The sequence below is a fragment of the Canis aureus genome, chromosome 10 (assembly GCF_053574225.1).
Source record: "Canis aureus isolate CA01 chromosome 10, VMU_Caureus_v.1.0, whole genome shotgun sequence".
Taxonomy (NCBI): domain Eukaryota; kingdom Metazoa; phylum Chordata; class Mammalia; order Carnivora; family Canidae; genus Canis; species Canis aureus.
The window spans coordinates 28,324,079-28,612,436 of NC_135620.1; the positions used below are offsets into that span (position 1 = coordinate 28,324,079).

Sequence of the window (288,358 nt, forward strand, 5' to 3'; positions counted from 1 at the left end):
TTTGCCTTTGTGGATGTATCTTGCAAGAAGTTACTATGGCCGAGTTCAAAAAGGGTGTTGCCTGTGTTCTTCTCTAGGATTTTGATGGAATCTTGTCTCACATTTAGATCTTTCATCCATTTTGAGTTTATCTTTGTGTATGGTGAAAGAGAGTGGTCTAGTTTCATTCTTCTGCATGTGGATGTCCAATTTTCCCAGCACCATTTATTGAAGAGACTGTCTTTCTTCCAATGGATAGTCTTTCCTCCTTTATCGAATATTAGTTGCCCATAAAGTTCAGGGTCCACTTCTGGGTTCTCTATTCTGTTCCACTGATCTACGTGTCTGTTTTTGTGCCAGTACCACACTGTCTTGATGACCACAGCTTTGTAGTACAACCTGAAATCTGGCATTGTGATGGCTCCAGATATGGTTTTCTTTTTTAGAATTTCCCTGGCTATTCGTGGTCTTTTCTGATTCCACACAAATCTTAAAATAATTTGTTCTAACTCTCTGAAGAAAGTCCATGGTATTTTGATAGGGATTGCATTAAACGTGTAAATTGCCCTGGGTAACATCGACATTTTCACAATATTAATTCTGCCAATCCATGAGCATGGAATATTTTTCCATCTCTTTGTGTCTTCCTCAATTTCTTTCAGAAGTGTTCTATAGTTTTGAGGGTATAGATCCTTTACATCTTTGGTGAGGTTTATTCCTAGGTATCTTATGCTTTTGGGTGCAATTGTAATGGGATTGACTCCTTAATTTCTCTTTCTTCATTCTCATTGTTAGTGTATAGAAATGCCAGTGATTTCTGGGCATTGATTTTGTATCCTGCCACGCTACCGAATTGCTGTATGAGTTCTAGCAATCTTGGGGTGGAGACTTTTGGGTTTTCTATGTAGAGTATCATGTCATCGGCAAAGAGGGAGAGTTTGACTTCTTCTTTGCCAATTTGAATGCCTTTAATGTCTTTTTGTTGTCTGATTGCTGAGGCTAGGACTTCCAGTACTATGTTGAATAGCAGTGGTGAGAGTGAACATCCCTGTCTTGTTCCTGATCTTAGGGGAAAGGCTCCCAGTGCTTCCCCATTGAGAATGATATTTGCTGTGGGCTTTTCATAGATGGCTTTTAAGATGTCGAGGAATGTTCCCTCTATCCCTACACTCTGAAGAGTTTTGATCAGAAATGGATGCTGTATTTTGTCAAATGCTTTCTCTGCATCTAATGAGAGGATCATATGGTTCTTGGTTTTTCTCTTGCTGATATGATGAATCACATTGATTGTTTTACGGGTGTTGAACCAGCCTTGTGTCCCAAGGATAAATCCTACTTGGTCATGGTGAATAATTTTCTTAATGTACTGTTGGATCCTATTGGCCAGTATCTTGTTGAGAATTTTTGCATTCATGTTCATCAGGGATATTGGTCTGTAATTCTCCTTTTTGGTGGGGTCTTTGTCTGGTTTTGTAATTTTTTAAAAAATTTATGATAGTCACACAGAGAGAGAGAGAGAGGCAGAGACATAGGCAGAGGGAGAAGCAGGCTCCATGCACCGGGAGCCCAACGTGGGATTCGATCCCGGGTCTCCAGGATTGCGCCCTGGGCCAAAGGCAGGCACCAAACTGCTGGGCCACCCAGGGATCCCTTGGGAGGTAGTTCTATGTGAACCTCAAAAGGAGGTGGTCCAAGGCTTGGGGGATTTTTGCTCCTTGCTGGGGATGGGGAGGTGGGGAAGTGATGGCACTGGAGGCACCTGGGATGGCATGGAGTTAACCACTCCAGCCACAGGAATGGTGCAGAAACAGGGGGAGGAGGAGGGGGATCAGGGGGAGGAAGAAGGGGGAGGGAGCGGTGGAGGTGGAGGCTGAGGTAGAGGAGGCAAGGGAACCCCCCACCCCCTGCGAGGCCTGAGGCAGATTTAAACTTTTTTTTTTAAGATTTTATTTATTTATTCATGAGAGACACACACACACACACAGAGAAAGAGAGAGAGAGAGAGAGGCAGAGACACAGGCAGAGGGAGAAGCAGGGAGCCTGATGTGGAACTCGATCCCGGGACTCCAGGACCACACTCAGGGCTGAAGGCAGGCACTAAACCGCTGAGCCATCCAGGGATCCCCGGTTTTTTTTTTTTTTTTTTTTTTAAGATTTATTTATTCATGAGAGACAGAGGCAGAGACACAGACAGAGGGAGAAGCAGGCTCATCACCAGGAACCCGATGCAGGACTGAACCCCAGGACCCCGGGATCACACCCTGAGCCTAGGGGCAGACACTCAACCACTGAGCCACCCAGGCTTCCCGCTTTTCCTTTGTCTTATCTGGCACCTTCCACCCTTCCCCCTCCACCTCCGCCTGTTCCTTCATCTCCAACTTCTGTCTTTTCCTCCTGCAATATAGGCTTCGTCTGTGGTTGCCTTGCAGCCCTCTGAAGGAGGTGGAGGAGCAGGCAGTGGGTTGGGCATCGGTTCTGGTGCTTGTGTTTGGGGAGGAGGAGTGGATTTTGGATTTCTGGCATCTGCCTGGCCTGCTCTCCCCCTCTTCTTCATGATTTTGATTATTGGGAAGTGGGGGGGTCAGGTCAGGTGTGTAAAAATTTCTTCTATACTTATGTCTCTGGACTGCCTCTTAGGTCCCGTCCTGGGAGGCTTCTTTCTAATGGGGTGATCTAGAAGTTTGAATGTAGGGACTTTCTTTTTCCTTTTGTCCTTTTTAAAAAGATTTTATTTATTTATTTATTTATTTATTTATTTATTTATTTATTTATTCATGAGAGACGAGAGAGAGAGAGAGAGAGAGAGAGAGACCTAGGCAGAGGGAGAAGTAGGCTCCATGCAAGGAGCCCAATGTGGGACTTGATCCCAGATCCTGGGATCATAACCCTGAGCCAAAGGCAGGCGCTCAACCACTGAGCCACACAGGTGTCCCAAATGTAGGGAATTTCATCCCAGATCATGGGAACTTGTAAAGCATTGGAGCTTGTCTTTACCTTTCTGAGCTGTACGGGGGCCCGATTTTTACCCGCGCCTGCCTTTCAACTCATGAGCTAGAGTTCCTTTAAAAACGCATGTTAGCAATAGCATCCGGAGGCAGAGGAAACCTCTCCCACGTAGAATACATAGGGACACATAGACACAAACAAGATGCCAAGGAACTCTAGTCTTTGTCTCACTCCTATTTGTGTACAGGTCATGAAAGACCCGATGTTCCAATCTCAGCCACTTATGAAAACAACTCTAGTTGCCAGGTAGCGTGACCATGTCTGGATCCCATCCATCGGTTGTTTTCACTTCCCAAGTCAGAACAGAGCTGCTTTCATGCAAAGACACCAAAAGCTGCAGCAAGAAACCAACCCAATGAAGACCAGAGTATCTCCCCAAGGGACCCGAGCATTGATTCCTCTCCAAAAGTCGGGGCTTTCCTGATGGAACCATATGTGAGATGCTAGTTGAAAGCTGCTTTCAAGGAATGCTTGTTTCTGAGAGTTAAGCACAGTGAATTTCCATCGTGTCCCCACACCTACTGTTCACATAGGTTCTTAAGCAGTATTTGAGAGGCTAGTGGAAATCACATACAAGGAAGGGTTCATTCTCAGAGGTAAGACAGAGCCTTTCCATTGCTCCTCCTGTTGAGGTAGTTTCTAACTCCCTTATGTGAGAAGCTAGTTGAAAGCTGCATTCAGAGGATGCTTCTTCCTCAGAATTAAGTACAGCTCACTTCTAGTGTGCCTCAGCCTCCTACTGTTGAGATAGAGTCAAGCTCCTTTTTCTTAGAGGCAAGTTGACAGCTGCCTTCAAGAAATGCTTGCTTCTTCGAGTTATGTACACTGTATTTCCATTGGGCCTCCACACCTACTGTTGACAAAGTTCTAACTCCTGTATGTTAGAGGCTTGTCAGAAGCTGCCTTCAAGGAACGTTTGTTTCTCAGAGTTAAGTATATCACAGTATCCTCGAGCCTCCACACTTACTTTTGATATGTTCTAATGCCTCTATGTGAGAGGATAGTAAACAGTTGCCTTCAAGGAATGCTTGTATCTGGGAGTTATGTATACTGCATTTCCACTGAGCCTCTACACATACTGTTGATATAGGTTATAACTCCCTTATGTTAGAGGCTTGTCAGAAGCTGCCTGCAAGGAACACTTGTTTCTCAGAGTTCAGCAGTATGCATATCCCCAAGTCTCCACAGGTTCTTTTGACATAGGTTCTAAGGCCTGTAGGTGAGAAGGTAGTGGAAAGCTGCACTCAAGGATTGCTGGTTGCTCAGTTTACTAAATAGCATTTCCATGGCCCCCCACTCCTGGGAGATAGCTTCTACCTCCCTTAGGTGAGAGGTTAGTGTAAAGCTGCAGGGCATTAATGCTGGTGTCTCACAATTCAGTAGAGTGCATTTCCATGACACATCTTCACCTAGAGTGGAGCTAGGTCCTGACTCCCATAGGTGAGAGGCTAGTTGAAAGCTGCATTCAAGGAATGCTTTTTCCTGAGAGTTTAGCACAAGGCCTTTCCATCGTGCCTCCACACCTACTGTGGCAATAGGTTCTAACTCCCTTATGTGAGAGGCTCGTCAGATGCTGCCTGCAATAAACGCTTCTTTCTCAGAGTTCAGTAGGCTGCATTTCCCTCGAGGCTCCACTGGTTCTTTTCATATAGGTTCTAATGCCAGTAGGTGAGAGAGTTTTAAAAAGCTTCACTCAAGGAAATCTGGTGACTCACAGTTATTTACCTAGCATTTCCATGGCCCCTCCACTCCTGGGGAGAATGCTTCTATCTCCCTTAGGTGAGAGGTTAGTGGAAAGCTGCATGGCAGGAATGCTTGTATCTCAGAGTTCAGTACAGCACATTTCCATGGCACCTCCTCACCTACAGTAAGTAAGCTAGGTTCGAAATCCCAAAGGTGAGAGACGATTTGAAAGATGCATTCAAGGAATGCTTCTTTCTGAGAGTTGAGGACAGGGCCTTTCCACTGGGTCTCCATACCTACTCTGGACATCGGTTCTAACTCCCTTATGTTAGAAGCATGTCAGAAGCTGCCTGCAAGGTATTCTTGTTTTACACAGTTCAGTAGGCCACATTTCCCTCGAGCCTCCACATGGTCCTTTGATATTGGGTCTAATGCTGGTAGGTGAGGAAGGTAGTTGAAATCTGCACTCAAGGAACGCTGGTGACTCACAGTTCACTACATAGGATTTCCTGGGCCCTTCCACCCTCTCTCTCTCTGTCTTTTTTAAAGATTTTATTTATGAGAGACAGACAGACACACAGGCAGAGGGAGAAGCAGAAGCAGGCTCCATGCAGGGAGTCCCGATGTGGGACACCATCCCTGGTCTCCAGGATCACGCCCTGGGCTGAAGGGGGCGCTACACCGCTGAGCCACCCGGGCTACCCGGCCCTTTCACTCCTATGGAGATATCTTCTACCTCCCATGGAAAAGGCTTGGTGAAAACTGCAAGAAATCTTGTGGGGAGACATGTTAGAGCTCCACTATTCAAGAAGCTAGGCTTCTAGGAAGGCCTGATCCTCAGAACTCAGGCCAGCTCCTTTCCATTGTACCCCCTAATTGTTGGGGAGACAGGGTCTCACAGGCCTCTGGGAGAGGCCTAGGTGTGAACTTAGGGAGAGCTTTGTCCTCACAGAGAAGTAGCCTGTTTCCCCTTGGCACCGCCACCACTGCTGAGACACCTGTTCCTACACCCTGAGGTGAGAAGCTACTCTCCAGGGGGGATGACAGGAAGGCTTAGGGCACCTAGAGGTGGAGAGCACATTCCAGGGCCCCTCAAAACTTCCTGAGGTGCTGCCTTCTCAAGCCCTTCTTGGAGAGGCCAGTGGAAAGCTGCCCTCCCTGGCTTCTTGGGCCCAGTGTTCAGGACAGCGAGTTTCATTGGGTTTGAGGCTTATTGTGGGGTCAGGGACACCTGCCACGTGGGGGGGGGGGGGGCTAGCTGAAAGTTTCCCTCAAGGAATGCTAGTTCCTTAGCCTTCAGGGTGTCTCACGGGGTCATTTGACCTCCACAACCACTGTGGAGATGGTGTACTAACTCACCCCGGTGACAGACTCCTGGTCAGCTGCAGGCCAGGAAAGCTGCTTTCTCAGTGAAAAGTACCTGACCTTGCCCCTTGCCCCTCCCCCACTGAGGGCCAGTGGATAGCTCCACTCAGGAACTGTGGTGTCCCAGAGGCCCTCCAGTGCTTGGGACATCCTCTCCACAAGTTGTGGGGAGACAGGTTTGAACTCCCTTCATCGAGAAACTAGCTTTCTAGGAAGACTGAGCCTCAGAACTCAGGCGAGCTCATTTCCATTGCACCCACCCAATTGCTAGGGAGGCAGGGTCTCCCAGGCCTCTGGGAGAGGCCTAGTTGTGAGCTTAGTCAGGGAGAGATTTGTCCTCACAGTAGAGTAGCCTGCTTTTCCTTGATGTCACCATCACTGCTGAGATGTCGGTTCCCACACTCTGAGGTGAGAAGCTAGTCTCCAGGGGGCACTCCAGGAAGGTCTAGGTCCCCTAGAGGTGGACAACACATTCCAGGGCCCCTCTAAACTTCCTGAGCAGCTGGCTTCTCAAGCCCTTCCTGGAGAGGCCAGTGGAAAGCTGCCCTCATGGGACCCTTGGGTCCAGGGTTCAGGACAGCGAGTTCCACTGGGTAGCCAGGGCCACCTACAACCTAGGGGTGGGTAACTGAAAATTTTCCTCAAGAATGCTACTTCCTTAGCATTCAGGAGGTCGCAGGGTCATTTCACCTCCACAACTTCTGTGGAGAGGGTGTGCTAACTCACCCCCATGACAGACTCCTGATCAGCTACAGGCCAGGAAATCTGGTTTCTCAGGGAAAAAGTACCTGCCCTCTCCACTTCCCCTCCCTTACCCAGAGTGGATCTAGCTGCTAACCTCCCTCAACTGTGAAGGGGGCATGTTGAAAGGTTCTCACTGGGCAGACCTGGTTCTCACACTGAAGTCCACAGCCTTGCCTATGCCCAGACTTCTCTGTCTGCTGGGCTGAGAGGTTTGACATTTCTCACAGAAGGGGCCAGTGGAGAGCTGCACTTGGGAACTGTGGTGTCCCAGAGGCCCTCCATCACTTGGGAAAGCCCCTCTGTACCTTGTGGGAAGACAGGTTTGAGCTCCCTTCATTGAGAAGCTAGCTCTCTAGGAAGACTGAGCCTCAGAACTCAGCTCAGCATATTTCCATTGTGCCCCCACAGCTGCTGGGGAGGCAGGGTCTCCCAGGCCTCTGGGAGAGGGAGGCCTAGTGATTAGGTTAATCTGAGAGAGCTTTCTCTTCAGGGGAAAGAAGCCTGCTTTCCTTTGGTGCTGCCAACCCTGCTGAGATACATGTTCCCACTCTCTGAAGTGAGAAGCAAGATGCTACAGGACACTCCCGGAAGGCCTTGGGCCGTAGAGGTGGACAAGCACATTCCAGGGCCCCTGGGAACTTCCTGAGGTGCTGGCTCCTCAAGCTTTTCCTGGAGAGACCAGGAGAAAGCTGCCCTCGAGGTACCCTTGGGCCCAGGATTCACAACAATGAGTTCCATTGAGTCTCTGGCCTAAGATGGGGCCAGGGCAATCTCCCACCCAGGAGGTGCTAGCTGAAAGTTTCCCTTAAGGAAGGCTAGTTTCTCAGCTTTCAGAAGGTCGCAGGATCATTTCACCTCCACAACCACTCTGAAGACACTGTGCTAACTCACTCCGTTGACAGATTTGTGGTCAGCTAAAGGCCATTAATTCTGCTTTCTCATTGAAAAGTACCTGGCCTCTGCCTTTGCCCCTCCCCCACCGAGGGTGGTGCTAGCTGCTAACCTCTCGCAGCTGTGAGGACTGGCATGTTGAAAGGTTCCCCCCAGAAGGGTATGGTTATCAGCCTGATACCCAGCCTTGCCACTGCTCAGGCTCCTCCGTCTGCTGGGCTGAGAGGTTCAACTTTCCTTATGGAAGGGACCAGTGGAGAGTTGCACTCAGGAGCTGAGGTACCGCAGAAGCCCTCCAGTGCTTGGGACATCCTCTCCACACCTTGTGGGGAGACAGATTAGAACTCTCCTCTTTGAGAAGCTGGCCTTCTAGGAAGTCCTGAGCCTCAGAACACAGGCCAGCTCATTTTCAGCATGGACCCACAGCTGCTTGCTAGGCGGGGTCTCTCAAGTCTCTGAGGCCTAGTGGTGAGCTTAGGGAGAGAGCTTTATCCTCAGAGAAAAGTAGCCTGCTTTCCCTTGGTGCTGCCACCACTGCTGAGACACCCGTTCCCACTCCCTGAGGTGAGAAGCTAGCCGCCAGAGGGCACTCCAGAAAGGCCTAGGTCCTCTAGACAGGAACAGTGCATTCCAGGCTTCTCTAACATTTCTGAGGAGCTGGCTTCTTAAGCTCTTCCTGAAAAGGCCAGTGGATAGCTGCCCTCACTGGTCCTTTGGGCCCATGGTTCACAACAGCGAGTTTCTTTGTGTCTCCAGGGTCATTTGGGTCTGGGCCTACCTCCCACCTGGGAGGGGCCAGCTGAAAATTTCCCTCAAGGAACGCTAGTTCCTCAGCGTTTAGTCACTCCCAGGTTCATTTCCCCTCCACAAGTACTGTGGAGGTGTGCTATCTCACCCTGGTGTCAGACTCCTGGTCAGCTGCAGGCCAGGAAAGCTGCTTTCTTAGTGACAAGTACCTGGCTTCTGCCCTTGCCTCTCACCCCCAAGGGTGGAGCTATCTGCTAACCTCTCTCAGATATGGGGACTGGCATGTTGAAAGGTTCCCTCTGGGAGGGCATGGTTCTTAGACTAAAACCCACAGCCTTTCCACTGCCCAGGCTCCTATGTCTGCTGGGATGAGAGGTTCAACTTTCTTCACAGAAGGGGCCAGTGGAGAACTGCACTCAGGAACTGTGGTGTCCCAGAGGCCCTCCAGCACCTTGGGACTGCCCCTGCACAGTGTGTGGGGCGACAGGTTTCAACTCCCTTCATGGAGAAGCTAGCCTTCTAGGAAGGCCTGAGCCTCAAAACTCAGGCCAGCTCATTTCTGTATGCTCCATACAACCTCTGGGGAGTCAGGGTCTCACAGGCCTCTGGGAGAGGGAGGTCTAGTGGTGAGCATATTCAGGGAGAGGTTTGTCCTCAGAGGAAAGTAGCTTGTTTTCCCTTGGTGCCGCCACCACTGCTGAGACCCCTGTCCCCAGACCCTGAGGTGAGAAGCTAGCCGCCAGGGGACACTCCAGGAAGGCCTAGGTCCCCTACAGGTGCAAAGCACCTTCCTAGGCCCCTCCAAACTTATTGAAGAGCTGGTTTCTCAAGCCCTTCCTGGAGATGGCAGTGGAAAGCTCCTCCATGGGCCCCTTGGGCCCAGGATTCAGGACAGTGATATAGGTTCTTTTTTTTTTTTTTAAAAAAGACTTTATTTATTCATGAGAGACACAGGCAGAGGGAGAAGCAGACTCCACACAGGGAGCCTGACATGGGACTTGATCCCGGGTCCCCAGGATCACACCCCGGGCCGAAGGCGGCGCTAAACCGCTGAGCCACCAGGGCTGCCCGTGATATAGGTTCTAATGCTGGAAGGTGAGAAGGTTGTGGAAAGCTGCACTCTAAGAATGCTGATTGCTCACAGTTATCTATATAGCATTTCCATGGCCTCTCCATTTCTGTGGAAATAGATTTTACCTCCCTTAAGTGAGAGGCTGGTTGAAAGCTGCAGTGCAGGATTGCTTGTGTTTCAGAGTTCAGTAAAGCGTATTTCCATGGCACCTCCTCACCTACAGTGGAGGTAGGTTCTAACTCCCATAGGTGAGAGGATAGCTGAAAGCTACATTCAAAGAATGATTCTGAGAGTTGAGCACAGGGCCTTTCCTTTGGGCCTTCACCCCTGCTGTAGACATAGGTTCTAACTCCTTTATGTTAGAGGATTGTCAGAAGCTGCCTGCAAGGAACGCTTATTTCCCAGACTTAGGTAGCTTGTATTTCCCTCGAGCTTCTACAGGTTCTTTGGATATAGGTCCTAATGCCTTTAGTGAGAGGGTAGTGGAAAGCTCCTCTCAAGAAACACTGATTGCTCACAGTTAACTACATAGCCCCTCCTGTGGAAATAGCTTCTACCTCCCTTAGGTGAGAGGCTGGTTGAAAGCTGCAGGGCAGGAATGCTTGTGTCTCAGAGTTCAGTACAGTGTATTTCCATGGCGCCCCCTCACCTACAGTGGAGCTATATTTTAACTCCCATATGTGAGAGGGTAGTTGAAAGCTGTGTTCAAGGAATGCATGTTTCTGAGAGTTAAGCACAGTGCATTTCCATTGGGCCTCCACACCTGTTGTTGACAGATTCTAACTCCCTTATGTTACAGGCTTGTCAGAAACTGCCTTCAAAGTCTTTGTTTCTCAGAGTAAAGACCACATTTCCCTCGAGCCTCCACAGGTACTTTTGATATATACATATATATATGTATATATATATATATTTTAAATTTTATTTATCTATTCATGAGAGACACAGGCAGAGGAAGAAGCAGGCTTCAAGGAGGGAGCCTAATGTGGGACTCGATCCCGGGTCTCCAGGAACATGCCCTGGGCCAAAGGCAGGCACTAAACGGCTGAGCCACCCAGGGATCCCTAGAAAGCATATACATTCTAATGCTTTTCTGTGAGAGAGTAGTGGAAAGCTGCACTCAAGAAACGCTTGTTTCTCACCGTTAACTATATAGCATTTCCACCGCACTTCTAGTCCTGTGGAGATAGCTTCTACCTCCCTAACATGAGAGGCTTTTTGAAAGCTCAAGTGCAGGAATGCTTGTTTCTCAGAGTTAAGTACAGTGCATTTCCAAGTCACCTCTTCACCTACAGTTGAGCTACGTTCTAACTGCCATAGTTTAGAGGGTAGTTGAAAGTTGCATTCAAGGAACGCTTGTTTCTAAGAGTTGAGTACAGTGCATTTCCGTTGGGCATCCACACCTACTGTTGACATAGGTTCTAACTCCCTCATGTTAGAGGCTTGCCAGAAGCTGCCTTCTAGAAATGCTTCTTAGAGTTAAGTATATCCTATTTTCCTCAAGCCTCCATAGGTTCTTTTGATATATTTTCTTTTTTCTTTTTTTTTTTTAAGATTTTTATTTATTTATTCATGAGAGATGCATAGAGAGAGAGAGAGAGGCAGAGACATAGGTAGAGGGAGAAGCAGGCTCTATGCAGGGAGCCTGATGTGGGACTCAGTCCTGGGTCTCCAGGATCGCGCCCTGGGCCAAAGGCAGGCGCCAAACCGCTGCGCCACCCAGGGATCCCCCACACCTACTTTAGACATGGTTTCCAACTCCCTTACGTGAGAGTCTAGTTTCAAACCTCTTTCAAGGAAGGCTTGTTTCTCAAAGTACAGCACATTTCCATGGTACCTCCTCACCTACAGTTGAGTTAGGTTCTAAATCCCATATGTGAGATGCCTGTTGAAGCTTCATTAACAACTTTCTGTTTTCTCAGATTTAAGTACATCATCTTTCTGTTGAGAGTCCACAGCTAGTGTTGAGAAAGGTTCTAACTCCCATATGTGATAACTTAAGTTGAAAACTAAATATCGAGCAGTCCGGGTGGCTCTGCAGTTTAGCGCCACCTTCAGCGCAGGGTGTGATCCTGGAGACCTGGGATCGAGTCCCACGTTGGGCTCTCTGCATGGAGCCTGCTTCTCCCTCTGCCTGTGTCTCTGCTTCTCTCTCTCTGTGTGTCTCATGAATGAATAAATAAAATCCTATAAAACAAAACTAAACTAAACTAAAAATCAAGGGACGCTTGTTACAGAGAGTTATGTACATTGAATTTCCATTGTGTCTCCACCCTCACTGTTCTTTTTTTTTTTAATCTTTTTAATTGGAGTTCAATTTGCCAACATATAGCATAACACCCAGTGCTCATCCCACCAAGTGCCCCCCTCAGTGCCCATCACCCAGTCACCCCAACCCCCCACCCACCTCCCCTTGTTCATTTCCAGAGTTAGGTGTCTCTCATGTTTTGTCACCCTCACTGATATTTTCACTCATTTTCTCTCCTTTCCCTTTATTCCCTTTCACTAATTTTTATATCCCCCAAGTGAATGAGACCATATAATGTTTGTCCTTTTCCGATTGACTTACTTCACTCAGCATAATACCCTCCAGTTCCATCTACGTTGAAGCAAATGGTGGGTATTCGTCGTTTCTAATGGCTGAGTAATATTCCATTGTATACATAGACCACATCTTCTTTATCCATTCATCTTTCGATGGACACCGAGGCTCCTTCCACAGTTTGGCTATTGTGGACATTGCTGCTAGAAACGTTGGGGTGCAGGTGTCTCAGTTTTTCCCTGCATCTCTATCTTTGGGTAAATCCCCAGCAGTGCAATTGCTGGGTCATAGGGCAGGTCTATTTTTAACTCTTTGAGGAACCTCCACACAGTTTTCCAGAGTGGCTGCACCAGTTCACATTCCCACCAACAGTGCAAGAGGGTTCCCCTTTCTCCACATCCTCTCCAACATTTGTTGTTTCCTGTACTGTTAATTTTCACCATTCTCTCTGGTGTGAGATGGTATCTCATTGTGTGTGTGTGTGTGTGTGTGTGTGTTTTAAAGATTTTATTTATTTATTCATGACAGACACACACACACACACAGAAGCAAAGACACAGGCAGAGGGAGAAGCAGGCTTCATGCAGGGAGCCAGACGTGGGACTGGATCCCGGGTCTCCAGGATCACACCCTGGGCTGAAGGCGGCGCTAAACCGCTGAGCCACCGGGGCTGCCCTCATTGTGGTTTTTATTTGTATTTCCCTGATGGCAAGTGATGCAGAGCATTTTCTCTTGTGCATGTTGGCCATGTCTATGTCTTCCTCTGTGAGATTTCTCTTCATGTCTTTTGCCCATTTCATGATTGGATTGTTTGTTTCTTTGCTGTTGAGTTTGATAAGTTTTTTAAATAGATCTTGGATACTAGCCCTTTATCTGATAGGTCATTTGCAAATATCTTCTCTCACTTTGTAGGTTGTCTTTTAGTTTTGTTGACTGTTTCTTTTGCTGTGCAGAAGTTTTTATCTTGATGAAGTCCCAATAATTCATTTTTGCTTTTGTTTCCCTTGCCTTCATAGATGTATCTTGCAAGAAGTTGCTGTGGCCAAGTTCAAAAAGGGTGTTGCCTGTGTTCCCTCTAGGATTTTAATGGATTCTTGTCTCACATTAGGTCTTTCATCCATTTTGAGTTTATCTTTGTGTATGGTATAAGAGAATGGTCTAGTTTCATTCTTCTGCACGTGGCTGTCCAATTTTCCCAGCACCATTTATTGAAGAGACTGTCTTTTTTCCAGTGGATAGTCTTTCCTGCTTTGTCGAATATTAGTTGACCATAAAGTTGAGGGCCCACTTCTGGATTCTCTATTCTGTTCCATTGATCTCTGTTTTTGTGCCAGTGTCACACTGTCTTGATGATCACAGCTTTTTTTCTCTCTCTCTTATTCTTTATTAATTTTTTAAAAGATTTTATTTATTTATTCACGAAAGACACACACACAGAGAGGCAGAGACACAGGCAGAAGGAGAAGCAGGTTCTATGCAGGGAGCCTGACATGGGACTCGATCCCGGGTCTCCAGGATCACGCCCTGGGCCGAAGGCAGTGCTAAACCACTGAGCCACCCAGGGATTCCCTGATCACGGCTTTGTAGCTTAACAAGACAGGAAACAACAAATGTTGGAGAGGATGTGGAGAAAGGGGAGCCCTCTTGCACGGTTGGTGGGAATGTGAACTGGTACAGCCACTCTGGAAAACTGTGTGGAAGTTCCTCAAAGAGTTAAAAATAGATCTGCCCTATGACCCAGCAATTGCACTGTTGGGGATTTACCCCAAAGATACAGATGCAGTGAAAAACTGAGACACCTGCACCTCAATGTTTATAGCAGCAATGTTTACAATAGCCAAACTGTGGAAGGAGCCTCAGTGTCCATTGAAAGATGAATGGATAAAGAAGATGTGGTCTATGTATACAATGGAATATTACTCAGCCATTAGAAATGACAAATACCCACCATTTGCTTCAACGTGGATGGAACTGGAGGGTATTATGCTGAGTGAAGTAAGTCAATCGGAAAAGGACAAACATTATATGGTTTCATTCATACAGGGAATATAAAAAATAGTGAAAGGGAATAAAGGGGAAAGGAGAGAAAATGAGTGGGAAATATCAGAGAGAGAGACAGAACATAAGAGGCTCCTAACTCTGGGAAACAAACAAGGGGTAGTGGAAGGGGAAGTGGGCGGGGGGATGGGTGACTGGGTGATGGGTACAGAGGGAGACAGTTGACAGGATGAGCACTGGGTGTTATACTATATGTTGGCAAATCGAACTCCAATAAAAAAAATACATATATTATATTTAAAAGAAAGAGGCCCCAGTGGAGAGCAACGCTTAAGGAACCGTGGTATCCTAGAGGCACTACAGAGGTTTTGGTCCGCCTGTCCAAACCTTTTGGGGAGACACTTTTGAACTCCCTGTATTGAGAAGCTAAACCTCTAGGAAGGCTTGAGTTTCAGAACCAAGGCCAGCTCATTTAATTGTGCCCTCCATTTGCTGGGGAGGCAGGGTCTCACAGGCCTCTAGGAGAGGCTTAGTGTTGAACTTAGTTTGGGAGATGTTTGTTCTCAGAAAATGTAGCCTGCTTTCAGTTGAGCTACTACCACTGCAGAAACACATGTTCTAACTCTCTGAAGTAAGAAACTAGTCTCAAGGTGCACTCCAGGAAGGCCTATGTCCCCCTAGAGTTGGACAGCACCTTTCTGGGCCCCTGCAAATTTCCTAAGGATCTGTCATTTCAAACCCTTCCTGGAGAGGCTAGTGGAAAACTGTTCTTATGGGACCCTTGGGCCCAGGGTTCAGGACAGTGAGTGTCATTGGGTTTGCAGCCAAATGAGCTAGGTAATTCCTGGGAGGGGCTAGCTGAAAGGTTCATTCAAGGATCGTTAAATCCTCAGCGTTCAGTAGATCTCTTCGTCTTTTCACCTCCAACAACTGTGGAGAGGGTGTGCTAACTCACACCAGTAACAGACTCCTTATAAGTTGAAGGCCTGTAAAGATGATTTCATGGTGAAAAATACCTGGATTCTCCAGTGTCTCTACAACACTAAGGCTGGAGCAGGTAGCTAAACTCCCTCGGCTGTGAGGGCTCATTTAAAGGTTCCATAAGCAAGGCCATGTGTTTCAGCCCAAGCCCACAGCCTTGCCACTGTCCAGACTTGTCTGCTCATCTGAGGGGTTTGGTTTTCCTCACAGAGGATGCCAGAGGAGAGCTGCACTCTAGGAAATGTTGTGTCCTAAGGGGCCTTACAACGTTTTTGGACTGCCCCTCCAAAATTCTAGGGAGACACTAAATGTGTCTGCCTTTATTGAGAAACTAGCCTTCCGGGAAGGCCTTACCTCAGAACTCAGACCACCTCATTTCCATTGCGTCCCCACAGCCGCTGGGTAGCCAGGGTCTCACAGACCTCTGGGAGAGGCTTAGAGGTGAGCCTACTCTGGGAAAACTTTGTCCTCAGAGGAAAGTAGCCTTCTTTCCCTTGGAGCCCCCATCATTGCTGAGACACATGTTCCAACTTCCTGAGATGAGAAACTTTTCACAAGGTGCACTCTAGGAAGGCCTATATCCCTTAGAGTAGGACAGCACCTTCCAGGGCCCATCCAATCTTCCTGAAGAGTTGGCTTCTCAAGCCCTTCTTGGAGAAGCCAGTGCAAAGCTGCCCTCACAGGACCCTTGGGCGCAGGGTTCAGGACAGTGAGCATATTGGGACTCTGGCCATATGTGGAGCTAAAAAATTGCTCCCACCTGGAAGGGGCTAGCTGAAAGTTTCATTCAAGGAATGTGTTCAGTATTCCTCAGCATTCAGTAGGTCACATAGTCTTTTCACCTCCATACCAACTGTGGAGAGGGTGTGTTAAGTCATCCCGGTGAGAGATACGTTGTAAGCTAAAGGCCAGGAAAGCTGCTTTCTCAGTAAAAAGTGCCTGGACACTCCAATGGCTCTCCACCACCAAGGATGGATATACCTGCTAAAATTCTTCAAATCTGAGGAATCGTTGAAAGGTTCCATCTGGGAGGGCTTGGTTCTCAGACTGAAGCCTTCAGCCTTGCCACTGCTAAGACTTGAATGCTCTGCTGGTGTTCGACTTTTCTCATGGATGAGGCCAGAGGAGAGCTGTACTCAAGGAACTGTGGTGTCCTGGAGGCTTTCTAGCGCTTTTCAACAGGCCCTTCAAAACTTCTGGGAGATCAGTTGAACTTCCTTCATTGAGAAGCTAGACTTTGGGAAGGCCCAAGCCTCAGATTCAGGCCAGCCCATTTCCATTGTGCCCCTGCATCTACGGGGGAGGAAGAGACTCACAGGCCTCTGGAGGGGGCTTAGTGGTGAGCTTAGTCAGGTAGAGATTTGTATTGAGAGGAACATAGCCTGCTTTCCCTAGGTGCCACCACCACTGCAGAGAAACATGTTCCATCTCCCTGAGGTAAGAATCTGGTTGCACGGTGCACTCTAGGAACGCCTATGTCCCCTAGAGGTGGACAGAGCTTTCCAAGGCCCCTTCAAACTTCCTAAGGAAGTGGCTTCTCAAGCCCTTCTTGGAGAGGCCAGTGGAAACCTGCCCTCTAGGGACATTTAGTCCCAGGTTTCAGGATAGTTAATATCATTCACTCTCAAGCCAAATGTGGAGCTAGGAAATTCCTCCTAACTGGGAGGGGCTAGCTGAAAGTTTCATTCAAGGAATGCTAATTCCTCATCTTTCAGTAGGTCGAATAGTCTTTTCACCGCCACAATAACTGTGGAGAGGGTATGATAAATCACCCCAGTGACAGACTCCTTATAAACTGAAGGCCTGTAAAGCTGCTTTCTCAGTGAAAAGTACCTGGACTCTCCAATTGCCCTCCACCACTAAGGATGGGGCTAGCTGCTAAAATCCCTCAGCTCTGTGGGTTCCAGTGATAAGCTGCCCTCATGGACAATTGGGCACAGTGTTCAGTACAGTGAGTGTCATTGGGTCTCCAACCAAATGTGGAGCTAAGAAATTTCTCCCACCTGGGAGGGGCTAGCAGAAAGTTTCATTCAAGGAATGCTAATTCCTCAACTTTCGGTACATAGCATAGTCTTTTCAAGTCTAAACCAACTGTGGAGAAGGTGTGCTAATCATCCCGGTGACAGATTCATTGTAAGCTAACGGCCAGGAAAGTTGCTCTCTCAGTGAAAAGTATCTGGACTCTCGAATAACCCTCCAGCACCAAGATGCATATACTTGCTAAACTGCCTCAACTCTGAGAGTTCATTGAAACTTTCCATCAGGGAGGACTTGGTTCTCAGACTGAAGCCACAGCCTGTCCTCTCCCTGACTCCTCTGCTGGGCTGATGGGTTCGACTTTCCTCAGGAAGAGGCCGAAGAGAGATGCCTTCAAGGAACTGTGGTGCCAGAGGCCTTCCATCGCTTTTGGACCGGCCCCCCAAAACTTCCGAGAGACTGGTTGTACTCCCTTAATTGAGAAGCTAGCCTTTGGGAAGGCCCGAGACTCAGAACTCAGGCTAGATCATTTTTTGGTCCCTCACCTGTACGAGGGAGGCAAGGACTCATAGGTCTCTGGAGAGGCTTAGTGGTGTGCTTAGTCAGGGAGAGATTTGTATTGTGAGGACATAGACTGCTTTCACTAGACGCTGCCACCACTGCAGAGGCACATGTTCCATCACCCTGATGTGAGAGGCTGGTTGCTTGGTACACTCTAGGAAGATCTATGTCCCCTAGAGGTGGACAGGGCTTTCCAAGGCCCCTCTAAACATCCTAAGGTGCTGGCTTCAAAGCCCTTCTTGGATAGACCAGTGGAAAACTGCCCTCAAGGGACACTTGGGCCCAGGATTCAGGACAGATAGTGCATTTGATCTCCAGTCAAATGTAGAGCTAGGAAATTCCCCCCAACCGGGAGGGACTAGCTTAAAGTTTCATTCCGGGAATGCTAATTGTAAGCTGAAGGCCTGGAAAGCTGTTTTCTCAGGGAAAAGTACCTGGCCTCTCCAAATGTCCTCCAACACCAAGGATGGAGCTAGCTGCTAAACTCCCTCAGGTCTGTGGACTCGTTGAAATGTTCCATCAGAGTGGGCTTGATTCTCAGCCTGAAGACCATAGTCTTGCCACTGCCCAGACTCATCTGGTGGCTTGAAGGTTTTGACTTTCCTCATGGAAGAGGCCAGGGGATAGCTGCACTCAAGAAACTGTGGTCTCCCAGAGGCCCTACAGCTGTTTTGGACTGCCTCTCCAAACCTTCTGTGAGACACATTTGACTCCCTTTATTGAGAAGCTAGCTTTCTGGGAAGGCTTGAGCCTTAGTAGTCAGGCCAGCTCATTTCGATTTTGCCCTCACAGCTGCTGGGGAGGCAGTGTCTTACAGGCCTCTGGGAGAGGCCTAGTGGTGAGTTTAGTCAGGGAGAGCTCTGTCCTCAGAGGAAAGTGCTTCCCCTTTGTGCTGCCACCACTGATGAGACACATGCTCCAACTTTGTGAGGTGAAAAAATAATCGCAAAGTGCCTTCCAGGAAGGCCTACGTCCCCTAGAGTTGGACAGCGCCTTCCAGGGCCTATCTTTTTTTTTTTTTTAGAATTTGAGGATTTAATTAATTAATTTATTATTGCAGTTTGATTTGCCAAAATATAACACCCAGTGCTCATCCCGTCAAGTGTCCCCCTCAGTGCCCATCACCCAGTCACCACACTCCCCCACCCACCTCCCCTTCCACTACCCCTTGTTCGTTTCCCAGAGTTAGGAGTCTCTCATGTTCTGTCAGCCTCTCTGATATTTCCCACTCATTTTCTCTCCTTTCCCCTTTAATTCCTTTCACTATTTTTTATATTCTTCCAGGGCCCAACTAATCTTCCTGAGGATCTGGCTTCTCAAGCCCTTCCTGGATAGACCAATGGAAAGCTCCCTCAGAGGACCCCTGGGCCAAGGGTTAAAGACAGTGAGTGTCATTGGGTCAAATGTGGAGCTAAGAAATTTCTCCCACCTGAGAGGGGCTACCTAAAGTTTCATTCAAGGAATGCTAATTCCTGAGCATATAGTAGGTCACATAGTCTTTTCACCTCCACACCAACTGTGGAGAAAGTGTGCTATCTTATCCCAGTGAGAGACTCATTGTCAGCTAAAGGCCAGGAAAGCTGCTTTCTCAGTGAAAAGTACTTGGATTCTCCAATGGTCTTCCACCACCAATGATGGATATACCTGCTAAAATTTCTCAAATCTGAGGAATCATTGAAAGGTTCCCTTAAGGGAGGGCTTGGTTCTCAGACTGAAACTCACAGCCTTGACAATGCTGAGACTCTAATGCTGGGCTGATGGGTTGGACTTTCATCTTGGATGAGGCCAGAGGAGAGCTGTAATCAAGGAATTGTGGTGTCCAAGAAGACTTCTAGTGCTTTTCAACAGGCCCTCCAAAACTTCTGGGAGACCAGTTGAGCTCTCTTGATTGAAAAGCTACCCTTTGGAAAGGACTGAGCCACAGACTCAAGCCAGCTCATTTTCATTGCGCCCCCAAAGCTGTTGGTGAGGCAGGGTTGCACAGGCCTCTGGGACAGGCCTAGAGGTGAGCTTAGTCAGGGAAAGCTTTGTCCTTTGAGGGATGTGGCCTGCTTTCACTTGGCACCACGGCCACCGGCCACCGCAGAGACACATGTTCCGTCTGCTGAGGTGAGAAGCTAGAAGCACGGTGCACTCTAGGAAGGCCGATGTCCCCTAGAGGTGGACACGGCTTTTGAAGGCCCCCTAAACTTCCTGAGGTGCTGGCTTCTCAAGCCCTTCTGGGATAGACCAGTGAAGAGCCACCCACAGGGGACCCTTGGGCCCAGGGTTCAGGACAGTGAGTGCCCTTGGGTCTCTATTGTACGGTGGAGCCAGGAGCCAGGAGCCAGGGCATACCTCCCACCTGGGAGGGACTAGCTGACAGTTTCATTCAAGGGACGCTCGTTCCTCAACGTTCAGGTCGTCGCACAGTCTTTTAACCTCCACAAAACCTGTGGAGAGGATGTGGCTAAGTCACCTGGTGACAGACTGGTTGAAAGCTCAAGGTCAGTCAGGGAAGCTGCTTTCTCAGTGAAAAATGCCTGGCTTCTCCAATGTCCCTCCACCAGCAAGGCTGGAGGTACCCACAAGCCCCCCTTAGCTCGGAGTGCTCATTTCTAAGTTACATCTTGGGGGGCTGGCTTCTCAGGCCGAAGCCAACAGCCTGGCTGGCTACAGGCCAGACTCATCTGCTGGACTGAGCAGATGGACGTTCTGTTCAGAAGGAGCCAGTGGGGTGCTCTCCTCAAGGCAGCGTTGTGTCCCAGAGGCCTTCCAGCGCTTTTGAACTGACCTTCTAAAAGTTCCAGGAAGAGGGGTCTGAACCCCCTTCATGTAGAAGCTGGCCTTCGGGAAGGCCTGAGCCTCAGAACTCAGGCCTGCTCATTTCCATTGTGACCTCACAACTGCTGGGGAGTCGGTGTCTCCCAGGTGTCTGGGAGAGGCTTCGCTGTGAGCTTAGGCAGGGAGAGCTTTGCCCTCGGACGAATGTAGCCTGCTTTCACTTGGTGCCACCACCGCCCTCGAAACAGATGTTCCATCTACCTGAGGTGACAAGGTAGACACACGGCGCACTCTGGGAAGGGTCTATATACCCTGGGGGTGGACGGGGCTTTTGTAGGCCCCTCCAAACTTCCTGAGGTGCTGGCTTCTCAAGCCCTTCCCAGGCAGAGACCAGTGGAAATCTCCTCTCTCGGGATCCTTTGGCCCAGGTTGCAGGACAGCGAGTACCATTGGGGTTGCAGCCTAAAGTGGAGGCAAAGCACACCTCCCGCCTTGGGGGAGGTGAATAGCCAAAAGTTTCGTTCAAGGAACGCCAGTTCCTCAACGTTCGGCAGGTCACACAGTCTTTTCACCTCCACACCAACTGTGGAGAGGATGTGTGCCTTGTCACCCCATTGACAGGCTTGTTGTGCGCTGAAGGCCAGGAAAGCTGCCTTTTCTCAGTGAAAGATTCCTGACCTCTCCAATGGGCCTCCACCCCCAAGGCTAGAGGTGCCTGCTAACCTCCCTCGGTTCTGAGTTGCTCGTTGAAAGCTCACATCATGGATTGCTAGCTTCTGAGACTGAGGCCAACGGCCTAGCCCAGTGGCAAGCCTCTTCTGCAGGGCCGAGAGGTTTGACTTTTGTCTGGGAAGCAGCCAGCAGAGAGTTGCCCTCGAGGAACTGTAGAATCCTAGAGGCCCTACGGCACTTTTGGATCTTGCCTCCAAACCTTCAGTGGGCACAAGTTGGATCTCCTTTCATTGTGAAGGCAGCCCTCTGAGGATTCCTGGGACACGGTGCTCAGGCCAGCTCATTTCCACTGTGCCCTCACAGCTGCTGGGGTGGCAGTGTCCCACAGGCCTCTGGGGGCCTAGTGGTGAGCTTAGCCAGGGAATGCTTTGTCTTCGGGGGAAAATAGCCTGCTTTCCCTTGGCCTCACCACCCCTGCGGAGATCCCTGTTCCACCTCCCTGAGGTCCTTTCACGTCCACAACAATTGTGGAGTTTCTGTACTAACTCACTCTGGTGACAGACTCCTTGTAAGCTAAAGGCCCAGAAGCTGCTTTCTCAATGAAAAGTACCTGAACTCTCCACAGTTTCTCCAACACCAAGGCTGGAGCTAGCTACTAAACTCCCTCAGCGGTGAGGGATCATTAAACGTTCCCTAGGGCAGGGCTTGGACCTCAGACTGAAGCCCAAAGGCTTGCCACTGCCCAGTCTTGTCTCCTGGGCTGAGAGATTTGACATTTCTCACTGTAGGCACCTGTAGAGAGCTGACCTTAAGGAACTGTGGTATCACAGAGGCTCTATAGCACTTTTGGACTGCCCCTCCAAAATGTCAGGGGAGACAGGATTAAACTCCCATCATTGGGTAGCTAGCCTTCTGAGAATACCTGAACCTCAGAACTCAGGCCTCTTCACTTACATTATGTTCACACAGCTGCTAGGTAGGCAGAGTCTCACAGGTCTCTGGGAGACTGACTAAGCTATTTTTCAGAGGAAAATAGCCTACTTTCCCTTGGCTCTGCCACCACTGCTGAGATCCATGTTCCACCTCCCTGAGGGGCAATGTTAGTCACATGGTGCACTCCAGGAACACCTATGTCGCCTAGAGGCAGACAGGGCTATCCTGGCCTCCCCAAACTTCCTGAGGAGCTGGCTTCTCAAGCACTTCATAGGCCTGGAAAGCTGCTCTCAGGTGACCCTTGGGTTCAGGGTTCAGGACAGTGAGTGCCATTGGGTCTCTATCCTAAGGTTGAGCCAGAGCACACCTCTATACTTGGAGGGATAAGCTGAAAGTTTCACTCAAGAAATGCTAGTTCCTCTGTGTTCAGTAGATACAGTGGTTTTTCACTTCCGCAACTGTGGAGAGGGAATGCTAAATCACCCTTGTGACAGACTCCTGGTAAACTGCAGGTCAGGAAATCTGCTTTCTCACTGAAAAGTACCTGGCCTCTCCCCTTCCTTTCCATCACAAAGCCTGGAGCTAGCTTCTAAACTACCTCAGTTGTGAGGGCTCATTTAAATATTATCTAATGGAGGGTTTGGGTCTCAGACTAAAGCCCTGAGCCTTGCCACTGCCCATACTTGTGTATTGGGCTGAGAGATTCAAATTTACTCATAGAAGGTGCCAGTGGATAGATGCCCTCAAGGAACTGTAGTGTCCCAGAGGCCCTATAGTGTTTTTGGACTGCCCCTGTAAACCATCTAAGGAGACATGTTTGACCTCCCTTTATTGAGAAGCTAGACTTCTGGGAAGGCCTGAGCCACAGACTCAAGCCAGATCATTTCCATGGCTCCCCCACAACTTCTGGGAAGGCAGGGTCTCACAGGCCTCTGGGAGAGGCTTAGTTGTGAGGTTAGTGATCCAGAGCTTTCTCCACAGAGGAATATAATCTGCTTTCACTTGGATTCACCACCACTGCTGAGGCATAAGTTCCAATTCCTAAGGTGAGAAAAAGTTGCAAGGTGCACTCCAGGAAGGCCTATGAACCCTCAAGGTAGACAGCGCCTTCCAGAACCTCTCCAAACTTCCTGAGGAGCTGGCCTCTCAAGCACTTCCTGAAGAAGCCAGTGGAAAGTTGCCCTCACTGGACCCTTGGGACCAGGATTAGGATAGTGCCTGTTACTGGGTCTCCAACCTATGTGGAGCTAGGAAATTCCTCCCCCACTGGGTCTAGCTGGAAGTTTCATTCAAGGAACACTGATTCCTCAGTGTTTAGTACATCTCATGGTCTTTCACGTTGAAAACAACTATGGAGTTTGTGTGCTAACTCACCCTGGTGACAGACTCCTTGTAAGCTGAAGGCCTTGAAAGCTGCTGTCTCAGTGAAAAGTACCTAGACTCTCCACTGTCTCTCCAACACCAAGGCTGGTGCTAGCTGATAAGTCCTTCAGCTGTGAGGGAACATTTAAAATTCCCTAATGGAGGTGAAAGAACAGCAAATAAAACCTACACCCAGCAGAAGAAGAGAGTTAATAAAGATTTGAGCCCCCCCCCCCCCCCACAAAAAAGATTTGAGTAAAACTCAATGAAATAGAGACTAGAAGAACTGTGGAAGAGATCAACAAAACCAGGAGTTGGTTCTTTGAAAGAATTAAGATAGACAAAACATTAGCCAGTCTTATTAAAAACAATGGAGAAATGACTCAAATTAATAAAATCATGAATGAGAAAGGAGAGATCACCACCAATACCAAGGAGATACAAACGATTTTTAAAACTTATGAGCAGCTATACGCCAATAAATTAGGCAATCTAGAAGAATAGACACGTTTCTCGAAAACCACAAACTACCAAAACTGGAACAGGAAGAAATAGAAAACCTGAACAGGCCAATAACCAGGGAGGAAATTGAAGCAGCCATCAAAAACCTCCCAAGACACAAAATCCAGGGCCAGATGGCTTCCCGGGAGAATTCTATCAAATGTTTAAAGAAGAAACAATACTTATCCTACTAAAGCTGTTCAGAAAGAAAGGGATGGAATACTTCCAAACTCATTTTATGAGGCCGGCATCACCTTAATTCCAAAACCAGACAAAGACTCCACCAAAAAGGAGAATTATAGACCAATATCCCTGATGAACAGAGATGCAAAAGTTCTCAACAAGATACTGGCCAATAGGATCCAACAGTACATTAAGAAGATTATTCACCATGACCAAGTGGTGGGATTTATCCCCATGATGCAAGGCTGGTTCAACACTCATAAAGAAATCAATGTGATAGATCATATCAACAAGAGAAAAAACAAGAACCATATGATCCTCTCAATAGATGCAGAGAAAGCACTTGACAAAACACACCATCCATTCTTGATCAAAACTCTTCAGAGTGTAGGGATAGAGGGAACATTCCTCGACATCTTAAAAGCCATCTATGAAAAGCCCACAGCAAATATCATTCTCAATGGGGAAGCACTGGGAGCCTTTCCCCTAAGATCAGGAACATGACAGGGATGTCCACTCTCACCACTGCTATTCAACATAGTATTAGAAGTCCTAGCCTCAGCAATCAGGCAACAAAAATAAATAAAAGGCATTCAAATAGGCAAAGAAGAAGTCAAACTCTCCCTCTTTGCAGATGACATGATACTGTTCATAGAAAACCCAAAAGTCTCCACCCCAAGATAGCTAGAACTCATAAAGCAATTCGGCAGTGTGGCAGGATACAAAATCAATGCCCAGAAGTCAGTGGCATTTCTATACACTAACAATGAGACTGAAGAAAGAGAAATTAAGGAATCAATCCCATTTAGAATTGCACCCAAAAGCATAAGATGCCTAGGAATAAACCTAACAAAGAAGTAAAGGATCTATACTCTAAAAACTACAGAACACTTCTGAAGAAATTGAGGAGGACACAAAAAGATGGAAAAATATTCCATGCTCATGGATTGGAAGAATTAATATTGTGAAAATGTCAATGCTACCCGGGGCAATTTACACATTTAATGCAATCCCTATCAAAATACCATGGACTTTCTTCAGAGAGTTGGAACAAATCATCTTAAGATTTGTGTGGAATCAGAAAAGACCGTGAATAGCCAGGGGAATATTAAAAAAAGAATACCATAGCTGGGGGCATCACAATGCCAGATTTCAAGTTGTACTACAAAGCTGTGATCATCAAGACAGTGTGGCACCGGCACAAAAAACAGACACCTAGATCAATGGAACAGAATAGAGAGTCCAGAAGTGGGCCCTCAACTCTATGGTCAACTAATATTCGACAAAGCAGGAAAGATGTCCACTGGAAAAAAGACAGTCTCTTCAATAAATGGTGCTGGGAAAATTGGACATCCACATGCAGAAGAATGAAATTAGACCATTCTCTTACATCATACACAAAGATAAACTCAAAATGGATGAAAGATCTAAATTTGAGACAAGAATCCATCAAAATCCTAGAGGAGAATACAAGCAACACCCTTTTTGAACTTGACCACAGCAACTTCTTGCAAGATACATCCATGAAGGCAAGAGAAACAAAAGCAAAAATGAACTATTGTGACTTAGTCAAGATGAAAAGCTTCTGCACAGCAAAAGAAACAGTCAACAAAACTAAAAGACAACCTACAGTATGGGAGAAGATATTTGCAAATGACCTATCAGATAAAGGGCTAGTATCCAAGATCTATAAGGAACTTATTAAATTCAACAGCAAAGAAACGAACAATCCAATCATGAAATGGGCAAAAGACATGAACACAAATTTCACCAAAGAAGACATAGACATGGCCAAAATGTCTGAGAAATGAGAAAATGCTCATGAGAAATGCTCCGCATCACTTGCCATCAGGGAAAAACAAATCAAAACCACAATGAGATACCATCTCACACTGGTGAGAATGGTGAAAATTAACAAGACAGGAAACAACAAATGTTGGAGAGGATGTGGAGAAAGGGGAGCCCTCTTGCACTGTTGGTGGGAATGGGAACTGGTGCAGCCACTCTGGAAAACTGTGTGGAGGTTCCTCAAAGAGTTAAAAATAGAGCTACCCTAAGACCCAGAAATTGCACTGCTGGGGATTTACCCCAATATACAGATGCAGTGAAACACCGGAACACTTGCATCCCATTGTTCATAGCAGCGATGTTTACATAGCCAAACTGTGGAAGGAGCCTCGGTGTCCATCGAAAGATGAGTGGATAAAGAAGATGTGGTCTATGTATGCAATGGAATATTACTCAGCCATTAGCAATGACAAATATCCACCATTTGCCTCGACGTGGATGGAACTGGAGGGTATTATACTGAGTGAAATAAGTCAATTGGAGAAGGACAAATATTATATGGTCTCATTCATTTGGGGAATATTAAAAATAGTGAAAGGGAATAAAGGGGAAAGGAGAGAAAATGAGTGGGAAATATCAGTGAGGCTGACAGAACATGAGAGACTCCTAACTCTGGGTAACGAACAAGGGGTGGTAGAAGGGGAGGTGGGCGGGGGGACAGGGTGACTGGGTGATGGGCGCTGAGGGGGGCACTTGATGGGATGAGCACTGGATGATATGCTATATGTTGGCAAATTGAACTCCAATGAAAAAGAAAAAATTCCCTAATGGAGGGTTTGGTTCTCAGACTGAAGTCAGAACCTTGCAGCTGTCCAGACTTGTCTGCTGGGCTGGGCTGATAGATTCGAATTCCTCATGGAAAAGGCCAGTGGAGACCTGCCCTCTAGGAACTCTGGTGTCCCAGAGGCCCTATAGCGCTTTTGGACCACCCCTCCAAACTTTCAGGGGAGACAGGTTTAAATTCCCTTCATTGGGTAGGTAGCTTATGAGAAGGCCTGAGCCTGAGAACTTGGCCCTTCTCATTTCTATTGTGCCCCTACAGCTGCTGAGTAGGCAGTGTCTCACAGGCCTCTGGGATAGGCCTAGTAGTGAGCTTAGTCAGGGGCAGCTTTGTCTTCATAGGAATATAGCCCGCTTTCCCTTCGCTCCATCACCACTACTGAGACCCATGTCCCACCTCCCTGAGGTGCAATGCTAGTCACACTGTGCATTCCAGGAATGCCTATGTCACCTAGAGGTAGACACGGCTATCACTCCCCTCCAAACTTCATAAGGGGATGTCTTCTCAAGTCCTTCGTAGAGAGGCCTGGAAAGCTGCCCTCGTGGGACCCTTGGGCTTAGGGTTCAAGACAGCGAGTGCCATTGGGTCTCTGTCTTAAGGTGGAGCCAGGCATACATCTAACTTTGGAGGGGCAAGCTGAAAGTTTCATTCAAGAAATGTTAGTTCCTGTGTTCAAGAGGTAAAATGGGTTTTTCACCTCCACATCAACTGTGGAGATTGTGTGTTAACTCACCTCTATTATACAGTCGTTGTAAGCTACAAACTAGGAAAGCTACTTTCTCACTGAAAAGTACCTAGACTCTCCATTTCCCCTCTACCACCAAGGCTGGAGCTAGCTGCTAAACTCCCTCAGCTGTGAGGGCTCATTTAAAGTTTCCCTAAGGGAGGGCTTGGTTCTCAGACTGAAGCCCAGAGGCTTGCCACTACCCAGACATGCCTGCTTGGCTGGGAGATTCGACTTGTCTCATGGAAGAGGCCAGTGGAGACCTGCCCTCAACGAACTGTGGTGTCCAAAGGCCCTACAGCTGTTTTGGACCGCCCCTCCAAAACTTCTGAGGAGACACGTTTGACCTCCCTTTATTGAGATGCTAGCCTTCTGGGAAGGCCGGAGCCTAGAACTCACGCCACGCTTGTTTCCATTGCTCCCCAAAGCTGCTGGTGAGGCAGAATCTCACAAGCCTCTGGGAAAGGCCTAGTGGTGATCTTAGTCAGGGAGAGTTTTTTCCTCAGAGGAATGTAGCCTGCTTTCACTAGGTGCTGCCACCATTGCAGAGACACATGTTCCAACTCCCTGAGGTGAGAACCTAGACACATGATGCACTCTAGGAAGGCCTATGTCTCCTAGAGGTGGACAGGGTTTTCCAAAGCCCCTCCAGACTTCCTGAGGTGCTGGGTTTTCAAGCCGTTCCTCGATAGAGCAGTGGAAAGCTGCCCTCAGGGGACCCTTGGCCCCAGTGTTCAGGACAGAGAGTCCCATTGGGTCTCTAGCCTAAGGTGCACCCAGGGCATACCTCTCACCTAGAAGCGACTAGCTGAAAGTTTCATTCACGAAACACTAGTTCTTTAGCATCAGTAGGTCACATTGACTTTTCACCTCCACAGCAACTATGGAGATGTTGTGCTAAGTCACCCCATTGATGGACTCGTAAGCTAAAGACCAGGAAATCTGCTTTCTCTGAAAAGTCTCTGACCTCTCCAATGGCCCTCCACCACCAAGGCTGGAGGTATCTGCTAACCTCCCTCATATCTGAGTGCTTGTTGAAAGGTTACATCAGGGAGTGCTTGGTTCTCAGACAAGCGCCAACAGCCTTGCCAATCTCCAGGCTTTTATAGTGGGCTGAGAGGTTCGACTTTCCTCTCAGAAGGGGCCAGTGGAGAGCTGCCCTCAAGGAACTGTGATATCCCAGAGGCCTTCCAGCGCCTTTGGACGATCCTCAAAACCTTGATGGGAGACAGATTGAACTCCCTTCATTGAGAAACTAGTCTTCGGGAAAGACTGAGCCTCAGAACTCAGGCCAGATAATTTCCATTGTGCCCTCATGGCTGCTGTGTAGGCAGAGTCTCACACATCTCTGGAAGAGGCCTAGTGGTAAGCTTAGTCAGAGAGATTTTTGTCCTCAGGGGAAAGTAGCCTCCTTCTCATGGCTTTGCCACCAATGCTAAGACACATGTTCCAACTCTGTGAGGTGAGAAACCAGTGGCTGGGAGATTCGACTTGTCTCATGGAAGCACCAAGCACTTCAGGAAGGCTTATGAACCCTACAGTTGGATAGGACCTTACAGGGCCCCTCCAAACTTCCTGAGGAGCTGGCTTCCCAAGCCCTTCCTGTAGAGGCCAGTGGAAAGCTGCCGTTACAGGATCCATGGACCCATGGTTCAGGATATTGAGTGTCATTGGGTCTCTAGTCCAATATGGAGCTAGGAAATTCCTCTCACCTGGGAGGGTCTAGCTGAAAGTTTCATTCAAGGAACACTAATTCCTCAGCATTCAGTAGGTCCCATCATCTTTCACATCCACAACTGTGGAGAGGGTGTGCGAATCCATCCCCATGACAGAGTCCTTGTGAGCTGAAGGTCCCGAAAGATGCTTTCTCAGTGAAAAGTACCTACACTCTCCACTATCTCTCAACACCAAGGCTGGAGCTGCTGCTAAACTCCCTAATCTGAGGGCTCATTTAAAGATTCCCTAAAGGAGGACTTGGGTCTCAGATTAAAGCTCAGAGCCTTGCCACTGCCCATACTTATGTATTGGACTGAGAGATTCAAATTTACTCACAGAAGGTGCCAGTGGATAGATGCCCTAAGGAGCTGTGGTGTCCCAGAGGCCCTACAGCAGTTTTGGACCGCCCCTCCAAACCTTCTGGGGAGACATGTTTGACCTCCCATTATTGAGAAGCTAGACTTCTGGGAAGGCCTGAGCCACAGACTCAGGCCAGTTCATTTCCATGGTGCCCCCTACAGCTGCTGGGGAGGCAGGGTCTCACAGGCCACTGGGAGAGGCTTAGTCGTGAGCTTAGTCAGGGAGAGCTTTGTCCTCAGAGAAATGTAATCTGCTTTCACTTGGCCTCGCCACCACTGCAGAGACACATGTTCCATCTCCCCGAGGTGAGAAGCTAGTCACATGGTGCACACTAGGAAGGGCTATGTCCCCTAGAGTTGGATGGGGCTTTCCAAGGCCCCTCCAAACTTCCTAAGTTGCTAGCTTCTCCACCCCTTCCTGAATAGACGAATGGAAAGCTTTGCCCATGGGACCCTCGGCCCCCTGGTTCATGACATCAAGTGCCATTGGGTCTCCAGCCTTAGGTAGAGCCAGGGCATATCTCCCACCTGGAAGGGTCAAGGTGAATGTTTCATTCAAGGAACCCTAGTTCCTCAGCGTTAAGTACATTGCATGGTCTTTTCACCTCCACACCAAGTGTGGAGAGGGTCTGCTAAGTGACTCAGGTGACAGACTGTTATAAGCTAAAGGTCAGAAAAGCTGCTTTCTTCGTGAAAAGTACCTGGCCTCTCCAATGGCCCTCCACTACCAAGGCTGGAGGTACCTGCTAACCTCCCTCAGCCCTGAGTACTTACTGAAAGGTTACAGCAGGGATGTCTTCATTCTCAGACTAAAGCAAACAGCCTTACCAATCCTCAGGCTCTTAGACTGGGCTGAAAGGTTCGATGTTCCTCCTGGAAGGGGCCAGTGGAGAGCTGCCCTCAAGGAACTGTGGTGTTCCAGAAGCCTGCCAGCGCTTTTGGGCGACCATCCAAAGCTTCTGGGGAGACTAGTTGAACTCCCTTCATTGAGAAGCTAGTTTTCAGGAAAGCCTGAGCCTCAGAACTCAGGCCAGTTCATTTCCATTGTGCCCTCACAGCTGCTGGGGAGGCAGTGTCTTACAGGCATCTGGGAGAGTCCTAGTGATGAGCATAGTCAGGGAGAGTTTTGCCAACAGAAGAAATAGCTTCTTCCCTTGACTCCACCACCATTGCTGAGATACATGTTCCAACTTTTTGAGGTGAGAAAGTAGTGGCAAGGTGCACTCCAGGAGGGCTTATGAACCCTAGAGGTGGGCAGGGCCTTCCAGGGCCCTTCTAAACTTGCTGAGAGCTGGCTTCTCAAGTCCTTCCTGGAGAGGCCAGTGGAAAGCTGCACTCATGGGACCCTTGGGCCCAGAGTTGAGGACAGTGAATGTCATTAGGTCTCTAGTCTAATATAGAGCTAGGAAATTCCTCCTACCTGGGAGAGGCTAGCTGAAAGTATCATTCAAGGAAAGCTAATTCCTCAGTGTTCAATAAGTCCCATGGTCTTTTCATTTTTTTAAAAAAAGATTTTATTTATTCATGAGAAACACACACACAGAGATTGAGAGAGAGAGAGAGAGGCAGAGACACAGGCAGAGGGAGAAGCAGGCTCCATGCAGGGAGCCCGATGTGGGACTCGATCCCGGGTCCCCAGGATCATGCCCTAGGCTGAAGGTAGCACCAAACCGCTGAACCACCAGGGCTGCCCCAAGTCTTTTCATCTCTATAACAACCATGAAGAGGGTGTGCTAATTCACCCCGGTGACAGACTCCTTGTAAGCTGCAGGCCAGGAAAGCTGCTTTCTCAGTGAAAAGTACCTGGACTCTCCACTATCTCTCAACACCAAGCCTGGAGCTAGGCTGCTAAACTCTCTCTTCTCTGAGGGATGATTTAAAGTTTCCTAAAGGAGTGCTTTGTTCTCAGAATGAAGCCTAAACTTTGCCACTGCTTAGAAATGTCTGCTGGGCTGAGAGATTCGACTTCCATCATGGAAGAGAATAGTGGAGACCTGCCCTCAAGGAACTGTTGTGTCCTAGAGGCCCTAAAGTGCTTTTGTACCGATCCTCCAAAACGTTAGGGGATACTGGTTTAAATTCCCTTTATTGGGTAGCTAGCCTTCTGAAAAGTCCTGAACCTCAGAACTCAGGTCACCTCATTTCCATTACTCCCCCACAGCTGCTGGGTAGGCAAAGTCTCTCAGGCCTCTGAGAGAGGTACACTGGTGAGCTTAATCAGGGAGAGCTTTGTCTTCAGAAGAAAATAGCCTACTTTCCCTTGGCTTCGCTACCGCTGCTGAGATCCATGTTCTACCTCCCTGAGGTGCGATGCTAGTCACACGGTGCATTCCAGGAATGCCTACGTCGCCTAGAGGTAGACAGGGCTATCCAGGCTCCTCCAAACTACCTAGGGAACTGGCTTCTCAAGCCCTTCGTTGAGAGGTCTGGAAAGCTGCCCTCATGGGACCCTTCGGCCAGGGTTCAGGACAGCCAATGTGATTGGGTCTCTGTCTTAAGGTGGAGCCAGGGCATACCTCTACACTTGGAGGGACAAGCTGAAAGTCTGAAAGTACATTCAAGAAATGCTAATTCCTATGTGTTCAGTAGGTACAATGGTTTTTCACTTCCACAACTGTGGAGAGGGTATGCTAAGTCACCCTGGTGACTGACTTCCTGTAAGCTGCAGACCAGGAAAACTGCTTTCACACTGAAAAGTACCTGGACTCTCCACTTCCTCTCCACCACCAAGGCTGGAGTTAGCTACTAAATGGCTCAGCTATGAGGGCTCATTTAAAGGTTCCCTAAGGTGAAAGGAGAGAAAATGAGTGGGAAATATCAGTGAGGGAGACGGAACATCAGAGACTTCTAACTCAGGGGAACGAACAAGGGGTAGTGAAAGGGGAGGTGGGCGGGGAAATGGGGTGACTGGGTGACAGGCACTGAGGGGGGCACTTGACAGGATGAGCACTGAGTGTTATGCTATATATTGGCAAATCGAACTCCAATAAGTGAATATACAAAAAAAAAAAAAAAAAGTTTCCCTAAGGGAGGACTTGGTCTCAGACTGAAGCCCGGAGCATTGCCACTTGCCATAATTGTCTATTGGACTGAGAGATATGACTTTCCTCATGGAAGGCGCTAATGGAGAGCTGTTCTCAAGGATCTGTGGTGTCCAGAGACGCTACAACAGTTTTGGACTGCCCCTCCAAACCTTGAGTGGAGACAGGTTGAACTCCCTTCTTTGAGGAGCTACCTTCAGGAAGGCCTGAGCCTCAGATCTCAGGCCAGCTCATTTCCATGGTGCCCCACAGCTGCTTGTGAGGCAGGTCTCACAGACATCTGGGAGACTCCTAGTGGTGAACTTAGGGAGAGCTTTGTCCTCAGAGGAATGCAGCCTGCTTTCACTTGGCGCTGCCACCACTCCATAGACACATGTTCCATATCCCTGAGGTGGGAAACGGGGTCACATGGTGCTCTCTAGGAAAGCTTATGTCCCCTAGAGGTGGACAGGGCTTTCCAAGGCTCCTCCAAACTTCCTGAGTGCTGGCTTCTCAAGCTTTTCTTGGATAGACCAGTGGAAAGCTGCCCTCGGGGGACCGTTGAGCCCAGGGTTCAGGACAGCGAGTGCCATTGGGTCTTCAGCCTAAAGTGGAGCCAGAGCATACCTCTCAACTGGGAGGCACTAGCTGAAAGTTTCATTCAAGTAACACTAGTTCCTCAGCATTCAGTAGGTCGCATGATCTTTTCACTTCCACACCAACTGTGGAGACGGTGTGCTATGTAACCCCACTGACAGACTCCTTGTGAGATAAAGGCCCAGAAAGCTGCTTTCTCAGTGAAAAGTACCTGGCCCCTCCAATAGCCCTCCACCACCAAGGCTGGAGATACCTGCTAACATCACTCAGCTCTGAGTGCTCTTTGAAAGGTTATATCAGGGAAGGCTTGGTTCTCAGACTGAAGACAACAGCCTTGCCACAGGCCAGGCTCATCTGCTGAAACGAGACATTAGACTTTCCTCTTGGAAGGGGCCAGTGGAGAGCTGATCTCAAGGAACTGTGGTGTCCAGAGGCCTTCCAGTGCTTTTGGACCACCCCTCCTAAACTTCTGAGGATGCTGGGTGAAATCCCTTCATTGAGAAGCCAGCCTTTGTGAAGGCGTGAGCCTCAGAACTCAGGCCAGTTTATTTCCACTGTGCCCTCACAGCTGCTGGGGAGGCAGTGTCTCACAGGCCTCTGAGAGAGGCCTAGTGGTGAGCTTAGAGTTTTTTCCCCAGAGGAAAGTAGCCACCTTCCCCTGGCTCTGCCACCACTGTTGTGACACATGTTACAAGTCCCTGAGGTGAGAAAGTAGTGGCAAGGTGCACTACGGGAAGGCCTATGAAACCTAGAGTAGGACAGCACCTTCCAGGGCCCCACCTAACTTCCTGAGGACCTGGCTTCTTAAGCCCTTCCTGGAGAGGCCAGTGGAAAGCTGCCCTTATGGTACCCTTGGTCCCAGGGTTCAGGACCATGAGTGTCATTGGGTCTCTAACCTAATGTGGAGCTAGGAGATTCGCCCCACCTCTGAGGGACTAGCTGAAATTTCATTCAGCAATGCTAATTCCTAAGCATTTAGAAAGTCCCATGGTCTTTTCATTTCCACAACAACCGTGAAGAGGGTGTGCTAACTCACCCCGGTGACAGACTCCTTGTAAGCTGAAGGCCTGGAAAGCTGCTTTCTCAGTGAAAAGTACCTGGATTCTCCATTGTCTCCCAACACCAGGGCTGGAGCTAGTGGCTAAACTTCCTGGAGCTATATGCTAAACTCCCTCAGCTAGAGGGATCCTTTAAAGGTTCCCTATGGGACTGCTTGGTTCTCAGACTGAAGCCCATAGCCTTGCCACTGCCCAGACTTGTCTGCTGGGCTGAGAGATTTGACTTTCCTCATGGAGGAGGCCAGTGGAGAGCTGTACTCAAGGAACTCAGGTATCCCAGAAGCCTTAGAGGGCTTTTGGACTACCTCTCCAAACCTTGAGGGGAGACAGGTTGAACCCCTTCATTGAGAAGCTAGCCTTCAGGATGGCCTGCGCCTCAGAACTCAGGCCAGCTCATTTCCATTGTGCCTTTACAGCTGCTGGGGAGGCAGCATGTCACAGGCCTCTGGGAGAGGCCTAGAGGTGATATTAATCAGTCATAATTTGTCCTCAGAGGAAAGTATCCTGTTTTTCCTTGGCGCTGCCACCACTGCTGAGAGACATGATCCAACTTCCTGAAGTGAGAAACTAGTGGCTAGGTGCACTCTAGAAAGGCCTATGAACCCTCGAGGTCTGCAGCGCCTTTCAGGGTCCCTCCAAACTTCCTGAGCAGCTGGCTTCTCAAGCCCTTCCTGGAGAGGCCAGTGGAAAGCTGCCCTCATGGGACCCTTGGGTCCAGGGTTCAGGACAGTGTGAGTCATTGGGTCTCCAGCCTAATGTGGAGTTAGGAAATTCCTCCCAACTTGGAAGGGGCTAGCTGAAAGTTTCACTCAAGGAACACTAGTTCCTCAGCGTTCAGTAGGTCACACGGTCTTTTCACCTCCACAACAACTGTGGAGGGGATGTGCTAACTCACCCTGGTGACAGACTCCTTCAAAGCTGAAGTCCTGGAAGCTGCTTTCTCAGTGAAAAGTGCCTGGACTCTCCACTGTTTCTCCAAGACTGGAGCTAGCTGCTAAACTCCCTCAGCTGTGAGGGATCATTTAGATTCCCTAAGGGAAGGCTTCATTGTCAGACTGAAGCTCACAACCTTGCCACTGCCCAAAATTGTCTGCTGGGCTGAGAGATTTGATTTTCCTCTTGGAAGAGGCCAGTGGAGACCTGCCCTCAAAGAACTGTGGTGTTCCAGAGATCACACAGTGGTTTTGGACTGCCACTCCAAACCTGGGGAAACACGTTTGAATTCTATTGAGAAGCTAGACTTCTGAGAAAGCCTGAGCATCGGAACTCCGGCCAGCTCATTCCCATGGTGCCCCCACAGCTGCTGGGAAGCCTTGGTCTCACAGGCCTCTGGGAGTTGCCTAGTGGTGAGCTTAGTCAGGGAGAGCTTTGTCCTCAAAGTGGCCTGCTTTCACATGGTGCCACCACAACTGCTGAGATACAGATTCCAACTCCCTAAGGTGAGAAGCTAGTCGCAAGGGGCACTCCAGAAGGCCTACCCTAGAGGTGGAAAGGGCCTCCAAGGCCCCTCCAAAATTCCAGAGGTGCTGGCTTCTGACACCTTCCTGGACAGGCCAGTGAAAAGCTGCCCTCACAGGATACTTTGGCCCAGGGTTCAGGACAGAGAGTGCCATTGATTCTCTAGCCTAAGGTGGAGCCAGAACAGAAATCCCACCTCGAAGGGGCTATCTGAATGTTTCATGCAAGGAAACCTGGTTTCTCACCTTTCAGTAGGTTGCATGGTCTTTTCACCCCCACAACAACTGTAGTGAGGTTGTGCTAACTCACCCTGGTGACAGACTCCTTGTAAGCTGAAGGCCAGGAAAGCCGCTTTCTCAGTGAAATGTACCTGGCCTCTCCAATTGTCCCCCACCTGCCAAGGCTGGAGCTAGTTGCTAATCTCCCTCTGCTGTGAGGGCTCACTGAATGTTTCCCTCAGGGAGGGCTTGGTTCTCAGACTGAAGCCACAGCCTTGCCACTGCCCAGGCTCATTACTGGGGTGAGATATTTTACTTTTGTCATGGAAGGGAACAGTGAAAAGCTAAAGTCAAGGAGCTAAGGTGTCCCAGAGACCCTCCTGTGCTTTTGGACCACCCCTCTAAACCTTCTGGGGAGATGGTTTTGAATTCTCTTCATTGGAAAGTAGCCTTCTGGGAATGCCTGAGCCTCTGAACTCAGGCCAGCTCATTTCCATTGTGCCCCCACAGCTGCTGGGTAGTCAGGGTCTCACAGGCCTCTGAGAGAGGCCTAGTGTTGAGCTTAGTCTGGGAAAGCTGGTGTGAGGAAGGGGGTTAAAATATCTATTCAGTACATAAATCCATTTCTGGGACATCTATACAGTCCCCTGGGCGGGGGGTTCACTGGAAAAGAGGTAAATATTGATCATGAAGTTGTCCAGGATATTAAGGTGAAAAGGAAAATAAGGCACAGAATTTCATTTGGCATTGACAAAACATTTTTTCTTTCTTTTTCCTTTTTTTCCCTTTTGTTTGTTTTTCTAGTCCAAGTATTGGAGGGCACCTGACTGGCTCCATGTGCCTCTTGATCAGCGGGTGTTCTGAGTTCCAGCCAGCACCATGTTTGTTGGATGGGTGTAGAGATCACTTGAAAATAAAAAGGTTTTGGAAGCCTGGGTTGCTTGGGGATTGAGGCTTTCCCTTAGGCTCCAGGTGTAATTCCAGAGTGGCTCCCCATGGGAGCCTGCTTCTCCCTCTGTGTAGGTCTCTGCCCCCCCCTCTGTTTCTCATAAATAAGGGAATTTTTAAAAATCTTAAAAATCAATCAATCACAATAAAAAGCTTTGAAAAACAAACAAACAAAAGGGACCACAGAGGACAAGGAGAAGCAATAACTATCAAAGATATACATCTGTGAGCATTAAGCAGTCATAGGAAAACATAAACAGTGGTGGCAGATAATGGGACCCTGGAGGTGACAAAGCAGCATCCTGTCTAGGTGCTATGGCACTTTAATGCTTTCTGAGACCAGTAGGGACCTTTCAAAAACTTCACCCTCTGATCCAGGCAGGAGAGGGCACAAGCCCCTCCAGCAAGAATTCCTCTGATTAAAGGTAACTCTTATCACGTTAAGGATCACCAATTGACCATGGGCTTTTAAGGGTTTCATTTCTGAGCCTCTATCTTGGCCTTCTTCTCACCTGTATGAATCCCTGATTCCACTTCACAACATCCACCCATCCCAGGATGAAAATTCTTCCCTGTAAATCCTACATTCTGAGCACTATGAAAGCTACTGACGCCCACAAGAGAGAAATCAAGCAAGTCATGTGACTCGGAAGGCTGGCCATCTAGCAGGTTGAAAGCGTTGACTGAACATCAGAAACTTGAAAATAAGGGTTTTCTTTCAAGGGAATCCTTCCTCAGTTGGCTAAACTATGTGCATTACTCGTATTTCCTCCACTCAGAGAGGGCAACTGAGCAAAAGGCTGCTCAGCAGGAGAAAGGTCATGGGTGATGTCTTCATGTTTGTTTTACAAGGACATGTATTTTAGGGCATCTGGCTGTGGCTAGAGGAGCATGCACCTCCACGCATGATCAGAGCACGTCCTGAGGGCCAGCACCGCATCAAATGGGTGTAGAGATGACCCTGACAAGCTAGACAGGCAGAGGATTTAGAGACGCTATGGCTCTCCGCTTTCGCCTCCTCTGGGTCACCCAGGACTGATCCCAAGGAGTGGGATGGCTGGATCCTCCAGTAAGAGCGTGTGCAGCTCACAAAGGCATAGCCTCTATCCAGGGTGTTTCTTGAGATGGTGGCTGAGAGGGGGGCAACACCCTGAAGGGAGCGAGGAAGACCACGAAGGAGGTCAACCCCAAATTCACTGGAAAGGAAGGCATCCCTGATGCACCAACTTGACCTCCACCCTGTCAGCATCTGGGGCCCAACTCCGAGGATGACCTTGAAGTCAGTCCTACAAATGAAGGAAAAGGAGAGGACAAGTTTGTCCCTGATAAACTTCAAGTGGCAGAGCCCTCCTGAGCAAACAAAGACCCCAAGGAGTGAACCCTAAATGCTTGTCTATTGGGCTGAAAAAGGAGAAGAGATTGTGGAAGAGTAACTCAACTATGTGGGGAGGCTAAAGGAGCATAAGGATTTTCTTTTTTTAATAACAAGATCTGTTTTTCCAGAATTCTCACGCTCATGCTCAAGTTCCTGTCCTTGAAGATAAGAATGTCATTCACTCCCCTCCTGGCACTCCCCTCCAAGGCACCTTCCAGGGACATGGGAAGGGGTGTGCTTCTAGGGAGGAAAAGGAGAGGAGTCAGCACACCTTCCACCTGCTGGGGGTGGGGGGCGGTGGTGGTCCATGTGTTTCTTTGCTGCTGCTGCTACATTTTAAAAATGTCTATAGTTCAAAAAACTATTCTGGTTTTCTTTATATCCAAGTCTTATCTCAGATTTGACTTTTGACAGGAGGAGGGAGGGCGGGCCACATTTTCTTCTGCCAAGGTGAAGAAAGACAAGATGGGTGCAGACCTGTGCATATTCTTTTCTGTCATGGGGGTGAGCAGAGGATTCAGATTCATCTCTTGTGGGATGGGATCTAATTGCTCCGTGAAGAATCAGGCAAAATATCAGGCAAACTGAGGGCGAGTAAAGGTTAAAAGAACATGGACAAGATTGGCTATAGATGCTGGAGTTTCCAGAACAATGATTTCATCAGAGGCATGTGAACGTCAAAGATTTCTGGGGACCATGTTTGTGGATGCCTTGGCGTGTAGGTCCTTTCAAACTGACAGTGCTACCATCTGGTCACTTTACCATATTGTCTCCAGCTCACGTGAGCAGTGTGGTCATACTATTATAATATGGGCCTAATGGGGGATGGAATTGTGCCAGAGAAAGAGAGACAGCATCAAGTCATTGAACCTGAGGCATGTCTAAGACAGTGACTTTCTACAGTAGATTGAGGCAGAAGGAGGCCAGCTGGATTTTTGTTTTGTTGGTTGGGTATCTGTGGCTATGGGGTGGTTGTGGGTAGCTGTTGTTTGTTTTCTGGATGAGGTGTAAGAACTTTTCAAGTGGAAGTATTTGCAAAAGTGGTCTGGCGGAATGGGAGGGTGTGGGTCAGTCCATTCACTGAGAAAACAGGAGAATCAGGCTTTTTAAGAACTAGGCAATGGGAGGAGTTTAGCTTTGCGCATCACAGCAACTGACAGCTCAGCAGAAAAAAAAAATGTTCCCAGCATGAATCCAGTTGCAGGAGCCAGCTAGAGCATGCCCCACCACCCTCAGTGCACGCCGCGCGCGCACACACACACATATCTGGTCTTCCATTCCCAAATTCACTGGAGGATGGGGTGGCTGGTGGCTGAAGAGAGGTTCCAATGGGCCTCAAACATTTCATTCAAATGGGCTTCAATCATTTCATTCAAATGCACAAGGTTGTCTGTTTTTATTTTTGTTTTTTAAAGATTTTATTTATTCATGAGAGGCACAGAGAAAGAGAGACAGGCAGAGACAGAAGAACCAGGCTCCATGCGGGGTGCAGGGTGCAGGGAGCCCGACATGGGACTCCATCCCGGGACTCCAGGATCAAGCCCTGAGCCAAAGGCAGGCACCAAACCGCTGAGCCACCCAGGGATCCCCAAGGTTGTCTGTTAAAGTCAGAGTCTGGGATTTCTCTACATTGAATGGTTTTCTTCAACTCTCCCAACCCTCAGGCTGCAGCTTCCAAACTGTGGGGGAGGGGAGGGGAGGGAGAGAGAGAGAGAGAGAGAGAGGGAAGGAAGGAAAAAGGGAAGGGGAAAGAGGATGTCTGAAGAACTTACCTTGTCTGGGGGCCAAGAGTCACCTCCTCATTTCCTAAACCAGGAAACACCAATAAAACCTTTGGGAATCATTGATGTGGAGGATGACATCTCACTCTAATGCCTTGGGGGTGCATCTGGGAGGGTATGGCATGGTGTGGCATGCTGAGTCTGAGGGGGACTTAAAAACATGATGGTAGTGTCTTAGGGTTCAAAGGCCAAACACAGGCATGGAGTGATAAGGGCGAAGGACTAAGGGAGGCCTGGCAGAGGACAGTTCTGACTCATCCACCCTGGGTGAGGGACCCACAAGCAGATTCTTTCCTCTAAAGCAATGCCAACAGTTTACTGGTTCTCCATTGACCTATTCTCCCTCTCTCACCCACTTCCTAAGGGAAATCCTCAGTCTCTTTTTATTTTCCTCAGTCTCTTTTGACATAGTCACTGGCTGTTTCACAAGCCACCTTCTGTCTACTAAAAGGAGGAAGGAAGATGGACAAACATGAAGCAGCCTGACAGATGTCACCTCCACATGGAGAGTTGGGGAATGGGGGGGCCTCACCAGACAAATGGTGACTCTGAGCCATGATCCCAGGGTTCTTGAAAAAATGAAATGGCAGGAGCACCTGGCTGGCTCAGTCAGAATAGGACTCAACTCTTGATCTCAGTCAGGGTCGTGAGTTTGAGCCCTATGTTGCGTTTGGAGATAATGAAAAATGAATGAACAAACTTTTAAAAAATTAAGTATGTATGGGTGCCTGGGTGGCTCAGTGGTTGAGCGTCTGCTTCGGCTTGGGGCATTATCCCAGGGTCCTGGGATGAGTCCGGCATTGGGTTCCCTGAGGGGAGTCTGCTTCTTCCTCTTTCTGTGTCTCTGCCTCTCTGTCTGTGTCTCTCATGAATAAAGAAATAAAAATTTAAATTTAAAAAATGGAATGGAAAGATAACGCTGTGAGCAGCATGTAAATGTACCTAATACTGCTGAACTCTAGGCTTAGAAACGGCTAAAATGCTCCATTGTAGGTGATGTCTATTTTTTAAAAAAGATTTTATTTATTTATTCATTAGAGACAGAGAGAGAGAGAGGCAGAGACACAGGCAGAGGGAAAAGCAGGCTCCATGCAGGGAGCCCAGCATGGGACTCAATCCTGGGTCTCCAGGATCAGGCCCTGGGCCCAAGGTGGCGCTAAACTGCTGAGTACCCCCAGCTGCCCGGTGATGTCTATTTTTAACCACAACTTAAAAACAAAACAAGACCTCTGTCCTTGGCCCAGAGTAAGGGAGTTCCTGGTTCAGGTTGGAGGGAGTCCTGTCGTCCGCAGTGTGGAAAACCAGGGGTCAGCAATCTGGGATATTTTCTTCCTCTGCAGGTAGGAAGAGGACCGTGCAGACATGGTCACTGACGTCATCCCTGTAAAGGCAAGGCGTGAAGGAAGAACTTCAGCATTTCAAAGCACCTTTTAGGGGCACCTGGGAGGCTGGGTCAGGTTAAGCCTCTGACTCTTGTTTCATCTGCCAGGAGGTGGCACTCTTGACTCACCTGGTAAGGCTGAGGCAAACTGTAAGAAAGGTATTAAGCCAACATTTTGCAAGGGGTTTTGTTGGCTCCAGAAAGTTGATCTGAGTTTCTCAAAGCTGTCTGACCCTATCTGAGTCTATGCACGTGTCTTAAGGACGGGATTCCTGGGGCACCTGGCCTGCTCAGTCAGTAGAGAGCATGACTCTTGACCCCAAGATTGTGAGTTTGAGCCCTACATTAGGAATAGAGATTACATTGAAAAAAATAAAACCGGGTGTGAGGGGTGAGAAAAACAGATGTCATTCTAGTCAAGACCTTGGTAATATAACCAATCCTTCCAACGATGTCTGGTTACAATGAGAACAGACCCCCACCCAACCTATGCAGATGATTTACAATTGCCATAAAAGAAAGAATACTCACTGAGAGTTTCTGAAATCTGGAGGGTTACAGGTAGGGGGAAAAATAAATATTTTAATTTGTTTACAAAACATTTTCATAAAATTTCTTTAAGTTATAGATATCTCTAGAGACAAAGTTTCCTTCAATCTAGAGGAGGAAACATCAGGGGATCAACAATGTTTTGAACAAGAGTCATTCAAAACGGTCATCATTTTCCTTCTCTCATTCAGTTCCATGTTGTTCCCTTTTCTGTTTAAATGCAGCTTTTTCATTAGTTCTGGCAATTCATACTGTAGTTTTATGATCTCAGGGTAACCAGAAACTGGTATTTTGTCAAAAGTCCTTTTTGTGAATCTTCTGGAAGCTGGACCATATTTTTGCAAGAGCATCAGAACAATACCTATAATTGACAGGGCGGTCAACAGTGGACGTGGTTAAAGTCCCTATGGGAGTTCATCAGAATGCAGTTGAGAAGAAAATTTGATTATTTTTTTTGTCACACACAGTATTTTAACAATTCAAATGTCGAGTGATGGCACTATACCAAGGACATATTACAACTTTAGGAATTTCATTTAATTTTTGGAATAGCGAAAGCATTCATGCACCCAATATAATCTAAGAGGGTTTATCGTTATTTGTTTGACAATGCTTCTCACATGTTGACAATGTTCTCCCAATCTCAGTCAGTCCTGACCATGCATAGAATTCCTTTTCAAAAAGCCTCCTTCAGAAACCCCTTCTACAATGTCCTTTGTCATTCAGAGTCAGTCTTAAGTTTTCTTTCTCTAAGTACCCTGGCTCTGGGAAGGCTGGGTGGCTCAGCGGTTGAGTGCCTGACTTCAGCTCAGGGCATGATCCTGGCGTCCCGGGATCCAGTCCCATATTGGGCTCCTTTCATGGAGCCTGCTTCACCTGTCTCTGCCTCTCTGTGTCTCTCATGAATAAGTAAATAAAATCTTAAAACAAAAATTAGGGACACCTGGGTGACTCAGTGGTGGGGCCTCTGCCTTAGCTCAGGGCTTGATCCTGGAGTTCCAGGATCTAGTCCCACAGTGGGCTCCCTGCATGGAGCCTGCTTCTCCCTCTGCCTATATCTTAGCTTCTCTCTGTGTCTCTAATTAATAAATAAAATGTTTTAAAAAATAAAAATAAAAAATAAAAAAACCCAAACAATAGCCAGGCTCATTTCAGGACAAAATTATTTTCCCTCAACCAAAAATGTATTCTCATGCCTTGTACCTCTTCTACACATCTTCCACCTTCTCAAACATCGAGTTGCTTTCCTTATTATTTTCCAGCAGTCTCGAATCCATGTAGCAGACTTTTTTAGAAAATTATCTTTATTTCCTTTTTTAGAGAGAGAGAATGCGTGTGAAGGGGGAAAGGGGGAGAGGCAGGGAGAAAGAGAGAATCTTTCCTTTTTTTTTTTTTTTTAAAGATTTTGTTTATTCATGAGAGACAAAGAGGCAGAGACACAGGCAGAAGGAGGCTCCCCACAAGGAGCCAGACGTAGGATTAAATCCCCGTGATCATGCCCTGAGCCAAAGACAGATGCTCAACTGTGGAGCCACCCAAGGGTCCCCCCATGTGGCAGACTTTTAACTCGTAGAAACCTCAGTCTCTGGTGAAACATCAGTAGGAAACAAGGGCGCACTGTCTCTTGTACCAGAATTCTTTAGATTGACAAATGTATGAATACAAGCCATAGTTTTTATTTAATTTTTATTTTTTTTAAATTTTTATTTATTTATTTATTTATGATAGTCACAGAGAGAGAGAGAGAGACAGGCAGAGACACAGGCAGAGGGAGAAGCAGGCTCCATGCACCGGGAGCCCGATGTGGGATTCGATCCCGGGTCTCCAGGATCGCGCCCTGGGCCAAAGGCAGGCGCCAAAACGCTGCGCCACCCAGGGATCCCATGCCATAGTTTTTAGAAACACAGCGTGTGTGTATGTTTATAATACAATTTTTAAGAAAGCATGAAACATGTTTACTAATGCACCCAAGTGTCTACAGTTTTCCTGAATAAGACAAAGGACAAAAAGAAAAAAGGGAGGGGGATGGAAGAAAGGGGGAAAGGGAGGAAAACACAGCAAAACAAAACAAAAACCCACCTTCGGTATCTTAGTGACTCATGCTTTAGCATTTTACCTTATGTTGAAAAGACGTAGGTATTCGATGAATTCAACCCAATTTATCAATTAACCTTGCACAACTTCAAAGTTTCAGGTCATCAAAGATTTTGGAAGTTATTGTAAAGATTTACCTATAAACCATTTTTTAACCTTTACCTATTTGCTCTTAACAATGAAAAGTATACGAGACAGACAAAATAGGCCATTTTAAGTAGTTTCTGTGGACACATCACAACAGGTGAATTTAACTAATCAACTGAGGTAACAGCAAAGCTGTGTACACCCCTCCCTTGGGCCTGGACCCTCCAGCATCCAGGTCGATCTGGGTGGAACAAGGGAATAAGTAGTTCTCATTTTCTTTTTTGTGCCTGTTATATAACAAGACAGCAAATGTGGTTTCTTTGTATAAAGGTGACAGAGGGGTCTATTTTAATCACCACCATTCCAAGCTCACAAACTGTGATGGGAGTGCAGCACATCCCACTGCTCACCCCAACAGTAGACAGAACTGAAAATCAAGTGAGTTTAGAACTTGAGGGGGCTGGGGGGTAGATAAAGCTGGTTATCTGTATAATGTGTGATGTTGATAGCTCCAAAGACATGTCTTTTTAAAATAAACCAACAACCTTGAATTGGCTTGAAATCCATATATGTCTCCTCTGTGTCCACTAAAAAGTCAATCCATTTGTTCCCCACTCCCACTGTCAGGCTCCTGTGAGAAAGTCTGAGGTGGGCAGTTTAAGTCCAGGGGAGCCCTTGGGCTCCATCCTGCCTGCAGATTTGGGAGGTACTCCAATGTGAGAAGGAGGAGGGGGAGAAGAGGAGGTGGGGGAGACGGGGAGGGGGAGATGGGGTAGGGGGAGGCAGAGGTGGCAGGGGAGCTGCCTGCAAGGCTTGAGGCAGATTTAAAGTTTTTAGGTCTTTTTAAAAAATATTTATTTATTTACTCATGAGAGACAGAGAGAGGCAGAGACACAGGCAGAGGGAGAAGCAGGCTCCCTGCAGGGAGCCTGATGTGGGGCTCGACCCCCAGGAACCCTGGCATCAGGCCCTGAGCCAAAGGCAGAAGCTCAACCACTGAGCCACCCAGGCATCACTCTTCTCCTTTGTCTTATCTGGCACCTTCCACCCTTCCCCCTCCACCTCTGTCTGTTCCTTCATCTCCAACTTCTGTCTTTTCCTCCTGCAATACAGGCTTCGTCTGTGGTTGCCTTGCAGCCCTCTGAAGGAGGTGGAGGAGCAGGCAGTGGGTTGGGCATCGGTTCTGGTGCTTGTGCTTGGGGAGGAGGAGTGGATTTTGGATTTCTGGCATCTGCCTGGCCTGCTCTCCCCCTCTTCTTCATGATTTTGATTATTGGGAAGTGGGGGGGTCAGGTCAGGTGTGTAAAATTTTGGTCTATCCTCATCTCTCTGGACCACCTCTTGGGTCCCATCCTGCGAGGCATCTTTCTGATGGGGTGACCCAGAAGTCCCAATATAGGGAATTTCTTTTTTTTTTAAGATTTTATTTATTTATTTATTGGAGAGATAGAGAGAGAGACAGAGAGAGAGGCAGAGGCCAAGGCAGAGGGAGAAGCAGGCTGCATGTAAGGAGCCCGATGTGGGACTCAATCCTGGACCTAAGATCACGCCCTGAGCCAAAGGCAGATGCTTAACCACTGAGCCACACAGGTGTCCTGAATGTAGGGAATTTCATCCCAGATCATGGGAACTTGTAAAAGATTGGGTCTCATCTTTATCTTTCTGAGATGTACGGTGCCTGAGTTTTACCCGCGCCTGCCTTTCAACTCATGAGCTAGAGTTCCTTTACAAACGGATGTTAGCAATAGCATCTGGAGGCAGAGGGAACCTCTCCCACGTAGAACACATAGGGACGTTGGCACAAACAAGATGCCAAGGAACTCTAGTCTTTGTTTCACTCCCATTTGTGTACAGGTCATGAAAGACCCGATGTTCCAATCTCAGCCACTTATGTAAACAACTCTAGTTGCCAGGTAGCACGACCACGTCTGGATCCCATCCATCTGTTGTTTTCCATTTCCAATCAGAACAGGGCTGGTTTCACGCAAAGATACCAAAAACTGCAGCAACAAACCAACCAAACGAAGACCAGAGTATCTCCCCGAGCTAGCTGAGCACTGGTTTCTCCTCAAAAGTCAGGGCTTTCTTGATGGAACCAGAGGGCTTCCTAGGTTCTAGTCCCTTGGCTAGCTTCATTGCCGACTTTCCCTAATTGTAGACAGCATTCAGGCTTGTCCAATGAACCCCATTTGGGCCATCTGAGCCTCAGGTTATCCTTCCGCGTGTCCCACGTAAGTGAGCACTTGCAGGTAAAGGCCCCCTAAGCCTTTATCATATGGGTAGCCTGCCAGAGTGTTCTGTGGGTGGCGGGTGTCTATTCTCAACCTTCCGTGCAGGGTTCTATAGGGTCTGGGTCGGTTTGGTCTGGTTTGCTGCGTGCACGTGTATATACATGTTTGCGTGGGCATTCTCCATAAAGAGCTGGGGTGTCCTCATGATGAGGAACACTGTAGAAAGTGGACAGTTTATTTTCTGTTTTTAGGATGTGCAAGACTGTAGGACTTGAACAGTAGGGGAACCAGGAAGGTTTTCTTTCGTTTTCTCATCTTCAGGTTTGCCAGGTTTCTTTTTAGTGATGGATCAATTGAAAAAAAAAGTTTTTTTTTAAAGATTTTGTGTTTATGCAAAAAAAAAAATAAATAAAAAATAAAGATTTTGTGTTTATGCAATCTCCGCACCCGAGGTAGGGCTCGACCTCGCAACCCCAAGATCAAGAGTCCCACACTCCCCCGACAGAGCCCGCCAGCAGCCAGGCACACCTTGATCAATTTTACTTGTTTGTGTGCTTCCTTGCTTTCTTGCTTATTTATATATTTATTCATTTGTTCATTTTCATTAATCACTCATTTGTTCATTTTTAAAATATTTTCTTTATTTATTCATGAGAGACAGACAGAGACAGTCAGTGACAAGAGGCACAGGGAGAAGCAGACTCCCCGCGGGGAGCCCGATGAGGGAGTTGGCCCCAGGACTCCAGGATCATGACCTGACCCCATTGCAGACACTCAACACGGAGCCACCCAATATCCCTGTTTTTTTTTTGTTTTGTTTTGTTTTGTTTTTTTAAAGGAAGCAGACAGGCAAGGTGTGTTCAGAGGGACAGAAATAGAGCCTGCATGCTGAGGTTTGTCTGAGCCATTTGGACCTGGGTCAGTGTGAAAGCCAAGGGAGCAGGGCCCAGAAATGTTCAAGGCTCAGAATTTTCTTCCTCGATATTCATTTCACAGATGCTTTATTGAAAGTGCTAGTGTATGGCAAACCTCATTCTATGTTTGGGATATACCAAGAACCAGAGAGCTAAAGCTCCCAACCTCACGGACTAAGAGTTAGTTGCAAGTTGGATGCAGAGATAGGCAGGCAGGCAGGGCCAGAAAACCAGCACTTCTGTGAGTCCAGGTGTGATGAATATGGGATCACAGGGTGGCTGGGATGCAGCCTCCTCCGGATCCACTTGGGTCAGTAGCGTTCCCTGACTCAGGACTGGTGTGTGCACACTCATGCCAACAGCCAAAGAGGGGCCTTGGGGATGTTTTTCTCCTCCTCCCTGGGACAGGGACATCTGCACTGCTAGGGGCCATGCCCCCTCCCCCCACCCCCACCCCCCCGCCCACCTCCCCTCCACGTTGCTGCCTCTGAACCACCCAGGCTGCACCAGTTCCTGTTCTGGTTCCAGTTCCAGTTCCGGTTCCAGCCCCAGGCAAGGGCGCATTTGGAAAGATCATCAAAGGAGTCCTGCCGCACTCACCCCCAAAGACCCAGGACACTGGACAGTGGGAGCAGTTCCCGATCAGATGTAGAAATGTCCACAAACCAAAACCTATCCTTCCTTCGTCATCTCCCAATGACCTGGCACCTTTTGTGGAGAGAGACCCTTTGTTTCGCTGCCACCACTACAGCAAACAAGGACAGTCCTCAACACAAGATTTGTCAAATGAGAATCAGTCCCATCTTAGCCTATAACCTAGATGGGGATCGTAGGGTGTGTCTAGAGATAGAAGTAGAGCACGAGGTTGTGTGTGGGAACCAGACAAACACGCAGGACCATGGGTGGCAATGGGATGTAAGATGGACAGGACTAGGGATGTCTCGGTGGCTCAGCAGTTGGGCATCTGCCTTCAGTTCAGAGCATCACCCTGGTCCAGGGATCGGGTCCCACACTGGGCTCCCTGTGAGGAGCCTGTTTCAACCTGAGCCTAGGTTTCTGCCTTTCATGAATAAATACATAAAAATCTTTCTTTAAAGAAAAAAAGCGGGGAGGGGGGTAGATTAGGCATGATCAGAGTCAAATAAGGGGTGGAGTCCATGGGTACCTGCTACAGGCCATCAAAATCCGGTTCAAAGGCAGAAAGAGCAGAAGTTGCAAGTGCGAGGACAATGGGCAGCAGGGTGAGGAAAGGGCTGCTGATCGACCTGGGATAGTGGGGCGGGGGAAGGGGGCCAGAGACTCCAGCGTTCCAGATAGCTGGTCGGCAGGCCTGGACACTCGGGTGGCTGGTCAACCCGGCAGGTGGGAGACCTGCACAGCTGGTTGACCCAGGGTGGTGGGAGACTTAGCGCCTTGGAGTTGCCAAGAAGTGGCTGGTTGACCCAGTGGGCCGGGAGACTCAGCGCGGCCGCCACACCACCCACAGGGCCGCTGGTCGACCTGATCGAGGGAGGAAAAGTGGGTAAGGTCGTGCGCCTGGCCCCCACCTCCGCAGCAGGTGTAAGGACCCTGGCACTGATGGGCGTCCCTGCCTCACGCACTGCCCTCTTCTAGCCTCTCCTCCCTGTTGACATAGGTTCTAACTCCCTTATGTTAGAGGCTTGTCAAAAGCTGCCTTCAAGGAACGCTGGTTTCTGAGTTAAGTATACCCCATTTCACTCCACCCTCCCCACTTACTTTTGATATATGTTCTAATGCTTTTCTGTGAGAGGGTAGTGGAAAGCTGCACTCAAGGAACGCTTGGTTCTCACAGTTAACTCTACAGTATTTCCATGGAACCTCCACTTCTGTGGAGATAGCTTCTACCTCCCTTATGTGAGAGGCTAGTTGAAACCTTCAGGGAAGGAATGCTTCGTTCTCAGAGTTAAGTACAGCGCATTCCCCTTGAGACTCCACACTTACTTTTGATATATGTTCTAACTCCCTTATGTTAGAGATTTGTTGAAAGCTTTAGTCAAGGACTTCTTGTTTTTAGAGGAAGTACAGCACGTTTCCACTGTACCTAGACATCGACTTTGAGATAGGTCCTAACTTCCTTCTGTTAGAGCCTACTTGCCAGCTGCATTCAAGAAACATTGGTTTCTCAGAGCTGGCCCTGTGCCTATCCCTAACTCTAATCCTACACTATCACCTACCCTACTCATACCCCTATCCCTACACCCAAACCTACACCTACCACTAACCATCCTCCACACCTAAGCTTTCATTTACCCTAACTCTTCTCCTACCCTAACACTTACCATTACCCCTACCTGTAATGTACTACTACCCCTACCTCTTACCGGACCCCTAAACTTGCCCATACACCTAACACTACACCTAATGCTAACCCTACCCTTATGCCTACACCTACATGGATCACTATGTCTACCCATAATCCTATCCCTACCCCTACCCATACCTCTAACCCTACTCCTTACCCTACTCCTACTCTCAACACTACTCTTACCCTATCCCTGAACCTAATCCTACCCCGACGCCAAACTCTACTGCTACCATGATTGATAAACCTATACCAAAACCTACCTCAACCACTACCTATCCTCTTCCTTACCCCTATCACAGGTCATACCCCAAGACATACCCTTAACACTACCCTATCCTTACCCCAAACCATAACCCTATAAACCTACAATTACAACTACACCTGGCCCTACACATACTCATAACCATACGTATAACCCTAATCCTAACTTTGCACATACTCCTAGCCCAAATCTTCCTCCAACTCATTCGACTACCCCAAACCCTTACTAAATCTATTCCTACCCATACCCCTGCCCCTACTGCTACCCTACTCCTACCCTGAGTCTATCCCTACCTCTAACCCTACTGCTACCCCTACCCCTAAACTTACCCCTATATCTTGCAGAATCCCACCCTTACCTTAACCCTATCCCAATTCCTATCCCACCCATAAACTTACTCCTAACCATGCCCTTAACCTTCCACATACATAATATACCCATACTCCTACTCCTACATCTACAAGGAACCGTAGACCTACCCCTACACCATAACTTATCACTTCCCTACCTCTACCGTTAACCCTGCCCCCACAACTTCTATTACTCCTATCCCTATCTGTAACCCTACCCCACACCCTACCCTACTCCTATCCATAACTATACCTGTACCCTTACTCCTAGTTCTACCCCTAACCCTAGCCCTACACCAATATCTTTATTTTTTTATTTAAAAAAATTTTTTATTGGAGTTCAATTTGCCAACATATATCATAACACCCAAGGCTCATCCCGCCAAGTGCCCCCCTCATTGCCCATCACCCAGTCACCCCAACCTCCCACCCACCTAACCTTCCACTACCCCTTGTTCATTTCCCAGAGTTAGGAGTCTCTCATGTTTTGTCAACCTCACTGATATTTTCACACATTTTCTCTCCTTTCCCTTAATTACCCTTCACTAATTTTTATATTCCCCAAATGAATGAGACCATATAATGTTTGTCCTTTTCTGACTGACTAACTTCACTCAGCATAATACCCTCCAGTTCCATCCACGTTGAAGCAAATGGTGGGTATTTGTCATTTCTAATGGCTGAGTAATATTCCATTGTATACATACACCACGTCTTCTTTATCCATTCATCTTTCGATGGACACCGAGGCTCCTTCCACAGTTTGGCTACTGTGGACATTGCTGCTAGAAACATTGGGGTGCAGGTGTCCTGCCGTTTCACTGCATCTGTATCTTTGGGGGTAAATCCCCAGCAGTGCAATTGCTGGGTCGTAGGGCAGGTCTATTTTTAACTCTTTGAGGAACCTCCACACAGTATTCCAGAGTGGCTGCATCAGTTCACATTCCCACCAACACTGCAAGAGGGTTCCCTTTTCTCCGCATCCTCTCCAACATTTGTGGTTTCCTGCCTTGTTAATTTTCCCCCTTCTCACTGGTGTGAGGTGGTATCTCATTGTGGTTTTGATTTGTATTTCCCTGATGGCAAGTGATGCAGAGCATTTTCTCATGTGCATGTTGGCCATGTCTATGTCTTCCTCTGTGAGATTTCTGTTCATGTCTTTTGCCCATTTCATGATTGGATTGTTTGTTTCTTTGCTGTTGAATTTAATAAGTTCTTTATAGATCTTGGAAACTAGCCCTTTATCTGTCATTTGCAAATATCTTCTCCCATTCGGTAGGTTGTCTTTTAGTTTTTTTGTATCCTTTGCTGTGCAAAAGCTTCTTATCTTGATGAAGTCCCAATAGTTCATTTTTGCTTTTGTTTCTTTTGTTTTCATGGATGTATCTTGCAAGAAGTTACTGTGGCCGAGTTCAAAAAGGGTGTTGCCTGTGTTCTCCTCTAGGATTTTGATGGAATCTTGTCTCACATTTAGATCTTTCATTCATTTTGAGTTTATCTTTGTGTATGGTGCAAGAGAGTGGTCTAGTTTCATTCTCCTGCATGTGGATGTCCAATTTTCCCAGCACCATTTATTGAAGAGACTGTCTTTCTTCCAGTGGATAGTCTTTCCTCCTTTATCGAATATTAGTTGACCATAAAGTTCAGGGTCCACTTCTGGATTCTCTATTCTGTTCCATTGATCTATGTGTCTGTTTTTGTGCCAGTACCACACTGTCTTGATGACCACAGCTTTGTAGTACAACCTGAAATCTGGCATTGTGATGCCCCCAGCTATGGTTTTCTTTTTTAGAATTTCCCTGGCTATTCGGGGTCTTTTCTGATTCCACACAAATATTAAAATAATTTGTTCCAACTCTCTGAAGAAAGTCCAGGGTATTTTGATAGGGATTGCATTAAACGTGTAAATTGCCCTGGGTAACATTGACATTTTCACAATATTAATTCTGCCAATCCATGAGCATGGAATATTTTTCCATCTTTTTGTGTCTTCCTCAATTTCTTTCAGAAGTGTTCTATAGTTTTTAGGGTATAGATCCTTTACCTCTTTGGTTAGGTTTATTCCTAGGTATCTTATGCTTTTGGGTGCAATTCTAAATGGGATTGCTTCCTTAATTTCTCTTTCTTCAGTTTCATTGTTAGTGTATAGAAACGCCACTGACTTCTGGGCATTGATTTTGTATCCTGCCCCACTGCCAAATTGCTGTATGAGTTCTAGCAATCTTGGGGTGGAGTCTTTTGGGTTTTCTATGTAGAGTATCATGTCATCAGCGAAGAGGGAGAGTTTGACTTCTTCTTTGCCAATTTGAATGCCTTTAATGTCTTTTTGTTGTCTGATTGCTGAGGCTAGGACTTCCAGTACTATGTTGAATAGCAGTGGTGAGAATGGACATCCCTGTCTTGTTCCTGATCTTAGGGGAAAGGCTCCCAATGCTTCCCCATTGAGAATTATATTTGCTGTGGGTTTTTCGTAGATGGCTTTTAAGATGTTGTTGAATGTTCCCTCTATCCCTACACTCTGAAGAGTTTTGATCAGGAATGGATGCTGTATTTTGTTAAATGCTTTCTCTGCATCCAATGAGAGGATCATATGGTTCTTGGTTTTTCTCTTGCTGATATGATGAATCACATTGATTGTTTTACGGGTGTTGAACCAGCCTTGTGTCCCAGGGATAAATCCTACTTGGTCATGGTGAATAATTTTCTTAATGTACTGTTGTATCCTATTGGCCAGTATCTTGTTGAGAATTTTTGCATCCATGTTCATCAGGGATATTGGTCTGTAATTCTCCTTTTTGGCGGGGTCTTTGTCTGGTTTTGGAATTAAGGTGATGCTGGCCTCATAAAATGAATTTGGAAGTACTCCATCTCTTTCTATCTTTCCAAAGAGCTTTAGTAGAATAGGTATGGTTTCTTCTTTAAACGTTTGATAGAATTCCCCAGGGAAGAAATTGAGGAGGACACAAAGAGATGGAAAAATATTCCATGCTCATGGAGTGGAAGAATTAATATTGTGAAAATGTCAATGCTACCCCGGGCAATTTACACATTTAATGCAATCCCTATCAAAATACCATGGAGGGAGGGGCAAGATGGCAGAAGAGTAGGGTCCCCAAGTCACCTGTCCCCACCAAATTACCTAGATAACCTTCAAATCATCCTGAAAATCTACGAATTCAGCCTGAGATTTAAAGAGAGAACAGCTGTAATGCTACATTGAGAAGAGTTCACGCTTCTATCAAGGTAGGAAGACGGGGTGGGGGGTGGGGGGGCGGGGATAAAGAAACTAAAGGGGGAGAGGCTCTGCGGGAACCGGGCTAAGGTCGGGGCAAGTGCCCCCAGGATAGGAGGGCCTCCATCCTGAGAAGCAGGAGCTTCACCAATCTTCCTGGCCGGAAAGGCACTCGCAGGGAGTTAGAGCAGGACCCCAGGAGGGCGGGGATGCCCTCAGGCTCCCTGGGACACTAGCAGACACCTGCGCCCGGGGAGAGCGCCACACCCGGGGAGAGCGCCACACCCCGCGGCTGAGCTCCCTAAAGGGCTGCAGCTTGCACGACTGGACCGGGAGCAGCTCGGAGGGGCTCGGGCGGCGGCGCGGAGGGGGCTGCGGGGCGGGAGCGCGAATCCAACAGCGCAGGCTCTGGAGCACTGGGCGCCGGGAACACAGCCCAGGATCTGGCCTCCTCCCGGGACAGGCAGAGTCTGTTTGTTTCTTCTTTAAACGTTTGATAGAATTCCTCTGGGAAGCCATCTGGCCGTGGACTTTTGTGTCTTGGGAGGTTTTTGATGACTGCTTCAATTTCCTCCCTGGTTATCAGCCTGTTCAGGTTTTCTATTTCTTCCAGTTCCAGTTTTGGTAGTTTGTGGTTTTCCAGAAATGCATTCATTTCTTCTAGATTGCCTAATTTATTGGCGTATAGCTGCTCATAATAAGTTTTTAAAAATAATTTGTATTTCCTTGGTATTGGTGGTGATCTCTCTCATTCATGATTTTATTAATAAATGGTGCCGGGAAAATTGGACATCCACATGCAGAAGAATGAAACTGGAACATTCTCTTACACCATACACAAAGATAAACTCAAAATGGATGAAAGATCTAAATGTGAGACAAGATTCCATCAAAATCCTAGAGGAGAACACAGGCAACATCCTTTTTGATCTTGGCCACAGCAACTTCTTGCAAGACACATCTATGAAGGCAAGGGAAACAAAAGCAAAAATGAATTATTGGGACTTCATCAAGATAAGAAGCTTTTTCACAGCAAAAGAAACAGTCAACAAAACTAAAAGACAACCGACAGAATGGGAGAAGATATTTGCAAATGACCTATCAAATAAAGGGCTAGTATCCAAGATCCATAAAGAACTTATTAAACTCAACACCAAAGAAACAAACAATCCAATCATGAAATGGGCAAAAGACATGAACAGAAATCTCACAGAGGAAGACATAGACATGGCCAACAAGCACATGAGAAAATGCTCTGCATCACTTGCCATCAGGGAAATAGAAATCAAAACCATCATGAGATACCACCTCACACCAGTGAGAATGGGGAAAATTAACAAGGCAGGAAACAACAAATGTTGGAGAGGATGTGGAGAAAGGGGAACCCTCTTGCACTGTTGGTGGGAATGTGAACTGGTGCAGCCACTCTGGAATACTGTATGGAGGTTCCTCAAAGAGTTAAAAATAGACCTGCCCTACGACCCAGCAATTGCACTGTTTGGGATTTACCCCGAAGATACAGATGCAGTGAAACGCCGGGACACCTGCACCCCGATGTTTATAGCAGCAATGGCCACGATAGCCAAACTGTGGAAGGAGCCTCGGTGTCCATCGAAAGATGAATGGATAAAGAAGATGTGGTCTATGTATGCAATGGAATATTACTCAGCCATTAGAAATGACAAATACCCACTATTTGCTTCGACGTGGATAGAACTGGAGGGTATTATGCTGAGTGAAATGAGTTAATTGGAGAAAGGACAAACATTATATGTTCTCATTCATTTGGGGAATATAAATAATAGTGAAAGGGAATAGAAGGGAAGGGAGAAGAAATGGGTAGGAAATATCAGAAAGGGAGACAGAACATAAGAGACTCCTAACTCTGGGAAACGAACTAGGGGTGGGGGTGAATGGGTGACGGGCACTGAGGCGGGCACTTGACAGGATGAGCACTGGGTGTTATTCTGTACGTTGGCAAATTGAACACCAATAAAAAATAAATAAAAGTAAAATAAAATAAAATAGGATTTATGGTGGGATTCTTGGGCCATGTGGTATCAGCTTGACTTCTGGAGGGACTGGAGTCTGAGGATCAGTAACACAGGTGTCAGCTATGCCTACATGACCAACTTCCAATAAACACCCTGGATGCCAAAGTTTGGATGAGAATCCTGGTTGGTAACACTGCATATGTGTCATTACTTATCACTTCTGGGAGAATTAAACACTATCTGCATTACTCTTATTGAGAGAAGACAACTGGAAGCTTGTACCTGGTCTCTTGGATACTGCTCTACTTGTTTTTTTTTGTTGTTGCTGGTTTTAATCTGTATTTTTTCACTGTACTACTCATGCTACTGTAAGTATAATAGTTTTGCTGAGTTATATGAGTCCTTTTAGCAAATCACTGAACCTAAGGATGGTTTTGGGGATCCCTAATCATAGTAGACAGCAACTCCCTTGTAATAACATAAATAACAAATGTAGTCTCCATGTTATCATTTGTCTTTTATTCTTTTTTTTTAAATTATTTATTTATTTATTTATGATAGTCACACACAGAGAGAGAGAGAGGCAGAGACACAGGCAGAGGGAGAAGCAGGCTCCATGCACCGGGAGCTCGACGTGGGATTCGATCCCGGGTCTCCAGGATGGTGCCCTGGTTCAAAGGCAGGCGCCAAACCACTGCACCACCCAGGGATCTCCTGTCTTTTATTCTTTACTGCTTTTAAGTTAATTTTAAAATTTTCTGCATCATAAAATTTTTTTCTTCCCTGTGTAGATTCTAAGTGTGTATGAGGTTTTGTTTTGTTTTTTTTTCCTTACACAAGTTATAGATGTTCACAGGTTTTTTTGTACATTTTACATGAAAACATAAGTACACAAAACATGGGAGTCTATGAGTGTAACACTGAATGACGTTCAACTCCTCTTCTATTCTAATTCCCTCCCTGAAAATTTACTGTCATTTGGTGTACATCCTTTTTTGGGCATTTATGAACATATATAATATAATCACATCCCTACTTAATGTACACTATACTATGTGCCATGGTTCTACAGCATCCTTTATTCACAGTCTTAGAGATCTTTGTTTGTTAACTTCAAAATAAATTACCTTATTCTATTTGATAGCATACAGTATTCCACTGTGTGGATCTATCATAATATATTTAACCATATCCCTAGCAAACATTTAAGCTGTACTCATTTCTCACAATTGCAAATAATATTGTAATAAACATCTTTTTACACACCTCCTTGTGTACCTGCAAGTAATTCTGCAGGGCTGATTCTAGAATGAAATTTCTGAGCCAGAGAGAGCTCATTTAACATTTTGGTAGGTATTGTCAAATTGCCATTCAGAGTTTCTTCCTTAGTTTTATAACTGGTACCCTTCCCCCCAGCACTTTCCTCAACACCTTGTATCATCAGTATTTTTATATATTGCCAGTCTACTGAGTGAAAAATATCTTTGTCTTCATTTGCATTGTATGGTTATTTATGAGGCTAAGCATGAAAATTTTTTTCTGTTTTTTGGTTACCTATATTTCTATTATAAATTGCCTATGCATATCCTTTGCCCATTTCCCTTCCTCCCTCCCTTCCTCCTTTTTTTTTATTTTTTATTAACAGAGGCTCTTTACATATAATGGGCATATCCTTTGCCCATTTCCCTTCCTCCCTCCCTTCCTCCTTTTTTTTAATTTTTTATTAACAGAGGCTCTTTACATATAATGGAAATCTTTTGTCTCTTACACGTTACAAATATTTTCATCTGTTTTATTTTTAGGTCTTTGCTCTCTCTGAATACAGAAATTTAAAATTTTGACATAATCAAATTAATGAATTTTTCCCAGAGGGCTGTGTGTCATGTTTAAGTAGTTTGGTATGGCTACAACATGATGTGCAAGGGTGGAAGGCAAAGCAGTATGCAACATTAAGGTCATAAAGGGCTTTGAGGACACTTCTAAGAAAGTAGAATATTCTTCTGATGGCAACAGGGAAACATGTAAAAGTTTTCAACACAGTGACGTTCAATAAACACTCCCTCATTTAATAACTATCTGCTGAGCACCTACTCAGTACCATGATCAAATCTGTCTCTTAGGGATCCCTGGCTGGTGCAGCGGTTTAGCGCCTGCCTTTGGCCCAGGGCGTGATCCTGGAGTCCCGGGATCGAATCCCACGTCGGGCTTCCGGTGCATGGAGCCTGCTTCTCCCTCTGCCTGTGTCCCTGCCTCTCTCTCTCTCTGTGTGTGGCTATCATAAATAAATAAAAATTTTAAAAAATCTGTCTCTTTTCGAGAATGATAATTTTAGTATTTTTACATTTTCCACAAATTTCAAATACATCAAAAAGAAATTAACCATTATATCCAAGGACATATTTAAGGGCGATTTGCTCTGACACATATTAAAATAAAGTGTAAATTAAGACAAAACGGTATCAGGGCATAAACTATCAGAGCTGTGAGAAATTGTCTAGAAAGAGACCTGATGGTGGAAGGGGAGGAGGGCGGGGGGTGGGGGTGACTGGGTGGCGGGCACTGAGGGGGGCACTTGACGGGATGAGCACTGGGTGTTATTCTATATGTTGGCAAATTGAGCACCAATAAAAAAAAAAAAAGGAAAAAAAGAAGAAGAGAAAAAGAAACAGATCCGAGGTTACACACCTGCAGAATATAATAAAAGTGTCGCCTCAATTCAGTGGGAAAATGATTCAATATCTAATAGCAGGACAACTGGGCAAAAGGTAGATTTCTATCTAAGACCTACAACAAAATTACTACCTAACGACATATAGGTAGAAATGTAAAAAAAAAAAAAAAAAAAAAAAAAAAAGATATTTTAAAAATCCTTTAGAAGCATTAGAAAAAAAGGTGAATGTTTTAATAATGCTGAGATGGCGAAAAACTTTCCAAAAAATGATACTGACCTTCACCCACACAAACCGCAGCGGCAGAGGAGCCCAGAGGAAAATACGTGTACAGCCTTGGGATGGGGAGGCCTTAGCAGGGAAGGTGCGGGTCTCCGGCACGCCTGGGGGCGCGGCTCGGGGACCCCGGCGGAGCGCGGGCGGCCGCCACGGCTGCACCTGGGCCGCAAACCCCGCCCCCTCTCCTGGGCCCGCGCCGCACTCCCCGGACTCCGCGGACAAAGGGCGCCGGGGCGACTCCGCCCCCTGTCGCCGCCGCCGCCGCCGCCGCCGCCGCCCCGACCCCGGGGGACCTCGTGCCTCAGCCAAAGAGGCGGGTGGCGAGGCCCCTGCGGCCGGACCGCCCCCCACGCGGGAGGGGCTCTAACCCGCTTCCCAAGGGGAAGGCGCGGCGCGCGGGCCAGCGCTCCGGATGCGCATGCGCGGGGCCACTCCGGCGGCCGGCGTCCCGCGTGCGCGGGCGGAGCAGAGCGCGGCGGGCCGGGACCTGCGGGCGGCGCCCGTCCCCGGGCGTGGACCCGCCGCCCAGCCCTCGCGGAGCGTCGCTTATGGGAGGCGGGGGCACGGGGAGGGGGCTCGGCGGCCCGGGGGTCGGGGGCTCGGGGCGGCGACGGCCCGAGGACCCTTCCGTGGCCGGCTCCCGCCGGGGGAGCTGCTGGGCGGGCGACTCCGCGGTCCTGCCCCCCGCCCCCCGCCCCGGTCCTGGGTACCAGTCCCCGCCCCGCTCGCGGTTAGACGCTCGAACAGTGATGGTGCTGAACGAATAGCTTGCTTCCTTGTGCTGCAGTCTACTGAGGAGAAGAATGAAATTCTTTTCATGCGGGAATATTTTGTTGAGCTGGGATTCAAAATGTTCTCCACCAAATTCCAACGCATCTGTTAAGGTTACTCTAAAATATCTTATTTCATCTTTGAAAACTTTTCAAATAGATCGATACTGCCACATACTGACATTCACAAGCCTAGGATTTTAATGGAGCACATTCATTGCTTGGAAGGCATTTATACAATCCCCTGGTTTCTTCTCTGTTTTTTTACATGTCAAATGGCAGACGAATCACTTCTAGATGAAGGTTAGGTACCAGCTCCTCAAATGCATAAAGGGATTGGGAAATACAGAAGGGACATTTGCACTTACATAGAGATTTTTAAAAATTAAATTACAGTTTAAGTCCAGTGTAAATAGTGTAATGTTACTTTCAGGTGTACATTATAGTAATTCAGGTGTACGATATATTACTCAGCGCTCATCATGATAAGTGAATTCTTATCCTCTTCATCTGTTTCACCCCTCCCCCACCCACCTCCCCTCTGGTGATCATGTTTGTTATCTACAGTTAAGAGTCTGTTTTTTGGTTTGTCTCTTTTTTTCTCCCCTTTGCTTGTTTGTTTTGTTTCTTAAATTCCACAGATGAGTGACATCATACGGTATTTGGCTTTCTCTAACTTATTTCACTTAGCATGATACCCTCTAGGTCTTTCCATGTTGTTGCAGATGAAAAGATGTCATTCTTTTGGATGGCTGAGTGATATGTTGTGTATATATACTACTTCTTTATACATTCATCAGTTAATGGACATGTGGGCTGTTTCCAGATTTGCCTGTTGTAGATAAAGCTACTATAAACATGGGGATGCAGGTCTCAATTTGAATTAGTGTTTGTTTTTGTATTATTTGTGTGAATACCTGATGGTGCCATTGCTGGATTGTAGGGCAGTTCTATTTTTTAACTTTTTGAAGAACTCCACACTTTACCAGAGTGGCTACACCAGTTTGCATCCCTACCAATAGTGCATGAGGGTTCCTTTTGCTCCACATCCTCACCAACACTTGTTTTCTTATTTTTTATTTTAGCCATTTTGCTAGGTGTAAGGTGATATCTCATTGTAGTTTTGACTTGCATTTCCCTGATGATGAGTGATGTCAAGCATCTTTTCATGTGCCTCTTGACCATCTGGATGTCTTCTTTGGAAAAATATCTATTCATGTCTTTTGCCCATTTTTAAATTAGATTATTTAAAAAAAAAGATTATTTGTTTTTTGAGTTTTCAGTGTATAAATTCTTTGTATATTTTTGATACTAACCTTTTATCAGATATGTTTTTTGCAAATATCTTCTTCCATTCAGTAGATTACTTTCTAGTTTTTGTTGATTGTTACTTTCACTGTGTAGAAGCTTTTTATTTTGATGTAATCCCAGTAGTTTATTTTTGGTTTTATTTCCCTTCCCTCAAGAGACATACCTAGAAAAATGTTGCTACAGCCAATGTCAGAGAAATTACTGCCTGTTCTATCTTCTAGGTATTTTATGGTTTCAGTCTCACATTTAGGCCTTTCATCCATGTTGAACTTATTTTTGTGCATGACGTAAGAAAGTGGTCCCGTTTTATTTTATTTTTTTTCATGTTGTTCTGCAGTTTTCCCAACACCATTTGTTGAAGAGACTGTCTTTTTCCTGTCGGATATTCTTTCTTGCTTTGTCATAAATAAGTTGACCATACAATTGTGGATTTATTTCTAGGTTTTCTATTCTGTTCCATGGACTAATCTATGTTTATGCCAGTACTATACTGTTTTGATTATGATAGCTTTGTAATATAACTTGAAATGTGGACTTGTGATACCTCCAGCTCTGGTTTTCTTTCTCAAAATTGCTTTAGCTATTCAGGGGCTTTTGTGGTTCTATTAACATTTTAGGATTGTTTATTCTAGCTCTGTGAAAAATGCTGTTGGTATTTTGATAGGTATTGCATTAAATGTGCAGATTGCTTTAGGTTGTATAGACATTTTAACAATATTCTTTTTTTTTTTTTATGATAGTCACAGAGAGAGAGAGAGGCAGAGACATAGGCAGAGGGAGAAGCAGGCTCCATGCACCAGGAGCCTGATGTGGGATTCGATCCTGGGTCTCCAGGATCGCGCCCTGGGCCAAAGGCAGTTGCCAAACCGCTGCACCACCCAGGGATCCCTACAATATTTATTCTTCCAGGACACGTGGTTTGGCTCAAAGTTTGAGCGTTCACCTTGGGCTCAGGTTGTGATCCCAGTGCCCTGGGATAGAGTACTCTATTGGGCTCCCTGCAGGGAGCGTGCTTCTCCTCTGGCGTGTCCCTGACTCTCTCTGTGTGTCTGTCATGAATAAATAAATAAAATCTTTAAAAAAAATATTTGTTCTTCCACTTCATAAGGATGAAATGTCTTCATTTTCTTTCATCCGTGTTTTATAGTTTTCAGAACAGATCTTTTACTTCTTTGATTAAGTCTATTTCTAGATATTTTACTATGTTCAATGCAATTGTAAATGGAATTGTTTTCTTAATTCTCTTTCTGCTGCTTCATTAGTAGCATATAGAGTGCAGTGGATTTCTTTATATTGGCTTCATGTCCTGTGACATTGCTGAATTCGTCAGTTCTAGTAGTTTTTTGGTGGAGTCTTTCAGGCTTTCTGCAAATAGGGAAAGTTTTGCTTCTTCCTTATCAGTTTGGGTGCCTTTTATTTCTTTCTGTTGTCTAAATTGCTGTGGCTAGGACTTTAAGTACTGTGTTGAATAAAGCTGGTGAAAGTGAACATCCTTGTCTTCTTGACCTAAGGGGGAAAACTCTCAGTTTTTTACCATTGCGTATGATGTTCACTGTGGGTTTGTCATATATGACCTTTATTATATTGAGGTATGTTTCTTCTAAACCTACTTTGCTGAGGGCTTTTATCATCAATGAATGTTGTAATTTGTCAAATGCTTTTTCTGTGTCTATTGAAATGATCTAATGGTTTTTATCCTTTCTCTTGTTAATGTGATGTAGCATGTTGATTGATTCACAAACATTAAACTACTTTTTAAAAAGATTTTATTTATTTATTCATGAGAGACACACAAAGAGGGAAAGTGACAGAGACATAGGCAGAGGGAGAAGCAGACCCCCCTCAAGGAGCCTGATACGGGAGTTGATCTCAGATCCCAGGATCATGACCTGAGCCGAAGGCAGATGCTCAACCACTGAACCACCCAGGCGTCCCAAACCACTCTTTTTTATTTTTTTATTATTTTTTTTAATTTTTTAAAAATTTATTTATGATAGTCACACACAGAGAGAGAGAGAGAGGCAGAGACATAGGCAGAGGGAGAAGCAGGCTCCATGCACCGGGAGCCTGACGTGGGATTCGATCCCGGGTCTCCAGGATCGCGCCCTGGGCCAAAGGCAGGCGCTAAACCGCTGCGCCACCCAGGGATCCCTATTTTTATTTTTTAATTGGCAGTAAATCCCCTTTGATTGTAGCTAATGATTTTTTTAATGTTGGGTTTTATTTGCCAGTATTTTGTGAAGGATTTTTGGTCTATTTTCATCAGAGATGTGGTGTCTTTTCTGTTTTCTTGTCAGGCTAATGCTGGCCTCATAGGATGAATTTGGAAGTTTTCCTTCCTCTATATTTTTTATTTTGTTTTGTGAGAAAGAGAAATGTTTTATTTTAATTCAGTAGCAATATTAAATGTGCCTGGGAGATATGGCTCCTTTTGAAAGCTCCCAGTTCAGTTCACCAATGAGATGCTGTCGTGATTAATTCATGGGGATATATTTACTATATTGCCAAAATTCTCATCTAAGTGTACTTCCTTCAATAATGATAGAGGGGATTCAGGACACCCCGATCCACAGCCAGCATTTGGCAGATTGTCCAAAAGAATCTAGCTTCCTGCATGTTCCAATTCAACCTTTGTTATTTCAACATTTAGTTCCTATTTCATTTAAAACATTTCATGTCTTCATGAATTTCCAGTGGACAAATGTATTAAGCATTTATGCTCTATGTCGTTATCGTCATGGGAAATTAGCTGGCAGGCGTCATGTTTCTTTTTACTGTCTTAATATATACGTAGGAACGGTTCATTGTCTAATGTAAAATCTTTTCATGCACTTCTTTGCAATCAGTCCTTCCTCTATATTTTTTAGAATTGAGAAGGAAAGGTATTAATTCTTCTTTAAATCTTTGACAGAATTCGCCTATGTCACTGTCTGGTCCTGGACTTTTGTTTGTTGAGAGTTTTTTGATTACTGATTTTATTTCATTGCTAGTAATTGATCTCAAATTTTTGTTCCTTCCTTCTTCAGTTTTGGTAGGTTATATGTTTCTAGGAATTTATCAGTTTCTTCTAGGTTGTCCAACTTCTTGATATATAATTTTTCATAATATTCTCTTTGTATTTCTGTAGGTTTGGTTATTACTTCTCCTCTTTCATTTCCTTGTAGTTTTGCCACAATTCATAATTATATACATATCCAATAAAAATAATTTTTGTTTATTTGAGTCCTCTTTCTCACTCTTTTAGATGGATATGGCTAAAGGTTTATCATTGTTATTCAATGTTATTCTTTTTTCAAAGAATCAACTTCTGGTTACGTTGATCTGGGTTTTTGTTATGTTTTGTTTTTTGTTTCTTTGTTTTTGTTTTTGAGAGAGAGAAAGAAAGAGCATAAGCAAAGGGAGAAGCAGAGGCAGAGGGAGAAATAAGCTCCCCACTGAGAAGGAGCCCAATGCAGGGCTGATCCTAGGATCTCGGGATCATGACTTGAGCATGAGGCTGCTTAACTGACTGAACACCCAGATACCCCTGATCAGTTCTTTTTATTTATTTTATTTTATTTTATTTATTTATTTATTTATTTATTTATTTATTTATTTATTTATTTATTTATTTATCAGTTTTTAAAAAAAATTCTATGTTTATTTCCACACTAATCTTTATTGTTTCCTTCCTTCTTCTGGTTGTGGATTTTGTTTGTTCTTTTTCTAGCTCCCTTAGGTATAAAAAAGGTTGTTCATCTGACATTTCTCATGCTTCTTGAGGTAGGCCTGTTGCTATATATTTTCCTCCTAGAACCACGTTTGCTGCCACCCAAAGATTTTAGATCATTATATTTTCATTTTTATTTTCCTCTCTCTATTTTTTAATTTCCTTTTGATTTTTTGGTTCACCCATTCATTGTTTAGTAGCATGTTCCTTACCTACATGTATCTGTGGTCTTCCCAGATTTGCCTTGTGGTTGCCTTCTGGTTTCACAGTATTGTGGTCAGAGAGGATACCTGGTGACTTAGAACTATTTGAATGTGTTGAGACTTCGTTTGAGGCCCAGTATGTGAGCTATGCTGGAGAATGCTCCATGTGAACTTCAAAAGAATGTGTATTTTGCTGTTGTAGAATGGAATGTTCTGAATATATCTGTTAAATCCGTGTGTTCCGACATGTCATTCATTCAAATATATTGTTTCCTTCTTGATTTTCTGTTTAGATCATCTGTCCATTAATATAAGTGGAGTATTACAATACCTACTATCATTATCTCACTATAGATTAGTTCCTTTATGTCCGTTATTACTATTTTATGTATTTGGCTGCTTGCATGTTTATGTACATGAATATTTACAATTGTGATATTGTCTTGTTGGCTTGCTACTTTATAATTATATAGTGTACTTTTTTGTCTCATACAGACTTTGTTTTAAAGTCTACTTTGGGGATCCCTGGGTGGCGCAGCGGTTTAGCGCCTGCCTTTGGCCCAGGGCGCGATCCTGGAGACCCGGGATCAAATCCCACGTCGGGCTCTCGGTGCATGGAGCCTGCTTCTCCCTCTGCCTATGTCTCTGCCTCTCTCTCTCTCTGTGTGACTATCATAAATAAATAAAAATAAAAAAATAAAGTCTACTTTGTCTGATATAATTATTGCTATTCCAGCTTTCTTTTCATATCCATTTACATGATTAATGTATTCTCATCTCCTCACTTCAGCGTGTGCCTTTAGGTCTGAAATGAGTTTCCTGTAAACAGCATGTAAATGTGTCTTTTAAAAAAATATTTTATTTAAATTCAATATGCCAGCCTATAGTTTAACACTGAGTGCTTATCCCATCACATACCCGCCTTAGTGCCTGTCATTCAGTTACCCCATTGCCTCAACCACCTCCCCTTCTGCACCCTTTGTTTGGTTCCCAGAGTTAGGAGTAGCTCGTGATTTGTCTCCCTCTCTAATTTTTCCCACTCATTTTCCCTCATTTCTCTTATAATCCCTTTCACTATTTCTTATATTCCCCAAATGAGTGAAACCATATGATGATTGTCTTTCTCCAAATGACTTATTTTACTGAACATAATACCCAGCAGTTCCATCCACCTCGAAGCAAATGGTAGGTATTCATCCTTTCTGATGGCTGAATAATATCCCATTGTATATATAGACCACATCTTCTTTATCAATCATCTGTCAAAGGACATCATGCCACCTTCCACAGTTTGGCTATTGTGGACATTGCTGCTATAAAAATTGGGGTGCAGGTGTCCCAGCGTTTCACTGCATCTGTATCTTTGGGGTAAATCCCAAACAGTGCAATTGCTGGGTCGCAGGGCAGATCTATTTTTAACTCTTTGAGGAACCTTCACACAGTTTTCCAGAGTGGCTGCACCAGTTCACATTCCCACCAACAGTGCAAGAGAGTTCCCCTTTCTCCACATCCTCTCCAACATTTGTTGTTTCCTGTCTTGTTAATTTTCACCATTCTCACTGGTTCACATGAGGTGGTATCTCATTGTGGTTTTGATTTGTATTTCCCTGATGGCAAGGGATGTGGAGCATTTTCTAATGTGCTTGTTGGCCATGTGTATGTCTCTTTGGTGAAATTTCTGTTCATGTCTTCTGCCCATTTCATGACTGGATTGTTTGTTTCTCCAGTGTTGAGTTTAAGAAGTTCTTTATAGATCTTGGATACTAGTCCTTTATCTGATACGTCCTTTGCAAATATCCTCTCCCATTCTGTAGGTTGTCTTTTAGTTTTGTTGACTGTTTATTTTGCTGTGCAGAAGCTTTTTATCTTGATGAAGTCCCAATAGTTCATTTTTGCTTTTGTTTCCCTTGCCTTCATAGATGTATCTTGCAAGAAGTTGCTGTGGCCAAGTTCAAAAAGGGTGTTGCCTGTGTTCTTCTCTAGGATTTTGATGGATTCTTGTCTTATATTTAGATCTTTCAACCATTTTGAGTGTATCTTTCTTTGTGTATGGTGTAAGAGAATGGTCTAGTTTCATTCTTCTGCATGTGGCTGTCCAACAGTCCCAAAACCATTTGTTGAAGAGACTGTCCTTTTTCCAGTGGATATTGTTTCCTGCTTTGTAAAAGATGAGTTCACCATAGAGTTGAAGGTCCATTTCTGGGTTGTCTATTCTGTTCCATTGATCTATGTGTCTGTTTTTGTGCCAGTACTATACTGTCTTGATGACCACAGCTTTGTAGTACAGATTAAAATCCAGCACTGTGATGCTCCCCAGCTCTGGTTTTCTTTTTCATTATTGCCTTGGCTATTTGGGGTCCTTTCTGATTCCATGTAAATGTTAAGATGATTTGTTCCAACTCTCTGAAGAAAGTCCAGGGTATTTTGAGAGGGATTGACCTGAATGTGTAAATTGCCCCAGGTAGCATTGACATTTTCACAATATTAAATCTTCTACTCCATGAGCATGGAACATTTTTCCATCTCTTTGTGTTTTCCTCAGTTTCATTCAAGAGCGTTCTATAGTTTTTAGGGTATAGATCCCTTACCTATTTGGTTAGGTTTATTCCTAGGTATCTTATGCTTTTGGGTGTAATTGTAAATGGGATTGATTCCTTAATTTCTCTTTCTTCTGTCTCATTGTTAGTGTATAGAAATGCCACTGATTTCTGGGCATTGATTTTGTATCCTGCCACATTGCTGAATTGCTGTATGAGTTCTAGCATTCTTGGGGTGGAGTCTTTTGGATTTCTATGTACAGTATCCTGTCATCTGCGAAGAGTGAGAGCTTGACTTCTTCTTTGCCAATTTGAATGCCTTTTACTTCTTTTTGTTGCCTGATTTCTGAGGCTAGGACTTCTAGTACTGTGTTGAATAACAGTAGTGAGAGTGGACATCCCTGTCATGTTCCTGATCTTAGGGGAAAGGCTCTCAGCTTTTCCTCATTGAGAATGATATTTGCTGTGGGCTTTTCATAGGTGGCTTTTAAGATACTGAGGCATGTTCCCTCTATCCCTACACTCTGAAGAGTTTTAATCAGGAATGGGTGGTGTATTTTGTCAAATGCTTTCTCTTCATCTATTGAGAGGATCATATGGTTCTTGTTTTTTGTTTTTTTTTTCTTGTTGGTGTGATCTATCACGTTGATTGTTTTATGAGTGTTGAACCACCCTTGCATCCTGAGGATAAATCCCACTTGGTCATGGTGAATAATCTTCTTACTGTACTATTGGATCCTATTGGCTAGTATCTTCTTTTTTTTTTTTTTTTTTTTAAATGGGATTAGTGCCTTTATTTATTTATTTTTTTTTAATTTTTATTTATTTACTTATGATAGTCACAGAGAGAGAGAGAGAGGCAGAGACACAGGCAGAGGGAGAAGCAGGCTCCATGCATCGGGAGCCTGATATGGGATTCGATCCCGGGTCTCCAGGATCGCGCCCTGGGCCAAAGGCAGGCGCCAAACCGCTGCGCCACCCAGGGATCCCTGGCTAGTATCTTCTTGAGAATTTTTGCATCTGAGTTCATCAGGAATATTGGTCTATAATTCTCCTTTTTGGTGGAGTCTCTGGTTTGGAATCAAGGTAATGCTGGCCTCATAAAATGAGTATCAAAGTATTCCATCCCTTTCTATCCTTCGGAACAGCTTTAGTAGAATAGGTATTATTTCTTCCTTAAACATTTGATAGAATTCTCCTGGGAAGCCATCTGGCCCTGGACTTTTGTGTCTTGGGAGGTTTTTGATGACTGCTTCAATTTCCTCCCTGGTTATCGGCCTGTTCTGGTTTTCTATTTCTTCCTGTTGCAGTTTTGGTAATTTGTGGTTTTCCAGAAATGCGTCCATTTCTTCTAGATTGCCTAATTTATTGGCATATAGCTGCTCATAGTAAGTTTTTAAAATCATTTGTATTTCCTTGGTATTGGTTATGATCTCTCCTCTCTCATTCGTGATTTTATTAATTTGAGTTTTTCTATTTTCTTTTCAATAAGATTGGCTAATGTTTTATCTATCTTATTAATTCTTTCAAAGAACCTACTCCTGGTTTTGTTAATCTGTTCTACAGTTCTCCTGGTCTCTATGTCATTGAATTCTGCTTGAGTCTGTATTATGTCTCTTGTTCTGCTTGGGCAGATTTTATATGCTGTTCTTTCTCCAGTTTTTTAGGTGCGAGGTTAGCTTGTGTATTTGAGTTTTTTTCCAATTTTTTGAGGGAGGCTTGTATTATCATGTATTTCCCTCTTAGGATAGCTTTTGCTGCATACCAAAGATTTTGAATGGTTGTATCTTCATTTTCATTAGTTTCCAGAAATCTTTTAAATTCTTCTCTAAGTTCCTGGTTGACCCATTCATCCTTTAGTAGAATGCTCTTTAAGCTCCATTGTTTGAGTTTCCTCCAAATTTCTTCTTGAAATTGAGTTCTAGTTTCAAAGCATTGTGGTCTAAAAATATGCAGGGGACAATCCTAATCTTTTGGTATCAGTTGAGACCTGATTTGTGACCAAGTATGTGGTCTATTCTGGAGAAAGTTCCATGTGCACTTGAGAAGAATGTATATTCAGTTGCATTAGGTTGGAAAGTTCTGTATAAGAACATAAAGACTCCTAACTCTGGGAAACGAACTAGGGGTGGTGGAAGGGGAGAAGGGCGGAGGGTGGGGGTGAATGGGTGGCGGGCACTGAGGGAGGCACTTGACGGGATGAGCACTGGGTGTTATTCTGTATGTTGGTAAATTGAACACCAATAAAAAATAAATTTATTATTAAAAAAAAGGAAAGTTCTGTATATATCTGTGAAATCCATCTGGTCCAGTGTATCATTTAAGACCCTTGTTTCTTGACAAATACCCACCATTTAGTTCAATGCGGATGGAACTGGAGGGTATTATGCTGACTGAAGCAAGTCAATCAGAGAAGGACAAACATTATATGGTTTCATTCATATGGGGAATCTAAAAAACAGTTAAAGGGATTAAAGAGGGAAGGAGAGAAAACGAATGAGAAATATCAGAGAGGGAGACAAAACATGAGAGACTCCTAACTCTGGGAAATGAACAGGGGTAGTGGAAGGGGAGGTGGACAGGAGGACGTGATGACTGGGTGATGGGCACTGAGGGAGGCAGCACTTGACGGGATGAGCACTGGGTGTTACGCTATATGTTGGCAAATCGAACTCCAATTAAAAAGAAATATACAAAAAAAAAAAAAGACCCTTGTTTCTTTGGTGATGTTCTGCTTATAATATCAGTCATTTGCTGAAAGTGCCTTGTTGAAGTTTCCCACTATTAGTGTATTATTACCTACATACCTCTTTACTTTGGTTATTAACTGATTGATATACTTGGCAGCTCCCATAATAGGGCCATAAGTATTCATGACTGTTAGGTCTTCTTGTTGGATAGACCCTTTAAGTATGACACAGTGTCCTTTTTCCTTCTTACTACAGTCTTTGGGGTAAACTTTAATTTTTCTAAAGAGTTCTCCACCCTTTCATTTTCAGGCTGAGGTGTTCTTAGGTCTAAATGAGTCTCTTGTAGACAGCAAATAGATAGGTCTTACTTTTTTATCCAGTATGGTACCCTGTGTCTTTTGATGGTATCATTTAGCCCATTCACGTTCAGAGTAACTATTGAAAGATATGAATGTAATGTCATCGTATTACCTATTCAGTCCCTGTTTTTGTGGATTATTTTTTGGGGGCTTCCTCCTTCTTTTACAGGGTCCCCCTTAATATTTCTTGCAGAACTGGTTTGGTGGTCACATATTCTTTCACTTTCTGCCTATCTTGGAAGCTCTTTTTTTTTTTTTTTTTTTTTTTGGAAGCTCTTTATCTCTCCTATTCTGCATGAGAGCCTTGCTGGACAAAATATTCTTGGCTGCATGTTCTTATCATTTAGTAACCTGAATGTATCCTGCCAGTGCTTTCTGGCCTGCCAAGTCTCTGTGGAGAGGTCTGCTGTTATTCTGGTATTTCTCCCCTTATAATTTAAGAATCTCTTGTCTGTGCTGCTTTTAAGAATTTTCTCCTTATCATTGAAATTTGCAAGTTTCACTCTTGAAAGTTGAGTTGTTGAATGGTTTTTATTGATTTTTTTTTTGAGGAGAGGGTCCTCTCCATCTCTTGGATCTGAATGCCTGTTTCCCTCCCCAGATTAGGGAAGTTGTCAGCTATGATTTGTTCAAATATACTTTGTGGTCCTTTCTCTCTCTTACAGCCTCTTCTGGTATCCCAATTAGACATATATTCTTCCTTCTCAAGCTGTCATTTATTTCCCTAAGCATTTCCTCATGGTCTTTTAATTGTTTTTCTCTTTTTTACTCTACTTCCTTCCTTATCATCAACTTGTTTTCTATGTCACTCACTCTCTCCTCCACCTCATTAAACCTAGTAATTAGAACATCCAGTTGGATTGCATCTCATTTAACCTATTTTTAATTTTTAACTTATTTTTATTTTAATAGATCTCAGTTCTGCAGTAATGAAGTCTCTAGAGTCCTTTACGAATTTTTTCAGAGCCACCAGTAGCTTTAGAATTTTACTTTTAAATTGACTTCTTGAGGGACAGATGGGTGGCTCAGCAGTTGAGTGTCTGTCTTTGGCTTAGGGTGTGATCCCTGTAGGATTGAGTCCCACATTAGGCTTCCTGCATGGAGCCTGCTCCTCCCTCTGCCTATGTCTCTGCCTGTCTCTCTCTGTGTCTCTCATGAATAAATAATTAAAATCATAAATAAATAAATGAATAAATAAATAAACAAACTGACTTTCTGACATCATATTTAAATCCAAATTCTGTAACTCTATGGCAGAGAGTATTGTTTCTGGTTCTTTCTTTTGTGGTGAATTCTTCCTTCTAGTCATTTTTTTTCCAGTTCAGAATACTGTATGGCTGGGCTGAGTCAAAAATATCAATCATGACCTAAGTAAAATACACTCTATATGTTTCTGAGGAGGTTAGAGACCAAAAATAAAAGATAATAAGAACAGAACAAAATAAACGAAAAGGACCACTAAAGTGAAAAACAAATTTTAAAACTAAGTTATAAAGATAAAAAGTCAAAAACCAAAAACAAAGAAGAAGAAAAAAGCAAAAAAAAAAAAGTAAAGAGGAAGAAGAAAGAAAAGGGGTGGTGGTGGTGGTGGTGGCAAGGAATGGTAGTGAAGATAGAATGTAGTCTGCCTGAGAGGTCCTAGAGGGTGATCCTCTTGGTTCTGAGTGTTTTGTGTTCTGTATGTTCGAAGATACTCAATCCCAAATTTATATAAACCAGCAATAATTACAGAAAGCCCCAACATCGACCACAAAAACATAAACAAGATAAAAGGAGGGCAGGATGGGAAAGTAGAATATAATCTTACAGAATGAACTAGCACAGTGTTTCACTTGGTTTTGGGGGTATGTTGGTCATGTTTTAGAAGGTACTAACTTCCACCATTGTAAAACAAAATGAGGCAGGAAAAAACAAACAAACAAACAAACAAAACAAACAAAAATGAAAACCCATATCTCATATATCTACCAAGATTAAATTGAATACATTGAAGGAAATCCAGAAGTGAAAAATATATCTAAGACATGTAGAAATATGAAAGTCAAAAAGAAAAAAAGCTTAAAAATGAAGAGCTGGTAAAATATTGTAGTTAAGGTGGGAAAAGTGAAAAATATTGCACATTTTTAGTGTGATATAAAAATGAGTCATAATGGAAAAGTAAAAAAAAAAAAAAACCCTCTAGTTTTATATACTATTTTCCCTCAGACCTGGAGCTTTCCAGCACTGCTTGGTCAAGAACGTGATCTTCCCCTGTCCTTCCAGCTGGTCTTCTGGGGGAGGGTCTGCTGTGCTGTTTCTCAGGTGTCTGTACCAGGAGGAGATGCTCCACTTCCTGCCAGGTGCCTGGCTCAGTGGGAGCTGTTTATCCTGTGAGGCCTTTGTCCCCCAGTGGCCCCACCTCTCCCAGGCACAAGGTGAAACAAGGAGGAAAAATAACAATGGCTGTGCCCAGATTTCCAGCTCTGGAGTCGAGCTCCCTGTGAGTAACTAACTGCAGTCTCCCTGTCTGCACTGGCCTAGATGCTCCCGGGGCCAATGCAGGTGTCCTGATCTGCACAGCTTGTGGGGTGCCCAGCAGCAGGAGAGTTCTCACTTTCCTGTGCCCTCCCCAATTCTGCCTGTCCTGGGGGAATGAAGAATCACTGGTTTTGTCCCCTTAGACACTCTGGGATCTGGGGGCCCTGTGCCGCTGGACCCACACTCCCACGGATGCGTCTCCCAGAGGGAATGGTGTACATCCACCTCTGTCTGGAGCTAGCCTATCTAACCAACTGGCATCTCCCAAATGCCCCAGAGCGCTGAGGCACTCCAGCCTTTTACCAAGATCGGACTGTGGTTTGCGGTGAGCTTTCCCTCAGGCACCCCTCTTTATACTTGACCCCAGGAATCTTGAGGCTTCACTGCCCCTCCGGGGATTTTGCCTGATTCCCCTGCTAAGCACTTTTCTGCCAGGGAAAACTCCGGTGTGGATTTTTAAAGTTCCTGCTTCTCCAGGGCTGGGCTTTCACCGCTCCACTTAAGCTGGGCTACTCATGGTTCCCCTCCCCCAATTTATTCTTTTGTTTGTTTGTTTTGTTTTTCACCTTCCTACCTTGTTAGAAGCAAAAACTTTTCTCTCTCTAGCATTCCAGCTGTTCTCTCTTTAAGTCTCAGGTTGAATTCATAGGTGTTCAGGATGTTTTGAAAGCTATCTAGGTACGTTTGTGGGGCCAGGTGAGTTAAGGACCCCTATTCTTTTGCCATCATTCCCCTTCCTCAGAAATACATTGATAATAATACAATAGCATGGTACTTCGACACCCCACTCATAGCAACGAACAAATCATCTAAGCTGTCAACAAAGAATCAAGGGTTTTGAATGACACATTGGACCAGATGGACTTCACAGATATATACAGACCATTCCATCCTAATGCAATAGAATGCACACTCTACTGACTGCACATGGAACTTTTTCCAGAATAGATCACATACTGGGTCACAGATCAGGTCTCAACTGATACCAAAAGATTGGAGTTATTGTGCATATTTTTAAGCCGCAATACTTTGAAACTTGAATTCAATCACAAGAGGAAATTTGGAAGGAACCCAAACACTTGGAGGTTAAGGAGCATCTTACTAAAGAATAAATGGGTCAACCAGGAAATTAAGGAAGAATTTTAAAAATTCAAGGAAACAAATGAAAATAAAAACACAACTGTTCAAAACCTTTGGGATGCAGTAAAGATGGTCCAAAGAGAAGAATATGCCGATACAAGCCTTCCTCAAGAAACAAGGAAGATCTCAATTACACAACCTAACATTACACCTAAAGGAACTAGAGAAAGAACAGCAAAGAAAGCCTAAACCCAAAAGGAGAAGAGAATTCATAAAGATTAGAGCAGAAATCAATGAAATAGAAACTGAAAGAACAGTAGAACAGATCAACAACTCCAGGAGCTGGTTCATTGAAAGAATTAATAAGATTGATAAATCCTTGGCCAGACATGAGAAGATCTTTTTCAAAAAGAAAATAGAAAGAATCCAAATAAATAAAATCATGAGTGAAAGAGGAGAGATCACAAACAACACCAAGGAAATACAATTATAAGAACATATTACGAAAATTATATGCCAACAAATTAGGCAAGCTGGGAAGAAACAGGTGCATACCTAGAAATAGATAAAACACCAAAACTGAAACAGAAAGAAATAGAAAACCTGACCAGATCCATAACCAGCAAGGAAATTTAAGCAGTAATAAAAAAATCTCCCAACTTGGGATACCAAGTAGCTCAGTGGCTACTTGGCTCAGTGGTTGAGTGCCTGCCTCAACTCCCAGGATCGAGTCCCACATTGGGCTCCCCATGTGGAGCCTGCTTCTCCCTCTGCCTGTGTCTCTGCTCCTCTCTTTCTGTGTCTCTCATGAATAAGTAAATAAAATCTTAAAAAAATAAAAATCTCCCAACAAACCACAGTCCAGGGCTGGCTAGCTTCCCAGGGGAATTTTACTAAACATTTAAGGAAATACTAATACCTATTTTTCTGAAGCTGTTTCAAAAACTAGAAATGGAAGGAAAACTCCCAAACTCATTTCATGAGGCCTGGATTACCTTGATCCCCAAATCAGACAAAGAACCCACCAAAAATGAGAATTACAGGCAATTTCACTGATGAAAATGGATGTCACAATTCTCATCAAGATACTAACCAATAGGATCCACTAGTACATTAAAAAAAAATTATTCACCACAAGCAAGTGGGATTTATTCCCTGTATGCAAGGGTGGTTCAATAGCCACAAATAAATAAATGTGATAGATCACATTAATAAAAGAAAAGAATTATATGATCCTCTTGACACAGAAAAATAAAAGAAAAGAATTATATGATCCTCTTGACACAGAAAAATCATTTGACAAAGTACAGCATCTTTTTTTATTAAAACTCTCAAAGTGGGGATCTCTGGGTGGCTCAGCTGTTTAGCACCTGCCTTTGGCCCAGGGTGCGATCCTGGAGTCCCGGGATCGAGTCCTGCTTTAGGCTCCCGGCATGGAGTCTGCTTCTCCCTTTGCCTGTGTCTCTACCTCTCTCTCTCTCTCTCTCTATGTCTATCATGAATAAATAAATAAAACCTTTAAAAAAATAAAATAAAATAAAACTCTCAAAGTGCCATCGATGAAAAGCCCATAGTGAATATCATTCCAAATAGGGAAAAACTGAGAGCTTTCCCCTAATGTCAGGAACACGACAGGGAGGTCCACTCCCACCACTATTATTCAACATAGCACTAGAAGTCCTAGCCTCAGCAATCAGACAACAAAAAGAAATAAAGGCATTCAAACTGGCAAAGAAGTCAAACTCTCGATGTCTGCGCGCCCTCGTCGCCTGGTGCAGGCCGCCGCGCAGCGGTTCGGTGCAGGCCTCATACTCTGCTGTCTGGTCAGAGTGAAGGAGAATGATGCAGAAGGACTCTGGCCCACTAGTGCCTATACATTGGATTGGCTTTGGCTATGCGGCGCTGGTTGCTTCTGGTGGGATCATTGGCTATGCGAAAGCAGGTAGTGTCCCATCACTGGCTGCTGGGCTGTTTTTTGGTAGTTTAGCAGGCCTGGGTGCTTATCAGCTGTCTCAAGATCCGAGGAACATTTGGGTTTTCCTAGCTACCTCTGGAACCCTGGCTGGCATTATGGGAATGAGGTTCTACCACTCTGGAAAATTTATGCCTGCGGGCTTAATCGCAGGTGCCAGTTTGCTGATGGTCGCCAAACTTGGAATTAGTGTGTTGAATAAACCCCATCAGTAGTACCTATGTCCCAGCTTGGACTCATGAAGAATTTTAAAACTTCTACTATTTTTAGTGTATTAAGAGAAACAAGTATTCTGACATTTTACTTAAAACAAAAAAATAACATTGAACTTCCAGGAGAAGAAATCAGTCATTATCATTACAACCTTAAAGAGGTGGGTGGTATGTAACCTGAGAGCTTCTTCTTATACTCTCATAAAGTTTGATTCTTATACATGATGTTATCTCTTCTTTCTGTATCTATAGGTAAAGCCTCAAGGGGTAAAATGTTAGGTATCAACATTGAGGGCCCTGAAACCCCATGCCCTACTCAGAACAGTGAAAAAAGTCTCTTAGGAGCTTTAGGATTTCTGTTCTTTGGCTCATTTTAGAGCACAGACCTACCTGGAAAGAATGTCAAATGAAATATTGAAAATAAAGTTTACTGTAAGTAAAAAAAAAAAAAAAAAAAAGAAGTCAAACTCTCACTTCCCAGATGACACGGTACTCTAGGTGGAAAATCCAAAAGACTCCACCCCCAAATTGCTAGAACTCACAGAGGAATTTAGCAAATTGGCAGTATACAAAATCAATGCAGAGAAATCAATTGCATTTCTATACACTAACAATGAGACAGAACAAAGGGAAATTAAGGAGTCAATCCCGTTTATGATTGCTTCAAAAACCATAAGATACCTAGGAATAAACCTAACCAAAGAGGCAAAGGACCGGTATAGAAAACTATACAACACTTATGAGAGAAATTGAGGAAGACGCAGAGCAATGGAAAAACATTCCATGCTTATGGATTAGAAGAATATATATTATAAAATGCCTATGCTATCCAGAGCAATATACACATTCAATGCAACCCATATCAAAATAACATTGACATTTTTCACAGAACTGGAACAAATATTCCTAAGGTTTATATGGATCCAGAAATGACCTCGAATAGCCAAAGGAATGTTGAAAAAGAAAACCAAAGCTGGGGGCATCACAATCCCAGACTTCAAGCTGTATTACAAAGCTGTAATCATCAAGACTGCATGGCACTGGCACAAAAACAGACACAGAGATCAAAGGGAGAGAATAGAAAACCCGGAAATGACCCTCAACAATATGGTGAACTAATCTTTGACAAAACAGAAAAGAATATCCAATGGAATAAAGACAGTATCTTCAATAAGTGCTGTTGGGAAAATTGGACAGCCACATGCATTTTCATTTTACTGACTGTTACCTTTGTTATGCAATAGCTTTTTAACTTGATGAAGTCCCAATATTTCATTTTTGCTTTTAGAGATGTGTCTTGCAAGAGGTTGCTGCAACCAAGGTCAAAGAAGGTGCTGCCTGTGTTCTCCTCTAGGATTTTGATGGATTCCTATCTCACACTTCGGTCTTTCATCATTTAGGGTTTATCTTTGTGTGTGGTGTAAGAAAATGGTCCAGTTTCATTCTTCTGCATGTGGCTGTCCTTTCGTTCCAGTCCTCTGCAGGTTCCCCTGGTGGAGAGCAGTCAGGGCTCAAGGTCTTGGTGTACCAAGTTGAGAACCCCTTCCCGGGCTTGGGGACCCCAAACAGTTTCCCTGCTCCACTGCTTGGGAATTCCACCCAAGCTCAGGCCCCCAGTTAATTCTGTGACTCCAGGGATCCTGAGACTGCAGGCTCCCACCTAGAATTCTATTTCAGTACCTGAGCACCTTTCAGGCAGGATGTCTCTCATTGGAGCAGATTTCTAAGGGCTTTGATTTTGCCCTCTGGGGCTATGTCACTCTCTATCAAAAAGCTCCCACTCCCGCCCCCCCCCCCCCACCATTTATCTTCTGGTATCTCCCCTCAAATTCACTTCTCTGCACCTCCTACCTTGCAAAAAGTGGCTGCCTTTCTACTTGTAAAGTTCCAGATATTCTTTTCTTACATCTCAGGTTGAATTCACGGGTATTCAGAATGTTTTGATAGTTAACTAGCAAAATTCAGGGGACCAGAAGAAATGAAGTCTTCCACTCTTCTGCCAGCTTGCCTCCTCCGACTAGAGCCTCCATTTTTGTTTGCATGTCATTGATAGCCTTTTGAATTTCGACTTGATTGGATTGGATTGATTCGACTTGATTGGATTTTAGTTCTTTTATTTCTCCAGAAAGGAATTTTCTAGTGTCCTCTATTCTTTTTTCAAGCCTAGCTGGTATCCTTATAACCGTTATTCTGAACTCTAGTTCAGCATCACTTTATTAGGTCCCTGGGAGTCAGTACTGCCCTTGTTCTCTTTTTGAGGTGAGTTTCATCTTGTCATTCTGTCCACATAAGAATAGATTAATGAGAGAACAAAACACTAAAATGGCAACAATGACTCCAGAGAAATATACACTAAGCAAGTCAGAAGAGACCTGTAACAAACAAAATAAATTTTTTTAAAAAAGAATATAATTAGACAGGTGAACAGAACAGAACAATACCCTGGATCCTGTGTATATTTTGGTCTGTTTGTTAGAAAACTAGATCCCAAAATCATAAACAAATAACTTATATATGTACAAAAATAAAATTAAATACAATGAAAGGATAGAATGTAAATGTAAAAATGAAAATTAAAAGACAAAGAAAGAAAGAAAGAAAGAAAGAAAGAAAGAAAGAAAGAAGGAATATAAACAGACTGGTGAACAGAACAGAACAATACACTATATCCTGAGTGCATTTGGTTGGGTAGAAGAAACTACATCTCGAAATTGTAAAGAAAGAAAAACTTATATATATACAAAATTAAATACATTGAAAGGATAGAATGTAACTGTAAAGATGAAAATTTTAAAAGACTTTAACAAATAATAAAGAAAAGAGAGAATATGATCAGACAGGTAAAGAGAACAGAGCCATACATTAGATTCTGGATATATTTTGGTCTGTTAGAAGAAACTGCATCCTAAAATTTTTTATTTTTTATTTTTTTATTGAAGTTTGATTTGCCAACATATAGTATAACACCCAGTGCTCATCCCGTCAAGTGCCCTCCTCAGTGTGCATCCTAAAATTGTAAAGAAAGGAAAATGTGTATATACACAAATAAAATTAAGTACAATGAAAGGATATAATGTAACTGTAGAAATGGAAATTTAAAAAAAGATTTTTAAAAAAGAGTTGATAAGAAATTAGTTGAAAAAGGAAAGAGAAAATATTAAAATGGAAAGGCTAGAGGATCGTGGGGGGAAAGCCCCTGAACTCTCTCTGCTATATCCCCCAGCGCTGGAGCAGTTAGGGAGGTAAATTGGTCTTGGCTGGATGATCTTGCTCATCTCTGGGGGAGGAGCCTGTTGCACTGATTCTCAGGTGTCCCTGCGAAACTGCACCCCCCTCACCAGGGGCCCGGCTAAACAAGGGGCTCTGGGGTGCTCCACGTGGCTTTTGTTCCCTGAAGGCTTTCTGGGCAGCTTTAGAGGATGAGAGTGAAAATGGAGGCCTCCCAACCTCCAGTTCCGCAGCCTGAGAGCTGGGGCCCCCTCCTCAGCGTGCTTTCAGGGAAAAGCAGTCAATCCCTCCTGTCTCCCTGCTGTCCTTGGCAAGCCCATGCCGCGCTCACCAACAGCCTATGACCAAGCATTTCTCTCTCAGGTTTATATATGCCCGTTTCAAATCTCTATACCCTACAGAGTACTGCCCTGCGCGCCCAAACTGCTCCTCCCAGGGGAACAAGAGGAGTCTCACTGAGGTTTTGCTGCTCACTGGGACCCTGCTCCAGTTCGCAGTGGATGGTAACCCCGAGCTGAGAGCCTAGTCCCCGGCTCTTTGACTGCAGCAGCCTTCCCTGCTCCGATGCCTGGGAACTCGGCCACACCCCGCCACCCCGCCCCCCCCCCCCCCCCGCGCCCCTGCCTCCTGTGACCCCAGGGACCCCGAGACCACACTGTCCCACCTAGGATTCCACCCTGCTTCACCACCTGAGTGCCTTTCAGCTTTCAGGATGGATGACCCTCACTGGAGCAGACTTCTAAAAATTCTGCTTTTGCGCTCCGCTGCTCACTTTCCCGTGCTGGCTTACAGAGGCTCCCTCCTCCCATGGTTTATCTTTGTTGTATTGGCTTGCATTCACTTCTCCACAGTTCCTACCTTGCAGAAAGTGGTCACTTTTCTATTTGTACAGTTGCAGCTATTCTTTTCTTAGATCTCCAGTTGAGTTCACAGGCATTCAGAATGATTTGATAGCTATCTAGTTGAATTCCTGGGACCAGATGAAACTAAGGTCTCCTACTCCTCCATCATCTTGTTTTACTGATTTTGGTACAGAATCTTCTGAATCAGCCTGGATTCTGGAAATCCAGACTAAGTCCTATTCTGTTACTCTGCCTCAGGATCTTTGTTCTAGTTCTTCTCTGTCTGAAATGCTCTTCCTCCATCTTTGTATGACTCCTTTTTTGTCATTTAGATCTCAGTTTACATTTTCCCTCCTTTTCAGAAAAGCTTTCCCTCTCTAACCTAATAAGGATCAATCCGTCTCTTTGTCTTTTCTCTCTTTTGCCATTTCCAGTGATGATTATCCAGTATCCAGTAAGTTGATAATGCCCTCACACAGAATAGTCCAAAACAGAAACTGGAAAGCCATAGTATTGTGAAGGTGTGGGGACGTTGGATGTTATGGGGAAAATGATCTTAGTAGTTATGTAATCTAAGTCCTCATTTGATAAGAATTGTCACATTCCTCAATTCTGGTGGGTGTTTTGTTTCGTTTGTCCACAACAGTCACAGAGAGCTGGTGAGCAAAGGTAACAGTTGTGTCTATTGGAATGCTTCTAGGGGCTATACACGGTTGACTCTCAGGATAGATGATGATGATGTCAGGTCAAATCAGGCCTGGTTTCAGTTAGTTTCTAGGCAGGTCATATCTACCTTCAAAGAGAAAATTTTGTCTGCTCCTTGAACATGCACAAAACCCATTCTCCCCAGGGGATAGTTATCTCTGAATATGTCACAGAGAAATCAGGGACCTTAATGTTACAGGATTTTGTGACGCCTTAGTGCCCACAGTTCTTGGTCACACTGCTTCAAGGAATGAAGAGGTAGACCAGACAAAGAGTGGTGGGCACCAGTGCAAAGTGTTTTGAGCAAAAGTATAAAGCTCCGGAGAGGGAAGGGGATCCAAGTGGGTTGTCCTCAGTATTTCTAAATTTAGCGGTTATTATGAGCTCTTTTGTGGAACTTTCTTAAGTAATCATGGTGTACTGAGTCTTGCCAATCAGGGCTTTGGTCACTTATCTGTCTAGCTATTAGGTTAATGTCCAAGTGCTAATGGTTTCTTCTTCTTCTTCTTCTTCTTCTTCTTCTTCTTCTTCTTCTTCTTCTTCTTCTTCTGACATCTGGGGGCTTAGATCTAGCTGCTCCTTGTCTGTGATATTGACAAATGGTTTTTGTGGTTAATTGTCTTATTTTAGGACACTTTGCAGAAGTCATTCCTGCAAAAGCTGCAAAGCAGAATGTCCATGCCATCCTGTCTAAGCTGTAAAGCAGGAGGTCAGTGCTATTTTATTTTAGCTGTTCTGACTCCATATTTTCTTGTTGGGGACCCTGGCCCTGACTACGTAACTGTCCAACTAACATAAGGAAATTTTTTTGGGAGGCTTTAGGGATCTTCTATTTCCTCTTCTTCATCAGGAGAGAGTGGGACTAGATGGTCTCCAGGTCTGAGACCAAAGGCTCTTTAGAGAGCAGATGAGGGAGGGTAAAGGGTATAGGGTGCTCAGTTACATTTGAATTTCAGATAACAAACATTTTTTTTAAGATTTATATTCATTTGTGAGAGAGTGAGAGACAGAGAACATGAGTGGGGGGGAGGGGAGAAGCAGAGAGAGGGAGAAGCAGACTCCCTGTTGAGTAGGGAGCCTGACATGGGGCTTGATCCCAGAACCCTGAGATCATGACCTGAGCTGAAGGCAGATGCTTAACTGACTGAGCCACCCAGGCACCCCATAAATATTTTATTAGTAAAAATATGTCTCTTCCAGTAAGCAGGGCTTAATTATACTACAAAATGTTGCATGGGGCATAGTTATACTAAAAAATATTCATTGTTTTTCTGAAATTCAAATATTCGATATTTTTTCTGGCAGTCCTAGGAAGGAGTGACCAATATTTAAAATAAATGGCTTCTCTAGGAGGAAATCCTGAGACTGGGAAAAACAGAGGCCAGAATGAACAATGACTTTTTGAAGAGAGAAATGAAGGCAGTTTCTTTCATGCCAATTAAGCAATCATAGATGACCCTGTCAGAAATCCAAACTCATGACTAACATGGGACTGGAGACCAGGAGAAGCAATTTAAAAGATTAAGAGCCAAAGAAGCAATTGTCACACACAGAGCCAGCCAACAGACAGAACAATCCCATCCAGGAAGGTAAGAGCATGGCCGTGTCCAAGAGAACAGGTTTTGGGGGATTCTGGTGGGCTCCTCCTCCCTCCCTCATTGCTTCACAGTGCTTGGCTAATAGCAAAATTTCTCCTCAATGTAAGTCTCCAGCTTCTGAGGGCTCATGAAGTCTCCTCCTAGATCCTGTTCCTAGACTGCCAAGAAGCAAAGCAGAGAACCAGGAAGAGCAGTTATTTAGGCTGCATCCTACTTGTGATTCTGCTTGTGTATTCACTTGAAAGATTGCTTTTCTTGGTTTGGGATGAGGTACATTTGTTGTCCCTACACTGTTTGCAGAGGTTTACATATATTTACAAAAACAATTTAATGCAGAATTGGGTTTAGTAGCTGTAATTTTGAACATAGGTCTCACCCCTACATCATTCACCTGAGATGATCAGTGAGTTCAACTATAATTTCTTTTTTACAATAAAGAATGAAAATTTACACAGAAAATGCCCCAATAGAAAGGGTTCGTGTGGCAAATGCCCCACTCTGTTCTTCCACTTCTCTCCTATTGTTTTAAACAGGCTCATTAATATAATTCTATTATCAGATCTTTGAAAATCATAAGAATAAGAGAGAAGAAAAATGCACAATGACATTGAGAGAAGAAAAATCGCTGTTGGTTTTCAACCAGTACTCTTTAATCATGACCTCTGCAGTTCATGAGCTTTTTGTCTATTTGTTTGTATTATGGTTTTAAACTTTGTATTATATATATTCCATATTATGTATATTCTGTGTATGATACACATACATACATATTTAAGCCCTATTCATGAGACTTGAATGAAGGAGAAGCAGAAATTTATTTTAGCGGGAGGGAAACAAATAGACAAAGTCAGGTTATGGGAGTCCTTATCTTGGTTTGGGCAGGGTGAACATGGACAAGCCCAGGCATTTCCTTTGTTAGAAGGTGGACTTGGAGGATGCTGTGCTCAGCTACATACTCATATGGGATCATAACCGTCTATTTGACCACAGATTGACATCAAATTAATACGTTTGGAGAGAAATAACTCCTTTTATTAACCAGTCTTCTGCCAGTGAAAGTAAGGAATGAATACAAATGCCTTTTGTGGAGGTGTGTGGATGACTAAGTTGTTAAGCATCCGACTCTTGATTTCAGCTCAGGTCATGATCTCAGGGTGGTGAGATGAAGCCTCACATGCAGCATGGAGCCTGCTTAAAATTCTCGCTCTCCCTCTCCCTCTCTCCTCTCACCTCTCTAAAAAAATAAAAATAATAAAAATAATAAAAATAATAAAATGTCATCTTTAAAGAATGTATTTTGTTTCTCTATAAGCTTATGGTATAGAGTAAATTGATAGGAAATGAAGAGCATTCCTCCCCCCCAAATAATAACTCAATTTCAAAGTTTTTGCTTTTGTTTGTAGTTTCTTCTTTGAACTCAATTTTCAGTTGGTGGAAGCAGTTAGAAACCTGAGCAATTTCCACTGGATATCAATGAAATAAGCAGGTACAAATTCTCTCACAGAGAGAAACCAGAGGGTCCCAGCTATCATTAATGTTAACCTGGAGAGAGTTTTTTGTAGATATTTATGGAATGCTGTGCGAGGATGTTCTGAATGTGTTAAATGATGCCTGTTTGACTTTGCTATTAGGTGTTCTGTGGCCTTATCCCACAAGATGCCAAGAGAAGAGGCTCACTTCATCCTTGGTTATCCCAAGAAGGGGCATAACCACTCCTACATCACAGCTGAAGAGTAAGTTCAAAATTGGATCCAGTGGGGTTTCCAGTTTGCCATTTGCAGACAGCCTGCTGATTTCCACAAGCGTATGTCTGTCAGTAAATCTCTCTAGTGTTCATTTCTCCAGAGATTAAAACCCTGGCAATGAGGTGATGGGACCCCATGTCCTACAAGGGGCTCACTCAAGCTTTTCTGAGGCCATACAGGCTAGGAGATAGGAATGATAAGAAGTTGGATCTTGGCATTTTTGGGGGGTCTGTATTCTTGGTTATTTGGCTTTCACTGTAGGTTCCCAGCTGGAAAACATCTGTCTGGGAGCAAGGTGACTCTTTCCTCAAGCCTTGTTCTGTCTCCTCCACTCGGGCTCCTGGAGGTGGCCTGTGGATAGAACAAAGGTGAGTTGCCAAAGAGCTAGTAAGAATGAAGGGCAGGTATGTGCAACTGCACTCTGACCCTGCTTATTATTTCTGCATCATAGTTTTATTCTAAGGAAAGGTGTTTAAAAGTATGAATTAATTTAAAATAAATATTTATAGGATTCAGCATTTCTAAGTGCTAAGCAATGTATAGTCAGTCTAAGATGCTATACTTATCTGTGAAAAAATTTTACAGTGTAGTGGAGAATTGGGCTCAAGAATAATTTTGGCAAGCGTAAGTGCTGTAGTGGTAGGACAGGCTGCTGGGACACATTCTGCATGTACTAGAGTACACAAGAGTATGGTGCTCTAGATTGGGTTTCACCTTCTGAATGAAGACTCCAACAGGACAAATAAGGTACCGGGTTTTTATTTGGACCATGTCTTAAGTGATCTAGTCAGAAATTCCTGCAAATTTGCTCTCCCTTGGGGAAGGAACTATTGAAAAATCTTTACTAGAGTGAACTAGCAGGGGCAAGTAAGATGTGGAACTCATTAAAGGCACTGAGGAAGAGTTTAGGCTGGGAGCATTTCCTCAGAAGATGCCAGTGGGATTTTCTAACATCCCTGCATGGTCAGTTGGGAATGGGGAGATTTTCTGAAAAAATATCCCAAGAGTAAAAAATGTATTTTTGGGGGTATGTTTAGAGTACACATGATATTAAGTAGGATGTTGTTTCAGTTTCTGTATGATAATTCAACAAGCTGTATCTCTGTAAAACTTTAGTAAGAAGTGAGAGGGCATGCGTCACTCATGGAGGTTTTGTAAAATGCAGTTTCCCAGGTATTTCTGCCAGAGAGGCTGATTTGGTGGGGCTCAGAGTTTGCACTTTAACATCCACCTCAGGTGACTCTGCTACAGGAGGCATTTGGTGACACTCTAGAGAGTCCTGCCCAGCTGCAAACTGCATTATTTTGGTGTGTCTGGCATATCCTGATGTTTTCTAATCTATCAATCACTGAGTGTGTGTGTGTGAATGCAATGTGACTGTGCATAAGGAACTGGAACAGAGCTCTGTCTGTGTTAGGATATCCAAGGGGATAACCACAGCCTTGGTGGGTGAAATTGGAGCACAAGCATGCCAGGAATTGAATCAGCTGCCTTCAGTCACAAGAGCCCACTGAATGCTCCTTGTGACAGCTTCATATCAGGAAAGGGCGATATGGCAGGAAAGGCACTGGTTGGGTATCTTAGGCCAGTCACTGTGAATTCTGGTTCTGCCACTTACCACTTGTGCATCATTGGGCATTTTACCAGTTTAAAATTATGGGGATACCCGCTGTGACATGAACATCGTATCTACCTCACAGGATTATTGTGATGATGAAATAAAAGCCTATATGTGGGGTGCTTGGCATAATGCTTGGCACAAATCAGTGCTCAATGAAGGACAGAGTAGCTGCTAAGGTGGTGGTGATGTTGATGAGTCTCGGTAGGTCTCAGCTTCATGATCCACAAAGTGGGTGGACTGACCTGCATAATTAGGTCAGAGTTTTTATCCAGCACTGTCACCCAACTGGTTTAGAGATGGACAGGATAGACTTGATGCCTCAGCTGCCTTGAGAAGGAGGTGGTCAGGTAGTTGGTACAGGACAAAGATCTCTCCAGGAGAACCCTCAGCTATATTTTGATTCACCCTCAGCTGCTCAATCTCTTATATCACCCAGCTCTGCAGAACCCTTTTTTAGCAAGTCACAGCACTTTCCACTTTGATCATGTTGTGATGTAGAAAATCAGGCAGATGTTAGCTAATTGTTATACAGGGAAAGCACAGCTTTCAGACCTGTTTCCAGGGCCGTTGCAGTAACTAATCTTTCCCAGGGGCCACTGGACACAGGGCTCAAAAGGCTTGTTTAGATGCCCAGATTGCTCCTGCTGCTGAGGAGCAGAACAGTTTCAGTGATGCTACAACTTTGCTGTAGGTTCAGCTCAGACACTTCTCCCCATGATTGAGTCCCAATGCTCTATCTTTTAATAATCCATGCCTGGCTAGTTGGGAGGTGCTTACCTAATATCTGCAATCTCTGACTTCAAATGTCAGCTGGGGTCTCTGACATGGCAGCCAAGCAGGCTGGAGAGATCAGGCCTCTTGTCTCAGCATCCCCAGAGTTCTATCTCTAGCTCCATTCTGAAATGTCTTTTCCAGATCACTTAGGTGATAACAGAGTAAGCAGCAAGGACTGACCCAACTGGTTTGGTCCTTGGTCATCCTGAACTGGATTCCTTGAGCAAGCAGAGGCCAGATAGGAGCTTGCCTAGCTGAATGTAAACATGAGTCAGATGTCCTGGGATACCCTAGCTGGGCTGGGCTCTGGTATCCCCATGCAATAGGTATAGTCTTGGATATCTCTAAATCCCGCAAGCCCTACTTCCACCCCTTCAGTCAAGATGTGCCAGTTCTAACCCTCGATGGCTGCTTTAAATGCTCTCTCCTTCTCTTCATTACCTTTTCTTCATCTCCAACCAAAACCTGCTGTGTGGAAAGTTGTGGATCTCCTCATTCTCACTAGAGTGTCAATACCCACAAGAGGTGAAAGTAACGGAGAATTAAGCGGTTAGGACAAAGGAAGGATGGATCTTTAAAGATGGTATTTCAGATCTTCAGTTCCAATTGCAAATGGAAAAAAATAATGATGTTGGAACTAGCATCATGCCCCAAATCCACATATTTATACATAATTATTTTAAAGAAGATATTAAATGGCTCATTAATTTTGCAGATGTGGATTTGTAATCACTCATAATTCATTTGTTCATTTTTAAAAATATGTTTGGCCATCCATCCAAATGTCTATTCATCCATCTATCCATCTTCAAGAAATATTTTTTGAAACACCAGAGTGCCTGACATTTTCTATGCATTTTTGGGATTTGAAAACAAATCCCAAACCAAACAACTCATTTGGGAACTCCTTTCCTAGAAGAGACAGGTAGGCACACTGCCAATTACCACTATAGGGCTGTTTATGAGAGAAGCCAGAATAGGTTGCCATCATCCTGGGAGGGGTGATGCTGAGTCTTTGAATGTGAATATATTAGTCATGGGCAAGCAGTGAGGGGATGAGTTTCAGGCAAAGAGGACACAAACACAAATGAAACAAACTCAAGTTCAAATCCTGGCTCCATCTTGTGCTACCTCTTTATAACCATCAGCAAAGCACTTAACCTCTGAATCTATGTCCTCACCTGTGAAATGGGGATGATAAGTGGTGCCTACTTTACAGGGCTGTTGTGAGAATTAAATAATCTAATATATGTAAAATGTTCATCATAGCAATCTTAAGTTAATTTAAGTATCAATCCTTTTTGTGGACTGATAGTTGGGGGGAAACGCCCTGATGAAAAGAAAAGATAACTCAGTCTCTGTAAATACATTGTTCACATATGGGTTAGTTGCTCCTGCACCTCTTGTGCCTGGAACTGGGATGGTTAGGCCATGCCAGTTAGCACTACTTATGTGGGCACACATCGGAGAGGCTCCTAAAGAAGCTCCTGTCCCTCGACACAGGTGCTGGAGGTTGGTGGGTGTTCAGTGTGGGGTCAGGTGGGGTGGGGGTGGGAAACTACTTGGGAAATGGAACATGTGGCTTTGGGATGGGAAAGCTCCTGTGAAGATTGAAGACTGATGTATGATTCATCACAATCTAGAACAAGGTTTCTGTACCCAGATGGATTTGTCTATCTCTTGGGCCAGGGCTGCAGGGATTGGAATCTTGACAGTGATCCTGGGAATTTTGCTGCTCATTGCCTGTTGGTATTGTAGAAGACGAAGTGGATACAGAAGCTTGAGGGTTAGTAAACTTTCTGCTGCTGGGATCCCTCCAGATCCAGGACACCCTTGCCCTTCTTTCTCTGAATTTCTGGGGAGTAAGATAACATTCTTATGATCACCTTGAACTCTCATTTCTGGTTCTGACGAGTCTTTCTCTTCTTCTTGCAGCTTTTCCTTTGCTTTTGCCTAGACATGAACTCCAACCAGAAACTTGGCCCACCTCTTTGGTTTCACTCACAGCAAACTTAAATGCTGAGCACTGATAATTTGTGGAGCCCAGGGGTAGGGGTTCTGATCCTTTTGCACAGCAAACAGCAGCATGTGAGTTGCTCCAGGTCTTATCAATCATCCTGAGGATTCTCAGGGGTTCTGTTCCTCCATTTAGTGGCTGCTCATCTCACCTTGCTGCTTTACCCCTTTCCTCCCAGTTTCCCTGGGAGTGCCAAGTTCTTCTAACTCTGTTATACCAAGCATTTAGCATAAGTAGGACCTATCCAGCCATCAGTACAATAAGTAAACCATCCACCCCTCAGCAGCACAAAGGACCACTGGGTTATTAACAAGGTCCATTCTCTTTTGATGGCCAATGTAGTTTTGACAGAATTTTTTCTTCTTTACCCATATGAGCAGGAAGCTAACAAATTACACAGTCTAGTCTTAGAGTAGCAGTGTCTTCCATAAATGGGAAACATCAACTGAGTTGCTAAACTATAAGAACTACAAGTTTCACTTCAAAGCGGGGTAGCACCTTAGGTCTTAAGCATCCAGAGGCATTATCCATTGTGAGCAGTGGAATGAAAAAAGAATTGCAATTTCTCTCTCCCCTTCCCCCTCCTTCCTTTTCTCTCTCTCTCCCTCCCTCCCTCCAGCTTTCCCTCCCCCTCTCTCTTTCATTACACATCTGAAAACTGAGTTGATACATAATGGAATAAAAGTATCTTTACAAAAGATGTTGGAAAGTCCCATTCCTCACTCAGCAATTTAGGCAAAATGGTTGTGTGGTGGAGGGGAGGGTTGGTGTAGGTGGGGATTTGGAGTTTGGCAGTCTGAAGAGGAGTAGAGGAAGGTGAGAGCTCTAGCTTTGACTTCTTCTCCTTGTCAGGAAGTTTGGGCAGTCCCAAGTGTCCCTTTCCTAATGCCCATCTTGCCAGAGTGCCCCAAATACAAATCATGAAAGACATAGCAGGTTTGGGGGATGACACAGAAACTGAGCAGTAGCCCTTCAGTATACTGACATTTAGCAGAAAGGAGAATCGCGGAGTCTGAATAAGATTCCAAACCAAGTACCATAGGAAAGCTTTGGGCTAAGAGGTTAGAGATGGACCTTGCACTCGTATGATACCTCATTTGGGCTGTCCACAACAGATTAGGGAGGGACTTTGCCTTCTGACACAGAACTCCATTTCTGCCTCTAGCATGGAGTTAACATTGTCTTGTAATTGGTTATTTACTTTTTGCTTCTTTCACTCCTTTTCTTTCCCCCACATATGAACTGGGACCAGAGAATATTTCTTAGACATCTTTGTTTCTCCAGTGCCTGGAATATAGCAGCCACTCAATTATATGGCATCAGCATTTGGTCTCATTGTCACTGAATTGCTTGGTGACCTTAGATTTTAACTTCCCTGAGCCTCATTTGCTCTATTCTACACCTAGGCACATGTGATGTGTCTTTATTCAATATATATTTTCTTCTATATTTTTATTTAATTCTGTGCTTGTGTACAAAAACACATAATAGTTTAGTATTTTTTTTTAATTTTTATTTATTTATTTATTTTTTTTATGATAGTCACAGAGAGAGAGAGAGAGGCAGAGACACAGGCAGAGGGAGAAGCAGGCTCCATGCACCGGGAGCCTGATGTGGGATTCGATCCTGGGTCTCAAGGATCGCGCCCTGGGCCAAAGGTAGGCGCTAAACCGCTGCACCACCCAGGGATCCCCTAGTTTAGTCTTTTAAGGAATAAAAGCTCTACAAACTCAATGTGTTAGTACCCTAATTGTCCATAACTACTAGCTTGATGCTTCTGGACAAAAATACAATTTTTTTTCACTTTCTGCTTCAACACTCTCATCTTAAATTTAATTAAACTATAATAGGCAGTCTTTAATGTCATAAGCTCAGACACTATGGACATTTTGCTTAGTAAGGTTCAAGTTCAACCTACCATGTCTCCATTCCTCTAGGTCTAGATCAGTGATTTATAGAGTTTCTGGAATTTTTATGAGATGGAGCTGTGTTTAAATTCTCTGGTTCTCATGGCATCTAAAAATGCTGTCATTTATTTTTTAAAATTATATTAAAATCTCGTTTTGAGACTTAGTCTTGAAAAGCTGGGTTGGAATCCGTAGTTTAAGAAACTTAGGCAAAATTATGTACAATAGTGCACGTAATACTGCATTTAATTACATAATTACCTCCCTGCCTCTCTTTGGAGGTTTCCCCCCTTTCTTTCTTTTTTTTTTCTTTAAATAGGCTCCACACCCAACATGGCCCAGTCAATTAAGTGTCTGGCTCTTGTTCTCATCTCAGCTACTGATATCAGGGTCAAGAGTTCAAGCCCTCCATTAGACTTTGCACTGGGCATGGAGCCTACTTAAAAAAATAACAATGGTAAGCCAAAGGACACAAATGACAATAAATGCAAATTTCAGACACCTGAGTTTTAAGCTTTGAAATGTTTATTTCCCCACTTTTTCTGAACATAGAATGGTAGCAAGATTGGTTGGAATTAAGATCTCCTAAAATGTTTCCACTGACTCACAATTCCCTTTAGCCCCAAAAAAACATCTTTTGAAAGATTGCTTTTAGTAGCAACTTGCTTCTGCAGGAAGATGATTTGTAAGGGGATGAAAGTTGTTTTTTGCATTTACCAACTTTATCCTTTCACCTGGAGGTTTAAGACATAATGCTTTTTGATTCTTGGAGAAGAATTTTGAGGACCCCCTTGACAGCTCAGTTTATATTCATGTTTCATATGTTGTGTTTCTCAATGGTCAGGGGCCCCTGTACTCATATCTGGAGCTCTTGCTAAAATGCAGATTCTGGGACCCTCTCTGAGGGTGCGACCCAAGAAGCTGCCTTTTAAAATGCATGCTAAAGTTTTAATGCAAATGCAAAGAACTAGCAGTGAGCTGAGTAGATCATACTCCTATCCCATGGCAAGTGAGAAATTTACAAAACAGAAAAACAACAACAGTGATAATTAAGGTAAAGGGAGAAAATGCATTGAATACTTTACCTGCAGTATATTGCTGGGACTTGGGAAGAAAACAAACTTCGTGCATCCTTACGTCAAGACCGGGCCCTGTGTATATATCCTTCCAGGGGGTAGCATCAATATTAATTTCAGACTAGAGTTTAGGAAAACTACTTTTTTACAGACTGAAGACTGTGTAGTTATCAGCCCCAATCCATGTCTGGCCTCACCTCAGTGATGTTCCAAACACTTCACTCTGGGAAACCTACCTTGATGCCCTCTTCCAAGCTAGTAGACTCCAATGATCAGTCACAGTCCTCAGAGAAGCCTGAAGAGCTGCTCAGCATCCACACAGCCTCCCTGATCCAGCCTGTCTTGGCTAGTACCACAGAGTGTATGCTGCGAATGCCCTACTGTCTGGATTTAGCTCACTGATATGTTTAGGTCTGTATTTTAAGAAATTGAATTAGGTGCCAACATTTAAAAGTAACAGTTTACATAAAAATCTTGATTTCTAGTTTGTTTTTTAAAAAATCAAAGATCTGGCAAAAAATGTCAGCTGCACAGTGATTGTCCCTTTAGATAAGATATACTCCTTCCTTTCCTGTTGTCCCCACCTGGCCCTCTGATGCATATGCATTATCTGCCCAGTCCTTCTAAGGATCTAAGTATAGCTGGGTCACCCAGGTGCAGGCAATAGGGAAGTGCTCTATGTGCAGAGTGGTGGTTCTCCATGTGGCCCTGGATGAGCAGTTTTGACACTATCACCTGGGAACTTGTTAGAAATGCAGATTATGGGCCTTACCCTAGATCTACTGTGTCAGAAATCCTGGATGTGGGCCCAGCAATCTGTGTTTAACAAGCCCTCAAGTGATACAGATGCATGCTAAAGTTTGAGAACTACCATTGTGGAGAATTTGATAATAATACAAGCAACTAAAATCTGCTTTTTATTATGACAGTGTGCCAGCAATTTAAACTATGTCAGTGATGAAATGCTCCATCTCACCACAGTACATCACTCCTGAAGTCCCCATTTGGGTATGTCTCTGTCCTGCACAATCTGCTGTCATTCTCTTCTAGGGATGGAGAATATCACCCCCAAAACCTGTGCAAATCACCAAACTGAGCTCTCACCCACCCTTCCCTACAGTGACTCAGGGTGTGTAACTTCATCTTAGGTAGACTTATGTTGCAACTTGACTTGGAAGCTCAGGCTACCACAGCATTCCTACCACAACATGTGCATTTGTTTAAATGCATATGCATAGTGTTTAAGATATTTTGCTGTCATTACAGGGAAGGCAGAAATAGGCAGTGAGTCCCTGCTGCCAAGTTTCTCATATGCTTGTCCTCGCTAGTTTGATCATCTCCACTTGCAATCATTCTCTGAAATTCTGGGTCACCTGGGTGGATCAGTTAAGCATCTGTTTTTGGCTCGGGTTGTGATCTCAGGGTCCTGGGATTAGGCCCTATATCAGGCTCCCTGCTCAGCAAGGAGTCTGCTTCTCCTTCTCCTTTTGCCTCTCACTCCACTTGTATGCTCTCTCTCAAATAAATAAAATATATATATATATATATATTTTTTTTTAAGTCATTCTCTGAGGTTCAGTGTTCAGATTCATTCTTTTTCTCCTTCCCTTTAAAAATATTCACTGACTGGGGGCAGCCCGGGTGGCTCAGCAGTTTGGCACCACCTTCAGCCCAGGGTGTGGTCCTGGAGACCCTGGATGGGGTCCCCATCGGGCTCCCTGCATGGGGCCTGTTTCTCCCTCTGCCTGTGTCTCTGCCTCTCTGTGTGTCTCTCATGAATAATAAAATCTTAAAATATATATATATATATGTGTGTATATATATATATATATATATATTCACTAACTAATGGGTGTCAGGTGCCATATTAAGTGCTTTACCTTTAGTTTTAACTTCTACAACTCTGAGTGGTAGGTGGCATTCATATTAAAGATGCAAACACTAGAATTCAGAGAAGTAAAGTGACTAGCCTGAGGACACATTGCAGGTAAGTGGCAGAACCAAGATTTAAAAACCCATTCTTGGGGCACCTGGGTGGCTCAGTGGTTGAGTGTCTGCCTTTGGATCAGGTCATGATCCTGGGGTCCTGGGATCCAGTCCTGCATCAGGCTCCCCAAGGGGAGCCTGCTTTTCCCTCTGCCTGTGTCTCTGTCTCTCTCTCTCTGTGTCTCTCATGAATAAATAAACTCTTTTACAAAAATAAACCTATTCTTAAAAAAAAAAAAAACTTATTCTTAAAAATAACTTCATTTTTCTTCTCTTTTCTTACAGAACTCCATTCTTTTTTCTCACCCACTGACCTTCATGCATTCACATTTCAGGACAAAAGTATTCATGCTGGCACTCAAAGTACCTTAAGAGGAAGATGTCCACATGAGGGTTTTGGTCACCAGCACAGCAAACTGCCTTTTCAAGAGAGTAATTGTGAACTTGTGGTAGGTTGAGATCTTGCATCTTGGTGTTCATTGTGTGGCTGCTTTTAATTCCAATGAATAAAATTATTCCAACTTAAGCAAGGGCAATGTGTATATATGTAATGCTATTGAACTCTACACTTAAAATGATTAAAATGGTAAATTTTATATTATCTGTATTTTACCATAATAAAAAATTAAACAATAACAAAGATAAAAAAAAAAAAGATGGAAGTACAGAGATTTTCTTAAATTGTGTCCTGTCATAGCCAGGTTTTCCAGGGCCCATGATGAGATCCCTTACATATGTAGTAAGATCCAAAGAAAGAACTCAATTCTGGATATAGTATTTTTTTGTCTTATGTCTTTTTTTATGTCTTATTTGCCTTTTTCTGAATGTAGATATATATATATATTTGTATATTTTTTTATTGGACTTCCATTTGCTAACATATAGTGTAACACCCAGTATTCATCCTGTCAAGTGCCCCCCTCAGTGCCCATCACCCAATCACCCCATCACCCTGCTCACCTCCCTTCCACCACCCCTTGTTCTTTTTCCAGAGTTAGGAGTCTCTCATGTTCTGTCACCCTCACTGATATTTCCCGCTCACTTTCTCCACTTTCCCCTTTATTCCCTTTCACTATTTTTTATATTCCCCAAGTGAATGAGACCATATAATGTTTGACCTTCTCCGATTGACTTACTTCATTCAGCATAATACTCTCCAGTTCTATCCATGTTGAACCAAATGGTGGGTATTTGTCATTTCTTTTTTTTTTTTAATTTTTATTTATTTATGATAGTCACAGAGAGAGAGACACAGGCAGAGGGAGAAGCAGGCTCCATGCACCGCGAGCCTAATGTGGGACTCGATCCCAGGTCTCCAGGATCACGCCCTGGGCCAAAGGCAGGCGCCAAACCGCTGCGCCACCCAGGGATCCCGTATTTGTCATTTCTAATGGCTGAGTAATATTCCATTGCATACATAGACCACATCTTCTTTATCCATTCATCTTTCGATGGACACTGAGGCTCCTTCCACAGTTTGGCTATTGTGGACATTGCTGCTATAAACATTGGGGTGCAGGTCTCCCAGCGTTTCACTGCATCTGTATCTTTGGATGTAGATATATCTAAGGGAGGAGGAAAAAAACATCTGTTATTAATTGTATAAGCTGTGCAGTCTAACAGAGTAGCCACTGGCCACATGTGGCTATTGAGCACTTGTAACATAGTAGTTTGAATTAAGATGTGCTAATACATACTGGATTTTAAAGACTTAGTCTGAGGAAAAGAATATAAATAATTCATTAATGATTTTTATATCAATTACATGTTGAAATGATAATATTTTGACATGTGGGATTAAATAAAATAAATTATGAAGATTAATTTTACCTGTTTGTTTTTATTTTTGTAATATGGCTACTAGAAAATTAAAACCAGATATATGGTATACTGTGTTTTCTATTTCTATACTCTATACAGCACTGGTACAGATGCAGTATATTTTAATGGTTGAAAGAACAGACTCTGGAGCCAAATTACTGTGAAGTTGTGTGACCTTGGACAAGTGACTTGACCTCAGTTTTCCAACCTGTAACATAAAAACAATGAAAATACTCTTAGAATTGTTGTAAACATTAAATGAAGGCCTAACACATTGTACTGTACTGATAATAGCACTGGCCTTTAGACACAACTACAGAGATCTATATATATGGTATATATGTATATTAGTGGCTTTATACAGTGTTCAATAATTCACTATTTAGGGCTTGGGACTTGTACTGACAAGAATAATGAAGATATAAATAAGTTTTTGAGATTTTGGAAAGGCCATTAGCTCTATTTTTCTCTACTCTTCCCCCTCCTGCTATTTCAACATACACACTTATGAAATTTAACAATGATTATCTTGTTGGGTCGGGAATTAGATGCGAGCACTTACAAGGTTCAGTCCAGAGAAGTAGTATACATATGCTGCTGACCACTAACTTTACCCCTCTTCCAGAAACCTCTGCACTGTTGCCAAGCCCATACTCTCCCTTTCTCATTTTCACAGGTTCCCAATGCACCACCTGCCTATGAGAAACTCTCTGCAGAACAGTCATCACCACCTTATTTGCCGTGAGAATGCCAAGAGGTGCTTAAATGATTTCCTTCACACTTCTGCTGGATTTTAATGTGGATACCTGATGTTCTGCTTCAGAATACCATAGAAACAGTGTACATTCTCTCTAATACTAAGCTTGTTGTTAAATTCTTAGTAGAGCAACTAGCAATACTAATTGAGGGAATGATGAGAAATATTAAAGTGGAAAAAATTTTGTCAACTAACGTTGTAATGCCTGATACAATTTATGCTAGTAGTAATTCTAATAAATCTATGGTGTTATTATCTGAATTTAAATTTAAATACGTGTTCTGGGATCATTCAATTTTTTTTAGTTGAAATTTGGCTAATAACTAACAAACTACTATGCTGATTTTTGAAGAAGCAATCTTTTGACCAACATGAACTCTAACAGAATTGTTGCAGATGAGTCTGTGCCATGGAGTATTCACAAAGGATACCTCTATAGGTTTAAGACAAAGAGCTCGTGATCCTGGGTGGCTCAGTAGTTGAGCGTCTGCCTTCGGCTTAGGGCATGATCCCAGAGTCCCAGGATTGAGTTCCACTTCTGGCTCCCTGCAGGGAGCCTGCTTCTCCCTCTGCCTATGTCTCTACCTCTCTCTCTCTGTGTCTCCCATGAATAAATAAATGAAATCTTTAAACAAACAAACAAACAAACAAAAAACCAGAGTTGATTGACCTACCAAATTATAGTCAGATTCATCTGATCAGTAAAGTGTCAATAATGGCTCTTTGTGAATCAGTGGCATTTCTATACACTAACAATGAAACTGAAGAAAGGGAAATTAAGGAGTCAATCCCATTTACAATTGCACCCAAAAGCATAAGATACCTAGGAATAAACCTAACCAAAGAAGTAAAGGATCTATACCCTAAAAACTACAGAACACTCCTGAAAGGAATTGAGGAAGACACAAAGAGATGGAAAAATATTCCATGTTCATGGAGTGGAAGAATTAATATTGTGAAAATGTCAATGCTATGCAGGGCAATTTACACATTTAATACAATTCCTATCAAAACACCTTGGACTTTCTTCAGAGAGTTGGAACAAATCATCTTAAGATTTGTATAGAATCAGAAAAGACCCCGAATAGCCAGGAGAATATTGAAAAAGAAAACCAGAGCTGGGGCATCACAATGCCAGATTTTTAGTATTGTACTACAAAGCTGTGGTCATCAACACAGTATGGTACTGGCACAAAAACAGACACATAGATCAATGGAACAGAATAGAGAACCCAGAAATGGGCCCTCAACTCTATGGTGAATTCATCTTTGACAAAGCAGAAAACAATATCCACTGGAAAGAGGACAGTCTCTTCAATAAATGGTGCTGGGAAAATTGGACAGCCACGTGCAGAAGAATAAAACTAGACCATTCTCTTACACCCTACACAAAGATAAACTCAAAATGGATGAAAGATCTAAATGTGAGACAAGATTCCATCAAAATCCTAGAGGAGAACACAGGCAACACCCTTTTTGAACTTGGCCACAGCAACTTCTTGCAAGATACATTATGAAGGCAAGGGAAACAAGAGCAAAAATGAACTATTGGGACTTCATCAAGATAAAAAGCTTCTGCACAGCAAAATAAACAATCAACAAAACTAAAAGACAACCTACAGAATGGGAGAAAATGACATATCAGATACAAGGCTAGTATCCAAGATCTATAAAGAACTTCTTAAACTCAACACTGGAGAAACAAACAATCCAGTCATGAAATGGGCAGAAGACATGAACAGAAATTTCACCAAAGAAGACATACACATGGCCAGTAAGCATATGAGACAATGCTCTGCATCACTTGCCATCAGGGAAATACAAATCAAAACCACAATGAGGGATCCCTGGGTGGCGCAGCGGTTTAGCGCCTGCTTTTGGCCCAGGGCGCGATCCTGGAGACCCGGGATCGAGTCCCACGTCGGGCTCCCGGTGCATGGAGCCTGCTTCTCCCTCTGCCTGTGTCTCTGCCTTTCTCTCTCTCACTGTGTGCCTATCATAAATAAATAAAAATTAAAAAATTAAAAAAAAAACCCAAAAAACCAAAACCACAATGAGATACCACCTCACACCAGAGAGAATGGCGAAAATTAACAAGACAGGAAACCATCAATGTTGAGAGGATGTGCAGAAAGGGGAACCCTCTTGCACTGTTGGTGGGAATGTGAACTGGTACAGCCACTCTGGAAAACTGTGTGGAGGTTCCTCAAAGAGTTAAAAATAGATCTGCCCTACCATCCAGTAATTGCATTGCTGGGGATTTACCCCAAAGATACAGATGCAGTGAAACACCGGGACACCTGCACCCCGATGTTTATAGCAGCAATGTCCACAATAGCCAAACTGTGGAAGGAGCCTCTGTGTCCATCAAAGATGAATGGATAAAGAAGATATTGTCTATGTATACAATGGAATATTACTCAGCCATTAGAAACGACAAATACCTATCATTTGCTTTGACGTGGATGGACCTGACCTGGAGGGTATTATGCTGAGTGAAATAAGTCAATCAGAAAAGGACAAATATTATATGGTCTCATTCATTTGGGGAATATAAAAATTAGTGAAAGGGAACAAAGGGAAAGGAGAGAAAATGAGTGGGAAATATTAGTGAGGGTGACAAAACATGAGAGACTCCTAACTCTGGGAAATGAACAAGGGTTGATAGAAAGGGAGGTGGGCAGGGGGCTGGGGTGACTGGGTGACGGGCACTGAGGGGGACACTTGACAGGGTGAGCTTGGGTGTTATGCTATATGTTGGCAAATTGAACTCCAATTAAAAAAATATAAAGTTCTAAAAATATTTTAAAAAGGCTCTTTTATTCTAAAATTCCATGATTCTACAATAACACATGGCAGAAATCCTGAATCTTAAGTAACATGTAATGCAGTTTTATTTACATTTCACTTCAAAGACTCAATGCTGGGCAGACTGGGTGGCTCAGTGGTTTAGCGCTGCCTTCAGCCCAGGGCGTGATCCTGGAGATCCGGGATTGAGTCCCAGGTCAAGCTCCCTGCATGGAGCCTGCTTCTCCCTCTCCCTCTGCCTGTGTCTCTGTGTCTCTCATGCATAAATAAAATCTTAAAAAAAAAAGAAAGACTCAATGCTATCACAATTTATGACAAAATGTTTTTGCTAAACCAGAAGGTGGTATAAGGATTTAAATAAGATACTATAGTTTGGCTGATGTCTTGCTTTAAATGTTCCAATGGTAATTTAGCACCTTTATGCTGTCAAAGCCCTCTCAAAAAAACAAACAAACAAACAAACCCCAAATACCCTCAAAAAACATATTTATGTATTCATGAAGGATCACAGATTATGGAATGGTGTAGATTAGTGGAATGGTGTATAATAACTTAAAAATTTTTTTTGTTGACATCTACATATCATATATATTATTATTTATCTAATATTTATTCTTTCAGTCACTCATTTAAAATTTTTTTTGGCTTACTAAATGGAGAATTGGTATCATTTTCCATAAGTAGAAGAGAACTACAAAAATGAAGATGACAAAAGTATTTTTATTCAAACCTAGAAGGATACCAATGTTTGCAGAGGCTATCAACCTGAGAATTGCTGTTTTTATTTAAGAGGGAGTTTAATAAGAATCAAAGAGCTTTTAACATAATTAAAAGATTTGCAAGAGAAAGAAGTTATTTTCTTGCTATGTGACTCAGTGTTATTTAATGCCAAGTCAGTAAACCACCTAAAATCACCTTGTGCCATTGGAAACACCAGTGTAGCATAATTGCTTCATTTTCTAAATTTTTTTTAAAATTTTTATTTATTTATGATAGTCACAGAGAGAGAGAGAGGCAGAGACACAGGCAGAGGGAGAAGCAGGCTCCATGCACCGGGAGCCCGACGTGGGATTCGATCCCGGGTCTCCAGGATCGCGCCCTGGGCCAAAGGCAGGCGCCAAACCGCTGCGCCACCCAGGGATCCCAATTGCTTCATTTTCTACAAAAGACAAGATTGTACCGAAGAGAAAAAAAACCAAATAAACATTTATAAACATTGAAAAAAGTCATTGAACAAAATACTGAAATATGTCCCTACTGTTTCTGATTCTGTACAGTTTTACCACTTAAAATAAGCCGTCTCTTTCCCTTTTCAAACAAATAAATGAATTCTAAACAAAGTAAACTTCAACAGACATTTGGCCAGCTGCTTTCCTCACCAAAAGTCCTAGTCTAAGCCTCAATCCTCCACGTCTTTAGAACATATGGCTTGGGGTGCCTGGGTGGCTGCAGTCAATGTTTTCTCCTTATCCAGATGTACTAGACAATATCACTTATCACTCTCTATTTGTACAGTAAGCAAAGTTAGAGAGTTTTGTTTTATAGAGCCTGGCCTTGCCTCCTACTCCTGTTCTGTATTAGCTTTCAGATGGTGTTGTCTGATGTTTGAAACAAGTGTTTTCACTGGAGATTCTGATATGGCCTTCTTGACTGTTTTTATAGTTAGAGCAGGCATGCTTTAAGGAGAAAAAAAAAATCCATACCAAAGATTTTCTGCCTGGGGTTAAAGTAAGTGAAGAGACCAGACTGATTACACAAGCTAATGAAACTCTCAAGTCATCTCTACTGAAGACCAGTTCTCTGAAATCACAAACATTGAGTTTTGCAGCACTTATAAATATCTGGACTGGTCCACCCAACACTTGAGAACATTGTAAACCTTTTCCAAAAAGAACAGAAGGGAGTCCCCTAAACTTTCATTTCATGGCTTAACTTTAAAGACAGACACAATTGCTCAAAGATGCAGCAAAATCCCTCAATCTCAAGTGACTGATGCCAAAACATCTTAAGAGCATCTCAGAAAAACATCCCTTAAAACATCCCTCATGGCTGACTGGGATAAAAACACTCATTTTTAAGAAAGCCTAAAACTGCTATTCTAAGAAACTGCAATGGAAGAAAAAGTGTGGGGAACAGAAATCAGTGCTTGACAGCTTGAAAACACAAATGAAAGAGGCTTTAAAATCTCTAAAGCCACACTAAAGACAAGTTTGCTTGCTCTCTTTAGAGATTATGTGGATGATAGCAACTTGAAATTCAGACAAAGAGAAAATCAGAAAACTGCCAATTAGAAGTCGATTTGAAGAAATACATTGATGCTGTTTTTTCTTAATAAGGCTTGAAGGAGAAAAACAAGGACAAATTGAAAAGTTCAGTGAAGAAAAATAAATGAATCAATCACTTATAATTCAAATGAGTGGTCTCCAAATGAACAAACATCTTTGCAGTCTAAAAACATTGTTTGAGATTGGGATTCAAAATTTCAGCTAAGACTTCAAATAATGTTTGAACTACATCAAAAACATGTAATGCATATCTGCAGAAAATCCAAGGAGAGTATTTACTGCTTAGAAATCTGGAAGAAACGTCCCGAAGTATATGAAGCCTTATACATCAGAATTATGACTCCTTCAGGAAGGTGGTCTTGAGAAAGAGCTGGAAAGAAGCACTTCCTTTTATTAGGGCTGGATTGTCTCCCATGAGAAAAGAGCTGCTTGGCTCAGAAAAAGCTTGCTAAGAAAATAATCACAACCAACAAAAATTGGCTGAAGAAGCGTAAATTCCAGCTTTTCCCAAGTGGCCTCCCAAGTGCGATCCTGGGCAGTGGCTAGAAAGTATCTGCAGGAGAGTCCTTGAATCATCTATCAGGTCCCCCAGGGAAGAGGAAGATTAAACTGTAAGGTCTCAGATGTCTGGGTCACCTGCAAATTTGATTCAGGTTTACAGTAGCCCAGGATATTCATAGTGTAATATCTGTCTTTTCTCTAAAAATAGTTTAGAGCAATATCTTTTTAATTTAATTCTTTTTACTTAATTGATGCTATATTAGCTCAAATTGAAGTTTTTCTAGAATTACAATTCCTAAGATGGTGTTTTGCCAATCTAGAGGGTTTTACTAAAATTCTTCTGGAGATTAGACCATTTCATTTGATCTTTTAGAATTAGATCCAAGTAAGTATTGTATTCGGATGCCTGGGTGGCTCAGATGTTAAGCATATGCCTTCAGCTCAGGATGTGATCCGGGTCTGGGGATTGAGTCTTGCATTGTGGTCCGAGTGAGGAGCCTGCCTCTCCCCCTTGCATAGGTCTCTGCCATTTTCTGTATCTCTCATGAATAAATAAATAAAATCTTTAAAAACAACAACGACAAAAACTACAATACTTATAGTTAGATTGAACTAAATAGTTTACTATTACTTAAGCCATAAATGAATTTTTATATGATCACAGAAAAATATTTAATCAATAAACACCATTTATATATGCTATTAATGGTTGGAGGAAATCTACAAAAACAACAATATTTACCTCAATGAACTTTGGGTTAAAAAACAGGAACCCACCCAAAACCAAAACCCCAAACAAAACAAAATCAACACTAGCCTCCAACTAAACCTATTAGTCTTATTATTAGTTTAGCATTAGATTCATAAATTAATTTAGGGCAGATAATACTTTATTGATGATATTTTTTGCTGTTTAACCATTTTTAAGATTTATGCAAATCTTTCCTTTAAAACAACAACAAAAAAAAACCCTTCCTCTATCCTTCAAAATCTTTTTTTTGTATATTTTTTATTAGAGTTCAATTTGCCAACATATACTGTAACACCCAGTGCTCATCCCAAGTGCCCCTCTCAATACCCATCACTCAGTCATCGTATTACCTATTCAGTCCCTGTTTTTGTGGATTATTTCTTTGGGCTTCCTCTTTCTTTTACAGAGTCCCCTTAAGATTTCTTATAGAACTGGTTTGGTGGTCACATATTCTTTCAGTTTCTGCCTATCTTGGAAGCTCTTTATCTCTCCTTCTATTCTGCATGAGAGCCTTGCTGGATAAAGTATTCTTGGCTGCATGTTCTTCTCATTTAGTACCCTGAATAGATCATGCCAGCCCTTTCTGGCATGCCAGGTCTCTGAGGAGAGGTCTGCTGTTAATCTCATATTTCTCCCCATATAAGTTAGGAATCTCTTTCTCCTGCCACTTTAAGGATGTTCTCTTTATATCTGTGAAATTTGCAAGTTTCACTATTAAATATTGAGGTGTTGAATGGTTTTTATTGATTTTGGAGGGGACCTCTCTGTCTCCTGGATCTGAATGCCTGTTTCCCTCCCCAAATTAGGGAAGTTCTCAGCTATGATTTGTTCAAATATGCTTTCTAACCCTCAGGCCCTCTCAGAGTTTTGTGGAACAGCAATTATATGTAGATACTTTCTTCTGAGGCTATCAATTATTTCCCTTAAGCATTCCTCACGGTCTTTTAATTGTTTTTCTTTTTTCCTCAGATTCCTTCCTCACCATCAACTTGTCTTCTATGTCACTCACTATTTCTTCCTCCTCATTAACCCTCGTTGTTAGGACCTCCAGTTTGGATTGCATCTCATTTTAATTTTTAATTTCGGCCTGATTAGATCTAAATTCAGCAGTCATGAAGTATCTTGAATCCTTTATGCTTTTTTCCAGAGCCACCAGTAGCTTTATAATTGTGCTTTTGAATTGGCCTTGACATCGGATTGCAATCCGAATTCTGTAACTCTGTGGCAGGGAGTACTGTTTTTTATTCTTTTTTTTGTGTGTGTGTGGTGAGTTCTTCCTTCTAGTCTTTTCACGCAGTGCAGAGTGGCTGTATGAGCAGGCTAAATCAAGAATATCAACCATGACCTAAGTAAATTTCACCCTAGATGTTTCTGACGAGGTAAGAGACCAGAAAATGGAATCAAAAATAAGAACGAAATAAAACAAAAGGACACTAACGTGAAAAACAAATTTTAAAACAAAGTAGTGAAACATAAAAGGCCAAGAATCCCAAAGAAGAAAAAAAGAAAAAAGAAGAGAAAAAAGGCAAAAGTAAAGAGAAAAAAAGAAAAAAGAAAAAAGAAGTAAAACGAGAAGAAAAACAAGAGGGGGACTGGGAGATGGTGGTGGTGAAGAAGTTGTAGTGGAGGGAGAATGTAGTTTACCTGAGGGGTCCTAGAGGGTGAACTTCTTGGTTCTGAGTTTGTTAAGTTCTGTGTGTTAGAAGATGCTCAGTCCCAATTTTATATAAACCAGCAATACTTGTAGAAAGCCCCAGCATTGACCATCAAAAGAAAAATGAGATAAAAGAGGGGGCAGAATGGGAATGAAGAGAGTTTATAATCTCACAGAATGTACCAGCATGGTATACCACTTGGTTCTGTGTGCAGGCTGGTCATGTTTTAGAAGGTATTAACTTCCACCGTTGTAGAACAAAATGAGGCAGAAAAAGCAAAAGACACAAAACAAAAAAACATATTTTGTATATCCCCCCAAATTAAATGGAGTATGTTGAAGTGAATCTAGAAGTGCAAAATATATCTAAGACCTGTAATTGTAGAAATATGAAATTCAAAAAGGAAGAAACTTAAAAATGAAGAGGTGGAAAAATATTGTGGTTAAGGTGGGTAAAGAGAAAAAATATTGGAAACTTATAGTCTGACATAAAAACGAGGTGTACTGGAAAATGGGGGCGGGGGGGGGAGGAGGGGTATCCTTTAGTTCTATGTACCATAAATCTCTCAACCTCACCTGGAGCTTTCCAGAGCTGCTCGGTCAAGAACTTGCTCTTCCCCCGTCCTTCCAGCTGGTCTTCTGGGGCGGGGCCTGCTGTGCCGGTTCTCAGGTGTGTGCACCTGGGGAGATGCTCCGCCCCTGCTGTGACCCCGTGAGGCCCCGTCCCCTGGCGGCCCCGCCCCTCCCAGGCGCAGGGTGACCCAGGAGGGACAACCCCCCTGGCGGCGGCCGGGTCCCCAGCCCCGGCGTCAGCTCCCGCGGTACCGACCGCAGCTCCCCGTCCGCACTGGCCTGGATGCTCCGGGGCGGGGGGCGCGGCCCCGCACAGCTCGGGGGCGCCCGGCGGCGGCGGCAGGAGCGTCCCCGCCGTCCCGGGCCCTCCCCGCCTCCCCGCCTCCCCGCCTCCCCGTCCCGGGGGGAGCGCAGGGTCCCGGCCGTGTCCCCCGCGCCCTGGGCTCCGGGGCCTGCGCTGCTGGGGTCGCTCCCGGGGCGCGGCTCCCGAAGGCAGCAGGGCGCAGCCCCCTCCGCCCGGAGCCCCCGCCCGCCCGACCGGCGGCTCCTCTCACTGCTTGGGATGCTTGCTGCCTCTATAAAGGCTCACTGCAAAACAAACGCTGAATGCTATTTTTGCTTTTCTTTCTCTTTTTTTTTGTAAAAGAGAAAAACCTCTTTGGATTTCCTTTGGTTAGCAAAACCAGATACTAATGGAGGTCTTTTGTAAAAGTGAAGTAGAATAATGCAAACTTTTGAAAATTGGGGCAAACCTATAGTTTCTCTTTTTGTCACTTCTCTGTTGCTACCATCACTACTAGATAATGTTTTCATATACCTTCTTGATTCACCTAGAAACTTCCCAATTGTCTTGTCTCTAGTCAAGTAAATGATAGCAGGTACTATTTATTAAACATTTCTTTGGTAGCAGGCTTTGGGCCCAGTGTGTTACATAAATTATCATATCTAACCCTCACAACGATCTTGCAAGGTAATTTAAGTGGTCTTTCTGTTAATACTCATTGCTTCAAAAGCCTCAGTAGCATCCTAACTACTTACAGAACATTTTTCAATCCTTTAATACTCTACTCACCTATTTTTTAGTTATTCCCCATTGGCCCTAAGTTAACTAATAATATCCCATTCAAACTCAATTGCTCTGTTACCTAAATGCTACTTGTGCTTTTCTTCAAAATTGAGATATAACTGACATATAACATTGTATTTAAGTTTACATAATTTACATATATATTATAGAATTATCACCACATTGTCTAGTTAACACCTGTCTCCACACAGTTACAATTTTACTTATGAAGAAAATTTTTACATCTACTCTTACCAACTTTCAAATGTGCAACACAGTATTAACTTCTCTGTTTTTCTGAGTCCTTGCAAGCTCAGTTCTACAAATACTTCCCATCCCAGTACAAATGCCACCTCTTGTATGAAACCTCTATCACACTGCTGCTAAATTCTTAAGAGTTCTTTATTCTGCTGACATTTACTTTTAACTTATTGTTATATTCTTTTATTGTCTTTTGTGTTGAGGACAGGGATGGGATCTTATTCATCTATGTTGTTCCTACATCTTCTGCAATTACATGGTTCTCAACAAATGTGTCGAATGGATTTATACCTCTTTGAACTTGAAACTTATGTTGACAATTATATTTTCCAATTACATTGATAATTACCTTAAGAATGATATTAAGGATTACATACACATAAAACCACGTTTGATTCTTTAGTACTTCTTCATATATTAACTACAGAATTTTCTCACACTCAGATTTTGTCCCCAAGTTAAATTATAAGAATCTGAACTCTGTCATGCCCTTCACCTTTCCTGTCAATAAACCAAACACCAAGTCATGCATAATAAATTCTTGCTGAATAAATTAGTAAAAATGCCTGGGAGGATTGACAGCATTATAGCAGCAATGAGTCTTCAGGCCCAGGTGACAGCAAAACAACCTCTGGAATGATTTATGGTAAATTGTAGACCATCTCTGTTACAGTACAGTGTAATTTTAGATAACTCATCAAATTTCTTAGATCACTTTCAGAATTTGCTACATTCTCGAATTTTTAATATTAAAGATTTCTTAATCCACTAAGTTAATGTGATATACTGGATCAAGTAAACATATTCATTTTAGTGTACATATTATAGACATTACTGCTTTAATTATAAAGCTATTGATGTCAATTAATTAAATGCACCCAAAAAATTGGAGACTTGAAATGGAAACAGGGATCTAAAGAGACGTTTAGTATTTTACATATAATTTTTTTTTTTATTACTCACAAAGGAGAATTAAAATTTTTTCAGCAAAAACCATACAGGAAATGAGAGGAAAGAGCTAACATACCAGGAAGAGATGTTATTTTAGCATGTTTTAACTTAACTTTTAAAATGATGCTGAATAGGGATGCCTGGGTGGCTTAGTGGTTGAGCATCTGCCTTCGGCTCAGGGTGTGATCCCGGAGTCCTGGGAAGGAATCCTCCCCCGCTTCACATTGGGCTTCCCGCAGGGAGCCTGCTTTTCCCTCTGCCTCTCTCTCTCTCTGATGAATACATAAATAAATCTTAAAAAAAATGATGCTGAATACAGACTTCCAAATGTCCTAATTCTACACTATGTGTGGTAACATACTATTCCAGTACCATAAAGCCATTCAGGTAGCATTGTAATGACTTTTCTTCCTTTGCATTAATGCCTTTATAAACAACTGTTGAAGAATACTTAATGATAACACTGAATACAAAGAACTGAGTAGTTTGACTTTGTACTCGTTGGCCAAGATCCCAGGAATCCACCTGACCTACCAAACTGGAAGCAAAGGAAAAAGAATTTGGCTTTTGATTATACAAATCCATTAATTCAGTCAAATTTCTAGTAAAAAATGGAGTATTAATTTTAAAAAGTAAACCAGACCTTAGATAATGTAAGAAGCTATCTAGATTTTTCACTGATTTATTCAACAACTATTGAATGTCTATTGGGTGCCAGTGGCTGAGGTGACAATGATAGAGACAATTGACAAGGTCCCTCTTTAAAAAGGAAGATAGGCTTTAAATAATTGCATATAAATAATCTCGTTACAGTAGTATAGTACTATGCCCTTTTCAATCTATGTCCTCAATCTGTAAGTGACTGCGGTATCTCATGCTGAGTGTGGTAAGGAGAGGGAGTTATGTCATATGTAAGGAGATCTGTAATGAAACATTAAGTCAGAGACAAATGGGAAGACCCCGATTTGTCTGGAACAATTTTAGAAACCAAAAGAAAACTAGAGTGCAAACAGCAAGGAAAGAATATGTTGAAAAGAAGCTAGTGAGGAAAAAAAAAAAAAAAAAGAAGCTAGTGAGGTAAGCAGGAATAGACTAAAGAGCTTTTTAAGCCCTAAGGGGATGGGGGTAGGGGCCTGGGCTTCATTGTAAAAAGTTCACTAGATCACAGAGTTTCAAAGGTCATATTAGGATTTTGTATTTAAGAGTTAGAAAAGAATTAGTGGTTAATAATTAGTTTAGGTCTCTCACTGGGATTAAAGTTGGGCCATAGGTAATTCAGTAAATTAGTTTCTGGAAATGACTTAGAGAATTCTTTTCAGGCAAAAGATTAATAATTCCAGGTTGTTTGGCTTTAAAGTATGTAAATATATTCATTTATTGAGCACCATCTAGGCACAATTCAATGAATTTCCAAACATTACCCAAATCCCCTTGAAATCTAAGATCTTCCTAAACTGATAGGGAGAGGGGGAGGGTGACCACATAGTAAAGCATAGACAAAATTGGCAAAGGTACTGTTTTAGAACATAACTATAATTTTTTGAGAGCCTTTAGCAACTTTCCACGAACACTCTCACTGCCCTCTCCACTTTGATAACTAATAAATTTCAATGTAGTTTCAAAGAAAGTCTTAGGTCTACTCTTCTCTATTTTCAACTCCAGACTATAACTCCACGTGACGAGGTTTAACAATATCATTATAAACGTAATGTGAAAGAGTATACAATCAGTATCCCAAATTAGATCATGGATATAAAGATTCAATAAATATAAAATCTTTTTTTTACTTTTTAATATAAAATCTATCTTCTTGCTTTGTCTTTTTAAAAATATTTATTTATAACTAAACAATTACACATTGTGTGTGTGTGCGTGCACGCATGTCTTCCCTATGTTCCTTTGTTCTTCTTTTTTTAATTCTAATTCCAGTATAGTTAACATACACTGTTATAGTTTAGGTACACAATATAGTGATTTTAACAATTCTATACACTACTCAGTGTTCCTCGTGAAATAAAATCTATCTTTTATTTAAAATGAGGCATAGTCTGAAATACCACAAAGTCAAACCCTGAGAATAAGGTGACCAATAAAAATTGCTTGCTTTACAACAGAATATAAGTAACTGCTCTGTGATCGAAAAATACAATAAAAGCAAAGAATACTTATAAATAATTGAAGGTGTCCATATTCATTTGTTATTCTAAATTTAAAAAGAAAAATTCATGTTTTTATCATTTTGGAAAATCAGTTAATTATGAAAAAACACCTCAGTATAAAAATAGACATATCAGAGGGAAGCTAAGGAGTATGTAGAACCTTTTCATACTAGCATCAGAACTTCTTGTGATTCTAAGATTTAAAAATAAAAAGTTAATAAAACATATCTGAGGTGCATAAACACATACCAAATATACTGGGCCTGAAAGAAGATTACTTATTTTGGTCAATGTAGAATTTGGTGGTGAAATAAGAGAAAAAACTTAAAACAATGAAATCCAGAGTGAAATTTTATACCAGAAGTAATGCACAGTCTATGGAAAAAAGATTTAAAGCATCAGGTCTACCACTACCAGCTCAGGTTTACCACCCACTAGCTGGGTAACCTTTCAAGAGTACTGTGAAAATTAAATATGTGAAGTAAAGTTTGTAAACTGCAAAACATTGTGCAAATGCTAGCCATTAATTCAAATTTCCCAGCCTTAATTCCTTTTTGTAAAGGTCTATCTTCATTTTATATAATGTATTCTTTCAACGGGATAAGAACGCACTTTAAAAATGGTATTCAAACGCAGAAATACAGCAACTCAATTTATTACATGCAGATTCCTCTGCATTGTTGCTAACAGTTCACTGGTCCAAAATTACTAAAATACTTAAAAAACTATACATTATGTAAACAAAACATAAATAAGACAACATAGTTCTTTGTACATATAGTTTAGTACAGGTTGTTAGGGATTTAGGAATATGTACAATTTTACACAATGGACTGCATTTTCACAATGCATAAATATATATATATATTTATATTTTTACAGAAACAAAAACAAGATTTCACTAATGACACAAGATATCGTATTGTAGATACACGTTCCAATAGTCCAAATTCAAGAAGAAACATGTCAATGCAAATGTGCAACAGCTAGCTTACTCCAAACTAGTGAAACTTGACTGTTCAATTTATGCGACACAGACAGGTAAATCCTAACTGTCTATTTTAAGCATTCTTTGAAAACATACTCATACCAATGAGTGAAATGGAATAGATCTTTTCTTCCCCAAGAAAACAAAGCCTTGTTGCAAGCTAATGAAAAGATACATTAATACACACACACACACACAACTATGTATAGCATGTTTTCAACAGTATAATAAAGTTAAAATTTTTTTGAGAGTCAAAACAATGCCCCATTATTTAAAAACTGGCTCATTTAGTCTAAATTCAAGATGCAGCTGTGTCGGGATTCTCTAAATCAGATGAATGAAAAGTAGGGAAGACAGAGGCAGGATTTCGACTGGCAGATACGACAATTTGAGACAGAGATGGAGAGACAGAAGAAACCTTAGATGCTGGAGTATTTATGGTATTCAAAATGGCTCCTTCTGGGCTAACCAACAATTTTTTGACTGATGTGTCCAAATGAAATACTGATGTATTACTTGGCAGTGGAGGATTAGTAGAGCAAATGGCAGAAACCAAAGATGTCTTAGCCAAAAGAGGAGCGGGAGGAGACTTAATTACTGAAGTCAAGGACACTGTTGGTGTGGGAGGTGGAACAGAAACTTTAGCAGTTGTGTTTATGATTTGTGGAGTTGTATGTACTGTGGGTAGATGACTGGCATTCCCAAGAGAGTTTACAATTTTTGTGGAGCTTCTTAGAGACTGTTTCACAGGCTGCCCACTTAAAGAATTATTTGATGTTAGTGTAATCTCGGCAGGGTTATCTACTGATGTAGGTGGAAGGCCTTGGCCACTGTTAAGAACTAAGGGAGGTCCATATTTTGGATTAGTAGATATAAGAAGAACATGGCTGCCAACTCCAAGACCTTGTGGTGGAACAATAAACCGGGTTCCATTAATCATGATCTGAGTGCCAGGTGCCAAAGGTGTACTGGTGTTGATGACTATTTTTTGCTGAATACAAGATTCACTGAACTGACCCCCTATCACACTATTTACATTAGATGGTGCTGTAGCAGTGTGAATGGCAGAACCACCTGGAGCTGAACTGTAACTGGGAGTTGATTTTACTAAAGCAGGAGATATTTTTTGCTGGTTTGGCAGAGAAGCAAAATTGGAAATATTAATTACTTTACCTGGACTTGGTGAAAGGGGTGGCAATTCAGTCTGAGGTTTATTTGTGTTTATATTTGTTGGCACTGTAGTTGAAGTCCCTGGTGACTGAAACTGGACAGAAGTCCAAGATTGTCTTTTAGAAAGAGATATAGGACGTGTGGCTCCTGGTACTGTTGCCACTTGTGGAACTGTGTTGATTATTTTAGGGGATATAGTCACAGGTGTAGGCAAGCCAACAGTAACAGGGATTTGCAAAGCTGACGTTAAACATTTAGGAGACACTGTTGGTTGTGTAGCTGAAATCAGAACAGATGATGCAAGATGTCCTGTTTTCACAGTTGATATAGCCACAGTGTTTCCGAGATTTGATGTGCAAAGTCTATTTGACAACATAGGCATAATTCTTGAAGAGGTATCATTTCCACTGACTAAAACAGGAGGTCGTGTCCCAACAGAAGCAGAGGTTGAGGTCACTGAAAGAGAACCCAAAGACATATTTGCTCCTGTTACTGAAAACATGTTTACTGCTCTTGTTGCAGAAACCACTGATTCATTAACAGGAGTAATATTTTGACTCACAAAATTTGAGCTTACGGGAATTGAATTACCACTTGTTGACAATGGCAAAACATAGCCTTTCGTACTTTTTTCTTCTCCTTTTGGGGTTACGTTTTGCAATATGTTAATTGATGGTACAGCAGGCACACTGCCTGAACTATTTACAATTGCCTGACCTATGTTCAGTCCAATTTTCACATCTTTTATCTGAGACACAGTTGGTGATGAATTTATTTTTATTGGTGCTCCCACTGTTGATGGAATTAGCACTATCTGGGGTTGTTCTGGACTCTTAACATATGTTTTATTCAAAGGGGGAGGAAGAGTTTGTTTTAATGGTTCTGCTACAATAGCTGGAGTTGAAGAGCCACTAGGAATTGGAGCGTTAATAAAAACTAATTTCTGGGCAGAAACACCTGTGGATGTTGGTGCAGGTGTCACATTAATTGCAGTTCCACTGCCAGAAGAAAGAATAGATGGAGCTGACACCAACATAAGTTTGTGAACTGCAGTCCCGCTGATCGCATCTCCATTTGTTGCTGCTGTTGCTTCTGATCTTGTAACAGGGAAATTTTTCATGAAATAATCTACTTGTTGCTGTTTATTTGGAGTATGAATAACATTTGCATTGGTTTGTCCAAGATTTCCTGTTGATATGCTAATTACACTTAGTGAATTATTTGCTGTTGATGGTAGTAGAACGCCAGAAGAAACAGAGGACTTTAAGGGAGAAGAAGGCATGTGTGAAGCTTTATCTATCATGTGGCCCAAATTACCACTGCAGGAAGGTTGGCCTAATGTAAGCCTGAGATTCTTCCCCACTGACGGATTAAAGCCAGTTGGAATAGAAACAGAAGTTGGTGTTTGGCTAAAAGGTGGGAGACTAGATGTAGTAGTTATTCCAACTGCGGGTGAAAAAACAGAGGATGATGAAGTTGTAGATTTGGGCACCAGAAATGCTTGAAGCTGAGGAGCAAAAGTGAAAACTGAACTTGCAGATAAGCTATTAGGTGAATTTTGATCTGGACTGGTCTGTACTTTTACAACTCCAGTGTTCCCACCTCGTGTCCTAACAAGAATTGACTGTGAATCTCTTATACACACAGTTTTCAGTTCTTGCTTTGCTTCAGAAGAATCAGCAGTTTGTTGTGCAAAACAGTTAAGGGAACTACCAGGATCTGTGGATCTACTTAGTGTAGATGCTGATAACAGAGGCTGAACTGTTGAGGAAATGGATGAAGCAACTGGCTGGGAGAATGTAGCTGCTGAAACTGCATGCTTGCCTTTTCCTGACTCACTCTGGCTAGTTTTAACTGGTGGTGTTAAAAAATTACTTATGGAGGTTTTAGGTGACAAAGGTTGTGGCCTACCACTACTCACATTTGACAAAGGTGTAATAGTCCTATTGAAAACTATATTAGGTAGTTGGTTAGAAACAGTTCCCGCTGAGCTGACAAGAACTGATGCTAAAGAAGAGTTTACATTTGCTGTCTGTGGGAAAGATGAACAATGTTGTTCTGTACCTTTCTGTTCAAGTGGCAGTATTTCTTTTGCAACTGCTTTCCCTTCTTTGTGCTGAATCACAAAATTCTTAGGCAGAATGAGAACCTGCTGCATGATTTTTTCTCCTGTTTTAGGATCTAGCACAGGTTGCATCTGAATCTTCACAGAGCTGTTTTGGAGATCTACGGGCAACCACTGGCCACAGGGCATTTTGTAGACCATTTGTAAAGGACCTTTTGTACTGCTGTGGCAGGTCAATGCTGGCTTTATGGGGCTTGCTTCTGGAGGAGACAGAATTGCTTTTTCCACTGCAGGAGGACTTCTACCTGTGGAAGGGGACAGTTGATTTGTTAAGGTCACTTTGTTCCCAATATTCTTTGCAAGCAAGGCCTGAATAGGTTTGGTCCCTTTCTGGAGAATAGATACTGGTGTTGAATCCATTGAGGCAAATGACTCTGGAAACAGTGGCTCCGTATGCTTTAATTCATTCAAACAGTCAATCTGCATCTCACCTTCTACATTCTCAACTGTTGTCTCATTTGTGCTTAACTTTGCTCTCTTCCTTGGGGAAAGCTCTTTTGTGCTATCATCCAGATAATTTGTTTGTTTGGACTGTCGTTTAAGTGTTTTAGGCAGAATCTTCAGAACATCTTTAGAAGGCAATTCCTTTTTCAACGACTTGCTTCTGGCCATAGGAAAATCTATTTCAGACAGTTTCTTATCATCTAAAAAAAATTACAAAAGTATTTTGTTTAAATAAAACAGCAACTGAATAGCAGTAATAAGACCAATTATAAAAAAGCAAATCAATCTCTGAACGGGCAATTTATTAAATTTACTATAGGATAATTCAAAAGTCTCAGCACCCTGATTGGAAATTAATGTAACATGATCTTTGATACAGCAATCTTGATGACATAACCATAATGAGAAATTTGTTTTTGTTCAAACTACTGATTCTGCTGTCAATACAAATACAAAGGAAAATTTACATCTCTTAAAGAGATACTCAAGCCAGCAATTAGAGCTCAGAATTCTAATCCAATTTCAGAGACTCTAAAAGATGGAAAATGTCCAGTTTTTCCTGGTGCTTACTTATTCATTCCTACAGTAAAAAATTTATGTTCATATATGGTCAAGCTGAGTTGATGAGAAGTTACTTTTTTTCAATGCACCAAAGACATGTAAAACAACATTTCTAACTGCAAATTTTCATACTAAACTCTTATGTAACTAAAGGGAGTTATTTAACTAGATTTAAAGAAAAAAGTAACTAGATATATGGAATAACATAATCTGATAAATTGAAATGAATTATAGATAATTTTTTAAATTTATTCATGACACACACACACACACACACACACACACACACACACAGAGGCAGAGACACAGGTAGAGGGAGAAGCAGGCTCCATGCAGGGAGCCTGACGTGAGACTCAGTTCCAGGTCTCTAGGATCACACCCCAGGCTGAAGGTGGCACTAAACCGCTAAACCACCGGGGTTGCCCGAATTACAGATAATCTAATCCAACCTCCTTATTAGAAAGATATGTCTACTCTGAGGATTCATTTGGCCATCAACCTTGGTCATTCCTCATAAAAGTCTTCACAGTATTAGGGACTTGTCAAGTTCAATTTAAATCAAATTTAAGAACAGTGCTTCAAAATAGTAATAATAAAAAGAGGATGAAGCTGTTTTAGAGATCTATGATTGTAGATCAAAGATGTGTGGTCTATAATGCGCAAAGACATGCCTACAGTTCAGAGACAGGCAGTGGCTCCAAAAACTCCTAGAAATATAATAATGACTCCAAGGAACCTTTTTATAAGGACAAAGGACACTTAAAAATATACCAGATTTCCCTAATCAATACACATCATTAACACAGATTACCCTTTACGTTAACAAAAGTTACTAAAACTTCTCTTTGTGGTATTAGTAATTTTATTTTTTAAAAGATTTTATTTATTTATTTGACAGAGAGAGCGAGAGAGCATAAGCAGGGGGAGCGGTGGAGGCTTCCCAGCAAGCAGGGAGTCCAATGCTGGACTTCATTCTAGGACCCCAGGATCATGACCTAAGTAGAAGGCAGACACTAATTGACTGAGCCACCACCCTGGTGCTCAGTGTTGATTTTAAAAAAGTTTTAAAAACTACCTGAATCAAAGTGTTCTTTTTCCAGGATATCTAGAGGTTCTGTCGCATCTACACACTTGATAATTTCTAATTTAGGAGATTCTTTTCCAGGATCTCCTTCACCTTCTTCAGTAGTCCACAGTTCTCTAGTAAATTTATCATGATCAGGCTGTCTTCTGAAATCATCATAGTCTTTCTTTAGGCGGCTCCTGAAATAAAATGCCCAACATAACAAATAATACACATGTATTAAACTCTTGGAAGCTAAACTAAATATTTTAAAAAATATCTTGAAATTAAGTCACTAAAAGCTACATTATCAACAATAGCCAAACTATGGAAAGAGCTCAAATGTCCACTGACTGATGAATGGATAAAGAATATGTGGTGTGCATGCACACACACACACACACACACACACACACACAGAATATTACTCAGTGAGCAAAAAAGAATGAAATCTTGTCATTTGCAACAACACGGATAGAACTAGAGTGTATTATGATAAACAAAGTAAGTCAGAGAACAGCAACTGAATAGCAGTAATAAGACCAGGAGATTTCACTCGTGGAATTTATGAAACAAAACAGATGAATATATGGGGGGGAAAGAGAGCAAGAGGGGGAAACAAACTATAAGAGACTTAACGATAAAGAACAAACCGGGTTGATGGAGTGAGGTGGTTAGAGGATAAGCTAGATGGGTGATGGGTGTTAAGGAGTGCACTTGTTATGATGAGCCTGGGTACTGTATGTAAATGATGAACCACTGAACTCTACTCCTGAAACCAATATTGCACTCTATGTTAACTAACTAGGATTTAAGTACAAATTTGAAAGAAAAAAAAAAGCCATTGAAAGCTATGTTTTAATTTCAAATGTGTCTAAGATGCTTAACTCAGATTATATATACAATTTCAGAATAGAGTGTTTGAACATATCACCAATTTGTCTAAAGGCTGCTATAAGACCTATTAAATGAGAGAGAGGTAGTTTTTTTTCTAACTGCATGAGACATAGATTTGATATAGTTTTATAATTACTGATTATAATATGGTGAAAGGGCCATTTAAAAAAGTTAATAAAATTCTAGACACTCCACCAAAAAACTAGAATGAATGAATTCAGTAAAGTTGCAGGATACAAAATTAATACCCCGAAATTGGTAGTACTTCCATATACTTACTAATAACAAGTAGTAGAAAGAGCAGTTAAGAAAACAATTCTATTTATAATTGCACTTAAAAGAATAAAATACATCAGAATAAACTTAACCAAAGAGGTAAAAAAAACCTGCACTCTGAAAACTATAGAACACTGATGAAAGAAATTAAAGATGACACAAATGGAAACATATTCCATGCTCATTGACTGGAAGAATTAATATTGTTAAATGTTCTTATTGCCCAATGCAATCTACAGATTCAATATGATTACCAAAATACCAACATCATTTTCCACAAAACTAGAGGAAGCAATATGAAAATTTCAAAAGACCCCAAACTGCCAAAGCAATTTTGAGCAACAAAAACAGAGCTGGAGGTATCTCAATTCCAGATTTCTAGATATACTACAAAGCTGAAGTAATCAAAAGTTACTTAAACAAAACTAGACACACAGATCAAGGGAAAAGAATAAAGAATGCAGAAATAAACACACACTTATATGGTCAATTAATTTACAACGAAAAAGGCAAGACTATACACTGGGAAAAAGTCTCTTCAATAAATAGTGCTTGAAAAACTGAACAGCTACGTGTAAAAGAATGAAGCTGGACTGCTTTCTAACACCACACATCAAAATTAACCTCAAATTAATTAAAGACCTAAATGTGAGACCTGAAACCAGAAAAATCTTAAAAGAGAACACAGGCAGTAATTTCTCTAGTATTGGCATGGCAACATTTTTCTAGATTTGTCTCCTAAAACAAGAGATATAAAAGCAAAAATAAATTATTGGGACTATGAAAAACTAAAAAGTTTCTGCACAGCAAAGGGAATGATCAACAAAACAAATAGGCAACCTACTGAATGGAAAAAAGTATTTGCAAATGACATATCCAATAAAGGGTTACTAACCAAAATATATAAAGAACTTACACAGTGCAACATCAAAAAGCAAACTATCTGATAATGAGCAGAGGACTTGAATAGACATGTTTCCAAAGAAGACATACTGATGGCCAACAGACATATGAAAAGAAGCTCAGCATCATCAGAGAAATACAAATCAAAACTATAATGTGATTATCACCTTACACCCGTCAGAATGGCTAACATAAAAAAATCAAGAAGTAACACGTATTGGAAAATGTTATTTCTCCATTAATGAAAACAAACAACAAAACAAAGCACCCTCTCTTGATTCCAGATTCCAGCTACTGCCCTATTTCTCTGCTCCACTTTATAACAAAACTCTAATTCCTCTCCCTTAATTCTCTTGAATAGACTCTACCTTACTGAACACTTCTTTTTAGTCTCCTCTACTGAGTCCTACTCCTCTTCACCATCTCTAAACGTTAGAATGCTCCAGGGTTCAGTGTCTCTTCTTCCCTATGTATGTTCACATTCTAGGTAATTTCTACCAGTGAGAGCTTAAATATAATCCATATTCTGACAATTCCTCAATTTATGCCTCCAGTCTGGTTTACTCCCTTGAACGGGGACTCATACTAAAGTGCTGGCTCAACCAGCATCCAACTGGATATCTAAAAATCCTATCAAACTTTACAGGTTGAAAATTTTTTTAAAGATTTTATTTATTCATGAGAGACACAGAAGGAGAGAGGCAGAGATATAGGCAGAGGGAGAAGCAGGCTCCTTGCAGGGAGCTCAATGTGGGACTCGATCCTGGAACTCCAGGATCATGCCCTGAGCCAAAAGCAGACGCTTAACTGCTGAGCCACCCAGGTATCCCTACAGTTTGAAATTCAAACTCTTGAAGAATTCCTGCCCTGCAGACCCCCTACTCCTTTAGTTTCCCCTATCTAAACTAACAACAATTCCATTATCAGTTGTTTAGACCAAAAATACTGGGCATCATCTTTTTACTGTTCATTTTTTTTTTTTTTTAACACTCTATATCCAATGTTTAAGAAAATTCTGCCAATCCCACTTTCAAGACACATCCAGAATCCAACCATTCCTTGCCATCTGCATTGCTACTCTTGGGGAACATTATCAAAAAGATGAGAAGGCCAAGTGACCCATGAGCTGGACCTGGGTAGGTTCTGCTTGCCTTTCCTGTTCCCAGAGGCTGTTCCAAGAACACAGCCTTGAGATAGTGATATAATACTGAAAACACCTGCACACTATATGGCTGCATCCAGTTAACACCTCTCCTATAAACTTAAGATCTGGCAGGCAGGTGCAGAGATCCATTTGTCTTGCTGCCAGCCAAGACAAGCCTCACTGAATTTAAGATCTATTTACTTATTCAGACACCTAACAAACCTGGAGTGGCCTGCTTCTTTCTTTATCTCTCCCTGCCCTCTGAATACAAATGCCAGTTTCAGATTATACCAGGGAAACTCCTAAGAGGGTTGTGAATCAACAGCTACCACCTTGTTCCAAGCCACCATCATTTTTTTTTTTTGCCTGAATTATTGCTTTTTGCAACTGATTTCCCTGTTGTCCCACACTACATTAATCTCAATATAAGAGGCTGTGTAAGTGCTTTAAAAGATAAGTCAGATCATGTTCCTCCTCTGCTTAAAACTCTTCAATGTTCTGTCACCTTAGAGTAAAAACAAAATGTAAAGACATACACAACCTGTCTATGGTTTCCTATACTATTGTTTTTTTTTAATTTATTTTTTATTGGTGTTCAATTTGCCAACATAGAATAACACCCAGTGCTCATCCCATCAAGTGCCCCCCTCAGTGCCCATCACCCAGTTGTCCCCCCCCCCCGCCCACCTCCCTTTCTACCACCCCTTGTTCGTTTCTCAGAGTTAGGAGTCTCTCATGTTCTGTGTCGCTTTCTGATATTTCCCACTCATTTTTTTCTCCTTTCCCCTTTATTCCCTTTCTCTATTTTTTATATTCCCCAAATGAATGAGACCATATAATGTTTGTCCTTCTCTGATTGACTTATTTCACTCAGCATAATACCCTCCAGTTCCATCAACGTCAAAGCAAATGGTGGGTATTTGTTGTTTCAATGGCCAAGTAATATTCCATTGTATACATATACCACATCTTCTTTATCCATTCATCTTTCGATGGACACCGAGGCTCCTCCCACAGTTTGGCTATTGTGGACATTGCTGCTATAAACATCGGGGTGCAGGTGTCCCGGCGTTTCACTGCATCTTCCTATACTATTCTGATTATTGACTCTTACTCCTCACTCACTCAGCTCTTGTGACATTTATGTTTGTACTTCCTTCAAATGCCAAACGTAATGCCAACCTTCAATCTTCTGCCTCTTCTTTTCCCTCAGATATTCATATGACTTTATCCCTCACTTGTAGGTCTCTGTTTGAATATCAACTCATCAGGGGGCCTTTCCCTGAAACCTTAGTAAAAGAGTATCCATCATCTAATCCAAATCAGGCATTTCCTGTTCTCCTTATCCCACTTTATTTTTCTTCACAGCGCTTATCACTAACATTTTGAGTTCATCTGTTTCTTCCAAGAATGCAAGCCACAGATGAAGTTAGAAATTAGTAACAGAAGGAAAACTGGAAAAATTTACAACCTTATGGAAATTAAACAACATACTCTTAAACAACCAATAGATCAAGAAGAAATTATAAGAAAAATTACAAAATACTTATAGATAAATTGAAATGAAAACAACATACCAAAACAATGGGACACGGTAAAAAACAAGAAAAATCTCAAATCAACATCCTAACTTTATAACATTAGGAATTTGAATAAGAAAAACAAATTAAATCTAAAGCTAAGGGAAGGAAACAATAAAGATTAGATCAGAGATCAACGAAACAGAGAAAAGAGGAAATCAATGAAACTGAAAGACCAACAGATTTAACAACCCTTTAGATTGATGAACTCAGAAAAAAAAGAGACTCAAATTTGGAAAATCAAAGGTGAAAGTGAGGCCAATATGACTGATTCTATAAAAGGAATTTTAGGAGTACTATGAAAATTGATTGCCACCCAAATTGGATAATCTAGATGCAATTCACAAATTCCTAAAAACAAAAATCTACCAAGATTAAGTCACAAAAAAACCTCAGAAAATCTGAATACACCTATAACTATTAAAGGAGAAATGAATCAATAATTTAAAAATCTCTCAACAAGGAAGAGAGTCCTGATCTAATGGATTCATTGGTGAATTCTACCAAAAACTTAAAGAACTAATACCATTCCTTTTCAAACTTTCCCCAAAAATCTGAAAAGGAAGAAACACTTCCTAACTTGTTTGAGGCTAGCATGACACTAATGCCAAAGCCTGACAAAAACATCACAAGAAAGCTAGATCTTTTTATTTCATTTTTTGTTTATATTTTAATTCTTGTTGGTGAACATATAAAGTGTAGAATATAGTGATTCAACAATTCCATACATGACCCCCCAGCGCTTATCACCAGAAGTGCACTCCTTAATTGCCACCACATATTTAACTCCCCCCCCCACTCTCTTTCTGATAACCATTAGTTTGTTCTCTATAGTTAAGAGTCTGTTTCCTGGTTTGTCTCTCTCTCTCTTCTTCCCCTTTGCTTGTTTTGTTTCTTAAATTCCACATGAGTGAAATCATATGGTGTTTGTCTTTTTCTGATTGATTTATTTCAATTAGCATTATACTCTAGCTCTATCCATGTCATTGTAAATGGCAAGATTTCATTCTTCTTTATAGTTGAATAATAATATTCCAGTGTGTGTATGTCTATGCCACTTTATCAATCAATGGAAACTTGAAATGCTCCCATATCTTCACTACTGTACATAATGCTGCTGTAACATAGGGGTACATGTACCCCTTTGAATTAGTGTTCTTGGATTCTTTGGATATCCAGTAGTGACACTGCTGGATCATAGGTCATTTTATTTTTAACTTGAGTAGCCTCCATATTGTTTTCCACAGTATCTGTGTATGCATTCCCATCAACACTGTAAGAGGGCTGGTTCCCCTTTCTCTACATCCTAGCCAATATGTTTTTTTTATGTTATTGATTTAGGTCATTCTGACAGGGGTGAGGTGATACCTCATTGTAGTTTTGATTTGTAGTTCCCTGATGAGGGGTGATGAATATTTTCTGTGTCCATTTTGCCATCTGGATGTCTTCTTTGGAAAAATGTCTGTTCATATCTTCTGCCTATTTAACTGGATTATTTGTTTTTTTTTCGGTGTGAGTTGTATAACTTCTTTATATATTTTGGATACTATCCCTTTATCAGATACGTCATTTGCAAATATCTCCTGCCATTGTGAAGGTTGTCTTTTAGTTTTGTTGGCTGTTTCCTTCTCTGTGCTGAAGCTTTTTTTTTTTTTTTTGAAGCTTTTTATTTTGATGTAGTCCAATAGTTATTTTTGCTTTTGTTTTCCTTGCCTCAGGAAACATTATCTAGAAAGACACTGCTATGGCCAATGTCAAAGAAGTTACTGCCTGTGTCTTCCTCTAGAATTTTTATGGCTTAAGGTGTCACATTAGGTCTTTAATCCATTTAATTTAGTGTATGGTGTAAGAAAGGGGTCCAGTTTTCCCAACATCATTTACTGAAGAGTCATTTTCCCATTGGATATTCTTTCCTGCTTTGTCAAAGATTAATTGACCATATTAACTGTGGGTTTATTTCTGGGGTTTCTAATTGGTTTCCATTGATGTATCTATTTTTGTAACAGTACAATAAATACTGTTTTGATTACTACAGCTTTGTAATATAACTTGAAGTCCAAAATTGTGATGCCTCCTGCTTTGCTTTCCTTTTTCAAGATTGCTTTGCCTATTCAGGATCTTTTGTGATTCCATGCAAATTTTAGGATTGTCTGTTCTTGGTCTATAAAAAATGCTGTTGGTATTTTGATAGGGATTGCATTAAATGTGTAGATTGTTTTGGGTGGCACAGACATTTTAACAATATTTGTTCTTCTAATCCTTGAACATGGAATATCTTTCCATTTCTTTGATCTTCTTCAATTTTTTTTTTCTTCTTCAATTTTTTAAACCACTGTTTTATAGATTTCAGAGTACAGGTCTTTTATCTCTTTGGTTTGATTTACTTCTAGGTATCTTATTATTTTGGGTGCAAATGTAAATAGGACTGATTCCTTAATTTCCCTTTTTGCTGCTTCATTATTGCTGTATAGAAACAACAGATTTCTGTACACTGATTTTGTATCCTGTGATTTTATTGAATTTGTGTATCAGTTCTAGCAATCTTTTGGTGGAGTCTTTTGACTTTCTATGTAGAGTATTATGTCATCTGCAAATAGTGAAAGTTTTACCTCTTTTTTGCTGATTTGGATGTCTTTTATATTTGTTTTCTGACTTTTGTGACTAGGATTTTCTGTACTATGTTTAATAAAAGTTGTGAGATGGGACATCCTTCCCTTGTTCCTGACCTTGGGGAAAAGCTCTGTTTTTTCCCATTAAGGATGATGTTTATTTATTTTTTTTTAAAAGAAGGATGATGTCAGCTGTGGGTTTTTTAATGTATGGTCTTTATGATGCTGAGGTATGTTCCCTCTAAACCTACTTTGTTGAAGGTTTTTATCATGAATGGATGTTGTACTTGGTCAAATTCTTTTTTGCATCTATTGAAAAGATCTTTAAATGTCTAGTTATTTTCACCTGTGAAGAATTCATCTGATCCTTGAGTTTTCTTTGTCAGGAATTTTTTGGTTACTCATTCAATTTTGATTGGTTATCAGTCTTAAAATTTTCTATTTCCTTCTGTTTCAGTTTTGGTAGTTTATAGGTTTCTAGGATTTATCCATTTCTTCTAAGTTGTCCAAAGTGTTGGCATATAGTTTTTCATAATATTGTCTTACAAGTATTTGTACTTCTGTGGTATTGGTTATTTCTCCTCTCTCATTTGTGATTTTGAATTTTTTTCTTGATAAGTCTAGCTAAATGTCTATGAGTTTTATTGCTATTTGTTCAAAGAACCAGCTCCTGGTTTCACTGATCTGTTCTATTGATTTTTTTTTTAAGTTTCTGTATCATTTATTTCTGTTCTAATCTTTATTCTATCCTTCCTTCTGCTGGTTTTGTTTTGATTGTTGTTCTTTTTTTGCTCTCTTAGATGTAAAGCTAGGTTGCTTATCTGAGATAGGTGTTGCTATAAACTTCCCTCTTAGAACTGGTTTTGCTGCATCCCAGAGATTTTGGACTGTTGTGTTTTCATTTTCATTTGTTTCCATGTACTTTTCCATTTCTGCTTTGACTGCCTTGTAGACCCATTCGTTGTTTAGTAGCATGTTATTCAACCTCCATGTATTAGTGGTCTTTTAAGATTTCTCTTATGGCTGTCTTCTAGTTTCACAGCATTGTGGTCAGAAAAGATACATGGTAGGAGTCTGATCTTCTTCAGTTTGTTCAGGTTTGTTTTGTGGGTCGATATGTGATGTATTCTGGAGAACGTTCCATGTCTATTTGAAAAGAATGTGTATTCTGTTCTAGGATGGAATGTTCTGAATATATCTGTTAAATCCATCTGGTCCAAAGTGTCCTTCAAAATCACTGTTTCCTTGTTGATTTTGTTTACATGATCTGTCTGTTGATCTAAGTGGGGTGTTAAAATCCCCTACTATTATTGTATTATTACTGATTAATCCTTTATGTTTGTTATTAACTGTTTTATGTATTTGGGTGCTCCTATGATGGGTTAATAAATATTTACAGTTGTTATCTCTTCTTGCTATTGTTCTCTTTATATTCATATAGTATCCTCCTTTGTCTCTTGTTAAAGTCTTTCTTTTAAAGTCTAGTTTATATAAGTATTACCACTCTGGCTTTCTTTTGGGATTGATTTGCATGATTGTTGTTTTCTTCATCTCTCCACTTTCAGGTTGCAGGTGTCTTTTGGTCTGAAATGAGTCTCTTATATGCAGCATATAGATGGGACTTTTTTTTTTTATATATAAATTCTGTCACTCTATGTCTTTTGATTGGAGCATTTAGTCCATTTACATTCAAAGTAATTATTGATAGTATGTATTTATTGTTATTTTATTACTTGTTTTGTGGTTGTTTCTGAGGATTTTCTCTGACAGCTGTCTTTCATGTTTTGCTGATTTTCTTTAGTGATGTATTTGGATTTCTTTATATTCTTTGCATGTTGTTATCAGTGGGTTTTTATATATGGTTACCATTGGGGTTATATATAATCTCTTCTGCATACATACATTGAACCCATTCTCTTCTGTTATTATATTTTATATTCTTTCTTTTGTGAGTTTCTTGACTGATATTTTTAACAAATAGCCATTTTTATTGCTTTTGTGTTTTCATTCCTTTACACTGTCACTCCTGGTCTCTCTTTACCACTCAGAGTCCCCTTTAATATTTCCTACAGGGCTAATTTAGTGGTCAACAACTCCTTCAGTGCTTGGGAAATTTTTCTCTCTCCTGTTCTGAATGACAGCCTTGCTGGACAGGGTGTTCTTGGCTGCAGATTTTTCCCATTTATCACTTTGAATATATTATGCCACTTCCTTGTAGCTTGCAAAGTTGTTGAAAAATCTTTTCCTAGCCTTAGCTTTTTTTTTTTTTTTTTTTTTTTTTTTTCTAGCCTTAGCTTTTAAGGCACTTTATCACATTTTGACAATTAATTACAGTATGCCTTGGTGTGGGTCTGTTTTTGTTAATTTTGATGGGAGTTCTCTGTGTTTCCTGGATTGGATATCTGTTTCCTTCCTAAGATTAGGAAAGTTAGCTACTATTTCTTCAAAGAAATTTTCTGTCCTCTGATGAGTACATCTGATGGAGTCACTGAGTCCCCTAAGTGTATTCTTGTTTTGTGTAATTCTTTTTTCTTTCTTTTGTTCAGCTTGATTGCTTTCCACTACTCTGTCTTCAAGGTCACTAATTTATTCCTCTGCTTCTTTCATCCTGCTATATTCCATCAAGAGTATATCTCATTTTGTTTATTGAGCCTTTTATCTCTGCTACTTCTTTTTTTAAGATTTTATTTTTAATTAATCTATATACCCAATGTGGGGCTTGAACTCACAAGATCAAGAGTCTCAGGATCTACTGACTGAGCCAATCAGATGCCCTTTTATGTTAGTCCTTAACTCTGTATTAAGGGTCTTACTCATGTCTTCTACTCTTTTCTTGAGTCTAGTGAGTACCCTCATGATCATTGCTTTAAACTCTCTATCAGGTATGTTCCTTATATCTGTTTGGCTTAGATCTCTGGCTGTGGCCTTGTCCTGTTCTTTCATCTGGGACAAATTTCTCTGTCTCATTTTGTTTGCCTCTCTGTGTCTATTTCTCTGTGTTAAAAAAGTCAGCTATATCACCTGCTCTTGAAAGAAGGGATTTCATGAAGAGGAGGTCCTAGAGTCCTCTGCAGTGTAGTGTCCCCTGTTTATCAGAACCTGACACTTCAGGAGAGTATTCTATATGTGTTGCTTACATCCTGCTGTTGTGTCTGAGTCACTTTTCCTTTCAGTGCAGTTGTCTGCACTGCCCATCTGCTTGTGGAATGTGCTTACTCTGTGGTTAGAAGGACTCAGACAGACCTGTTCTCAGGGGGCATGCCCACCAGGGAAGTTGGGAATAGGGCATCTGTGTTAGCCAGATTGCCTTGGACCACTACTCCTATGCAAGATCACCCAAAGTGCTGTGGCTGCTGGGGACATGGAGCTGATTGACAGTGCGTGACAATGACTGGTCATGGTCTGTAGCAGTAACAGTTTTGCACTCAGAGTCTGGGCAGGTTGCACAGGCAGCTTTAAAATTTGCTCTGGGCCCTTGGTCCAGGCTATAAGTGTCTATGCAGCCCCGTCTCCCACAGAAAGTTTATGTTTAATGCTGGGAGTTTGGGAGAACCAGTTTCCTCATTTTTAAAGAAGTCCACCAAAATGCTCTGAAATCCGTATGAACAAATCTGTCTCCTGTTGGCTGGTGGTGTTGTGTAAACTGCCAATTTTATGTTGCCTCTCTGAACAGGCTGCTGTCTCTTTAAGGGCAGCAGCCCAGCTATCATTTTCCCTTCAGGCTCCCCCAGTGCTGAGTCAGCAGACTTTTAAAGGTACAGATCCAATTCCCACTGGTTTACAAACTCATAGAATTCAGTTCTTCTGGTTTTTTGTTTTATTTTATTTTTAAAGATTTTATTTATTCATTCTTGAGAGACATAGAGAGAGAGGGGCAGAGACATAGGCAGAAGGAGAAGCAGGATCCCTGCGAGGATCCTGATGTGGGATTCACTCCCAGGACCCTGGGACCACAACTTGAGCAGAAGGCAGACATTCCACCACTGAGCCACCCAGGCATCCCACTCCTCTGGTTTTAAAGCCAAACATTATGGGGATTAGTCTTCCCCTTATGAGTTCCCAAACAAGTGTTTATTTCTTTGCCTTCTCTGCATGCGCAGCTCCCTCCCTCTGCAGGTAGATTCTTTCTTTCTGACTTTCCTAACCTTTCAGATACAGCTTCTTCTCTATATTTAGTTGTGGAGTTTGTTCTGCCAATCTTCAGATTGCTCTCTGGTTTATTGACTTGGATGTGGATGATATCTAGTTGTAAACACTGGGTGGTGAGCTCAGGGTCCTCCCACTCTGCCATCTTCCCATGCTCCCCCATATCAGTATCTTTTATAAACAGAAGCAGAAATCAACAAAATACAAGCAAATCAAACTCTGCAGCATACTGAAAGGATTATATATCATGATGCAATGAGATCTATTCCTGGAATGCAAGGATAGTCCAACATATGAAAACTGATTAATGTCATACATTATATTAAGACAATAAAGCAAAGGAACCACATGATTATCTCAAGAGCAGAAAAAGCATTTGACAAAATTCAACATTCTTTCATGATAAAAACACTCAACAAACTAGGAATAGAAGGAAGCTAACTCAACTTAAGAACAGCCATACAAGAAAAACCCATAGTGAACATATTTAATGGTGAAAGATTAAAACCTTTTTCTTCTAACTTTGGGTACAAGGCAAAGATGTTCACTTTTGCTGCTTCTATTCAACATTTAACTGTTCTAGACCATGCATTAGGCAAGAAAAAAGAAAAAGCATCCAAATTGCAAAGAAAAAAAAAATCTCTTTTTACAGATGACATGATCTTATATGTAGAAAACCTTAAAGATTCCAAGGAAAAAATTGTTAGAATGAGGTCAGCAAAGTAGCAGGATACAAAGTCAACACAAAAGAATCAGTTGCATTTTTATACAGTAACAACAATCTGAAAAGCAACCTAAAACAATTATTTTAATAGCATCAAAAAGAATAAAATACTTAGGAAATATCATCAAGCCTTAAAAAGGAAGAAAATTCTGACCTGTTACAACATGGATGAACCCTGAAAATACAATAGGTGAAATAATACAGTCACAAAACCACGAATGTTTTATATTACATGAGGTACTTAAGAGTAGTCAAAGCATATGGACAAAGTAGAATGGTGGGGGAGGAGGATGGGGAGTTATTTAATAGTTACAGAGTTTCAGTTTTCAGTTTTACAAACTGAAGAGTTCAGGAGATACATTGGGAATAATAACATTGATTATGAATGTATTTAATACTAAAGAACTGTACACTTACAACTGGTTAAGAGGGTAAATTTTGTGCATTTTATTGCAATGGAAAAATATTGGGGGAAAAGAAGGAATATAAGTGACAGAGTAGGGCTCTATTTAATCAACACTACTTTTTCAAGGCTTAGGAAGTACCTTGGACACAGCAAGCACTGAAAAATATCTGTTGAATTATGAAGACTGAAGAAAGGGAAATTAAGGAATCAATCCCAATTAAAATTGCACCCAAAACCATAAGATATCTAGAAATAAACCTAACCAAATAGCTAAAGGAACTGTACTTCAAAAACTACAGAACACTTATGAAAGAAATCAAGGAAGATGTAAAGAGATGAAAAAACATACCATACTCATGGATTGGAAGAATTAATATTGTGACAATGTCTATGCTACCCAGAGCAATTTACACGTTCAATGCAATCACTATTAAAATACCACGGGCTTTCTTCACAGAGTTGGAACAAATCATCTTAAGAATTGCATAGAACTAGGAAAGATCCCGAATAGCCAGAGCAATGTTTGAAAAAAGAAAACCAAAGCTGGGGGCATCACAATGGCTGACTTTAAGCTGTATTATGAAGCTGTGATCATCAAGACAGTACAGTACTGGAACAAAAACAGACCCACAGATCAATGGAACAGAATAGAGAACCCAGAAATGAACCTTCAACTCTATGGTGAACTCATCTTTGACAAAGCAGGAACAATATCCACTGGAAAAAGGACAGTTTCTTCAATAAATGGTGCTGGGAAAATTGGACAGTCACATGCAGAAGAATGAAACTAGACCATTCCCTTACACCCTTACACCATACACAAAGATAAACTCAAAATGGATGAAAGATCTAAATGTGAGACAAGATTCCATCAAAATCCTAGAGAAGAACACAGGCAACACCCTGTTTGAACTTGGCCACAGCAACTTCTTACAAGATACATCTATGAAGGTAAGGGAAACAAAGGTAAAAGTGAACTATTGGGACTTCATCAAGATAAGAAGCTTCTGCACAGCAAAGGAAACAGTCAAAAAAACTAAAAGAGGGATCCCTGCGTGGCGCAGCGGTTTGGCGCCTGCCTTTGGCCCAGGGCGCGATCCTGGAGACCCGGGATTGAATCCCACATCGGGCTCCCGGTGCATGGAGCCTGCTTCTCCCTCTGCCTGTGTCTCTGCCTCTCTCTCTCTCTCTCTGTGACTATCATAAACAAATAAAAAAAAAATTAAAAAAAAAACAAAAAAACTAAAAGACAACCTACAAAAAAAAAAAAAAAAAAAAGACAACCTACAGAATAGGAGAAGATATTTGCAAATGATGTAGCAGATACATGGCTAGTGTCCAAGATCTATAAAAACTTATTAAACTCAACACCCCAAGAAAGAAACAATCCAGTCATGAAATGGGCAAAAGACGTAAACTGAAATTTCACCAAGGAAGACGTTCATAAGGCCAAAAAGCATATGAAAAAATGTTCCACATTACTTGTCATCAGGGAAATACAAATCAAAATCACAATGAGATACCACCTCATACCAGTGAGAATGGTGAAAATTAACAAGACAGGAAACAACAAATGTTGGAGAGGATGTGGAGAAAGGGGAACCCTCTTGCACTGTTGGTGGGAATGCGAACTGGTACAGCCACTCTGGAAAACGGTGTGGAGAAATTTAATTTCAAGAAATTAAAATTAGGACTGCCCTATGACCCAGCAATTGCACTACTGGGTATTTAACCCAAAGATATAGATGTAGTGAAATGATAGGACACTTGCACCCCAATGTTCATAGCAGCAATGTCCAAAACAGCCAACCTGTGGAAGGAGCCATGATGTCCTTTGACAGAGGAATGGATAGGGAAGATACATATATGTATATATACGCGCATATATTATACACACACACAATGGAATATTACTCAGCCATTAGAAAGGATGAATACCCACCATTTGCTTTGACGTGGATGGAATTGGAGGATATTATGCTGAGTGAAATAAGTGGAGAAGGACAATCATCACATGGTTTCACTTATATGTGGAATATAAGAAATATTAAAAGGGATTATAAGGGAAAGGAGAGAAACTCAGTGGGAAAAATTAAAGAGGAAGAGAAACCATGAGAAACTCTTAACCTTGGGAAACAATCAAAGGGTAGCAGAAGGGGAGGAAGGTGGGGGGACAGGATGACTGGGTGCCGGGCAGAGGAGGGCACTTGATTGGATGAGCACTGGGTATTCCACTATATATTGACCAACTGAATTTAAATTAAAAAAATGAAAAAAATCTGTTGAATTATTTATCAATGGAAAGTTACAAAATGATTCCAGGATATCTTCCCATAATCATAAATTAAGAGCCCTAAAACAGGTAAAACGAATTATAAAGCTCAAATTACCTGTTTCTTTGAAAAGCTTTCATCAACTTTGGTTCCCATGGCAGCAATTCATTTAAAAGGCGTATCAATGTACCATGCAATTCTTTTACAGCTTGCCTCCGATGATACCATTTGCCCTAAAAACACAATGTTAAAGTAAATCCTTTAGATTTAATCCAAAGTGAATGTTAAGCCTTATTTTCTGAGTAAAACACAAAATGAAATGCCAATACTCAAATGAGTATATCTTCTGCAGAAGGTTGTAAAGGGGAAAAATAACCTGCAATAAATCTTATTTGTAATATTTTAAAGATTCTCAATTCTACAGGAGCAATCTAAAACCTATTTAATCAAACAAGGAGACAAGTTTTAAAACAATTTTTAATTGGATCAATTATAAATATTTTAATAAATCATTTACTAAGTACATGTAAAAATAGATGTATATAAATTCACTAAACATGTAACTGATATGGCTCACTTCTGTAAAGTTTTTATAATTATCCAAAAGCAGTCTTAAACTTCCTTAGAAGATTTTACAATTATTGCATTCAAAAATGTTTCCAGCCCAGACAAGAAGACAAGTGGTCATAATTTTTAATATTATAATGCTATAGCTACAGTAGGAGTTAATAATTACTGACACCCCCTTCTCCATTTGCTAAGTATTAGCCTAAGTATTTCATTTATATATCTATATCTAGTGGGGAAAGGAAAGGAGTGAAGAGGAAGAAGAAAGTGAGGAGGAGAGGAGGAAGGAAGGGGCGGAGCACACATGTACTCAAGCAGTTATGAAAACCTTTCTAATGTATGTGCATTTTAGACTCACTTAAATGATGCAACTAAGGCTCAGAGAGATTAAATGACTTGTTCAAGGTCCTATGACATCAGATCTATCTGATGCTGAAGTCCAAGTTCTTAGAACTACATCACCACCTCTTAAAAGCTGTATCACATAATTCAATCTGACATATGTTATAAAAATCTCTAAAAAAAACACACTTCACCAGTAAGCAAAAGTTATTCAAATACAATAGAAACACTAAGTCTATAGAAGTTGTATCTTAAGGTAGCCCCACTTCCCCCTTCCCCACGTTAGTATATACCTATGAACATCACCACCACCACCAACCACCACCACCACCATCATCATCATCACCATCTTTATTTACCATTATATAACCATATTGTATTTTTTTTGAGATATAATTCACATACCATTCAGTCCACTCATTTTTTTCTTTTGTAACAAAAAATACACAACTATATATTACGGGTCATATTTAACATGCAAAAATTAGACTTCATCTCATCAACTTTTCAGTTAATTTGCACATATGTAGAACATTAAGGCAGGTAAATAAACAACTACATTTCTACTTCTGAGGTTTTTAAATTGTTTATTAGAAGAGCAGGAAGATGTGGAATTACATGTGTATGTGCATATAATGAATATGGAACCTAGGTTCAATGACTAATTCTTGTGTCTTCTTAATGGCATGACAAATGATAGTATTGTGAAAAAAATTTCAAGGAAAGTAAATATTTCATATAATAACTTAGACAGACCTTCTTGCTTGTCAAATACTTTCTCAAAGGGTCTAACAGTAAGTTATACCTTAAAAGTTTCTTTTTCTAAAAAAAAAAATGTTTCTTTTTCTCCAGGAAAAAAAAAGGGTAGGAGACAGTATAAAGCACTTATTCTAACCCATGCAAACAAAACCAATAAACAAAAAAACGATACTTTCCTCTAGGGAGAACTAAGTGATGACGATGAAAAGGCAGATGATAGTTACACTAAAATCCTTTGCAGAATGATGTAGTATTGTTTCGGTTAAAAAAAAAAAAGGCACATCAACATAATAATGTCTTTACTTTTCAACTATTATTTGGCTCAAAATGAAATGGTGAGAGTAAATGTTTACTAAGCTAAAGAAAGCAGAAAAAGGTATGAGTAATGAATTATATACCACCTTTGTGATATAATTATTTGGAAAAGTGTTAAAAGACTAGAGAGTGACAGGCATATCGAATTCTTTGTATCTGAGAGTTTTATGGGGAAGCAGATGCAACATTAACCTGGGCAGTATGCTGCTGTTTGGATTAGTGTCGTGGTGATGGTGTGGGAAATGCAGAAGGACTAGTGGTACTGTCAGACCTTGGGACTAGGTAGATTGAGGCACAGGAAGAGGAGTCTGCGTGGCTGAAAGTCATTATTTCAAGACATCTGTCAGTTGTGTTTATGTCTCTCTAAATTACAGCATTAATTTTTGTACAAAAGAGTTCTAAAAAGATTAGAAGATTTTGTCTTTTGATTTTGTCGTTTTTTTTTGTTGTCTTTTGATTTTATTCTGATTACTAAATTTTAATTAATCCAATGCCCAGAAAATATATTACTAAACTAGCCAAATATATAGAGAAGGGATCATAAATATTAATCAGAGTAGATTTCTATCTTTCATATAATTCTGTCTTATCTGCTGACCTATTTGAAAATGTCTATGGCCCTCTAATTTTATATAATGCTTTTTGGCCTTCCCTTTCCTTTTATTGTATATTCTCAACTTGGGGTTGTGATAGTATGTTATTTCATTATTTTAAAATGCATGTAATAATTTTGTGTTTGGAAAACAAAAAGTCTATTATTCTTATAAGAGAAATTATAGAAAGTAAAGATTGATAAAACTAGAAGATACATATAAAGAATACAGTGACCTCAGTGAAGGATATCACCATATCCAGCCATGGGGTATGTGTGATATACTATATATCACACATACCCCATGGCTATGTGTGTCCACAGTTTTTATGTTTATCAAAACAGGTTATACATTTAAAAAAGTTTGGAATCACTGCTCTGGGACTGGTATTTTAAAGTGTTTTAACCAATTGACAGTAACAAAGAAACTCACACTGCCTGCTTCATTATTTGTCTTCTTTGGTCAATACAACCAAAATGGAATTAAAACATGTCCCTTTCTACCTAGAGATAGTCTTAGAGTGTTACAATATACAAGGAGACTAATATAAACAGAAAAAAAAGTTGTGAATTTTTAAAAGAAGTTAGTCAGACACGGCAACGATTTGCCTTAACTTGGGTTTAATGTAAAATCAAACAAATATCTCCTGAATTTAAAGCAAGTCAATAACTAAAAGCTAGCAATAGCTTTTCTGACTGATTAACTTTACTTACACAGAAAGGAAAAACTGAGAACAACTAATTGTGTTTCTTGTACGGTGAAATTATTAAAGCTAAAGAGAATGAGGTGAACATAATTTTCTAGAAGGAAATTGGCTCAGTGAATCACAGAGAAGAATTTTTAGATAGAAGTACACCTTCAGTTAGAATTCTAGGTCTTCTGAATGTTAAAATCCACTACATAATGCTGTCCCCCACTTGGTCTACACATATACAATTCCTAAAGAATAAAAGATCATATTGCATAAGTACTTATCTTTACATGTATGTGCCTCTGTAATGCAAAATTTAAAATCTATATAATTTATTTTCATTTAATTACAGTAGTACTTAAAATTACAGTTTCTAAAGTTTAAAAGTGAATTAAAAAACAAGGAATACAAGTTTCTCATTCTTCAAATATATAAGAAAGCATATGGATGTAATAAAAATCAGAAAGCTCTTATAATCTTTATCTGTAGTGATCAATATAAGAATCAAAGACAAGTATGAGGATTAGATTAGTAAAAGGTCATTTGTGGAACAGTGTTATAATCATTTCTCTAATAAAAAATATATCTAATAAGCTTTATGTATATAAACGTAGCCTTAACATTTTTTTACAGTTATGTGAAAATAGGGATAAATGAACTGTTTTCATTTGATATTATTTTCATTTACTATTTCATTCGATATTAGAATTCTCACAATATTCAGGGATAAAAATTATCTTCTAAGGTAATTCTGATGTATTATGTGAACTTAATTAATAACGTAAACTTTATTGAGGATCACTTTAAAAAAGAGGAGAGTAGTATTTCTTTTATGCATTTACTGTAAAGTTTAACATAAAGTATGAATATATACCATGGAACCAAAGACATACAATATGGTCTAAATCTGAAGCTTACCTTTCAATACTTTCTCATCCAATGTCCACAGCAGCTGCAGATTGCCAGCTCCCTTTCCATGAGATGCCCCAAATGTCAAACAATGGAGGTTTTATAACCTCATAGGGATTATTACAAAAAGAAGCTGGTCTATGGTCACAAGATAAATCTTTTATTATATTATGCAGTTTTATAAGTTTTTGAATATGATACATTAGTAACCTAAGGAACCATACGGGAAAAGAAACTTTAAAAAAACTTACAAAACTACACAATATTATAAAACAAAAAGCTGAGTCAATGTGTGTGAAATGAGTGGGGAGGGAAACTTACCTTTCAACTAAAGAAGGACTCCATTCTGCTGCAGTAATCGGGGGTGGGCATGACAGAACCAGCATAAATGCTGGCTGGGGTGCTGCAAGGACAGGGAGTTGGCAATCTACTGATGCTGGAGACATTGGACACCTAAAAGGAAGAAAAAAAAGGAAAACAAATAAATTCCAGGTTTCTTATATGTCTCATCATCATGGACATATTTTATACATTTTCATAAATTTAGATGCTTTGAATGTTAAACTTAGGTGACAGTAACTTGTTTACCCAAACTATCCTGTTACTTATGTAGATTTTCTTATAACATTATATGTAAACAAAATAGCTATCAATAGCTATATGAAGAAAACTAAAATCATATATAAATATACAAAGTAAACAAAGAATGCTTTTATAAATTGAAAGGGTAAGCACCATTACTGTGGAGATAGTAAAAAAAACATTTTTATTAAGGAACAGTACAAAAACAAGATGTACATAACAAAAGTATCAATGCCATTTTTTCTATATACACTTTTACTTATAAATGTTAGATCACAGAAACTGGATCATATAACAAAATATTTTTTTTTTCCAGGTTTGGCTCTTGTCGCATAAATCCCATTGTGGAAAAGGGATTAAATAACAATAGATCTTACTTTTCAAATAAAATGCAAATAACTCTGAGAAAAGCCACACAGATCTATGCACAAAGATGTCTCATTTAAAATCACTAGCAGTATCTGAAGATAGCTTGTAAATAATTTAAAAACATATGTATAAAAACAGCACAAATAAAATTAACTATATTAGTAAACCAATTATTTGACATTTTCCTTAGTCTAAACAATATTAAATGAAAAGGTAGTATTTACTTTTTAAAATTGTTTACCTAAAGAAAACTATCACCATACTCAGTTTTAGGTGTAAAACATCACATTCATTTTGTTGATATACAGTCCTTTGAAAAAGTGCTAGTTTGACGGAACAGTGAAATGTACGCATATTAACATGGGAAAAGTCAAAAGGTATTTTAACACTGCCAGAAGTTTTAATATGAACTATCACATGGTAGTATTTTCTCTCATCCATTTTCATTTAAGACTAATTTAACAGAAAAGGAAAGCATTTGTACTTTATTTTAAAGGCATCCTATATATTTTTTTTTTCTTAAGATTTTATTTATTTATTCATGAGAGACACACAGAGAGAGGCAGACACACAGGCAGAGGGAGAAGCTGGCTCCATGCAGGGAGCCCGATGCAGGACTTGATCCCGGGACTCCAGGACTGTCCTGAGCCGAAGGCAGGCGCTAAACCACTGAGCCACTCAGGGATCCCCCTATAGGCATCCCATATTGAACATTTCCATATTATTTCTAAATTAGCATTTAGCTAGAAAGCATGAAAACAAACAACTATATTAGTGATTAGAATTTACTGCAAATTTCAAGGTCCTTTAGCTCTGTAGAGAGGAAAAACTGGATGACATCATATTCCTAGTAAGGTAGTTACTACTACTGGGGAAGAAAATCTAACAATATATACATATTGATGGTATATAACCACTTTCATTTACAAAGAAGAAAGAATCCTGGACTAGATTAGAATCCTGGACTAGAATTTGACCCATTTCACTACATTAGGGGTAGCAAATTAAGTTGGTAACATTTGATCAAATCTATACTTGATATATCAGAAAGGTAGGTTCTCAAGCAAGTCACTACACAATCTAAATCACTAAGTAATGCTATATTTGGTGTCATCGGAGCATAAAAATTCCACATAAGTGACATGAAGACTGGGAATATCTTAAGAGCAAGGACAGTAGCTTACCTAATTTCACTTTCTCAGACTATATCACAAAGCCTAGCACAGAGTGGGCCCACAAAAAGTATTGAAACTACACGAGTAAATTTCTTAGTTAACTGAGGTTTTCTCCTTACATGCAAAGGTTTTTTTAAATTGAGAGAAATATGTCTGCCAGATTTTCTGAACAAACGATGAATATAATTTAATTCTTGATCATTATGAACAAATTATGTTACATTTTAATACACTGACTCTCAGGCCCTGTTCAAGTTTCTCTCTGATCTATATATTTTAAAAAATATTTTATTTAATTATTTGAGAGATCAACCTCAAGCAGGGGTGGGGGTGGGGAGAAGCCCTGGGAAAGGGAAAAGCAGACTCCCCTGCTGAGAAGGGAGCCCGACTTGGAGTTGGATCCCATGACCCTGGGATCATGAGCTGAGCTAAAGGCAGACACTTAACCAACTGAATCATTCAGGCACCCCTACAATCTATATTTCTATATTAAATGGTTATTGACAATTTATACATTCAGACTCCCAAAAGATGCTTTTATAGTTTCTTTTTTCAATTGCCTGTCAGTGTTTCATGTGTCCATAAAACTGTTCCTGTCCTAATAAAAGCACCTGCTACTACTTGTTAGAATCACATCTTCAATTAAAAAATAGTTCCAGGTAGGCCTTTTCCTATAGTATTTTTAAATTTTAATTCCAGTGTAGTTAAATACAGTGTTATATTGGTTTCAAGTGTACAATATAGTGACTCAACAGCTCCATATATTACTCAGGTGCTCATCAAGATAAGTGTACTAATCTCCATCACCCATTTTACCCATCCCCCCGCCCATCTCCCCTCTGGTGACCATCTCTTTAATCTCTATAGTTAGGAAGAGTCTGTTTTTTGGTTTGTCTCTTTTATGGACTCTGTGCCCCCTATGAGCCTCCTTTTTGTCACTCTGCAGATTCTGGGTTGACTTTTCAACCCAGGAGAGACAGGCAGAGGGAGAGGGAGAAGCAGACTCTGCTGAGCAAGGAGCCAGATGTGGGGCTCTGATGTGAGTGGAGGCAGATGCTTAACCAACTTAGCCACTCAGGAGCTCCTGATTTTTCTTTAATATATAATGTATCATTTTTTTCTTCTTTTACAGTCTGATGAAAATGGTAGTAGACAAGTTTTATTAGTGTCCAATCCTCTCAGTTTTTAAATAATATTCTTCCCCAATTCATTAAATGCATTAAACTATTCTACTTTTATTTTTTTTTTTCAGATTTTTTTATTTATTGAAAGAGTGAGTGAGTACAAGAGAGTGAGAGGGAGAGGGAGAAGCAGACTCCCTGCTGAGCAGAAAGCCTGATACAGGGCTCAATCCCATGACCCCAAGATCATGATCTGAGCCAAAGATAGATGCTCAACCGACTGAGCCACCCAGGTACCCCTAAACTATTCTACTTTTAAATTTTGGGGTCTTTCCCAAGATTTCAATATCTTCTCTAATATAAAAAAACCAGAATGATGTGGAATTTTTTTTTTTTTTTGCCTTAAGTACCCGAAGGATTTCAATTCAATTTTCCAGAACTCTTTTCAGTGTAAGTAACTATTAAGTGGATAATGCAAATTTAGTTGGTTCTTTGAAAATTATTTGACATGTAAGTGTTATATTTGTGTATGATATGTAATTCAGAAGGGTTTAAGGCAAATTATAAAAGCTACAGGTACAGAGGGATCTGTCAACTTCAACCCTTCCTTGAAGCTCACTCCATGCTGGGAATATACAGCATCAATTTGCCTGATGTAAAAATACCAGATAGCCCTTTTCCCTTTTAATTGCAACTTTCTTTGGAAGAAAAGGGATTTTCAAATACTTTTTTTTTTTTTTTAAGATTTTATTTATTTATTTGGGGGCGGGACAGAACAAGCAAGTGGGGCAGGGAGGAGGAGAGGGAGAAGCAGACTCCCAGCTGAGCAGGCAGTCAGATGCAGGGCTCAATCCCAGGACCCCAGGATCATGACCTAAGCTGAAGACAGATGCTTAACTGACTGAGCCACTCAGGCTGCCCCTCAAATAATTCTTTTTATCAAAGTTTCCTTAATGGGATTCAAACTATGCCAAATTGTAGTAAGTAGAAACAATGAGCACTACTGATGAGGGTTAAAATCCATTTCTTAGCAGAGTAGTTATAAAACGTTAAAAAATACCCAAAGAACAAAATTTACCATAGATAAATGCAGACAATACATTCTTAGATAATTCAGTGACTAACTGAAGATTTGTCTTACCAGTCATATACTGCTGGTTCACATTTCCTGTCATCTAGCTTTCTTTTCTATTATTTTGAGTATGTCAGTTACCATTTGATTCTTTATAAAATGCATGTTACTTTCCTCCACCCTACTCCCAAACATGTAGTTAAGGGAAATGAGCAAGTATCTGGAGTTGTTTGGTGACTTCTGAATTAACATTGCTTGAAAAGATTAAGTCTTTTATAAAAGGACAGAAGCTGGCCCAATTTACCTTGATTAAAATTAAAAATTTATCCCTAGGGTTGGGGATAAAATCTTAAGCTCTGTAAGTGAATTCTTTGAGGATAAGGACTTTGTTTTAATTTCTGAATCCCTACCAAGTTCCTGGTACTACCATAACAAACAGAAGACACTAAGCAAGTAATTGTCTTATGAATAAGACTTGAATCTGTAATTAAAATAGGTAAAGAAATATTTTTATCTGTGATGCAGGCCTTCCAAAAACGGTGTTTTAATTTTTAAAAGCTTTAAATATAGCTCTTTAACGACAAAGTGATCCCTGTTCCCCAACAGCTGAGATTATTTTGTTTTCTTAACCAGCAGTTTACCAGAAATCTAGAATAAGAAAATGATATATATATAATGATGTAATTGTAAAAAACTTAAATAAAACTCATTTTAAGGTCAATTTAGAGATTATTGCAACCATATCTACAAGAAAATCCATTAAATAAAGTTAATTAGTGCATATTCAGGACTCAATGTATCCAGTGTTTCTTACACTCTAGTAAAATAGATTTTGTACTCAACAGCAGCGAGCTATAAAGTAATTTTGATTTGATGCCTCACTGTGAACACATGAATAATGGATATGGAATAGAGAGAGGAGGGAAAAACCCCATAATCCTTCATTATAATAAAATTTCTGTTATGGTATTAGAAAGTAAGATTAATGTATAAATAGTCCCTGTGTCTTACATTATACTACATGCAATTATGTTTTGGAGATCCATATAAACTCATGTTAAGTTTTAAACATAATTTGACTATATTTTTCTATTTATCTGTTTCTATTCCTTACTACATCTTCATTTTTAAAAGAATTTATCACATCATCTTTCTAAAAATAAAATACATATGCAATTATGTTATTTGTAACTTCTTCATTTCCTATACAAAGGAAGATAAAGAGTGAACATATTTGAGAGAGGCCGTAAGTCATAATAAATTGAAAATAGTTGGCTATAAAGTCAAGAATCTTTTTAAACTGATGGAATTACAAAGGGTAAAGGTTAAAACTAACATTCACAAGTTTCACCAAATGTAAGTCTGAATTAGAAGTATATGATCTAATAAAGTACTCTCAATTATGGGATCAGATGTCTGATTCCACTTACTTCTAACTTTCAAAATATCAACTTGTTTTCTCCCCACAGTAAATTTGCAGTGGCAGGCAAAGTGAGAGAATAGGGCCCTTAGCAAATACATGTTTATGCTAGGGCTTTGCAATTTCCACACAACTGACATTTGAGGCCAGGTAATTTTTTTGCAGGGGATTATCATTTGCATTATAGGGTCATTATAATGTAGGATATTTTTAGCAGCATTGCAGGCCTCTATCCATTAAATGCCAGTATTATCTCTTCAACAACCAAAAATGTCTTTGGACATTGTCAGAAGTCTCCTTGGGGGTGGAGGGGTGGGGTGGGGGAATCATTCCTGATTCATAACAGTGGCTTACACAGAACTCTGTGACCAAAAAATGGGGTGTCACAATCTGATCCAAGCTTCTGAATTCTCTATTTGGTCTTGCTAATGTACAGCCTTTGGTTAGGCAAGGGAAATATTATTATTGTATGATGAATTTAAATTATCTTAAAAACATAATAAAGATTAATTTTATCCATTACTTGAAATTCCTTTCCCATTCTTAAGTCTTTTTATATGTTGTAATCATTAGGCACATATTATTTTGTGTATTTAAAAAATTTAACATGTCACAAATACTTCCATATAGTAACAAGTATTTTATTTTTCTAGCTATATGATATACCATTGTGCTAATATTGTTTGGCTAATCATCTCACCACTGTTGGTCATATAAGCTTTTTCCAAATTTCCACTATTAGAGGTAGTCTGCTGAACACCACTGTGTAAAATGCTTTCTTTGGGGAGAAGGGGCAATGAAATGGGAAAAATGAAAGTGAAATTCCTTTTTTTTTTTTTTGAAAGTGAAATTCCAAACAGGATTACAAGATCAAAGAGCTAGGCAGTTTTATAGCTTTTCTTACATATTGATTACGATATTTATCCTAAGTGTTGAGTTATTTAATTGCTAAAAGATGTATTAGAAGAGAAAAAGGTCTTACATTTTAAATTTTAGTTTCTCTCTATTAATAAGACTATTATTCATCATTATATAATCCAGACAAGGTTTCTTTTCTATTAAATAACATCTTTTTTTTTTTTTTTTTGGACAAATTGTTCACACTTTTCCTTATACCCAATTTCTATGTGGATCTTTCCTTATTAAAGAAAAATAGGTTGAAACCTCTTTGAAAATCTAAATCATGATATAAAACATAAGGAAATTAGGCAGATATGAGGGGGGGAAAAGGGTCACACAAAAAACTCAGAAATACAACCACTTCTGTTGTAAGCTTGGCAGAGTTTTCCAATTTTGATGATTTAGAAAGCAACAATGTCTAATAAATTTCAAACACAATAGGATCAGGCAAACTTATCAATATTTTAGCTCTATCTTTCTGGAAAACTAATATATTTCCTCAATTTAAAAAGATATTTTCCAAATAATTGGGCAAAACGCAAATTTTCTCTCTTAACTAAAACCACAAAAATAAAATGTTATTTCTCCTTTAACTTACTAAAGAATCCTATGATCTAAATAATAATGAGAAAGATAAAATTTAAAAACTACATACTTCTAATTTATCTCAACCAGATGTCTCACTTTAAACAAATCTCAGGTAGATAATTAAGTCTAACTCAGCAGGATCTAAAGGATGTTGAGACTTTTTAGAATAAGTTGCTAAATGAAGTAATGGTACCACCAAGTGTGCTAGAACAAACTCAAGAAAACTATTTTTCTCTCCTTATATTATTATTATTTTTTCTCTCCTTATATTATTAACTATAAGTGGAATCAGTTGTCTGGCAAAAATAAACAATCTAGATTTTATAAGACTATAAATCTTCCAATACAATGAGTAGCTCAATGGCAAAAACTCTAAGAGGTTAGGAAAGCTTTTATAATGGAATGTTGACAACGGGTAAAGAAATGGGATAATTCTTCCTTGTTGCTTTGGTGGAAAGGCCCTGCAGAGAAAAAATCCTCTAAAGAAGTGAAGTATTTGTACGGATCCATGTTAAATCCTCTATCACACAAATGTTTCCATCTTTAGCAATGGCATTCATGGCAACCAAATGTCCATATGGAATACAACCTTTTTGTTATTAGAGTCATTATTATAGATATAAAGGTTGATGATGAGTAAAAGAATTGTTTTGACTCTAAATACTATTTTGACAGTGACATGTTCTTATGAAGATCAAAATTAATACTCTATTTGGCAATAGTGAAGAAAGCTGAGAGGCAATGAATCAGTCAAAATGGCTATCACTATCGCTAAGGTCAGGCATTTAATTATTAAGAAAGTCTCTTGGGTCCTTACTCTAAGTCCAATTCTTATAAATATTGTTACTTGTTTTGTAATTTATAGTGTATCAGCTAGGCAAATACATGGACAAACACAAGAAACAACAGGCGGACAATGAGGAAAGAGAACAAAAGCAAAAATACAAACATGTACCTTAAAAATATAAAGGTCTTTTGGTAAATGTTTAATTAGAGTTACTGATATCAATACATTTTTAGGGTATCAGTACAATTATGGATATTCATAATGATCCTTGAGTCATCAAAAAAGGGTTAAAATTTTGTTCAATATAGTAAAGGGAGGCATGGAAGTTTCTCATTAAATGATTAAAATAAGAAATTTTTTAAAAAAGAAAGAAATTTAGTCCTAAAGTTCAGGTTTCAGTTATCTAGAAAATTCAGTTAAGTAAAACACTTTATTCCCAAATGATAGAATGGCAGACAAATAACCTAGTATTTAATATTACTATAAATATTCAATAAAGTTAATTCCTACACCATCTATGACAATCAGTATTAGATTCTGGAGAAAAACAAGGAATGATACTAAAATGTAAACATTTACTGTCTATTGCTACCTTTATGCTTTGGGGCCATTATAAGTTCTCCATGAAAACAACCTTTTAGGCAGTTCAAAGGGAAATAGCTTATATGTTAGTAATCTCAAGAAGATTATCCCTACTAAGTACAGTCCTAAGAATTTCTATTTCTTGAAGAACAGAAAACATATTTTAAAACTAATATGTGGGGCACCTGGGTGGCTCAGTCGGTTGAATGTCCAACTCTTGGTTTCAGTTTAGGTCATGATCAGCATCCTGCACTCAGCCCAGAGTCTGCTTGTCCCTCTCCCTCTGCTCTTCCCCTTACTAGACCTCTCTCTCTCAAATAATAAATTTAAAAAGAAAAAACTAATATGCAAATACTAGGAGTCATGGACAAGTTAAAAATTTAGAGTCACAAAATTTAATTAATTAAACCCAATACGTAACCTGAAATTTTCTTATAAACATGCCTTCAAAGACTACAGTGTTAAGTATTTGTAATCTGTGTTTTCTTTTACCCTTCTAATCATTTCTGTAAAGGAAGGCAGTATGTGTATACCTCCTATCACTAATGTAAGTGATGTGGAAGGCTTTACAGAAAAATTCTAGGATGCTTGCAGAAGTCTTTTTCTCTTACAATGCATGCTATAATTACATAAATCTATTATGCATAAAACTATTCATTAAAAACAAATAAAATACTAATTTATAATATGGGAACAAGTTCAGATGCATATGTTATGTTTACCTGCAGCATAAAAAACAATTAGCAAACATATTTAACAATTCTATTTAGACTCATGAAGAATAGACAACTCACTAAAAATAAACAGCTTCTGCAAAAATTATAAATAATAGCCTGATTAAAAGACTATTCTTTCCTATTAAAGAAGAGAATCAGTCCTTAATGAGGATATAATATCAAATATACTAAAAAAACTTTGTTGAGAAAATATTCTAAATGTAAAATGTTGTTTGAGAAATATATTACAGAGGTAAATTTTAAAACAACCCCTGGTGTTCCATATCAAGTAACTGCCCACATACCAAAGTATGTGTACATACACCACACACACATACACACACACACGAACATAGAAGAATTTAATAAGGATTTAAACCATTTTTAATAGAAATATTTCTAAAAATATACAGTTTTCTGTATTCTTGGATTGTACATTGAACATAATGTTTTCCTGTTAAGTAATGGCTTATCACTATAAACAGTATTCTCTTAGACTATACTGATATTTTCAGAGATATCACATGAAACTTCTGAAATCCTTAAGGCTGTTTTACGCCTATATTAAATAACCTCAGAAGGTTGTACTTTTATGGCACTTAAGTCTCCTCCCTTCAGAGTGCTACCAATATGTCTTTTCTAAACAGCATATCAAATGACTACCACAAATCTGCTGATATGAAGCTTGCTGTATCACTATCTTTATTTTATACATAATTCTAGATTAATAGGTTTGAGCAAAGACCTAACTAAAACTGGCTTCAGGGCATTCCTAAGACATAAAATAAAGGGATTTTTAAAATAATGATTTATTTTCTTCAGTGCTTCAAGACTTCCCTATTTATTTACTGATGTATAACTGTGTTTCAAATTTGTAATATCACTGAATGTCAGTTAAGTATTACTGATTTAATAGCATAATTGAGTGTTTTACCAAGTGTTGAGTGAATAAATATAATGGTTTATACTCTACTCTCAGAGAACAAAAAATGAAGCTAAAATTGTGAATTTTGAATATACAGTGAAAGTTTAAAAATGACCTCTAGCTAATAAAGGTGTTTTAAGAAGACATACTGTTAAATATATATAAAAAACATCTGGGGCAGGACTAAACAATTTATATCTGTTATTTATGTCACAATTAACTAAAGTTTTTATTTTACTAAGTGATAAACTTCCATTAAAAGCATATGCTTATTAACTAAGAATATTTGCAAGGTAAGCATTACCCAAAAACTACCAGTCAGAAAACAACCAACCAGTATATTGGGAAATATCTACAACTATACCTGATATAAACCAGGCAAACAAATTAAATTACTTGCCTTGGTACCATTTTTTTCTATGAAAAATGAAAACTAGACCACACAGGAGAAATAAAAGGAACAATGTTTCTATTTTTCATTGCAAATTTTTATGTAATCCAGAGAACAAGATTTTTTTTAAAAAAGCTTTAGAAAAAAGCAGGAATAAGTTTTAATGCTGACAATAACAGATAGAACTTTTGGATCAACACCTACCGATTTTTTTCTACTGTTTTCCAGATCTTTGAGTTCATTCTCGATTTTTGTGATTAATTCCCTGAGTTCATCAAGATTAGTGCAAATAAGCTAAAATAAAACACAAAAACACAGCTTGATAACACATAATATAAAACACCCAAAATGTGGTAACAGAAGTTGTTTTAACATACACTAAATTCACAATTATTTGTATTTGTCATAGCAAAAAGCAAAGAAAGCCCCACAAGTTTATGTTTTAAAAGATATTACTTTTATAATGTATAAACTCCAGGCTTAGTAAAAATAGCTGAAATTTCAACATTGGTGGTTTCATACCACACCCCCCTGTCTCAGTTTGCTTTATAATCCAGGTACTTTCTTAACATTATTAACTCTCAGCCCAGAATGACAAAGATCTGGAAACTCACCCTAGATTTCACAGGTTACTGAATCACCTTTAAGAATCATCATCAGGCAGTCTCCTAGTTGGTGAATAATGCACACTTGGAGAACTGTCTTTATACCTTTGCTTTGGTTTGCTAACTATACACGATTAAACTAATTGTATTGCTGTTGGCATTGCTCAGAAAAAAGGATTTCCATGGTCTGTAATATATTCAAAGAAGTAAATGAAATTAAGTACACATTCTTAATATCATCTTAGTAGTCTTTAATAAAACCATCTCCATAGATAGCAAGTATTTCCTCTCACAATTTTGTGGCTCATTTTACTTCACCTTGGTAATTTTGGCAAATCACCAAAATAATTGGGTTTTAGTTATGAATAATCAAACTAGTTTGGCTTAACTACTAAAGCTTTAAACAGTGAAGTGTCAGCAACAACAAAAATATTAATAACTACATTTTAGTTCTTGTAAAATTATATGGAGTTCCCCCTAATATATTTAACTTTTTTCCTAAAATAATTTAAATTCATATTTTAAAAAATCTATTATGAAAAAGAAATGTTTCTAAAACAAAACTACAAGCACATAAAGAGGAAAAGTTTTAGATTAATGAAAGTCTTGTAATGCTTACTGCGATAACTTTTTAAAAAATTCTACATTTATAAAACTATTAATCATTATAAGATTTTATTATTCCATGTTTGTGACATTCATTAATCTTTGTGTAAGGGTACTGTTTTCCTAAAAGGCATATTTCTTGTAAGAGAAAACAAAAACAACAAAAGAAAAGAAGTTACAGCAAGATCATTCCTAGTGACTACTGTGACAAAAATGGGAAAGCAGGACTCCTTTAAACTTCCTTTATTAGATTAAACCATATGAAATCACTGATATGCCTTTGATCTACATAAATGGCAATATATGGCCTACTCAATCTAATAGGCTAAGAAAAAATATCACAGATATTATAAATTATAATTAGTATTAACAATTGTTATTAGAAATGTTTACATAATTTCAAACTCACAGACCTGACAATGCAGAGAAAATATGCATAAGTAACCCAACTTAAATAATTCCAGAATAGAAAACAGTTCACAATAATAGTGCTACTGCTATTTACTATAAATTACACATTGCCATTTGCCAAATCTAGAGGTATAGAAGAAATGCTGATAGGGGACTGGACAACTATGTAATTGCTCTAAAACTTGATAATGTCTTCAACTTCTATTTTGTTGGCCCTACATCAGGTTTTCAGTAAGTACTCAGCAGGAACTAAAACTTCCCATTGTATAATTTGCTATTTTTGATTGTCATGTCAAATTTGCCCCAGAGCTTGCAGATGGTTACATGCCTTTTCACTGAACTTGGTGCACTAATTAATATCACAGCACAGATTCCTCATTTGCATACATAGCAAAACTCAGAGTTGTTTTTACTTGCATCTTAGGTATCTCATTATACAAAGAATAAAGGTACATTTTGCACATATATAGTTTGTAGAAACTTACAGTAACAATGAAAACATACACCATTACAACTAGACACACTCTAAGACACTTAAAACCTTTCAATTCATGGGATCAACAAATAATATTTCATTTGAAAGAAGAGGTAACACAGTTCTGAAGGCAAACTCTGAATGATTTCCACAGCTTAAGAGCTAGGTAAAACAGTACGTTGAAGTGGCTTACCTAGTTAGTAAGTTGTACAAAATCAATGCTTCTCCAACTTTAATGTGCATAAGAATCACCTGGGAATCTTGTTAAAATAGAGTTTTTGATTTAGTAAGTCTGAGGTGCGGACCTGAGATTCTACATTTCTAACAAATTCCCAGGTATGGGCTGCAGATCATACTTTTAAGCAGTAAAGGTACTAAATGATTATGAATTCCAAATCTTCATGGCTCTTGAAACATTATGGTACTATGTAGCTAAAGAATATGAAGATTCCAAAAGACTAATTTCCAAATAGGGGATGAAATACTGATTTAAATGCACAATGATAAGATAAATATTCCTTAAATGACATGACTCAAATATAAATTTTGCTGAATTTGAGGGTGAAAATATTTTTAGCAATATTTACTTTGAATTTCTCTTAAAATGAGTTAATAGCTATATAACAACTTATAATCTCTTTCTATACTCTCTATAATTAGATATGATATACACCTAGTAGAGATACTCAACATATACAGCCAAGTAAGGTCTGAGAAAATTCTTGTATAAGAACATAATTCTTTTTTTAAAGATTTTATTTATTTATCCATGAGAGACAGAGAGAGAGAGGTAGAGAGAGAAGGCAGGTTCCATGCAAGGAGCCTGACGTGGGACTCAATCCTAGGTCTCCAGGATCACGCCCTGGACTGAAGGTGGTGCTAAACTGCTGAGCCAAAAATAAATAAATAAACTGCGCTGCCCTAGGAGCATAATTCTGATTGTGTTACTAACACTGAAGGAAAAAAATAATCTGATTCATGTCAATATACCCTCTACTCCTTCTCTTTTACTAGTAAGGTGTATGTGTGGCCTTTAAACTTGACTCAGCTTCAAATGGGTGCTTTTATAAACAGAATCAATCCAAAACTTCACCTATATAAGGGAGAACGATGCATTTTTTTGATCAAAGCAAAACATTATATTAAAACATCCTTCTCGTTGCCTTGAATTTGGAAAAACCAATCTGAGACTCAGGGCCTCCAGGGGTGAAAAGGAAAGCTCCCCAGTAGATCAAATTACAGTTGGATCACACTGCCAACACTCAAGAGAGAAGGCTTTTCAGTCATACTGCAGAAGTTACAATAAGAATCACCCAGGAAAACCTCTTGAAAGCTATCACACTCTTCCTCAAGTTAACTTTTCACTTGAGGCAACCCATTACAAAGCCACAAAACCATCGATCTTAGAGCTGAAAGGACTAAAAATATGTAATTTTTAGACTAAAAAGGTTACCTCTCCACTTCATATATGAACTAATTAAAACTAACAGAGGCAAAGTATAAGATGACACACTGGTAGAGGAGACCACAAAACATAGGACTCATCCACCTCCTACTCTATCATGTTCTTTAAGGAGTCTTTCTAAACAAAACCAAAAAATCTAGGAACAACTGAACATGTATAATAGTTTTAGGATTTAATTTATACCTAAGCTTTCATTTCTATTATTTCATTTCTATTAGTATTCTAGTGGTAAATATCTTCAACTCAAGAAGCAGGAATGTTTATATATAGAGGGAGAGGGGAGGTCCTATGGAAGTAAAAAGAATTCCATGACACATCTCAGAAAAATTACAAGATAAATCATTTCTTACTTTAGCATTACTTCAAACTAGAAATTGTGCTCTTAGGGTTTATACTCAATAGATCTGAGAGATATTTACTTCATTTGTTCCAAAAAGGACATAGGTAGCATACAAAACTAGAGCAATAGAGCAAATCATATTAAAACACGAAGGGAAAGTAATGTAGAAGTCAACATTAATAGGTGCAAACTGGACCTCTCATTCAGTATCATGCTAATACAGCAAACCTACACTTTATTATAAAAATTATAAGCAAAATATTAAATTCATGGTATAAATTTAAATTTCATATTGTATTTAAACTAAAATTACATTAACATCTTAGAACTATGAGGACAGGAAAATTCCTTCTCATTCCTTATGATCACCATACCAAGGAGAATGACTGCTTCAAAATCTGCAAATGCAGTATTGTGTGATATGAAAAGTAAGTCTGATTAACAAGATGTTTTATATTTATTAATGAGATACGTTTCTCTCAATGCACAATATTTAAAAATTGAAAGAATTTAAAAAGGGAAGTAAAGCCCATCCTGTTAGAAATGAAAAAGATGAAGCTGAAAACATTTACATTAAGAGGTAGCAATTCAAAATAATAATATAATCAAAAGGTCCTTAACACAGTGAAGTAGTTGAACTCCAACTTTAATTTTGGTCTCATTTTGTTACACTGAGGGCCTCAATTTGTTACTTTATTTCATATCTTTCATTTTATTTTATTTTTAAGATTTTATTTATTTATTCATGAGTGACACAGAGAGAGAAGCAGAGACATAGGCAGAGGGACAAGCAGGCTCCTGCAGTGAACCCAATGAGGGACTTGATCCTGGACCCTGGGATCATGCCCCGAGTCAAAGCTAGAGGCTCAACTGCTGAGCCACCCAGGCATCCCTATTTCATATCTTTTAGTTTTGCCATTGGTTAAATGGAGAAATACAGTTTTTTTCAGAGGTATGTCAAGGATCTGTGAGTTTATGCTTATGTTTGAAAACAATACTAATACATAAGTCTTAGCAGCTGGATTCTGGATTTCCTCTGCAAAATAGGCTTTACAGCAAATCATACGTATACTACAGTAGCGAGTATGCATTACATTCAAAGATCTTGGTTACCAATGAAAAGCAAAGTCAAGGTAACTAAGGCTCTCACATTATTTTAGAAACTGACCTCATTGAGACTTGGCACACTAAGTTTTAAAAATACTTTCTATGACTTTGAAACAATTGCATACAAAATGAAAATTCACATAATATTAGATTCCTCTTTTAAATATTAAAATAAAAGGCTTTTGGCAAAAATTAATTTTATGAAGAAAATTGATATTTAGTTTTCAGTTTAACAGTCTTATAAAACTGATTTTAAAAAGTCAATTTAACAAAGTCGTAATTGTTAAAGATATCAAAGCTTATATCACCAACATGCTAAATACTAAAAATAAAAATATTTCCAAATTTTTTTGCAACTACTACTAAATAAAAAAAATCTAAAAATTCCCCTACATGCCAAATATATAACCACTATAACACTACAGTAGGGCTAAGCATAAGTTTTCCCTCTGATTAGACATAATGATGCAAATAATATTACTTGGTTTGTCACTTTTCAAATTCTTGTAGGCTTAATCATGACATTTCATGATTTATGAAACATGACCAACTTCAAGATTTCAAGGTCTTAAGTAGCTGAAAAAAGTGTTAAAGGTCAATAATAGATGCTTTTAAGCCAGTTCTTAGTTGATTTTCCTACTCATAACACTATTTATGTCTGAAGCACCTGCATGCTTTTTTGAAAAAAATAAGAATAAATAAATAGTAAGCTCTATCATTTAATCCTCACAATACCCTATGAAGTAGGTACTATTATTACCTGACTATACAGATAAGGAATTGGAGGCACAAAGGGGTTAAGGATACAGAGTTAGTGGTAAAGCTGGCATTAGAACCTATATCGCCTGGTCCCATAATCCATATGCTTAACCACTATGCACATTACTGGTATCCACCTAGATCCACTAAATCAAGGATGGAATCTTGGAAGATAAACCCAGGAATTTTCATTCTTAATAAAGGCATTAGATTATTTTTATGCTATCTAAAGTTTGAGAATCACTGACATAACTCTTGGAATAAATGGCACAGATATGGTTAGTCCTTTTATAATACAAAAAAACAGATCCAATCCACCATTTGAATACCTATAGTGTATGCCTTAAATAAAGGTGGGATAATTATCTTCTTAAACTGAGATACAGATATTAGGTATACATGTAAGTAAACATGGATTCCTCCTAAGCAAATAGGCAGACAAGGTTAATTTCTAGCTTTAAAAAAAGTCAACAAAAACACTACCAAATTAAAAAGTAATTGAGGGGTTAGGGTGACTAGGTGACGGGCACTGAGGGGGGCACTTGACGGGATGAGCACTGGGTATTATGCTATATGTTGGCAAACTGAACTCCAATTAAAAAAAAAAAAAAAGTAATTGAGGCCAAAACAGGATTCACTCATTAGGACTTAACAAAAATAAAAAAAATAAAAAATAAAAAAAAAAAATAAAAAAAAAAAAGGACTTAACAAAAATAAACTTCACAATTTAATTCCTCAACACATTTATCTCTTAGCATGTTTTTAAAAAAATTTTTTTTCTTAGCATGTTTAAATCAATTTAAAGATGTACTAGTCCTTTGGCAAATAAGTCAGGTTTTGCAAGGGGGATCTAAGATCTACCCACCAACAGCTTCATTATTTTCAGCAATAAGATAGTTTAGAATATATACTACAAAGAAAATCTTCCAGCAATACTTTTCTATAAAGTTTTTATATTTAATGCTAGAAATGTGATCTTTAAAGAACTTGGATAAAATGAATAATTTGCAGGGGCACCTGGGTGGCTCAGTTGGTTAAGTGTCCGACTCTTGGTTTCGGCTCATGTCGTGATCTCAGGGTTGTGAGATCAAGCCCCACATCAGGCTCCTTGCTGGGCATGGAGCCTGCTTAAGACTGTCTCTCTCTCCCTTTCCCTCTGCCCCATAGCCTCCCCGACACCTTTCTCTCTCTCCTTCTCTATTAAAAAAAAAAAAAAAAGAAAAAAAAAAAGAACAATTTGCAGAATCTGAAATGCTTTTGGGAAGGAAATAAATTCACTTCTTTATTATATAATAATCAGTTTTTTACATGTGGGGAATTTCCAAATAATCAAAGAAACAAACTATATAAAGTTATTTTGAAAGGCAAAACTGTAGGTTTCATCCATAACAACAAAGTTTACTAGTAACTAATACTGTCTTATCTCCTGTTCTTTATTTGAAGCAAATGATGTATTTCCTAGGAGACAGCTGTCAATTTTCTTTTTTGAGTGATACCATGGTATTTGTAATATAAACTAGGCATAAGAACCAGTTCTCATGAGTCTATTCCCCATCCTAACCACACACACACACACACACACACACACACACACACACACTCTCTCTCTCTCTCTCTCTCTCTCTAGGACACCTTAAGAACCAGGAAGGGGATTTTACTTATTTATTTTAAACACCTCAATTTGGCAAAACGCATACTTTCACTTTAAGTTTCTGAGAGTGGTAAGCAAATGGTCAGTAACTGACAAAGCATCACTTAGTATTGTGCCTTTCTAATTTTTTTGCTCATGACCCATGGTCAAAAATATATTTTACGTTGCATGCCAGTACAATAAACACAACATCAAAACCAAACTTTCATGAAACAATATTACCCTTGCTATATCTGACACACTCATAATTTCTTTTCTATTTTAACTGTTAGTTTAAAAAAGGAATGCTGGTCATGTAATCTACTAGATTAATTTCATGCCTCACTAATAAATACCATTTGCCATTTTAACACTGTCTATGCCACTTATAACATATGAAAGTCCATTCACTAAGACAGGAATGGAGACAAATATCAACAGCAGGCCAGATCTCTTCTGAGATTTATATCCCTGGACCAATATTTTAAGGGATTGAGAGGGATAGTGAATGGGAAAAATAGCATAGCAGAGGCTATGATGATATCAGTGACAGAATGACAATATACTATTCAAGTACTGAATGAGAGATACAAACAACAGAAAGGCCTCCCAGTAAAACAGTAAATACATATTTTTCACTAAATATTCTGTAACCAAGGTTACATTATATAAAATGATTTTGTAAAAATGTTTTTAATTCATTCTAAGATCATTAAAAATATTCTATCATAAAAAACTAAAAGAAAATGTCTATTTTCTTTCACTGCTTATTTAAAAATATTAAATTTTTACTAATCAACTTCTATAAAAACACTTCCAAAAATAAGATTTTTACTGAAAAATAGGTCTACATTTTTAATAAATATATTAAATTCACATTACAAATTACCAATATTTTCATAGTTATTACTCCTTTATTTTTCTTTTTGAGACCGACAAAAATTAATTTTAACATCACTTTTATTTTTTGGCAATTAAGTATTAGGTTATAAAACTTTTGGAACTGGATTGGACACAGTAATACAAAGAAATTTTTTAAAAAGAATCATTTGAAGAAAATACATCTTTTATAAAACAGGAAATAAAAGTATTATTTAGAGTTAGATTCTCTATTTATCCTAGTACCAGCTACAAATGAAAAACTCTTCACATAATAATATAACAAATATACTGTTTTCTTTTTGCAGAAATATTTAAAGACCATTCAATTAAATGTTACTTAGTATTCTCTTTGAAGTTCATATATAGCTAAGAGTTGAAAGATTTGTTTTGAGCTAATACATCTAACCATTTCTACAGTGTTCAAATAAATGAAAAGTAAATTGCCTATTTACAATTACGCTTTGTTCTTGAAGAGTTTCATGTACACATTTATTTTCATATATATAAACACTTAATATATAAATATATAAATGTATAAAATTTATAATATATAATATATATTCTATTAAACTACTTCTACAAAGCAACACAGCATATTAAAAAAACCAAAGAAATTTTTGGCTATCAAGGACAAAAACAGAGGTAAAAAATATTGAAGATTAAATCTTAGCTATGCCTTGCACTTGAAGGGAAAAAAGTCAAAGATGGAAACATTTCATTGAAAGTATGTGAGTTACAGTGGAATTTAGCCAATCTCTTGAGGAGCAATATAAACACTAAAACAGAAATTTAAACTAAAAAATGCTAAGACAAAATTGAAACATTACCTGAAATTCTGGTACAGTAGGTGACTTTGTGACAGTTTTCCTCTTCTTTGTGATTGCTTTTTTAGATATGGATTTTTTTCCTTTCAAGATTAAAAGAGAAAAGCTTCATAATACTGTTTATAGCACTTCATTAACAAAAAACAAATTACATAGAACCTTGAAAGTTAAAATATAACAGATGGTTGCTAGTGAGTCAAATAAAAATGATGAATCAAGACAAGTCCTAGTAAAAGCAAACATTAAACTATAACTACCTGTAACAGACATATTAACAAACACGGTTTCTTTACATATGAATGAAACTATCAAAATCTGCGATGACTTGCACAGTATCAGAATTTACTGTAATAAGATTTGGCAAAAAAAATGTCACATTACTACTGCTTAGTTAAAATCTAATTCACAATTTAAAATGAGATTACATAAGAAAAAAAAAAAAACTTACCTTTTAACAATGACTTCCACAGTTGGAAACTTGCATAAAACTATACTCTGAAGACTATGGTCTTAAGCCAACCTAATGTGAAAATCCTCTCAGCAGCTTAGGAAACAAGATTTTTCTATCCCTTTAGCTCTGCACTCACCTAATGGGCTGCCTTTGAAAGTATTCAATAACCAGATTTAAAACAAAGTAAAAATATCCCTTTAAAAAGTGCAACTATTCATTTGTGCAATCAGAAAACACTGGGGAAAATAAATCCACATTCTTGAAGAAATCTAATTCATTACCATATACTGAAGTATATCTACTCTGGTGTATTTAACATGACAAAAGAGATACTATATGCATATAATCTCTATTTTTTGAAAGGAACATCTTAAATTATGTTTTGTTTCCACTAGCATTTAGCAAAATCAATAACAAACTGACTGTTAATTATTCTACAAACATGAGATACAGGGCACTGGACAACTGATGGGGAAAACAAAGAATTATAAAATGGAAACCCTGTACTGCAGGAGATGAAAATCTATGTATGGGAATAAAAAATTAACCGGAAACACTTAAAAGTTAATTTTAGTCCACAATCATTTGTAAACTAAAACCAGTTTAAAAGTTACTATTTTTTGCAGAAGGGAAAATGAGTACACAAAGTAACTGCTCAACACAACCCCTATTGTTCCTTTCTAAGTATTCTATATAGATTATGATCTGTCATGCAAACAGTCCTTTTGATTGCAACATTTTATTCAACGTGGAGGCACAATTCCATTTACAATATAATTGTATTTTCTTCTGTATTCCCTTTTTAACCATATCACAGAACTATAATTTGATAATTTCTAACTTTTGACTCAATCAAATGCATGTATACTATGTCCGAACTACTACAAATTTTGAGTTACTGAGGTTCACATGGATTTTACTCTTATTCTAATAAGTATCAACTGCTGTCAAACATTTACTTTTAATTAAAATGACCTGTCATATTCATAACCCTTATCACTATTATTTGTTTCTGTGCTTACACAGAACCTATACCAAAATTAAACTTCTACAAAATTAGGTTAGGGAGTGGTCTGTTTAACCAATATTTAGGGAGAAGTGATTAAATTCCTGGTATCTCTATAATACAGCTAGAGTAATTTCTAAACTGGGTGCAATAGATACCTCTGAAGGTATCTCATGACTCCAGAGAGAAGAATGCCTTTCCTCTATAAACTACAATATTTTAAAGTTCATAGGAAAAGATTTAATTGCCTGAGTCTGGGAAAGTTATAAGAACAATTTGAAGGAGATGAAATCCTTCCCTATCCTCCCTTCCTCCTCCCCACAGCACTGTTCTAATTAGCTTTTTAAAAATCATTTGATTTTGTTTTTATTCATAAGCACAAGAGGTCACCCTTGATATTCCCAATAAATTCCATATTGTAGCTCCATAGGCACTAATATCAGGTACATTTTCAGTTAATTCTAGAAGTCACTCTTATTTTAATGGATTAAGCACATCAAATGGTTACTGGGTATTTCCTTTCACCATATCATTAGTATATTTAAATGTGATTAAGTAAACAGAAGTAGTATTCTGGTTTAAGCTTGAGTTTTGGAACTAAACTACCTGAGTTTGAATATCAGTTCTAATCAACTATTAGCTGCAAGTTACTTTATTTCCTTGTGTAGTTTCTTGTGTGTTTCTTATCTAGAAAACAGAGATAATGATATCACCTACTTTATGAGAATTAAAGGAATTAAGACATGTAAAGAGCTTAGACTACTGTTAATCACATGGTTAAGTGGTCAATGTTAATTGTTATCTCCCTTAGGTAAGCCATGATGATAAAGGTCTAAACCAAATATTATCTTTAACCTTCTTCAAATTCTTTTACTAACTTACTCCTGCTCTTAGCCCTTCTTGCTCATATGTCCTCTGTGCTACCACTCTACTTTGTATGTATATTAGTGTACATTTATCATGCAGTATTATAATGATTTGTGTTTCTCGTTCTTACTAGGCTGAATTATTAACAGAAATCACATTATTCATTTTGTATTTACAGCATTTTTCATTAAAGAAGTTATGAGAAATGATCCTTAAATAGAATAACCCTATTTTTCTATTTCAACAGAAATTTCACCAATCTGGAGATAGGAAAAGGAAAGCAGGTAATTGTCTATAATTCTTAGGGCCCATCTGAGTCCATTATTTTTTAATAAAGAAAACACTGACAATAAATAGTTTACACAATTTACCAAAGAGTTTTATAACATGATCTAGGAGTGGTAGTAAGAACACTAACATTTATTGAGAGCCTATTATATATCAGACATTTAGCAAGATAATTTATGTAAATTATCTCAGTTAATTCTCAAAACAATCTTCTAAGGTATGCAATACCTCACTTTAATGTGGGATAACAAAATTTAATGTGGGAAGATAAAAAATATTCCTCAAGTCACCCAACTGTGACACTGTAAGTTAGCACCATAGCCAGGGATTCTAACTCCAAAGTCCAAGTTCTTTCCATTATGTAATTTACCTCTTGAAAATCATGGTTACCATTTATTGATTCCTATCACATGCCAGGCACTATGTTAGTAGTATGCATTTGCTATTCCAATTAATCTCTGTTAATGATTGTAGCAAGGTAGGTATTAACCTCATTTTTCACAGATAAAGAAACAGACTACCAATAAGGTAAATAAACTGATAAAGGACTTGTAGCTAATAAGCACTGGAACATATATTTGCACTAGATCTGTCTCACTTCAAAGCTGTGCTCTTTTTATGATAAAATACTGTATTCCTTCAAATGTTCTGCAGGAATATAATCTGCTTCTGATTGATTTACAGCATCTCTTTTGGTGAGAAGATATGCATATACTATTAATATCTTCATTCTCTACCCTCATAAGAATTTGAATACAAATTTTCTGTATTCTTCAGTAAAAATCTGCTCTTCCTTTTTATTATACTACTTTTAAAATGGAGCATGGGAAACTACAAAACCACATAGCCTTATTTGGTAATCTGTTTTTATTCCATGGCAAGATATATACAGGCAAGTTACATACTGCCCCCCAGTGGGCTTCCATTCCTCTACCAAAAGCTTGATCATATTACCCACCTCCACTGCCCTAAGTCACCTGGTCCCATAAAACAGATTACAATTCTCAGATCTAGGATTGTACTAAAGTCAGAAGTCACTTTAAAGCATTTACAGAATTTCAACACAATCCTTGGGCCTAACACATAGACATGGGCAATATAGTTTTAAGAAGCTTCCTTAGGCTGCACTTGAACACTAATTACTAGGCCATATTAAGTTTTCCTTATCTATTTTCCAGGCACAAGTTGACATATGGCCTAGTAATTAGTGTTCAATGCAGCGTAAGGAAGCTTTTTAAAACCATAACCGCTATAGTAAGGAAGCCTGACTTGACAGAAAAACAATGTAACTAAAAATATATTTTACATTTTAACTTAGACTCAGAATTCTAGTCTTTCAGAATGTGGGGATACACCTCTTAACTAGAAAAATGAAGATGTGCCTCAGTTTTTTAATTCTATAAAATCTATATATTGGAGAATAACAATAGCATTTAGCGGAGTTTTTATGAAAATTAAATGAGACAATATGTATAAAAGGCTTAGACTATTGCCTGGTATACAGTTAGCATTACAAGTATTAGCTTTTGAAGAGGAAAAGAGCACAAAGCATTAAAGTAAAAGGACAAGGTGTTCTATCAATTCTTTCATTCTCTTGTATCTTGGCACCTTAAGTTGGTCCTCTAAAAATTTTCCTATGTGTATCTAAAGCCACATAGAACCTGTAGTTAGGTTCTATAATGTTTATCAACAAAATACTGTGAAATTTCTTATAGTAATGGGCCTGGATGTGATCAAATATTGCAGATTACATTGCTGTCTCAGTTATTCCCCATAAAGAAGCTTACTGCTTTTTGCACATTAAGTCTTATTTTAAGCTCATTTCCTTGCACTGGGCACCTGGTGCAATTATTTAAAATAGCATTGCCTGCCCAAAAAGAGATCACCCCAAATTGGCATATTCTTCTCATCATTCAAACTGCTTCTAAAACCTCAACTTTGCAACTTTTTCCTTAAGCTTTTTTGTGTTTTTTTTTCAGTGACACCAGCTTAATTATACCTCCACACTTTTGCTCATATTAGTAACCAATTTTCATTTATCCCATCCCCATTATTTTTCAGTCCTTTATCCTCCGTGAAACCTTCTGAGACTACGATAGCACACTGATTTACCCTCTGCTTGATCTTTTATTATATACTTAACAATTATTAAAACAAATCACATGCCAGGCACTATGGTTCAGGCACCATTTCTGAACCTTAGTTTACACACTTATGAAAGAATAACACCAATTGTCTTACTTATTTTAAGCAGTCTAGAGAAGCTACCACAAAATGATTTCATTAAAAATAATGACCATGTGAGGAGGGGGAAAAGACCCTCCAAACCAAATTGGTTTAAATGAATAACTTAAAACACAGTAAGCTTTTTCTAACAATTGATGTATATTTAATCATTTTGCCTATTTTTTCAGATTTTATAAAAAGCTTTCTAACTTTTAAAATCTACTTGATTTCAGCCAACTCTACCTGCTCTACACAATCTATAACAAAACATCAAAAACAACCAAAAGGTTGGTTAAATAACTACAAAACACACATAACAGAATCCCATGCAATCATTTAAAATGCTACAGAAATCTATTTATCACACAAAGATATTTACAGTATATTGTTATGCAGAAAATAGACTGTAAAATGGTATGTATTAATCCAATCCTATTCAAAAATATAAATGCTTAAAAAGATACAAAAGACATATTAAGGGGTTAAGCTTAGTTGTATCTGAGTTAACCATATTATGTGTATTCATGTATTTATTCAACAGATTCCTAAACAATGTGTTGTGCTAACCTTCTGTCCTCAAGAATGTTATAAAATAAGAGAGACAATGATCAAAATAATGTAGAAATAAATGCAACCATTATAAATAAATTTTACAAATTTTATAAAGTAGAAGTATATGGTGCTATAAGCATGTACAACAGAAACTATTCCAATGTTTTTCTCTTCTATAATGTTTCTAAGAGTAAGAAACAGGCTTAAACACTTGCCATCAGGGAAATACAAATCAAAACCACAATGAGATACCACCTCACACCGGTCAGAATGGTGAAAATTACAAGACAGGAAGATGTGGAGAAAGGGGAACCCCCTTGCACTGTTGGTGGGAATGTGAACTGGTACAGCCACTCTGGAAAACTGTGTGGAGGTTCCTCAGAGTTAAAAATAGAACTACCCTACGACCCAGCAATTGCACTGCTGGGGATTTACCCCAAAGATACAGATGCAGTGAAATGGCAGGACACCTGCACCCCAATGTTTATAGTAGCAATGTCCACAATAGCCAAACTGTGGAAGGAGCCTCAGTGTCCATCGAAAGATGAATGGATAAAGAAGATGTGGTCTATGTATACAATGGAATATTGCCATTAGAAATGACAAATACCCACCATTTGCTTCATTGGTCTCATTCATTTGGGGAATATAAAGAATAGTGAGAGGGATTATAGGGGAAAGGAGAGAAATGAGTGGGAAATATCAGTGAGGGTGACAGAACATGAGAGACTCCTAACTCCTAACTCTGGGAAACAAACAAGGGGTAGTGGAAGGGGAGGTGGCCGGCGAGATGGGGTGACTGGGTGATGGGCACTGAGGGGGGCACTTGGCAGGATGAGCACTGGGTATTATGCTATATGTTGGCAAATTGAACTCCAATAAAAACATATACCAAAAAAAAACCAGGCTTAAATAACCAAATTAAAATGAACTGAAAAATTAAGAACTAGAAAGAAAACTCTGAAAAATAGATAAAAATGCTTAAAAGTTGCAAAACTGCCTCACAGTGCTCTAAAATTATCCAATCATTCTCAATTGATTTTTCTTTGTACTTTCTATTAAAAATTATCTCCCAGCTACTAAATGCAGAGATTCCACCAAAAATTAAAGCCTGTAGTAATTAATGTAAGATGGATATTAACTACACACAGAATTTGATTCATCCTAAGTGAAGGTTCGTGGATGACATAACTTAACCCATAGCATGTTCTACAAGAATGCTATTACTTGAAAAAAAAGTTCTATGTTCAAATAAACTTGAAAAATACCAGGTTAAACAAAACTAAACAGTTCCTTTTCTTGAAGACTTCCCACAGTCCTTAAAACACAGGCCCAGAATCACCTATCCACAGTTCTTAAGTTCAAAGAGTTCTCAAAACTGGGACACCTGGGTGGCTCAGCAGTTGAGTGTCTGCCTTTGGCTCAGGGCGTGATCCTGGAGTACTGGGATCAAGTCCTGCATTGGGCTCCCTGCATGTAGCCTGCTTCTCCCTCTGCCTATGTGTCTGCCTCTCTCTCTCTCTCTCTCTCTCTCTCTGTGTGTCTCTCATGAATAAATAAATGAAATCTTTTGTTTTTTAATGGTTCTCAAAACTAAAGTTTTAAGAATAATTTGTATGGTAGCAAAACCTGAACAAACTGTTCTACAGTTCTTTCTCGTCTTTATCTCATTTAATCTATTCACACATTTTTCTGTAGAAATTATGTTTACTTACAGGTGCTACCCAAACTCAACAGGAGATGTTACTTACTAAACACATACATCATAATATCCTTCTATAATCTAATGATTTCTGAATTCCAAAACATACCCGATACAGGAGTTTTGTAAAGTGCATGGACCTGTACTAATGCACAAAGTGAACTTATCAGAGGAGGATTTCCACATTTTCCAAACTTGTCACCATGGAGCCCACTTTTAAAAAGACTGAAAGAGGAAACACTGAATTAGGGTTTGCCCAAAACTGACTGTAAAAAGCCACAATGTCTCACAACTAATAAAGGAGCCCAGGGCAAAGCCTCAGAAAGACAAGTGTAGAAAATGATCTAAAACAAATCTTTTGTTGTTGTCATAACATTTTATGTAACACTGTTATAACAGAAGAGAAATACAAATCTGTATTTGCCAGATTTAAGAATTTTTGTTACTGAAGACTTTCTAAAATTTGCTCTGAAGATAAAATTAGAAAGTGTAGAGGCAAGTGCATTATTTTATTTCATACCTGTAAGACTTCTGTACCCACCTAAATAAACATGCTCAGAGAGGGTACATAAATAACTTGCTGAATTTGCTTCCAAGTTTTTTTTCATTCACTCTTCTAAAACTGGACATGAAACTCCCACAAATTTTCTCTCTGATCTATAAATATTCTGAACTTCCATTTAAAAAATGTGGTAACACTTTAATTGCTTACAATATAAATTCCTTTTAATCCAATGCCTAGCAGTTAATATTGGTATAGTCTGTATAGGAATTACATCAATACCTACCCCTGTAAGTCATAATCACCTTAGGTCATGAATAAACACTTAATAAAAGATTTCAGATGACAATGGTAATAAATAATACAATATTGCATACTTATGTATGAACTAGAAAAATAATTCTAATTTAAAACAATTATTTAATATTTTAGAGGCTAACAATTCAAAGAGAACTTGCCAAATCAAACTAAATTTATATAACTTAATGGGTTATTATAAAAGTTAAAAGGCTTATTTCTGAAAGTTACTTTAAGCAACTGTAGTTTTTCATCACCTGGGTCAATGTAGACCACTTTGCGATTTTCAGTTTAACAAATTAAGCCTGTTAATAGTACTTTTATGCTTCCTTATCAATGATACATTACATATTATAAAATATATTTGATTGTATTTATTTAAATAACTAAGATATAACAGTGACTACATCAGCTAAACAAAATTCACTCCTTCATTTGCCAACTTATTATTGAATTATCTTTGTTACTGAGCAAAGACATAAAAACTGAAATCCAGAAATAATGACGATAAACCGAAACTCATTTTAGTGAACAATTCAAGTTTTTCCCAACCAGACAACTTTTTGTAACTTTTTAATACATGGAGTTAATCATCTGTTTTTATCTCACATATCTTCTCGACAAACAAGACATAAACTGATTAAAAGGCAAGCAATAGGAAAAGCAAAAACATCTGAGTAAAGAAAAGAACAACCAAGCATTGAAGTATTGGTTCCTATCATTTATGAGAAGTGGTTTTATTTTTTCTTAGTATTTTTTCTTAGTATACAAAACCTCTTCTGCTCTGGGTTTTAATCATGTGGCAAAATATAAAACTTCACCCCTTAAATACACACACACACACACACACACACACACACGCGCGCGCGCACACTTTTCATTCTATCAGAGTCTTCCATGATGCCTAATTGAAAGAACAACATGAAGTATGCTTAAATGTAATCCTCACCCATTTGTGTTAGCTTACCGGATTTGTGCTTCTTGTGTTTTGCTTTCTTTTTGATGATCAATAACTTATTCTGGATCTCAGGTTTGTAAGATTTGAATGCCAGAGAATGAAGACTTTCACGCTTTCTCTGTAAGTTTTCATTTAAAACATCTTTCAATTTCTTTTTTTTCTTTTTCTTCTTTTTTGCCCTCATTTTAGTTAGCTTGATTTTCTTGTGACTCTGCTCTAACAGAATGTCCCTTACAACTTTGTGGCAGTTAATTTCTGGATGATCACTGTGACTTCCATTTACATGTATTTGGCAAGATTTTAGAGCATTTTCTTTTAATGGACTGGGTTCAGGCTTTACTCTGGAAGCTTCACCATATTTTTCTTGATTTTCTATAAACCTTATTTCACCTGGACTAAGAGGCTCTCCAAAGCCAGTAACTTCCCCTGGACTCCCTGGTTCCTCTAAATTTTCTTTATAACAATCAGTTTTTTTAATTTCACAGGGCCTGTGAATTCTAATTTCACAGCTAGATTTCACATCCATTTCATCAGAGATGTCATGATTATCCAAGTTCATTTTAGTAGAACCCCAAGTTGCATCAAAATTAAGTTCTTGCTCTTTTTTGAAGCCAGAGGACAGACCTCTACTACACCTATGTTCACCATTGCTTGTACTGACATAGTCACACTTTAATTTCTCCAGTTTGATCCGAGGTACTCTTTGTATTTTAATGGGTGGAATTGGAAATTCTGGGGCCTGAAAAGGTCTCTGTTTATAAATCCGTACATCTGCACCACAAAACTGTGGAAAATGCACATAAGCATTTTCCAAATAATCATAACCAAGGATAACTTCCCTGCATTCATGAATAGGCTGTCCAAGTACAGCATCTTGAACTTCTTTTTGTGTTTCATAAACAAAGTCACAGAGACCCTTAAGTAACCACACTTTTTGGTAAAAAGGCAGTTCATGAAAAGGTTTTTCTTCCAATGGATTAACTTCTCCAAGAACTTTAAAAAACTGAGGACATAACCCAAGCTTTTCAGCACAGTTATCGGGATTTTCAGTCTGCCCTACAGCAGTGTACCACTGCTGTACTTTCTGCCTTAGTGCTGCTTCCCAGGTCCTATAAGGCAAAGTAGGTCTTCGATGTAAGGTAGGTCTGCGATGAGGAGGACTTAACAGAGAAGTCATTATTTTAGAAAGAAAAGTATTACACTGAGGCATTAGAAGACAACGTTCCAGTTCGTAAAAGACTATTTCTGGCAAATTTAGAATTTGCTGGGCTAAACAAAGAAAATGCCCAATAGCTGGAATTTCCCACAAGGTCTCCATACAAGTTGGAGCTGCTTGAGCTAGTAGTTTTCTTTCCCATTCTTCCATTTCCTTTTGACTAGCTTCTTCTGCTTCTTTTCTTTCCTGCTCCCGAAGCCTAAAGAAAATTTGACAAATTATACTCTTATTAAAATAGAAAATACTAAAAATACTAAGTTTTTAGTGTAACATTAATCTTCAGTTAACAAGGCAACTAGCTGTTCCAGTTTTTAGCATCAGAACAGTGTCCCATTAAGATGTACACTCTTTGTCTTTAGATGACGAAATATACATATAATTTGATCCTGGGTTTTATCATTGACATAACTGCCACCCAAAGTAAAATTCTTCACCTTATGATATGTATAAACTTCCAAATAAATGAAAAAAAATTTTAAGCATATTTATTAAACAAAAGCAAAGATTACTTTCTAAAAGTAATATGTTGTCATTTAAGAGCTAAAAAGGTATTTACATCCTTCGACTCCGTAATTCCACTCTTAGAAAATTATACTAAGATTGTATTTGTCAGGGCTAACTGGTCAGTGTTAGCTTTTAACCATATGACAAAAGCAAAATTATAAAGAAGTTGTACTATTAGAAATAGAACTACCCTATGACCCAGTAATTGCACTACTAGGTATTTATCCAAAGGACACAAAAATAGTGATTCGAGGGGGCACATGCATCCCAATGTTTATAGCAGCACTGTACACAATAGCCAAAGTATGGAAAGAGCCCAGATGTCCATTGACAGAGAAAGACAAATACATATGGTTTCACTCGTGTGGAGTTTAAGAAACAAAACAGATGAACATAGGGGAAGGGAAGGGACTTATTTTATCAAATAAAATAAGATAAAAACAGAGAGGGAGGCAAATCGTAAGAGACTTAACTATAGGGAACAAACAGGGTTAGGGTTGGTTGTAGGGGGTGGGTGGGTGAGGGGATGGAGTAATTGGATGATGGGCATTAAGGAGGGCACTTGATGTAATGAGCACTGGTGCAACTGATGAATCACTAAATTCTACCCCTGAAACTAATACATCATATGTTAACTAAACTGAATTTAAATTTTAAAACTTTTTAAATAAAGAAAGAAAGGAAGAAAGAAGTTATATTACACAACTGGGAAATAAGCTGGCTATTATTATGTAGCCACATGATCTAAGGGACGTACATACCCAAGAGAAATGAAAAGATCTATCCCCACAAAAACCTGTATATGAATGTTCATAGCAGGATTACTCACAATAGCCAAAGAATAGAAACACCCCAAATGTCCATCAATTACACAATGAATAAATAAAATGTGGCATATCTGTACAATAGAATATTTGGCAATTAAAAAGAAAAATAAAGTGCTGATATATGTTACAACATAGATGAACCTTGATACTATGATACTAAGTGAAAGAAGCCATCCACAAAAGACTACATTTGTATAATTTAATTTACACGAAATGTCCAGAAATCTATGGAGATAGAATGTAGGTTCATAGTTTCTTAAGATTGGAGAGCTTGAGGGAAATGGAAAATGGGTATTTTGGTTTTGTTTTGAGAATGACTTGTTAGTGGTCTTTCTTTTTCCAGTGATGAATGTTTTAACACTGACTGTGGCCATGGGTGAACAAGTCTGTGCATACAATAAAAGCAACTGAATTTTATACTTTAAAATAGGTGATTGTATGGTGCATCAATTATATTTCAATAAAGTTGCCAAAAAAAGAAAACATAAAGTTTGGGAAGGAGAAATAACAACAACAAAGGAGGGAAAATATAATAGGCATGGTATCTGACCACTGGCTATTCATCTGTACTCTCACAGTGTTATCTGCAAAACAAATACACAGTAAGAATACCACTCTGGCAATATCAGAACATTCTCTTTTACAAAACAAGCCTACTTATATACTTCTAGCTAAAGGATCACACTATAGCTACCTTGGTATTACAGATACAACAAATTATCTTATCAAGTAGTCCTGGTTTATTTTAAACAATTAAAAAAAAACCTTTCATAAGTGATTGGACATTTATGCGTACTGATTATATTTAAACAATCAATGTTAGATAATCTCCATAAAATTCAATTTTTTTTCAAATGTACTTACAGTTTTGAAGACTTTAAACCTTTTACTAAATGGAGATGCTGGTGGGCTGGTAGAATCTGGTTTCCTAAATACAAAGCTGGGACTCTGAAACCCCACACAATCAGTAGAAGGTTGTACCAGAAACAACAGCCCCTTCCCGTCCCCAGTTAAGGGGCTATAAGAAAAATTGTCTTCACAATAGATGTGGTAGATGGAAAAAAATAAAATCTCTCCTAAGAAATTGTAACTATAAGCTGATTCTCACATGGATCTATTGCCATTCACATTTCTGGGAGCTCAGAAAAACATCACACTAAGAAAGAAGTTTAATGTGGTCTCAGCCAAATTTGTTGTCTGGTACTCAAACAGGAAAAAAAAAAAAATCTCTAAGGAAGTGTAACTTACACCTAGATCTTTAAAAATCCCCACTGATATAGTGACAAAAACGTAGGTCACAAAGATTAACAAAATATAAAAAGAAATAAGGTACTATGAAGGGCACGAAAAAAATAATGGCCCCTCAAAACTATAGATATAGGAATTATAGAACATACAAAATACGACGTTTAGTGAAAAGAAACTGAAAACATGGTTGAAAAAAAGACTACAAAAAACAACAAAGCAGTTGTGGAAAGAAACTGAAGAGAACTTCTAAACATGAAAAACAAAAAATGAAAAAAGTTAACTCTTCAATAGCCATAATGAAGGCCAACAGACAATGGAATATAGTTAATATACTTAAAAAATAACTATCAATGTAAATTCATATTCAGAGTAAAAATAACTTTCAAAAAGGAAGACAAAATTAAAATATTTCAGACAAACAAAAACTCAGTATTTGTGATGAACAGACCCCATCTATAGGAAATTCTTTTTTTTTTTTTTTAATTTTTTTTTCTTTATTTATTTATGATAGTCACACAGAGAGAGAGAGAGAGAGAGAGAGGCAGAGACACAGGCAGAGGGAGAAGCAGGCTCCATGCACCGGGAGCCCGACGTGGGATTTGATCCCGGGTCTCCAGGATCCCGCCCTGGGCCAAAGGCAGGCGCCAAACCGCTGCGCCACCCAGGGATCCCAGGAAATTCTAAAAGATGTTTTTCAGATGGGAAGACAGGCCTCTCTGCCTAAAGATCAGAGACAGGAAAAGAGCAAAAAAGTGGTGATATATAATCTAAATACTCATGGTATAAAATAATGATAAAAATGTTTAGTGGACTTTCTTTTTTAAAAAAAGGTTTTATTTACTTCAGAGACAATGATAAAGAACATGAATAGGAGGGGGCAGAGGGATGGGGAGAGAGAGAGGCAGGATCCCCACTGAGCAGAGAGCCCAAAATGGGGCTCAATCCTAGGACCCCAGGATCACAACCGGAGCTGAAGATTAACTGACTGAGCCACCCAGGTGCCCCTGTTTATAGACTTTAAAAAGAAGATAGAATTAAAATACATTATAACAATAGGAAATAAACTGTGCAAAAAACTATTAAAGTATTCCAGGGTGCCTGGGTGGCTCAGCAGTTGAGTGTCTGCCTTCGGCTCAGGGCATGATCCTGGAGTCCTGGAATTGAGTCCCACATCAGGCTCCTCGCAGGGAGCCTGCTTCTCTCTCTCCTTGTGTCTCTCATGAATAAATAAATAAAATCTTAAAAAAAAAAAAAAAGTATTCCAAGGTTTCTGCATTAATCAGAAAGAGGGTAAAAATATGGATTGATAGATTGATTTTAGGCTTTGATAGTAAATAACGAATGTGAAAATTTCTAGGGTAACTACTAAAATAATAGACTTTATGATATTCAGAGTAGCAGAGATGGAAATATGGAAGAAAAAATAATACAATATTCAAAAGTGGTGGGGTGCAGCCAAAGCAGTATTTTGAGGGAAATTTATAAATGAAGAATATATTTAAGATGGTGGAGCAGGAGGATCCTGAGCTCACCTCATCCTAGACACCAAGGCAACTACATCTAACTCATGGAACTAACTGAAAATGACATGAAGACTGGCAGAACAGATTTCTATAGGTAGTCACTGAATGGCCACCCATTGAAAAAGGTAGGAGAGGCAGACACACAATCAGGAACCAAAGCCCTGGCAAAACTAACCACAAATGGGAGGGATATCACAAGGACAGAGGAGTGAGGGGATTAGTCACTACACCTTGGCCTTGGGGATCCACATGGGTAAGACAAGTCTCCGTAACATCTAGCTAGCTTTGAAAATTAGTGAGGCTTAACTCCAGGAGTTTTAAAAATAAACAGAGCTTAACTCCAGGAGAGCAAGAAGGTGACAGCAAGACCATGTCCCTGCCCCTAAAAGCCAGTATGCTAAATAGCTTGGCCAAGGCACAGCACAGAAGTAGTATTTTGAAAAGTGCCTGGGAAGATTTATTGACTAATCTTAGGACCTTTGCCAGAACGGCAAGGATACGTAGATTTCTCCAGGGAGAAAAGCTCTACCAAGCACCATTTTTCTTACCCTCTCCCAGTGTAGATAGTCAGATGCAGTTAGAGAGGTAGTGCTATCACTCTTCATCAGTCCTTCTAGCAAAATGGGCCTTGCCCTGGCATTACCCTGCAGACCCAAGCCACTCAACCTGCCTACACAAGAATGCAACCTTCCGAAACAGCCCCTGCCCTGCCATACCATTAGGCAGTTCCAGCTGGGACTGACACCACTCCAAACGACTCCCTGGATGGGGGTGAGGGATGTGTGGAGGACGAGATAACCCTATATGCCAGTGTGTCCATAGTGTCCATAGTTTCTGCAGCCAGACCTCTTAGCTGGCTGTACAATGAGCAAGCCCTGATCTTCAATACACCTGTAGCTGTTACAGAGGCTAACTGCAGCCAGCTAGTTTAGGGCCCCACTGCTCCTACCACTGCTGTCACAGCAATGGCTCAGTCACAACTGGAGGGAATGTGCACTCCACATGGGGGACACGATGGAGTGCCTAGTTTGGGTGCCTGGGGGGGGATTGTGTTACAGGGTACCCTCAGGACCTCTACAGGAGGCCACTTCTTTTAAAATTTTTTAAAGTTTATTTAAGTAATCTCTACACCAAACATGGGGCTCAAACTCACAACTCCAAGATGAAAAGCTGCTTGTTCTTCTGACGGAGCCAGCTAGACGCCCCTCAGGAAGCTACTTCTTACAAGGCCAGAAAGTGCAGCTGACTTACTTAATTAGTACAAAGACACACAGGGAGTTTGAAAAAAAATAAGGACAGAGTAACATGTCCTAAATGAAAGAACAAGATAAAAATAACAGAAAAACAGCTAAACAGAACAGATATAAGCAAAATGATTAATAGAGTTCAAAGTAATAGTCATAAAGATACTCACTAGCCTTGAGAAAAAGTGGATGAACTCAATGAGAACTTCAACAAGATAGAAAATATAAAGAAAAGCCAGTCAGAGAGGAACAATACAATCAGTGAAATGAAAAAAACACTAGAGGGAGTCAAAAGCAAGTCAGAGGATGCAGAATAGATCAGTAATCTGGAAGACGGGGTAACTGAACGCAACCAAACAGAAACAATCTACCAAAAAACAAAATGAGAGCAGGTTAAGGGACCTCTTTGACATTATAAAATATAGTAACATTCACATTATAAGGGATCCCAGAAGGAGAAGAGGAAAAAGGGGGCAAAAAACTTATTGAAGAAATAATAGCTGAAAACTTCCCTAATCTGGAAAAGAAAACAGACATCCAGGTCCAGGATTCAAAAAAAGCCCAAACAGGATGAACCCAAAGAGGTCCAATCAAAATGCATTATAATTAAAATGGCAAAAATTAAAGATAAAGAGAGACTGCTAAAAGCAACAGAAGAAAAACAGTTACATGTAAGGGAAACCCATAAGGCTATTTCAGCAGAGACTTTTCAGGTCAGAAGAAAATAGCATGATACATTCAAAGTGCTGAAAGCAAAAAACCTGCAACCAAGAATAACTATCCAACAAGGTTGAGAGAGATAAGAAATCCCCCAAACAAATGCTAAAGGAGTTCATCACTATTAAACCAGTGTTATAAGAAATATTTAAGCAGAATTCTTTAAGTGGAAAGAAAAGACCGTAACTAGAAGAAAGAAAATTATGAAAGGAAAACATTTCAATGGTAAATGCAACCATATAGTAAAGGTAATAGATTAATCATTTAGAAAGCCAGTATGGAGGCTAAAATACAAAAGTAGAAAAATAAATTATATCTAGAAATTAGTCAAGAGATACACAAAATAAAAAGATGTAAAATATGACATTACATGGAGAAATAAAAACTTAGTGCTTTTAGAATGTGTTTGAACTTAAATGACCATCAACTTAAATATAGATTGCTATACACACAAAATGTAATATATGAATCCACTGGTAACCATAAAACAAAAACCTGTAATAGACATACAAAAAAATAAAGGAATTCAAGCACAATACTAAAGAAAGAGGGAGGGAGGGGCAAGATGGCAGAAGAATAGGGGTCCTCAACTCACCTGGACCCACCAGCTTACCTAGACAACTTTCAAAACTTCCTGAACACCTACGAATTTGACCTTAGATTTAAAGAGAAAACAGCCAGAACACTACAGAAACGTTTTCACTTCCAGCAAAGTAGGAAGGTGGAAAAAAATAAAAAATCAAGTGGGGGAGGGCCACCTTGAGGACCCAGGTGAAAGCAGAGTGGCGAGAGCCTCCAGGGCAGTCAAGCCCAGCCCTGGAGAGGCAGGAACTTTAAAAATGTGTCCCGGAATTTTCCCTGGATGGAAAAGTGCTTAGGGAAATCGGGCAAAATCTTAGGAGGGGCAGTGAAGCCTCCAGATTTCCCGAGTCACTATTAGAGGACGGGAGCAAAAAGGAAAGTGCATCACAAACCGCCTACGGATCTTGGTAAAGGGTTGGTGCTCGCAGCCCTGAAGGCGATTGGTTAGGTGGGCCGGCTCTGGACAGAAGTGGCTGAGTCTCCTGACTTCGGGAGCCACGCCCCCCTAGCAGACAAAGCTGGTGATCCTGCATTACCCCTGGAACAGGCAGAAGCGGGGAGGACATGGGACAGCAAGGACTCTCCTGCAACTGCACGACATATAAGCCGTGCAGATCAGTGCACCTGCGTCACCGCCAGGAGCATCTAGGCCAGTGAGTACTGGGAGACTGCATTAGTTACTAGCAGGGAGCTGACTGACTCCAGAGCTGGAAATCTGGGTGCAGCCATTGTTGTTTTCCTTCCTTGTTTCACGTGTACCTTGGAGAGGCGGGGCTGCCAGGGAACAAAGGCCTCATAGGATAAACAGCTCACGCTAAGCCCTGCACCCAGCAGGGAGCCAGGCATCCTTGCCCAGGCACAGATACCTGAAAATCAGCATAGCAGAAGACCAGCTGGAAGAACAGGGTAAGAGCCAAGTTCTTGACAAAGCAGAGCTGGAAAGCTCCAGGGCCAAGGGAATATTAAGGGAATAATATAGTATATAGAACTAGAGGGTCCGTCCCCCTCTTTTTAAAAAATTTTTTTCCTTTTCTCATTACAACTTGTTTTTATATCAGACTAAAAATTTCCAATATTTTCCCTCTTTTCCCACCTTAACTACAATATTTTGCCACCACTTCATTTTTAAGTTTCTTCCTTTTTGACTTTCATATTTCTACAATTACATGTCTTAGATATATTTTTCACTTCTGGATTTCCTTCAACGTACTCAATTCAATTTTGGGAGATATACAAGATATGTTTTTTTGAGTCTTTTGTTTTCTCTGCCTCATTTTCTTCTAAAATGGCAGAGATTAGTAACTTCTAAAACATGACCATCATACACACAGAACCACCAAGTGGAATACCAAGCTGGTTCATTCTGTGAGATTATATTCTCCCTTCATTCCCATTCTGCCCCCCTCTTTTGTCATTTATATTTTGGTGGTCAATGTTGCAGCTTTCTACAAGTATTGCTGGTTTATATAAATTTAGGATTGACCATCTTCTAACATATAAAACTTAATACACTCAGAACCAAGATCACCCTCTAGGACCCCTCAGGTAGACTACATTCTCCCTCCACTACAACTTCTTCACCACCACCATCTCCCAGTACCGCCTCCCTTTTTTTCGTAATTTCTATTTTTCCACTTTACTTTTTTTCCTTCTTCTTTGGGATTCTTGGACTTCTATTTCTTACTATTTGTTTTAAAGTTTGTTTTTCACTTTTTGGTCCTTTTGTTTTATTTTGTTCTGATCTGCATTTCATTTTCTAGGCTCTGACCTCGTCAAAATCATCTAGGGGAAAATTTACTTAGGTCATAGATGATATTCTTGACTCAGCCCGCTCATACAGCCACTCTGCACTGAAGAAAATGACTAGAAGGAAAAATTCATCGCAAAAGAAAGAATCAGCAACAGTACTCTCTGCCAGAGATAAAGAATATAGATTACAATTCAATGTCAGAAAGCCAATTCAGCAGCACAATTATAAAGCTACTGGTGGCTCTGGAAAAAAAGCATAAAGGATTCTAGAGACTTCATGACTGGAGAATTTAGATCTAATCAGGCTGAAATTAAAAATCAAATAAATGAGATACCATCCAAACTGGAGGTCCTAACGACGAGGGTTAATGAAGTGGAAAAAAGAGTGAGTGACATAGAAGACAAGTTGATGGTAAGGAAGGAAGTTGAGGGAAAGGAGAGAAAATGAGTGGGAAAAATCAGAGAGGGTGACAAAGCATGAGAGACTCCTAACTCTGGGAAATGAACAGGGGGTAGTGGAAGGGGAGTTGAGCAAGATGGGGTGACTGGGTGATGGGCACTGAGGGGGGCACTTGGTGGGATGAGCACTGGGTGTTATACATTATGTTGGCAATTGAACTCCAACAACAACAACAAAAAAATCAAAAAAAAAAAAAAAAAAAGGGAAGGAAACTGAAAGAAAAAAGAGAAAAACAATCAAGAGACCATGAGGAAAGGCTAAGGGGACATAAATGATAGCCTGAGAAAAAAGATTCTATGTATAATTGGGGTACCAGAAAACACTGAGGGGGAGAGAGGGTCAGAAACTATATTTGAACAAATCATAGTTGAGAACTTCCCTACTTTGGGGAAGGAAACAGGCATTCAGATCCAGGAGTTAGCGAGGTCCTCACCAAAATCAATGAAAACCATTCAATACTTCGTATTCACCTTTAATAGTGAAACTTGCAAATTCCAAAAATAAAGAGAAAATCCTTAAAGCAGCAAGAGACAAGAAAGTCTTAACTTATATGGTGAGAAATACCAGATTAACAGCAGACCTTACCATACAGACCCAGCAAGCCAGAAAGGGCTGGCATGATCTATTAGGGGTACTAAATGAGAAGAACATGAAACAAAAAATACTTTATGCAGCAAGGCTCTCATTCAGAACAGAAGGAGAGACAAAGAGCTTCCAAGATAAGCAGAAATTGAAAGAAAAAGTGACCATTAAACTAGCTCTGCAAGAAAGAGTAAAGGGGACCCTATAAAAGAAAGAGAAGCCCCCAAAAAATAATCCACAAAAAACAGGGACTGAATAGGTAATAGGATGACACTAAATTTCAATAGTTACTCTGAATGTTAATGGGCTAAATGATCCCACCAAAAGACGTAGGGTTTCAGACTGGATAAGAAAGCAAGATCCATGGGATCCCTGGGTGGCGTAGTGGTTTGGCGCCTGCCTTTGGCCCAGGGCGCGATCCTGGAGACCCGGGATCGAATCCCATGTCGGGCTCCCGGTGCATGGAGCCTGCCTCTCTCTCTGCCTGTGTCTCTGCCTCTCTCTCTCTCTCTCTCTCTGTGAGACTATCATAAATAAATAAAAATTAAAAAAAAAATCTAATCTAAAAAAGAAAGCAAGATCCATCTATATGCTCTCTACAAGAGACTCAGTTTAGACCTAAGAAACTCCAGCCTGAAAATGAAGGGGTGGAAAACCATTTACCATCCAAATGGTCCTCAAAAGAAAGCTGATACCCATCCTATCAGATAAGTTTATCCCAAAGACTGTAGTACGAGATGAAGAGGAACACTATATCATACTTAAAGGGTTTTCCAACAAGAAGACCTAACAATCATGAATATTTATGCCTCTAATGAGGGAGCTGCCAAATATATGAATTAATTAATAAGCAAAGTAAAGACATACGTAGATAATAATGTGCTACTATTAGAAGACTTCAACATGGCACTTTCTGCAAAAGACAGACTTTCTAAGCACAACATCATCAAAGAAACAAAGGCCTTAAATGACACACTGGACCAAATGGATTTCAAGATATATACAGAGCTTTCCAACCGAACGCAACTGAAAACATTCTTCTCAAGAGCATGGACTTTCTCCAGAATAGAACACATTCTGGGTCACAAATCAGGTCTCAACCAATACCAAAAGATTAGGATTGTCCCCTGCATATTTTCAGACCACAATGCTTTGAAACTAGAACTCACAAGAAGAAATTTGGAAGATACTCAAACACATGGAGGTTAAACAGCTTCCTACTAAAAGATGAATGGGTCAACCAGGAACTTAGAGAAGAATTTAAAAGATTCATGGAAACTAATGAAAATGAAGATACAACTGCTCAAAATCTTTGGGATACAGCAGAAGCAGTCCTAAGAGGGAAATACATTGTAATACAAGCCTCCCTCACAAAATTGGAAAAAAATCAAATACACAAGGTAACCTCACACCTAAAGGAATTGGAGAAAGAACAGCAAGTAAAACCTACACCAAGAAGAAGAGAGTTACTAAAGATTTGAGCAGAACTCAATGAAATGGACACCAGAAGAACTGTAGAACAGATGAACAAAACTAGGAGCTGGTTCTTTGAGAAAATAAGATAGATAAACCATTAGCCAGCCTTGTTAAAAGAAAAAAAGACTCAAATTAATAAAATCATGAATGCAAGTGGAGAGATCACAGCCAATAACAAGGAAGTACAAATGATTTTTAAAATGTATTATGAGCAGCTTATATGCCAATATATTAGGCAATCTAGAAGAAATGGATGCATTTCTCGAAAACCACAAATTACCAAAACTGGAACAGGAAGAAATAGAAAACCTGAACAGGCCATTAACCAGGGAAGAAATTGAAGCAGTCATCAAAGGCCTCCCAATACATAAAAGTCTAGGAACAGATGGCTTCCCTGAGAAATTCGATTAATAAACATTTAAGGAAGAAATAATATCTATTCTACTAATGCTGTTCTGAAGGATAGAGACCGCTGGAATACTTCCAAACTTATCAAGGTATCACCTTGATTCCAAAACCAGACACAGACCCCACCCAAAGAGAGAATTATAGACCAATATCCCTAAAATGAACACAGATGCAAAAAAGTCTGAACAAGATACTAGCCAATAGGATCCAACAGTACTTTTTAATTGGAGTTCAATTTGCTAACGTATAGCGTATCACCCACTGCTCATCCCATCAAGTGCCCCCCTCAGTGCCCGTCACCCAGTCACCCCAAACCCCTGCCCATCTCACTTTCCACTACCCCTTGGTTCTTTTCCCAGAGTTCTTTTCCCAGTTAGAGTTCTTGTCTCTCATGTTCTGTCATGAGAGACTCCTAACTCTCACTGATATTTCCACTCATTTTCTCTTCTTTCCCCTTTATTCCCTTTCACTATTTTTTATATTCCCCAAATGAATGAGACCATATAATGTTTGTCCTTCTCCGATTCACTTATTTCACTCAGCATAATACCCTTCAGTTCCATCCACATTGAAGCAAATGGTGGGTATTTGTTGTTTCTAATGGCTGAGTAATTCATTGTATATATAGACTACATCTTTATCCATTCATCTTTCAATGGACACCGAGACTCCTTCCAAAGTTTGGCTATTGTGGACATTGCTGCTATAAACATTGGGGGGCAGGTGTTCCAGCGTTTCACTGCATCTGATTCTTGACAGTAAAGCCCCAGCAGTGCAATTGCTGGGTCGTAGGGTAGTTCTAGTTTTAATTCTTTGAGGGACCTCCACACAGTTTTCCAGAGTGGCTGTACCAGTTTACATCCCACCAACAGTGCAAGAGGGTTCCCCTTTCTCCACATCCTCTCCAACATTTGTTGTTTCCTGTCTTGTTAATTTTCCCCCTTCTCACTGGTGTGAGATTGTGGTTTTGATTTGTATTTCCCTGATGGCCAGTGATGCGGAGGAGCACTTTCTCATGTGCTTGTTGGCCATGTCTATATCTTCCTCGGTGAAATTTCTGTTCGTGTCTTTTGCCCATTTCATGATTGGATTGTTTGTTTCATTGCTGTTGGGTTTAATAAGTTCTTTATAGATCTTGGATACTAGCCCTTTATCTGATATGTCATATCTTCTCCCATTCTGTAGGCTGTCTTATATTTTTGTTGACTGTTTTTTTTTTTTTTTTTTTTTTTTTGCTGTGCAGAAGCTTTTTATCATCTTCATTAAGTCCCAATAATTCATTTTTGCATTTGTTTTCCCTTGCCTTCTTAGATGTATCTTGCATGAAGTTGCTGAGGCCAAGTTCAAAAAGGGTGTTGCCTGTGTTCTCCTCTAGGAACATTCCTCATCATCTTAAAAGCCATTTATGAAAAGCCCACAGCAAATATCATTCTCAATGGGGAAACACTGGAAGCCTTTCCCCTAAGATTAGGAACATGACAGGGATGTCATGTCCACTCTCACCACAGCTATTCAACAGAATACTAGAAGTCCTAACTTCAGCAATCAGGCAACAAAAAGAAATAAAAGGAATTCAAATTGGCAAAGAAGAAGTCAAACTTTCCCTCTTTGCAGGTGACATGATACTGTACATAGAAAACCCAAAAGACTCCACCTCAAGATTGCTAGAACTCATACAGCAATTCGGCAGTGTGGCAGGATACAAAATCAATGCCCAGAAATCAGTGGCATTGCTATACACTAACAATGAGACTGAAGAGAGAAATTAAGGAGTCAATCCCATTTACAATTGTACCCAAAAGCATAAGATACTTAGGAATAAACCTAACCAAAGAGGTAAAGGATCTATACCCTAAAAACTATAGAACGCTTCTGAAAGAAATTGAGGAAGACACAAAGAGATGGAAAAATATTCCATGCTCATGGATTGGAAGAATATTGTGAAAATGTCTATGCTACCCAGGAAAATTTACACGTTCAATGCAGTCCCTGTCAAAATACCATGTACTTACTTCAGAGAGTTGGAACAAATCATCTTAAGATTTATATGGAATCAGAAAAGACCTTGAATAGCCAGGGGAATATTAAAAAAGAAAACCATAGCTGGGGGCATCACAATGCCAGATTTCAGGTTGTACTACAAAGCTGTGGTCATCAAGACAGTGTGGCACCAGCACAAAAACAGACACTTAGATCAATGGAAGAGAATTGAGAAGCCAGAAATGGGTCCTCAACTCTATGGTCAACTCATATTCGACAAAGCAGGAAAGATTATCCACTGGAAAAAGGACAGTCTCCTCAATAAATGGTGCTGGGAAAATAGGACAGCCACGTGCAGAAGAATGAAACTAGACCAACCTCTTACACCATACACAAAGATAAACTCAAAATGGATGAAAGATGTACATGTGAGACAAGAATCCATCAAAATCCTAGAGAACACAGGCAACACCCTTTTTGAACTTGGCTAAAGCAACTTCATGCAAGATACATCTAAGAAGGCAAAGGAAACAAAAGCAAAAAGGAATTATTGGGACTTAATGAAGATAAAAAGCTTCTGCACAGTAAAAGAAACAGTCAACAAAAATATAAGACAACCTACAGAATTGGAGAAGATATGACATATCAGATAAAGGGCTCATATCTAAGATCTATAAAGAACTTATTAAACCCAACAGCAATGAAACAAACAATCCAATCATGAAATGGGCAAAAGACACGAACAGAAATTTCACTGAGGAAGATATAGACATGGCCAACAAGCACATGAGAAAATGCTCCTCCGCATCACTGGCCATCAGGGAAATACAAATCAAAACCACAATGAGATACCACCTCACACCAGTGAGAGGGGGGAAAATTAACAAGACAGGAAACAACAAATGTTGGAGAGGATGTGGAGAAAGGGGAACCCTCTTGCACTGTTGGTGGGAATGTGAACTGGTACAGCCACTCTGGAAAACTGTGTGGAGGTTCCTCAAAGAATTAAAACTAGAACTACCCTACGACCCAGCAATTGCACTGCTGGGGATTTACCCCAAGGATACAGATGCACTGAAACAGCAGGACACCTGTACTCCAATGTTTACTGCAGCAATGTCCACAATAGCCAAACTGTGGAAGGAGTCTTGATGTCTACTGAATGATGAATGGATAAAGAAGATGTGGTCTATATATACAATGGAATGTTACTCAGCCATTAGAAACGACAAATACCCACCATTTGCTTCAACGTGGATGGAATTGGAGGGTATTATACTGAGTGAAATAAGTCAATCAGAGTAGGACAATCATTATATGGTTTCACTCTAATGAGGAATATAAGAAATAGTGAAAGGGATTATAAGGGAAAGAAAAGAAAATTAAAGGGAAAAATTAGGGAGGGTGATAGAACATGAGAGACTCCTAACTCTGGGAAATGAACAAGTTGTGGAAGGGGAGGCAGGCGGGGGAGGTTGGGGGTGACTGGGTGATGGGCACTGAGGAGGGCACCTGAAAGGATGAGCACTGGGTTTCATAGTATATGTTGACTAATCGAGTTTTAATAAAAATGTATATATATATATATATATAAAAAGAAAACTAGAAGCCAATATACCTTGTGAATGGAAAAATATCGACAAAATATTAGGAAACCAAATTCATCAATACATTAAAAGGATCATTCACCACCAACAGGTGGGATTTATTTTAGGATGCAAGGATCGTTTAATATTTGCAAATAAATCAATGTGATATACATCATATTAACAAGAAGGATGAAAACCATATGATCCTCTTGATAGATGTACAAAACGCATTTGACAAAATATAACGTCCATTCATGATAGAAAAAAAACAAACAAACCTCTCGATAACATGGTTTTAGAGAGAAAATACCTCAACATAATAAGGCCATTAAAAAAGAAAGAAAAAAGTCTCACAGCTAACATCATAATCAATGTGAGATCCGATACAAGGCAAGAATATTCAGTCTCACCACTTTTATTCAACATACTATTGGAAGTCCCAGCCACAGCAACCAAATAAGAGAAAAAACTAAAAGGCATCCAAATTGGTAAGGAAGTAAAACTTTTACTATTTGCAAATGATGTAATACTATATATAGAAAACCCTAAAGAATCCACCACAAAATTATTAGAATAAGTGAATTCAGTAAAGTTTCAAAATATAAAATTAACATAGAAATCTGTTGCATTTCTATACAGTAATCACAAAATAGCAGAAAGAGAAATTAAAGAAAAAAATCACATTTACATCTGCACCAAAAAAAAAACCTTGTAAATAAATTTATCCAAGGAAGTAAAAGACCTATACTTTAAATATTGTACGACATTGATAAAAGAAACTAAAGATAACAGAAATAGATATACTATGCTTATGGTTTGCAGTACTTAATATTGTTAAAATGTCCATCCTACTCAAAGCAATCTATAGATTAAGTGCAAGCCTTATCAAAATACCAATAGTTATTTTTTTACAGATATAAAACAAATAATCCTAAAATTTGTATGGAACCACAAAGATCCTAAATAACCAAATACTCTTAAGAAAGAAGAAAGCTGGAGGAATCATGACCCACAATTTCATACTATACTATAAAGCTACAGTAATGAAAACAATATTACGTTGGCAAAAAACAGGCATATAGATCAACAGAACAAGACAGCCCAGAAATAAACCCACACTTACATTGACTTACATCGTCAATTAATCTACAACAAAGGAGGCAAGAATTTACAATGAGGAAAAGATAATCTTTTAAATAAATGGTGATAGTGGGAATGTAAACTGGTACAATCAGTGTGGAAAACAGTATGGAGGCTCCTCAGAAAATTAAATAGAAATGTACTGTGATCGAGGAAGACAAAGACATGGTCAAAAAGCACATGAGAAAATGCTCCGCATCACTTGCCATCAGGGAAATACAAATCAAAACCACAATGAGATACCACCTCACACCAGTGAGAAGGGGGAAAATTAACAAGACAGTAAACAACAAATGTTGGAGAGGATGTGGAGAAAGGGGAACCCTCTTGCACTGTTGGTGGGAATGTGAACTGGTACAGCCACTCTGGAGAACTGTGTGGAGGTTCCTCAAAGAGTTAAAAATAGATCTGCCCTATGACCCAGCAACTGCACTGCTCGGGATTTACCCCAAAGATATAGATGCAGTGAAATGCTGGGACACCTGCACCCCAGTGTTTCTAGCAGCAATGTCCACAATAGCCAAACTGGAAGGAACCTTGGTGTCCATCGAAAGATGAAGGGATAAAGAAGATGTGGTCTATGTATACAATGGAATATTACTCAGCCATTAGAAACAACAAATACCCACCATTTGCTTCCACGTGGATGGAACTGGAGGGTGTTATGCTGAGTGAAATAAGTCAATCGGAGAAGGACGAACATTATATGGTCTCATTCATTTGGGGAATATAAAAAATAGTGAAAGGGAATAAAGGGGAAAGGAGAAAAAATGAGTGGGAAATGTCAGAAAGGAGACAGAACATGAGAGACTCCTAACTCTGGGAAATGAACAAGGGGTGGTAGAAAGGGAGGTGGGGGGGATGGGGGTGAATGGGTGACGGGCACTGAGGGGGGCACTTGATGGGATGAGTACTGGGTGTTATTCTATATGTTGGCAAATTGAACACCAATAAAAAATAAATTAAAAAAAATGTACTGTGATCTACTAATTCCACCACTGGGTATTTACCCAAAGAAAATGAAAACGCTAATTTGAAAAGATATATGCACCCTATTTTTATTGTAGGATTATTTACAATAGCCAAGATATAAAAGCAACTGAAGTAGAGTTTGAATAAATAGAAAATGTGGCAAGTTAATATACAAAGGAATAAAATTCAGCTACATAAAAGAATTAGATCTTTCCATTTGCAATAACAAGAATGGATCTAGAGGGTATGAGCTAAGTGAAGTAAGTGTGACAGAGAAAGACAAATACCATATGATTTCACTAACAATGTGGAATTTAAAAGAGTAAACAAAAGAATTAACACAAAAACAGAAACAGAATCCTAAAAAAGAGAATAAACTGGTGGTTGAAAGGAGAGGGAGTGGGAAAATGAGAAAATAGCTGAAGGGAATGAAGAGATAAAATCTTCCAGTTATAAAATAAGTAAGTCAGAGATGAAAAGTACAGTACAGAACTGTCAGTAATACTGTAATAACACTGAATGTAAACAAATGGTGACTGTACTTATCATAGTAAGCGCTGAGTAATATACAGAATTGTTCAATCACTATGTCATACACTTGAAACAAACAGAACATTGTGTCAACTATACATCAATGAATATTTTCTTTTTTTAAAAGAATGTACATTTAGGAGAGAGGTAAGATAGTGGAGGAGTAGAGGAGCCTAATTTCGTCTGATTCCTAGCAATCAGCTAGATACTCATCAAATCATTCTGAACACCTGCAAAATCAACCTGAGATCTAAGAAAAGAATTGCTGCAATTCTACAAATATAAAAGTGACCACTTTTTTACAAAGTAGGAGGTGTGGAAACGTGGTTCTGAGGAGATATATCAGAAGATAAGCCACGCAAGGGAGGGAGGGAGCCTCCATAAGCTGGGTACCAGAAAGTGTTATAAGCAGTAGAGAGCAAAATCAGAACTATTAGAAGTCTGCCTGAAAGACACTCAGGAGGCAAAGCAGGGCAGAATCCCAGGTGGGACAGCATGGTATATCAGGCTCCCCAGAGTCACAAAAAGAAAGGGGGTGCCTGAGAGTGAGAGTTTACAGGCATTGAAGTAGGGAAGCCAGCTGCAAGCAGTGAGGCCAGGCACCTCCTTTCTGCTCAGTATTGCCATAAACCATGAATCGCAGTACACCTGTGCAACCACTCTCCAAGCTGGGGGCCAGCAAGAGGCAGAACCCCAGCGAGAATCTTCTCTTTCCTTCAGGAGGAGTGGTTAGGGGGAGTGCTGGAAGAGTCCATAAAGTTTGGAGACTTGAAAGGGGGTCCTGTGCCTGAAAAAAAAAAACGCTGGGTCACGGATAGGTGAACACAGATTTCCAATGGAAACCACGCAGACAAGAGCTATTGCTTTTCTGCAAGGGCTCACTGAAGAAGGGGGGCACAAACTTTCAATTCCAGGGCTAGAGATGGAGGCACTGCCATTTCAATCCTCCACACCAGTTCCAGAGAGACAAACACTGAGTTCAGCCCCCTGCCAAAGGCAGTGAAATTCTGCTTGGGCAAAAAAAATTGAAAATCACTACAAAAGGCCCCTCTCCCAGAAGAAGAGCAGGAACTTCTCGCTAATACCAAGTTTATCAATCATACAGAATTGTAAAAGTCCAATTCCTGGGTAAAGACCTACATAGCATTCATGTTTTTTTTCTTACTAGTCTTTAATCCTCCAGTTTTATATTTTATTTTCCTTTTCAGCAATCATCTTATTTTATCAATTATTTTTTAAGACTTTTAAAATTTTTATTGTTACAGTTATGGTGTGTGTATATATATATATATATATATATTTCAGTTTTATATGTACATACACACACATACGCATATTTTCATTTTTGGCTTCCTTTCATTGGATTCAACTTCATTTTTGTATCCACATACACACCTATATTAGGTTCTAGCTTCCTCTAACAGGCCAAAATACACCCAAAATCTAGTTTATTATTCTGTTCTATAAAATTTCTTGTTTGTTTTTATTCTCATTTTTCCTTTCTTTTCTTTCCTTTTCTTCTTTTTTCTTTTCCTTTTTGTTTCCTTTTGTTTTGATTTTGTTTGGGTTTCTGTTCTCTTCTGATTTGTGTAGTATATATTTTCCTGGTGTCACTGTTGTTATTATTATTTTTTTTTTATTTTCCCTCTCTTGCATTTACTCTTTTCTGGACATAATGACAAGTTGGATGAACTCATCCCAAAAAACAGGCAGTACTCAATGCCAGAAATTTAATTAATATGGATATAAGTAAGGTGCCAGAACTAGAATTCAAAGCAACAATTATAAAGATACTAGCTGGGTTTGAAAAAAGCATAGAAGACACTGGAGAATCACTTACTGGAGAAATCAAAGAACTAAAACCTAATCAAGTCAAAATAAAAAGGCAATTACTACAATGCAATCAAATAGGGAGGCTCTAACTGCTAGGATGAATGAGGCAGAAGAGAGAGTGATATAAAAAACAAAATGATGGAGAATGAGGAAGCTGAGAAAAAGAGAGATAAATAACTCCTGGATCACCAGGGGGGGATTCAAGACATCAGCAAAACCATAAAGCAAAACAATATTAGAATAATTGAGGTCCCAGAAGAGGAAAGAGAAAAGGGGCAGAAAGTTTATCTGAACAAATTATAGCTGAGAACTTCCCTGATCTGGGGAAGGAAACAGGCATTCAAGTCCAGGAGGCACAGAGAACTCCCCCTCAAAATCAATGAAAATAGGTCAACACCTTGACATATAATAGCAAAGCTTGCAAATTTCAGAAATAAAGAGAAAATCCTGAAAGCAGTTTGGGACAAGAGGGCCTTAACCTACAGAGTTAGAAACATAAGGCTGGTAGCAGACTTATCCACAAAAACCTGGCAGGCCAGAAAGGGCTGGCATGATATATTTGGGGTGCTAAATGTGAAACATACAAATCCAAGAATACTTTATTCAGCAAGGCTGTCATTCAGAATACAAAAATATAAAGAACTTCCAGGACAAACAGAAACTAAAAGAATTTGTGACTATCAAACCAGCTCTGCAAGAAATAGTAAAGGAGACCCTATAAGCAAAGAGAAAGCCCAAAAGTAACACAGACCAGAAGGGAAAAGAGACAATATACAGAAGCAGGGACTGTGCAAGTAATACAATGGCACTAAATTCATACCTTTCAATAATTATTCTGAACATAAATGGGATAAATGTTCCAGTCAAAAGGAACAGGGTATCAGAGTGGATAAAACAAAAACAAAATCAAAACAAGACTCAAGATACCTCCAGATTGAAAGTGAGGGGTTAGAGAACCAGTTATCATGCTATTAGACATCAAAAGAAAGCTGGGGTAGCAACCTTATATCAGACAAAATAGATTTTAAACCAAAGACTACAATAAGAGATGAAGAGGGACATTATGTCATAATAAAAGGGTTTAACCAACAAGAAGGTCTAACAATTATAAATATTTATGCCCTTAACTTGGAAGCAGCCAAATATATAAACCAATTAATAACAAAATTAAAGAAATACACTGATAATAAAATAATTGTATGGGACTTTAACGCTCCACTGACACCAATGGACAGATTATCTAACCAGAAAATCAACAAGGAAAGAAAGGCTTTGAATGACACACTGGACCAAATGGACTTCACAGATATATTAAGAATACTCCATATTCATGAATTGGAGCTGTCTACATAACCCAGAACAATCCACACATTCAATGCAATCCCTATCAAAATACCATCAACTTTTTCCACAGAGCTGGAACAAATAATTGTAAAATTTGTATGGAACCAGAAAAGACCCCAAGTAGCCAAAGGAAAGCTGAAAAAGAAAACCAAAGCCGGTAGAATCACAATCTCAGACTGCAAGCTGTATTACAAAGCTTTAATCATCAAGACAGTACAGTACTGGCACAAAAACAAATAACAGATCAATGGAACAAAACAGAGAATCCAGTAATGGACCCTCAGGTCTATCACCAACTCATCTTCCACAAAGTAGGAAACAATATCCAAAGGAAAAAAGACAGTCTCTCCAACAATGATGTTGAGAAAATTGGAGAGCCACATACAGAAGAATGAAACTCTACCATTTTCTTACACCATACACAAAAATAAACTCAAAATGGATAAAACATCTAAACTGAGACAGGAATCCATCAAAATCCTAGAGAAGAACACAGGCGTTGAGCAACCTCTGTCACCTCAGCCACAGCAACTTCTTGCTAGATACATCTCCAATGGCAAGAGAAACAAATGCAAAAATCAACTATTGGGACTTCATCAAGATAAAAAGCTTTTGGGATGCCTGCGTGACTTAGTGGTTGAACATCTGCCTTTGGTCAGGGCATGACCCTGGGATCCAGGATCAAGTCCCACATCAGGCTCTCTTTGAGAGCCTGCTTCTCCCTCTGCCTATGTCTCTGCCTCTCTCTCTCTCTCTCTCTCTCTGTATCTCATGAATAAATAAATAAATCTTTTAAAAAAAAAGATAAAAAGCTTTTGCACAGTAAAGGAAACAGTTGGCAAAACCAAAAGACAACTGACAGAATGGGAGAAGATATTTCCAAATGACACATTACATAAAAGGCTAGTATCCAAAATCTGTAAAGAACTTACCAAACTCAACACATGCAAAAAAACAAATAATCCAATCAAGAAACGGGCAGAGGACATAAACAGACATTTCTTCAAAGAAGACATACAAATGCCCAAAGGACACATTAAAAAATGCTCCATATCACTCAACATCAGGGAAATACAAATCAAAACCACAATGAGATACCACCTCACACCAGTCAGAATGGTGAAAATTAACAGGATAGGAAACAACCAATGTTGGAGAGGATGTGGAGAAAGGGGAACCCTCTTGTACTCTTGGTGGGAATGCAAACTGGTACAGCCACTCTAGAAAACTGTGTGGAGGTTCCTCAAAGAGTTAAAAATAGAGCTACCCTACAACCCAGCAATTGCACTACTAGGTAGGTATTTACTCAAAAAATAAAATATAGTGATCCAAAGGGACACCTGCACCCTAATGTTTATAGCAACACTGTCCACATAGCCAAAGAATGGAAGATCCCAGATGTCCATGGACAGATGAATGGATAAAGAAAATAAATGTGATATATATATGTACATATAAATATCTGATATATATATAAATATCTGATGAAAGATATATATACTTACACATACATATATACATGCATACATACACATATATACACAATATTACTCAGCCATGAAAAAGATGAAATCTTACCATTTGCAACGACATAGAACTAGAAGGTATTACGCTAAGAGATATATGTCAATCAGAGAAAGAATATTACATGATTTCACTCATATGAGGAATTTCAGAAACAAAACGGAGGAGCATAAAGGAAGGGAGGGAAAAATCTTTCCTTTTATCCAGAAAGACAAAATCAGAGAGGGATATAAACCCTAAGAGACTCTTAACTATAGGAAATAAGCTGAGAGTTGCTGGAGGGGCTGGGGAGGATGAGGTAACTAGGTGATGGGCATTAAGTATATGTGCTGCTGAAGCGAGCACTGATGGACATTAAGGAGGGCAATAATGATATAATGAGCACTGGGTATTACAAATAACTCTTGAATCACTGAACTGTACCTCTGAAACTAATAATTCACTGTAAACATACAGTGAATTTAATACAGTGAATTTAATTCATACTAAATGAATTTAAATAAAACTTAAAAAAAAAAAAAAAAAAAGAAGGGCAGCCCGGGTGGCTCAGCGGTTTAGCACCGCCTTCAGCCCAGGGCCTGATCCTGGAGACCCAGGATCGAGTCCCACATCGGGCTCCCTGCATGGGGCCTGCTTCTCCCTCTGCCTGTGTCTCTGCCTCTCTCTCTCTCTCTCTCTCTCTCTCTGTCTCTCATGAATAAATAAATAAAATATTTTTTAAAAATTAAAAAAAAGGAAGAACAAAAAAGCAGCAGCAGCAGCAGCTACCACCACCGCCTAAGCCCATGGCTAAAGTAGAACTACAGTCATATGATCTTTCCATACTTCAATGTCTCCCAATATGACCCTTTCTTATGAGGATTTCAAAGTCCCTGTCTAGAACTGACTTTATAGTATTCTCAGGCACTCTCTGACCGTTTGACAGAAGAATTAAAAGGTTGACAGAATGTCAAGTATCATGATAGGTGGCAGGTTAATTATACACGGGGAGGAAAGATTTGTTTAGCACTCCCACGTTATAATACAACATGTTGTTGCCTAAATGTCACACTTCCCTTCTGAGGACTCAAATCTTGGGATAGGCTAAAAAAAACCTTAAAAACCTGCCTATCCCACTATCTGTATGACACATTACAAATTCAATATTTATTTTATGTTTAATTTATGAAAGAAAAGCATGCTTAGGTCAGAAAATTTAGAAAACAGAGTTTAAAAAAAGTCTCATCATTCATGTGTTTTTATGTGAACTCCAATTTGGTTCCACATAAGTTAATAATTTCTTGGCACTGAAAAGAAGGCAAAAGGCCATTGCAGCTAGGAAGCAAGAATCAGGAAAAGAATGATAAGAGGTTAGACAGGTATGGTGAAACTTAAAGGTGAAAGAGGGTCTTATTAATAATATTAAGCCATTAATAGTTTTTGTGTGTACTTGCTTTGTTTTGGGGAGATCATAGGTACTAGGATAGGTAAGTGGCACCATCAAATTTGCATGTGGGAAAATTCACTCTAGCTTTAATGTAAAAAACAGCCTGGAATTATGTAAGCATGGACACTGTTAAACCAATTAAGAGAAGATTACCACAGTCTTAAGTGAGAAATAAAGGAACTAGACGGTGGTAGAAAACAAAGAGGAAAGTGGGCAAATTCAAGAAAGATTTAAGAAATAAAATGGTCAGGATTTGGGGATGGATTTGTGAGGGAAAGGAAAGTGTCATGGATGCATCCCAGGTTTCTAACTTTAATGATCAAATAGATGGTGGTGCCTTCTGCCAAGGTAGGGAACACTACAGTGGGACAAAGTTTCAGGGAAAATCATGCTTTCTTATTTAATTTTGGACATAATCATTTTGAAGAGAATACCTACAGTATCTTTTCTTTGCCACCAGCTTTACACTCTATCCTTCTGTATAGCTTATCTGTATATTCTGTATAGCTTATCTGTATATTCTGTATAGCTTATCCATGTCAGCAGGCAACCTTACCCACTAGCTTCCCTTTGGTTCAGTCAAGGGAACCCCGGCAGATGATCCAAGAGGAAAGTAGGGTGAAATAGTTATTCCCTTGGCTCCTTCTCTGTGAGGCTGTTTTGGGCTGTGTCCTTCAATAGGAGGTGTCATCTCAATACAGTCTCTTTTTTGTAACTCTCTTCTGGGTATGAGTAACTACTCCCTTTTCCTCATTCTGGTTAATAGCGTTATTTCCTAACATTCTGCTATATTTCAACCTCTGAAAAGAAACCGTCTTCAAATGATCTTAAGTTGAATGTGGCACTTATTTCCAGACAGATGAGAGACACTGGCACTGAAAGAGCCCACATCCAGAAAATGTGTGAAGTAGGCAATTGGATCTGAAACTTAGAGGAGAAATTTGGGCAAAAGACATGTATCTATGAGTCTTCTGCAATAGGTGATATAGGAATAGATGAGATCACTTACAAAGAAAGTAAAACATGAGAAAAGGAAAGCTCTTGAACAAAAACTTGAGATTTGGCAACATTTGGGCAGTAAGAACTAGATGGAACTAAAATATTGGACAAGGATGACACTTAAGGCCAAGGGAAAGTGAATGGAGTTAAAAAGTTGGAAGATTCATGTGTTGCTGGGAAGGAGTAGGTATATTAAATTTACTTTCTAAATTAACAATGCATAATGAGACATTTTATTGCTATAGTGTATTAAACACTATACAGAGAACCAGTAAGATGGTAACTACTTTATCTTCACAACCTTAAGAGTATATTATAATGGTGGGGCACCTGAGTGGCTCAGTGGTTGAGCATCTGCCTTTGACTCAGGTCGTGATCCCGGGCTCCTGGGATCAAGTCCCACGTCAGGCTCCCCACAGGAGTCCTGCTTCTCCCTCTGCCTATGTCTCTGCCTCTCTGTGTCTCTCATGAATAAATAAATAAAATCTTAAAAAAAAAGTATATGATTATGGCAACATTCCTTAAAATATTAAAGAACTTGCTACAACATTTAATTAAAAACATAATGAATTCACACACACACACACACACACACACACACACTGCTATCTCTATCTTCATCCTTAAGGAAGACATGTACAAAAATGTCTATTGTAGCATTCTCTAAGAACAAAACACTACAAAAAATAAAAAATATCCATCCCATCAGGTAAGTAAACTATAATACAGTCAATAACATAATATAGTAGCACTTGAAATAAACTAGAATGAATAATTCAGCACAGATAAATCTGAGACACAATGTTCAATGTAAATAGAAAGCTGTTAAATCATTTATATAAAAGTTAAGTCATGCAAAAAATGCTATATATTATCTACAAATACATACATATGCTTAAAACAAAAACTGCATAGAAATGACCTCTTTTTATGGTCATGAAGGAGTAAACTGGAGCAAACTTACCTTCTGACTATAAACAATTACAAAACTGAACAAAATATATGAGGTGGAGCCACAGTGGAAAACAGTATGGAGCTTTCTCCAAAAGTTAAAAATAGAACTAACTTATGATCCCAATCGCACTACTGGGTATTTATCCAAAGAATACAAAAACACTGATTTAAAGGGATATATACACATTTACATTTATAGCAACACTATTTACATTAGCAAGGTTACGAAGCAGTCCAAGTGCCCATCAATTGATGAATGGAAAAAGGAGATGTGTTAATACATGCAATAGAGTATTATTCAGCCATAAAATATAATGAAATCTTGCCATTTGCAACAACACGCATGGAGCTAGAATATTAAGCTAAGTGAAATAAGTCAGCCAGAGAAAGACAAAAATCATACAATTTCACTCATATGTGGAATTTAAGAAACAAAACAAACAAAGAGGAAAGATGAAAGAGAGAGTCAAACCAAGGAATAGATTCTTAATTATAGAGAACAATCTGATGGTTGGGAGGGAGGGGGAGGATGGGCTAATTAGGTGATGAGGATTAAGGAGAGCATTTGTGATGAATACAGGGTAATGTATGGCACTGTGAACTTACTATGTTATATACCCCCAACTAATATAACACTGTATGTTAACTAATTAGAATTAAAATAAAAACTTTATATTATAAATATATATTTATATATTTTATATATATAAAAATTTATATATATATATGAATGAATCAAATGTTTTCAGATCTGAATATTAAATAGTTCAGGACTGTGATCTCTAAGAAATAAAGCAAATTAAGTGATCCTTACAACTGACAAGCTTTCTGAGTAAAGACAATTTCCAAACTCTGAATACAAGAACAGGGCAACCCAAACAGTCCAATGGATTTCAGCTAAAGAGATGGAAATGAGCACTGGGGGAAAATAAGGCACCTAGAAGTTGTGAGATAATTCTGAAAAGAAGGCAGCTATGCAGAAAAGAGCTTCAGAAATCTACACAAAGATCTTCAGGTTTGCTGAGTACTAGCCTGTGACTACACAGTGTAAAACTCCAAAAAGTTTAACAAGAATGACCAGGACACTGTAAGCACAGAAGCTTAAAGACAATGAGGAAAGCATCTGGAGTAGAAAGTCCTCATCCCTTGGGAGCATTCTGTGGAGAAGCCCCAGAGGTCATGCATTAGTAAATAGGGCCAAACTGGAGGGAATACTATTCTAAATCCACTATAGAACTTAAAATCTGGACTTGAAATGATCATCAAGCTGATCTACAAAGAAGCTAACTGCTTGCCAGAATAAAGCCCAATTCTCTTTTTTATTTTTTAAAGATTTTTAATTTATTTATTCATAGAGATACAGAGAGAGGGGCAGAGACATAGGCAAAGGGAGAAGCAGGCTCCTCATAGGAAGCCCGATTGGGACTTGATCCCCAGACCAGAATCACGCCCTGAGCCGAAGGCAGAAGCTCAACCGCTGAGCCACCCAGGTGTCCCAAGCCCAATTCTCTTTAAAGAAAGAAAATAAAATTTCAGATATGCACCAAGGTAACATTCATATTGTCTAACTTCCAATTAAAATACAAAAACAAACAAAAAATCACTGTACATGCCAAGAACAGAAACCAGGAGAAAACACAACCAGGAAAAAAACTAGCCAAAAGGAAGACCTAGAAAAAACTAAGATAATGGAGCTAACAGAGGAGGACATTAAAACCCAAACTTAATGATGAGAACTTCTATATTCTTAAAAAGAACTAAGTATCTAGAGTTGAAAAAAATACAAATCTGAAAAAGTTCTCTGGATTAGACACTGCAGAAGAGAAAACTGGTAAATTTAAAAACTTTCACAGAGAAAATTGAAAGCCTATACATCAGAAAACAAAATGAAACCTAAGCAAGAGAAAGACAGCAGAAAATTTATCTGAAGAAATAACTGCTGAAATCTTCCTTTGTCTGAGGAAGGAAACAGACATCCAGATCCAGAAGGCAAAGATAACTCCCAACAAAATCAACAACCACAGACCCACACCAAGACACGTTGTAATTAAATTGGTAAAATATAGTGATAAAGAAAATATCTTAAAAGCAGAAAGACAAAAGAAGTCCTTAGTTTCCAAGGCAAAATCCATAAGGCCACTTGTAGATTTCTCAACAGAAACTTGGCAAGCCAGAAGAGAGTGGCATGATATATTCAATAGGCTTGAAAGGGAAAAATCTGCAGCCAAAAATATTTTATCAGGCAAGGTTATCAGTCAGAATAAAAGGGGAGATAAGGAATTTCCCAGACAAACAAAAGCTAAAGGAGTTTGTGACCACTAAACCAGCCCTACAAGAAATATTAAAGGGGGCACGTCTGAGTGGCTCAGCATGGTCCCAGGATCGAATCCTGCATCAGGTTCCCTGCATGGAGCCTGCTTCTCCCTCTGCCTCTCACTCTCTGTGTTTCTCATGAATGAATAAATAAATAAAATCTTAAAAAAATAAGAAATATTAAAGGGGATTCTTTGAGTGGAAGGGAAAAACCAAAAGTGACAGTAAGAAGGAAGGAAACATAAAAACAGTAAAAGTGAGTATTTCTGTAAAAATCAGTCAAGGAGCTCATTTAAAAAAAGATGGAATATAATATATACCAAAGTTGTGGGGAGGCGAGGGGAAGATTAGATTCAAACTTGAACAACCATCAACTTAATGTAGACTGCTATTTGCAGAAGAAGTTATATACAAACCTAATGGTAACTATATATCAAAAACCACTAATAAATATGCAAAGAATAAAGAAAAAGAAATCCAAATATATTACTAAAGAGTATCAGCAATGGGACACCTGGGTGGCTTAGCAGTTGAGCGTCTGCCTTCGGCTCAGGGCGTGATCCCAGGACCTGGGATCAAGTCCCACATCCCCAGGATCCGGGATTGAGTCCCACATCAGGCTCCTTGCAGGAAGCCTGCCTCTCTCTCAGTGTGTGTCTCTCGTGCATAAATAAGTAAAATCTTAAAAAAAAAAAAAAAAAAAAAAAAAAGAGTATCAGCAAAATATAAAAGGATCAGAGAAAATTTCCAGGAACAACCACAAAACAAGTAATAAAATGGCAATAAATATATTATCTATCGATACTTTCAATGTAAATGGACTAAATACTCCTAATAAGACTCGACTCTATGTTGTCTAAAATAGACACATATCAGACCTAAAGAAATTGCAGATTGAAAGTGAGAAGATGGAGAAACAGTTATGCAAATGGAAGTCAAGAGAAAGCCAGGTAGCAATACTTGTATCAGGCAAACCAGACTTTGAAATAAAGACTGTAACAAGAGACAAAGAAGAGCACTCTATAATTATAAAGCAGACAATCCAACAGGAAGATATAACAATTGTAAATATTTATGCACACAACATGGGAGCACTCAATATATAAAACAATAACAAACATAAAGGAACTCATTAATTATATTAGTAGGGGCCTTTAACATCCCATTTGTTTCAATGCACAGATCATAACACATAATCAACAACAAAACAATGGTGTTGAATGACACAATGGACCAAATGGACTTAACAGATATATTCAGAACATTCCATCCTAAAAGAGCAAGATACATATTTTTTTCAAGTGCACATGGAACATCCTCTACAATATATCACATATTAGGTTATAAAACAGGCCTCAACAAATACAGTAAGATTGAAGTCATACTATGCGCCTTTTCTGACAACACTATGAAACTAGAAATCAACCACAAGAAAACACTTAGAGACCACAAATACATGGAGATTAAACACATGCTACTAAACAATGAATGTGTCAACAAGGAACTCAAAGAAAAATTTAAAAACATGTGGAAATAAATGAAAATTGAAACACAAAAGTCCAGAATCGTTCGGATGCAACAAAAGCAGTCCAAAGAAGAAAGTATATAGCAATATAGGTTTACCTCAAGAAGCAGGGAAAATCTCAAATAAACAACCTAACCTTACACTGAAAGGAGCTAGAAAAGAACCATAAATGATGTCTAGAGCCAGTAGAAGGAAGGAAATAATAAAGATTAGGGCAGAAATAAATAATGTAGAAACTAAAAAACAACCGAACAGATAGAAAAAACCAGGAGCTGCTTCTTTGAAAAAATTAATAAACCTCCAGCCAGACTTATCAAAAAAGGGAAAGGACCCAAATAAATAAAATCACCAATGAGAGAGGAGATACAATAGCAATCAACAACAGAGAAATACAATTCTTAGAAAATATTATGAAAAACTATATTTCAACAAATTAGACAACCTAGAAGAAATGGATAAATTCCTCGACACTTATAAATTACCAGAAGTGAAACAGGGAGAAATACAAAGCTTGAACAGACCAATAACCAGCAAAGAAACCAAATCATTACCCAAAGAACTCCCAATAAACAAAAGTCCAGGGCCAGACGGCTTCCCAGAGGAATTTTACCAACCATTTAAAGAAGAATTAATACCTTTTCTTCTCAAACGATACCAAAAAATAAGAGAAGGAAAGAAAACTTCCAAATTCATTCTATAAGGCTAGCATTACCCTGGTTCCAAAACCAGATAGATATAATTTAAAAAGAGAACTAAAGCCATTATCATTGATGAAGACAGATGCAAAAATTCTCAATAAAATACTAGCAAGTGGAATTTAACAATACACTAAAAAAATCATTCACCCACCATCAAGTGGGATTTATTCTCAGGTTGCAAAGGTGGTTTGATATTCACAAATTAATCAACTTGATAAAACACATCAACAAGAGGATAAGAAGCATACAATAATTTCAATAGATGTAGGAAAAGCATTTGACAAAATACAACAAAGTACAACCTCCATTCATGATAAAAAGCCCACAATAAAGTAGTGTGTTCCAAATCTAACATAATAAAAACTATACATGAAAGATCCACAACCAATATCCTAGATGAGGAAAAACGGAGAACTTTTTCTCTATTATCAGAAACAAGACAGGGATGTCCAGTCTCACTACTTTTATTCAACATAGTATTAGAAGTCCTAGTCATAGCATTTAGACAATGAAAAGAAATAAAAGGAATCCCAATCAGCAAGGAAGAAGTCAAACTTTCACTCTCTGAAAAGGAGCTGATGTTATATACAGAAAAGCTAAAAGAGTCACCAAAAAACGGCTAGAACTAACAGACCAACTCAGTAAAGTCGTAGGACACAAAATCAACATACAGAAATCTATTACATTTGTACATGCGAGCAACCAAGCAGCAGAAAAAGAAATTAAGTAAGTGGAATTCGTTTCATTTACAATTGCACCAAAACCCATATGATACCTAGGAATAATCCTAACCAAAGAGGTAAAAAACCTGTACGTTGAAAACTATAAAACAATGGTGAAAGAAATTGGAAATGCACAAAGAAATGGAGAAACAGTCCATGCTCTTGGATGGGAAGAGAAATTTTGTTAAAATGTCTATACTACCCAAAACTAACTATACATTCAATGTAATCCCTATCAAAATAACAGCAGCATTTTTCATAGAGCTAAAACAAAGAATCCTAAAATTTGCATGGAACCATGAAAGACCCCTATCCCAAATAGCCAAAGCAACCCTGAAGAAGAAAAGGAAAGATGGAGGTGTCACAATTCCAGACCTCAAGCTACATTACAAAGCTACAGTGATCAAGACAGTATGGTACTGGCATAAAAACAGACAGATCAATTGAACAAAATAGAAAACCCAGAAATGAATCTACAATTATATGGTCAATTAATTTCAAAAGAAGCAGGAAAGAATATGGGAAAAAGCAGTCTCTTCAACAAATGGTATTGGGAAAACTGGACAGTAACATGCAAAAGAATGAACCTGGACCACCTTCTTATACCATATACAAAAATACACTGAAAATGGATTAAAGACCTATATGTGAGACCTGAAACCTTAAAAATCCTAGAGGAGAACACCGGCAGTAACTTCTTTGACATCAGCCATAGCAACTTCTTTTTAGCTATTTCTACTGAGGCTAGGTAAACAAAAGGGAAAATATACTGCTAGGATTACACCAAAATAAAAAGCTGTGTACAGTGAAGGAAACCATCAACAAAACTCAAAGGCAACCTACAGAATGGGAGAAGATATTTGGAAATGACATAGCTGATAAAGAGCTAGTATCCAAAATATATAAAGCACTTATAAAACTCCACACTCAAAAAACAAATAATCCAATTTAAAATATGGATGACATGAAGACATGAATGACAGAAGACACGAATAAGACATTTTTCCAAAGAAGACATTAAGATTGGCCAACAGACACATGAAAAGATGCTTAGCATCACTGATCATTAGGGAAATGCAAATCAAAACTACAATGAGATATTACCTCACACCTGTTAGAATAGCTAAAATAAACAAAACAAGAAACAACGGGTGTTGGCAAGGGTGTGGAGAAAACGGAACCCTCTTGCACTGTTGATGGGAATGCAAATTGGTGCAGCCACTCTGGAAAATATTATGGAGGTTCCTCAAAAAGTTAAAAATAGAACTACCTTATGATCCAGCAATTGTACTACTAGGTATTTACCTGAAATATACAAAAATACCAATTCAAAGGGACATATGCACTCTCATGTTTATACCACCATTATCTACAATAGCCAAATTATGGAAACAGCCCAAGTGTCTACTGACTAATTTATGGATAAAGAAGATGTGGGGTATATATACAAGGGAATATTACTCAGCCATAAAAAAGAACACAATCTTGCCATTTACAAGGACATGATAGAGCTACAGAGTATTAATAGTAAATGAAATAAGTCAGTCAAAATAAGACTAATACCTTATGATTTTATTCATATGTGGAATTTAAGAAACAAACAAGCAAAGGTTAAAGAAAAAGAGAGAGAGACAAACCAAGAAACAGACTATCAACTACAGAGAACATACTGAGAGTTACTTAGAAGGAAAGTAAAATGGGGGATGGGTTAAACATCATAAAAAGATATGCATGCAATAGCAGACTTTCAAACTACATGAAGCAAAATCTTTCAGAATTCAAAGACAAAGAGACAAAGGTCCATACTCTAAAATCAATTGTAGTTCTACATATTAGCAACAAAAAATTGTAAACTGAATATAAAAATGATTTATAGTTTCATCAAAAATATGAATATGTGGATAAAGATAACCAAATATGTGGAAAATATAATCACTGAATACTAAAAAATATCACTGAAATTTACAATTATCCAGAAACTTATATTCAAAGTACTTACATCCATAATATATAAAAGACAAAATCCATGCAATTTCAATCAAAATTTCCTCAGGCTGTTTTTTTTTTTTTTTTTTTGGTAGGAGTTTACAATATGATCTAAATTACACAGAAATGAGAAAATCCTAGTATAGCCTAATAATTTTGAAAACAAACAACAAAATACAATGCTGGAAGACTTATATTATCAAATTTCAAAGCTTACTATAAAGCTATAGTAAATGGACTAACCATATGGAAAAAAATAAATTTTTACCTTTACTTCAAAACACACACAAAAATTAACTTCAAATGAATCATAGGCCTAATCATAAAAAATAAAATTTAGAGGTGCTCCTGGGTGGCTCAGTCGGTTGTCAAACTCTTGATTTTGGCTCAGGTCATGATCTCAGGTTGTGAGATGAAGTCCATGCAGGCTCTGTATTAGGCATGGAGCCTGCTTAAGATTCTCTCTCTGGCCCTCCTACCCCTACTCTCTCTCCCTTTCTAAGTATAAATTAATCAATCAAAATAAAATAAAATTTAGAGATTTCTGGGGGAGAAAGGGAGAAAATTCATAATCTTAGGTAAGCTTTCTTAGGTCATAAAAAGCACAAAACATTAAAAAAAGAATAAATCTAAAGTGAAAATGTTCTGTTTCTTAAAAAACACTGAAAATGAAAAGGCAGGCAAAAGACTAGGAGAAAATATTTGGAATAAATATATATCTGACAAAGTACTTACATCCATAATATATAAAAGAATTCTTAAAATTCAATAATAAAATGCACAGGAATGATAAAGTTAGAGTAGTTTCTTCTGGGGACAAAGGAAAAATGTAGGGAATACTGATTTAACTATGTTACTTTCTTTGAAAATTACTAAATAGTAGGTACACAGACTTTTATTACAATTTTATTTATTCCTTGCTTCATGTTTAAAATATTTATAATATAAAACTTAAAAGTTAACACTAAACCCAAATAAAAAGTTTAATTCATATTACTGTAAGAAATTATTGTAGACCCTAAGATATTTAGTGGATTTTTGCCTGTATCTTATTCACCTATGTTTGACATTAAGCACAGGACACACAAACATATGTAAAACTGGAGAAAAGAAAAAGACTTAGATTCCTAGTTTCCTACTAGATATTTCCCTCATTGCTTCAAACAACTTACTGAAAAGAGTTCACTGATCTTTCCTCATACTATAGACTCAGGCTCTTCTCTTTTCTTTGCTGGTTCCATCTTTGTAAGTCATAAGGACAGTGTATTACTTAGGAGCACGAGCTTTAGAGCCAAAATGCCTGGGTTCCAATCTTGATTACCATTCAAAAGTTGCCTGACCTTGGGCAAGTTAATGAATCTCTCTGTGCTTCAGGGTAAATGTTAAGTACATTAGAGCTAAACCTGGCAAATAATCATGTTCCGTAACTATTAACTATTCTTTTTATCTTCTTATTGCTGCTATAACTATTATTACAACTATATCCTGACTTATCTTTGTCTCTTCCTTTGTTCCCCCTTAGTATTAAGGAAGGTACTAAGTCTTTACTTGACCACACAACAATCTGACCTCTCTCTCCCTATTTCTGGTCATCAGTAGTGAAGATCTAGATTCCTATAGCTTTCTTCCTACAGGCCTTTTCTCTATTTTCTCTCTATTCCAATCTATTATATACTATTGTCAGATTAATCATTATCCCTTTTCATAAGATCCCCTTTCCTACAGCAGGAGTAGTTCTGTGAGGTTCTGTAGAAGGGGAAAAAAAGGATTTCCAGTGGTTCTGAATTAATCACTAGAATAAAAAGTATGGGGGATAAAGTCTCAAGGTTGAATTTTAATCATACAAATATCAAAGCAAGCTAAATTATGAAAGTAGCAAAGACATATAAATTGTCTTTGAGTAGCAATAGCAGTTCCCTATTACATCAGCAATCACTCCTACTATAGTTTGAGTTTGAGATTTGATTTAGTATGAAAATCACCAATCATTTTTGAGTAATCACTTACTTCTTAGGGCCCTAGTCTCTTTTGTTATAAATAGTTATATAAATGCCATCAATCTATGCTTCCAGACAGTAGAAGGTAACACTGATTAAGCACAACATTTCTGATGAGCCCAGGGTAAGCTGAGTTAGCCAGAAAGTTAATATCCAATGGAGGAACTGGGAGAGGTGAACTTATGCATCATTTTGAACTACATAATCTCTGAAGTTTCTAATTTTAAAGATTGTGAATCTATTCTAAAGATATACAAATCTATATAAAACTCTTCTAATTTAAAATTTGGTAACACTTCTATATTCATTTATAATTCATTTAGTAATACTTCTAGAAATCTAGGAAGCATTCTGAAATCTTCTGTAAAAATTATTTTTGTATAGCTTCAAGGTAATTTGGTTTGAAATTTAAAACTGTATTTTTAAACAAATTTCATTATGAATTCATACTAGGGTGGCAATATATTTTGCAACACTTTAAAATGCACCCAAATTTGATACAAGCACACAAAGGTTATATAGCTGTTCTTTGAAAACCAGTCCTAGAAATCTAAACATGAAACTTTTTTTCGTTAACATTTACCTTTTTTCTTCTTTTGCTCTCAGCTGTTCTTCCTGTCTCAAAACTTGGACCATTATAGATTCAAAAACTCCACTTGTCAAGCCTGCCAAACTTCGTGGTGTTGACCGACGCCTCGTTGAGGTACATGCAGTTCCCTTTTCATCCTCCAATCCATAATAGCCTTTAGATGTAACTGCTATCGTTGTCTTTTCTCTCAAGTGCCTTGGAGAAGAATAAGTCAATTCATAAGGTCAAATCTTCTGGGTAAGCAACAAGTCCCCTTAACCAGCATCTTAATAATCTCTTTTGCTAACTGTATAAAAAGTATATAGTTAAACCTTACTTCGCTACACTCAAGATTTTTATCTGCCCTATATTTAATTTCTAATTTTCTATACCCATATCATAAAAATCAGTCTAAGAGACAGTTCCTTCCCTACATTTAAGAAATACACAAATCTTGGTGCACTTGGGTGGCTCAGTTGGTTGGGTGTCTGACTTTGGCTCAGGTCATGATATTGGGATCCTGGGATCAAGCCCTAAGTGGGCTCCCTGCTCAATGGGGAGTCTGCTCTTCCCTCTCGCTCTCCCTCTGTATCTTCCCCTGTGTGTGCTCCCTCTCTAATAATTTTTTAAAAAAACTTTCTTTAAAAAAAAGAAATATATAAATCTTTCACATTAAAATTAAAGATTAAAACACTATCTCTTAAGGGAAAAAAGTTTATTGTTTGCAAAATTAAATGCAGCTTATCTATACATTTCTTCATATATTTCATACTACCTATGATTAGTATAGGAAAATGTAGAATATTATCAAAACATTTTAAAAGAAAATTCATGGTACATAAACACTTGGGAGAAATTATAAACAAATAAATACTACAATATATTAAGTATTATAATATGTAATTGCAAATCTGGAAACCTGACTTACCTATAAAAAGAATCTAGGAATCAGGATTCTCTCTTCAATGTCACACCTATGTCTCCCTACCCTGTAATATTCATTCTATTAATGCACTAAGATACTAATCTAATACTTGAAAATAATACTGATAGAAAAGTTTCTCAGTAGTTTAATTATCCATAAATCCCCTTAGTGAATTTGAAATAATTGATTAAAAACATTTATACTAAAAAGGAAACATTAATCTTATCAAGTTTTTTAGTCTAAATCAAAACCTGATTCTGAACTTTCATCTATAAAAAGGGCTTATCATAAAAAAAGCATCAGGGAAAACATCTGCTTTTCTACCTTTGTAAAATATGCCAGAACATCTGAAGTTTTTTTTTTTAATGGTATATACACTTTTTAAAAGATTATTTATTTATTCATGAGACACACACACACACACACAGAGGCAGAGACATAGGCAGAGGGAGAAGCAGGCTCCCTGAGGGAAGCCTGATGTGGGACTCAATCCCAGGACCCCAGGATCATGACCTGAGCCTAAGGCAGATGCTCAACCACTGAGCTACCCAGGCATATGACATCTGAAGATTTTAAACATGTTGTTTCTACAAGGGCAAAGTCAAGTCAATACCCCAAGTAAGTATTAAATAGGCTAGATGAATTGTATGTAAATTAAAAGTTGACCCTGTAATCAAATTTTCCTGCTTTCCTGTAGGCTTTTTCTAATACAAAATAGGGTAAGGTTTAACAAAACAAACCTTTACAGCATGAAACACAATCAAATGCCTTTCCATCTTGGACTTTGTTCACAGTGGTTTATTACCCCAGGAAGAACTTTTATAGTAATCTCAGTCTCAGGCCATCTAAAACAAGGCTCTTGAACTATGGCACTGCTATATGTTTTCTTTGTTATAAGGACATAATGTTGTAACCAATTCAGCTTTAAGTAACACATGAACTTTTAAATTAGTTTTCAAGTAATCCTGAAGAACCTGGGCTGGGGATCCCTGGGTGGCGCAGCAGTTTGGCGCCTGCCTTTGGCCCAGGGCACGATCCTGGAGACCCAGGATCGAATCCCACATCGGGCTCCCGGTGCATGGAGGCTGCTTCTCCCTCTGCCTATGTCTCTGCCTCTCTCTTTCTCTCTGTGTGACTATCATAAAAAAAAAAAAAAAAACTTAAAAAAAATTAAAAAAAAAAAAAAAAAAAAAAGAACCTGGGCTGATCGAGCAATAATGTTTCAGGCTGTGATTTTTTTATGTACAGTAGCATATATCTATCTGTACGATGGCTAACTGGGCCAAAAGGAATGTGGGCCAAAAGAAAATAAGCTGACTGGCAATAACAGACACTGAATGAGTATATTTGAGATCATTTTAAAGGTGAACTAACTAGTTCTGTAATTTTTTTTTTTTTTAATTTATGATAGTCACACAGAGAGAGAGAGAGAGAGAGAGGCAGAGACACAGGCAGAGGGAGAAGCAGGCTCCATGCACCGGGAGCCCGACGTGGGATTTGATCCCGGGTCTCCAGGATCGCGCCCTGGGCCAAAGGCAGGCGCCAAACCGCTGCGCCACCCAGGGATCCCTAGTTCTGTAATTTTAATTACTTCTTCATCAATACTATTGGAAGAGAACATTAATGAACAATATTGCATTGAAACATGATAGCTCAAAGGTCACAGTGTATGTAGAGCACTGGGGATAAAAGGAGTTGAGGGAAATAGTTAAGTCACATGGCTAAATTATTATGTAATAAATGAGTCAGAAACTTTATCCTTTAACTTCACTCCTACTTTTTTAAATAGTTATTTTCTCAGAACAAAGACCAAAGAGAAATTAATATCCTTCACTTGTCATCAGAAATAAAAATGTATGTATTTTGATATTTGTCATTCAAGATTAAAATACAAGAGAGAAAACTATGATGTCTCTTTCATATCAACGTGCAAAGATTAAAAAGATATATCACTCAGTGTTGGGGAGAATATGAAAAGAAAAATTTTCATAAAACATTATTGGATATATAAAATTGGCACAGCATTTCTGGAAATCAATTTGGTAATGATCATTAAGATTTAATGTGCACATATCTTTTTGACCCATCACAGTCCTAAGAATTTACCCTACAGACGTATCTCCACAACTGTGAGCAATCTCTTTCTCTGCCCCCTCTTCTCCCACACAGAGTATTATTGAAAAAGAACAACCTGTAAACATAAATGTCCTTTTATACAACATGGATTAAACAATGTATACCATAATATGGAATAACATCCATTCATCAAAAGGAATTAGGAAGTCTGTATATACTCACTGTAAAAGGTGTATTACACTACTGAATGCAAAACAGTTTCTGAATATATCTTTTAACCCAAAAGGAATTATATATAAGTATATGTAAATGTAAACATACATATGGCACTAAGCAGTATGTGTGTTTGTTTGAAGTTCTAACTCTCACCTAGACTATTGCAATCTCTTCATGACAGGCATCCCGGCTTCTATTCTGATCTCCTTACAATCTATTTTTCATGCAGCAACCCAGGTAATCAGATCATATCATTCCCCTACTCTGTCTCCTCCAAAGACTTTCAGTTACACTTAAAATCCATAGTTCTGAAGACCTACAAGATCCAGTGTAACATGACCCTTATCTACCTCAGACTTCACTTTCTACCACTCCGTTCATTACAGCTTTGTATTCTGGCCACAAATGTTTGTGTTATTCTCAGTCACACCAACATCAGCTTTGCCTTTCCCCTTGTCCTCATGTAAGGCACTCCTCTCCCAAATATCTGTATGGTTAGGTATTAACATTTCTTCCAAATCAGTTCAAATGCCAGCTTATTTGAAAGGACTTCCCTGACCATCATAACTAATAAAGGATTCCCTGTCACTCCTCTTTGTTCCCTTACTCATTTATTTTTTTCCCTGTTTATCACTACATTATACTGTATAATTATCTATTTATTTGGTAATTTTCGATCCTACCAGAATGAAAGTTCCAGAAGATAAAGATTTCGTTTGTAATGGATGTAACCTCAGAGCCTCAAACACATACACATACACACACCCCCACACGCAATATTTGGAAGGATACAAGCAATTTATTCGTCATTTTAAATTTACATACATAATTTAAGATGAAAAATTCCAGTCAACTATTTTCTCTATAGTAAAATACCTATTAAATATTTGTTACTAACTACCTAGTCTTCATTTATCAGAGAATAAAATGCAGAAAGATAAAAATAAGTAAGTCTCACCTCCAAATAATACTTGTCAGATAATTAACAATCAAAACACTACACTAAAATAACTCTCCTTTTCTAAAATTCAAGTTTTCCTACCTATTAGGAAAATTATTTTATAAAATCAGTCTGACAATAGTTTGAAAATAACAGATTGCTAACTATTAGCAAAAGCTTAGCAATAATTACAGTTGACTCACTGAGTTTTAGTTATCCTTTTTCTTTTTCACAAAGCATGAAATGTCTTTTCTGTGTTGCTAATACATTCCAAATTTCAGAATTCAGAGGCTTAATTCTGTTTCAAATTATTAAAGTAGTAAGAAAGTGAATTGATATTAAGCTTTACTTATGGTTAATGTATGTACTAACACTACCCTCCCCCACTAAAAACAGATGTTTGAAAAGGTTTCATTATGTGATTTTTTTGTTGTTGTTGTCACCTATAAAAATTCTATCTGCATAATTATAACTTGGAAATAATTATCTAATCTGTTTAAAAATACTATAGTGTTTCAGTCATTTTTGTAACCTATTTACTTAAACATTTTTTCAATACAACTATAGCCCTCAGGGTCTTGGCAAGATAAACTAAAAAGTAGGCGATGCTTAGGGATGCCTGGTGGCTCAGTGGTAAAGCGTCTGCCTTCGGCTCAGGTCATGATCCTCAGGGTCCTGGGACAGAGTTCCACATCGGGCTCCCCATGTGGAGTCTGTTTCTCCCTCTGCCTATGTCTCTGCCTCTGTTTCTCATGCATAAATAAATAAAATCTTTAAAAAAAAAAAAGGAGGTGATGTTTAATGAAGAGACTATTCACAAATGTATAGCCAAGGTTAAGGAAAAACTAGAAAGGGATGCCACTCTTGGGCCAGGTAGGTAGCTATGCTCAAAAGGAGAAAGAGAAGGGATAGTTAGGGAACAAAGAATCCTATAAGTATCGAAGAGGGCCACAGAATGATGGAGCACAGTTACTGACAATTTGTTGCCCAGCAAAGAGAAAGCTGTTAGAATACCCCAACCCGCTCTGTCCTCCTGTCAGTGCCTCCCACCGACTGAACCCAATCAGATGCCAGAGCACAGGCAGACCGGTTGATGCAGTCCTTGGAAATCAACCTTCTGGAACACGGAGCACAGAGCACATTGCACAAAGATGGAGAATAGATTTGGAGGGACAAATAAAAATTATCGAGCAAAACAGAACTTTCACATCAGTATTCAAGAGCAACTAATTAAAATTAGGGACGACAGGACTCCTACTGGTGAATTTCAACAAAAACTTTTGCCTGTTTGATAAGCATCACACTGTAGTCAGCCCAGCTTACAATGCCCTTCTTCTACCTGGATTTATGCATCTTTAGGAGTTCTGAACTACAAAAGCTATTAAAACCAAGCACCAAAATAAACTTAAAAGAAACCTTTCAAATAGCTTTATAGCCAACTATTGAACCAAGATTTTCAAAACTAATGAAGTATCACAATGCTCTCACCCATACTAATGTTTTGTAACATTAATGTGAAAACTTATTTTTAAAATAAGCTTAAACTTTCATGTTTAAGTATCTAGACTGTAACACTTTACAATATATAAAACATAATAGTACAGAATATGATTAAATGATTAATATAGAAAAATTGAGGGTACATAGTCAAAATATTTTCTTCTTTGGAAACCAGATCATTAAAGTTTGGAAATCACTGCTCTCAGATTCAGCTGCACCAAATACTCAAAAAAGTCTTCAGAAAAAAATAAGTCTTCATACCTACAAAAAGTATTTTTGCATTTATCAGACTATGAAATTTATTTTCACTTGATATTCTTTACATTCTATTCTCCCAGTTAACTTTTATCCCCCCCCCCCCACATTTTTTTAAAGAGGCTTTATTTATTTTAGAGCAAGAGAGCACAGGGGAGAAGGGGCAGAGGGAGAAAGTCTCAAGCAGATTCCACAATGAGCACAGAGCCCACAGGAGGCTCCATCTCACAATCATGAAATCACAACCTCAGCAAAACCAAGAGTCCCAGACTTAACCAACTGCCACCACTCAGGCATCCCCTCTGCCCCTACATTTTTAACTCATCGTGTCATCCAGACCTCCAATCCTTTATTCGATTCCTTCATTTGCTCTAATGATAATTCAGCCTCTTTTAGCCATTCAAATAGACAAGTATTGGGACCAACATTAAGACAAACCTCTTACCTCTCTTAACAATTATCTGTCTCAGGCATTCCATCTCTTTCTTGCATCTCAGCCAAAAACTCCTTCATTCCTAATACCTCCAATCACTAAGCACTACAGGAAAAATCACCACCTTGTACTTGGTTGCCTGTATAACCTAAATTGAATTCAACCCCACCTAAGAGGACTTTTTTAACAGCAATTTAAAAACACAATTATTATTCAAACAGCAATTTCAAAATATAATCAAACACTTCACTCCATTACCTATCATAAAACTTAGTAACTGATTTTCCCCACCACTTGTTTCATAGAGAGAACGGAAGGTTTTTTGTCTTTTTCTTTACGTAGGCTCCATACCCAGCATGTAGCCCAATGCGGGGCTTGAACTTATAACCCTAAGATCAAGACCTGATATCAAGAGTCAGACGCTTAACCAACTGAGCCACCCAGAAGCCCTGAAGTTTTTATGGAAGAGCTCCCACTTCCTACTTCTCACTGAACAAAATTATCTAAATGTTACTTTAAATTGCAGTGAAAAAATGTGCTCTTCATTCTCTTGCCAAAAGCTAATCCCACCACAAGTTTTCAGAATTCATATTCCATTTACTATCTTCTACAAATTCAACATCTACATGCTAGCTGTCTTTATAGCATACAAACATGTAAAACTTTATCTTAAAAACAAACCATCCTCCCCCCCGCCCCCCCCCAAAAAAAAAACCACCATTCCCCTTGATGGGACAACTCAGTCAGTTAAGCATCTGACTCTTGGTTTTGGCTCAGGTTCATGATCTCAGGGCATGAGATTGAGCCCTGAGATTGAGATTCTCTCCCTCTCCCTTGCCCCTCCCCCAGCTCTTGTTCTCATGCTAACATAAAATCTTTAAATGAAAAAAAAACCATTCCCCTTGAAAAGAGTGACATCTAAATTCTCTGCCATTTCATGTTTCATTCACATACCAATCTGGCATTTGCCTGCACTTACTGAAATCACTATTCCAAATGATCTATTTTTAAACCTCAAACAATATTTTAATGAAATTTTTTGAGTTCCATTATAGTTACCAAACACTATTGTATTAGTTTTAGGTGTATGAAATAGTGATTCAACAATTCCATACATACTCAGTGCTCATTATCCTAAGTGTACTGTGTAATCCCCATCACATAGTTCACCTATTCCCCACCCACCTCCCCCGATAACTATCAGTTTCTCTATAGTTAAGAGTCTGTTTCTGTTTTGTCTTCTCCCCCTCCTTTGCTTGTCTTATTTCTCAAATTCCACCTATGAGTGAAATCATACAGTATCTTTTTTTTAAAAATATTTTATTTATTTATTCATGAGAAACGCAGAGAGAGAGAGAGAGAGAGAGAGAGGGGCAGAGACACAGGCAGAGGGAGCCCGATGTGGGACTCGGATCCTGGGACTCCAGGATCATGCCCTGGGCTGAAAGCAGGCGCTAAACCACTGAGCACCCAGGGATCCCAGTATCTATCTTTTCCTGACTTATTTTAATAGCTTCATCCATATCATTGCAAATGACAAGATTTCATTCGTTTTTATGGCTGAATAATATTCCACTGTAGATCCATGCCACTATTTCTTTATTCATCTTTCAGTTGATGGACACTTAGGCTTCCTCCATAATTCCTCCTTCCACCATAATTATCTACATAAATTGTAGACAATGTTGGTATAAACATAGGGGCACATGTATCCCTCTGAATTAGTGTTCTTATATTCTTTGGTTAAATACTCAGTAATTCAATTACTGGATCACAGTCATTCTATTTTTAACTTTTTGAGGAAACTCAATACTGTTTTCCAGAACGGCTGCATCAGTTTGCATTCCTACCAAGAGTGCACAAGTGTTCCTTTTTTCCACATCCTCACCAACATTTGTTTCTTGTGTTGTTGATTTTAATCTTTCTGATGATAGCTTACTGTAGTTTTGATTTGCATTTCTCTGATGATGAGTAATGCTGAGCATCTCTTCAGGTGTCTTTTGACCATCTGTATGTCTTCTTTGAAGAAATGTCCTCCCCAATTTTTAACTGGATTATTTATTTTTTTGGTGTTGTTTCATAAATTCTTTATATATATCCAATACTGACCATTTATCAGATATGTCATTTCCAAGTATCTTCTCCCATTCTGTAGGTTGCTTTTTAGTTTTGTTGATGGAAGTTTCCTTTGCTGTGCAGAAGCTTTTATTTTGAGATAGTCCCATAAGTATATTTTTGTTTTTCTTTCCTTTTGCCTGATGAGACATATTCAGAAAAAAGTTGCTACAGCTGATGTTGAAGAAGTTAGTGCCTGTGTTCTCTTCTAGGATTTTCAGAGTTTCATATTTTACATTTAGGTCTTTTGAATTTAGTTTTCTATATGGTATCAGAAAATGGTTCAGGTTTCATTCTTTTGCATGTTGCTGTCCAGTTTTCCCAACACCATTTGTTAAAGAGATTTAATTTTTTCCCAGTTGATATTCTTTCCTACTTTAATTAGCCATGTAAGTTTGGGTCCACTTCTGGGTTTCCTATTATCCATGTGTTTATTTTTGTGACAGCACCATACTGTTTTGATCACTACAACTTTATAATGTAACTTGAAATCCAGAATTGTGATGCCTCCAGCTTTGCTTTTCTTTTGCAAGATTGCTTTGGCTATTTAAGGTCTTCTGTGGTTCTGTGCAAATTTTAGGATTCTTTGTTCTAGCTCTGTAAAAAATGCTGGTGGTATTTTGAAAGGGATTGCATTGAATCTGTAGATAGTTTTGGGTGGTATAGACATTTTAACAATATTTGTTCTTCCAATTCATGAGCATAGACTGCTTCTCCATTTCTTTGTGTCATGTCCAATTTCTTTCACCATTGTTTTATAGTTTTCAGAGTGCAGGTCTTTTACCTCTTCAGTTAGGTTTATTCCTAGGCTCTTACGGTTTTGGTGCAATTATAAATGGAACTGATTCCTTAATTTTTCTTTCTGCTGGTTCATTACTGGTGTATAGAAATGCAACAGATTTCTATGTTGGATTTTGTGTCCAGCGACTTTACTGAATTTATGTACCAGTTCTAACAGTGTTTTGGTGGAGTCTTTAGGGTTTTCTATACATAGTATCATGTCATCTCCAAATAGTGAAAGTTGACTTCTTTCTTATAGACTTGGATTCCTTTTATTTCTTTTCATTGTCTGATTGCTGTGGCTAGGACTATGTTGAATTAAAGTCCTAAGAGTGGACATCCCTGTCTTCTTCCTGACCTTAGGCAAACAGCTCTCTTTGGAAAAATGTCTATTCATGTTATCTGCCTACTTTTCAATTAGATTATTCATTTCTTGGGTGTTGAGTTTTGTTAAGTTCAACATCACTGATCATCAGGGAAATACAAATCATAAACCACAATTATACTACGAGGTATTTACCCCTCAAATACAAAAATACTAATTCAAAGGGATACATGCACCCCAATACAATAGCCAAATTATGGAAAGAGCCCAAGTGTTCATCAACTGATAAATCGATAAATAAGATGTAGGATATATATACATGGGAATATTACTCAGACATAAAAGAAGAATGAAATCTTGCCATTTGCACCAACACAGATGGAGCTAGAGAGTTTTTATGCTAAGTGAACTAAGTCAAAAAAGATAAATACCATATGATTTCACTCATATGTGGAATTTAAGAAACAATACAAATGAGCAAAAGGAAAAAAGACAGAGGCAAACCAAGAAACAGACTCTTCACTGTAGAGAACAAACTGATGGTCACCAGAGGAGAGATGGGCAGGGGGATGGGTTAAATAGTAGGTGATAGGGATTAACAAGGGCACTTGTAATGAGCACCAAGTAATGTATGGAAGTGTTGAATTGCTATATTGTACACCTGAAACGAATATTACACTGTATGTTAACTAAATGGTATTTACATAAAAACATAAAAAAATAGATTGGAACACACTAGGAATTCAATGTATTATATAAATGGTATAACAAAACAATGGAAAAAATAACGCTGCAACAACTGGCTGAACGTGAGAGAAAATAAAGGTGGATTTCAACCTCACTCCTTGAACAAAACAAATTCCAGAGAGATCCATTCATTTGTTCGTTCATTCATGTATTCCTTCATTCGATATTAATTACTTATAGGTAGTGGACTAAGTGTTGGCAACACAAGATCAACAAAGGCAAGATTCCTATCCTTACTGAAAATATACAAAATAATATACAAAAAGTGAGAAAACAAACACATACATACAAACATAAGTTCTAACTGTAAGTTACATACTGTAAGTTCTGGGAAAATGGTCAAGAACAAAGACAGTCAAGAACTGACAGGAGGAGCAGCCATGACAAAAACAAACCAAAAAAAATAAATAAATAAAATCTTGAGGATAGAGCATTCTAGATAAAAGAAAGAATAAGTATCAAGGCTTTCAGGTGAGGAATGGATTGGCTGGTAGGTACAACAGAAAACCAAACTCCTCACTATAGTTTAAGTGCCAATAAAGTAATTTAAGCAGGAGAGTGACTTCCCTTACTGTACATTTTTAAATGTTCACTCTGGCTGCTAAGTAGAAAATGGGTCTCTAAAAAAAAAAAAAAAAAAAGGAAAACAACTTGTGAGTAAATAATACATATGATACAGATGAGATAAAAAGGCTACCAAGTGATTATGATTAGTGATTACCTCTGTCTGATGGGATGGGTGATTTTTTTATTTTAATTTTTTGACAACTTTCTATTTTTTTCAAATCTTCTTCAAAAAAGAGTATGCTTGGCAGAGTATTTATAGAATATGGAAAGAAATGAATAAATTTGAACTATTAGAGAAAAAAGATTTAAACTGCTATTAAAAAACTTAACTAGGGCAGCCCCGGTGGCTCAGCAGTTTAGCACCGGCTTCAGCCCAGGGTGTGATCCTGGAGACCCAGGATCAAGTCCCACATCGGGCTCCCTGCATGGAGCCTGCTTTTCCCTCTGCCTGTGTCTCTGCGCCGCACCCCCCCCCCCCCCCGCACCAACCTCCCAGTCTCATGAATAAATAAATAAAATCTTAAAAAAAAAAAAAACTAAACTAGATCTCAGTTATCCTATAGTGAAGGATATAAATGGTTCTACTTGTTCAGTACTCTGTGGATCACCATGAAATACTGTCGTATTTAACTGTTTCTTAAAACCTTTTATTTAACATGTTATTTGAGATTATATTCTTTTTTTTGAGATTATATTCTTATGATTACATTACACATACAGATTTGGGTCTATAAAAACTGTCAAATTACCATAATTAGCTGATACTGTCGATGTGTATTTGCAATTTATTAATTATATTTGCCATATTCTTTTTTTTTTTTTGCTTCCTGGCAAACAACATTGTTGAAAATAACTTATAAAACTTGGTAGACAGAATGACATATTGGTAGAATTCTGTATTGTACCTACCTTTTCTTTCCTGTGAACTGGGAGAAGACTGAAATTATTCAATTAAAAAACACCCAAAGTCCAACGTAACATTATTTAGATATTTAAATATAGCATCTAATCTAAATTATTTGGCAAAAACAGTACTCTTTCTCTTCTTTCTAGCATTATTCTTGGATTTCTTAATATAAAACAAATTTTTCCAGATAGATTTCTATATAATCCTCCACCAAACTTGCTACTGAAGAGAAATAAAGTCAAATGCAAAATTAAAATTGAGAAGCCAAAAATTAAGGGATAGAAAACAATCAAATTAATGTAAGTTTTCTTTTCTAATTCATGTCATTTAAGTGTCCTTTGTAATTCTCCACCTTAAAAGCTTTAATAACTAATTTAGAATATCAAACTCTGTATTAGGACAGCACATTAGGCCCTATGTGATCTGGCTCCATAATCTGCACTGCATAACACCTGCCACTACTTTTCTATATATAACTACACTCCAGCCAAACTGCTGGTCATTCCCAGTAAATGGCGGTCATTCCCTAGCATATGGTGGCTTTTTTTGCCTTTATACTTTTGAATATTCTATTCTTGTTGACTGAATGACCTTCACATCAACTTAGTTTATCAACTCCTATCTTTCCATATTTATCTCTGAATCCCTCTACAGTGCCTTATCAAATAGTAAGCACTGTAAATACATGTTGAATATAATTAACTGTCTTAATACATTAACATACACTACCTTCTATTATGCTTTTAAATACTATATCCATCCTCTAAGGGAAGACACGGTTATCTGCATTAAACTTAACCATTATCTACTGAACTTCTCTGTACTTGAAGAGCCAGCTTCTAGAGATACAAAAATGCATGACATAATCTTAAAATTTAATGAGGCAAATATATATGCAAACAGACAACTTCAGTATCATGGTATTCAAAAACTTCAATACAAACCATATGAATCCAAAAGGTATGCCCTGTAAGAACAGAGAAGTACACCTACCCCATGCTGAAAAGAAGAGAGAGGAGAAGAGATGGGCAAAGAAGTTTTCTTGAGATGACAACTGTGCTGAGTCTTTAAGAACAAGCAGGAATTTTGACTTCATGTAACAGAATATTTCATTTGATCTTTTTTTTTTTCCATATGCTCATCTATTTCATCAATTTAAGAACTACCAAACAACTATTATATATGCCTTAGACTCTGAAGATGCAATGGTGAATAAAACATATTCCCTGATCTCTTGGAGAGTACAATAAGATAGCCAGATATATCCCTAACAATTTTCTTACATGCTATATACAAGCAGATGCAAAACGAAGAATCACAAAGTACAGGGGAAAGAGCAATTAATTCTGTATCAGGCTTTGGGGAGGTGTTAAGATCTGAACCAAGTTTCAAATAATAATTAGGAATAGGAAAAAGAGACTTCTAATTAAAAAAAGGTACTCTAGATGTTTTGAAATTGTTCTGAATTTGATAAAGTTAATTGTCAATGACTATAAATGGAATTCTAGAGAAAACCAATGTCTAATTTAGTACAAGTGTCGGTGGCAAAACCAGAATTAAATTCACTTTACTCACAAAGGTATGACATCTCTAGTATAGTAAGTCATACATTCACTATCACTAGATTCTAGAATATCAAGAAAACTATTTTAAAGACATTCTTCCTCTAACTCAACTGCATAGTAAAACATTACTCAAAGGTCAGAGTTATACAAGTCTCTTTAAACACTTAATAGTATAAATGTGGGCATAATGTAAACATATTTACCTTCGGGTATAATTCAGACACTTGGGTATTATTTCTGTTAAAGGCCTAATTTTTCCTTCATTTAGTTAACTGGAATTTTTTTCCACTTTAACCAAACATTATTACAACTTACTGGATACTTACTAATTTTGTGGTTTAAACCTATCCTTCTTAATCTTTCTTGGTCTATGCGACTCTGCTGACCTAATAAAGTTTTTTTTTTTTTTTTTCCATTCTCTCCCTAGAAAAATTTAAATATACACACAAATACACACACTCTTCTGCATACTGTATAGAGGGATGGGGGTGTGTAGAACTCCGGTTAAAAAGTTCACATTTTATAAAGGCTCGGAACTCATACTGAACAACAAAAGAGAAACACAAAATTTAAAAATCAGCCAAAAGGCTATGAGGTCAATTAATATAATACTTTACCTGATATAGTGCAGAGCAATGCTACAATAGCTAACCTTGGATCTCTTTTCACTGCTCCCAAAAATAATATAAGAAACACAAAGAGGGATTCCTGGGTGGCTCAGCGGTTAAGTGCCTGTCTTTAGCCCAGGGCATGATCCTGGAGACCCAGGATCAAATCCCACGTCAGGCTCAATGCATGGAGCCTGCTTCTCCCTCTGCCTATGTCTCTGCCTCTCTCTCTCTCTCTCATAAATAAATAAAATCTTAAAAAAAAAATAAAAGGAGAAACACAAAGAATAGTATTCATGTCCAAAGGTGATATATAAGATCATACAAACAAATTTAAATGGGTATAAACAGATGAGAATAAAACCCAGAGTCTTTAACTTCAGACTTTTAAAAATATTGATGTTATTTTATAGTAACATAACATGATAATATTAACCCAATGTAGTAAAAGGAATTACTCCTAGAATTAATGTTTTAATATGATTCTAAGTTAAAAATTTTCTCAGATTATATATAAAGTAGCTTGCTCTTCAAATTACTTTCACGTTCTAAACTCCACTAGAGGAAGAAACTGAGAAAAAACTACTTGTCATATAAAGTTCAATAGATTAATTTTAAACATGAAGAAAAAAACTCCAAAAACCTCATAAAATCACTACTCATAATACTCCTTTAGCAAAGTCAGCCAAATTACATTATGCCATCACGCTAAATCTAAAAATTCATAATTTTTTTTTAAAGATTTATTCATTTATGAGACACACACACACACAGAGCGAGAGAGGCAGAAACACAGGCAGAGGGAAAAGCAGGCTCCATGCAGGGAGCCCGATGTGGGACTTGATCCTGGGACTCCAGGATCACAGCCTGAGCTGAAGGCAGGCACCAAACCGCTGAGCCACCCAGGATTCCCCTAAAAATTCATAACTGATTTAGAAGGCAAAACTAGAAACTGATAAACTCATCATAAGCTCAGGAAGTAATCTTGACCCTTGCCTCAAAAAAAAAAAAAAAATTGATTCTAAATTTGATGGAGCTTCCAGAACCAGCTACCTATTTATAGGAAATACAGAGAACAAAAGAATGGAATGCTATCAGCAAAATCCAAGACGACTCCAAATAACCTGGTTTCTTCAACAAAACCAATGCAAGAATGAAGGGGAAGAGTGGGGGAGAAATAAGAGAGAGAAGGAAGAAAGAGAAATCTATAAAGAGACATACAAACCGATCACAAACGTGTGGACTTCCGTTTGAATCATGTTGAAAGAATACAAAAATTTAAAAATTACAATTTTTGAAAAAACTGGAAATGTGATTTTTGCTATTAGGAAAATTTTTTTTGGCTTATTATGGTACTATAGTTACATTTTAAATCAAAAAGTTACAAACTGAAGCATTTACAGAATAATCTGTTGTCAATGATCTGCTTCAAAACAATACAGAAAGGAGGTATACAAAAGGTATGGATGGGGCAGAACCAGCCACGAATAAATACTATAGGGGACTGAGTAATAGGCATGTAGGGGTTCAAACATTCTGTTTTGCTTTCATGTATATTAGAAATATTCTAATAAAAGGTTTTAACACAATGTGAAAAAATCTAAAATCAAATTCTTCTGTGTAATAATTTGTGACAAACATGACTTTCAAGGTCTCTCAGTTTTTTTTCAGAGGAATAATACAAATACCAAGTATTGTCTCCTCACCCCATCCCCAACACACTCACTTTTTACCAGTTATTTCTGCAAACACTATTCCACATGAAAACATGAGTATAGGATTCTCCTCTCACTTCTCTCCTGCCTCCCCTTCATTCCAACTATAATCCAAACTGCAATGCAAATAAGGGCTGACAAGGGTAAAGGCAGTAGTAAATACTTCAACCAAAACTCTAAATTCTGAGGAGAAATCAAACATGACACAGTGTTACTACATCCTGAAGTAACAGTCCTCAAACTTCATTGTGCATAAAAGTCATTCAGGGAGCTTATTAAAAAGGTAGATTTCCTTATCTCCACTCTGAGAATCTCAGTTAACAGATTTAAATATGCTATTCTGCAGCTAGGAAATCTGCTTTTTAACACCATTCTTATGTTGGGGATCTAGGAAACACCTTTTGAGGGATATGCCCCCAATACCTTTGAAAATGACCTTTAGGACTTATAACCATGTACTGCTTAACTGCAAGCCAACATTTATAGAAGTCAAACAGCAACAAACCAAGCAGAAAATGTCCCTGCCCTCATAGATTTTACACTCTAGCAAGAGAGGAGAAAAAGGTACATGTAATTACTCCTGAAACTAATAATAAACTATAATGTTAACTAAATTGAATTTAAGTTAAGAAAATTTTTTTAAAGATATACGTAATTAAATCCTATTTTAATGCTACGTTGCAATAAATGCTTCCTTCATAGGAAGGAAAACAAAGTTAAGGAGGATAGATAATGACTAGGGAGACGAACATTTTTTTTTAATTTAAATTCAACTGGCCAATATATAGTACATACTTAGTTTCAGATGTAGTGTTCAATAATTCATCAGTTGTTTATAACACCCATGCTCATCACTTCATGGGTCTTCCATTATGCACATCACCAAATTATCCCACCCCCTACCCACTTCCCTTCCAGCAACCCTCAGTTTGTTTCCTACTAGTCAATGCAAGTCTATGAGAGTCAAGAGTCTCTCATGGCTTTTCTCCCTTTCTGATGACTTCCCATTCAGTTTTTCCTCTCTGACCCTATGATCCTCTGCCCTGTTTCTTGTATTCCACATGAGTGAAACCATACGATAAGTGTCCTTCTCTGGTTGACTTATTTCATTCAGCATAATACCTCCAGTTCCATCCACTAGGATGCTTAGGAAAGACCTGCAAATAAGGTAGCATCAGAGAAGTAAGTTGAGAAATGAGTTTATCTCTAGGAAGGGTCTAAATTTAAACCTACTTTTCCTCAAGTACAAGTATTTAAGACAAATATAAAATATATCTTCAATTTTATTGATTATATTCTAATATTTTTACCTTCCAATTATAGTAATTCAGATTTTTAAAAATTAAGCTTAGGGGCACCTGGGTGGCTCAGTCAAACATTTGCCTTTGCCTTAGGTCATGATATAAGACCAGGGTCCTGAGATAGAGCCCCACACCTGGCTCCCTTGCTTGTGCTTTCTCTCTCCCTCTCTCCCCCACTCTCTCTCAAATAAATAAAATCTTAAAAAAAAAATAAAGCAAAAATAAAAACTTAAGCTTATAGGCTAATTGTTTCCATGGGAAAACATTTCTATGTTGTAAGTTTTTCAGATGACCTGTTCCTCTCTTTCAATGCAAATGAAGTGGACTCTGTTCTTATTTTTAGAACAAACAGGAGAAAAGCCCCTGAATTCACTTGGAAGTATATATTTCCAGATATGCTAAGACATTTAAAGAGATATAAAAGAGCTATAGGAGAAGTTATTTTTGTGAACATATTTTCAGATAGATGGCTATACTCAAAGCTTTAAAATAAAATTCTGGGGTGAATTATCATTAACTATTTCAACTCCTTAAAAATATACTTACAAAATCTATATATTTTATATTTTGAATGGTAGTACAAAAATAACAACAGTAATACATGTTCATTATAAACAAACAAAATTAGGAATGGAAGGGAAAATTAAAAACACCCACAGTTCCACTATCCAGTTATGACATTTTACATGTATATACTACCTTACAACTTTGGGGATACAAATTTTTAATCTAATTTCTTAACCTACACACTTTTTCTAGTTGTAAATACTAATTTCCTTTAAATAAAATATTTTTTTTAACCAGAAAGTAATATATTTATTACAGGTAATCTAGGACATACAGAAAAGTTAAAAGAAGAAAATGAAAAATATTCAGAATCTTGCTACTTAGCAATAACCACTATAAACACTTTGTTCATGTTCCTAAGTCTTTTTTCAAAGTGAACATACTTAATATACTAACTTTTAAGCACAATTAATTCTGGAACACTCCGAGGTCCCAAGTGGAAGATGATATAACAAAGAGCATGGTGATAATACTACCACTGGGGTTTATTGGTCTTTCCCAATTAAAAAAAGAAGAGCCTCAAATAATTTCAAAGATTCATATTACTATGCAAGTTCCTTGGAAATGAAAACAGCTATTATTTGCTATGGGCATCTATAATTTTATGGAGATAGCCTAGAGATGATTTGAAAGTTGAAATACAACTATGAAAGGGATCCAATCTCTCTGAAACATGAATTTTCCCTGCTCTAGTTTTTTTCCTTAGGAAAAATAATAAAAAGACACAATACAATGAGAAACATGCCATAAAGGCAAAACATATTTGAATCTATTAAGATTTTTATTCTACTAAACCTAAATCATTCTCAAATTAACAAGTGGAACAAAATCTCCTAAAATAATAGACTATAAGTTTACAATATTCCCAATAATACCTTTTACTTATTCCAGAGTGAACTCACTTGTTTTATTAATTGCCTATCCTTAATTATTTCAACTTTTAGTATACGTTATACAGATTTTAATTGCATTCTTCTTATGTCTCATCTTTCCAATTTGAAGACAGTCAATCCTCACACAAAGTTCTGTTTTTGGTCCTCTTGTATTTTTACTAGATTCCCTCCTCAGCAATTTTATTTTATTTTATTTTTTTTCCCTCAGCAATTTTAATCACTCCATTTCTTCAACCACTATCCTTCCACAGATTAATTCCTTTTTTTTTTTTTTAAGATTTTATTTATTTATTCACGAGAGACCCAGAGAGAGGGGGGAGGGGGAGAGAGAGAGAGAGAGAGAGAGAGAGAGGCAGAGACACAGGCAGAGGGAGAAGCAGGCTCCATGCCAGGAGCCTGATGTGGGACTCGATCCCGAGTCTCCAGGATCACATCCTGGGCTGAAGGCGGCGCTAAACGGCTGAGCCACTGGGGTTGCCCAAATTAATTCCTAATTAAACATCTCTAATCTAACCCTAGTCACTCTGCTGAATTCTATCTGCAGCCTTCTAATAATTCTCAGTTGCGTATCTTCAAATGAATGCCTCATGTTCCCTTAGCATTACTATCACCTGGGCTCAAGTTTACTTTGTATATCATCCTTTCCTTCATACCCCACATCCAACAGCTTGCCATTTGATCACTTTCACCTCCTTCACAGTAGTCTTCAAACTATACGTCATCAAAAATCCAAAAGTGATTATGTTCTCCCCATTTGTAGGGGGAAAAAAACTAATGTACTAGATAGAATCTCTTCAATTAAGGGTTTCATCCCACAATCTGTTTAAGCTTTTTGGATCCCCTAACAAAAAAATCTCATAATACAATTAAACATAATTTATCAATATTTCTCAGTGTTCTGCAAATGGTACCATACTTCCAGATCTGACAATGGCACAGGTTAGAGAATCACAGTTTTAACATATTTAACCTTTTATTATAACTGTGTATGTACCACCTTTTAAACCTTTTGGGCGGGACGCCTGGGTGGCTCTGTGGTTAAGTGTCTGCCTTTGGCTCAGGGCATGATTCTGGAGTCCTGGGATCGAGTCCTGCATCAGGCTCCCTGCTTCTCCCTATGCCTATGTTTCTGCCTCTCTTTGTGTCTCTCATGAATAAATAAATAAATTCTTAAAAAAAAAGTAAATCTTTTGGGGACAGGAACTGTCCTCTAAATTCTAACACACAACAGGTGCTCAATAAATGTCTCATTAATTGAAATCCTTCATCCTTTCATCAGTACACTTAAACATTTTCTGGGGATCCCTGGGTGGCGCAGCGGTTTGGCGCCTGCCTTTGGCCCAGGGCGCGATCCTGGAGACCCGGGATCGAATCCCACGTCGGGCTCCCGGTGCATGGAGCCTGCTTCTCCCTCTGCCTGTGTCTCTGCCTCTCTCTCTCTCTGTATGACTATCATAAATAAATAATAATTAAAAAAAAATGAAAAAAAAATGAAACATTTTCTGACTCTTCTCTCAATAACACAGTAATTTTTTTAGAATGCAACTGTAATAAATAGAACTACATGGAGTTTCAAGGTCTAACATTCTATAGTTCTGAACATGAGGTAAATCCAAGTTCTATTACCAAAGGTCCCCAATTTTTAAAGATTTACATTAAAAAGATAGAATTACAGAATCCAGTAGAGGTGGGGGAAGTTAGATTACTAGGGAGAGAAATATCCTGTCTAAATTCCCAATTAATTTCTGGAATTTGATCTCAACTGAGAATAAGCAAGTCAACAAAATTCAAAATTTTACCTAGGAAGTAATTAAAATTGGTCTATAAAATTTATTTTTCAGTTTGTGTACTTGGAAACCTCTAGTGTTTTTACATTTTTGAGGTTTATGATGATGCTGTTGTACTCTCACCCCCAAGAAAAACATTCTGTCAAAAAGCAATCACAAAACTAATAACCTTTAGCTATATTTTAAGAAAACATTTAAGTCCATTACATGTACCATTTTTTAACAGCAAGTTAATTCAGAAATCAAAAATAATTTTAACAAGGAAGTATTACAGATTACTTTCACCAAAATATAATTTTTTAAGTTTTTAAATTTTAATTCCAGTATAGTTAACATATAGTATTCTACTAATATCAGGTGTACAATTCAGTGATGCAGCAATTCTACATTGCTTAGTACTCATCAGGATAAGTATACTTTTTAATCCCCATCACCTATTTAACCCATTCCTCCCCAACTTCTCCCTCTAGTAACCATCAGTTTGTTCTATATAGTTAAGAGTCTCTTTCTTGGTTTGTCTCTCTTTTTTTTTTTTACTTTTGCTTGTTTTGCCAAAACATTATTTTAAGTTGCCAAAATTAAAAATTTAAATTCAGCTCTGTTGGAGGGTCACAGGTGGTAACTCTTCTACAGCTATAACCTTTTAAAACTACAAAAGCCATCTTCTGGCTACATAGCAATATTCTTAAAGATTTCAACAATATTTTGGGATGCCTGGGTGGCTCAGTGGTTGGGTGTCAGCCTTCAGCTCAGGGCATGATACTGGGTGCCCTGGATCAAGTCCTACATCAGGCTCCCCACAGACAGCCTGTTTTTCCCTCTGCCTGTGTCTAAATAAAAAAAAAAAAAAAAAAAAAAAAAAAGCTTTCAACAATATTTTAAAATTTAAAAGCTTTCAAATATATTATTTAAAATTTGGAGGAGTCAAAAATTCTTATTCATATTTGACAGTTTCTACAGCTCTGCACATAACTTTCTATTAAGTATTTTTTATTCTCTTTCACTTAGTAGATGACTTTCTCCCTATTTCTAATGCTAATTGCTATTTCTCTCAGTTGTTTCAAATAAACGAATGAGAGCCCTTCTAAAATAGAACTTTGAGAATAGTTATGTTGTTTTAGTCCTAATTCTATCACAAATTATACATATAAAACATATTGTTATTTATTGCTATATTTATATATAAAATTATATTTATAAATTCATAGATTTTTATACACGTAATGCTATTATATACACGAAAGGCAAAACAAAAATAGATATTTAAAAAGAATTTAAAAAACAACATTATACTATAGTTGTAATATTTTCTTTTCTCACCTCAATCATTCAATCATCCTGTATACCTGCTGTGGTGCAAACACTACTCTAGAGACCACACTGTAGCCATAGAGAGGTACTTGTAATTCCCAGAAACACTATACTGTTTCATAGCTTGCATTCACTGTAGTTGAGCATTCTAGTAGACTGCCCCCCTCAAGCCCTCTAAAAAATATCCAGCAGCAATCTTCAACTTCTTTAATAATCAGGTCACGTATAAACTTTTTTTTTTTTTTAAAGATTTATTTATGAGAGACACAGAGAGAGAGGCAGAGACATAGCTAGAGGGAGAAGCAAGCCGACTCCCTGCAGGAGCCTGATGTGGGTCTCGATTCCAGAACTCTAGAATCAAGCCCTGAGTCGAAGGCAGAGGCTCAATTGCTGAGCCACCAGGCATCCCACGTATAAACTTCTTTACCAAACCTTTTACCTAATCTCTTTACCCCTTTTTCATTTCCTCCTCTCATTTGCCATGCCCATGTTTCAGACTTAGGTCTCCCTCTTAAATTCTCCTTGCACCTTTTCATATGCCCACTATAGAATCATTATCTTTTTAAGTTTCTGTTTCCCTACTCACTATAAATCACTTTAGAGCAGGGGACTTATCTTTTGATCTCAGGGACTTGAACGTCTACCTTTGGCAAATACTCTCATATCTGTACAATTAACTAACTAACCTAGCCTAACACTTTCACAGTATGAATGACTGAACTGAGATTCAAATTAAACACTGTGTCCCCAGTCCAGGGTACTAATGCCATTGGGCTGCTCTATGATAATAATGTGGCATCTTCTCTAATGTACCTCATTTCTTATTCATAAAATACTCATAAAAGCTCAGCAGTATATGAAGCAGCTGTAAAGTTCTCTTTACAATAATCTAAAACTAAGAATTCAGTATTTCACAAATATATATAAAAGAAAAATTATATCTAAGTGATTTTTTAAATTACTAAAACACCACATAATTTACAAATAAAGTATCTGAATCAACTGCTGAAAATCATACTCATGTGTCCAGTCTATAGAATGTTGTTCTGGAATGTCTATGTATTTTAATTGCATTATAAACAATGCTTTTCTCAAAGCTATGCCCAAAGTATTTATTTAGTAATAACTCAGATTTTAGGCTCTTGGAGAAAAAGAAATGAATTCCTAATATCTACAAGTGTGGACCAGCAAACCTATTATTTACAAAATGTTTACATACATCAAATACAATAAAAGCAAGGGACTCAAAACTTAAATCTGAGACCATCATATTATTTTTTGCTACTAAATTGCAAGAATTTTATCTCTCTTGAATTAAGAATGCCAGAAATACATTATTACATTTATAAACAACATAACATTTTAAGTTTAATTTCTTTTTTTTTTTTTAAGGTTTTATGTATTTATTCATGAGAGACACAAAGAGAGAGGCAGAGACACAGGCAGAGGGAGAAGCAGGCTCCCTACAGAGAGCCTGGTACTGGATCCGGGTCTCCAGGATCACACCCTAGGCTGAAGGCAGTGCTACACGGCTGAGCCACCCGGGCTGCCCTTAAGTTTAATTTCTAAGTATGGATTTAACTATTAGATCATATGGGAATACAGTATTCTGAGCACTGGCCACCAGGAATCATTCTAAGCATTCAGAAATTAAGTTTATGAAGAACAGAAATAATCCCCCTGCTTTTTGTAAGACTCAAGACGTATTTATTATACACACATGGACTCTGAAAACACCTGTAATTCATCCAAACCAATATGCTACTTCTTAGCAACCATTCTCTCTCATTCTATATCCCTGTTTCCACACTTATAAAACTGGATGCTGGGCCTAGATGAATTCTATGGTGCTTTCCAGGTCTAAAATCTTGTGACATCAATTTGGAGTATACCTTACTACTTTAAAAAAATGACATGTGAATGGATTTTTTAAAGGAGTCATAACTATAATGACTGTGGAGACAAGAGTAATAAACCCACAAATATAACATCACTAAATAAAATATTAAAAGAAAACCCGTGAATAATTATTACTGAATAATTCTACTTTATGAAAGAATTCAAGAAGGGATTCCTTAAATAGAGACCCTCTAGTGAGTCAGGCACGATGTTAACTAGTGTTTTCAGTAAAAGTCGTCATTGACAGTCTTGCAAACATCATATGGGAAGCCAGTGACAGATTAGACTACTTTTAAATTACCATTATAAATTAAGGAGCAAAAACCTACAAGTTCTCAGGAGCTATTCATAAAAGTACTGGTATAATGCCCGGTTTCAGATATGAGGAAAATATTCACTTTATTCAACTATTACTAATACTGTCATGATTATAATTTATATGAGACTATGGAATCGACACTGTTGACTTTACATTTATTACCTCATTTAATCCTACAGTAAACCCCATGAGGTACTATCCTCATTTTACAGAAGAAACTGAAGCCAAAATGGTAAAGTGACTTGCTCAAGTTCACTCAGCCCATTAAAAAAAAAAAAAAAAATCAAACTAGTATTCCACTTCAACTACCATTTCCAACATTGAATCATTTTTCTATTCTATTCTATTTTTCTATTCCTGAAGCATTTCCACTTGAGAAATCAATTTGGTCACATCAAATATATAATTATAAATACGTTTATTTTGTACTTCTTGTGTTACATTACTTCCTCTCAGTTAAGAAAAATAATTGAATATATGGGTGTAGAATACCAAGAGCACAGTGCCACCTGAATTGACTATGATTTCTGGTCGAATAAACACAAATGTCTAAACGTCTTAAAATTTTTTTGTTGATGTATCCACCATTACGGCCAAACTGTAGTCTGCTCACATGAAGCTAGGGGAAAAGATCAGGAACACGCCAGAGTAATTATTAATCATTTAAAAACAATCCATAAATTTACGACGGCCGACGTAGGTAGTGAAACATTTTTTGAGTGGTCTGAAACGACTACCTTTTTACATGAGCCAAACACATTTTTCTAACAGTATTTCATTCCAGAAACTTTTTAAATGTCATGTGAAAACTGTCTAAAAGTTGTGATCTTCTAACCCACTAAAACTTTTTCTCTACCCTATCCTATCCCCGTCATTCTTCCCGTGGGCATCACTTTACACCTACAAACTTGACCTGTTTTTCGGCGCTCAGGGCTCTAATCCCTTTCAGGTCGGTCTTCATCTGGGTGTCCACCTCCAGCACCGCCCTGAAGGCCCCCAATCAGAGCCGCTCCTCCTCCTCGGGCTCCCGGGCACCAGCTCAGCACCTATCAGCTACGCCCCCGGCCCCTGGCCCAACCCATCCTCGGACACGTGCGAGGCAGTTTGTGTCACTCCATCAGTCCCAACGGGGATCAGTCCCACTTACCGAGAGAGAAGCGCCAACTTTTGCTCCAGCATCATCTCCAGCTTCTGGCCCTGTTTGGAGATCCAATGGTCCACCCCATGCAGGCGGTAGCACGTTTCCAGCATCAACCTGAAGTCCGCCACGAAGTCGGTGATGCCCCCATACAGGCCGCTGGCGAACTTCTCCTCCATCTTCAGCAGACACATGCCCTGCCCGAGCTGCGGCGGGAGGGCGCGACTGCCCCGGCCCCAGCTGCGCGGCCCCTCGGCCACCTCCTCCTCCCCGGCGGCAACGCCCCCCAAGGGCTGCAGGAAGGGGGCGGTGAGGCCCCGGTGCTTCTCCTGCAGGAACTCGCCCAGGATGCGGTAGCCCTGCTGCAGCTCATAGGTCAGCTCCTGCTCCTTGCAGCCCCCGCCCCCGACCACCATCGCCTCTTCCTCCTCCTCCTGGTCGCCCTCATTCTCCCGCGACGAGGCACTCCTCCCTTGGGCCGGCCCTGAGGCCGGGACCGCCGCTGCCATCGCCTCCTCGCCGTCCTCTTCCTCGGGCGCGGGTGGCGGCCGCTCCTCCTCCCCGGCCGGCTCCATCTGCCCCGGCGTCCTGGGCACGCTCATGGCCCCAGCGGGATCAGGTGGGGCGGTGTGGAGCCGCCGCTCGAGGCGCCGGGGACGCGTGAGCGCGGGCCGCCTCCTCAGGGCACGGTGGTGCAGCGCAGCCCCAGCCGCATCGGGTTCTCTCTCCGCCGCCCGCTCCGCTCACTACGCCGGGGGTGGGGTGGGGGGGAGTGGGGGGGTCCTGAGCTCGCGGCCGGCGGGGCGGGGTTACATGGCGCGCGGGGGAGGGGGGAGAGAAGAGGAGAGCCGAGGTGCCCTCCCCCCCTCCCCCCGGCGGCGGCGCGCGCCAGGCCCTCCTTGGCCTCACCCCTCCGCGCCCCTCCCGCCCGCCCGCCCGCTCTTCGCAGGCCCCGCAGGGCCAGGCGGCCGAGGCCTCGGCGCCCCACCCCCTCCGGGACGGCTGGGAGGGGGCGAAAAGGAAGTGGGGCTTCTTCTCTCACCGCCCCCGAGGGGGCCGCAGGACTGGGCTGCGGCGTCTGGGCTCCTCCTCTCCCTCACACCCTCTCCCGCCCCTCTACCTGCGGGGTACCCGGGCAGGAGGAGGCGGCGCGCGGACCCGGCCCGGCGGCAACTGTCAGTTAGAAGTCCCGCTGGGCCGGGGGCGGGGGGGCGGGGGAGGAAGGGGAGGGGCAAGGAGGGAAGGGGGAGGGCCCTCAAGCTACTCCCGGGCTCTGGGGCAGGCTGTGGAAAGACGCAAATAAAGAGACCCTGTCGCCATCCGTGGTGCGCATGCGTGGTAGGACAGCCCCACCCACCCTCTCGCGTCCCGCCGGGCTTCGCGAAAGCACAGGCTTCGGCTCAACTGCCCGCCCCGAGGCTTGGTAGGTGGCGCGGCCGAATGATGTCATCAGTTTGTAGACGACTGTTAAGGACGGAATGGAGGGGGTCGCAGCTGTACTCGTCGCTGCCAGAGGCCAAAAAGGGCTTTTAAAAACGTGTACCGCAAGCCCTTCTTTCTTTTGCGAGAACCTAATTAGCCCTGAAAACTAAGATTAATTCTGAAGGAACTTGCTAGATAACTCTCCTTAATGGCAAATGAATGGTGAGAAGGCACAAAATGTAAATCCTATCCTGTTGTAAATTTTATATCCTCTGCACCCGCCGTCCCCTTTGTGACTGCCAGATTTTTAATATGAAACTAGAATTTTCAAAAGTTTAGGAGGTTCAAGGACTCAACCAGCTGAATCCTACGTTCACATGCAAAAGAACGAGATAATTTGTAGAACTCAAATTTCTAAAACTCCGGTCCCCGGTTCTTAAAGTCGGTTCCTATTTAAGTAAAATCATGTCATGCGTTAAAATTAAAAACCTATTATCACCTCGATTCTTGAGATTTGCTAAGAATAAATGAAGGGAATGGAAGCTTATTGAAAATCCTTGGGATTAAAAGCAGTCTTCAAATAATTCAAGTCTAAGTTGTACAGCTTTAGTCAAGTCGTTAGCCTTAAAACGTCACTACCCACTTAAAAATTACTGTTGAGACAATGTCTAATAAGTGGAATCGTCATTCACTTTAATTTATATTTGCTTAAAGTAAGTGGAGAGAAAGGAGCTAATGGTTCCATAAAGCAGGTATTACTATTTTCTCATGTTCTTTTAGAAAGATGCACATATCTTTCTACTTACACAGAATGTTCTAGCTTGAAACCTGCAATAACTGTCCTAGAAACCAAGCATTTTAAAAGTACAAGCTATCTGGGACGCCTGGGTGGCTCAGTGGTTGAGCCTCTGCCTTTGGCTCAAGGTGTAATCCTGCGTCTGGAGATTGAATCCCACATTGGGCTCCCTGTGAGGAGCCTGCTTTTCCCTCTATATCTCTGCCTCTCTGTGTCTCTCATGAATAAATAAAATCTTTAAAATAAAATAAGTACAAAAAAAAATAAGTACAAGCTATCTAATCAAATGGTCAGGATATTTAATTTTTAGTTATTGTGAACTTTCAAAGTACTGATAAAAGTCAAAACTTCAAAGCTTGGTGGGGGGCAATAAGTTAAATAGCAATATTAGGTAAAATAGTTAAATGGGAACAGTTGAGTATTGACACTCCCATAGACACATCCATTATCCAGTTTTCAAGGTCGTCTCTCATCAGACATTCGTAATTTATTAGGCATTTACAGCATTCTCTCTCCTCAGAGCCCTTATATGTATCTCAGCTCACAGGAACAAAGCCAGGGACCAGTCTAACTTCAGCAACAGGCAAAGAAAAAAATGTGTCTGACTGGACATCCCTCATTTCTTTTGACAAAGCTCAAGAATCTGGACCTACCCTCCCCCAGCAAATCCCCTCATCTTTATCTACCAACCCTATTTTATATAATATAGATTGCATTTATTGAACCCTGTGCCACCAAGCACTTTATGTGATTATCTCCTTTAATTCTCCCAACAATCCTAGATATCATGCCTATCTTACAGATGTAGAAACTATAACTGATGCTTAGGTTGAAAAAGTAGTTTGCCAAATTCAAATTTACATCTATCATACTTAAAAATTCTCTATGATGTCTTATTCCAAGTCATCTGGCAGTATTTCCAGTTCCTCATGCACAAGAGTGTAGGGAATTGCTAGAAATTTGATCAAGGGCTTCTGAAAGAATATTAAGATAAATAGGTTTGAGTTGAAGGAACTATAAGTCATGGAGAAGCCAAGATGATTGCGATCTTGGCTATTACAAAAGTAAGATTGGGTCTTTAAACTTAAAAAAAAAAAAAAGACTATCATACAAGAAATACATTGGTTGTAGGTAAATTAGAAAATATAGATTAGAAGGAAAATTGCCATTTAATCCCACCATCCAGAGAAAACTTCTATTAATACTTTGTGGTAGGATTTTTCTATTTATTCATGTATACTTTTATCTATCTTAAATAAAATTAAGGCTATACCATACTTAATGTCCTTTCCTTTTTTCCCCCATATTAACAATAAATCATTGCAAGAAATAGACAGAAATTCCATAGCTAAAACCTCGACTTCATATTTAGTCCACAACAGCCTAGATGGCCTGTTTAACTGGCAGGGAGTGAATCAGGGAAAATCTAATGAAAAAGGAATTCTAAATCATAAAAAAAACACAGTAGTGGTACAAACAAACAACAGCACTAACAGGTACCATTTATTAAGCACTTACTTGGTCTTAAATATTTGCTAAATGCTTTACATACACAGTACTCACAATAACTTCAGGAAATCATGACATATATTTCTTTTTAAATTTTGGATCAATGATTTGCTGACTAGAAAGCTTTTCTTTCATATAAAAAGCTTGACATTAAAGATCAACATTCCAATTAACAAAATTAACTCTAGATTTATAGAACAGTTTTCTTAAAATGCACATATACTGCTAAATGATCTCAAAGCTTTTTTTTCATGCTTAAAGATAAAATTAATTTTGCTTCCCTTTCATTTTCATCATACAATAGTATCTATTAAGAACTTCTAAATAGAAATCTATCTAAGCCCCATTTTGAACCAGGGCTTCTCTTTTTGTTGGGCTGCTTTGCATGGGGAAAATGGCATACATACACAATGTAATATTCTGCTCAAACACATAATATTGATAGACTCCCACAAATATTGATTACTATTTGTAAACACTGAGTAATAGTGTTACATGCTACCAATGTTACATGTACCAGGACAGCCTATTCAGTAAACATAGTTCTTAAGAGTCCTGAATAACTTGAAAAATAAGAGACCAGTCAGGCTAAGATTTTAAAGTTCTCTTAATTCTCAGCTGGACACCTGGGGGACTAGAATATGAATATGCCTCACCCCGTTCCCTGGAGGACAATATGAAAAAGTTCACATACTACATGGAGAAGACTCCCTACATCCATGGCAATATCTCAAAACTCTCTCCCAATTTCAGCATCCTCCCATTACCATGATAGTATCATCAAGGAGGAAGAAGCTTGACACTATTTTTCATCCACAATTCCAAAGATATTTGTCCTGGAAGTTCTCCTATCTTTGTTAAGCTCTCAGCATCTTGTGATAGGCAGCATGACATCTTAACACAAGTATATTGTTTGCCCAGCATCAATAATTCATACAAGCAGCAACAATTTATACACTTCACATCAACTAGGGGAAAGTTGACAAACATTCTAAGACAATGGAAGCATGGTTATCACCAAGTTCTGTGTTTAAGAGATAAAACATGCAAGGTGAACACCAGGCTAGAACACTGACTAATTCTGGAGAAACATATAGGAAAGGAATATAACTGTTTGGCAGGGAAAGAACAGTTCTCTCAATTATAATGGAATACATTCACAATAGTTATTTAGAATTACTTTTATGGTAAAAGACAGTCAAGTGACATTAAAGTGCATCAAGCAAAATTTAGCAGCTCCTGTAAAGCTTCCTGCTGCTCATCATCAAGTTGGGATATGCATTCCAACCATAATTCTTCAGAAGTCTGTACCTGACGCACAACATTAGCTAGGCGTTTGGCACAAGGATCTTCATAGTTAATAGTCTCATTAACTTTTCCTTCTGCAATTATACTGATTATTTTGGGAAGATTGGAATTATTTGGACCAAGTACAACTGGATGATTACTTTCAATTAAGTCACAGAGAAAACTCAAAGACTGAATAGCTTCCTCTTTATCCTCATGCAGTGGAAGCCATGATAACCAATGTGGAAGAACTTCATCTACATTTACACAGTTAGGCTTAAACCTCAGAATCTTCCCTACTGCTGAAATACAGTTCTCTGTAGCAATGACATTTTTTTTGGTTTTGGAATTTGCACACTTAATAACTTTTACCAGCAGTGGAACAGCTTCCGAACATAAAGAACGATAATCATCTCCACCAAACTGTGCCATAACACCCAGGCCATAAGCAGCAGCTTGTCTGACTTCAGGGTTATTGTCTCGCATATTTAGTAGCATTGGCCACCTAAAATATTCTACATATTTAAATGAGGTTGGACTGCAGTGCTCTATAATATCATCAAAAATGCACAATCCCCACTGTCTGTCTGGCCATGGCCTACTTGAACAAATTAGATTTACAATTAATGGAAGCAGCTGTTCAAACCACGGTAAAATCTTTTCCTTATAAGTACTAAATAATGAGTGCAAAATATCTGATACTTTGGTCAGAATATAAACATCACATTCATCCTCATCTTGTAGAGACATTTCAACCTGTTGGTCATAGTTTTCTTCCTGTCTTTTAACCTGTCTCAATTCTTGGTTTTTAAAATGCCCTTCAAGTTTTGCTTTCAGTATTTCTCCTAGTTCTTCCAAGTGTTCATCATTAAGGCACCCATCTCCCATTACTTCAATGGATTTTGCAAAAGAATTCATTACTTCTGAGAGTACATCTGTATCAGGTTCAGTCCCAATAGCCTTGATTAAAGGATCACATATGAATTGCCACATCTGTGCAAGATACTCTGGGCCACGAATTCTTGCACATTCCAGGAGAAAAGGCATAGACTCTGCTGCTGCCACTCGAACATTGTCATGGAAATAAAATTTCAATAAAGGAACCATAAGCTTTACAACTTGTTCTGTATATTCCACAAATCCTTCCCCTAATTCCTTAGCATAGTAAACCAACATTTGACAAGCAGTTGCTTTTGCTTCAAGTCCTGAAGTTTTAATTCCAAAACTTTGTTGGTCTCCAAGATTTACAAATTGCCATCCATCATCATCACTCATATTTTCCACATCTTGTGTGTCTAAGAGAGCAACATCAGGTTTTGCTGAAGCAGTCTTAATGAGAGGCTCAATAACCAGTGGAAGATACTGTTGAAAATCACTTCCAAGAATTTTACACATTCTGGCCCATGCTGAAACCATGTAAGATGTCTGAGGGTCATCATCTTCCATATTATTTAAGTCTGATTGTGTCTTCAACAATAGCTGCATCACATTTGATGCATCTTGCATAAATTTTTCCTTCCCAACAGCAAGACCAACATGGCTAATGCACTCAATAGTTTTTCCTTTCAGAAGCTTGAGTTCCTTTTGAATAGCAAGCTCAACAATGTGCTTTAGTGATGGCATAAATATATCATAATATGGAACAAATTTTTCTTCTATTGTATCTGCAACTGAGGCAATGGTTGTCACAAGCTGTTCCAAGGCCAATTTAGTTCCATTCCGAATCAACTCTTGAAGTTTAATCACCAAGATGGAATGTAGATTTCTCACCATACTATCCAAATATAGAACTAGCAATGCTTTGGGGCAGTCTTCTATAAAAATAATAAGTGCAGAAGCCGCATGTGATTGCACACGCTGATTACCTTGATTTTCCATGGTACGCAACAGAGCTGCAATCACTGTTTCATGGAATTTCTTTTGGAAGTTAGGCGCAAAATCTGTAGCCATCTGTCCAAGCGTAGTACAGGCTGCAGCCCTCACCCTTGGGTGAGGATCCTGAAGAAAAAGCAAAACAGAGTTAACTGTTTCATCTAGAATTGATTCCATTTGCTGATGGCATCCTTCTCCAATGGCAGATAAGGCCATTAATCCAGCATGTCGATATTTCCAGTCAGGGCTCTGAAGCATCTGCATGATGTGCTCCTTAGTCATTGGTAAAACAAGTTTTCCACCGAGCCCACAGGCCAGTCTGTCTAGTGCACTCTCAGCAGCAACTGCATTGCTGTCAAAATCATCTTCTTCCATCTCATCAGCATTTACCCAGTCCTCATCATCTTGTAGATCAACCATCATTGCTAATATATGAGGAACTGCCTGTGCAATTATATTTGTATGTTTTTTCAACATTGGGGTTGCAGTTTCAGACAAGGTCACTATTATTTCAAGGGCCAGCTGGCGTTGCAGATTACTAAGTCTAGAGTCTCCACATAACTTCAGACTCAACTGCAGAGTGTCTTCTAAATAAGGACCCAAGTATTTAGGTACAGTATCTGCAATCTCAACAAGGGATTCTAGCACTGAATCATCATCCTGGTAGCATGAGTCACTCACAGCCTGTAAGATTCCAGGAAGCAAGTCTGAAAAGTCTTTGAAAAGAGCAATATTATTCTCATTAGCAAGTACAAATGCAGCTGCAGCTCTAGCAGATAATGTCCTGATTGCTGGATGTTCTTGATCCTGAATGCACTGGTCCAACAACCGTTTGATGATATCCAAATCGTGCCGCTCTTGGTTCCCAAAGATCCCAGGAAAGTGCCAGAAAACATGAAGTGCAACTTCCCATAGAACTACATTTTTAGAGTAGATTGAATCGATAAGGAACTTCAGACCTTCGGGCCAGTGGTTAGTGCCATCCTCATCTATCAAATTCCTGGCCAGCACTGCAAAAATATCACAAAGTTTTTTCCTCATGCTAGCATGTGTTTCTAACTTAACAGCCAGTATCAGTTCAATCTTGACGTCCCTCTGAACATCAGAAGGCAGATTTGGATAGACTTCCTCAAACCCAGAGGACAAAAGCCGTCGTAGCAGTGCGGCAGCCATTTGTCTCACCTCATAACCTGCTCTTCTATTTCTGACAGCATCTAAGAGGAATGTAGTCTTACACAGACCTGGGATATTTTCATAGATTTCCTCTGCCTGCCTCCGCACCATACAGCTTGGATTGATCAAGTTCTTCAGAAGCTGATAAAACTCTTGCTTTCCCGACACAGTAGCCGGTCCCCCTGCAGACACGGCCGCCGCCATCGCGCTCTGTCAGAGAAATCGCGACCGGGAAGGAAAGAGGGGGTCTGCGGCCAGAAGCGGTGACGTCAGCGGAGCGCCGGCGGGGATGGGCGGGGCCGCTGGCCCAGGCGGCCGGCGGTTTGGCTGCGCGGCGGGGGTGGGCCGCTGGGCGTCCGGGGATAGCAGGATGCGGTGGGGGCGGCCGCCGTCCTCCAGCTGTTGGCCAATCAGATTTAAAAAAAAAAAAAAAAGCACTTGCGGAAAGAGAGAGAGAAAAAAAAAAAGAAAATTATGATATTGAACGTATTAGAATGGGATTATGGGTGATTTTTCCGGCTTTATTTCTAAACTGTTGTTACCCTGATAATTTTAAAACAATAATTACATCTTGAAAACTCCCCAGGTGAAAAGCCAGTCACAAAAGGCCAAATATTGTATGATTCCATTTATAGTAAAGGTCTTGAAAAGGCAAATCTATATAGTAGATTAGTGGTTGCCAGAGGCAGTGGGAACGAGAGAATGTAAAATGACTGCTGTCAGGTAATGGGTTTCTTTTGGAGTAATGAAATGTTCTAAAATTAATTGTGGTAATGGTTGCACAACTCCGTGATTATACTTAAAATCACTGCATTATACAATTGAAACTGGTGAATTGTATGGTATGAATAATAATACCTCAATAAATCCGTTTATCAAGTAAGTGCGATAAAAGATAATGATTACCATCCCACTACCACATCTAATGAGTAAGAACAGTGGTGCTCAAACTCTAGTGTGTCAATCACCTGGCCTATGGATGATAATAAAGAATGAGGAAGACAACTAAATATAGTGGACAGTGACCTGGGCTAGTAATCAGAAGACTTGAATCCTGGTCTTATCTGTATATTAATTTTGTATCCGTGGTCATGTCACTCAAGGTTTTCTTTGTATATTGCCTAACTTAAAATGCTTTTACAGTTTTCCTTTTAGTAGGAAGATGCTGAGATTATTCCAAGAAACAAATGCCCCTGAAGCTAAATATTATTTCTTTAAGCAGATGAATCAATCAAAAACAACGATCATTCCTCTAACAATGATTAAATCGTATTTGTATTAGCACTTTGCCACTGTGTAATTTTGAACCTTACACAGGTTTGCAAATCTGGTAGGCTGGATATAATACTAATTTTAGGTAATTAATAGAAACTCAGAGAAGTTAAGGGACCTGCCTAAGATGGCACAGCTGAATATCAAATCCACTTCTGAAAGGAACACCAATGATCTTCCACCATGCCACTTCCCCATAATCGCTCTTGGTTTTGCAAATGATCAGAGGTCTTCACTTATTGCAAAATCTATTGTAAATTTCTCCAAGCGGGCTTAATTTTAATTTTGTAAAATGCTACTGCATATACCCACAGAGATAGAAGATCCAGCTTTAAGATTAGCCAGATGATAGACAAAACAGTCTCATAAATTACATTGTAATATGCAATACTATACTCATTTAGGAAGAAGTATTACTCTCTAAACTGTTTCTCATTCTGTGGACTTAAAACCGACAGCATCAGAATCACTTGAGGTACTTACTTTTAAATATACATATTAGGGCCCAAGATCTAAACTACTGAAGCAGAATTTCTGGGGAATGCAACCCAAGAATGTTTAATTTTAACAACATACTGGGTTATCATTTTACACCAAAATTTGAGAACCCCTGATTAGATTAGTTCTGGTTCTGATTCCAAGATCTTGACTACAATTTTATATCTTTCTCCAGATTACTGGTTTTCCTACTGTTTCTTAAATAAGTTTAACTGCAGGGCCTTTGCATTTGCTATTTTAGGAAACGTTAATAATTATATGAGGGTCGGGGAAGGAGAGGAGGCTTCTCTTAACACCATATCTATTAGTATATTAAAGACTTATTTAAAAATACAATAATATCACCATAGACCTACCACAATGTTTTAAATTTTAAAATTTGACAATAGCAATGGTTGGTGACAATGCAGAGGAACAAGGAACTCAGTTATGTTTTTGGTAGTAGTATAAATTGGTACAACTACTTTGAAAAAATGTTTGGAAAATGCTGGGCTAAGATTATGCAACTATTCATTCAATCTCTCAACAAACATTCATTGAGGTATACTCAAGCATGGTGCTGGGTGCTGGGGTTAAATATTAAATACATGAGGATGCTCAGGAGAGACAGTAAATGCCACTTAGCATAGTTATCACTGTGGGGATGCCAAGTTGGCCAAGGAACCAAATGAGATTGTAGAGGCAACTAATCTTCTCTGAGTGTGAAGGAGATCAGGTAAGGCTTCCCAGAGGAAGTGATAGCAGGGCCTTCTTTTGAAGGATGAATCTTCATTAACTATTTGGGAAAAAAAAGAGAAGAAAGTTGTTCTAAATAGAGGAAACAGCTTTATTTAAGGGCAGAGAGGCATTAGAGCCTGGTGTAGTTAAATGTTCTGCCAGTATTTCAGAATTGCTGGAGCACTGAGGACAGGACTTGAGGGGGCCTGAGATGCCACAGGAGGCAGAAAGGAGGAACACAGAAAGTTAAATAAAGGCCACATCATGAAGGGTCTTATATTCCGTGTTAAGAAATGAAATGTAGATTTTGGGATGCCTGGGTGGCTCAGCGGTTGAGTGCCTGCCTTTGGCCCAGGGCATGATCCTGGAGTCCTGGGATCGAATCCCAGATGGGGCTCCCTGAGTGGAGCCTGCTTCTCTCTCTGCCTGTGTCTCTGCCTCTGTATGTGTGTGTGTGTGTGTGTGTGTCTCATAAATAAATAAAATCTTTATTTAAAAATGTGGATTTATTTTCTAAAGGCAACAAGCTGTTTAAGGATTTTAATCAAGGACTGTGATATAATCAATTTACAGAAAGATTACTTTGATAATAGTGTGAAGATTGGAGGCAAATAGGAGGCCAATTAACATAGTTCAGTTAAGCTGAAAGTCTAAACTATAACAATGTGGAGGGGGAAAAAAAGAGGGCAAGGATTCAAGAGTTTTTAAGAAAGAATGTCAGTGGCACTTAGAGAAGGGGAAGCTTTGGAAATTTTCCCCCAAGTTTTAACCGTGGCATGGCTGGAGGTACTAACATTTATCTATTTATTTACCTATACATTGATAGAAGTGTTAATGTGGACCAAAAGACGGCTAACTCTAGATGAAAAAGAGGCTTCCTTAAAAAGTTGAGTCCCAGAATCTATATTGAGTTCTCTAGTTGCTTCCACATGCTATAGTGACAGTCATCATTTCAATAGTAGGAGGTAAACTGAATCCATTTTAGGAAATTTATGATCTTTTATTTTAGAAAAACCACACATTGATTTAAAATCTTAAAGTACTTCCTCTCTATGTTGTATAATTTTCTTCTACTTACTTGTTGCTCTGTTATTTCCCCCCCTCCACTTCTGCCCCAGGAACACATATAATAGCCAAGATTTCAAGACAAGACTTGCAGAGTTGGTTAGAATTGAGAAACTTTATTAAATTTTATAATTAAAGTTGGCTTTTTAAATTGTTTGTACTGTTGAGAGGCCACTTAAGAATGTTTCCATAAGATAGCTCAACACCAGACAATTCAAGTGTTTATTAGCAGCTTACTAAGTGGAAAAAGTGCGAAATAAGTTGCAAATTTCTTCCAAGATCTGACAGATTTAGAGTCAAATGGGAGAGGGGACAGAATTAAATTGGACATAGTTGATATTTTTGTAAGAATAACCTAGAATAGGGCAGCCCGGGATGGCTCAGCGGTTTAGTGCTGCTTTCGCCCAGGGCCTGATCCTGGAGACCCGGAATCGAGTCCCACTTCGGGCTCCCTGCGTGGAGCCTGCTTCTCCCTCTGCCTGTGTCTCTGCCTCTCTCTCTCATGAATAAATAATAAAAATAAAATCTTAAAAAAAAAGAATAACCTAGAATAAATATATAGGAAACAAACAAACAAAAATACCAGGAAGGCACCCACTGGCCTAAGATGGGACAATCTGAATGACAAAAAGAATAATCCTGAGGCAGCCCGGGTGGCTCCGCGGTTTAGCGCCACCTTCAGCCCAGAGCATGATCCTGGAGACCTGGGATAGAGTCCCACCTCAGGCTCCCAGCATGGGGCCGGCTTCTCCCTCTGCCTGTGTCTCTCCCTCCCTCTCTCTCTCTCTCTCTCTCTGTGTGTCTCTCATGAATAAAATCTTTTTTTTTAAAAGAACAATGCCTATAACGGATTTAAAAATATCAAGTATATAAACAAAAGTGATGAGTCTCTAATATTAACAAAAGCCACTAATTCATTGATTATTTTTAGAGGTTGCTAGGTCACCATGAAATCAATAGAAATAATCAAGATTTTTCCTGTCTTTCCTGTACAAATTGTATTTTAGGATAAACAAATTGTTCATGAGAATACATTCTTCTTTACAGAACTGCAGCTAATGAGGGTGAAAATAATACTAAAATCAGAAGATTTCTGTGTTGTAACCCCAAATGAAATCATGAATCTAGGTAATAATAACCAATAGATGTTAAAACCATTAAGTGAAACAATGATTGGGAATGTAATAATAGAGGGATTAAGCTGAAATCACCTGAAATTACTGATTAATCTTATTACTAAAGTGGGATAAATCAGACATGTCATTGACCTGTTGTCTTTCAGCTCCACATCCATACTTCCTATAATTTGTTCTCTGATCCTGAGATTAGGCTCTTGAAAAAAAAATATTTTCTTTCTGGGTGCCTGGGTGGCTCAGTCGGTTAAGCGTCTGCCTTTGGCTCAGGTCAGGATCAGGTCATTATCCCAGGGTCCTGCTATTGAGTTCTGTACAGGGCTCCCTGCTCAGCAGGGAATCTACTTCTCCCTCTATCCCTTCCCCTGCTCATGTTCTCTTTCTCACACACACACACACACTCTCTCTCTCAAATAAATAAATTATATTAAAATAAAAAATCTTCAAAAATATTATTTTCCATAGCCGAGTTCCTGATGATTTCACCCATAGGCGCCATTAGAGATTTGGAGGATTTAAAAAAGGACAGAAAAAGTATTAATCGTTCCTGTTTTTCCTTTTCTTGTCATTGTCCCAGCAATGGCCCTTCCTCCTGGTGACAACCATTTCCTCCGTCGTGCAACACTCAGAAAATCTAATCTCTCTCATCTATGCAGAGATACCACCAGTAGTCTGGGGGGGGGGGGGCGGGTACCCCTTCCTCAGAAGTTTCACCCACAGCTCTGGGAAGTCCCTCCTCTGAGCTTAACAAGACCAGTTCCATTTTGTTCCCTCAGCTTTAGGGATTTTAACAGTTCTTTCAGCTATCATCTTTTGATTATCTCAATTCTATTGATTTACTCTTTCAAATCTCCCACACCTGTATAACCAATCCCTTAAATAAAATCTCTTCTTGAAGTAGAGACCCGGGATGTGATTTGTTCTCCTAACTAGACCTTGACTCATGCCAGGCATTAAGTGATACAATAGAAAGTATACTGAACCAACTATGAAGCATTTGTATTTTAAATCAGGTTTATTAAGATATAATTTATATGCAATAAAATTCACCAAGTCCAGTAACCATGACCACAATTATATATAACATTTCTGTTACCCAAAAAAGTTCCCTTGGGTCCCTCAGTAGAAAATCTCCTTCCCCTACTCCTGGCTCCAAGCCACTACAGATCTGATTTCTGTTGCTATGGCTTTGTTTCTTCCAGAATTTCATATAAATGAAATCATTTAGTTTGTGGCTTTTTGTGTCTGGCTGCTCTCTCTTAGCACAATGCTTTTGACATTCATCCATTCTGTTACATATTTGTTTCTTTTTATTCCATCATATGAATCTGCCAAAATTTGTGCATTCATCAACTAAGAGACATTTGAATTGTTCTCAATTTTAGGTTATTATGAATAAAGGTCCTATGAACATACTAGAACAAGTTTTTATGTGAAAATATGTTTTAATTTCGCTTGACAAATACTAGGAGTGGAATTGTTTGGTTTAATGATAAGAAGTGCTCTTCAAAGTAGTTGTACTATTTTGCATTCCAGCAGCAATGTATGAAAGCGCCAGTTATTCTACATCATTGTCAGCACTTGGGATTGTCAGTATTTTATTTTATTTTAATTTTTATTTATTTATGATAGTCACACACACACACACAAAGGCAGAGACATAGGCAGAGGGAGAAGCAGGCTCCATGCACCGGGAGCCCGACGTGGGATTCGATCTGGGTCTCCAGGACCGCGCCCTGGGCCAAAGGCAGGCGCCAAACTGCTGAGCCACCCAGGGATCCCAGTATTTTAAATTTTAGTCATTCCAGTGAGGATGCAGTGGAATCTGACTGTGATTTTAGCTTGCGGGTTTTTTTTTTTTTAAGATTTTATTTATTTATTCATGAGAGACAAACAGAGAGACGGGCAGAGACACAGGCAGAGGAAGAAGCCGGCTCCTCACAGGGAACCTGATGCAGGACTCAATCCCTGGACCCAGAATCATGCCCAGAGCCCAAGGTAGATGCTCAACTGCTGAGCCACCTAGGCATCCCTAGCTTGCGTTTTCTTAAGAACTAACAGTGTTGACATCTTTTCATGAGCTTATTTGAGTACCCAGTTGTATATCTTCTTTGGTTAGGTGTTTATTCAAACTTTTGCCCATTTTTATTTTTAATAATCTCTATGCCCAATATGGTGCTCAAACTCATGACCCTGAGTTAAAGAGTCACATGCTCTACTGACTGAGTCACTTAGGAGCTCCTCCTTTGCCCATTTTTAAAATTCTAAATTTTTTTGTCTTATTTTTGAGTTTTGAGAGTTATTTTTTGGGGGGGAGGCCTGGGGGCGGGGGCTGATGAGCTGACACTGGGTGTTGAGTTCTTTATATGTATTGTATACAAATCCTTTACTAGATACATATTTTCAAATATTTTCTCCCTTCCTTTTTCTTAATTATGTTTTAGAAAAATCAAAAGTTTTAAATTTTCATGAAGTTTAATTTATCAATTTAAAAATTTTAAGGTTTGTGCTTTTTATAACATATTTAAGAAATCTTTACCCAACCCAAGATGACAAAGATTTTCTCTAATGTTTTCTTCAATAACTCTATAGTTTTATTTTTTATATTTAATTCTGGGATCTATTTCAAGTTGATTTTTGTAGATGGAGTGAGGCTTGTGAGGTTCATTTCTTTTTGCATATGGACTTAAAAGTTGCACCACTTTTCCCCCACTGAATTCTCTTGATACCCTTGTTGAGTTGACCATATATACATAGATCTATTTCTGAGCCTTTTATTCTGTTTCATTTATCTATGTCTATACTTACTCCAATATCACAATGACTGTCTCAATTACTGTAGCTCTATGATAAGTGTTGACCCAACTAGTTATACTCTTCCATCATTCTGTTTTTTGTAATAATGACCCAATTTCTCGTCAAAAAAGGGAAGGAAAATTGTTACAGAATAAAAGAAACAGAAAAGATATAAAATCACCACTCCCATTGAAAATGTTAACTTAGTGAAGATATTTATTTTTGTTTTTTCAGCCATTCATTCTGCTAATATCTGTTTTGTTATGAGCTCATCTCCTTTCAGTGCTCTACTTTTGCCTTTAAAGTAAATAGGAAACATCTATAATCCAACTTATTAATGTAGGTCTTTTTTTTTCTAGATTTATTGTGAAGAATCATTGTTAATAAGATTCTGAATAGGAATTAAGATGGTGGCAGAGTAGAATGATCCTAGGCTTGCCTTGTCCCATGAACACAGCTAGATAGTTATCAAATCGTATTTCTTGAATACCCAAGAAATTGACCTGTGGATAACTAGATGGAGAGAAGAGGCCAAATTGTGGAAAGTAAGAGGTATGGAGATGTGGTTTGGGGGAGAAATAGATCGTGAGTATTGCAGGGGGGAAGAAATGCTCAGCGCAGAGAAAGCTGTGTGTGTGTGTGTGTGTGTGTGTGTGAGAGAGAGAGAGAGAGAGAGAGCAGGGGGATCACGCAAAGAGAACACTTCCCAAAGCCATTGGCTAGGAAAACAAGAGGGGCTGATTTCCATGAGTTTTTGCAACCACTTGGGTGCAAAGACTGGAGTTTTAGAGGTTCCAGGCTTGGCTGGGATAGAACCTTGAGGGTGCTGCCCTACTCCTGGAGAGAAGGCATATAAGCAACCTAGGGGCAGATGGGGCAATCTGAGGATCACCTAAGAGACACAGGGAGAGACCGCTTGCTTTTCTTCGAGTGTATCTGTGAGAAGTGGGGTTCACAGAGATGCCTCTCCAGAGACAAAAGAGGCAGTGGGTTCCATTTCCCTCCTCAACCCCTCAGCAAAGGTGCAGAAACACCTACTGAGGGTGGTTAACAAGGACACTGGCTCTTTAGCCATCCTTGTTCTGAATCCCATGCACCTACACTCTGGTGCAACTGCCCTTTATAATCAAACCTGCATCCATCCCAGTGTGGAAAGGCCCTCCTCAGAGGACTAGCACAAACCCCTGCCACATCATATCCCTAAAATTTGGAGTTTTAAAATTCAGCAAGCTTGGCTTAGATAGAGCAAAGTGCACTGTACTGCTCCAGGCAGGGAAGCAACCCGGAGAAAGCATGAAAAAGCAACCTTTAAAATGCCTGAGTTTCACGAAGGGGATTATTCATTCTTCTGAGAGTTCTTCCTTGACAGCAGCAAGCAAAGAGAGGGGTCTGAAGACCACTCTCTGGGGACAAAGAAGCTGATGGGCACCATTTTACTCCCTGCTCTTTAGCATAAACCAATTTCAGTAAACAGCACTGTGACAATACCACTAGCTGCCTAACATCAAATCCCACACACACCCCCCCCCTCCACACTCCCCTCCTGTGCTCTGCAAATATTGCTTTTCTCAGGAAAGTGTGTCTAAGGACCAGCACAGGAGGCCTCTTCCCAGGAGACCAGTAGAGACCCCACAGGACTATGTCTACTAACCAGAGAGTTCTTCCAGTCTTCAGTTCTAGCATCACTCTCATTTAACAAGCAGATCAGAGCATACATAGTTAAAACTCACCACACTCTAGCTAAGGTCCAGACACTGCCAACTACAGGCAAGAAGAAACTCTTCAAGAACACACCTGAGACATAGAGCAGCCAAAACACAGCAGCAGAGTGTATGCAGCACACACCAGAAATATTCCCTAAAGCACTGGGCACTGAACACTATATGACCTCTTCTTCATTAAGCCATTACTCTCAGAAGCAGGAAACACAGCATACTTTTCTAATACACAGAGACATAGACCTAGACAAAAATGCCGAGATGGAGAAATTCATCCCAAAAGAATGAACAAGAAAAGGTCGTGTCATGCCAGGGATCTAGTCAAAACAGATATAAGCAAGATGCTTGACCCAGAGAAAAGCATGGAAAACATCAGAGAGACCCTTACTACAGAGAAAAAAGAGTTAAAAAACACTCAGGAATGAAAAATGCATTAACTGAGATTTGAAACCTACTGGATGTAATGACCTCAAGGATGGAAGAAGCAGAGGAACAAATAAGTGATAAAGAGAATAGAATAATGGAAAATAATGAAGCTGAACAAAAGATAAAAAATTGTGGATCATGAAAATAGATTTAGGGAACTCAACGACTACATCAGATATAATAACATTTGTATCTAAGAGTCCCAGAGGAAAAGGAGAGAGAAAAAGGGGCAGTAGGTTTATTTTGGGACATAATAGCTGAAACCTTCCCTAATATGGGAAAGGAAATAGACATCCAAATCCAGGAGGCACAGAGAACTCCTATCAAAATCAACAAAAGCAGGCTAACATCAAGACACATTGCAGTTAAATTTGAAAATATATTGATAAAGAAAGAAATCCTAAAAGCAGCAAGACAAAAGAAGTCCCTAACTTACAAGGGAAGACCAATAACGCTAATTGCATATGTCTCCACAGAAACTTGGCAAGCCAGAAGATACTGGCATGATATATTCAACATACTGGATTGGAAAAATCTGCAGCCAAGAATACTATCCATCAAGGCTATCATTCAGAATAGAAAGAGAGATAAAGAGTTTCCCAGGGTAGGGGAACTAAGGAGTTTGTGACCACTAAACTAGTTTTGCGAGAAGTATTAAATGGGACTCTGAGTGGGAGGGAAAGAAAGTGACAAAGAAAGATAGAAAGGAACAGAGAAAATCTCCAGGAACAACAACAAAACAAGTAATAAAATGGCATTAGATACATATCTATCAATAGTTACACTGAATGTAAATGGACTAAGTGCTCCAATCAAAAGTCATAGGGTGTCAGAATGGATTTAAAAAAGAAGATCCATCCATATAATGCCAACAAAAGACTAATTTAAGACCTAAAAACAGCTATAGTATGAAAGTGAGAAGATGGAGAAACATTTATGACACAAGTGGAAATCAAAAGAGCTAAAGTATATAGCAAAAAATTATATCAGATAAACTAGATTTTTAAAAAGATCTATCCACTTATTTAAGGGGAGAGAGGCAGAGAGGCTTAAGCAGACTCCAAACTGAGCACAGAGCCCAATGAGGAACCAACCTCATAACCCTGAGATCGTGACATGAGCCAAAGCCAAGAGTTGGACACCTGACTGCACCACCCAGGTGTCCCCAGACAAACTAGATTTTAAACCAAACTATAATAAGAGATGGAGAAGGGGATTGTACAATGAGAAGATCTAGCAATTGTAAATATTTGTGCGTCCAACTTGGGAGAACCCAAATGTACAAAATAACTAATAACAAACATAAAATAACTCATTGGTCATAATACAATAGTCGGGGCAGCCCAGGTGGCTCAGCGGTTTAGCGCTGCCTTCAGCCCAGGGCCTGATCCTGGAGACCCGGGATCAAGTCCCACGTCGGGCTCCCTGCATGGAGCCTGCTTCTCCCTCTGCCTGTGTCTCTGCCTCTCTCTCTCATGAATAAATAATAAAAATAAAATCTTAAAAAAATAATACAATAGTGGTAAGGGACTTTAACACCCTACTTACATCAATGAGGAGACCATCTACAAATAAAATCAACAAGGGAACAATGGCTTTGAATGAAACACTGGGTGAGATTACTTAACAGATATATTCAAAACATTCTATCCTAAAACAGCAGGATACATATTCTTTTCAAGTGCACATGGGACATTTTCCAGAATAGATTATATACTAAGTCACAAATCAGGCCTCAACAAGTACAAAAAGATTAAGATCGCACCATGCATATTTTCCAAACACAATGCTATGAAACTTGAAGTCGACCACAAGAAAAAATTTGGAAAGACCATGAACACATGGAGGTTAAAGAATATGCTACCAAATAATAAATGGGTCAATGAGGAAATCAAAGATGAAATTAAAAACTACACGAAAAAAATGAAAATGAAAACAGGAGAGTCCAAAACCTTTGGGATGCAGCAAAAGCATCATAAGCATATAACACAGGCCTACCTCAAGAAGCAAGAAAAACTTCAAATAAGCCAACTAATTTTACACTCTTACGCCTAAGGGAGCTAGGGAAAGAAAAACAAGTGAAGTCTAAAACCAATGAAAGAAGGGAAATAATAAAGATTACAGCAGAAATAAATGACATAGAAATTAAGAAAACAGCAGAACAGATCCATGAAACTAGGGGTTGGTTCTTCGAGGAAAAAAATAATAAAATTAATAACCCCCTGACCAGACTTATCAAATAGAAAAGAAAGGACCCAAATAAATAAAATCACCAATGAGAGAGAAGAAATAACAACTAACACTATAGAAATACAATTATAAGAGAATATTATAAAAAACTATATGACAACAAAATATATAACTTAGAAGAAATGGATAAATTCCTAGACACATGTAAACTACCAACACTGAAAGAGGAAGAAATAGAAAACTTGAGAATACTAATAACCAGCAAAGAAACCCAATCAGTAATCAAAAATCTCTCAACAAACAAAAGTCCAGGGCTAGATGGCTTCCCAGGGGAATTCTACCAAATATTTAAAGAATTTAATACCTATTCTTCTCAAACTGTTCCAAAAAAATAGAAAAGGAAGGAAAAATTCCAAATTCATTCTATGAGACTAGCATTACCCTAAATCCAAAACCAGACAAGACTCCACTAAAAAAGAGAACTATTGGAAGGAGGCAAGATGGCAGAAGACTAGGGGTTCTTGACTCATCTGATCCCACAAACTCACCTAGATAACTTTTAAAATATCCTGAACACCTAAGAGTTCAACCTGAGATATAAAGAGAGAACTGCTGGAATACTACAGAGAGAAAAGTTTTTGCTTCTGACAAGGTAGGAAGGTAGATAGATGATAGATAGATAGATAGATAGATAGATAGATAGATAGATAGATAGATGATAGAGTAAGTAAGTAAGTGGAGGGGAGAGGAGCCGTGACAAGCTGGGCAAAAGCTGAGCCATGAAAGCCTCTGGGGCCTGAAAGCCCAGCCCTGGACAAGGGAGAACTTTGAAAATTCGTGCCTGAGTTTTCCCTGACTGAAAAGTGCTGAGCAAGGAAATTGGGCAGAATGGCAGGAGCAGCAATGAAACCTCAAGATTCCTGGAGACACAATAAGAGTAGTGGCACCCGGGAGAAAGCTCACAGCAAACTGAGGTCCCATATCAGTAAAGGAGTGGAGTGCTGCAACCCTCCAGGGCATTTGAGAGAAGCCAGCTGGTTATGCAGACTGGCTCAGGGGCTTCCTTTACCCTAGAGCCCAACAACAGATGGAGGCGGCTGTCCTCTGTTCCCTTCAGGAGGGATGGGTGGTCCCCAGGAGTCCAGGTCCATAATCAGAGGGTGCCTAAGTAGACAAAGCCGTTTATCCTCCATTCCCCCTGGGACAGGCAGAAGTGAGGAGGGCACAGGAAAGTGAGAACTCTCCTGCTGCTGGGCGCCCCACAAGCTGTGCAGATCAGGGCACCCACACCTGCACCCAGGAGCATCTAGGCTAGTGTGGACTGGGAGACTGTGGTTTGGTACTTGCAGGGAGCTCTTGGCTCCAGAGCTGGAAGGCTGGCCACTGCCAATATTTTTTTTCTTTTCACCTTTCACCTGGGGGAGGAGGGGCCTCTAGAGAACAAAGGCCTCACAGGATAAACAGCTCACACTGAGCCTGGCACCTGGCAAGGGGTGGGATATCTCTACCCAGGAACCTGAGAATCAGCACAGCAGACCCCCTCCCCCCAAGAAGAACTGCTGGAAGAACAAGGGAAAAGAAATTTTATTAAAGAAACAGCACTGGAAAGCTCCAGGACTGAGGGAAAATAGTATGTAGAAAGTGTTTTTTTCTTTTTTTTCATTATGACTTCTTTTTATATCAGGTTAAAAATTTCCAATATTTTTTCTCTTTTCCCACCTTAACTACAATATTTTACCAACTCTTTTTGTTTTTAAGCTTTTTCCTTTTTGACTTTCATATTTCTACAATTACATGTCTTAGATATGTTTTTCACTTTTGGATTCCCTTCAACATATTCAATTTAATTTTGGTAGATATACGGGATATGAGTTTTTGTTTTTTGTTTTTTCTGTCTCATTTTGTTTTACAATGGTGGAAGTTAGTACCTTCTAACACAAAGACCAGAATACACCCAGAAGCATGTAGAACACCACGTTGGTTCATTCTGAGATTATATTCTCTTTTCCTTGCCATTCTGCCCCTCTCTATTTTGTTTATGCTTTTGTGGTCAATGTTGGGTCTTCATATAAATTTTGGGGATTATATAAATTTGGGATTGATGGAGATGTTCTCATTCATTTGGGGAATATAAATAATATAATATTATATATTATATATATAATATTATATATATAATATAAATAATAGTGAAAGGGAATAGAAGGGAAGGGAGAATAAATGGGTAGGAAATATCAGAAAGAGAGACAGAACATAAAGACTCCTAACTCTGGGAAACAAACTAGGGGTGGTGGAAGGGGAGGAGGGCAGGGTGTGGGGGTGAATGGGTGACAGGCACTGAGGGGGGCACTTGATGGGATGAGCACTGGGTGTTATTCTGTATGTTGGCAAATTGAACACCAATAAAAAATAAATTTATTATTAAAAAAATAAAATAAATTTGGGATTGAGCATCCTCTAGGATACAGAACAAAATACACTCAGAACCAGGTGGATAACTCTCTAGGTCCCCTTGGGGAGACTATGTTCTCTTTCCACTACCACTTCCTCACCATGAACCCCTCCTTCTTTTTCTTCTTCTTTGTTTTTTCTTTTTTAATTTTTACTACTTTGTTTTAAAAATTTGTTTTTCCTCTTTTGTGGTCCTTTTGTTTTATATTGTTCTGTTCTTCTTTTTCTTTTATTTTCTGGTCTCTGACCTCTTGGAATCATCTAGGGTGTATTTTACTTAGGTCGTAGTTGATATTCTTGACTCAACTCACTCATGCAAGCACTCTGCACAGGACAAAACGACTAGAAGGAAAAATTCACCAAAAGAAAGAACAGGAAGCAATATTCTGCAACAGAGTTACTAAACATGGATTTAAATATGAAGTCAGAAATTCAATTCAGAAATACAATTATAAAGTTCCTGGTGGCTCTGGAAAAAAGCATAAAGGACTCTAGAGACTTTGTTACTACAGAATTGAGATCTAATCAGGCCAAAATTTAAAATAGATTAAATGAGATGCAGTCCAAACTGGATGTTCTAACTGCTAGGGTTAATGAGGTGGAAGAGAGAGTGAGTGACATAGAAGACAAGTTCATGGAAAGGAAAGAAGCGGAGGAAAAAAGAAAAGCAATTAAGAACCCACAAGGAGGGGATCCCTGGGTGGCGCAGCGGTTTGGCGCCTGCCTTTGGCCCGGGGCGCGATCCTGGAGACCCGGGATCGAATCCCACATCGGGCTCCCGGTGCATGGAGCCTGCTTCTCCCTCTGCCTGTGTCTCTGCCTCTCTCTCTCTCTCTCTGTGACTATCATAAATAAATAAAAAAATAAATAAATAATTAAAAAAAAAAAAGAACCCACAAGGAAAGGCTTAGGGAAATAAATGATAACTTTAGAAGGAAGAATATACATCTAATTGAGATTCCAGGAGGGGCAGAGAGAGAGAGAGAGAGAGAGAGGACCACAAAATATATTTGAACAAATCATAGCTGAGAACTTCCCTAACCTGGGGAAAGAAACAGGCATTCAGATCCAAGAGATAGATAGGACCCCCCCAAAAAAATCAATAAAAACTGCTTAACAACTTGACATTTAATAGTGAAATTTGTAAATTTCAAAGATAAAGAGAAAATTCTGCAAGCGGCTCCAGACAAGAGATTCTTAATTTATATGGAAATAAATATCAGATTAACAGCAGACCTCTCTACAGAGACCTGGAAGGCTGGCATGATATATACAAGATCCTAAATGAGAAGAACATGCAACCAAGAATACTTTATCCAGCAAGGCTCTCATTCAGAATAGAAGGAGAGATAAAGAGCTTCCAAAATAGGCAGAAACTGAAAGGATATGTGACCACCAAACCAGCTCTGCAAAAAATATTAAGGGGGACCCTGTAAAAGAAAGAGAGAGCCCAAAGAAACAATCCACAAAAACAGGGACTGAATAGGTAATACGGTGACACTAAATTCTTATCTTTCAATAGTTACTCTGAACATGAATGGGCTAAATGATCCCATCAAAAAATGCAGGGTATCAGACTGGACAAAAAAGCAAGACTCATTTATATGCTGTCTACAAGAGACTCGTTTTATTTATTTATTTATTTTTTAATTTTTATTTATTTATGATAGTCACAGAGAGAGAGAGAGAGGCAGAGACACAGGCAGAGGGAGAAGCAGGCTCCATGCACCAGAAGCCCGATGTGGGATTTGATCCCGGGTCTCCAGGATCACGCCCTGGGCCAAAGGCAGGCGCTAAACCGCTGCGCCACCCAGGGATCCCTAAGAGACTCGTTTTAGACATAAGGAAACCTCCAGCCTGAAAATGAAGGGGTGGAGAACCATTTATCACTCAAATTGTCTTTAAAAGAAAGCTGGGGTAGAAATCTTCCTATCAGGTAAGTTAGAGTTTATACCAAAGACTGTAATAAGAGATGAAGAGGGACACTATATCATACTTAAAGGGTCTATCCAAATAGAAGACATACAATTATGAATATTTATGTCCCATATGTGGGAGCTGCCAAGTATATTAATTAATTAATAACCAAAGTAAAGACATACTCAGATAATAATATACTAATAGTGGGAGACTTCAACATGGCACTTTCTGCAAATGGCAGGTCCTCTAAGCAGAACATCACCAAAGAAACAAGGGCCTTGAAAGATACACTGGACCAAATAGATTTCACAGATGTATACAGAACATTCCATCCCAATGCTACTGAATACATATTCTTCTCAAATGTACATGGAATGTTCTCCAGAATAGACCACTTACTGGGTCACAAATCAGGTCTCAACCAATACCAAAAGAGTAGGGCTGTCCCCTGCATATTTTCAGACCACAATGCTTTGAAACTAGAACTTAATCACTAGAAGAAATTTAGAAGAAACTTAAACACATGGAGGATAAAGAGGGTCCTACTAAAAAGATGAATGGGTCAACCAGGAAATTAGAGAAGAATTAAAAAGATTCATGGAAAATTGATGAAAATGAAAATACAACAGTTCAAAATCTTTGGGAGACAGCAAAAGCAGTCCTAAGAGGGAAATACGTCGCAATATAGGCCTTCCTCCAAAAAATTGGAAAAGACTCAAATACACAAACTAAACTCGCACCTAAAGGAATCGAAGAAAGAACAGCAAAAAAGCCTAAACCAAGCAGAAGAAGAGAGATAATAAAGATTCAATAATAAAGAGATAATAAAGACTCAATGAAATAGAGACCAGAAGAACTATAGAACAGATCAACAAAACCAGGAGCTGGTTCTTTAGAAGAATTAATAAGATAGATAAACCCCTAGCCAGTCTTATTAAAAAGAAAAAAGACTCAATAAAATCACAAACAAAAAAGGAGATCACAACCAATACCAAGGAAATACAAATGATTTCAAAAACGTATTGTAAGCAAGAATAAGCCAACAAATTAGGCAATATAGAAGAAATGGATGTATTTCTGGAAACCCATAAGTTACCAAAACTGGAGAAGGAAGAAACAGAAAACTTGAACAGGCCAATAACCAGCAAGGAAAATTGAAGCAGTCATCAAAAACCTTCCAAGACACAAAAGTCCAGGGCCAGATGGCTTCCCTGAACATTCTATCACACGTTTAAAGAAGAAATAATACCTATTGTACTAAAATTGTTTTGAAGAATAGAAAAAGAGGGAATACTCTCAAACTTGTTTTATGAGGTCAGCATTACTTTGATCCCAAAACCAGACAAAGACCCCATCAAAAAGAATTATAGGCCAACATCCCTGATGAATATGGATGCAAAAATTCTCACCAAGATACTAGTCAATAGGACCCAACAATACATTAAGAGGATTATTCACTATGACCAAGAGAGATTTATCCCCAGGATCCAAGGTTGGTTCAACATTCATTAAACAATCAACATAATGGATCACATCAATAAGAGAAAAAACAAGAACCATATGATCCTCTCAATAGATGCAGAGAAAGCATTCGACAAAATACAGCATCCACACCTGATCAAAACTCTTCAGAGTGTAGCAATAGAGGGAACATTCCTCAGCATCTTAAAAGCCATTTATGAAAAGCCCACAGCAAATATCATTCTCAGTGGGGAAAAACCAAGAGCCTTTCCCAAGATCAGGAACATGATATCCACACTCACCACTGCTATTCAACATAGTACTAGAAGTCCTAGTCTCAGCAATGAGACCACCAAAAGAAATACAAGGCATTCAAATTGGCAAAGAAGAAGTCAAACTCTCCCTCTTCGCAGATGACATGATACTGTACATAGAAAACCCAAAAGACTCCACCCCTAGATTCATAGAACTCATATGGCAATTCAGCAATGTGGCAGGATACAAAATTAATGCCCAGAAATCAGGGCATTTCTGTACACTAACAATGAGACTGAAGAAAGACAAATTAAGGAGTCAATCCCATGTACAATTGCACCCAAAAGCAGCATAAGATACCTAGGAATAAACCTAACCAAAGAGGTAAAGGATCTATACCCTAAAAACTACAGAACACTTCTGAAAGAAATTGAGGAAGACATAAAGAGATGAAGACATATTCCATGCTCATGGATTGGAAGAATTAATATTGTGAAAATGTCAATGCTACCCAGGGCAATTTACACGTTCAATGCAATCTCTATTGAAATACCATGGACAGAGTTGGAACAAATCATCCTAAGATTTATGTGGAATTAGAAAAGACCCCTAATATCCAGAGGAATGTTGAAAATGAAAACCTGGGGGCATCACAATGCCTGATTTCAAGCTGTATTACAAAGCTGTGATCTTCAAGACAGTGCAGCACTGGCACAAAAACAGTCACATAGGTCTACGGAACAGAATAGAGAACCCAGAAATGGATCTTCTATACTATGGTCAACTCGTCTTTGACAAAGCAGGAAAGACTATCCACTGGAAAAAAGACAGTCTCTTCAGCAAATGGTGTTGGGAAGATTGGATAGCCACGTGCAGAAGAATGAAACTGGACCATTCTCTTACACCATACACAAAGATAAACACAAAATGGATGAAATATCTAAATGGAAGACAAGAATCCATCACAATCCTAGAGGGGAACGCAGGTAACAACCTTTTTTAACCTGGCCACAGCAACTGCTTGCAAGATATGTCTATGAAGCAAGGGAAACAAAGCAAAAATGAACTATTGGGATTTAGTCAGGATAAAAAACCTCTGCACAGCAAAAGGAACAGTCAACAAAACTATAAGACAACCTACAGAATGGGAGAAGATATTTGCAAATGACAAATCAGATCAAAGGCTAGGATCCAAGATCTATAAAGAACTTACCAAATCAACACCCAAGAAACAATCCAGTCACTAAATGGGCAGAAGACATGAACAGACATTTCTCCAAAGAAGACATACACATGGCTGGTAAGCACGTGAAAAAATGCTCCACATCACTCAGTATCAGGGAAATACAAATCAAAACCACCATGAGATAGCACCTCATGTGAACCTATGAGGATGGCTAAAATTAACAAGACAGGAGACAACAAATATTGGTGAGGATGTGGAGAAAGGGGAACCCTCTTGCACTGTTGGTGGGAATGCAAACTGGTACAGGCACTCTGTAAAACAGTGTGTAGGTTCTTCAAGAAGTTAAAAATAGAGCTACTCTACAACCCAGTAATTGCACTAATGGGTATTTACCCCAATGGTACTGATGTAGTGAAACGACAGGACACCTGCACCCCAATGTTTATTGCAGCAATGTCCACAATAGCCAAACTGTGGAAGGAGCCACAATGTCTTTGGACAGATGAATGGATAGGGAAGGATCCACCAAAAAGTTGTTAGAACGGATACACAAATTCAATAGTCACAGAATATAGTCAATGTACAGAAATCTGTTGTATTTTTATACACCTGTAATGAAGCAGCAGAAAGAGAAATTAAGGAATCAACCCCACTTACAATTGCATCAAAAACAATAAAATACCTAATAATAAACCTAACCAAAGAGGTGAAACACCTGCACTTTGAAAACTATAAAATGGTGATGAAAGAAATTGAAGATGATATGGAGAAATGGAAAAATATTCTATGCCCATGGATTGGAAGATCAAATATTGTTAAAATGTCTATATTACCCAAATGATTCTACCCATTTAATGCAATCTCTGTCAATATACCAATAGCATTTTTCACAGAGCTAGAATAAACAATCCTAACATTTGTATGCAAGCACAAAATATTCCTGAAGCCAAAGTAATCTTGAAAGAGAAAAGCAAAGCTGGAGGCATTACAATTCTGGACTTCAAATTTTATTAAAAAGCTGTAGAGATCAAAACAGTATGGTACTGGCACAAAAACAGACACATAGGTCAATGGAACAGAACAGAAAACCCAGAAATGAACCCACAACTCCATGGTTAGTTAATCTTCCACATGCAGGAAAGAATATTAAATGGGAAAAAGAGTCTCTTCAACAATAAGTGTTGGGAAAACTGGACAGTAACTTGAAAAAGAATGAAACTGGATCACTTTCCTTTACCATACACAAAAATAAATGTAAAATGAATTAAAGACCTAATGTGAATCCTGACACCATTAAAATCCCAAAAGACAGCACAGCCAAAAATTTTTCTGACATAGACTTTAGCAACATTTTTGTAGATATGTCTCCTGAAGCAAAAAGGAAAAAAGAAAAATACACTATCGGAACTACATCAAAATTAAAAGCTTCTGCACAGAGAATGAAATAATGAACAAAACTAAAAGGGAACCTACTGAATGGGAGAAGATATTTGCAGATAAGTTATCTGCTAAAGGATTAGTATCCAAAATATACGAAGAACTTCTAGAATTCAACACTCGAAAACCAAATAATTTAATTAAATAATTAGCAGAAGATATGAACAGATATTTCTCCAAAAAAGACAGCCAGATGGCCAAGAGGCACATGAAAAGATGCTCAACATCACTGAATCAGGGAAATGCAAATCAAAACTACAATGAGATATCACCTCACACCTGTCAGAATGGCTAAAATTAACAATTTAGGAAACAACAAGTGTTGGAGAGAATGTAAAGAAATGTAAAGAAAGGGGAAACTTAACTGTTAATGGAAATGTAAACAGCTGCAGCCACTCTGGAAAACAGTATAAAGGTTTTTCAAAAAGCTAAAAGTAGGGAAGCCTAGGTGGCTCAGCGGTTTAGTGCTGCCTTCAGCCCAGGGCCTGATCCTGCAGACTCGTCAGGATCGAATTCCACGTCAGGCTCCCTGCGTGGAGCCTGCTTCTCCCTCTGCCTGTGTCTCTGCATCTCTCTCTCTCATTAATAAATAAAATCTTAAAAAAAAAAGTTGAAAGTAGAACTATCTTATGATCCAGCAACTGCACTACAAGGTATTTACCCAAAGGATACAAAAATACTGATTCAAAGGGATACATGCACCCTGATATTTATAGTAGCGTTACCAACAATAGTCAAATTATGGGAAAAGCCCAAATGTCCATCAACTGATGGATGGATAAAGAAGATGTGGTACACACACACTGGACTATTATTGCTCAGCCATCAAAAAGAATGAAATCTTGCCATTTGCAATGATGTGGATGGAGCTAGAGGGTATTATGCTAGGTGAAATATGTCAGAGAAAGACAAATACCATATGATCTCACTCAAATGCAGAATTTAAGAAACAAAACAGATGAACATAGGGGGAAAGAATAGGGAGAGGCAAACCATAAAGCAGACTCTTAACTGTAAAGAACAAACTAAGGGTTACTGGATAGGAGGTGGGCAGGAGGATGGATCAAATGAGTGACAGGTATTAAGGAGGGCACTTGTGGTGTTGAGCACCAGGTGTCATGTACAGGTGATGAATCACTAACTCTACACCAGAAACTAATATTACAATGTATGTTCACTAATTGGAATTTAAATAAAAACTTGATAAAGAGATTCTAAAAATCAATGAGCATTGTAATTTTTAGAAAGTACTCTCTAGGCTACAGTAAATTTAAGATAGTTTTAAGCTGGTTAAAGTCCATACCAATTTGTGAAATCTAAATATAAACTATTTGCAATCCATATACACAGTGCATTAAAAAGTTAAATGATGAGCTAGAAAAAAATTATTATTTTTTCTTCTATTCTTATTTTTTTTCAGTGTCAACTTAGTGATTTTGAATATTTCAACTTTTCCACTCAGACCTCCTCCCAAAAATAACTGAAGAGAAAGATATTCCTGACATACAGGGCTGTAACCTGAAGCAGTTTATGTTTTAACCTAAAATTTTTATGTGAATATATTTCAATTGCTAATATTTTCAAGTTTATTCCTATGAACTTGTTTTCTTCCTAAGCCTTTTACTTCATTTATTTAACAAGTATTTATTGCTTGCCTTCTATGTGTCAGCCATTGTGCTGAGACATTGGGGATACAATGGTGAATAAAGTAGACAGAAAGCCTACCTTTTTTTATTTTTTAAAGATTTTATTTATTTATTTATTCATGAGAAACACAGAGAGGAGAGAGAGAGAGAGGCAGAGGGAGAAGCAGGCTCCATGCAGGGAGCCTGACGTGGGACTTGATCTTGGCTCTCCAGGATCACACCCTGGGCTCAAGGCAGCACTAAACCGCTGAGCCACTCAGGCTGCCCAAAGCCTACCTTTATGAAATTTATAATCTAGTCTGGAATTCATTAGCTAATGCCAGGAAGACCATCCATGGTCAAACTATGGTTTTGTGTATTTTCCAGCATATTAGCTCTTCCCTCCAGATGTATGAGAAACACAGTAGTAAAATACTGTTGTCATCTTTAAAATTGCATGGCAATAACTCAAAGTATCCAAAGTTGAATAAAAATATAATGAATTGGAGGGAACAGAAAACTCACTGTGTGAGTACTCAACTGGTTTCTTCTCTAAGTGATTGGGAATATTTACATAGTTCTTCCAAACAGCAATCAATTTAATGCCACAGGGTCTTCCTCCATGGGAGTTAATTTAATGCTCATAACAAATAAAGAATGACACAGACAAGTTTTTAAATAAAATACAGATTAAATTACTAAATAATTGATGCGGAGAAAAGTTATAATAGTGATTGATGGAGGATATCAACCATCCAGACATTTTATATCATTTGTTCTTAAATTAGGATGTTTGGCTCCTACTCCCAGGATGTGAGAGAGCCCAGTAGAAGCAATGCCCAGGGACAGAAGTGGTGGGGAATGAGAAAAAATCCAAAGTAGGCATCAGATTTGGTTCCACTAAAATCAATTGTAAATTATATCAGCTGTAATTTTAAGAGAAAAGACAAAGCAGACATTAAACTCTGTTATAAATATAAAAAACTCAGAAAAGTATTTCTATTATTCTGCTACTACTAAGATTATAAAAATGAGGATATATCTGATTAGAGACAATGTTTTTCACAATTTCTTGTGTAATAGACAAAATAGAAGTCACAAAAATTATAATGTATTTGGTAACATAATCCTGAAAGATGATAAAACATTGTTATTTGCATTTTCAGCTGATGTGAGAAATAACCCTGACTTTCTACATAAGTTGAGGAAATTGTACATTTATGTAGAAATAATAATGAAATAATAAAGAATAAATTATTTATCTGCTTAATTGGAGTTCTTATTAGTGTAAAACTGACATTGGTGTACTGATCTGTTTTACAGCCATTGTATTGTCATGGGTCTAACTGTATTGGTTTGCTTAGAAATGGGCTTTCTTGGTATGCTGGATTTTTCAGTTCTGGAACAGTCCCAGGCAAAGAGGGAGAGTTCGTTTTCCTAACTTTTAATCAATTTTTAAGTATTAGAAAAGTATGGTTTCTTAAAACTCTAAAGGTTAAATTAGATGCAAGGTAAACATTTTTGACAAGAATCCTTTATAAGTGATGCTATATACTTCATACACATCACATCAAGATGTGCATAATGTTTGATTGTCCTATAATTATTGTTACTAAGCTTTAAATGGTAACTGCTTAATCTCTGTTTTGTTTTTCCCCTTGAGCCCAGTAAGTTATCTTTGGGGTGATACTTTACAACCTGCAAACTATTCTTGCCTGAATAAGTTTTTTCTTCCAGGAGTGGGAAAAGGGTGATTAATTTTCTAGTTTCATAATTTCTTCTATGTTTATAAGGTGGCATTTTTCTTTAATGAAGAACTCTCCCTAGTTATCTCAGTCCATTCAGCCACTTTGAAGGAGTGATTAATTCTTTCTCTTTTATTATCAATTTTCAGAGTAAGGAGTTGTGTAATAGCCACCTTCACTGGCCTTCTCTTTTTTTGAATTGTCAAGAGCTGTGAAAGGTCTGGTTTTATCCTACTTCAGAGCTAACAAGTTAGCCTGCCATAATTTCATGAATGACATTAAAAGATATAAGACTCCTGCATCAGAGACAAAAAATAGTTTATTAATCACAGTAGTAGCAATAAAGTATCAGCATTTTTCACCAGTTCCCAACTCCTAATTTCTACAGCATGATGCAAAGAGGGATAGGTGACAGCTGCATACACTGTGGATTGTGTTGTAGGAGAGAGACACTTGAGAGTTTAGATCCTCAAATCTTTTGTAGCAAACAGTAAGTTTGATTTCTTTTTCTCCAGAATGAGATATATCTTTTTAGTCTGTACAGTAATTATGCTTACTCTTTTCCCCAGAGGGAGTTATTATTTCCAGCCTCCAGTATAATTGCTTCATAAAAATCCTCAGTAAGATAGTTCAGAATGGCTTTAAATACAAGATGTGAAATGTGACAGATGACAGACCATAAGTATCATTATGTGCTGGTTCTCCTTTGTCTCCTTCCCTTCTTAAAATTCCCTGACCTGGGACGCCTGGGTGGGTCAGTGGTTGAGTGTCTGCCTTTGGCTCAGCACATGATCTCGGGGTCCTGGGATCGAGTCCCACATTGGGCTTCCTGCAAGGAGCCTGCTTCTCCCTCTGTGTATGTCTCTTCTGTGTATGTCTCTGCTTCTCTCTGTGTGTCTCTCATGAATAAATAAAATCTTAAAAAATAATCCCTGCCCCTTTCTGTAGCCAAGAGGCTGACATCTACAGACTGCCTCACCCAGGCTCCTTTGCTCTCTGGCTTCTGATTGGATTGGCCAGTAAGGCATCAGCAAGAGATTTGGAAGAGGGGCTTAGGTATTCATTCCCTTCTCTCCACCCTGTTCTGTCTTCATCTTGTTGCAGTTCTGGTATTGGCTGCATTTTACAGTCACATTTCTTATCAGGAGGCCCTTCTTCCATGCTACAAACTGTATCTACACTCATTCTCTCTCATATCCCCTGTCTTAAAGATGGTAAAAGTATATCATTCTTCCTAGTGCCTGAGCTTTGTCATGTTCTATTAGCCTTGTCTGGGTCTTTGTAAATAATACGTTCAAGGGCACCTTGGTGGCTCAGTCAACTGTCTGCCTTTTGCTCCTTTTATAATCCCAGGGTGCTGGAGATTGAGCACCACATTGGGCTCCCTGCTCAGCAGGGAGTCTGCTTTGCCCTCTCCATCTGCCCTTTCCCCCCAAATCGTGCTCTCTCAAATAAATAAATAAAATCTTTTTAAAAAACTTTCAAAAAATAATATTCTTTCAGTACACTCTCTCTAGTTACATTTTAAAAATATATTTTCTGTTTTTTGCCAGGACACTAACATGAACTCATAGATTCCATTAATTTTGAAAAGAGAAAAAAACAGAATTTAATGAAACCAAGGATAAAAAAGTAGTTTAAGCAAAAAAAGATATTTTTAAAATAGGAAAATACTATTAGTTTCAGTATGCTAATTTGTGTGACTATATTTGTATAACTATATAAGATGAAAACCAATAAAATCCTTTAAGGATAATTTACAGAATGTGACTATGCAGTAGCAATGAGATTATTTGAAAAATCAAAGACTCAAAAGTTCAAAAAATGTTTATCTAAATTGATAAATGGCAGGAGCAGATGATTTACCAACAAAGAAACATAGACTTTAAGTCCTAACATGAAAAATTTTCCAATTTTGGTAGCAATTAAAGCAAAGCAAATTAAAGGCACAACTACGTTTCTTCATAATTATAAATCACACCAGCATTGGTGGACTGTTAGAAAATGAATATATTGCTGGTGGCCTCTGATGTCTTAGTTGATGATCTAGAATGGTAGTTACAAAAGTCTTCGATGCAGCAATTACACTTTGAGCAATAGTTCTGTTTTGTCTTAGTTTTTTCATAGCCATGTATCCCTGCCCTACTTGCATAAAAAATAGGAAGTATGAAGTGGTGGTTTAGTAAAGGCTAGGTTTCTGAACATGTTCCCATCTCCATAGAGATCATGTAGGCCCTATTCTACAGTGACTTGAAGCTTCAGACCCAGAAAAAGTCCTACTTGTCTCCTCTCAGCATAGCTCACAGTTGCTCCGTAAGCCACATGGCTTAAAACAGAGCGAGTATTTGAAGTTAGTGGTATCTGGTTCCACTATTGCTGTAGTGGGAGATTCCAACTGCTCATAATGCTTTAATCTGTCCAGAAAAAGCTATTTAGACTTGGAGAAGATCTGGAAGACTCATAAAATTACTTTTTTCCCAACTGCTGAAAAATATACATATAGGGAATTTCCTTCCAGCTGATGGGAGAGTTCTCCAGGTTCTGTTTTGGCACCTATGATGAGCGACAGTCACAAATATGCATGGCTGGCCCAGAACATAAGTGACTTTCTTCTTTATATTTATATGTCAATATGAATTTAAAGCAATGGCAATTAATTTCTTGAAATAGTTCTAGTCAGTGTGATTTCCCCGAGAAGACTAATTCTACAGAACAAGACAGGGAGATGTCAATGATACACGAAGGAACATTGAATAAGCAAAATTCTTTTCTTGGTAAAGAGAAATTGAACATTAAAGGCCCCAAATAAAAATAAAACCATCCATACTAATTACCTTACATTTGTAGTGGGAAGACCTTAAGAGGTAGACAGGGCTAGTTTAAAATTTGAGCTTCATCCTTTAAGAAGAGTGAGACTTTGGACTAGAGGCTGGGAAGATGTCAGAGTAGGAGGACCTTAAGCTTTGATAGCCATGAGACAACTGGGTAATACATCAGCATAAATAACCCATAAAATGACCCAAAGATTAGAAAAATAAACTCCACAACTAAAGGTAGAAAAGAAAAAAAAAAAGGTGGGAAAGAGGCTTCATTAAAGAAGGTAGTAAGAGGGGAGATGTGGTTTGGTAGTGAAACCAGACTGTGGCCATCTATGGTTAGGAGAGAGCTAAGGTCTCAGAGAAGAATGAAAATCAGACTACCAAATCATGGAGCCTGCATAGGAAAGACCAATCCCTTTAAAATTTGGCTTTGAAAGTGAGAGGGGCTGAATTTCGTGAGTTTCCAATCAGCAGGACTTAAAGCCTGGAATTTTAAAAATCAGCAGGTTCAGCTCTGGGAGAGCCCAGAGGGTGTTAGGAAGCTGAGTTCCTGCATTTAAGAGACAGCAGATGGATGCCTGTGTGGCTCAGTTGGTTAAGTGTTCAACTCTTAGTTTTAGCTCAGGTCATGACCTCAGGGGCCTGGAATTGAGCCCTGCAATGGGCTCCACATTCAGCAAGAAGTCTGCTTCAGGTTCTTTCTGTCATTCCCCTCTGCCCCTTCCCCCATTCATACTCTGTCTCTCTCTTTAAAATAAATAAATAAATCGTTAAGAGTGAGAAAGATAAGGAGAGAGAGAGAGAGAGAGAGAGAGAGCAGAACCAGCTGTTTGAAAACACCTGGGATAAATAGGAGTGAGAGTTAATGACTTAGAAGACAGAGACATGAAAAATCAATCAAGTAAAAAAAAAAAAAAAAGAAAAAAGAAAAATCAATCAAGTATAAAAATTAGAGAAAAAAAGTATGCAAAATGAGAATAGACTTAGGGAACTCAGTAACTCCATGAAGCCTAATAACAATTGTCTTACAGGGATCCCAGAAGAAGAGACAGAAAAAGGATAGAAAAATTTATTTAAAGAAATAATAGCAGAAAATTTCTCTCATCTGGGAATTAAAATAAGCAAGGAAGAAGTAAAACTTCCACACTTTTAGATGACATAATACTATATATAGAAAACACTAAAGTCTCCAACAAAAAAACTACTAGAACTGATAAATGAATTCAATAAAGATGCTGAAAATTAATGGAAAGACATTCCATGCTCATGGGTTGGAAGATCAAATATTGTTAAAATGTCTACAGTACTCAGAGAAATCTACAGATTTAATACATCACTATCAAAATATCAACAGCATTTTTTCACAGAACTAGAAAAAACAATCCTAAAGTTTGTATGGAACCACAAAAGATCCTGAAGAGCCAAAGCAACCAGAAAAAGAAAACCAAACTGGAGGTTCACAATTCCAGACTTCAAGTTATAACGAAGCTATAGTAAACCAAACAGTATGGTACTGGCATAAAAATAGACACATAGATCAATGGAACAGAATAGAAAACCCAGAAATAAACCCACAATTATATGGTCAATTAACTTTTGATAAAGCATGAGAAATATCCAATGGGGAAAAAAGCAGTTTCTTCAACAAATGGTGGTGGGAAAACTGGACAGCAACATTCAAAAGAATGAAACTGTACTACTTTCTTACACCATATACAAAAATAAATTCAAAATGGATTAAAGACTGAAACATGAGAAATGAAACCATAAAATACTAGAAGCAAGCACAGGGTTTAATTTTCCTGACATAAGCCTTAGCAACATTTTTCTAGATATATCTCCTGAAGCAAGGGAAACTAAAGGAAAAATACACTATTAGGACTACATTAAAATTAAAAGTTTCTGCACAGAGAGGGGAACATTCAACAAAATAAAAGATAACCCATGGAATGGGATAAGATATTCAAAATTGACATATATGATAAAGGGTTAGTATGCAAAATATTCAAAGAACTGATACAACTCAACACCCCAAAAAACCATGTATTCCAATTAAAATATTGGCAGAAGACATGAACAAACATTTCTCCAAAGAAGATACCAAGATGGACAATAGACACATGAAAACACACTCAACATCACTGATCATCAGGGAAATGCAAATCAAAACTACAATGAGATATTACCTCATACCTGTCAGAATGGCTAAAATCAGCAGCACAAGAAAAAAACAGATGTTGGTGAGTATGTAGAGAAAGGAGAGCCCTCTTGCACTGTTGGTGGGAATGCAAACTGCTGCAGTCACTCTGGAAACCAATATGGAGGTTCCTCAAAAAGTTAAACATAAAACTACACTATTATTCAGCAGTTGCACCACTAGATATTTACTCAAAGTATACAAAATACTAATTTAAGTATACAGCACTCCAAAATTTATTCCAGCATTATCTACAATAGCCAAATTATGGAAACAGCCCAAATGTCCATTGATTGATGAATGGATAAAGAAGTGAATATATATATCCATAAATATTTATAAATGGAATATTATTCAGCCATAAGAAATAATGAAATTTTGTCATTTGCAATGACATGGATGGAGGAGAGAGTATTATGCTAAGCAAAATAGGGAAAGGCAAATGTCATATGATTCACTTATGTGGAATTTAAGAAACAAAACAAATGAATGAAGAGAAAGAAAGAGAGAGGATGGGGAACTACATTTCTTCCATAGGCTGGATCCCCACAGGTATGTGGTGTACAGGGGAGACTGGATACTAAAACTTGGGTTCCCAGTTGTGGTAAATATTGCTATGCTTAAAGGAAGGTGACCTGATAACTGAATAATACCAAGGGACTACTTAGGTTTGGTTAATGAGCATCTCAAGTGGTGGCCTGAATTGTGTACCAAAGCCTCGTTCATTTATTTTGCTCTTTGGAAGACTCAGGATCCTTTGTGTAACTTTATTAGATGGGAATACCTTTTTCCCTTATGCCCTTGAGCTGGCAGTTTGAGATAAGGGCTTGGGTGTAGCTAATTTATTTAGAAAGTAATCCTATGGAGTAGGTGTATGGGACAGAAAATGGAACAATGGAACATAATGTTGCATTACTGAGCTGGTTACCGGCATGAACTGAAATCCAAATTGCTGAAGGGACTATTTGAACAAAAACAAGAGGGAGACTTACTCATCTGCTCCTGCCTCTCATTTTGGCGGACATTAATCTCTCTGGTCTATACCTTTGTGAGTGCTAAGCAGGCACTATGAGCACTCACAGAAAGGAACCAGAGCAGCCCTCAGGCAGGAAGTGAGAGAAACAAGGCACAGGCTTGAAGCGAGGTGTTGTCAGTGCCAACAGGAAGGAAGCCTGAAGGAAGGAAGCCTGCAGTGCCAAGAGGAAAATGTGTTTGCCACAACCATGGCTGAGGCTTAGAGGATGTGAAGTGGGGTTCAAGATAGATATCTCTACCAAAGGGAAAGCCTCAGTAATGACTGAACAATATAGGGTGTGTAGATACTTTTAGAAATTTATCTTCCTTCAGGTTAAAAGAACACATATATTTTTTAGACTGGAAACTCATTTAATTTGATTAAATACAAATGTAATCTTTTTGGTATTTCCTTATTTGTGGTCTAAGGTTGAAACCTGCTAGCTATCACAATACCTTACATAACAGGTGCTAAAAACAAACAAACCTCTCTCCCCAAAATAGAATGTTTCCTCCTCCTTCTTTTTTTTTTTTTATGTTTCCTTCTTCTAATCACACATCAATACATATAAGCACACACACACATAACACATACAAACACACCCTTATCTGTTACATCTCTGGACACTTATCACACTGCCTAGTACCCAGTACTCAGGTCTATGAACACCACTCCTCTTCTCCGATGGCCCACATAAGTCAGAGGAGCTTTGGGGCCCACAGGCCTCACATTGACTCAGACCTCAGAGTGAGTCCAAGAGGAGGAATCCTAGAAAACAAGAGCAGAAACCACCCCAAAGCCCAGTCATGTCTGAAATAACCCTGATTCATACCAGTTACAGAGCTTGGGGGGAATGGGCCCCCCAAAGCAGTTTTCTAAGCCTTGAGACTCCACAAGAAGAATGACTGGGGTAAGGGTGTGGGGGAGAGGTGAGGAAACTCTTTCCTGCGCTCACCAACCCTGAAGCACGTGGAGAATAGCAAGTAGCACAGGGAATATATGTCGGGGGTGGGTAGATTGGTTGTGTGTCAAATGGAAAAGCAGGTTGATGGTTTCCTTGTTGGAAAATCATTCATGGAATCAGATGGACACAGGCAGTGAAGAAGGTTCACACTACAAATACCGTGTTCTCATCTCAGAGCAAATTGTCGTTCCACAAGGAAATGTATGTGTCAGCTAAGCAGACAGAACACAATCTTATACCAGAATGTGTCCCTCTGCCCCTGAAATGGGGCTTTTGTCAACCCCCCAGCAGCGATGGGTAACAGCTGCTGTTCTCCGCTCACCTGACTGAGCCAATCCGGAAATTCTTCATGCCCTGGGGAGGCTGCCTCCCACTGCACCCCTGGGCGGTTAGGGAGGGGTTCTGCTCCAAGGAAGAGGACTTGACTTCTGAAGAGACAGCACCTGTTTGCCTCCACTGCAGCTTTTGGCCCGAGCCGAGCTCGGCCGAAGTGGGGAGACGGAGGGAAGATGGCCCTCAGTTCTCCTCTCCTCCGCCTCAGTGTGTCTTTTTGTAACGTGGGCTGGTGTCATACAAAGGGCAGGGAAGCACACACACGCCCAAAACTCTTGCTGGTCAGAGATTCCCTGAGTGTCCTCGCCGGAGCCTGTTATGTGTGTCTGTGTTGTGAAGTTTGGGACTCTGGAGAGAAACTGGGAGTGGGAGGGGTAAATCTTGACCTAAGAAAGCTGATCATTCTTTGGTGTTGGGATCTGTTCTTGGGGCAGGTGGGGGTGGGGGGAAGCTTGACCTTGTGTCTTGGTCAGTAAACTCATTTACACAAAATGAAAATAAATAAAATAAAATAAAAAATAAAAAAATAAAAATAAGAGGAAATATTTTTTTAGGAAGTGCTTTGATTCCATTGTGAGTTTGTACCTGTGTGATTTTAGCATTTGACTCTGAAAATCCAAGAAACTGACATGGGATCTCCCTGCTTCCCAAAAAGATCTGGCTTGATGTCTGATGTGTATCTCTATTTATTATTCTGAAGAGAATTCCTATAAGGAATAATACTTCATTTACAGCACAGCTCCTCAAACTTTAATCTGCGTACAAATAACTCAAATAGACACTCATCTACCACTTCTGTTTTGTGTTTCTCCTCAGCACTCATCATCTCCTAATATACTACATACATAACTTATTTCTCACATTCATTTTCGTGTCACACCCTACAAAGTAAGCTTTACAAAATCAGGGATTTTTGTGTGTTGTATAGTAATGTCTGGCTCATAATAGGCACTCAATATTTGTTGAATGAGGCTTCCCAGGGGAATTTTATCAAACGTTTAAATAAGAAATCATACCTATTCTCCTAAAGCTGTTTGGAAAGATAGAAAGAGATGGAGTACTTCCAAATTCGTTCTATGAGGCCAGCATCACCTTAATTCCAAAACCAGACAAAGACCCCACCAAAAAGGAGAATTACAGACCAATATCCCTGATGAACATGGATGCAAAAATTCTCAACAAGATACTGGCCAATAGGATCCAACAGTACATTAAAAAAATTATTCACCATGACCAAGTAGGATTTATCCCTGGGACACAAGGCTGGTTCAACACCCGTAAAACAATCAATGTGATTCATCATATCAGCAAGAGAAAAACCAAGAACCATATGATCCTCTCATTGGATGCAGAGAAAGCATTTGACAAAATACAGCATCCATTCCTGATCAAAACTCTTCAGAGTGTAGGGATAGAGGGAACATTCCTCGACATCTTAAAAGCCATCTATGAAAAGCCCACAGCAAATATCATTCTCAATGGGGAAGCACTGGGAGCCTTTCCCCTAAGATCAGGAACAAGACAGGGATGTCCACTCTCACCACTGCTGTTCAACATAGTACTGGAAGTCCTAGCCTCAGCAATCAGACAACAAAAAGACATTAAAGGCATTCAAATTGGCAAAGAAGAAGTCAAACTCTCCCTCTTCGCCGATGACATGATACTCTACATAGAAAACCCAAAAGTCTCCACCCCAAGATTGCTAGAACTCATACAGCAATTCGGTAGTGTGGCAGGATACAAAATCAATGCCCAGAAGTCAGTGGCATTTCTATACACTAACAATGAGACTGAAGAAAGAGAAATTAAGGAGTCAATCCCATTTACAATTGCACCCAAAAGCATAAGATACCTAGGAATAAACCTAACCAAAGATGTAAAGGATCTATACCCTCAAAACTATAGAACACTTCTGAAAGAAATTGAGGAAGACACAAAGAGATGGAAAAATATTCCATGCTCATGGATTGGCAGAATTAATATTGTGAAAATGTCAATGTTACCCAGGTCAATATACACGTTTAACGCAATCCCTATCAAAATACCATGGACTTTCTTCAGAGAGTTAGAACAAATTATTTTAAGATTTGTGTGGAATCAGAAAAGACCCCGAATAGCCAGGGGAATTTTAAAAAAGAAAACCATATCTGGGGGCATCACAATGCCAGATTTCAGGTTGTACTACAAAGCTGTGGTCATCAAGACAGTGTGGTACTGGCACAAAAACAGACACATAGATCAATGGAACAGAATAGAGAATCCAGAAGTGGACCCTGAACTTTATGGGCAACTAATATTCGATAAAGGAGGAAAGACTATCCATTGGAAGAACAACAGTCTCTTCAATAAATTGTGCTGGGAAAATTGGACATCCACATGCAGAAGAATGAAACTAGACCACTCCCTTGCACCATACACAAAGATAAACTCAAAATGGATGAAAGATCTAAATGTGAGACAAGATTCCATCAAAATCCTAGAGAAGAACACAGGCAACACCCTTTTTGAACTCGGCCATAGTAACTTCTTACAAGATACATCCACGAAGGCAAAAGAAACAAAAGCAAAAATGAACTATTGGGACTTCATCAAGATAAGAAGCTTTTGCACAGCAAAGGATACAGTCAACAAAACTCAAAGACAACCTACAGAATGGGAGAAGATATTTGCAAATGACATATCAGATAAAGGGCTAGTTTCCAAGATCTATAAAGAACTTCTTAAACTCAACACCAAAGAAACAAACAATCCAATCATGAAATGGGCAAAAGACATGAACAGAAATCTCACAGAGGAAGACACAGACATGGCCAACATGCACATGAGAAAATGCTCTGCATCACTTGCCATCAGGGAAATACAAATCAAAACAACCATGAGATACCACCTCACACCAGTGAGAATGGGGAAAATTAACAAGGCAGGAAACAACAAATGTTGGAGAGGATGTGGAGAAAAGGGAACCCTCATACACTGTTGGTGGGAATGTGAACTGGTGCAGCCACTCTGGAAAACTGTGTGGAGGTTCCTCAAACAGTTAAAAATAGACCTGCCCTACGACCCAGCAATTGCACTGCTGGGGATTTACCCCAAAGATACAGATGCAGTGAAACGCCGGGACACCTGCACCCCGATGTTTCTAGCAGCAATGGCCACGATAGCCAAACTGTGGAAGGAGCCTCGGTGTCCAACGAAAGATGAATGGATAAAGAAGATGTGGTTTATGTATACAATGGAATATTACTCAGCTATTAGAAATGACAAATACCCACCATTTGCTTCAACGTGGATGGAACTGGAGGGTATTATGCTGAGTGAAGTAAGCCAGTCGGAGAAGGACAAACATTATATGTTCTCATTCATTTGGGGAATATAAATAATAGTGAAAGGGAATATAAGGGAAGGGGGAAGAAATGTGTGAGAAATATCAGAAAGGGAGACAGAACGTAAAGACTGCTAACTCTGGGAAACGAACTAGGGGTGTTGGAAGGGGAGGAGGGCGGGGGGTGGGAGTGAATGTGTGACGGGCACTGGGGGTTATTCTGTATGTTAATAAATTGAACACCAATAAAAAAAAATGTTTATACAAAAAAAATATTTGTTGAATGAATGAATAAATATTTAACTCATCTATCGAAATTGCATTTTAAAGAATACTAAGCACTTGTTAGATATCAAGCACTGCAAGAGGTACTTTGTGGAATACTAAGATAAAATAACCCTGGGCAAAAAGGAAAAAACTAAACACTGGGCCTGCCCTCCCTTCAGGAATTGACAGCCTAGTAGGGAAGACAGACGTGTATAAATAAATGTAATAAAGGCAGGAGTGATCCAAGGAATTAAGTATCTATTCTGATGTGAGGTAGCGTGGTGACACTAAGTGGAGGAGGTAGCACTTAAAGGGTGGTAGAATTTTTACCTATGGGGAAGAGGAAAAAATTCCAGACAAAGGGAACAATTGGAGGAGAGACCAGGAGAAAGAAAAATATTCTCAATGTTTTTTCGAGGGATATTAATTTCTTTACTGCAACTGAAGCATGGAGGAGGGTTGTGTGGGCAGTAAAATTAGAAAAGGTTATGTGGAACTTGTTATTATGGAAACATGAGATCATGGTCTTTCATAAGGGTCCTTAGTTGTAGCCAAATACAAAAAATACACTTGCCCAAGCCCCTATTGACCTATGCATGTGTATTTGCAAGGTTCCACCAGTATCCCTGGTGGCTGCCTAGAGCTAAAGTCCACTAACTGAAAAGATGATTTGGGAGACAGTGTAAGATGTGAGATGACTAGGAGGAGGCTGAGGCTTGAGACAAAGAATTGAGGTAGAAAACTTGCAAACCCCAGAGAGGGTTTGTGGAGAAAAGAGAAGAAGGATCCAGCTCAAATCAGTGAGAAGAGATCGGTAGAACTCTTATCTGCTAAATGTTATTGGGATCTATAGACTAGAAACTAGCTTTAGCACTCCTCCTTCTTGCCTTCCTGGTTCCATATATTTCTCCTTTCTCTATTGGGACTGTGTAATGCAGGTTCTAAAAAGTCTTGGGAGGTAGGATAACATAGTAATCAACGAGAAACAATATAGATTCAAAGGACTTGCCTTGCTTCATGACATTGGTAAGTACTTAAACTCTTTAAGCCTCAGTTTCTTCATCTGAAAAATGGAAAAAAAGAGGAATAAATCCATTGAAAAGCTTGAATAGGAAAATATTTAAGCACTTAGTTGAATATCTTGCTGTGATAGTTGAGATAGATTATGTTATACTACACTAATAAATAATACCTAAATATCTGTGGTTTAAAATGAGCTTTATTTCTCAATCATGCTACATGTCCACTATGAATCAGCAGGAGAGCTCTTTCCATTATAGTGACTCAGAGACAGAACCAGGCAGACAGAGTAGCTACTATCTGGAAAATCACCCTTCCCTATGTCAAAGAGAAAGAGAATCCTGGAGGGTCTCACACTGACAAATAAATGCTTGGCCCAAAAGAGATACATATCACTCTCACTGATGACTCATTGGCTGGTGCCAATTTTATGGCCTCACTTACTACAATGGGGCCAAAAGTGGAATCCTACCATATGCCCAGGAGATAGGAGAGCCTGAAATATTTGGTGTTTATTATTCCTATTATAATCTAAGATCTATGATGTTGTTTTCATTTCTACACTCCCAGCCTCCTTTCTTGAACTTCCATTTCAGGGGGCTGCAGTACAGTAACCGCCTCTCACTTTAATGGCCAGAGAATCCTCACAGTGCCTTCTAGTGGTCCTAGAGTTACTTCATTAGCCCTTGGAGGGAAGTTAATTCCAAGCCCCCCAGAGTGCAATTTACCTAGCAGAGCTAATAATAGCATTAATTGTAATAGCATTAATTGTCTGGTTTGCCCCTTTGTAGGCCTCATAAAAGCACTCAGGATAAGTCCTTATGTTCCAAGACCACCCTTTCAGGAGTACTCTGAAATTCATCCTTTCTTCCTGGAAAGAATACCCAAATTTCAAGTATTTAAAGGACCTGAATACAAAACTCAACATTTTTTCACTGTTCAGACTGTGTTTATTGAATATAAACTCCCCTCTGGCTTCAATACCTTCTCCCTTCTTATAATATATATTATGTGTGTAAATATTCAGAGATTAAGCCAAAACTGTTTCATAATTCCTGAAGACCTATCTGCAAATCCAACTAGAATAATGATCCTTAATTACAAATAATAGAGAGGAGTTGCTTCTGAAGGAACCATAATTTCATGTTTTTAAGTCTCCCATTGTGTCTTCCTAACTGGAGTTCGAGGACACTTGGTTACAACAGAATTTCAAATAATTAGTTTCCTTTGTAATTTTATGTATTGTATTTTCTGCATTTAAAACCATTAGTCTGAGAGGACATCCAAAACTTCACCAGACTGGGATGCCTGGGTGGCTCAGTGGTTGAGCATCTGCCTTTGGCTCAGGATGGGATCCTGGGGTCCTGGGATCAAGTCCTGCATTAGGCTCTCCATAGGGAGCCTGCTTCTCCCTCTGCCTATGTCTCTGCCTCTCTTTCTCTGTTTCTTTTTTTTCTTTCTCTGTTTCTATCATGAAAAAATAAATAGCATCTTAAAAAAAAAAAAAAACACAAAACTGGCTTCACCAAACTGCTTAAGTTACTTGGCCTGTTTTTTTTTTTAATATTTTTTAAATTTTATTTATTTATGATAGTCACAGAGAGAGAGAGGCAGAGACACAAGCAGGCTCCATGCACCGGAAGCCCGATGTGGGACTCGATTCCGAATCATCTCCAGGATTGCGCCCTGGGCCAAAGGCAGGCGCCAAACCGCTGCGCCACCCAGGGATCCCCTGCTTGGCCTGTTTAAGAACAGCTACAAAAAGTTCTAAATGCTGGTTTGGGGCAACAATTTAATCTTACCACTGGGTGGTGCTATTGCTTTAAGTAAGGAAGAGCAAGCACACTCCTTGAGGACTGGAGGAGTAGAGGTCTTGTGGTCACAGTTACAATACTCTTAGACGTAAGAGACGTTTTCAAATTCTTAGCAGATGAAATGTAAATCTGTTAACTGACACGCTGTGATCTAGTATATAAAATGTGATCAGTAATGGGTTTTACTACTTTAAAGAAGTATGTAATAGAAATGCAAGGTTTTGAGGACCTGTTAGCCAACCCATTCCCTAAAGATTTATTCTACACAATATTATAGATTTTCTTCAATGCACAGATAGCTCATTAGGTATCAGGATATCTCCCACTGTCTCCATTCTGGATTTTGTTTGTAGATAGCATACTTAAAATGCAATAAATTCCAGCTAGATTCAATCATTTATTAGATGCAATGGCAAGTTCAAAGTTGAAAGTTATGTAATTGAAATTATAGGAAGAACCCAAAGAAGAAACAAAATAGAACTGGTTATGCTGACAAAAGTAACATATACTTGAAACAAATTGCTTAAAAACAATGAAACAATTTGCTTCAAGAGAATCTGAGGGAGAAGAGAAGAGGGAAGATGGTGGAAGAGTAGGGGATCCTCATTTCATCTGGCCCCTCAAGATATCACCTAGGTATCTATCAAATCATTCTGAATATCTGTGAATTCAATTTGATATCTAAGAAAAGAATTGCTGCAATCCTACAAATAGAAAAGTGACCACTTTTTGCAAGGTAGTAGGTGTGGAGAAGTGAATCTGAGGGGATATATGGGAAGATAAATGCCAAGGGAAGGGAGCCTACATAAGCTGGCTACTGACAAGTGATATAGCAGCTAAGTGCAAAATTGGAACTTTTACAAGTCTGCTCCTGCGAGGGACGTCCCTGCCTGAAAGGTGCTCAGGTGGTGAAGCAGGGCAGAGTCCTGGGTGGGACAGTGTGGTCTCAGGATCCCCCGGGGTCACAGAAAGAACGAGGTATCTGACTGTGGCAGAGATTGTAGCATTGGAGAGGCCTCTCAGCTGGGTGTTGCCACGAATCCTGAACCATGGCACCATTGGCCTACCACCTTTCAAGTAGGGGCCCAGCAAATGACAACTGCTTCAAGACCCTGCTGCTTCCCTGGGGAGGAGGGCCTGGGTGCTCCTGTGAACAGGCAACTGCTCCACAGCAGGGTCGCAGCAACCAATGAGGCTTCCATAGAACCATCCTTTCCCCCCCATTCCCTATCTTGGGAGGATTGGTGCAGGTATGCACCACAGGAGTCTGCATAGTTTGGCTCACACAAAAGGGATTGACTGCTTTTCCCTGAGGGTGCACTGAAAAGTGGGGGCAGAGATCACTCAGCTCCAGGGATGGAGATCAGGTCTAAGCAATTTTTACTGTTTTTTTTCATCCTCCAAATCTGCAGCAAAAGCCTTCAGGGAACAAAAGCCACACAGAGCAACTGAAAGCCTATTTACTGAGCCCCCCCTGGAAGGGGCTGTGCAACTCTACCAAGACAAAGACACCTGACAATCAGTGTAGTAGCAGTGCTCTGCCCTCAAGACCAGCAGGAACATCAGGCTAAGACCAAGTTTATGGATCACACAGAACTGAAAAACTCTGATGCTAGGGGAAAATAGTATACAGAATTCAAGGTATTTTCTCATGAAACTTTAGTCTTTCAGTTTAAAATTTTCTTCACTTTGGCTTCCTTTCACTGTATTCAATTTTATTTTTGTATATATATGTTTCTCTTTACAATTTTGGGATTTAGTGTCTTCTAACAAAAAGATCAAAATACACCTAGGGCCAAGTGGATCATCCTGCTTTGTCCACCTGTAAGATTATATTCTCTCTTCTCTCACTTTTCTTTTTTAGATTCTATGGGTTTTGTAGTGTATATTTCACTGGGATTGTGGTTGCTATTTTTTATTTTGTTCTCTCTTTCCTCTACACTTCTCTGGACAAAATGACTAAAAGGAGAAATTCATAACAAAAGAAAGAACCAGAGGTATACTCTCTGCCATAGATCTAATTGATACGAATATAAGTAAAATGTCAGACCTAGAATTCAGAATGATTACAAAGTTACTAGGTGAGCTTCAAAAAAGCATAAAAAACCCTAGAGAATATCTTAGTGCAGAAAATAAAACTAATCAGGCCAAAATTAAAAATAAAATACTTTGACTGAGATGGAGTCTAAAATGGATGTTTTAACAGCTAAGGTAAATGAGGCAGAAGAGAGAAAGTCAGGGATATAAAAGAAAATTATGGAAAGGAAGGAAGCAGATGAAAAGAGACAAAAACAACTAATGGACCACGAAGAGAGGCTTTGAGAAATGAGCAATACCATAAAGCAAAAACAATATTAGAATTATTGGGGTCCCAGAGGAAGGAGAAAGAGAGAGAAAAGGACAGAAGGTATATTTGAACAAATCACAGCTGAGAAATTCCCTGATCAGGGGAGGAAAACAGGTATTGAAGTCCAGAAGGAACAGAGATGCCCCCTCAAAATCAATTAACACTAGATCAATACCCCAACATATAATAATGAAGCTCGCAAATTTCAGACAAAGAGAAAATTCTGAAAGTAACTTGAGACAATATTCCATTGTGTATGTACATATATACATAGATATATGTAACACATACTTTTTAAAAAAAGATTTTATTTATTCATGAGAGACACACAGAGAGGAAGAGACATAGGCAGAGGGAAAAGCATGCAGGCTCCCTGTGGGGAGCCCAAGTGGGACTTAATCCCAGGATCCCAGGATCACCACTTGAGCCAAAGGCAGACACTCAACCACTGAGCCACCTAGGAATCCCTATACCACATCTTCTTTATCCATTCATCTGTCAGTAGACATCTGGGCTCATTCCATATTTTGGCTAATGTGGACATTGCTGCTATGAACATTGGGGTGCAGGTGCCCCTTCATTTCACTACATCTATATTTTAGGGGTAAATATCCAGTAGTCCAATAGCTGGTTGAAGGGTTGCTCTATATTTAACTTCTTGAGGAGCCTCCATACTTTTTCAAGAGTGACTGTATCAGCTTACGTTCCCACCAACAGTATAAGATGGCTCCCCTTTCTCCACATTCTCACCAACATTTGTTGTTTCCTGTCTTGTTAATTTTAGCCATTTTACTGGTGAAAAGTGGTACCTCATTGTAGTTTTGATATGTTTTCCCTGATGACAGGTGATATGGAGCATTTTTTCATGTGCCTGTTGGTCATGTGTATGTCTTCTTTGGAGAAATGTCTGTTCATGTCTTCTGCTCATCTCGACTGGATTGTTTTTTGGGAGTTGAGTTTAATAAGTTCTTTTTTTTTTTTTTTTTGAGTTTAATAAGTTCTTTATAGATCTTGGATACTAGCCTTTTACCTGATATGTCATTTGCAAATATCTTCGCCCATTATGTAGGTTGTCTTTTACTTTTGTTGGCTGTTTCCTTTGCTGTGCAGAAGCTTTTTATCTTGATTAAGTACTAATAGTTCATTTTTGCTTTTGTTTCCTTTGCCTTTGGAAATGTGTCTTGCAAGAAGTTTTTGTGGCTGAGGTCAAAAAGGTTGCTGCTTGTGTTCTTCTCTAGGATTTTGATGGATCCTTGTCTCACATTTAGATTTTTCAACCATTTTAAGTGTATCTTTGTGTATGGTGTAAGAGAATGGTCCACTTTCATTCTTCTGCACATGGCTGTCCAATTTTCCCAACACCATTTTTAAAAGAGACTGTCCTTTTTCCAGTGGATATTCTTTCCTACTTTGTTGAAGATGAGTTGACCATCCAGTTGAAGGTCCATTTCTAGGTTCTCTATTCTGTTTCATTGATCTCTGTGTCTGTTTTTGTGCCAGTGCCACACTGTCTTGATGATCACAGCTTTGTAATACATCTTGAAGTCAGGCATTGTGATGCCCCCAGCTTTGTTTTTCTTTTTCAATATTCCTCTGGCTATGGGTTTTTTTTTTTCTGGTTCAACTCAAATTTTAGGATTATTTGTTCCCATTGTTTCTGTGAAAAATGTTGATGGTGTCTTGATAGGGATTGCATTGAAAGTATAGTTTGCTCTGGGTAACATAGACATTTTCACAATATTTATTCTTCCAATACATGAGCGTGGAATGTTTTTTCATCTCCTCCTCAATTTCTTTCATAAGTGTTCTGTAGTTTTTAGAGTACAGATCCTTTATCTCTCTGGAATATTACCTTACCAGATATCTTATGGTTTTTCATGCAATAATAAATGGGATAGATTCTCTAATTTCTCTTTCTTCAGTCTCATTGTTAGTGTACAGAAATGCCACTGATTTCTGTGCATTGATTTTGTAGTCTGCCACATTGCTGAATTTTTGTATGAATTCTAGCAATTTTGGGGTGAAGTCTTTTGGGTTTTCCACATAGAGTATCATGCCATCTGGGAAGAGTGAGAGTTTGACTTCTTCTTTGCCAATTTGAATGCCTTTTATTTCTTTTTGTTGTCTGATTGCTGAGGCTAGGACTTCTAGTACTATGCTAAACAAAACTGGTGAGAATGGGCATCCCTGTTGTGTTCCTGACCTTAAGGAAAAGCTGTTTTTCCCTATTGAGAATGATATATGCTGTGGGCTTTTCATAGATGGCTTTTATGATATTGATGTATGTTCCCTCTATCCCTATAATGTGGAGAGTTTTAATCAAGAAAGGATGACACATTTTGTAAAATGCTTTTTTTCACATCTATTGAGTTGATCATATGGTTCTTGTCCTTTCTTTTATTGATGTGATCTATCATGTTGATTGACTTGCGGATCTTGTACCACCCTTGCATCCCAGGGATAAATCCCTCTTGGTCGTGGTGAATAATCCTTTTAATGTACTGTTTGGATCCTATTGGCTAATATCTTGGCCAGTATTTTGATATCCGTGTTCATCAAGGATATCGGTCTGTAAGTCTCCTTTTTTGATGGGGTCTTTGTCTGGTTTTGGAAACAAGGTAATGTTGGCCTCATAGCACAAGTTTGGAAGTTTCCCTTCCATTTCTGTCTTTTGAAACAGATTGGTAAAATAGCTATTATTCTTTCTCTGTATGTTTGATGGAATTCCTCTGGGAAGCCATCTGGCCCTGGACTCTTGTTTCTTGGGAGGTTTTTGATGACTGCTTCAATTTTCTTGCTGGTTATAGGTCTTGTCAGGTTTTCTATATCTTCCTGTTTCAGTTATAGTAGTTTATATGTTTCTAGGAATGCATCCATTTCTTCCAAATTGTATGATTTGTTGGTATATAGTTGCTCATAATATGTTCTTAAAATCATTGGTTTTTCTTTGGTGTTGGTTGTGATCTCTCCTCTTTCATTCATGATTTTATCAGTTTGGGTCTTTTTTCTTCTTGATGAGTCTGGCAAGGAGCTGATCTATCTTATTAATTCTTTCAAAGAACCAGCTCCTAGTTTCAATGATCTCTTCTACTGTTCTGGTTTGTAATTGCATTGATTTCTGCTCCAATATTTATCATTTTCTTCTCCTGCTTCATTTAGGCTTTATTTGTTGTTCTTTCTCCAGCTCCTTTAATTGTAAGGTTAGCTTATGTACTTGAGACTTTTCTAATTTCTTTAGAGATGTTTGTAAAAAAAAAAAAGAAGAAGCTGCATAAGTGAATTTTTGGTGATTAGAGTTAGATATGTGAGAATACATACCAACTCAGAGAATTAGTGAGAAGAAAGGATGAATACTCATGTAGAAAATTTTTTAAGGTACAGGAAATGAATAAACTGGAGGAGACTGTTTTACTGAGTTTTATTACTCAATTTTCATTTATATTAAGCTCTTTTGTCAAGGAAAAGATTTTACAACACTTTCTTATCAGATCTAAAAATCAATTTTCATGAAACTTGATGAAAATTAATGTCTCATGAAACATTAATTTTCCTGGCCTTTTGTTTGGGGGTAAGGAGATGTTGAGAGAGTCAGCAAAGAACTAAGTGTTAGGAAACATGACAGACTCTTTTCAGCATTTTTAGGTAAAAGGGTCTGGAAGAAAGCTGCTCTTTCCAATTAGATTCGTAAATTCTTCATGGCTTTAAAAAGAGAAGACTTAATTAGTTCATTTTTATTTTCTATGGTCCACATGAAGACATATATTTTGAACCAGGAATCTGGTTCAACTCTACTGACAAAAAGGGATATTCCCAGGTTGTTACAAATGTATGTGTATGGGATGTAATATTTTGGAGAGGTTGAATAAAACTGGCTTTTATCCATGAATACCTCAATTTCTGCTCTAACCACAAGAGGAAAAAATACCTTTAGCGTAATTTTTCTTAGCACTCAGAAACCTCCTCATTTTTACTTTTTCCAGGATAACAGAAAGAAGGCGTTTCTATTGGGGCACCTGAGTAACTCAGTCGAGTTAAGCACCTGCCTTCCACTGGGGTGGTTATCCTAGGGTCCTGGGATAGAGCCCCACATTGGGCTTCTTGCTCAGTGGAGAGACTACTTCTCCCTCAGCCCATCCCCCCACTTGTGTTCTCTCTCTCTCTCTCAAATGGATAAATAAAATATTTTTTTAAGAATACATTTCTATTCTTAGTTTCACAATGACAAGTAGGAATCAGAACTTACTTTCTGTCAATATAAATGTAGTATGCTGTCCTATTAAACAAAAGAAACAATTTATTAATAATAATGTTTTGCATTTTTATTTAAGCTAAAAACAATTTATAATCCAATTAGTCATGGAATCAGTTCATATGTTGAGGGAGATAATACTTTGAATTACCTCAAATTTAAGTAGTCTTAGGACGGCTGGGTGGCTCAGCGGTTGAGTGTCTGCCTTCAGCTCAGGGTGTGATCCCAGAGTCTCAGGATCGAGTCCCATCTCAGGCTCTCCTCGAGGAGACTGCTTCTCCCTCTGCCTATGTCCCTGCCCCCCTCTCTCTGTTTCTCTCATGAATAAATACATACAATCTTTAAAAAAATTAAGTAGTCTCATTAGTAAACTGATTTTTTTGCTCCTACACTATTAAGGTTCAGCCATGAAGTTGGAATCTAGGAGAAGGAGAATATGACTTACAGGAAGTCTCAAGTTTGAATGTTGCCTCTTTGGGCCTGTTTCAGTCAATGTTCTTCAGATAAAGAATAAATAGGAGAGATGATAGATCATAGATAGATAGATAGATAGATAGATAGATAGATAGAAAAGAAGATTTATTGTAGCAATTGGCTCACATGATTATGGAGGCTGAGAAATCCCATGATCTTCTATCTGCAAATTAGAGACCAGGAAAGTCAGTGGTATAATTCAGTTGAGTCCAAAGGATTGAGAACCAGAGAAGCCAATGATATAAGCTCCAGCCTGACTCCAAAGGCCCAAGAACTAGCAACACCCATGTCTGTTGTCAAAGGGCAGAAGAAGATGGATGTCACAGGCTTCTTTGCTGTGTGGTGATCTTGGGTGTTGGAGCAGCGTCCCCAGCCTCTACCTACCAGATACCAGTATCACTTTCCCCTCCTTGCAGTTGTGAAAAATAAATATGTCTCTAGATATTGTCAATATCTTCCCTTGGAGGCAAAACTTCCCCAATTGAGAGCCAGCTCTCTAAAGGTAGGTAGCTATTCCACTGACTTTGGGAGCCAGTGTGACTTACTTTAGTCAAGGAAGAGATTGAAATATATAGGAAATTTGATCTCTTGTGCATTTTCCATTGCCATGAGAAAAATGTCTCCAAGATAGCTGCACCCTCTCTAGCCTAGGCTCTAGAATGAGACATATGGAGCACAGCCACTTCAGCTGTGAGAGGTGCCTCAGCTACTACAGCCTTATTCAACCTCAGGCATTTGGGAAATAAGTACTACACATATTATATGCCACTGAGATTTTGTAGTTGTCATGCAGCAAAAGTTGACTGTTACAGACCCCTTAGCCAAAGTAAAGTATGTCCAACTCTTAGTAATACTGATTGGATTCTCCAATTGCTTACTATATCTTAAGACTATCCCTTATTCCTTATTTCCTTCCTTTGATTGTAGATAATCCTCTAGGCAGAGGATGCTTCTGCTTCATATCAAACAAATCCATCTAGCTCTCCCTGAGAGCTACCTGTAACCACCTGGCCACCTACTTACAATGAACTTAGGTGATGAAACTGGTTTGGTTTTTTATTATTGAATTTTATGAGGGGCTCTTTATGCATACAGGATATAAGTCCTTTGTCACATATATGGATTGCAAATATTTTCTCCAAATTTGTGGCTTATTTTTCACTTTCTTAACAGCACCTCTTGATGAGCAAAAACTTTTAATTTTGATGAATCTGTTCTATCACTTTCTTCCTTTATGATTAATGCTTCTTTCTTCTAAGAAATCATTGCTTAGATTGCAGATATAATCTCCTATATTTCCTTTATCATTTTAGATATAGTGCCTAGCTTTTATAGTTTAGTTTTTATATTAGGGCTATTATTTATCTAGAATTAATTTTTGTAAATGGTGTGAGTTGTAGGTCAAGATTAATTGTCATCTAAAAAAAAGATTGTCATCTGTGTAATTGCCTAATTGTTCCAGCAATATTTGTTGAAAAGATATTTCTTTCCCCATTTAATTGCTTTAGGTACTTAGTCATAAATTAATTGACGATGTTATATGGGTCTATTTGTGGGCTCTATTTATTCTGCTCATCTATTGGTATATCCTAATGTCTATACTGTCTATTAAAGTTTAGTAAATTTTAACATGTTTTATGTTGTTGAAAAATAGCAGGACACAAAGTAAATATTGAAGGATCAGAACCATATTTTGAAGGCATAGAAGTGATTGAAAGTAAATGAAATCAGATTATTTGGTATACCTTGTTATTGGTAGGACTTTGGATGATTGTTTTCTTCTTCCTACTTTTACATATTTTCTAAATTTTCTACAATGAAATTGTACTATGTTCATAATTGGTAGGAAATTTTATTTTGTTTTGGTTTTGTTCTTTTTAAAGTTTTTGTTTAAATTCAAGTTAGTAACATACAGTAATATTAGTTTCAGGTGTACAATATAGTAGTGATTCAGCACTTCCAAACAACACTTGGTTCTCATCATAACAAGTGCACTTCTTTAATCCCCATCACCTATTTCAGCCATTCCCCTTTCCATCTCCCCTCTGGTAACCATGTTTGTTCTCTATAGTTAAGAGTCTGTTTTTCGCTTTGCCTCCCTCTCTTTCCTTCCCCTTATGCTCATTTGTTTTGTTTCTTAAATTCCACATGAGTGAAATCATATGGTATTTGTCTTTCTCAGATGAGCTTATTTCATTTAGCATAATGCTCTCTAGCTCCATCCACATCATTGCAAATGACAATTTTCATCTTTTTTATGGCTAAATAATATTCCATTGATACCACATCTTTATCCATTCATCAGTCAATGGACACTTGGGCTGCTACCATAATTTGGCTATTGTAAATAATGCTGCTATAAATATAGGAGTGCATGTATCCTTTTAAATTAGCATTTTTGTATTCTCTGAGTAAAAACACCTGGTAGAACGATTACTAAGTTATAAGTTAGTTCTATTTTTTAAAACATTTTATTTATTTATTCATGAAAGACATAGAGAGAGAGAGAGAGAGAGGCAGAGACACAGGCAGAGGGAGAAGCAGGCTCCATGCAGGGAGCCCGACGTGGGACTCGATCCCGGGTCTCCAGGATCACACCCTGGGCTGAAGGTGGTGCTAAACCACTGAGCCACCCAGGCTGCCCATCTATTTTTGACTTTATGAGGAATCTCCATACTGATTTAAGAAATTGAAAACAACACAAAGAAATGGAAGACATTCTATGATCATAGAAGAACAAATATTGTTAAAATGTCTCTAATACCCAAAGTGATCTACACATTTAATCCAATCCCTATCAAAATAGCAACAACATTTTTTTTTTTAGCAACAACATTTTTCACAGAGATAGAACAAGCAATCCTTATATTTGTTTAGGAATTAAAAAAAGACTCTGAATAGCCAAAGCAATCTTGAAAAAGAAAAACAAAGCTGGAGGCATCAAAATTCTGTACTTTAAGTTATACTTCAAATCTGTAGTAATCAAAACAGTATGATATAGCCACAAAATAAACAGATCAATGGAACAGAATAGAAAACCCAGAAAAAACCCCCACAACTATATGGTTAATTAATCTTTGATAAATCAGGAAAGAATATTCAATGGGAAAAGTCTCTTCAACAAATGGTGTTGGGAAACAAATGGTGTCAGCTACATACAAAAGAATGAAACTGGACCACTTTCTTACACCATACACAAAAATAAATTCAAAATGGATTAGAGACCTAAATGTGAGACCTGGAACCATAAAAATCCTAGAGGAGAGCACAGGCAGTAATTTTTCTGACATCAGCTGTAGCAACATTCTGCTTGATATGTCTCCCGAGGCAAGGGAAATAAAAACAAAAATAAAGTATTGGGACTACATCAAGATAAAAAGCTTCTGCACAGTGAAGGAAGCAATCAATAAAACTAAAAGCAACCTACTGAATAAGAGACAATATTTGCAAATGACATATATGATAAGGGGTTAATATTCAAAATATATAAAGATTTTATATATTCAACCCCCCCAAGTAATCCAATAAATATTGGCAGAAGAAATGAAGACATTTCTCCACAGAAGATATCAAGATGACATGAGAAAAAGCTCATCACTCATCATCAGGAAAATGAAAATCAAAATTACAGTGAGACATCACCTCACACCTGTTAGAATGGCTAAAATTAGCAATGCAAGAAACAACAAGTGTTGATGAGGATACAGAGAGAAAGGAACCCTCTTTCAGTGTTGGTGGGAATGCAAACTGGTGCAGCCACTGTGGAAAATACAGTAGGGAGTTTCCTCAAAAGTTAAAAACAGAACTATGATACAATAATTACACCACTTTGGAGTATTTACCTCCAAAATACAAGAACACTAATTCAAAGGGATAAATGAATCCCTTTGTTTATAGCAGCATTATTTGCAATAACCAAATTATGGAAACAGCCCAAATGTCTATTGACAGATGAATGGATAAAGATGTAGTATGTACACATTATGGAATATCATTTAGCCATAAAAAAGAAGGTAAATTGCCATTTGCAGTGTGGGTTAAGTTAAGGACTATTATGTTAAGCAAAATAAGTCCGTAAGAGAAAAATAAAAACCATAGGATTTCACTCATATGTGGAATTTAAGAAACAAAACAAACTAGGAAAAGAGAATGAGAGAGAGAGAGAGAGAGAAACAAACCAAGAAACAGACTCTTAGCTATAGAGAACTAATGGTTACCAGAGAGGAGGTGGGTGAGGACGGATGGATGAAATACGTGATGGGGATTAAGAAGGGCACATATTGTGATGAGCACTGAGCAATGATTGCTGAATCACTGTATGGTACACCTGAAATTAATATAACACTGTATGTTAACTATACAGGAACTAAAATTTTGAAAAAGACATAAAGAAAACTGAAATGCATATTATTAAGTTATAAAAGTGGATATGAAAAGGCTACATACTGTATTATTACAAGCTATGCCATTTTGGAAAAGGAAAAACTATGATAATAGTGAAAATATTAGTGATTTTCAGGGGCTTGGGGAGCGGGAAGAATGAGTAGGCAGAGAACAGAGGATTTTTTTGAGCATGGAAACTATTCTGTATGATATTGTAATGATGGATATAAACTAAGGACTTTGGGTGATAATGATGTATTAAGGGATGTTCATCAATTGTAACAAATATACCACTTTGGACAACCAAAGATGTTGATAGTGGAGGCAATTGTGCATGTGTGGGAACAGGAGGTATATGGGAAATTTATATATATTTTTTAACATGTAACTGCTCTAAAAAGTAAAGTTTATTAATTAAAAAAAACAAAAAAACACAGCTCTTAGGTATAATAGCTCTTTTAAAAAATCACATCTAAAAATTAATTAATATTTCTTTAATATAATCAAATTTTCAATGCCAGGGCTTAAATTTCCCCATATATACATGAATATCTTTTTATGCTTAATTTGTTTATATCTCAATCTGTATACTTTACAGTTAAGTTGATGTATCTCTAAAATTCTCTTACTCTAAAAATTTGGTAATGATGTTTAATATTTCACTATGTATAAATAAATATATTTGAATTTTTAAGCCATGGATATATATATTTTTAAAGGCTTAAAACGTATTTTAATAAGTTGATGCTGCATCACTACTCCATTTCTCAGAAAAACTCCAAAGGTATCAGAGACAAATCAAACATGGTACACCAATTTTAAAAAAATGCACAGCATAACTACCTAAGATAGGCAAGGCTAAGAGCTACTGTCTGACCTTCAGCATACAGCAACCCTGTTCCCAAGATTGTACTAAGGCTATCAAGAAAAGCTGTGAACAGCATCATAGACATAAAAGGGCCATTCCTGGGTTGTCCTTACCCAGAAAAAAGATGGAGGCAACTTAACACAAGATTTTTTAAAGATACACTAAAATGAAAATCTCTAAGAGAAAGGTCTTGCTTCAGACATGAAGGGGTAATATATGGGATATAACAGAATCATATGTATGTTGTCTGTGACCTCTTTGGACATTTGCCTGAATTCCCACCTGTGAGTGAATGGAGTGGGGCTAAGGTCATTGGGGGATATTTGTTTTCGTGGTGTATGTGGCAGTGTCTATGGGTTGGAGGATATAAGAATGAGAAAGCAAAAAGAACAGGTTGGACAAGATTGGAATGATCAAGATTAATGGGGGCTCTAACTGGATTTTTCTAACCATTTTGCCATGGTTCCACCCCTCAAGACCCTCAACAATCACATGAGACTTCAGGAATGCACCACACAGAATCAATTAGTTAAACGATATACCACACAGAACTGATTTGTTAAATATCACCTCTCCCTTGCCCTCAGCCTCCAGTAAACTCCCTCAGAGTAGTACAGGCAAGGAAGACCTAACTATTGGGAGGAATCCCTAACACTTTTCCAGGGCTGAATTCTGACTAGTCCAAAAAGGCTCCTTCTTTTAAGGGTTTTTGGGAAACTAGACATTGAAATTGTTATTAGTATCTGTGACGTTTGTTTGGAGCAAATTCAGCTCCAGGAGCTGCATGGTTGAATGCAGGAGGGGGTCCACCAATTACCCCAATTCCTTCCATTGTAGCAGCCCAGGCCAAAGCGTTCAGTTGTTGGTGGGGTCAACCCCAAGGTTCCGTCTGGCATCATAGTGGCAGGTCCTGGAGGAGCTGGGGTACCAGGTGGCACTGGAGCAGGGGGCATGGCACCTCTATTGTTTATGCCCATAGCACCTCCCATAGCCATCTGGCCAACCCATATCTCCTGTTCTTTCGCATCAGGGAATGTTCCCTTGAATCCTGCCCGCTGTCACCGCATCATTTCTTCTTCTTTTTTATTTTTTTTATTTAAAGATTTTATTTATTTATTAATGAGAGACACACACACACAGAGAGAGAGAGAGAGAAAGAGAGAGGCAGAGACACAGGCAGAGGGAGAAGCAGGCTCCATGCAGGGAGCCCGACGGGGGACTCGATCCCCGGTCTCCAGGATCACACCCTGGGCCAAAGGCAGGCGCTTAACCGCTGAGCCACCCAGGGATCCCCTCATTTCTTCTTCTTGCTGCCACATTTCTTCCTCTCGGTGTCTGAGCTCCTCCTCCTGCCTGAGCTCCAGTTGCTTTCGTTTTTGCACTTCTTGGTTGTGCAGCTCTTCCATCCTCCTAAGTTCTTCCTGACGCCTCATCAAATCCTGTCTCATTAGCATGACCTGGTGCTCATGGCGGGCAGCCTCCACCTCCATCTCCAGCTTCTCATGAGCTTCCTTGATGTGGCAGCCCACTTGGTCCTGCTGCTGCTTCTCCATCTCAGTCAGTGCCTTCCAGCGCATGGCATACTCATGCTCAAAGGATCCAGGCTGTGCAAATCTGGGTGGCTGCTCTCACCCCTTGTGAAATTGCTGATTCTTTATTTTTTTTTTTCCTTTTTTTTTTTTTTTTAATTGGTGTTCAATTTACTAACATACAGAATAACACCCAGTGCCCGTCACCCATTCACTCCCACCCCCTGCCCTCCTCCCCTTCTACCACCCCTAGTTCGTTTCCCAGAGTTAGCAGTCTTTACGTTCTGTCTCCCTTTCTGATATTTCCCACACATTTCTTCTCCCTTCCCTTATTTTCCCTTTCACTATTATTTATATTCCCCAAATGAATGAGAACATATAATGTTTGTCCTTCTCCGACTGACTTACTTCACTCAGCATAATACCCTCCAGTTCCATCCACGTTGAAGCAAATGGTGGGTATTTGTCATTTCTAATAGCTGAGTAATATTCCATTGTATACATAGACCACATCTTCTTTATCCATTCATCTTTCGTTGGACACCGAGGCTCCTTCCACAGTTTGGCTATAGTGGCCATTGCTGCTAGAAACATCGGGGTGCAGGTGTCCCGGCGTTTCATTGCATTTGTATCTTTGGGGTAAATCCCCAACAGTGCAATTGCTGGGTCGTAGGGCAGGTATATTTTTAACTGTTTGAGGAACCTCCACACAGTTTTCCAGAGTGGCTGCACCAGTTCACATTCCCACCAACAGTGTAGGAGGGTTCCCTTTTCTCCGCATCCTCTCCAACATTTGTTGTTTCCTGCCTTGTTAATTTTCCCCATTCTCACTGGTGTGAGGTGGTATCTCATTGTAGTTTTGATTTGTATTTCCCTGATGGCAAGTGATGCAGAGCATTTTCTCATATGCATGTTGGCCATGTCTATGTCTTCCTCTGTGAGATTTCTGTTCATGTCTTTTGCCCATTTCATGATTGGATTGTTTGTTTCTTTGGTGTTGAGTTTAATAAGTTCTTTATAGATCTTGGAAACTAGCCCTTTATCTGATATGTCATTTGCAAATATCTTCTCCCATTCTGTAGGTTGTCTTTGAGTTTTGTTGACTGTATCCTTTGCTGTGCAAAAGCTTCTTATCTTGATGAAGTCCCAATAGTTCATTTTTGCTTTTGTTTCTTTTGCCTTTGTGGATGTATCTTGCAAGAAGTTACTATGGCCGAGTTCAAAAAGGGTGTTGCCTGTGTTCTTCTCTAGGATTTTGATGGAATCTTGTCTCACATTTAGATCTTTCATCCATTTTGAGTTTATCTTTGTGTATGGTGAAAGAGAGTGGTCTAGTTTCATTCTTCTGCATGTGGATGTCCAATTTTCCCAGCACCATTTATTGAAGAGACTGTCTTTCTTCCAATGGATAGTCTTTCCTCCTTTATCGAATATTAGTTGCCCATAAAGTTCAGGGTCCACTTCTGGATTCTCTATTCTGTTCCACTGATCTATGTGTCTGTTTTTGTGCCAGTACCACACTGTCTTGATGACCACAGCTTTGTAGTACAACCTGAAATCTGGCATTGTGATGCCCCCAGATATGGTTTTCTTTTTTAAAATTCCCCTGGCTATTCGGGGTCTTTTCTGATTCCACACAAATCTTAAAATAATTTGTTCTAACTCTCTGAAGAAAGTCCATGGTATTTTGATAGGGATTGCATTAAACGTGTATATTGCCCTGGGTAACATTGACATTTTCACAATATTAATTCTGCCAATCCATGAGCATGGAATATTTTTCCATCTCTTTGTGTCTTCCTCAATTTCTTTCAGAAGTGTTCTATAGTTTTGAGGGTATAGATCCTTTACATCTTTGGTGAGGTTTATTCCTAGGTATCTTATGCTTTTGGGTGCTGCTGATTCTTTATAACCAGTTTCTCTGGAAGTCCCTCTTCATCATCCAACTGGTCCATGGGCTCCACAGTCCCAGGCCGAGGAAATGTGGTTAGCAGGAAGGAACCTTCCCCTGTACCTGTCCAGAGCTTTCCGAGCAGCTGGCTTCCCTGAGAATTCAACAATGCCTTTTCCTGAGGGCCTTCCTCCATCATCCACGAAGACTATAGCCCTTTCCACCTGGCCAAACGCAGAAAAGGCTTCCTCCAGCAGTTCATTGGAAACATACTGAGGAAGGTTTCCGACCATAAGGGATGCACTATAGCAGGCAAAGCGCACACGCAGCTGCTTTCCATGAAGTGGCATGTTGTCCAATTCTACTTTGGCAATCTCCACTAGGGTTTGTCTTTCCAAGCGGATAAAGCCAAAGCCCTTATCCTTATGAATGAAGACTTCACCCGCTTTCCCATATTTCTCAAATAGTTTCCTCATCTCCTCCTCAGTGATATCAGGAGGAAGATTGCCCACAAAGAGCCGGCTACATTGGGTGAAGGTCTTCTCTCCTGGTTCCCAAAAATTCCTCAGGTCAATAGTCAAGCCTTCATTTTGGCTGCTGGCTTGTTGCCCATTTGCAGGTATTGGTAAGCCATGGATATATTATTTGTAACCACTAGTATATCATTTGGGGCTTGTCTATATACTAATACTTACTGGTATTAAGGAAAGTTTATTTTTTTAAAAAAAGCGTAAATCTTTGTTTATACTTTCTCTGCTGAAAACCCTTCAATTGTTTCTCTCAGCCTCCAAAAAAATGTCCAACTTCTACAGGATTTTCAAGATTCTTGAAAGTTTTTCAAGAAGGTGTTGACTCCTCTCTTTCTTTGGTTCAAACTCTCATCTTTTCCAACTGTCCCACTGCAATCACACTGATTCCTTTTCAGGTTCCAGAATAAGCTATAATCTTCATCTTTAGTGTTTCTTTGAATAAACTGCTTCCCTACTTGATGGCTTCCCTACCTCCTATTTCTCTTGTGACATCTACTCATTATTTAGCTTTAAATTAGGAGATGATTTCCCTAACCTAAGATTCAGTTACAGAGCACTCTGTGCTTACAGCTATCACAGCTCTTATTACACTGGAAATCAACTGTCAATTCATACATAGTTCTCTTGAATTGGATTATGTCTTATAATTTTTGTAACTTTGCTCTTAGAAATGTTCGATACATGATAGGTTCTTATTAAATATTTATTGAGTGCATGAGTTAGATATTTTGCCCAAGGTCACAACTTAACAATTTTTTGTTAGAGTTAGTATTGCCAAATGCTTAATTTTGAACCATTTAGGCTTTTAATTTTCTTTTCTCCCTTAATTTGTGTTCCTTTTCTTCTTTCTCTTGTTAGAATGCAAGCTCCATGATAACAGGGATCTTCCCTGTTTGTTCATTGATGATACAAACCTTACAGAAGAAAGCTAGGACATAGTAAGCACTCAATAAATATTTATTGAATGAATAAACTCCCTTCTCTAGAAATAATGTAGAGCAATGCTTTCTTATCAACTTTATTGAGGTATACTTTACATATGGTAGAATATATCTATTCTAATTGTATAGTTTCATGTGTTTTTGACAAATCATTATGCCCATGTAACTACCATTATAATCAAGATATGGAACAATTTCATCACTTCAAAAGTTGCCTTGTACTTTTTCTCAGTCAATAAGTCCAGACCCAGAGCAGCCTGGGTGGCTCAGCGGTTTAGCACTGTCTTTGGCCCAGGGCATGATCCTGGAGACCCGGGATCAAGTCCCATGTCGAGCTCCCTGCACGGAGCCTGCTTCTCCCTCTGCCTGTGTCTCTTCCTTTTTGTCTCTCTCTCTCTCTCTTTGTGTGTCTCTCATGAATAAATAAATAAATAAAATCTTTAAAAAATAATAATAAGTTCAGGCCCAGGTAACCACTGATGTATTATTAGTATAGATTAGATTTGCCTTTTCTAAAGTTTCTCATAAATGGGATCACATGATATGTATGTTTAAAAATCTAATTTTTTCCCCTCAGCATAATGTTTTAGAGATAATGATTTATAGTAAATTTCTTGTTTTATGTGAGTTTTGTTGTATCCATGTCATGGCTTGACTTGTAAGCATTCTTTCTCCCCACATTTTAGCCCAGTACTGGATATTCCTATGCCCAGTGTTCCTGTCTCCAGTTTCCTGCAGTGTTATTGTAGGAACCAGGTGGTGGCAGCAGCCCACTACACAGAACCCACTTCAGAGTTCTGAGCCCATGTCTCAGTGTCCTTTAGTTAGATGATGTATGGCTGAAAGAGGGTCTGAATATGATTCTTTCTCTAAATGATTAATTGTGGCAGTGTTTTTCCTTGGCAAGTTTTCTTTATTTTTATAATTCTTTCTTTAAGAAATGAGACTTGATAGCTTTAGATTTGGGACCACAACTTTTAGAAATAAAATGTATGAGTCCTGAAATCAGACTTCAGAATTCAAATTCTGTCTGTATCACTAACTAGCTATGTGACCCTGGGCAAGTTAACTAGTCTGTAAACTACAGGTGCTTTTTAGGGTCACAGTGAGGATTAGATATGTTAAATTGTGCTAAGTACTTAGAAGAGTGCCCAGCATGCAGTACCTCTCAGTAAGTTTTTGTTGATATTGT

The 288,358-nt window shown here is 39.2% G+C and overlaps 3 protein-coding genes and 2 pseudogenes across 10 annotated transcripts; 2 read left to right on the forward strand and 3 right to left on the reverse strand.

Moving 5' to 3' along the window:
- The first annotated feature begins 20,416 nt into the window (after positions 1–20,416).
- On the forward strand, positions 20,417–95,838 carry MLANA (melan-A). Of its 5 annotated transcripts, XM_077911890.1 has the most exons (9): positions 20,417–20,583; positions 41,184–41,356; positions 80,977–81,055; positions 81,697–81,935; positions 83,348–83,430; positions 83,576–83,677; positions 87,774–87,870; positions 93,406–93,519; positions 95,568–95,838. In XM_077911890.1, the coding sequence occupies exons 6-9, from the start codon at positions 83,601–83,603 to the stop codon at positions 95,634–95,636; spliced, it is 357 nt and encodes a 118-aa protein (XP_077768016.1). In that variant the 5' UTR covers positions 20,417–20,583; positions 41,184–41,356; positions 80,977–81,055; positions 81,697–81,935; positions 83,348–83,430; positions 83,576–83,600; the 3' UTR covers positions 95,637–95,838. The 5 variants fall into 5 exon arrangements, with proteins under 5 accessions (XP_077768016.1, XP_077768015.1, XP_077768014.1 ...); XM_077911889.1 differs by lacking the exon at positions 83,348–83,430 and having other exon boundaries at positions 20,419–20,583; positions 81,652–81,935; XM_077911888.1 differs by lacking the exon at positions 83,348–83,430 and having other exon boundaries at positions 20,419–20,583.
- Positions 75,141–75,791, forward strand: LOC144321627 (transmembrane protein 14C pseudogene; annotated as a pseudogene).
- Positions 95,839–109,296: 13,458 nt separating the features above from the next.
- BRD10 (bromodomain containing 10) lies at positions 109,297–225,132 on the reverse strand. 3 transcript variants are annotated; one of them, XM_077911893.1, is made up of 8 exons: positions 224,259–225,132; positions 199,376–199,576; positions 162,733–164,138; positions 153,878–153,957; positions 144,975–145,064; positions 130,084–130,199; positions 115,021–115,208; positions 109,297–113,584 (listed from the first exon to the last, which is right to left on the reverse strand). In XM_077911893.1, the coding sequence occupies exons 1-8, from the start codon at positions 224,849–224,851 to the stop codon at positions 109,944–109,946; spliced, it is 6,315 nt and encodes a 2,104-aa protein (XP_077768019.1). In that variant the 5' UTR covers positions 224,852–225,132; the 3' UTR covers positions 109,297–109,943. The 3 variants fall into 3 exon arrangements, with proteins under 3 accessions (XP_077768019.1, XP_077768022.1, XP_077768020.1); XM_077911896.1 differs by lacking the exon at positions 199,376–199,576; XM_077911894.1 differs by lacking the exon at positions 144,975–145,064.
- Positions 225,133–227,938: 2,806 nt separating this feature from the next.
- On the reverse strand, positions 227,939–232,580 carry RANBP6 (RAN binding protein 6). Of its 2 annotated transcripts, XM_077911898.1 has the most exons (2): positions 232,377–232,580; positions 231,040–231,261 (listed from the first exon to the last, which is right to left on the reverse strand). In XM_077911898.1, exons 1-2 carry the CDS (start codon positions 232,510–232,512, stop codon positions 231,191–231,193), a joined length of 207 nt encoding a protein of 68 aa, XP_077768024.1. In that variant the 5' UTR covers positions 232,513–232,580; the 3' UTR covers positions 231,040–231,190. The 2 variants fall into 2 exon arrangements, with proteins under 2 accessions (XP_077768023.1, XP_077768024.1); XM_077911897.1 differs by having other exon boundaries at positions 227,939–232,564.
- A 50,431-nt stretch (positions 232,581–283,011) lies between these two features.
- On the reverse strand, positions 283,012–286,171 carry LOC144321629 (non-POU domain-containing octamer-binding protein-like; annotated as a pseudogene).
- Between the last annotated feature and the right edge of the window lie 2,187 nt (positions 286,172–288,358).

What these genes read in the sequence shown, in the direction of transcription:
- MLANA (XM_077911890.1), top strand. Translation starts at nt 83,601, where the DNA reads ATGCCAAGAGAAGAGGCTCACTTCATCCTTGGTTATCCCAAGAAGGGG. An exon ending in TCCTACATCACAGCTGAAGA is followed by an intron (nt 83,678 to 87,773) that starts GTAAGTTCAAAA and finishes CTCTTGGGCCAG; the next exon opens with GGCTGCAGGGATTGGAATCT. An exon ending in AGAGTAATTGTGAACTTGTG is followed by an intron (nt 93,520 to 95,567) that starts GTAGGTTGAGAT and finishes TCATTTTCACAG; the next exon opens with GTTCCCAATGCACCACCTGC.
- BRD10 (XM_077911893.1), bottom strand. Translation starts at nt 224,851, where the DNA reads ATGAGCGTGCCCAGGACGCCGGGGCAGATGGAGCCGGCCGGGGAGGAG. An exon ending in AGAGCAAAAGAAGAAAAAAG is followed by an intron (nt 164,139 to 199,375) that starts GTAAATGTTAAC and finishes AATTTTCTTTAG; the next exon opens with GCTTCGGGAGCAGGAAAGAA. An exon ending in CTACTGTACCAGAATTTCAG is followed by an intron (nt 145,065 to 153,877) that starts GTAATGTTTCAA and finishes GTTTTATTTTAG; the next exon opens with CTTATTTGCACTAATCTTGA.
- RANBP6 (XM_077911897.1), bottom strand. Translation starts at nt 232,512, where the DNA reads ATGGCGGCGGCCGTGTCTGCAGGGGGACCGGCTACTGTGTCGGGAAAG.